The following is a 288358-nucleotide window of genomic DNA, read 5'->3' as shown; positions in this document are numbered from 1 at the left end:
ACAAAAAAAAAAAAAAATTGCATACAAATTGTAGCACGTGTTATACTCCCCAATATAATAGTGAAACAAATTCATTGTTTTATACATGTTTCCTCATTAACTGAAATTTGTTTTCTGCTCCAATTTTTATGAACTCGAGGATAAACTGTCGAATATAGAAGCTAATGAGTAAAATGCGTTATCCATTATTTTTGTTCTCATAAATATGTATTCTTATTTCTCATCAACTACATTAGAATGAACAAAACTGATACATATATATCGGAGGATGTAATATTCATTTCGGGACATAATTGATGTTCCAACGCAATCATGATTGTCCCTTACATTAACTGCTTGCCTAATTTGACCAAAAAGACATTTCTGTAGATTTTTTTTTTTTGTCTTTAACTCTCGTTGATTTTGATGATATTATACTTAATTCATCGATTTTTTCCTCGGCCGTCATTATTTTTCTCACGACCTTCGAAGCTTAGTCTTTTTTCGTTTCTTACTTCGTTATTTCTTCGGAAATGTTTTGGAAATCAACGAATTTCTTCTTTAATGAGACTTCCGAGAAAAAAGCAAGAAAAAAAAATTAGATTTTTTTTTTTCTTTTTTTCTTCATTCATCCTACTTACTCCTTGATATATTTTTTTTCTTTTTCTAGCTACTGAGTAAAGCTTGGATATTTTTCCGCTACACAGGCTAATTGAGGTCGTGAATAATTAATGCGATGTCATATTGATTGATTGAAATGCAGCCCCAGTATGCTCTTGTCCTTCTCTCTTTTTTTCTAGCACATATTTTTTCTTTTATAAATGCGTAGAACATAGTATCCAGATGGGGTTTTTTTTCTGTCTCTCTTTCAGGATCTTATTTTAAATTAAATTGAAATACTTTCCTGGTTATTTAGTACGCAAAATATTAAAAAAAAACTCCTGAAATTAAATACTTTTTTATACGGCAGCCACAACTAATAGAAACTCTGGTGTTTATGTTTATGACAGGTCTATTAACTTAAGTATAACCTAAATTATCTAAAATACGTCAGATAATTTTTAAATTTCAAAATAAATTGGAAAAAGGTTTTCATCTGTGGCACTTTTAATTTTATTTAGTGACAGTGAATTCGTGTACATTAGAGTAAATTAATAATTAAATCTAAATTGAATTAATCAGGGTAAATTTATATTCGAGTATTTATATTTGTATTAAATGTTTCTGACAATTTAATTTTTTTTAATGTTGCGGCTCTTTTCAGCATACCCATTCGTATGTTCAATATTTTCTTGAACTTTCCTGACACAGGGGTACAACAAAAAACAGCGACATGACCGCAGCAAAAAATTGCTACCGCAGGGAGTCCCCCATCGAGGGGATAGCGCACCAACCTATCGAAGAGTATAAAAAACAAGCCTGCCATTCCGAATCGGCAATAAATTGCAGGTCCCGGTCTAATTAGCCCTCGTGTGCAGAAAATGACCGTGGTGCGACAAAAATGATCCAATTTTCTTGGATATATTTTTTTATGCCATCAAGGAGGTCGAAATACTCTCGAATTGAATGCAATTGAAACTTACGAGATGATCACTTTACAAGAACTGAAACAAATTAGATATAAGTTGTATGGCATAGGATGTGCATACCAAAAACTATTTCATTATTTCAGCCTATTTATTATTTTATGCACACGAAGCTATTGTCTGTTAACCATGTGAAATTATAATCTTCATTAGACGTGCTGGAAGGACTTACTGAGGCCCTTTGGAGTCACGGAGTGTTTTTATGTTTGAATTTATGTGCATGCTTGTATTTATACATATATTTGGGTTTCGTAAGTCGATTATATAAAAACGAAAGAAAAAAAAAATTTTTGTTTTCTTTATGATTAATTTTTGAACAATTAACCTTTAAATTTTCTACATAAAATTTGACTGATGTTTAAAATTTAATGTTGATCTTAACCCTTTATTTGACAATGTTGCTCTCAGAAATAACATGATTTTCCTATATATTTTTCAAATAAAGACATTGTATATTTTGAGCAAATTTCAGCATTGATGCTTCTAAGAACACAAGCAGAGAACACAAGAGCTAAGAACACAAGAACTAAGCAACACTTAAACATTCCATTTTTACTTTCGCGCTATTCAAGAAGATTCTGTAATTACCAGCAGAATTGTTCAAATATTTACGTCTTCTATTTCTCGACAAGCCAAAAGCTAGAACAATTTTCTACCCTTGCATTTTGGAGGTAACCATGTGTGGCGGAGACATACTGCTGTGCATTCTTAAGCAATGATATAAAAGTTGGCAAACAACAAATAACATTTTATACCACTAAAATATATGTAAATCATATAGATACAGTGTGTTCCCCTGAAGTGCAACGTCCTATATTCTTTAATTGTGACAAATATTTTTTTCCCTGTAATTGCATTCGCAGTACTTTATTTACTTATTAGAACTCCCTCAAAATTATTTTCCCCTGAATATTCCAATGCTTGCCAATTAAAGGGTGAAATACACTTACTTTGATAGCCCTTCCCAGCCATCTCTAGGAATCAGAGATGGCTGCTTGAAAAAAAATCGCTGCCATGTCGTAGAATAATTACAAAGAACAAAAAAAAAAGAGTTTATAAGTACAAAAATCGATTGTCTGTGTATATAACATCGTGTAAAGTACGCAATGTTGATTAACTCAGATTCGAAGGCGATGAACAGGAAAACCTATTGAATAATAACTCTCATTACGCGCATTATCACAAGAAAAGGGTAATCATTCTGGTGAGGGTAATCTTTTCTACCAAATATTTAACCTTTTCATCCAAAATTTACCACTGCAGTAAATTTATTCCTGCATCATGCGGTAAATGGTTAAATACGAAGTATAAATTCACAAAACACGCGTAATAAACAAATTGCACTCAGATTTATTTTCTCTTCAAGTATTTTTTCGTTCCAACAGGTTCTTTTCTCCTCCACCACAGAATTATTTCTCCATTTCCATTCTGAGAATCTTTCGGCAAAGACATCTTTCTCTTTCTCGACAAAGTCATTTCTTGTGATTATAAATTGCGGTGACATGACCCGGTCAGAGCATAGCATATCGAATATCATTTTATCGAGGGAGACATGTGCTTAGGAACCTTAGACAGGAATAAAGTCATTTTTCAACCTCCAATAGGCAGCAAAGTCCTTTTTCTCCTTCGTATATTGGCATCTCCTGAAGAAACGAGGAAAATATATATAAACTAATGGACTTGGTAGTACTCGGAAACTGGAAAAAATATACAAAACAAAACATGAATAAATCTTTCTTGCCTAAATGGTGTTTAATCTCGCACGATTTTTGTTAAGTTCTATTTCTTATGAAACGAATGTTAATTACACCTGTAAACATGGCTTCAACATTTTCTTTTTAGATCTGTATTTTAGAATTTCTGGAAAAAGAAAAAAAAAAACCTTTGATATGTGCAGTTAAATTCCGTTGTATCGAGAGCTCACAATCAAAAGGGGGAAATGGTCGTTATAACGGAATTCTCGTTATAAGCGAATTTAAATTTTTTTGCTCTCTCTCAGGTTAAAACTTGTAGAAAATTTCTGCTAGCGAAATCACCACAATTTTTAACATGCTGTAACCGAATATTTTCCGTATTTTTAAATCGGCTATTTGACAATCACTCGAAAATCACTCATAATGGCTAGATTCTCGTTAATGAGCCGTACTTCTTATGCAATTGTCTAGGACTTTTACTGAACGTATTTAATCTTTGTGATATGTTATTCAACGTTAAGATTATATTCGAAGACAGAGTAATGATAACACAACGAATATCATTCGAATATTTTTTATTAATACTAATAATTTTATCATTATTTTCCCACCACGATCATTTTTTGCACACGTGGACTTATTATATCGGGACCAACGAATTGCGATAAGATAATCTGAATGAGAGAATTGGGATTAAATAAATAAGATAAGTAATTAAGATAATTTTATTTATTCGGTTAACACATAATAATTTTAAATAACGGCATCCATTTTTTCCAAGAGAAATAAATACTATATGATTGATACAAAAAATGAAAGTAAAATATAAAATATGATTTCTAAAAAAGAAAGAGATTGAGTTTCGAGAAATTTCCGTAAAATAATTACGGTAAGCGAGTTATAAAAATTTTCCTACGCCCCTCCCCCAATCAAAATAAAAATGACCATTAAAATTCATCATGCAACAATTGTATGAAAATTCTCCGAGAAATTTATAGCTCAGATTTTTGGATTGTACCGCTTTCTATGACTATATTCACATTAATTTTTCGACTTTCAGAACATAAAATTAGCAAAAAATTATAATTCTCATTCCCTCGATGAATTTTCCCATGTTACAGACTAAATTTCTTCATAGCAAGGAAGAAAAAATCATAGAAATAATAGTTTAATGTAGAGACGGGGAAATTTCACCGATTTTTTCTTAAAATGAAGAATCCATAAGGAAAATTCAAAGAGAAATTCTTTAGTAAATTCTTTTAGGAGTCATACAAAATCTTGTTTAAATTTTTCTCTCTCAACTAGTTTCATTAGAACTAAATCAAGGCTATTTGTCCCACATTCTACTTTAGTTGTAACATAAACAGTAAAATTCTTATTATTTTCTCGAGTTCTACGGGTTATATGATAATAATAAATAAGCAAAGTAAATAAAAACAAACACTGTCTCACTCTCGGAAGTATTCACGAGAAGCTGTTTCAAGATACTAATACACAAATATATTTGATGACATCTAGAGCATTCAGATTAAATTCTACGGAATTAATTATATCAGAGAAATATTCTTTTGATAGTTCATAAGGATGCTGAGATAATTCTATGTATTTAACAGATATCAACTTAGTTACAATAATTCACGAATGAATCATAATTGAATTAGATTCCCTGGTGTTTAGAAAAAGTGACCAACGTATTTGTCAAAGGGGTAAGGAACTATTCCTAATTGGCTTTAAAATACTAAATCTTGTATCTTAAAGCCGGCGGTTGTTCTCTGTCTAATTAACCAATGGTGCGAAAAAAAAAACGGTGTTTCTTATTGATTATGAGATCTTAGGGGAAAATGGGTCCATGGGGAAAACTATTTCTAACGTAAGTCGAAAATAAATTACGCCTAATCTGGATTTAGTTTTTCCTACGGTATTTTTTTTGTCGTTGCAGTCTTCTAATGAATTAATCTGTTTCTTCTCATCATTAGTGAATTTCGAAGAACCTTCACCTGCTCCTTTTTTTTCACCGTCTCGGTTGTAACTATACCAACGAGGATGAAAGGAAACTAATTTTTTTTTTTTTAATTTTGCTGCTAATCGCGGTGTCGTTCTAGAGTTTTTCATCATTCCTAATTAGACCTTATTTGTCATTTTGCTCGAACACTGAAGAAAATTAGTTTTTTTTTATATTATGCTCTCAAAGTATTCGAGATTTCCCACTATTAATTAGGGAAAAAATTGCCGAAACTAAAACATACCGTAGTTAAGCGACGAAACGTAATTAAAAAATAATAATTTTAAGCAAAAACTTTCTCAGCCGAAGCAAATAACAACTTCGATGAACGTACAAAATTAGATAATACGCTGTTCAATATAATTAGGGGATATTGAGGTTTCGGCCATAAACAGCAGATCAGGGGACGTTTGCGATCCTAAAATGTGATACAATTATGGGGGGAAAAGAATGACGTATGCAACATGGGATAATCAAATTTTATTCGAGTTTTATTTTGAAGAACAAGAAATGCACATTTTATGCATTTTTTTTTTAAAAAAGAGAAAAAATTAGATTTTTTTTTTCAGATGAAAATCATTTCTAATACGGAATATGACTTCCCTGGACGGAGAGCAATGTTTGTCAACTGTGAGGCTTGGACTAGATATTATTGAACAGTCTGTGGGGGTGATGGACTACCAGCAACCCTTCTTTCTACAATGTTTCAATGCGATTCATTTCAGAAAACACGATGGCCATTTAATTTGAAGGATTACTTCCACAAGCCGACCAAGATGTAAGGTGGTGTTATCGCCCATGAGAAGGAATCCATTTTCAACTGCTGCTGTGTTGGGGATCATAAAAGGTCTGAGATTCTCATCTCTATAGCGTTGAGTCGTCAGTGATCCATTCCTGTTGATGTACAAGTCGGTACGGTCATTTATACCTGCCTATATAGGAAATCAATCCGCCTCCTTCATGCCGGGTACTTTCATGCATCAATGCGGGATTGGCTCGTGTGCCACGTATACCACAGTGTCACGGGTATACAAGGTGATTCAAAAGTCAGGAAAAACTTTGAACTTCAATAATTCGTGAAATCGAAATACTGCTTAATGCTATGAACAGCGTGGATCCTCGCGTCGCATTTGTGTTATTGAATATGAAAATTGGAAGAAAGACTTCTTTATTTTAAAAAAGAAAAGACATTTCGCAGGGGGCTAATTGCGGCTTAATGAGTTATCAACAGAATGGAATTACCGGACATTATGGTCAAACTTATCAAGAAAGTCAACATTTACAAGACATAATATGTTTTTTTTTTAATTTCGTTTTTATCCTCATAGCATATATTTTAATTTAATTTAATTCTTATGGCAAATTGCATGTAGTGCAAACATCGCGTACGGGACAAACTGATATATCGATGAATTAAATTTATATTTCCACGTGATTTCAGCCATATTTATCAAACATACCGAGACAATTTTTTATTATGTATAATAATAGTCGGCGATAATGCATAATTACCGATTTATCACATCTACCGCAACATCTATACTACAATGTTTATAGCTAAGGAGCAAAAGCTTTTCGATCCGTGGGCAAGATATAAGGGATTACCGTCGTTCGTTGGACAGAAACTCCTATATATAAGGAGTGAAAGAAAGCCTTAACTATACGTTCAGTCTACGTTCTATAGGAGTGGGGCCATACGTTCATTCCTACATATAGAAGAGAACGTATGACCCGTATTTCACGGGCCATTCCCATAGTTTTAACCGTCCAAAATTTATTACGAAACATTCCGTTTTTTTCCCTTATTTTCGATAACGCTTACCTGATTTTTAGAATCAAGAATTGAGTTTATTTTGATGACCATAAAGTATATTATGATAATTACGGCTCTATCATAATTAATTATAGTCATATATTTGTCTCATAATTGGGAAATTACATTTTGGCAATAAACGTTTATTTCATACAATTGGTGATTTTCATCGATAGATGGTAAGTTTACTACCTTTTAACAATTTTTGCGACTGTAATTTACAACTGCACATGCATTTGGCTATTAATTATCAATAATATTCAATTTGGGTCCTGATGCCCCCCCCCTTATTATATGAATTAAATACTGCCTGCCTAGGCATTTATCGCGTTATTTGTATCGATATTTTTCTACGGGAAAATCATTTGCTGGCCGGTTGGAAACGCTTGGTGGGCCGCATTTGGGGCGTAGGATGTGCACTTCTGGTATATAGCATCACGGCTCATCCTTATCATTCGTTATCATCTTCGCTCATCTTTATCATCTTATCATTCACTGTTCTGTACTGAAATATAACACTTTATACAATATATTTAAATAGGAAAAGCTGAAACTCATTGGTTTTGTTCAGAAGAAAAGCGTATGGTTGACTTGCTCCCTCTTCCTCTATCCTTAGTAGGAATGCGAGATGCAACTTTGTTCAGAGAAGAGGAGAAATGAATGGATTTTTCGTAGTTTCTTCTGGAACCTGTCACGAAAATCCGCCTCAGTGGAACCAGAGAAAAAGTTATAATTTATGACGCCGAGTTGGAAAATTCTCTCGCTCTTCTTTTTGATTCTTTTCCTTCCTTTCTGGATTTTTCTTCCGAGTTCAAACAGACAATGAATACAGTTGAAGATTTCACTTTGGAAATTCCAAAGAGTGAAGTGAAAATATTCTAAATAATAATTTTTATTTCCTTCACGTAAACCAAAACTTTCCTTTCTCTTGAATGCATTTCGAAGCTTTCTCTTTTTTCCTCTCCTCAAAAATTTCCAGATTTGGGAACATTTGAATGTAATGAAATACGCTGAGAAAATTATCTTACTTTCTTCTTTTTACTCTTTTTATTCTTCTATTAAATTCCAACGGAAATTTCCGTTTTTACAGTTCTAACGTTAATTTAATTATGGAATTCCCGCAAAAAAAGTTTTAATGAAAGTATTCTAATAATTTTCATCAGATTTATTTGATTTTCTGTTTAATCAAATTCAAAAGAAAATTACAGATGAATATGAAACTTTGTTATGACTTGAAGTAAATATTTGCGAGCATGTAGGTGTATACTCTGAGTGAAATAAACAACACATATTACTCCGCTTACGCATACTTGCAAGGCATCACAGAAAACATATTAAATCTTATACTGGATCACATGAATCAATGTCAAGTTATCTCTGTACATTTTCATTTAACTTCAGCAACGTGTAATTGAACAGTGGGTTGTTTCACAGAAAACTCTACGTGGTTGGTACATATGCTGTTGATTTACTGCTGATTTCGAATGATTTATTTAAATAATAGCTAACTATAGTAGTAATGTTGCAACACGTTGCTAATTTATAATCAAGAATGTCTACCCAAGCATATCACCGGATCTTTGCATACGTGATAGTTACAAGTAAACTGACACTACTCAGACGTATGCAGCAGCCATTCTGATATGGAGGTATTTTGATGAAACTCCTTACAATATATAGGATACATGAGGAATTGGGGAAAGAAAGATTCAATAAAAATAGTTCAAATTTTGACCTTCAGGTGAAAGAGTGGCGTCATTTTATATCAGTTATCTTTTTCTCATGGTCCAAATAACGTATTTACTAAGTTTCAATGAAATGTCCACCGCTACGGACCCTACATAGGTTGGAGTAGAATCAGTATAATTAAGCTAATTTGCATAGTATAATTAAGCTGATTTGTATAGTATAATTAAGCTGATTTGTATAGTATAATTAAGCTGATTTGTATAGTATAATTAAGCTGATTTGTATAGTATAATTAAGCTGATTTGTATAGTATAATTAAGCTGATTTGTATAGTATAATTAAGCTGATTTGTATAGTATAATTAAGCTGATTTGTATAGTATAATTAAGCTGATTTGTATAGTATAATTAAGCTGATTTGTATAGTATAATTAAGCTATGTAGAGTGTAGCACCACCACCACTCCCATTGTGGCGGACGTATTTCATTGAAACTTGGTACAAACGTTATTTTGACCATGAGAAAAATATAATTGAGATAATTAAAGTTCATTTCTCAACTGAAGGTCACAAATTGCATTTTTTTCATTGAATCTATCTTTCCCCCGTGGTAAATATATCATATGTACCAAGTTTCATCAAAATACCTCCCTCACAATGGACTAATATATACTGTATGGAACCCCTTTATAGTCCGCCTCTGGTGACAGGGGCCAGCCTGCCCATCGAGCAGGATAGGGGGTACCCAAAGCCCCCATCTTCAGCTGTCTGCCCCGCCCACGAGAGGGAGAGAGTGGTCTTGAGTGCCCCCTCATGAGGGCACTCCCAAGAATTTCTCAGCTCTTGTCATCTGCATACACCTGCGCAATGCCAGTTTATTTATAACCACCCTGTTCTTCCAAAAAAATTGCATTTCTATCTCTGCAGCCAATAAACGACGACTCTTTTCAGCTATGTCTGAATAAGTCACGTACATGACATTCAAGTGGATGACAGTTTAAAAAACGAGAGTGTGTCATTTCTCACGAGGTTCGTTCCTCGTATATATTTTTATTGAATCGACGAATAATATAAATGTTTTAACCATACCGAATCACAGAATGATTCTTCGAAATGCTCAGGGACACTATTCCAACTGTAAGACGCATGCGTGTGTCATTGCCGGGAAGTTGTTTATTTATAAGTGCCAAACACATACACATTATACTTTTCACGCTTTGATCTATGTTTATACGAAAGTTTTTTAACAGCTGGTTGATGAGAAGATATATTTGGAAAGAGGGAACATTTTCAATGCCGTTGCGAGGAATTGAACTCACTTCCTCTAACTTGTCGAGTGAGCGCTCCAGACCACTAGACTACAAAGACAACGAATATCTCAATCTTTCCTTTGACCTCGTGTGCACTAAACGGGAACGTGCATGAACGGTCGGACCCAAAGCTTACAATTGTTGACACTGCTACCAAAGAGTAACTTAAAAAGGAAGAGAAGCATCATCCTCGGATAAGTCGCCATCTGGTGGCAGTGTCAATGCAAGTATAATTTGTGATGCATATATAAATATTACTATGTACAATACATACTGGGAACAAATGTCATTATGAGCTCATACAAATATTCAAAGTTACAAAATTATTATCGTACTATGAAAGTGTATATACAAAAACGTTTGTTTATTCTTCCGATTGTTTACGACAGGGTCGCTGAGTGTGTCGGGTTTATGATAGGGTGTGTGAGGATACTAATTCTTTACTTTCAAAAATAGCTCACACAAAAACTTAATGACTGCTTTACAGTAAATTATTATTTTTTCAGTAATTCTAAAATAATTTCTTTCGCTAAGATATTTTTTAGCATTTCTGTATATTTTTTGGATGGCGAATTTTGCTTCTCGAAATATGTAGCCTACATGAAACCATAGACTTCAAAAACTGTTTTGGCTCAGGGCCAACCCCCGCCCCCAAATTTGTTACGATGGTCTTCTTCATGTATCAAACGCACAGCATTACTATTGAATCTGGAAAGAACATTGAATCTCCAGCTCTAACTACAGTATCACAGGGTGAAGTTCAGTAGCTAGAGCTCTTCAACACTATATTTTTTTGGAATTCAATCGTTTTTCTACGCGAAGTAGTTATTTTATAAAAATTGGTTGAAGACCCTCTGCTCTAATGTTGCGGAATTTCTGTATTCCTTGACAGTCATCATGTCACTTTCCGATTAATTGTTTGTCAGTGAATTGTCATGTCGGTGATGGATGTCACATATTATATATAAAGGATTAAATTACTCAAGCGATATAGTTTTCACATGTAAACTTGTGATCCTGGTCTATTGTCGGCATCCAATGTCAACGTTATGTCGGTACGTTGCATGGCTGTGAATTGTTGGCGATGAATTTTCCCCACACACAGAGAAACCCAGAAATAAGCAAAAAGATACGTATAGAACAGTTTACGCAACGTCGCCGCCTATGTCTACTCTTCCCTTCTAGCTTGAAATCTCAAGTAAATGCTGTAGTTCATTGACAATCGGGAACGCAATGACTTTTTTCTCCGAAAAGGCTAAGGAGAATCGATAAAGTACTTTTACTTAATGGCCAAATTTATTGAAATAATGGATGAAAAAAAAATGAAACACCAGCAGCATGTCCATCTACAAATCAAGACGACGACGTTTCGAGATTTTGTTGGTTTTTTTTTTATCTCCAAGAAGAAAAATATGAAAAGAAGTTCAAGGCATATTTTCATTGGGGGAAAAGTGTATTCAATGTTATCAAGAGTAATCTCAGGCTAGCAGAAAATGAGATTAAAACATGACTAATAAATTGATGCCTAGTCGATATACAGGGTGTCTTCTAAGTGCTAAAGCGGCATTTATCTCATCAACTGTCCGTCGTAGAGCTATAGTTTGAGATTAAAAAATACTCAAGAGGCGTTCAAAAATTACCCAGTACCAGTTTTGAGAATAATAATACAGTGTGTCGCAAAATCAAGAATATACATTTTTATACGTTCCCCTAGTCCTCTAAATAACAATTTTCAAGTTCTGCCCTGTCTCTTCTGAGGCGAAAATATTTCCAAATTTTTAAGTGTACTATTTGGTGAGATATTCGAATTCAAAAAACTGAGAAAAGTTTGGAAAGGACAGTATAGATGGAAAGGTGCGTTGTCCATTATTTTTTGCCGTTCTTTCATAATTTTCTTCGTTTCTTGAATTCTTATCGAATACCTTAGAATCGCGAATATTTTAGCGAATATTGCACTTAAAAACATGGGATTTTTGTGTTTGTCTCAAGAGAGACAGGGCAACAACTTTCCAATTGGAAGTTAGAAGACCAGGGGTACCGAATGATGATTTAGTTTTTTTTTATTTAGTGACTCATTGTATTTTCACTATCAAAACGTTGCAGGGTAATTTTTGAACGCCTTTTGAACATTTTTTTTAAAATTGGAATCATACCTCTACGACAGATAACGGCCGCATTAGCACTTAGGGACAAAACCTACATAATCATTTTTTGTGCATTCATTCATATTGACACGTTAAAGATTTTAATATTTTCTCCAACTTAAAACAAATATTTCATGTATTTCATATTTTTTGTTCAAAGATAAAAATAAGAGTATAGACAGGGAAGAAGGTGACGAAACTTTCGTAGCCTACAGGTGGTAAAATCGTGAATCTTACTCAATATAGAGATCCTAATTTGGCTCTACAGTTGCTGATAAACAATCTTCTCGAGAGTTTCAATGTGTATAGTATTCTTAAAGTTTTGAGTTATGCATGTTTCGAGTTCAAGATGCGCTGCCATCCAACTTGCATATTAAAAGTGACAGACCCCATAAGAGTTTCGTAAGTGCCGTGTTGAAGGTCTGCTGTCTGTGGAGAGACTTTTTCGACTGATTTGAGATTATGAGAACTTAAATTAATCAGTACTTTAATCTATTCTACATTTAGTCTAATCCTAACTATGGCTGGGGATCGATTAAATTTTTAATTGGTTATTCGAAAAGGTTTAATCCATTAATCGAATTTTAACCGAATGTTTTGAACGCTAATCGTTCGTAACAAACGTAGTATTTCGTGGTTGCAATTAATAAAGTTAAACTAATAAAGAGTCATAACTGACGCTGTAGAAATATATTTCATTCATTTGAAGCAACTATTTTCTAGACGTGAACAAACATAGCAATAGATTGAGAAATTCTAGCTGCCCGCATGAAGCAATTTAACATGCTGAACATACTTTGCTATATCCTGGAATTTCTTATGTCGGGCCTTATTTTTTCTTTTTCAGAAAATCCGTGATTTTAGGTCAGTCCAAAGGTTCGCAAACTGTTTTCCACCCGCGGCCCCACTTTTCATATTAATTGCTTATCCACGAGCTCCGCCGGCTTCTCAGAGCTGTTTTCTTTTTAACAAAGAATTTTTCACAAAAAAAACCAAAAAAAAAAACTGGTTCGAGGGGCAACAGTGCGCTGCTGAGCACAGTTTGAGAACCCCTGAGTTAGTCACTAATTTCGAAACAAATTTCGGTCGTCATACTGTTGTTCGTTTCCTTTAGAAACTGTAGGAAATATCTAACAAGGGGTTTCTATCCCGAAAGATACTGGGGGGAGGGGAGCCTGTTCCTCACTGCCAGAACTGATGTTCACAGTGGAAGCGATATATTTTGAGCTTTTCTTTTAAAACTCCTATCAAATTCAATTTCAAACTGAAATCTTCCCGAGTTTTAGTTGAATCAACTTGTGTTTCCCAGTCCCAAAAAAAGTTGATGAAGTTATCGATTGATGAATATTTAGATACGGTCGCTTATCTAAAATGTTATGGAAAGGAACATTATTTAAAACATCTAATCCGTTTCATCAAGTAAATGAAGTCAATTAACGTACTATTAATGAAAATTTTGATTGATATTTAATCAGACTGATCGAGTCTATTAACTCAACTAAAATGTTTTACAGCGATTAACAATTGATTGATTAATTAATTGACCCGATCGATCGATTAATCAGACCTGTCCTAATTCTTACCAATGAATTTTGATTACATCAAAAGTTTTGCTTCTCTTTCGATAATTTGTGATTCAGAGAGTGGCGATGACAATAAATGCCAAAAATAAGTATAAATGTCAAATTTAGTTTCTTTCCTCGAACAATGTATATATATATATATAACCGACTGGAACAACCTCCCGTCAAACATTAGTGATTGTATAACAGTTTCTGATTTCCTTCGTAACATCAATCGTCTCTGTCAAACTTCAGCACCACATTCCCTTGTATAGGCCTCGGCCAAGCAATATTGAATAAATAAAACACTAGTCCCCACAACCACTCCTTTCTGAGAATGGTCAATTTCATGAAACACTCCCAATAGAAATAGCCTGTACCACCATGGAGGTGGCCCCAAGAAACTGTTATTCAAAACCTCATGGGGTGGTAACAATTATTTATTAACTCCATGGATTCCTACTCCTACCCCAGACCTTGTGTGTGTGTGATAATTCCAACGATTAATTTATTAAAAGCATAACTTCAGATCAACTGGTTAACATGTTAAAAATTATATTATTTAAAACGAATAACCGGGATACATAATGTAAAAAGTTAAATACGGAAAAACGCGAAGAGCGATTCGTCAACCGCATTTTTATGCAATACTATCGGTGGCGTCACATCGACATAAAATAAGGTGTCATGACGTTACAGCAACATAGAATATATTCACAGTGACACCTGCAAGCCTCACAAGAGCTAAGCCTGCAACGAGAGAGTTCCAACCATCGATTTTATGATGCTGAATATATCATCGAGTGAGTCCGACAACCAATAGTTTACTACAGTTTTGTGTAAATTAGGCCCGATTTTTAAAAAAATTCTTGAAACCTGCAATTTTGTATTCGTATTTACCGAAAACGAATTTGAAAGCGATACATTCTCACAGAGCACAACAAACTATCGGTATAAATATGTTTCGGCCGATTTTAGATATATCGCAAGGATACAAATACTTATCATTTCGAACAACTTTCAACCTCCTTCTGTCGGCATGCAAACGTTTTGGCGTTGATCTAATTTTACCTGGTGAAAAAAATTAGGTTTCAAGGAATTTTTCTCATATTACAGACTAGGTTTTCATCGCAATTATAATTCATGACTGTGCTGATCTGGGTTTGAATGACTTCAGCAAAACTCTCATTCATTTTTCACTGCAATAAATATATTATTTCGATACGACTCTGAATTTTATTTTATTTTTTCATCACTTTCATTTTCCTCTATTTCAGAATTTTGACGGTCAGAAAATATGTTTCACGCATCTAATGCCATTTCAATCTTTTCACATGAGAGTTTTGTTTCATTACTTTTTCCTCACTCATAAATCATCATCAAAAGCTGTACAGTTTATGCATTCTTTTCATAAAATAGTTTCATTTCACTGAAGTAAGAATTACTCGAAAATAATATGCTCCTGAAGTCACGAAAACAAAATCACGGTATATCAAAAAGTAGAAAAAGACTTCAAAGTACAGTACTTATTCAATTCAATAGCTCAAAGAATTCAAATCCATACAAATTGTCTGGAAGAAAGAGCATTTCTCTTTCAAACGAGAGAAATCTTTTCATTTCCGGAGGGCATTGATAAGTGAAGACCTTCTCGGTCAATGCGGCAGCAGTAGCAAATAACGAGGTAACGAAAATTAACCAACGTCTCTGTTTGAATATTGCAATTGTATGCAAAGAATGATTCACATCACATAGAATCGCATTTACAAAAAGAAAAATATGCGTTCTATATAAATAGGAGATCATGCGGTAAACTCAGTATTCAGGCTTTCTCGTAGAAATATTCCAGAAGAGGAAGAATCTGAATAGAAAACTGCGTCTATGTTTTTAGTCTTGGAAAAATGTCCCCCCCCCCATGACAATACGGTACTTTTGAGGTTGATAAATTTTGGAAGATAATTACCTCAGATCTCAATTAGTCGTAATCAGTGTTATTGAGATACACATTTGGATACTTAAATCTACCAACATAATTTCCAGCTAAGAAACCCTCATTGCCTTGTTGAATGATATGTTTCCTGCATGATATTTTATTTCAGTTAATTAGTAAATAATCAAAAAATACATTACTGTATTTTAACAATGAAGGACCGAAAAAAACACCACTTCTTATGTCAAAGAGATATCGAAAGAGTCCCGAAGGATGGGTGTATCCAGAAATTTCAATAATTTAAAAAAAAACATAAATAACTAATTTCAAATCACAATAATTCAGGAATAGATTAATAAATAAATATTCAATGTTGTGCATAAGAAGTCTTGATAAAATCTGAAGTCAGGAATTAGTTTACAAAGCGTCCGTTGCGCACGTCTGTGTTGTCGGTTCACAAAACCACCAGCTCCTCCTTTATTTTTTACTCATCGCCTCTGACTTGTTGACTTTACTGAGATGTTGTCCTCCTTATTGGTCATTGATCTTGTCACTGGTGGACAGCACATTGTTCGCGATAGCGAAAATGTAGTGTCCGCGTTCTCGACTTACGTCAGTATCTCGTTGTGGCGATTTTCTTCTAAGTATCCAATGAGGTTTACGATTTGATGGCGCTGCGCAGAGCCTTGTTTTTCCAGATGCGCTTGTTTTATTTCTGTCTTACCAAAATGAAACTTTTTTGTTTCCGGACACTCAGTGGTATAGTGTGATAGAGTTCTGACTTTTCCACAGACGCATTGATCATTTAGATGACTTATTCAATCTGAATAAGTTGGCCAACCGAACTCCATATTTCATTAGCACTATTATGGTCCATCGTAGCCATACTTTCATCCTTTGCTCGACTCTTCTATGATGCTTGAATGCATCTTTGTGTTGCAACTGGTTCCATCATGTTTGGTATAAGGACTCTTAAGTTTTCGTGAAACTTTAAATGCGACTTTTAGGTAACGACATCGTAGTTTAGGTCAAACTGTGTATGACCTTTGGCTAACTTGTCAGCTTCTTCATTGCCACCTACTGTGACATGGGATTTTACCCAAGAGACCTTTATGAAGCTACATCTACACAGTATAGATCTAGTAGAGAGCATCATTTGATGCTGACGTCTTTAACCACTAGCAGTGCCGAGACACTCTCTACTCTGTGAATATCCGCGCTAATAGACCAGACGTTTGAGCGTATTGAGTCGCTCTGAGTGGGGCTAGCCTACTACTTCATCAATTACCGACTTTGGTTATATCGCTATATTAATTATTTAATATAATAATTGTTATTGGTTGATATCCAGATCATGTTTTCTATCAATATTTATATACTCATATAATTAGTTTTATTGATAATATTGCTTATATTTATTAGCTTATTATTTATATATAATTAGCTTTTTTTTTTCATGAATAACACATGGAAGTGTTAAACACAGTATAAAAGGGTCAATAAGGTCATCTAGGAGCCAGGGTAAAAAGATATATATCACAAGATTACAGGTGATGAGTTTCCCACTGATATCCTCTGATTTAGGATTTCAGCTATAGCAAAAATTGTGACTGCTCTTGACTAAACGACTACAGCTGCCCGATTATGACGAATATGCAACGCAATATTGATGTGATACATAATTATCAATCGCTTACAGATGAAAAAAACCTTTCCGTAAGATGCGAATATAACTGGTCAAAGTTAGTTTCTCTCTGTAACAAGTTATAGCGAATAAAATAAAAAATTAAAGCGGAAATGAAGAATGCAAAGCAACTGCTCCAGTTCTTGTAGTCATCTGAATGGTTCTGAAAAGTTTCCTCGCACTTCCGCCAAATAGCAGTTGTGTACATGCGAATTAGAGAGGGGAACGAAATTATGGCAAGAGACGGATTCGGTACACTTAGAAAAATCCTATTGTTATTAATGACAGTCTTATCCCACACATTAACCAACAACATCCCCCAGATACAGATATAGAGCTCTAATGCATCGTTAATTTGTTTAAACAAAATACTACGAAAGGAACTCGCACGTTTCAGCGAGATCTGGATACGAACAAAACGTGGTGGCGAAGTGCGCTACATGCAGTAAGGTTAGGTGCAATATTAAAATGGGAATTATTAAAAATGAATTACAATTTTTTTATTTCCATCGCTGGAAATCCATCAAATATTATGAATTGATAAGATATACGTAACAAAAAATATACATTTTTTAAGAAAGTAGATGGGCCTGGGAAAAAAATGAATCGCGTCACCAGAATATGGGTTATTGATTTTTTTTTCGGAGCATATGTCATAGCAGTGACGATTAAGATGTCATTTTTGATGTTGGAAATCGAATTCGGAGGTTTTTCGATTCCGAGATCATCTGCTAACTCATTGTTAGCACTCATCGAATCGAGAAGCGACCTAGTTCGAGAAGATTCGACCGAAGTTTTCGGGAATTCGATTTTCGCCAATCTCTTTTCATGCTTCTGCCAATAACTCGCTGGAATTCGTCGAAATGGAACCGTGCGTGTAGATATATAACGTGATTTTAGCTAACATGGAAATAAATTTATATATTTCTGTGAGGTAAATTAATAACGTAAATTTGTGTCTTTTACTCATATACAAACTTTGACGCGTCCATGACAGTAAAACCACCGATTGCTTAATAATATCCCATTACAGAGAATTGGCATGTTTTTTTCGTAGAATACAAAACAACTTCAGTAATTAAAATGTAGAATGTTTTTGGGAAATGACAATCGTATGTGATAAAATTATTGCGGAATTAAATAAATGAAATTACGTTCACCTGACCATTGTTAAGTATCAAAATAACATATTCGAATTTATTTTCATTCTAATCGATCCAAATCAGAATGAAATATCCTTTATGTTTCACTCTATTCATGAAGTGAATTTCAAAACAAGCAGCATTTTGCCAGAATAAGGCTCTAAAATATGAAAATATGCCTCAAATTCTGAAAATCACATAATTTCTAGAAATTACTAAAAATCCTAAAAAATATGTGAGAATACAGGGAAATATGCAGTCATAGAAATCCTATTCTAATTACGAATACATTCAATAACAAACATAAATTTTCTCTACAAATTTTAGCTTAATACTTTAATGTAATTTTCTATCTCCCAATAGGTTTGTTGTAAGTTATTATCTTCTCAATCCAGAGCTAAAGCCTTTGAATTGCTTTTTATTCCAAAACTTTTCAATAGAGACTAGAATTCTCACATTTGACCAATACACACATAAAAAAATAATCTCATTTATTTTTTCTTCGTTTTTTATGAAAATCTATACATTGAAATGAATAACTAAAAAAATGGTACAATCACTGTTTAGTTCCATTTCCAAATGTTTATTCACATTTTATTTGCATATTTTACGGTGAATGTGATAAATCAAGTTATTACGCGTAACCGCTCATCACATTTTGATAAGTTTGATAACATTCCCTAAAATGATCACTAATACCCATAAAACCCAAGCGTCATTCGTAAATTTAATAAATAATAAACAGATTATCACTTTCAACTGGTGATTATGCATAACGTCCAAGCGTCGTTGGTAAACATGATAAATAGTACAAAATTCATTACTTTCTTTTTTTTTTTGGTTTTTATGCATATAACCACTGTGTCGTGATGGTAAATGAGATAAATCGGTCCCCCATTGCCATGATAATATTTATTATTTAGATGACCGTACTTGTGAGTTCGAGCCCAAACCAAATATAATGAACTGATTTAACTAATTTTTCTCGAAATTCCTATGATTTACTAATATTTGACAAAGTCGGACATTGATATAACGGACTCTTATTTAACATATTATTCTCCGATATTATGAGCTCCTATTTAAAAAATTCTTTTATTCAACGAATTTTTACAAAATTTCATTCAACGCATTCGCACAGGAACGGGATTCAAAAATCGTGAAATTAGTTAAATAGGAGTTCATTATACCGACTGTATATATCAAACATACTACACTCATTTGGTATTTTTTCCATATTTATTAAAGCACTAGTAAATAATTGCAAATAATAATTACAATTTCAAGTATTTATCAAGTTTAACAGGTACGCTTGGATATTATGCAGAATCGCCTGTAAAAGTACTTAATTCATCACACTTACCGGGACAATGGCTATTATGCATAATAGCCGGTTGTTATGCATAACAACGATTCATCACATTTACGTAAGATATATATTTTATGCCATATTATATTTTCCTACAAGAAAGCTATTTATTTTCATTCTTTTTAGCGAGTTAAAAAATAGTTTCTCGTTTAGAAAGGGGTTTCGCACTTTTATAAGACGCTGAGCAGTTAAATATATTGAGAGGAGTTGACACTCATTAATTTCTGTACCCTTATATATTCACGCATTTACACACACACACTCCAAAAGCAATTGAAAAAAAAATATTCCCTATAATGTTTATATATTTTAAATTTATTCGCGTATCGTTCCTTCCTATTAAACTCAGGTTTTCGGGTTTTTTGCGGCTCAGCAGGGCTCGGGATTTAACGTATTTCGGCTAATTGCTTTCGTGAATAATTAATGTTACCTCCATAGTGATTAATTAGACAGCGGTTCGAAATGTTTCCCTCATATCCCCCCCCCCCATACTCTTTCCACTGATATTTAAATCAGATCTGAAAGAAAAACGAAAAATAAAAATAAAAAGTTATCATACTTTTAAAGAAAAATTTGGAAAATAGAGGCTTGATTGTCTCTAAATACGCAATTTATAATCATTCCGGTTATATGAACTATTTTTTACTTGACATTTTCCGATTTGGGGATTTTTAATGACGATTTAATCATGTTCTAACATCAGGAGCTAAATGTATATGTGATTTATATTTGATAAATTAGGTAAATATCACTGAAGTTACTTGAAAAAAAATATACGGTTCTGATTGAGGTCTTTTACAAACTTATATTCAATTTCAATCATATGAAATATGAATAATCTATGGATTAGTTTAAACTAATAACATTACTTATTTAAAATTATTTGTTGCATATTCAATAAAAATTATTTATATAATATATTTTTTATTTCATTTATTAGACATCACATCCGGATGAACCAATTATTTGAATATCAATAATTTGTTTTAGACAATAATCGTTATACATCGTGACCAATTCTTTAAATAGCAATAATATTTATTCTGAATAAGAATATGAGTCGTTACACAATTTGTGTTGTTTTTGATATCATCTTTGTAAATATCATATACGTACCTAGACGAATACGTGCTGTTAGTCAAGTGGTTAGGGAGCTAGCCTCTCAATGTGCAGGTCTGAATTCCGCAATGGATATGTACTACCATTGCGTATAATACCATATGTATGAATTTTATAATGAGCTTACATAACCCTATATAATCTGAAAGTACCAGGTTGGATAATTCGTTTTGAAACAACTCTCTAATTGTCTTCAAATAAAACTAAAATGACGTACTAAATAATTTGCATGATAAATATTAATTATTATCATTATATTTATATACCTTTATATTTATTTATTATAATTTTCTTCTTATTCTACTTTTCAAAACGTAGGGTATAAAGGGGTAACACGTGGAAAATTTGTCATCCATCTATTATGTTTTTATAGTTCACTTATACATTTGTGTGAATATTTTTTTTTTAATTGCCAGCTAAGATTGGGTTATAGGCATAAATTTGTGGTTTTAAATAAATTAATGTTTACATTGCATAACAATTTGTAAAATTAGATACGTAATATAAATGACATGATGTCGCTCTCCACTTGTTAATGCAAGATATACAGAAAGATGGGTGTGAAAATATGGTGTTGTGAAAATATTTATTTTTTTGAGATGTTGATTTTTTTAAGGAAGGAAAAACTCATTTCTGCCTCGAGTCGAAGCCGGGTCTCTCGTTTGCCGGACAAGTGCTCTCATCACTAAGCTACAGAGGAGATAGAGATTTTCCTTCATTGGAGCGTATATATGCCGAACTGGACCGTGACACGATCAGCTACTGCTCATGGACAACAAGCTACATCTAAAAAAAAAATATCTTCACAAAATCCAGTTTTCTGTATGTCTTGCATTAACATGCCCACACCATCATGCCATATATATGTTGCCACTTGCGGATTATCGTTCATGTGCTATCAGCTGATCTTCATTGTTCATTGCACGGTCCCGTTCGTCATATATACGCTCCAATGAAGTAAAAAATCTCCTCTGTAGCTTAGTGGTGAGAGCACTCGTCCGGCAACCGACGGACCCATGTTCGATTCCCAGCAGAGGCAGGTATGAGTTTTTGCCTTCCTTAAAAAACATCAATATCTCAAAAAATAAATATATTCACAACGTCTAGTTTTCCGTATATCTTGCATTAGATACGTATTGTAATTTATAAATCTCTGTATGCTAAAAATGGATAGATTTGATTTTAAAAAAATGAATTTATTCTGATTAATTATGTAATATAGTGCTACTCGTAACTACATTACTTACTTTTGTAATTTTAGTAAAAAATACCAACTTTAAAACCATTGAAAAAGATAATGAACATTCAAAAAACATATAAGTATTCAAATTTTCTTCCCGAAATTATTTCTAGTCGGAAGTTTCTTAAACAGTCATTCGAAATAATTAGGAAAAGAAAACGAAAAGAAAATTCCAAATAAATTGAGATAAGAGTTCCATATGAAATATTTAAATGTCGGTTCATCGTACTCCGCATTTCTTTATTCAAAGTTATTACATTTTATTTCGAGATCCTTGGATCGCTTCTTCGGTTCACAATCCCACTGGATTTTCTTTTTATTTCGAAAGGAGCAGCATGTAAATCAAAAATAACAGTGGAACGTCATCCCAAGTCGGTGTAATTTCCGCTCTTTGCATACTTGGATTATAGTAAAAGGTTCAAGTTTGACTCGAAGTTATGACTTTCCATGATCTGATTCTATTTCTTAAAGATAAAAGTAAGGATTCCTCGAGTTTTGTCAAGCTAAAAGGCAAAAGTGTACGGCGTTTTTAAAAATTCAGAAGCAGAACAATTACTTATTTTCTTTTTATCTCGGTTCTGTTACAGCCTCAAAAGATATATGTCTGAAATTCTGGAACGACATGGATTTTATACTTCTATCTACGAAATAATTTATACCTTCTTCAATCGAAATGTGAATACCCAAATTATATCGATAATTTATAGATTGCAATTTATTTTTCTTCGAAATTGAGAACATTTTGCATGACTCTCGCTGTTACATATATAGGTAACGAAATCAACCCAATAGAATGTTTCCCTGGAAACATCCAGATATAATAAGTGTTTTGCTGTTTTGCTTATCCAATCTCGTGTCTTTTCTTTCTGCCTTGAGGACGAAAAAAAGGAAATCTGGAAAAAACAGGTAAACTTATGGAACTGAGTTTTTGAGTTTATTATTACTTTGTACTTGTCTGAGAACCACTGTTTTTCCAATTTTTTTAATCCTTTTACGATCATAAATGAAACATTTTGTCCAAACGCCAGTGAAATGAATTACAGTCGAATCTCGTTTTAACGAGCTCCAAGAGACCGGATAAATCACTTCGTTATAACGAAATTTCGTTATAAAGGAATTCCAGTTTTTTGCTTTGTTCCGATATAAACTTATCTCAGGAATTAGAAAAGTGTTCGTTAAAACGAGATTTTCGCTATAACGGTATTCGTTAAAACGGAATCGACTGTAGTTCAAATACCACACACAGTTCTTCGTGTTGCCTTTTCTCTCTCTTCACCATCGCGAAGCTTTATTGTAAACTTATGAACCGAAGTTGTTCCCCCTCCCCTGTTTTTTGTCTTCTTGTGAGTGATTTTTTATTTCTCACATATTGTGTATCTTCCTACTATATACATGAAAAAGCGATAGAGAACACGCAGGGTGAGGGTGAAGAGAAATATACTGTGTGCTGTTTTATGTACTTATGCATTATATTGTTCCCTTTTTTATATCTATTTATTTTTCTTCCTTTTCTTCTTTTGTTTTCTTTCTTTCACCTTCTTCTTCCTTTCCCTAACGTTGGGTTAGGTTGGGTCAAGGTTTTCAGATTTATCGCCGATTTACCCAATACGGATCATTCAAATTTGTTGTCAAAAGCTTGTACGTGAAGAGGATTGATGTAGTTCTTATTTTTCCTTTTAACAACCTGTTCAATATTTTTTCCCATTTCTATTTCTTTTTTCTCAAAGCAATCTCATAATCGCAGCCCAATATATTATGTAATGCTTGTCTGTTGTTCTATCGTATCTAACGCTAAAATACTGTAATATTTATTACATGTGTGAATCTCCGACTTGCAGAGTGACATACCCTGCATACGGACCATTAACGTATTTTTGCCCTTCTCGACCTTTTCTCATGAAAATATCCTGTTCGTTTATTTTAAATGGACCTCACTTCAAACTTTTAACCTTTGCTAGAATCAGAATTCAAAGTAATTTACGTAGTTTATAAATTCAGTCGTTATGAAAAATTTACTGTAAATAATTATCTCACATATTTTTCTTGTTAATTTTTCCTCGCTTAAAACAAATTTTCGTTCCGACAAACCAAGTTGTAGTACCTAAATTATAAAGAATAAATTCTAATCTATAAATTTCTCTGCTATAAGTAATTTCCCTTTTTTGTGAAATTGAGAAACTTCTGAATGACTCTCTCTGTTATACATAGATAACGAAATTAACCTAATGAGATGTTTTTCCTCGAAACATCCAGAAATAATAAGTAGTTTGCTATTTTGCTAATCTAATCTCGTATCTTTTCTTTCTGCTATGAGGACGATGGGAAAAGAAGAAACAGAAAACAAGTAAACATATCTAGAATCGAGTTTTTCTTTACAGTTTATTTGAGCATGTTATTACTCTGTAGTTGTCTGTTTTTTCCTGTTTTCTTTAATGCAGTTTTTGTTTTTGCTTTTAACAACCGGTTCAAAATTAATGGTGAAACAATAAGCTCGAATGAAAGAGCAAATGGTTCACAGTTAAAGAGAGGAAACCGAGAAGATTTTGAAAACGGGAAAAAAATGTAGGGGGATTCTTCCTACCACTAAGAAACTCACAGGAGCAATTAAATAACGGTAAGAACAAATGGTACTAATTAGCAACAGCTTTTCCCGAAATCTAGGAGAAAAGAAAATACACTTGATAAAAAAATATTTACAAAAAAAAAGAAGCGACGTGACATCATGTTGCATTAATATATCAGAATGAAGCCGCATACAAACGAAAAAAGTGTGATATCATTTCTTTAATTGGGATAATCTTAAGGTGATATCAAGAAACAACTTTTCTTATCTGCAGATTTATCTTTAGCTTATTTATTATTCGACTTTTGTTTTCTTCTTGCTGTGATTTTTCTTTCGCCGAGCTCTCGTTGATAAGTATAATGCCCGAATACGATGTACATAATTTACGTAATTAAGGAAAAAATGTAAGTCGTGATTATCCACAAGAATTTGGAAAAAAAAATTAATGATGTAAATAAAATAAAAAAGTTAGAAATAATAGAAATTTTCAAAATTTATTCGCAAAGTTGGATATTTTGAATACTCGTCAAGTTTTAAGTTGCACTCATCACTCATATTTTACAGTTTAACTATATTCTGTTCTATTTTCTTTTCCTCAACTAATTCGATTTCTTTTAAACATTAATAACTTGAAATTCAACCTATTTTCTGACGCAGAACGTTAATATTTTAAGTTTATTTTAATTAATATTATGGCATCTTAACGCTAAATCTAAAAGAACTCTTTTGCAAATTCGTTTAGGTACAAATGGGTTGTTCCTAGACGGAAAATCCTTGAAATCAATCGGCAGTTTTCATGAAGACAGGGTGATTGCTAAATTGCTCTTGCCGCATTTTACGGTTAAACCGTTCATTCTAGAGACATAGTTGCAGTTAGAAAAAATACCCAAATAACCTGTTGAACTCAGCTAATTGATTCATGTTGTAGACGGTTGTATAGTTATTAAATAACAAAAATACTTTTTGTACGGGAACCTTCTCCTGAAAAACCAAAAATTAGAAAGCCCTGTCTCTTCTGAGGCCGACAGAGAAAATATGAAAGCACAATTTTCACTAAGATATTTGAAATCAAAAGCAGAGAAAAGATGGGAAAGAACAAGAGAAACGAGGCAAAGATTCGTTGTCAATTAGTTTATGATATTATTTTCCAACTTTTCTACAATTTTTGAATTCACATAGTTCAGTGAATATTTCACTTAGAAATATAGAATTTCTTTTCTTGACCTCAGGAAAGAAAGGAAACAAAACTTTCTCATCTGGTTTTGAGGACACTGTGCCAGTATAAAAAGTTTTTTTGAATAACTAACTATAGATGGATAGAACCGCTCACAACCCCGGACTGATGCAAAGCACCTTACTTCCGTTACCTCAAAAAAGGCAGAGTTGTGTCGGAAAATAACTAACTAACTATACCACCCCTTGCAATATGAATGACGTATCTGAGTTGCACGCGTTATTTGGATATTTTTTTGTAATTGGAAGTATTATTCTAGGATTAATGATTTGAAAGTAGAATGAGGAAAGAAGAATTAAGTAATCACTCTGATTATTGTAACTCCAACGAACTTGAAACCGTGATTCACGTACTGATCTTTTGTCCAGTTTATAATCCATTTATGTACAAATATTTCTCCACACCTAATCATACAACCTCGTTTTATAAGAAAGGGAAGAATGTTAGCACTCCCCTTGTCAAGGACAGAATGGGCTTTGGGCCTACAACACATTTACGGTTAAGGCACAGTCGCTTACTTAGCGACCACTTAATCAATTTTTTTACGCCCGAGTGGCGCAGCGGTCATGCGCATCTTCCACTGTAAAGGTTTCCGTCGAGGTTCGTATCCAGCCAAAAGAACCTCAGAAACAAGTTATTTACCAACCTAACCTGTGGTGACCACCGATAGATGGCGCCTTCATTTCTCACCCAACTCCAGTGGTTGGAAATTTCCTTGTGGCTATATACGGACGGAGTTGGTGTGCGGTAAAGTAGTTACACTATCTCTTACATTGCCTTTATTAAAAAAAAAGTAAACAAAATCAAACTCGCTTATTTCATTTGTTGACTGGTATAATACCCTTTATATACATCTTTCTGAGGACTAAATCAATCCACTTGTTTTGTTGTTGTTTTTTTTTTTGCATTTATTTTTGCACTAACTTGTTGTGATATACATATATTTTATTATTGAAACTATATGGGAAATAGAAAGTTCATACATAATAACTAACTTCTGGTGGGTTCCGATGTATAATTATACATAAATTGTTTCTGCATTATTCTTGTCGTATGTATTTATTATTGTTTCCACCTATTGCAGACTCATTTTCGCTTAATTCAATAAAGAGTATGTCATGTTAATTAATGTTATAGAAAATAATATTTCAGTTCAGTTTGGCTGCATTCTTGGCTTGGCAGTGCCGCAGTTAATTTGCCATGATATGTGAGTGAGTGCTATCGATTCAGGACAGGGGATTGATGTTATTTACGTCGTTTTTCAAAAAGCATTTGAGGCAGTAGAGAGATTGTTACTACTGAGGAAGGTAGCTGGCATGGGTATTCCTGGTGAAATTGTAAGGATAATTCAAGTACTGCTATCAGAAAGTGTTTATCGGGATCACGTAGCGAGCGTCATGTCCGGAGAATGTCAGGTGCCAAGCGCAGTCGTCCAGGTTTTAGGCCTGGTCTTATTTACTTTGCCCACTCACGATATCACTCATGCTGGGTCACCCATTCCTCTACTGCAATACACTGATGACGTGAAGTTATTCTCTGCAATAGAAAAACTAAGGGTCTAAAACTTTCATGCCAACAACTTTCCCAGGAGTTGTCAACGTAAATTTCCTATTTCAGTATCAAAAAGTTGATCAATGTATTTTGACCGATCAGCTAAGTAACGAAACGTTGCAAGAATTAGATACATGCGTGGATTTAGGTATTGTCATGAGCCGTATCCTTTATTTTACTGAAAATTATTTTGGCATAGTTTGCAAAGCTAATAGAATTCTATTCATGTTATGTACGGTATACCGCAAATGTGATGCACATACGTCTACATATGCTTTCTGTGTCTACGTTCGCCCGACTCTGGAATGAGTATCGTCCATGAGTATGGAGCTTTTATAAAAAAAAACTTAAGGACATAAAGTTCCTCGAAAGGCCACAGAGGTTCTTGGGGGTTTGCACTCTCTGGAATGGCGTAGAATCGCTGCAGATCTGCTATTGGTTTATCTACCATCGGGAGTAAATTTCTTCGTGATCATAAACAGGCGAGCCAACCTACTTTGGCATCACTTCCAAAAAGAGTATCAACGGCCAGAAGATATTGTTTTTTCCACTGGTACAGATGCCGTGTTGCGAGAATATGGAACAGTCTATTGCTATCAGAACAATACATGCACCTCCTACGCAACATTTGCTTTCGCTTTTGAAGATTTCAATCTGGCTTCATATGCGAGGTGCTTTCCCTTCTGACTATTTTTATTGTTTTGTTATTATCATTACTATTAAATGATAAATATAATTTTTATTCGTATTTAATATTACTTTTACAGTGAAAGTGAATTTCATGCTGAGGTGAATTTCTGTGGCTGTCATAAATACAATATAAATTTAAAAAAAAATTGATTGGTTTAATATCTATGGTCTAATCTATTGAAAATTTAATATTCAGTTCAATGCACATCGAATCATCCACTCTTGTTGCCATCACAAAAAACCTTTTTTTTGCCTTCGAGTGAAGAATATAATTTTCTTGGAAGTGTATGGTGTTAATAAATTTTAATAATGGCAATTCGCATATTAAATTCAGGAGGCGTATTCCATTATTTGGAAAATGGAATTTCCATCACATTTAGTCAAACTAATTAAAATTATTAATCCGTAAATTCGTAGGCAACCCTCGCTCCTTGCTGAGTCCAGGTGACAGACTTGGAATTAATTGAAAACCAGGTAATGCTGGTGCTCTTGAAACTGCGTTAAGCGTTGATTAAATTCGATATCCTTTTGAAGTTTACTCAAAATCACGTACCTGAAATCAATCTAACGCTACACGAGGGCATCCTTATATCGCATGTTCTAGATGAGAATAAAAAACTTAATCGAATTTAAAACTATACGCGCGCGTGTGTGTGTGTGCGTGCGCACGCGTGAAATCCATGTTGCTCACTAATTTAAGATAAGAAATTCAGTTTTCATTAGAACCACTGCAATTGATATTCAAAATGAATTATATATTTTCCACTTATTATAGATACAGTAAAACTTGATCGATGTGAAAGTTTCGATATTCGAGCTCCCTTTCAGTTTTTAATTTGACATTAAAAGTTTCTTGTTTAATTCGAACTTTTTTTCGAATGTTTTAGATAATTCGAAGTTGCAGAACCAAAAAAAATCATAATTTTTGTATTAGCTAATTCACTTTGAGAAAGTTCTACAAGAAGAAAGACTTTGCTTAGAATTGTAACGGATGGTCAGGGACTGTTTTCGTAATTCAGACTTTGAGCATGGTAGATAAATTCTGCAGTTAGTCAACTGCCTAGATGTGGAGATCTTGTCTACGGTAAGTGACATTGTTTTCGATCCTCCCGCATCGGATCCGTTCTCGAAACTCAAGGAGAGACTTCTCGCTGTGTATAAACATTCAGCCGCGAAAGAGGTCAAGATATTGTTAGAAGACCTATCCCTAGGTGATCAGAAGCCTAGTACGTTGCTACGTAAAATGCGTGAGCTTTCGATAGGGCGAATTAGCGATGAGACTTTCCTCAAAAATTTGTGGCTTCAACGGGTACCAAAGAGTATACAAACGGTGTTAGCAGCTAGCAGTGAAGAACTGGACAAGCTAGCCGAGTTAGCTGATCGAGTAGCTGAGCTCACCGAACCCAATTACGGTCATGTAGCAGAAGCTTCGTCTTGCTCGGAAATAAGAGACCTTAAACTGCAAATCTCGGAGCTGACTAAAAGAGTTGAGCAGTTGGGCAAATACCCGAGGAATAGCCGGAACCGCTATCGAAACTCCAGTCGAGACCGACGTTATTCTGGTTCTAGGAATCGCTCGCGATATCGAGACTCCGATGAAAACCCTAAAGTGTGTTATTATCATAGCAGGTTCGGAGATAAAGCTTCCAGATGCAAGTCCCCCTGCGCTTACAACGCTCAAAATATTCAGGGAAACGGTCCAAGCCCCCCGCAGTAACGGCATGCGGTGGCGGCGATAGCAGTCTTCATCATAGCCGTTTGTTCATTATGGAAAGGAAAAGCGGCATGAAGTTTTTAATTGACTCTGGAGCTGATATATCAATTTTACCTTACAAAGGCAACGGCAAACCGACAACTTTTGAGCTTTTCGCTGCAAATAGTTCCCGTATATCTACCTACGGTTTGAAACTCCTGGAATTGGACTTGAACTTACGGCGGAATTACAAATGGCATTTCACCCTCGCTGACGTTGAGAGACCAATTATCGGATCGGATTTCCTTGCTCACTACGGACTCATCGTCGATATTAAAAACAAGCGACTTATAGATCCGCTCACTTCTCTCACGTGTAAAGGTTTTACTCACAATGGACCTTCGACAACGATTAAAACAATCTCAAGGAACAGTGCTATAACTGAAATTTTGAAGGAATTTCCCGAATTAACGAGACCTCGTCCGTTTTCGAAGAAAGCCTCCCATAATACCTTGCACTACATAGAAACTAAAGGTCCTCCTGTTTTCGCAAAGCCACGCAGATTGCATCCAGCTCAACTCAAGATTGCCAAGACCGAATTCCAGATGATGTTGGACCAAGGTATATGTCGTCCATCGAAATCAAACTGGGCTTCCCCGTTGCACATGGTTTCAAAAGGACCGAATGAGTGGAGACCAACTGGTGATTATCGAAGTCTGAATCGAATTACTGTGCCGGATAACTACCCAGTGCCACATATACAGGACTTTGCGCAGAATCTGCATGGATGTAAAGTTTTCTCTAAAATAGATCTGGTCAAAGCATTTCATCATATTCCTGTAAATCCCGACGACATTCCCAAGACAGCAATCATAACTCCCTTTGGATTGTTTGAATTCGTAGTCATGCCGTTCGGACTCTCAAACGCTTCATCCACGAGGTGCTACGCAATCTCGACTTCTGTTTCTCGTATCTTGATGACGTGCTCATCGCCAGCCATGACGCAGAACAACATCACAAGCACCTTAGAGAAGTGTTTGAAAGACTCGATAAGTACGGACTGACAATCAACACATCTAAATGCGTGTTCAATGTACCGGAAATTTCCTTCCTGGGCTATTTGGTCAATGAACACGGCTCGAAGCCTCTTCCAGACAGAGTTCGTGCAATCCAAGAATTTCCTCTTCCAGAAAACATCAAGCAGCTTCGAAGATTTCTAGGAACTTTGAACTTTTACAGGCGATTTCTACCATCTACAGCAGCTGTGCAAGCACCACTTCATTCCTTCTTGTCCAGCACCAAGAAGAATGACAAGACGTCAATTCCTTGGACTCTTGAGACCAGACAAGCATTCGAAAAATGCAAAACTCAGCTCGCTAATGCCACTCTTTTGCACCATCCTTCAGCATCATCACCATTAGTTTTACATGTGGACGCCAGTGATTTTGCTATAGGTGCCGCCTTGCATCAAGTATCTAACGATAATCAGCTACAACCACTTGCATTCTTCTCGAAGAAGCTTTCAAGCGCACAAAGAAGTTATTCTGCTTACGATAGAGAATTACTTGCAGCTTATTCTGCTGTCAAGCACTTCAGGTATATGCTAGAAGCAAGACAATTCTGTATTTGTAGTGACCATAAGCCGTTGGTGTATGCGTTCAGGCAGAAACCAGAAAAGTGCTCACCACGCCAGCTACGACAGTTGAACTTTATCAGCCAATTCACAACAGAAATTCTCCATATAAAAGGTGTCGACAATATTCCAGCTGATACTCTTTCTAGAATATCGGCCATTTCTGTACCCACACCTTTAGATTATGTGCAACTCGCAGCTGACCAAGAGAATGACAACGATCTCAAAACCATCTTAAATTCTAGTGAATCATCTTTACAACTGAAGAAACTCAGCCTTCCTGACGCAACAGCCGAAATTTGGTGTGATGTGTCAAACGGTAAAATAAGGCCTTTTGTACCAATTTCTCAACGACGACGAGCGTTTGAATCATTGCATTGCTTATCACATCCTGGCATCCGAGCAACATCAAAACTGCTGAGCGACAGATTTGTTTGGCCTTCAATTAGATCTGACTGTCGTGAGTGGACTAGAGCATGTATTCCATGCCAACGCTCTAAAGTTCACCGACACACTCGATCCGCGCTGGCTGAATTCAAGGTACCTACCAACCGATTTCAGCATATCAATCTTGACATAGTTGGTCCATTACCATTATGCCAAGGTTCTCGGTACCTCCTAACGATGATAGACAGATTCTCCAGGTGGATCGAAGCCTCTCCAATGCCAGACCAAACTGCCGAAACAGTCGCCAAAACATTAATTGCCACTTGGTTTTCAAGATTCGGCATACCGCACAGGATCACCACCGACCAGGGCAGGCAGTTCGAGAGCCAGCTTTTCCAAAGCTTGAGCAGATATCTAGGATTCCAACATCATAAAACGACTGCTTATCATCCACAAGCAAATGGGCTGATCGAGAGACAACACCGATCGCTGAAAACTGCCCTGAGATGCCGTATTCAATCGAATCCTGCTTGGGTTGATGCTCTTCCATTCGCACTACTCGGTCTAAGAGCAGCAGTGAAAGAAGACCTGGGATGCTCTTCCGCAGAAATCCTCTACGGAACTCCATTACAGTTTCCCGGCGAGTATTTTTCCAAAACACCAGACATTATACAATCCGATTTTGTCCATCAAATCCAAAAGCTAATGCGTTCAATGAAGCCGGTGCCTACAACAACTCACGGATACACGCCGACGTATATTCCTAGTGATCTGCAATCCGCGTCGCATGTCTTCGTACGCAACGACGCACCACATCCTGCCTTACAACCAACATATCAAGGCCCGTTTCCTGTCAAAGATCGCAGAGAAAATTTTTTCGACATTGGCATCAATGGGGCAAGCAAGAGGATCTCCATTGATCGTTTGATTCCAGCTTTCCTTGGAGATAGCTTTAGGGTACCTTCAGAAGTGCCCATTCAGCCATCCAGTACAGCGTTGCCAGCACAAGCAGTACCAGCAACTGTGACTCGCTCCGGTCGTCACGTCCACTTCCCCGACAGATATTCGACCACAAATTTCGTTGACACTAGGGGGGGAGTGTGTAGTGACCGATCATAAACGATACTCTGTGACGTCACGATGTCACGTTTTCTCGTTGTAGCGCTTTTCGCCTGGTGATGGATGGTAACCTAGCAACGGATGGCCAGAGAGTTTTTTGGAACGTTTTAATCAGTTGATTGTATTTCGTCATAGAGTATGGATGTCGCGTATAACTTGTCCGTGTGTGTGTGTGTAAATAAAATGTTCATGTCTTTAAGAATGAAATTTACATCTTCTCATTGCCGTCGCCTTTACTATGATTAAGTTGCAATTTGTAGTCATTTTACGGATCTAGAATAGATTAATTGGATAACTCAAACTTTTTCCAGCGACATTGGACTTAATTAACCAAGTTCGACTGTAGTTAGCCAATGAAAACTGAGCAGGCTTAGACTGTTTGCAAGCATTACAAAACATTCCGTGACTTATACAGTATATAGAGAAATCCCTCTCCACTTGATACCTTGAAAGACTGGTTATACTCGTGGCCCGAGTGGCGTGGTGGTAAGATGCTTGTCCACCACCGTGAAAGTTTCTGTTACACCTACAGTTCCTATGTTCAAGCCTGAGGAAGAATATAGATAAGAAATTTTACCTAACGAGCTTGAGGCGACCACCGATATACTGTACAGCGCCTTCATTTCCAGCCCATCTCATTAATGGCAGTAAGTTTCAATATAGTGATATGGTGTTTATTGAAGATTATGTTTGGGAGGTCATAATTTTAGAAACAAAATGCATCTCTGTCGACAAACGAGTGAGCGAGGTTCAAGACCTCGTGGAGGCAGAAATGAATTTTCTTCCTAAAATCATCATTTCCAAAATATGACCAGTATTTCGAGACAACCTTGTGATGCCGTGACTTAACGCTGCATTTCAGGTTAGTAGCGATACTTCAACGAAAGACAATAAGGTCGCTTATTGACTTCATTGAGGTATATTTACGGAATAAAAATAATCCACTACTTACACTACTCAACAGTACAACGACCTCGTAATCATTCCTCTAGGGAATTTCTAACGAATACGTACATGCCGGAACGTTTTGTGTGTGGTTGTGTTGTGTTGCTTAGCCGTAATGCGTTTAGATTGTCAGAATTATGCTTGTTTCGCGTCGTATAGTTAACTGAACAATTAACCTACATCAGCTCAAATCATGATGAACTCAACCGCTATTTTGATGATAACTCAAGGCTTTTTTTTTTTTTTTTTTTTTTGCGATATGTGTATATATTTGTTTTATTTCTGGGAATACAACTCGACAGAAATTCATATGTTTTGCTTCTGGCTCGTGCGTGAATCTTATACCGGTGAGTAAATAATCGTCGTTGGACGACATCCAGAAACATCGAAGAAAATATTCAGTCAAGAGAGATAGCAATTGTCATATGCGTAAACAACAATGATTCTTACACATATAAGTAGTATTTATTTTCTCGCATGACCTGCTTTTTTATATTTCCATTTTCTTTTTTTTTTCTGAACATGATAAACTTATCTATCTGTGCCAGCTGGAGATACATTCATTAAAAATGGCGCCCAGGGGGGAGACACTTATACCTTTAAATATTACTCTTCAAATATTTTCAATGCCAGTTTTCAATGCCAGGACACACAATTGAGGTTATCGCGAGGACCTAGTTTCGAACCCTACCGTCGCCACAGTGGTGGTCGGCTGAAGTTAGTTTGCTGTGGTTTCGTGATTTCAAGGCGCGAATGCGAGCCGATCTTCCCGGTAAACATACTCGCCACAGAGAGCAAAAGGCTTACAATGGTACAATTATTCAAGCATTGCACTTTACTCATAGTTAGAAAAACCGATGACATATGGCAGCACTCGTAACAAGCATTACATAGAAACAAACTTCATGTTAGGTTCACAACACGTACACGCACATTCCGGCATGCACCAGTTCGTTAGAAATTCCATAGAAGAATGTGTACGAAGTGCATGTACCGTTGAGTAGTAGTATAACCACGGGATATCGATTTAAAAGCGGTCTAAAATGTTGCAAGGTACAGCATTGGCTCTTGTATTTTGGAGCATGTCATGTGGTACCTTGAAACAGGGTAAAATTTCAAACACAAAAACATACAATTACGTAAAAATAATATAATATTATTTATTTTTAATTATTTATTTTTATTATTAGGTTTTTTAACAACTGCCTGTAGCGAAGATATATTTTTGGAAAGAGAGAAAATTCAACTGCCTCTACTGGGAATCGAACCCAGGTCCTTCCACTTTCCGGGTGAACGCACTAGACTACAGAGGTACCGAACTTCTCAATCTTTCCTTGGAGCTCGTGTACAATGAGAGGGACGGTACATGGACGGCCGGATCAGACTCGGGACAAGCTCACAACTGCTGACCCTGCCACCAGATGGCGACTTATACAATATACTTATACACCCTTTCAGTGTACACGAGCTCCAAGGAAAGATTGAGCGATTCTGTGCCTCTGTAGTCTAGAGCAGTGGTTCTCAACCTTTTTTTGTCCATGGCCCCTTTTCAACAATTTCTCATGCCTGTGGCCCCCTTGCGAACATGAATAATTTTCTACTCCCCTTTCTTTCTCTCTCTCTCCCCCCCCCCCGTGTTCCCATTACAAGATAATTATTCAAAAATTTTCTGAAGTCTAAATATTTTTGAATTTAGTTTGATTAATTTTTAATTTATGAAAATAACGAAAAAGCAAAATAAACATAATAGAATACAGTAAAAATAGAATAAATCCCTCGGGGGGGGGGGGGGTCACAAAGTGTCTGTATCATCGTAATGTTACTTTTTGTGAAGTTTATTGTTTTGTGTTTTTCTCAGTTTCATTTGTATGTTTTATGAGTTGCGTCAGTCCAATTGAAAAAAAAAAATATTTTTAATCAATGTAAACACATCAAGTTACAGTACTGGATGAAATTTTTATTATTTCCATATTAGTTTTTTCATGTAAAAGATTATGGTTTCATTGAGAAATGTCAGGCAACTCTAATTTTAACAAATACCTTTATAATGGGAAAAATATCGTTTTAACGAAAACTTTTCTAATCCCTCGGATAGGTTTACATAGGAACAATATAAAAATCTGGAATTCCATTGTAACGAAATTTCGTTATTACGAAGTGATTTCTCGGGTCTCTTGGAGTTCCGGTCTAATGGGGGTTTGACCAAAGCGTATTAATAAAGGGTCTTTAATATGCTTTGGGTTTGACTATATTTCCCCAAACACAATCTGACATTTTTGCAGTAAAGTAATTGAACTTCGGCAATTTGATCTGAAAACAGTCCTTTTTATAATGATTATGTCCTTTTTACTTTTATAAATTTAGGAAGGAAACAAAAGGAAGAAAGGGTGGGGAGAAAAAGAAAAATGGCCAAGACGGGCTCGGTTGTGCGTAAATGCCTTGAAATTCCACTTGTGCACAAGGGGATTCGTGCCTCACTCTCAGTTTTATGACAAAATTTCACATTTATGAGACATATGACTACGGGCACAAGATTAATCTCTATATAAATAGCTCTTTCAATATTAAAATATTTCATTTATACGAAGCGTAATTTCAATTATTTGACATTTTCATTTTGATTCGAACTCCAAATCTTTGGCATTTAGACATCATTTCCAACTATCAAATCCAAGCAGTTTTTGCAGATTGTGGAAACGTGTCGCTGAATTGGTTTTGCATGCGTGTTATCAACACTAAAAACCATAAATTTTAGGTTGACAGATACAAAGAGACGCATTGAGCGGGTTATGGACATTTCAAAGTGAAGACTTACGTGAGAATTTATTGCATTTTTTTTAGAAATCAGCAGATACAGTGAGTCTCTATGGGCATGGGCCCCACGAAAGATTCCCTGATGCAGGAGGTAGGGGCTATGGAGGGAGCAATAGGTAGGAGGCGCAAAATATAAGTCCCACACGGGTACAGATTTTGTCTCGAGCCGCCCAGATAGCTTACATTCTTGTTTCTGGTATTACGATCAGATGCCTTGTCTATTTTCTCAACGTTTCCGTTGTCGAGGTACAGTATAACTCAAAAGCGTGATGTCGTGAATTTTTACTGTGTTAAATTTTGTTGTCTTAAGTAAAGTCTACGCTGCCGCCCCTTACAACCTGCTGCCCTGGTGCGCCGCACCCCTCGCACCCTCACTTAAACTGCCCGTCCCAATACATTATCACAGCAATGTAGTTTTAAAAAATTAAATTTCGCGGGTATTTTTCCTCATGTATGATTTGGTCTCTTGGAGTTCGTTATAACTGAATTCGACTTTATTTCTTTTCAGCAGAGACAATGGATTGGCACCCCCCCCCCCCAAAAAAAAAATTCATAAGAAATACCCCAGAGCAATCATTCTCTATTCGATTTTTAAATATATATTCCCCATCAGCCACTCGGTGCTGGCTGAAGATAGCTTTGTGCTAAGCTAGATGACTATCCGTCTGTAATTGCATGAAAACGATGGGTTATTTTACAATTTAGCTTTCATTTTTCACCCATCTACTTCTTGGATTACATTTACTACCAGCACTCAAAAGAATGTCAATGAATTATCAACAAATCTTCGTCTGTTTTCTTTGTGGCAACCCTCTTTGAATGAAAAGTGTGAACACACAATTTTCTGTCTTTACAGTTACTCCATTTTGCTTAAACCTCTTCTATAGTTTGTGTCAGGGCCTCCTACTGTCACCCCCAAGTCGTAAAACCACCGAGATTACATGAACCACTTTTTTTATTTCGTTCCTCATGTTAATGTTACTTGGATGGGGAAAAGTTACGAAAAAGATATTCTATGCATTTTGTTTGAAATTAAATTTTTTTGAGTGACTAAAAAAAATTTAATGTCGCAAATTTCTTCGTGGCCCCCGTATCAGTAGCCATGGCTCCCCTTTTGCAAGATTTTCATCCGTGGCCCCCTGGAATATCCTAGGGCCCCCCTGGGGCCATATGGCCCCCGGTTGAGAACCACTGGTCTAGAGGTCTAGGTCGTTCACCCGGAAAGTGAAAGGACGTGGGTTCGATTCCCCGCAGAGGCAGTTGAATTTTTTCCCTCTTTCCAAAATATATCTTCTCAACAACCAGTTATTAAAAAAACCTTCGTATGGTACCGGAGAGTGACGTCATCCTTGTAAAGATCATGTAAATATATTACAAAAATAAAAAATATCAAACTAATGACACAAATATGGTTATTACTACACAAAAGTAACAATATTGGAGGTAGTAACGTATCTTATAAGGACACCGGTTGCCCTGGTCGATAAGATGCTCGCCTGAAATACCAAAGGATGTTTAGGGGTGTCGCGAGTTCGATGCCCGGTTCTTCCTTGTGAGAAACTTCTCTGACGAAACGGTGACATGACCACAGAAAAAGATTGCTACCGCAGGGCGTCCCACATCGAAGGGTTAGTGCACCAACCTCACGATGAGGTATCGGTCTAAATTTGGCAAAGAACAGCGTTAAATGCAAAAAAACCGTTTTACTCGCATTTTCAACGCTGTTTTTCTCAAAATTTCCACCGTTTTACGAATTCCAACATCTCAGTGAATATTACACTTAAAAACATTTTTTTTTCTTTTGCATCAAGAAAGACAGGGTAACAACTTTCTGATTGGAAATTAGAGCCCATGGTATCGTATAAAAATTTAGATTTTTTTCATTTCGTTGCACGCTGAACGCCTTTTGAGCATTTTTTTAAATTACAATCATACCTCTACGACGACGGTTGATGAGATAAAGGAAGTGTCACTTTCAGAAGACGCCCTACATATACATTGCGTATATCATTCCATGAACGAATTGAAATGGATGAAAAATAATGCTATTATTTTGTAGCATACAAAACTGGTAAAAAAGACCATACAATGATTTTGTGTGCTTAGATTAAATTAAGTTTCACGTTCACGTCGAATAATTTTGTGTCTCCATTATAATAAATCTGAATATCTAAGAGAATTATGATATAAGTTCGAAATAACTCGAGAGGCTTCCCGCTCACTCCCTGTTTCATTTGAGCGATAGTTTAGCATGTAAAATTCAAAATGGAGAAGGAGGATTCCATTTTGAGATTCCCGAGCGAATTTTCGCCGCCCTCGAACCATTAGTTGAAGCTAATGGAAGCGCCCGTCTTATGCCTTTTCGGGTAGCGAATATCCTTCCTGTTGTCCCGTTTCCTGTTTCTAGTGGTTTCCCGTTTTACTCGGATGAGAGTTTAATTCACGTAGTATACAAATTAACTTTGCTACGCGCGTTTCGGCCCTTCCTTCTTATCGTTATTTCGGAGAAAGAGTAGTGTATGTTCGGAATATGCACCACCATACACCTGAAACTCTACGAAATGCATTCACGAAATTTTTCGGTTTTAAAGCATAAATATATGAGCATGAAACCTTACATTTCCCCTATTAAAAGTTATCTGAATAAAGCTTATTTCGGAGCGCGTGGCATCTTCATTATATGACATGAAAAATAGTTTGAAGCATTTCCAAATATATATAAATAAGTTGTTAAAGTTTTATTATTTTCTCTCCTTAAGTTTCAGGGGCACTTTACATAATGCAAGATCAGGAAAAAAAATTCAGTAAAAGTCCGTTATAACGACAGTTAATGAAGACGTGGGAAACTGCCGTTATAAAGAACTTTCCAGTTATTGCTCTATCAGGTTAATAATAGAAAAATAGATGATTTATCTGCATTAAAACGTCTATTAAGACATTCTATTCTAATATTAACGAATGATCAGAACTTTAGTCATGAAATTTATTTTTGGGGGTCTCACGGCAGTTAATTCTCCAAGACATTTTTCCGAAGCAAAATTCTCAATTATTATATCACTGCTCACTTACACGCGGCTGTATGAACTCATCAACACTTTCCCGCAAATCCGAAATTTTTTAGCATGATTTTTACAGTCATTCAGAAACGACTTTAAACTAGAAGTTTTGGTACCGTGGTCTCTGAGTAACGGAAACCACTATTTGAATTTACATCGAGGCTAGGTTCGGTTTTCGAAGTCTAAAGCCCCTTAGTCACAAAGAGAGAGACAAAAGTCGAATAAAATTATCAGATATTCTATGCGTGTAATAGGGGGGGGGGACCAAAAACTAAGAAGGGGGTGGCAGTGTTAAAAAAATTGACTGTTCCGATTCTGTGTCTTTTCGTTGTTAGAATTAGAAGTGTCTTCCAAAGTAATAGAATTTTGAGTAAAGAATTTTTTGGACGTTATAGCGAACGCTTCCTAAATCTCAACTAGATATATAACAGAATATTTTTTTTCTGTATCTTTAGTATTAGTCATTTGACAATCACTTGCAAATCACTCGTTATGTCGGACTTCTGTTGAAGACAGTAAAGGTCCGTTGTAACCAGTTCTCAATCAGAGGGAAAATCGCCTATATAATGGACTTCTCGTTGTAAACGAATTTTAGTTTTAGCGCTGTAAAACCGTATAAATGGAAAAAAAAACAAAAAAACACTAGATAAATTTATCTTTCTTTTCCCTTCTATTCCAACTGCTTTTGCTGAAATATGCATCTTGAGTAAACTGTTTAGTCACACGCAATGTTGATTGTATAGCAAAAAGTTAGAAAGGTGAAGAGGTTTAAAAAATGTCGCACTTTTTCTTCAGTTTCATTTTTCATGTATTAAATATTCCCAAAGGAAAGGAAAGGAAAGGAAAACGTGATTGTCGAGAATTTCCGTTGTCGTTATAGCGAATGTATTCTGATTCCCCTTTATAAGTAACTCGCGATAAGCGTATATCTTTTGTATCTTTAACATTAGCTATTTGACAAACACGTGCGAATTACTCGTAATAGTGAAATTCTCGTTATAAACCGTACCCGTTATAACGGACTTTTACAGTATCTGACTCCAGTACTATTGGCTGGCTATTTTTAAATATCGCTGTAACAGGTGGTGCAAAATATCTATTATTTTTTTGACTCAACGTTTCTCAACCGGTGCTCCGCGGCCGCTCGAGAACAGTAAAGTGAATCTTTAAATTTGATAAATACACTCAAACTCGACTATAACGACATCGAAGATTCCACGAAATTTTTCCGTTATAACCGAGGTGCCGTCATAACCAAATTTGAGGTTTTCAAAACGTTTTAAGTGTGAAAAATACAACTGGATGCAATCAAGCATCAAATAGAGTGCTTCAAGTTGTTTTATATAAGGTGACCGTATTTGATGAGGAAAAATACGGAAAATTGAGATCATAAATACGGGACGTTGGTCAGTTCTCGTTGAAACGTTTCCAATTGCCAGACAAATCGCCAATTCAATATAAATAACCATTGACGAGAAATGAATCGCGACAACAAGTTCTGCAGTGATTTAAATGCATTTCACCAGGGAAAAGTGTAACACGTCCAGAGCAGCGAGTAAAACGGTTTTTCCGCATTTAACGATGTTCTTTATTAAATTTCCTCCGTTTTCTGAACTCGAACATCTCTATGAATATTGCACACATAGAAACATGGAATTTTTTTCTGGTGACACCAGAAGAGGCAGGGTAACAACTTTGTGATTGAGTTCTTGAGCACACGGGGACCGTATAAAAATTCAGTTTTTTTTAATTTTGTGGCTCTGCATTTCCATTCTCAAAACCGCTACAGGGTAAATATTTGAAAGCATGTTGAGCATTTTTAAAACCTGGAATCATGCCTCTTCGTCGGACGGTTGGTGAGATTAAGGCCATGCTAGCACTTAGAGGACACCGTGTATATATATATATATATATATATATATATATATATATATATATATATATATATATATATATATATATATATATATATATATATATAAATAGTTCTATATACGGGGCCCCCACCATAGAAATTATATACTAAGATGAATTATATAATCCATGAGTCAAAAAAGGTTGACAACCCTGGTCTAATTGAATATCTAAAAACAACCTGAGACTATAAATTCCACTCATTTTCCGATATTCAGCAGAAATGTTATATTTTGTTTTCAGAAACAAACGAGAACCTGAGTCTGAAGAATAAGAAGAAATCCAAGAAGAGCAATGTCGAACTACATTACCATGAAAATGGCTTCCGGCTCTTTTTTCTGATTTATCGCGTTAAAATCCCATCAAAGAAAAAAAAAACAGAAGGCCGAGACAAACTAATGAAAAGAGAATAACAAATGAAAAACAAAAAGTGGAACATCTTTTCGTCAGGGGAGAAAAAAAAACGGCTATTCCTGGAAAACAACGGGAAACATCAAATAAATATGCACGAGAGAGAGAAGTAAAAAAGTCAAAAAGCATATTTTGTTCCGGGCGATTTGAGGATGAACGAGAGCACATTCCATTTTCTAAATAACTTTCTTCACTTCGAAATGAAGAACAGGAGAAGAAAAAAAGAATGACAGGGAATAGTTTTCTTGAATGTTGCGATATATTTCGCTAGACAACATCCTACCTCCGATACCGCCTTCACGTCATTTATGGGAAGACACTAATACTTTCTCTCAATTCAAATTTTGTATCGACTAGCAAATAATGATTTGTTGTCCTTTTCTTGAGTCTACATAAATTCACATTTTGCGCAAAATACAAATTCTGACAGTCTCTAAGAATATTTCATCACCTTTTTTCTGCAATTTTTTCTTTCGATCCTTATATTTATTTTTCGTTATACATAACATCTGTATCTAACATAGTTCAGTGGTCTTCAACTTATGACGCGTAGACCACATGTGCCCCTCGAAGGTTTTTCTGTGGTCACGAAAAACATTTTTTGAAAATGGCTGGTTAAATTTATTTTTGAAAGACGAATGAATAAAAAGCAGTTGACAGATCCAATATATTTCCAAATATTCATTTGCTAACCGTGGCAAAAAGTGTTTGATCGTATACAAACACTGCCAATGGCACGTAACACCAGAAAGACGGACGGGGTCTGTGTGACCCTGCACGCTCTCTCTGCTCCCCTATCTAAAGTAAGAATGAATCAAAAACTTTAATATTTCTCGACTTTTCTTGAATTATCATGTTCTTGTATACACCAAAGCATTTTCTATTATATTTATTAGCAACGGAGATAAGAATGGAGATATACATAGAATGACGAGGGATCCTCCTATATATTTTAGAACACATTCATCGTATAATACTACCAACTTTATCAAAATTGATTTTGCCAAGTCAAAATTCTTCCGATAATCTCCTTGTGCATCTAATACTGTATAATCCCCATTCATGAGGATTGTTTTTAACTTATAACTATGTGCAGTTGTCGGTAGCAGGTGTCTCAGCGTTTGTTGTCAAGTATTTTTGTCATTTTGTCCAATAAATGATTTTCTCTACAAAGCAGAAATACCCTCGTGCTTATCATTGCACAAGAACTAGCAGTTCCGGTGCGACAACTAGAACCATCAGAGAATTATCTCTACTTAAAATTTTGAATCACACAAACGGTGGCTTCCCATAGAGCAACGTGCATAGCAGAACTGTTTTGCATTTATTGCTGATCAATTTTAATATCCAAATTCAATGAATTAGGTCTTAAAATAAAATAAAAATATGTATTGTGTATGTGTCTACATTAAATATTTCTATATTGTGTTCTAAGAATAGGAAATGGATTTTATTCTTATTATAAGTTCGTGTGAACACAACAAAGCAAACTAGGAAATTTTATGTAGGAATTTGATGGAAATGGAGCAAGTATTAATAAATAAAACTTGTGGAAAAATATCTTCCACTGTAAAATATTCTTTTGTACACCCAGAAATTTGCAATTAAAATTACATGAAATTTAGAGAGTATATATATATATATATATGAAATTTCCTCAGAAATATAACAAACGACTTCTGTCAATGAAAATTCATTAAACTGAGATATAGTCCTGGAAATTAGAATTCATTCAGCCTATGTTTATCGGAAACTTCGCCAAAGAAGATTAAGAAAGCCGGATTATAGAGCACTACTTCTTATTTTATAATAACGTTTTTCACTTCCTTCGAAACTAAGGTTATAAAGAGAATCCTTGATAAAATGGATAGGTAAACATTGCACGATTTCTTCATGTATTATTCAACACAAAAACGAACTATATATTTTTTTTTCTTTCGAGAAAGGTAAAAGAAAAAAGCATCTCCTATCTAATCACATAAAATTCTTTTTATGAAGTTCTGTGCATTATGTACAGAGAGATTAACTTCTGTATTTATTAAGTGATTTCGTTTGCTCCATTTATAAATAGAAAATCAGATTTTCGTTAAGAGGAAAGAAAAAGTTATTTCGTTCAAAGATATAGCAGGAAAACATTATTTTTTTTTTACATGTAAAAGTATTTACGATTTTTTATTTTCTCTCGAATAGTTAAGATGAATGAACAGGAAGCAATACTGAGGAAACAGGAAAAAAAATCAACGGGATCTCATTCTTTTTAGAAGAAATAAACAATTCTATTTTCCTCTTCCCTTTTTTATACATCCAATTTTTTTACACTATATTTTATTTTGTTTTTCAAGAAAAGAGGCTATTTTTTCTCTTTACCTTAAAAAAAAAATTGATTCTATTAGAAAGAAGAAAAGGAACAGCATTTCAAATAATAAGTCCATCTTTTAAAAGAAAATCCGGTAATTTTTTGTCCCACGGAAAAGAAATTCAACTCTTTCTTGTTACTTACCTGGAATTTTTGTTCTCTTCGTCGAAATATTATTTGTATTCTTTCAATGATGTAATAGAAATCGCTCGACGAAAGTTCGTAGATTGTGTAATTGAATTGTATCTGGAGAAATTTAAACCAATATAGAACATTTCTGTCACAAATATTGATATAACTTTTGTTTCATCTTCTAGATCAACATCGTAAGAGTTGATTACCTCGAATGGTTTGTACTTTAATTTTGTTCGTCTACTATTTCGTTGTATTTTTATAAATTTCTTATACTGAAGGCTATTTTCTGGATTTAGTTCTTCTATCTCTACCGACTTTTTGTAATGTGGCTTTTATACTGATAATTTTTATAAACGATAATAGAGCTGATAAATTTATATTTAAATAAATCAAATACCTAATTCTTGTATGTATTTTCATATTCCAACTGAAAATTAAAATATTTAAGAATTGAATTTCCAACATTTCAAAATAAACTTTGAAATGAATTTCATACATCATGAGAAATTGAGTAAATTTACCAATTTTCTTTGGATTAATATTCGGAAAATTCAAATTCTATCATTTATAACGCTATTTTGTTCGTGGTTTGATATATATTCTTATAGAAACATTTGTCCCGATTATCATTTGGTGTACGTTCTCAAAATAAATATACATTTTCAGACCAACCTTTATGAAATTTCTTATACATATCAAACAAGCATGAGCTTTTTAATTTGGAAATGCCGAAATATCAACTATTGTTTACCTTGTTTATGACGAAATGTGAGAAACGGCGTTTGCCTCTCGTCAGAATAGGACAGAAAGTGTTTTTGAGGACATGCTCTCCCCCAAAAGCAAGGGTCATATGCCATTTTTGGGACTCATTTTGAAGATATTTCAGAGATGGTAGGTAAAATAGGTATCTAAATTGACGGGAACTCTAATTTTCGACTCTTATCAATAAAAGCTTAGTTACTCACCCAAAATCCACTGCTGCCGGCGAACATTATTATACTTATCATAAAATATATTGAAATATGCTAGTAATCAATTCTCACAAACTTCAGAAAAACAATTCATCAGAAATTTCTGTGGGCATCGTCGGTTATTTTTGTTTCCGTTAATGCATGTTTGAAAAAAATGAGGTCAGAAAGGCGGCCAGAGTGAGAAAAATAATATCAGTATGAAAAAATGCACAAGAGATAAATACCTAACAATAGAATTACAGCGGTAGGTGATGACATCTTAAAGATCAATCATGAATTTTGATACATGAAATACATGCGGAAAGAATAGCAAGTATCAGTATCGAACAAATTATAACAGTAAGTATCAAATTTGCTTGAACCGAGAGAGATAGATATAGAACAACAAAACTAACCATGGACTTCTGTCAGGTTTTCTGTCATTCCAAGATGGCAAAGCAAAGAAACAAATATTTTCTCGATATTATGCCGAGGTTAACTCGGTAAAAAAAAGTCAGATGGCCTAGGTTCGAGTCCCGGTAGAGACCATATGACTTTTCTTTCAGAGTTAATCACGGCATAATGTACAGAATATGTATTTCTTCGAAAACTAAAAATGTTCACAAGAAAATCATGATTGATAACATCAATTAAAGGTGATAGGAGATAAGTTCTACAAGTTCGAAACTGAGATATTCTCGCTGGGGAAGAAGGGATTCACAGCTGTTGTGTGTTGAACATGGTGAATGAAGAATAACTTCTGGATATTTTCAAAAATTTAATACATTAAATATTGATCGATGGTTCTTGTAAGATTTGAGAAGCAATAGTCATTCATAGACGATCGTTTCGAAGTTTTTCACCGAATTTGAGTCCCACTTATTCGCATGAAACACTGGAAAAAAACATTTTCTATCTCCTTTCGTGTTGATTTTCCATTAATTTTTTTATTTTAACTAAATTTAATTTCATTTTCCATTCTTAATATTATTTTTTTAAATTCTCTATTCAATGTAGAATTTTGAACTTCCCTGTACAAAAATTATTTAAAATGATCGGAGAATCAAATTTCCGCGCGAATGGATCTGATTTTGCAAATACGAGTTTTGACTTGCAATAAAAGTTTGCTTACGCTGGTACAATCTTCGAACAAAGTAAACTAACGTTACCTAATTCATTAGTTTTCGCTCGAAGGGAGATATATTCGTATTTTTATCACGTAAACTATCCGCGATATCAATCTTTAATGCTATCAATAAACCAGATGCATTAAAGGGTGAAATTTCCTGTTGAATTCATCGAGTCTGATGATATGGAGTTGAATGTTTGCTTTCGAAATCAATTTCCTTTCCGTAATGAAATGTTTGAGTTTACTTAGTTATATATACGTACTATCTATACCATATGCGCACACACATGCATCTGCATTCACATATGCGGGAGAATGTACAAACATTCATCAAGTCGAATGGTCTTTCCAATGCATTGAACTATTTCTGTTTCTACTTTTCTTCTTTTGTATTTCAAAAAAAGTAATGCGTATGTATGTACTCATATGTATTCGTATACATTCCTCATATATATTCTCTCTTGTTGTTAAGATTTCACTTCTCCGTCGACGAGAGAGAGAGAGAGAGAGATCCATTATGTTACTCACGGAATCCGTTCACGTTTCAAGAAACTGTTTCGCGCGAACAAGTTTTTGAGAAGTTAATTAAGATTTCATGATGGAGTTGTAAAGCGAGTTTCTGAGATTACAAGTGTGAGCAGAAGAAATTCCAATCCTATTACTCATTGCTCAGCTTGAAGTAACGAGGCGACGTGCGATGAATGAATTCTGCAATTGAAACCCGAGAAGAAATCAATGAATTAACAAGAAATTAGAGCACAATAAACGATTCCCAGGTGCTCTTTTAATGAACTCTTTGATTTTTTTTATGTTTAGAAAAGACGCGATTGACTTTCGAGTTTTCACAAAACCAAATGAATTTCAGTTCCGTAAGGTCAGAAACCACAGTATTTTTCTGGATCTTTTCGAATGAAATCGAATCTTATGGAAACTCAATTTAACTAGCATTACGGTTTTGATTCTTTAATTTTACATCATAAAAAATACACAGCACATTTAATGCTGAATTACGCACAATTTTGTTTTATTATTATCATTATACACAAATACGGTAGAACCTCTCGATGATGGACATCCAAGCGACCAAAAATTTTGTCCGCTAACGGGGGAGTGTTTGCTAATGGGGAGGTGCGGTAGACAGTGGAACTGCGTTTATTAGTACTTTCACATTTATACGACGCGTTTCTTCTGTCGCAATTGGTTCATATGCAAATGTATATGTTATGGGAAAGTGATACACCGGTGGTTATGCATAATTAACAATCGTCCCGATAAAAAAAGAGTTTGATTAAATTTTATTACATTTGTCAGTTTTACCGACGCTTATACATACTTCCCAAATAAAGTTGGAAAATTTGATAAATATGGAAAAAAGTATTTATATAAATATTAAAATGTATTAATATTTTATACCTTTTTTCTCTTCAATAAACCAAGTAATTACTTTATTCCCGTACATGATACGTGCACTGCACATATTTAGCAATAATAATTAAATTAATATAAGGGTAGAGAAGATAAAAACATTTATAACAACACACATTATCAGTCTTATTATGTTGGCTTTCTCCACAGGTATCACCAAACAAAACGAAAATATATTACCATTAGAATTTACCCTCTTGGACCATATAGACATGTTTACTTAATTAAGTAATTAATGGACGATTTATATCTTATTTATTAACACGAGCGTAGGATTAAACAATCTTAGTTTAACTCAAGAAGATTTAAATTATCTGTTTGATATTGTAATGTAATCTTCTTTTATCTTGCATACGTTGCTAAATGCCAAATTTTTTTGTTTATCAATTCCATTCCTGTTGCCACTTATTTCTTGGTGTTATATATATATGTGTGTTTTTTTTCTTTCTTTTTTACTCTCGTTATTATTTATGCCGACAGATATGTATCGGATATTGTTTTGTGGGCTCACAAGCTTGCTTAGCCCCTAAATATTTTGTAACTGTGTTTAAAAAGCTTAAATACAGGAAATTTTACATTATCATGTAAAAAAATATGATGAATTTTCAGTGACTTACCAAAAATTTTAATAAATTAGAGTTTGCCTGATTTTATTGATCGCTATCAAGAGAGTTCGCTAACGAAGTGATTTCTTCGTTCTATCGGAGTGCGTTATAATGGGATTCGACTGTATTTCCGTACTTATATAAATATAAATAAGGCAATTACAAAAACTAGAAAGAGTATATATGGATGATAAAATATTATACATGCCCAACGACAAAAAAAAGAATAGCTTTGGGAGTATCTGTATCAAAAAAAGCTCTCTAGGTTCCGAGATATTTAAGGGTTCCGTGGCGTTACATCATGCGGAATCCCAGAAAAAAGCTACCGCGAAAAACCAGTTGGGAAAACTATGGCTTTAGCCCAACAGGACCATGCGTAGCTCTTCTCTGCACCCCTTCAACCAAGTTTATGGCCTCCGAAAATGCCGTCCAGGTCAAACCTATTCACCAGAAGCAATAGAATCTTCGTTCGCAGAAGTAATTACAGCTATATGTAAATTAGCGAGAACTGAATCTCATCCAAGTTCCAAAAAATTCCTGTTGGTTAAATGGAGAAAACTGCTTATTATTGTTGATAAAAAAACAGGTGCCGTATCTAAAAATTAAAATTTAGACCGATGCCGACAATCGAACTGATGCGGAAGCTCGACAATTAGATTGACTGACGATTCCTAGATTCGTTATGAGATGTACTATATGCCATCATCTTATAATCTTGCTTATAATTTTGATTTCCCATTGGCGTTCGTTGTTTAGATTTTAATTATCTGTTATACGATTTCAGATTGTGACGACCATTTTTATATATATTTTATGTTTTGTTGCCTTCGTCTGTGTGTGAGGCGACAATTTTTGGTTGTTTATAACAAAACTTTTCGAATACACCCATCCTTCGAGAACACTCCGATATCTCTTTCAGATGGGAGATGGTGGGGTCCGTCCGGTCTTCAAATGTCAAGACGATTAAAAAGCTTAGAAACATAATTACTACTAAAAGGAATAAGACTTATAGGGAAAAAAGACAATATAAGGATTTGAAAAATTAATATAGTTTTAGAGGGTGTTTGAACACATGTAATAACTTTTTTTTAGACTCTTAGACCGTTTCTGAAAAACCTGTATTACTATCTGTCTTTTTCACTCAACATTTAATTGACAAAAAGCATTGAAATATCCAGAAAAGAAATGTATCGAGGGATTATATTAAGCAAATGAGGTATCCTGAATGCTATTACGTGACAAAAAAAATATTTCCAATATTTAAAAAAAATGAGATTTTTCACTTCAGGGAACACACTGTGTTTATATGATTTACATAGATTTTGCTCACAGAAATTACTCTTTTCTAGCATTGCTGAAGAATGCGCAGCAATATGTCTCCTCCGCACACGGTATTGCCCTCCAACATGTAAAGGTCGGTCAAAAACCGTTCTGGCATGACTTGTCAAGGTATATACCTTTGAACCCATTATCAGTTCAGCTCACGTTTAGCATGTTTGTTAGCATGCACAAATCGCATGCCTAGGAGTTGCTTAAAAGTATCGATGCCCAAAATGAGCTCAAAATATAAAATGCCTTTAATTGAAAAATATAAGAAGCTCGTGTTGTGCTTTTGAGAGCAACACTGTCAAATAAAAGGGTAAACAATTAAATTGCTCCAATATCTGGTTTTTTTTTTTTTTTTGGCTAATTCAGAGGCGCAGCAATAGGTAAGCAAGTCAATTCAGCTCATCTGCCGTTTCAGTCACCCTCCGATACCTTATGGTGTTCTGAAAAAAATAGTAAAGCACATTTATGAGTTTTGCATATTCACGACTTTCCCCCTTGAGTCTTTATTATAACCAAAGTCACAAGGAAAATATATTTATTCCTTTTCAATTATGATTTTCATTATTTATTGCTCTATAGTTTCAATGTGTTATGCGTGTTTAAATGCTTTAGAAAAATATACATTCCTTTGAAGGGAAGATATGAAGTCCTACTTATGCAGCAATGAAGGCGTAAACATTTTGAACATTTTGATCACTAGCAAATACCACGTACTACACCTGCATTTCATTTGACTGACTATGATTACCAGATTTATTTGGTAAATACTGAAATAAAATTGAAATTAATGTCAATCCGGAAATTTAGTTTTCTTACAAAAGAATGTATATTTTTCTAAAATTTTTGAACACGCTTAACACATTGAAATTATAGAGCAAAAATGATGAAAATTATAATTGGAAGAGAATAAATATATTTACTTCGTGGCTTCGGTTATATTAAAGTTTCAAGGGGAAAATCGTGAATATGCAAAACTAATAAATGCTTTATTTTTCTTCATGATGACCATAAAATATCGGACGTACATTTGATGTTTACGAATCTTTTTGTTGGTAAAAAATTCATTTTTCTCAACTATTTTCTTGATCGAAGATGAAAATAGAAACAAATATAATGATCAGGCAAGCTAATCATTATTTCGTGGTCAAGAGCTTTTTATAAATTAATATAAATCTGCATATCTGTACAATGAATGTATATTTTCTGTAGAGATTCATACCAGCTCGAAATAAAGATCTTCTCTTTCACATTCTTCTTCTTTTCAAGTAAGAAAAGTAATTTGAACCAAGAAAAAAAAATTTCTCTCGTTTTCTCCGAAGATAATGAGCAAAACTGGAATTAATTCAGTTCCTTTTTCGCTCCGCGCGAATATTTATTTGAAGTTTGTTCTTTCTGTCAGAAAAGTTCTCGTTGAAAAGACTTTTGGTTTTTTTTTTGTTTTTCCTCCCGTTTTCATTAGTTCGTACTTTTCTCCATATCTCTTTATCTTCTTTTTTTTCCCGGAAAGATGAGAATTTAACGCGATAAATCAAAAGACAGAAGAACCGTGAAACCGTTTCCATGAGATTGTAACTCAACATCCTTCGTTTATGATGTTTTTCTGGATTTTATTTTTTTTTCGCAGTAAAAATATATCTAGCCACATGAAGATCTAGCCCCAACTACTAAATATTTTCGAATCAGGCAAAAGAGGAATGAAAGAAAGAAAAGTTAAGCAATGTTAAATTATTTAAAATAAATGTTGGAAAAACTTGTTACTGAAATAGCTAGATTATTTATGAGAGAGAATTAGCATATGGGAATCATATATAATCAATGTTCGGAACAGATCAAGCCGAAAAAAATATTTTTAAATAACATAAGATAGAGAGAAATCCATTTCGAGCAAATCCAAGTGAAAGATTAATCACTTGTCATGTTCCAATCTGAAATACATTTTTTTTTCTCTCTAGATGTTATTCTAAATTTTTGAAAGACAGTATGCAGGGTGTAAAGACACATCCTTATTCACCCTTAATATTTTGAAGACAGAAACTTACTTTCAATTAGGCTTCGGTCCCAGTTGCTTCCTATACATTGGAATGTTAAAATATTTCATTTATTCGAAACCAAACTTCAAAGATTCGACGTCTCCACTCGAACTCTAAATCTTTGGAAAAACGTGATTTATATCCATGTGAAATGGACACGATTGTTGTAGATAGTTAAAACAAGTATTTTCTGGATATTATGCCGAGGTGAACTCGGAATGAAAAGTAGTCTGGTCTCCGTCGACACTCAAATCCAGGCCCTCTTGCGAGCCGCGCAAGCTTGCTCGTTTATATATTATTCGGCATAATACCCAGAAAATATCTATTTCCTTGATATATTGGGGCAAAGAAAAATCGTCTATCTCTCAGTTTAAGCTGATGTTTTCTTTCATTTTTAAAGGAATACTATATGGATGATCGAAATATAAGCAAAGATAATGTTCTGCCAATTTTATTTCCCAAGCGATTTGAAATTTAGTAATTTTTTTTTCTTACAGATCTACCACTAAACGCATTAAATTTTACAATATTTTGTGTTTTTTCAGTTGTGCGACTCTCATATTCATATGACATTTTGACTCAGGATCTTGATAGACTTATGGAGATGAGCGGGGTTCCATTGTACTAGTGTTCATACTAGTACCGAGATACAAAACTTAGTTTTTTATACCTCTGTCCTCCAGCTTCGAATGATAAAGTTGTTGCCCCGTGTCTTTCCTAGAACAAAAAATCCTTGTTTCCAAGTGCAGTATTAGTTGAAATAATTGAATTTAAAAATCGCTAAAGATGAAAAGAACGGCATATATTTGAGTAAAACCTTTAGAAAATCCCAAACATTCTTTGGCAGTTGTAGTTCATTAAAATATTTTTAACATCTGATATGTTCCCCCTTAACTTTCATTGGGTAATATATCAGCGAGTATTACCCTTAAAAACATAGCATGCTGTTTTTTTACAAAATATACAGGCCAAAAACGTTTTAATTGAAAATTAGAGGACAAAGAAATCGTATAAAAACGTAAATTATATATATGAGTACTTATATCATCACTAGTAGAATAAATGAAAAGTGAAACACTATTTGGATATTTCTTCTAATTGAATTGCATGTCTCTATCACCAACGGTTCCAAGGATAATCTGTATACAAGTATGTGACTCTATTCACGCATTTTATATGTGTCAGTGTTTTCGCCATGCAACTGTGTGACACACCCTGTGAGTATTCAAGATTATCACATTCCTATTTGGGAGATATCACCGAAACATATATTTATACACATATACATTTTTTACGATAACTTCTTTCAATCATAAATTTAAATTCACATGATCGGATATGATCTCGTTGTTTGACGACCGATTTGGGATTTTCAATAAGCACTGATACCAGAAATCCCGCCGTATGAAATTAATTATCAAAGGAATAAAGCGGCCATAGAAAGTCGGTGCGTGATCAATGGCCATGATCGCAACGGGCTAATATAATAACGCACACACAGGAAATTCATGGCTTAACATCAGCCTGCTAATTGCGTTTTCTTTTGCTGCTTGTGTGTCGACCATCGTCCGTTAATCACAAGCGCTTTTACGAGTACCCAACACAAATATAATGGGATTCACTGCTAAATAATTTATATTTCCCCAATGTACAATTCAACCGAAATCTACCAAAATGGAGGGAGAGGGAGAATGAATGAGAACGAGGACGATGAAACATTTTATTCTATTTAGATATTTATAGCATGTCAGATTCACGGCAGTGGAGTAGTCTCCATTATAGACAGCTTCATTGTTTCAAAACTGAAAATTGCGGCTACGTAATCTTTAATTATCATTATCGCGATGGTTTTGGGTTTCTGAATTCTCTTGACACTTCAGGTTTTTAACAAAACTATTAGTTATTTTGAGAGATTTTATAGAGGAATATCTCTTTGATATCACCAATCGTTAAACAATAGACAGGAAATTATCTAATAAAAACTTGATTTTAGCAGCTTTTTTTAATAAAGCATTAAGTGGCCTGGTTCCATATTCATAGAAAGTAAATATTAATAATATCCGCTTTTATATATAACGTCAACGAAGAAAAATTTTTTTTCAAACTTGGAAAAAATGACATATTTTCTACATACAGGTCATACAGGGCGAGTCTAAATTCATGGGACATATTTTAAGAGATTATATAAGACAGTTAACAAGCATTTTGGATTATAGAATGTGCGGTCGAATTGCAATAGCAAATACGGTTGAAGGTGTTTTTAGAGAGTGTTCAACAGCAGTTCACCAAAAAAACAATTTTTTTTTCGACGGATTTGCAGCGATATGAGCTATCAACCATTCCAGGGTGCATAGGCTCCTTCGGATTGGATTGGAGTTTGTTTTTATTGGTGCAAGGACCAAGGAGGTTGCGCTGCCCCAAATAATGATTAAGCGGTATAATGACTTGTGGTAGGTTTTGAGTTACCCAGGTTGCACCATGAGAAGGCATCAAAGTTACAATACCCTGAAATTTCGAATTGTTGATTTCACTTACTGCAGCAAATCCGCCAAAAAATATGATATATTTAGATCAGGTGAAGTGCTATTGTGCACTCTCTAAAAACACCATCTGCCGCCTTTGTTGTCGCGATTCAACCACGCATTCTATACCCAAAAATGCTTGTTTTGGAGTCTTGTATCACCTCTTGAAGTTTCTCCCCATGACTTTAGAACAACCTTGTATATTACTTTGGCTTTCGATGTGTTTTTCCTACGAAATTCGTAAAAGTTTATGGGATGTTTGTCTTGTTTTTTTCCCCGCAGATAACTGTGTCAATTTAAAAAAAAACAAAAAAAAAAACATTGCATGCTTCGCGATCGGTTTCAAATTTTAGGCGTACAAGCATTAGCAGAGTTGTGTGTGCTAGAGAAGCAGTAAATTCCTATTGTCATAGTTTGCTGCGTATTCTCTGCAGATGCAAATTTTACTACCTTGAAGGAAAATGTTCATCATGATGAACATTTCTTTCTTTAAAATTTTCTAATAAAATTATTTCTTTATGAAAAATAAATTAACTAACTGAATATAGTGATAAATTAATAAATTAATTAAAAAATAAATAAATTGGTTTGAAATTGAAAATTCCGAAATACCCTGGGGTGTGAAAGGGGTAAATGCCATTTTAACTGAATTCACTTATAAAGAAAGGCTTTGATAATTAGAAAGACTTCATATTGATAATTAGCCTTATTTTCATTTTTACGATGTCATTCTGTTTTATCAGGTATATTTTTTTAAATGTCTTTATATCGGAAATTTATCATTCAAATTCAAAAGGATATGGACGACTAGAAAATTTTCTTTCATCTATTCAACAAAAAATTAATCAATAGAAGAGTTTTTCTCTCAAAAAATGCATTTTAGGACTTCAAACTGACTTTGATTCCAATTTTGTTGGACAATTTTTTCTGACGAATCGACACTTTTTTATCCGATCGTTGTTGTTAGAGTGTCGAGCTAATGATTAATTGACTTGTGTATGGAACGAGTTCTTGTCCTGGGAAATGCCTTTAGGAGTTTTCTTCTGTATTTTTATTTTCTTATCTAATATTTTTCTTTTTTATGCGTGCGTGTGTTTTCGCACTGGTTCCGCAATAGCAGTGATATGCCACCAGATTTGCCCACGAGGGACAACGTCTCTCGTTCGCGAAGTCAGCTACCGACTAATGATGTTCATTTGTCGGTTGTCAGAGCAATCAGAAATTACGTGATCTCGGGAACTTTATTTCCTCTTTTTCCACAGGATTCCTTCTCTCACCTTTCCTTTTTCCTTGCACATTATCGTACCCCGATGTTGTTGTGATAGTTACTCCTGCCTGCTACCTACATGTATTTAGTGATATCCGGTTTGTTTTGGTCAATTAGATTAGCGACCGAGCGCGTTAAAGCTAATGAGCGGGTATCGAACAGAAACTGTCATAAGCTTTTCTGTGGAATATAATGTGCTGAGTTGCGGCATTTGTATGAGGATACGCGAGGATTCGTCTTCCTGATGAAACTATTTGTTTGGTTAAAAAAAAAGTTGAGATTTAATGATTAACTATTGTGATAAACGATTACTAAACCGTAATTCTGTCACGAATCACTGAATTTTTTTCCTTCTTAAACAGAATTATGTAGTCTATGATAAAGCCCAAATTATTCCTTTGTGAATTACTCTTTGCTTATGTAATGCCGGTATTGATGTGCGGCAGTAGCTCGAGAACACCACGGTATTCACCGAAGCACCCAATACTTATTGATGCCTGGGACTCATTGCGTTTCTACGTGATCTTGATCATCTCTCCGATGACATACAAGTTTCAAATACAAATACAAATTAAAAAACACCACACAACAATCAAAATGTTCAACGAGGTGGCTGAGAGGATACCCATAACAAATATGGATGTCATTTATTTCGAAAATACAGAAACCCAATTAAAAATGCAATTGCAAACAATATATATATATATGTACACACATGAACAAACAATATATATATATTTCATCCAATAATTCGTATTACGCTGGATGCGAGTTGTCTTTTCTATGGTTGGTGCTGGATTTTAACAAAGTAAGTACAAACATGCATGAAAAAGCTAAATGAATTGAATAACGTACGACAAGACGAGCTTTTTCAAAAGTGTGCATTTGAATGGTACAAAATGGGTACTGGAGGAAAGCAAACACCATGATACAACACGTTCCCTTAATATTATTGTTCATTTCAGCATATTTTGCAATCAATCACTATTATTTAAATTTATCTATAATATCTCTATAGCAATGAAAAAGATCGCTATCGTAGCTCTGGGTGGAATTGAATCTTGCCACAAACTGAGAAACCTAGAACGTTTCTATTTTAGGAATTTAAGAGCCTCAACAAGATGAAAAAAGCCATGAAATTTCAACACCTCCAGATAGATAAACGGTTCGGGTGTAATAACACGTCAAAATAGTTTTGCATTCAGAATGACCGCTTCCGTCGTTCCAGTGTTAATGTAGTGCTGTTTTTTCAATTGCGAACGTAATAACTTTCACCGAGAATGTTTCCTGGGGTATTTTTCGACACATTTGGCTTATAATTATGACTTGGAATATATGAATTAATTATCTGATCTAAAATACGTATTTTAGTGAACAACTATCAAAGTGATTACACGTGAAAGACGAATACAACTATTATTGCAAGACATATAATTGAGATTGTTAAGGATTCATCAACCCCATAAATTCCACTTACGAATTGATATTAGCAGATACGCGTGTTGAAACAGAGTATCGGGTGCTTACATATCGAAATGCGGCAGTTTCGCACAACGCAAATCGTAATAAAATATATGTGAATTCATTTATAACATTACTTCATAAACATTACGTACGCACTATTTATATGGAAGTTCATGTATTATGTAGAGTTTTTACTTAATATAGCGCCGTCTGTGAGTGAAATTTTGAACTATTCTTAAATTTATATCTAAAAAGGGGGAAAACTACGTCGTGATGAGTATTCTTTGTGTAAATTGCACTTGTACCTTATCAAGTGGTTGATTTTTGTATTAATTTTTAAAACCTGTCGTAGACTTTCCGCCCTTCTTGTATATTTCTCATTTCTTCCTAATCCATGCTCAAATCAAATTTTGCAGTCAGTTGTATTTAAAAAACCAACTTTATTTAATCAAATTTAATTCCTTCATAAACATCATCTGACTCTGAAAATGATGGCCTCAGTAAAGTTTTTTTTTTATATTAAGAACCATTTCTGTCTCACGGTTTTCATAGCAGAAAACTTCGAAATGTACATGATTCTTAAATAGAAATTCATGTTGCGACGGAAATGTTACACTCGGTTCAGCAAAAGGCGAGTTAGAACAGTCGTCAGATGAACTGTCATCCTCTGGTTCTCATGTCAAATCAACAGCCTATTCATAACATTAAGATGATAATTACCATCTCTGAACCCTAGGAAATGTCATCGTTGCCGAACATTCTAATTCTCGTCGCTGTAAATCAGGTACAACATGGATAGTTGATTCACAAGTTATCACCGCGAGGTCAATCAACGTTGAATACTACGGAATAATCTCTCCTGCAGAATCTCTTCAGCTTTCGTGTAGTAAAGGAGAGATATTACATGTCTTTCTGATCACTGCTATATAATGATAAATCATCGGCAATGCCTGAAGAATGGCACGTGAGGCTGTAGCTGTCGAACAGACACCGATCCGGTGATAGTTAAACGTTCTTAGGCCAGCCAAATAAGAAAATCGGATAATCGTCTGGCATAGAGAAGAACAATTACTATATCGATCATTCACAGGTGATCAAATCTTGAAAGAGAGAAGAAAATAGATCATCAGAAAGACCACTGATTAGAGACGGAGAAAGCTCATTTTGAATTGATGAATCCCACGGATAATTACGGCCTGTTACTAAATGAATAATTATGATTGGCTAGCGAAGTAACGGAAGAAATATTTTTCGCGGATCAATTCTACTGCACGTAATTTTCCCAATTTAAGATTAAAATGCAAGGATAAATTGTAGTGCATAGCAGTGTTTTTCAACCTGTGGCTCTTTATCCATAAGTAGCGTGTAAGGGATCCGATAGATCAGTTTCATTTAGTAACATTGCGGGAATAACGCATTTTGTGCTGTATGAAGTGTTAATTTATCGCTTCAAGTTTTTGTGACATGCGAATTATATATAAAAGAATATATATATATATAGGAAGAGAAAAATTTAGAGACCTCATCCAGCAGTGGTTTGAAAATGTTTGTTGTTGTTGTTGACGATGATATAATTATATATAGATGTTATGGCAGGTTGGCGACAAACATAACCTACTGACTCTGCCTGGGGTCGGCGGAGCATTGACCATCACTACAGGGGTCCGCGCTCAATTGATCTTCGTTACGAGGGCCTTGAAATCAGAAAGATTGGGAAATAATATTGTATAATATGAGCTTGAAACCGTCGACTTCGTGAAGTAATCAGACAGTAATTGGCCCACAACGACACACTCAACAAGATACAAAAAAATGATTGTTTTATAGAACAATTTGCTATCCAGATCCTTTTTTTTTTAAAGCATTGGTCCTCAAACTATGATCCGAGGGCCAAGCTTCCTGCTGTTGCCCACCGACAATTTCTAGAAAATAGCTACTTTACATAGAAAAACGATTAAACTAAAGAAAACAAGAACAAAAAAACAAGTTAATGATCTCAAGTCATTGAAATCAGTACTGTAATGTTTAGGGAAAATTGAGATACTTTCCAGATTCTCAGTAGTGATGCTGCGCATTAGGCACATTAAAATTCTCGAGGCCCTTTGATTTCATACAGGCTAGATACTTCGAGAGGACTAATTCTGTACCCAAAAGGCATACATAGGATCAAGAATTTGCAGAAATGCTAAAGATGTCTTTCAGGAAAGAAATATTTTTAAAAGCATTGAAAAAATAAGAATTTCATATTGATAAAAAAAAGTATAATTAATGAACAAATAGTTACAGAATTGCTGAAAGAGATATAATTGGAAAACTGCTGATAGAAAAAATTTCAGATTTGTTCAGAGTAATCAAAAGTTAAGAATTTTCAGAAGAAATAATTTCAAAATTAATGAAAAAAATTAAGAATTTTCATAATCAATGAAAATTTAAAATATTTTCAGAATTATCGGCCGAATTTCAGATTTAATAATAGAAAAAATTAATTCGAAGAAATCGGAATCGATGAAAGGAATTTATTTGGAAATAAATGCAAAATATTTACAAATTTAATGAAAGAAATTATTTCGTAGTAAAAATAAAAGTGATAAATAATTTGGAAGAAACAGTTTAAAAACGGAGAATACCACGGTATGAATTGGTGGCTTCATGGAAACTTTAATTTGGCCCGTATCCGTACGGATTGTTGAAGACCCCTGCTTTAAAAAATCAGAATTTTAGTAATTTTTTCAAGCCTATGGCAACAATGTGACTATCCGATCCAGACCCTTCGATCATCGCCATTTGCACAGCTCCTTGAAAACTTAGGGATTTGATGGCCTGTTCAGTTGGAAGGTCACGAAATTCCAAAACATCCTTTTTTTCAATAATTGAATTTAAAAAACAGAAAATTTGGAGAAAGCAGCATAACTGCCGATAAAAGGGGAGTTCAACCCCCATTTATCCTGAATACTGCCAACATTTCTCCGTTTCTTGAAATGAAGTATCTCAGCGAATATTGCACTTAGAACGGTAAACACTTTTTTTGCACCTCAGAGCACACACGGTAACTACTTTCTTATTGTGTTTCTGAGGACAGCATGAGGACATCACACAAAACGATATATTATCATTCTTAATTTAATACCCATGCAACCTCTTTCAACATAAAAGCCGTATCTGAGGTGCACGCGTTATTTGGATACTGTTTTGTGATTGGATGTCTGCCTCTAGGATCAGTGGTTCGCCAGTGATTTGTGGTGCGGGCTGTTAGCTGCTCCCAGCATGTGTACATATTTCCTACAGACCTACTTGAAATACATAAAGAAAAGATACTCAAGCAAATGCATGGACAATAGTTTTTGTTAAAACACTCATTCACACACGATATGTGGATAATACTGTATCACGTAGGTAGGTATATTACAGTATTGGTTACACTGCTCAACGATTTTTTTTTTTAGGTTCATATTTTAATGATTTTAGGGTGTATACGGGGTTGATTCAGAATCTGACATTTGTTTTGTAAAATTGGAGCTAGTTTTTGAGATAAAGAGAAAATTAAATTCCGTTAGAAATACGATAAGCAGCGTACAAATCATATATATACAAATATACAAATACAAATACAACGCCACAACAGGAGGTGGCTGAGAAAAAGATGCCTATAAAAATAAGGATGTGGTATATCAAAAATATAGCAACCCAATTGAAAATGCAATTAATAAAAATTGTAAAAAATATATACACATGATAAAATATTATACAATGTCCATAAAGAATACTTGTCTATGGTTGTCTTATTCTAAGAATGGATAGCTTCTCGATTTACCCCAACATGTTTATCGTATTTCTTTTTAAACGTGTCAATTATGTTACAATTTACTATCTTCGGGGGTAAGCTGTTCCATTTATTAACAACCCTATTAGAGAAAAATTCCCTGCGACACCATAGTCTCGCATTGTCCCTCACCAATCGATACTGGTGTCCCCTTGTAAAAGCAGTCGATTGGCGGTGCACTAAAAGTTTATGGTCCATCCTATCCATCCCATTGAAAATTTTGAACACTTCGATCATATCTCCTCGACACCTGCGTTCATCCAATGCAAACATATTCAAAAAATGAAGTCTCTCTTCATAACTCAAGCCCCGTGTGCCAATAAGGACACGCGTAGCTCTTCTCTGCACACCTTCAACCAAGTCTATGTCTCTCTGTAGGTATGGTCTCCAAAACCTTACAGCATACTCCAGTCCAGGACGAACTAAGCCTCGAAAAAGCGGAAGAATGACTTTAGGAGAACGCGAAGAGACCTTTTTGAAAATGAGACCGAGCATTCTATTCGCTCCGTCATATTGTTGAGATTTTGCATTATCTGAAAAACTAGAGCCAATTCAACAAAACTAATTCCAGATTCAGAATCAGCGCCCCAAAATGACTCTAAAATCACTGAAACATCTATACCAATGGTTTACTGTATTTATTAATAAAATTCACTAAATATAAATTGAAGGAAAACCTAATTGAATCTATTATCAAAAATGTGATTTTGCACCTTTTTATGAAAACACGTGAAAATTAATTAATATTTATTCTGATCCCGAAGACAAAATGTATTTATTGGTTATTCCATTAAAGTACTCACTGTTTAAATGTGATTCGCATGCTGCCCATGTATTGCCATTCAAATTTGATTTTAGTTTCAAACAATTTATGTTTCAAACAATTTATGTTTGAAACTTGAACCAATGCCAGATTCGAAATCACCGTTTCGAAATCCTCCTAAATTCAATGAGAACAAAATCGGTGTTGAACAGTGTTATTTTTGAATCCAATAATTAATAATTGCAATAAAGTATTTCCTTCATTGAACTTAAATCGTTTTGTGCCTAATTCATTCCTTAAAAATGATCAAACATTTATTTCTCAGTCCTCATTATTCAAATGTTTTTCTTGTAAAATTTCCATTAATTTGCAAAATTTCTGGTTGCGTTGATCCGTTTCTAATTGGAAGTAACCTTATTTCAGTAGTAAATACAGTAGTTTGTTTTCTGATTATTGTTAACTGAACGAGCTGAATGATCGAGTTTTTCTTCTCTAAAATACAGAATTGTATATAAGAAGAATGAAATATCAATTGGGTTTTAATTAAGGCACCAGATTTTCAATCTCCTACGAGTCTCTGCGGGGTTTGTAAAAAAACAAAATATTTATGATTATTATTTTCCGTTAATTAATAATAACACATTGTTACAAAATCACGACCGTGAATTTCCTGCAAAGTATAATTGCAATTACCAACGTCAAATATATATCAATAACGATAAATTGGAAATGATAATCTAGTGATTATTTTTTTCTGTGTTTTCAATATATTTATGCATAATACTTATATCGCTGATTATAACTAATTAAATAGTTCACTTTTTTCGTATTTAATTATGTTTTACAATGTTTGTTGGCTACATTGAAGTAAATATGGTGGTTCAATTGATACGTACTTTTATTTGATATGGCGAAGCGTGTGGGTGGATGGCTCGTTGCTGTTGAGACAAACTGAATAATTACTCCCTATAAATATTTACATTATTTAATGTGGTAAAACCTCGTTATACGTTACTCGTTATAGCGATCGATTTCTCTACAACGATACATTTTTCGAATCTTGTTTCAAATTCCTATAGGCTAATTAATGTTAACACTAGAATGACGGGTGGTCATTTTGACCCAAAAGGTACTTTGACAGGGGATTGCAGCCAAACGGTTAATCTCATGCTATTGAGGTTTACTTTCATGCCTTTTTTCAAATCGTAAATAAATTTGAGCAACTGGAATACAAATATTCTAATTTTTTTTTTAATTTAGAGATAAAATGAAGCTCCACCTAAAACGACGGTAGCGGTCATTTTAACCACTATAGAGATATTGCGCTAATACATATAATTATAAAACTTCTTGCAATTAAAATTTTTCTTATGCAGACATAACTAGTGGAAGAACAGACGCTCTATCATGGTGTATTCTTTTGCCTAGTAGCCATTGTATACCATTCAAAGGTACACTTTTTTGAGAATCTCGTCGTCGAACGTTATTAAAATCATTTAGCGTTTTTAGGGATCTTGATGCTGATTAGCTTGTTACTGTATTTCATTCGCTATTACAATGTCTCACGGAGACAAATATCTTCAGTTCTCACAATTTCACCATGGGTCCCTAGGAGGGTGGGACTGAGAGGGCTCGGGGTGACCCTCGGCATTTGAACATTTTCTGTTCAAAACAACTGTTTCTTCGGAATACAAATTGGCAATAGGAGAGCACCGGGACCACACAAAGATTTCAGCCTGAAGTGGGGAGGTTGCCGCAGAATGTGGGAGGTCAAATTACTACATATTGCGCTTTCGAGTAAGCGCGCAAATAATGCATATATCTCCACTCCCAAGATAACGTGCGACCTCTTTAAATTCATCAGTTCAACTGATGAGAACACATCAAAAATGATTGAAAGTTATTGCCATGCTAGCAGATATGTTTCTCATTCATTCAGAATGTGTTTAAAAAATTTAGAAAAAAAAATCTCGGAAATTCTTGTTTGCTGTTAATTTTAAAACCACATGAAATCTCGCATTTTAAGAAATAACATTAGCACAATTCAAAATATCTTTGCGTTGATACGGAATTCCTTAGTGATGAAGAAATATTTATCATTATTATCAAATCACAGGGAACCTCAGCCGAATTACAGCAGTGATGAACTCATCTTATTGAATTTTGTTGGTATTTAAAGGCTCAATATCACTTTCACCATGTAACTGTTGGTAAGCAGAGGCAAATCTGGATCTTCAATACAATTCAGACACAAAATAAAATCATGGGGAAATTCGCAGCTATTCACGATTTTTCCTTCTACACATGTAAACTCTTCGCACTTTTCTCGACTGTATCGAACCTTACCAGTAGACTACTTAGAGAAAATTAAACAACAAATCACTAGAGCTGAAAAAATTACAATCAAAAAGCACTATAGCAATACGAAAACATAAGATTAGTTTTTTCCATACAAGATATTTGTCTCAAACTTAAAAAAATATATATGAATTAAAAAAGTAAATTGCAAAATATGAATAAAAACCTTCAATTGAAGAAAAAAGTTTGGGTAAAGAAAAATAACTTATATCGATTTTTTTCCATTGTGGACAAAATTACCGGTACCGTCATTCTAGGTACTTCGAAATTCCCGTAGTTACAGTGTTAAGCTCTTCTGGATACAACGATTTACTTTGTAACAATAAAGCCCTCTATGTTTTGAAACTGCTACAGCGCGTATTATTTATATTTCGTTCGAAATCACCTCTAATATATTTTTTGAATTCCTCATCGGTGTTTTTTCTTTCGAGGGTGTTTTACATGAAAATTTTGCATAATACAGTATATCATCTGCAAGTGTGAATGAAGTTGCGGTATGAAGCTACTTTTAGTGTAAGATAGAAGAGTGCTGTGCGGTAAACCATTTTACAGTGCGAAAAAACCAATTCAATTTTATAAATCAATCATATATTAATCAATCATAACTTTTTTGTTCCGAATAAATGATTTATTATGTAAGAAATGGTGGTACCAACAACGTCAATTCAGAGGAGATGCCAACAGCAGCATAAATTTGATGGCGACTGATGATGATGCTTCCTCTCTATACAACGATAATGTCTCTACAACGATATTTCTTCTTGGTCCACACAGCATCGTTATATCGGGGTTTCGCTGTACATAGAAATAGTAAGTATAATGCGATCTAGTTAGGCATTCACGGATAATCATTTAAATTGCACGGCGGTTGAGGTATAGAACCAGACTGACCAGTGTTAAGAGATGGTACTTACAAAATCAGCGCCACATTTGTTGAATTACAACGTTCTTATACATCTTCGAACGATTCATACAGCAAACGAAGCTTCCAAGAGTTATGTGCGAAGAATATTTGAAATTTAAGGATCCTTTCAACTATCACTGTTTTGAAAGCCTGTGTTTCTAACTTCTGCGTATGCACAGTGTCTACACCGCTTTTTTTCGCAAATAGACGCCAGTTCGAACCATATTATCAGTTTGCATATTTATGTTGTTGGCCGGAAATATCTAAAAGAATCAAACTGCGTGCTTCCTAATAAGTTGATATGTGGCACCAAAAGATTTTCGTTGCCAGAGCTATATTATATTTGCAGTATATGTTCCAAGAGAGTAAGGTCCGAATTAAATGAAGACAAAGTTCGTAAACGCTGAGCAGTTTAAGGATAACTGGAAGAATTTTCATGAGGAACTGCGTGTGGTTCAGTAGTAGTATCCAACGACATGATAAGCGTACACTGAAGAGAGGACTTATAAAAATCTTTCCCGAACATACAGACCGACCCCAAAGACATGGTCCCTAGAAGTCTTTGATTTGATGAATAATTACGAATACAGACACAAAAGGTACAACAGGCGATTTGCCCAACCAGGGCAAGATAAGAAACATGGATGTCGAATATAACCAAAATATAACAACCTAATATAAAAGCATCTATCCGAACAAGAGCACACCTAGCTCTTCTCTGTACACCTCCCCTATTAAGTCTATGTCCCTCTGAAGGTATTTTTTTAGAATTTCCTCTCTCTATGCGTATATTTGTGTTCATCCCAACCTCGACATGACGATTTTCTTCGATATAACGGATAAAAATGTATATTTAATCGTGGTTCGACTGTATGTCTCACACTTCTCCCTTTCTCAGAATTATTTTTCATCGCGTCCCTCTTCTCAAACTATCTGGTGTATCACCCCATACTACATCTGTAGCTGCTACCGAACCCCAGAGTCCGCTACATGTGACAATCCCCACCAACGGAAGACATACATTCTTCAATAATCACCCTCGTGTTAGGTATGCAACACATACACATCACATTCCTTCATGCACCATTCATTAGAGGGATGTTTATGGGAAGTATGTGAGGTTCAGTTGTAGTTGTGTCTTGTTCTTACAACAAATAACAAAAATGTACTGCCAACTACTCTGCACGCTTTGCTTTAGAAATATTTCTCGTGTGTAACCCCCTGAAATACTGATAACGGTGTTCACTCACGGCTTTGAAACTATAGAGCGATAACAATTATCATGCATGCAATAAACAATGTATTGATCTCAAATGCTAATGGATAATCTCTCGGTTTGTGAAAACGAAAAAGAAAGAAAAAAAAGTGGGAATATGGTCATAAACATGGGACAAAACAAATCCATTTGAGGAGCTTATTTTCATAAGGGAATGTCCCCCCCCCCCCTTTTTTTCAATATTCTCTTCTCAACGGTTTCAGGGTCTTTGGGATGAGTTCTGTCAGATTACGCATGAGGGTTTATTCAAACGAAAATATTTTTGGTAAAAATTAAAATGTAAATTTAGTGGTTTCTACCAGAAGGGATCATATCCATCTGGTTCATTTAGTTCGGTATTTTTCATTCAAAAGAGAGCATAGTAATGCACTTTTCTTATTTGTATTGAGAGTACATTAGAGTACATACGCCCCAGTACATTTTTTCAGAAGCACTTTCGAAGTCGCATTTTACACGTCGCAGCCACCTCGTTGGGCATTTTGCCTGATGTGGCGTTGTATTTGTATTTGTACAGTAGAACACATTGTCTCGTCGACGTAATTAAAAAAAGGTCGTCCTTAATTGGAGGGTCCAATAGCAGGATTATCCATTGTGGGAGGTTCCACTGTAGAATGATCATGTTTCTTATGTCACTCACGATATAGTAGGGGGTAGTATAGTAGTATCGTCCTTTCTAGGTGAAGCCTTCTCGAATCAAAAGGTTGCGTAGAAATTTTTAATTTTTCAGACTTGTCCAGCTCCAATTTTAATCAAAAAGGTAACATCCCTACAAATTTTCTTTCAAAACGGAACATTGCCAAAATTTAAATTTAAATAACTTAACGTATGTTGATCAATAAACATAATATTCAAATATTCTGATACCAAACAAACGCTTACGTCACCTGTTGAGCTATTTTATTTCCGTAAAACAGTCCATACTGGAGAGAAAAGAAACGTTTTCAATACTTCTACTATAAATTTAGTAATTGTGGAAATATTCCCTCTCAAAAATAAGCTCCTCTCATTCAATATATCTATGGAAATCATGACAGAAAAAAAATATAAAATATAAAATACATGAGTTTGAAATACGAAGTATAGATCATCATTTCAAAAAGTCGTGCTTAAATATATTACTGATATATTATACGTCGAAAACTTGTTTTTTATGACTTTAAGAAATAAGATATATTCCCCTCTTATACGTATAAAAAGAAAATTTCATGGGAAAAATCTCATTCGAATCCCATAAACATGAAAAAATATCTTTTTTTTTTTTTAAATACTTTCTTCTAACTGGTCTGTAAAAAATAAAGGTTTCTGGTAGCCATATATTTTTTTCGTCTGTTCACGTCTGTTCCGATAGATTTATTTGTTGACTTATTGTTGTGTCCACGATAAGGAATAAACAAACTAAGTACAGGGGAAAAAAACCATTTTTTTAGAAATATCTCTTTCACTCATTAACCGTATTGTGCTCAAAGTAGAAGCAAAAAAAAGCTGCATTGCTTTCAGGATGCTTTTGTGTTAAATGCAATCGACTTTTTTTTCATATATATATGTGTGGCATCTATACTAAACGAGAAAAATAAGAAAATAATAATAATAAGACATCTCTTGTGAAAGAAAAGAGGATTATCGCCTGTCTTCTTTCTATTTTTCGGCTTTCATAGTTTCTTTTCTTCGCTGTAGGCCTTTGGGATTAGTTCCATCTTTTCCGAAGATAACGTCTTCTTTCTTCATTAATTGCGTGAAATGTAGGAGAGTGTCACTCCTTCCTTCTTTCCATGATGGATATTGGAATAATAATAAAGCACCACGCCGCATTAATATTTGTATGGGCTTAGGCTGGTTATTTTTTACTCCTCAAATAGCTTCATTGAATTTTCTATATTAATGGAGAAAAGGTATTCTTCTGTTTCAGCTTCAAAATAGAGTCAATATTTCTTCAAGATATGTTATTTTAATTATTTAATGATTATGATTTGGCAATCTGATCTTGGATCTCTCGAAATTATACGAAGGAAAATTATTCGTCCTTATGGTGAAGGGGAAAAATTGCATACATAATGCATGTTTATGTCACGACAAAGGGTTTTTTTTTTAGAATTTTTCATTGAAATCTGGTGAAATTTTTGCAGATAGTAAAACCTGCTCTACTCACTAAATATTTACAAAGATATCAGTTCATGGTATATATATATTGCTTCACGTACTACTGCTACTAAACAGTACATGCAACTCGTCCATATTCCAATTTTTTTTATTTGTTTTTCCAAAATTAGTAGCACAATATCAAAAACAGTCAGGTTTCAATGTTTATCGTCAAGAGGCCGATGTCTGTACAGAACGACCAATTGAAAATAAAGATATATATCTATTTCTATTCTATAATATAAAATCACAAACAAACTCGAAAAGGGCATGTTGCTAAGCAACCGAGTGACGGAAGTCTGTTACGGAAGTGGGTTCGATTCATATATCGATATTCACATTCATATATCGATATGATATCATATATCGATATTGGGTCGATATTCACATATCGGGACCCATTTGACCCATCGGGACCATGTTATGTGCATGTACCAAGAGGCTCCTACATCCTACAGCAGAGCCCTTAGGCTGGAATTTAGATTTCGAGCCCCCAAACCAGCTTTTCAGGGGCCCCTCTGTGATTAATTTATAGTGTGACAAATCAAAAAGTGATAAGAATCGTTGTGGCCCCTGTCAGCCCTTCCTTTGTGGAGGGGGGGGGAGGTCCATGCCGAGAGGTATATATATGTATAATATACACACACAACAGCAGTGCTCCCAACACAGGGTCGGGGTACCCGGGGAAGATTTCACGTATAAGTAAAAAGTTTTCATTTCCAGGGGCCCTTGATGGATCTCATTGTTTTCTTGCTGCTTTAACGTTGAAAAATTTCGATAGCGGAAGCAAAAGATATATCCAGTCTGGGGCCCCACCAAAAGTAAGCGAATTGGTGTCCCGGGTAATTGGTTGGGGGGTCCTGGATTTTATTCGTTGGTAAAACGAATACAAATGAAAATTTTTCATGGCACTCGCTCCGGGGGATGACCGACAAGCTTCCAAGTCGGGGGCCCCATGTTTACAGGTTTCATTTTGGGTGCTCTGGATTTTATTTGTTGGTAAAACGAATACAAATGAAAATTTTTCATGGCACTCGCACCGGGGGATGACCGACAAGCTTCCAAGTCGGGGGGCCCCATGTTTACAGGTTTGATTTTGGGGGCCCTGGATGAATCTCATTCTTTTCTGTTGTAGAATTTGCAACAGCCGAAGCCCGAGATAAAGCCAGTCTGGGGCCCCACCAAAAGTATGCGAATTGGTGTCCCGGGTAATTGGTTGGGGGCCCTGGATTTTATTCGTTGGTAAAACGAATACAAATGAAAATTTTTCATGGCACTCGCACCGGGGGATGACCGACAAGCTTCCAAGTCGGGAGGCCCCATGTTTACAGGTTTGATTTTGGGGGCCCTGGATGAATCTCATTCTTTTCTGTTGTAGAATTTGCAACAGTGGAAGCCCGAGATAAAGCCAGTCTGGGGCCCCACCAAAAGTATGCGAATTGGTGTCCCGGGTAATTTTTTGGGGGCCCTGGATTTTATTCGTTCGTAAAACGAATACAAATGAAAATTTTTCATGGCACTCGCACCGGGGGATGACCGACAAGCTTCCAAGTCGGGGCCCCCATGTTTACAGGTTTCATTTTGGGGCCCTGGATTTTATTCGTTGGTAAAACGAATACAAATGAAAATTTTTCATGGCACTCGCACCGGGGGATGACCGACAAGCTTCCAAGTCGGGGGGCCCCATGTTTACAGGTTTGATTTTGGGGGCCCTGGATGAATCTCATTCTTTTCTGTTGTAGAATTTGCCACAGCCGAAACCCGAGATATAGCCAGTCTGGGGCCCCACTAAAAATCTGCGTATTGTGTCCCCGCTACTGGATGTGGGGCCCTGGATTTTATTCGTTGTAAAATTGATAAAAATGAAAAATTCTCACAGGGGGGTGTCCGACAAGCTTGCAGGTCAGGGCTTCATGGAAATGTTGGCAGGTTGTAATTCGGTGCCCCTGAATGTATCTCATTGATTTTTGTGGTTTAACATTGTAAAATTTGCAACACATCGGTAGCCCAAGATATATCCAGTGTGGGGCCCCACTGAAATTCAGCGAATTGAATCTGGGGACCCCCATGGGGAAGTTTTCTGGGGATACTTGATGAATCTCATTTGTTTTTTGTTGCTTTATTATTATTTTCATTAAAATTCGCTTCTTCAGTAGGCTGGTGCTTTCACACGTCCCTTTCCCCTTTTCCATAGCACGCTGATGAAGTGGGACGAAATAAACAAGATATGTCCGGGAGAGAAGTGGGGGGGGGGGGGGGTTGGCCGCCAAAGGCGGCAGGGGGGCACAGCCCCCCTAGTATATATATAAATACAAAAGTTACAGTAAAATTAAAATAAACAATAATAGTAATTTTGCATAATTTTTTCTTCAAATCATATTGAAATACATTTTACATGACAATGGTATTTGATGCAAAAACATTGATACGAGGTAGTCGCAGAAATATTGGTAATAAGGTAATTCGCTTCTATATTTGAAAATATCGTCTATTATTAAAAGTTCAAAACGTGATTTTTCAAATGATGTGCGAGCTTAGACAAATTCTGTATTACCAAAAATAATGCATTAAATAGTTAACGAACAAGATTGTGTAAAAATGTTCGCTCTTTATTCCTCTTTGGAATTTCAAACATATGGGTACATGTCGGTGTATGTGTTTGAGAACTACACGCACTCTGAAAAATGCTTGTTTTGCAATGATTATTAACTGCAAGACATTAGACAACTCGATGGGTTAAAAATTTGCTTGTAGTCTCATGCGTAATTATTTTGAATGTTGTTGGCCGGAATGGTCTCTTTGGACAGACTGCAAATTGGAGTTCGGTTCGTATTCGCGCCATGAAGTCGGAAAACCAACTTCAGCCGTTTACCCCTATGCCGCCAGTGGGATTCGAACCTAGGTTCTCCCAATGCGAGCCAATACCGATGCCCAGACGAACGTATAGAAGATGGCACTTCTACTACACAAGGTCCGTATTCGTGTCCCAAAGCCTGTAACTATAACGGTTAATCAAGAACATGATGTGTTTAGTTGTTATTAGTTAATTAGTTTAGTTTTATTTTAGTTATTCTTGTCATTAAGAAGCACATTACAAAATTTAAGTCCGCCCATTAATTTATTTTTGACATTACAAAGGTCGCAGCTAGCACATTTTGTTGCACGATAAACAGAATTGTATTACATATACATCGAATCGTGTGTGCATGTGAAATCTACGTGATAGTAATGCGTAAAAAATTAACATTTATCACATGAAAGGTGATATTTCGTCTTCAACCATTCCTAGAGTATGAAACAGGAAAATGGAAAGACTTTTCATATTCGGCAGCTTTCTACATGCGACATTCAGATATATAACAAGAGATCATTCAGTAAAAGCAAGAGCGACTGTCCGTATTTTTTGCTACACTAAAATTTTCATATCAATGTATGATTCATATTTTTCAACAAATGTAAGATTAAAAGTTGAAAAGGAAAACAGTGTATGAGGTAATGATTGAGTGTTAAAACAAGAGGTAAGTGCCACATTCCATCAGCATATTTTTATCATGAAATAATATTTGAAAACAAAATGTCAAAGACAATGCCACGGGTCATACATTATTCACAAAAAATACTTCGACTAATATATTATGCACGTAGCATGAGTTCAAAACTAAGGCTGTGAAACAGAAAATTCTCTTTGTATTTTGAATGTAGATAGAGTAGAATGTGTGATTTTTCTTCGTACAAACAATATTAGAAGACAAAGGGAGGCAATAAATGCACTGAAAGGCAGGATAAAAATATATGAAGAGAATATTTTTACGCTGATATTTCCGAAAAATAAAAAATCAACAGCATCGGCTTAACAATGGCAATAGTCTCTGTATTTCTTTTACGTCTTCTAATAATACGAGTTTCCCCTGTTGAATAAAACATCAATTGTTCCCTCGACTTCAAATCAGCCTTCCCTTTTTCTATTATTATGCACTAGAATTTGCCTTTTCCTTTTTAAGTGTATACTATTATTATTTGAGCTTCACCGGAATTTTTTATTTTATTTTAATCGGACGCAAATTTCTTCGCGAGAGGAAATTGTTGTTTTTTTTACTTCTACTCCACCGTCCATATCATATCATCATATTTTTTTCCCTAAAATTACTGTGCATTAATGCCAAAATAAAAAAAAGAAACAATTTTTTTTTTCAGTTTTTTAGAAGAAAAAAAATACTCTTTTTTCCGCATTAAAAGCTTTTTGATGCTTATCGTAGGACTAATTACGATGAATGTAGAATTTTACTCTTTTTAATTTATATATCTTGATAAAGACACCGATGGGCTGGTTTTGGCCACTATTTGATCTCATCATCAAAGACTCGTTATAGATGAACCCATTACGTATAGTAAGTAGCAACTTACGTTAGAAATTTTATAAATGCCGTATTCAATCTCTTAGGCTTTTAAATTTTATTACGTCCATAATTTTTGTCTGGTGTAAATTAATTTTTTCGTTGTTACAGTTTATTTATGAACAATTATTGAAAACGGAAAGCAGATTAATTTTATGGGATATAATATAATTAATATTTTCTTATTCAAAATGAGAACCATATACGGTATACAGAATGAGCATGGAAATTTCATTGACCTGAAATAATTTCAAACAGAGAGAGCTAAATATTCAAGTTTCATAACGTGACAACGATACAGTGAATTGACTATGATATAAACAAATAACAGTGAGGAAAATATTATTTTTTAGAAGATATAAGACAAATTTTTCTTACGGCCCTAATAAAGCAAATATCAGTTAATAAAGTCCACGCGTCTCTTTCTATTTCTCCGATAAAAATGCACCAAGTACTCGAAAAAAAAATTTATAATATGTATATGTTAATACAAAAGATAGAATTGCGGACAATCCGTGACGGGATCGGCCGCTTTGGTCAAATTATTATGATTTTGGCCAGCCATTTCGCGAAGTGGCCGAGTATCTCTGAGTGAAACTCGATGTGCTGATGTAAGACAGCCTGTTAGGAGCCAAACAAACTTTTTTAATCGCCAACATGTGATACATGTCTTTATAAAGCAGCTCATTGGATTAGCTCCATGTGACGAGAAGGAAAAAGAGAAATTTGAGAGAAAAAAAGTGTAAAAATAATTACATAAACACATACTTTTTTCTGCCAAATTTTGGAGAAAAAAAAAATGGTTACCGCATCGTGACTGTGGTTTCATGGGTTGCCATAACTAACCCGGTCATACTTATCGCGAAAAAATACGCCAACTTGACGATGGTCCCGAATCACATCTTTTTTTAATTGACTTTGGTCACTTGTGAACTGGCCAACCGATATCCGAATTTTCGGACATTGGTCGGGTCAATTTTTAATGCAATTGGCCAATTCGCGAAGTCGCCGTCATTGTCGCAAATTTGGGATTTGGCAGTAACATATATATCTCTACACTATAATATAAAATCACAAACTCGAAAAGGGCTTGTTGCTAAGCAACCGAGTGACGGAAGTGGGTAAAGTTTTCGAGTGACGGAAATCTGTTACGTTTTTGTGTTACGTAAGTCGGTTACGATTTTGGGTCAAGTATTCATTTAACTCTAGCACATATTGGGACCCATTTGACCCATCGGGACCATGTTATGTGCATGTACCGAGAGGCTCCCATATCCTACAGCAGGGCCCTTAGGCTGGAATTTAGATGGCGAGCCCCCAAACCAGCTTTTCATGGTCCCTCTGTGGTTAATTTATAGTGTGAAAAATCAAAAAGTGACAAGAATCGTTCTGGTCCTGTCCGCTCCGCCATTGTGGGGGATGGAGGGGGGGGTCATGCCGAGAGGTATGTATATGTATAATATACATATAACAACAGTGCTCCCAATACGCAGGGTGGGGGTACCCGGGTGGGATTGTACGTATACCTTCATGGGAAAGTTAAAAGTTTTCATTTCCAGGGGCCCTTCATGGATCTCATTGTTTTCTTGCTGCTTTAACGTTGAAAAATTTGCAGCACAAGGTATTGTGGAAGCACAATACATTGCAGTATGCATTAAGCAATACATTGGAAGCACAAGGTATATCCAGTCTGGGGGCTCCAAAAAATTTGCCAATTCGGTCACGGGTAGTTGCGTGGGGGGGGTCCTGAATTTTATTCGTTGGTAAAACAAATAGAAATGATAATTTTTCATGGCATTTGCACCGGGGGGGGGGGTGACCGACAAGCTTCCAAGACGGGGCCCCCATGTTTACAGGTTTCATTTTGGGGGCCCTGGAAGATTCTCATTCTTTTCTGTTGTAGAATTGCAACAGCGGAAGCCCGAGATAAAGCCAGTCTGGGGCTCCACTAAAAGTATGCGAATTGGTGTCCCGGGTAATTGGTTGGGGGCCCTGGATTTTATTCGTTGGTAAAGCGAATACAAGTGAAAATGTTTCACGGCACTCGCTGCGGCGGATGACCGACATGCTTCCAAGTCGGGGGCCACATGGTTACAGGTTTCATTTTGGGGGCCCTGGATGAATCTTGATTCTTTTTTTTTTGTTTAACATTGTACAATTTGGAACAGTGGAAGACCGAGATAAATCCAGTCTGGATTCCCCACTAAAAATCTGAGTATTGGGTCTCCATTACTGGTCGGGGGACCTGGATTTCTTTCGTTGTAAAATTGATGAAAATTTAAAATTTTCGTTGCCCCTCACCGGGAAGACGTCCGACAAACCTCCAGGTCACGACCCCATGGAAATGTTGACAGGCTTCATTTTGGGTATCCCTTGATGAATCTCATTGATTTCTGTTGTTTAACATTGTAAAATTTGCGACACATCGGTAGCCTGAGATAAATCCTGTCAGGGACCCCACTAAAATTCAACGAATTGAAGTCTGGGGACCCCATGGGCAAGTTTTCTGGGGTACTTGATGAATCACATTTGTTTTTTGTTGCTTTATTATTGCAAAATTCGCTTCTTCAGTAAGCTGGTGCTTTCACACGTCCCTTTGCATAGCACGCTGATGAAATTGGACAAAATAAACAAGATATGTTGTGAAGAGAAGTTTGGGGGAGGCGGAGTTGGCCGCCAAAGGCGGCAGGGGGGCATATATATATATATATATATATATATATATATATATATATATTTGGCCCAGCTTAATCGGGTAACGGACAATCGCTGCTTAACTGACGTAATCCCTTGGAACCAAAATTTCTCTCATAGGAATGAAATTGATCAATTCTCGCTCAATGTGATAATTTCTAATACTTTTTTCCCCCGACTTAATTGAATATCGTAATTACAACTGTAAATACACATCAACCACTATGTACATAATATTTTTATTGAATGGATCATATTCAGAAATTAAGTAAAACATATACAAATAAATACAAATACAACGCCACAACAGGCAAATTGCCCAACGAGGAGGCTGACTTAAGAACATCATGGATCCCCGAGCCATTTTTGGAGGCCCTACCTACTACACCACACATGCACTCCTCCCCCCCACGAAACCCCCCAACGAATCGGTACATGCTGGAATGTGCGTGTACGTGTAGTGAAACCTGACGTGAAGTTTTTTTTGTTTCTCTGTAATGCTTGTTATGTGTAGTGCTGCCATCTGCCACCATTTTTTCTAACTATGAGTGAAGTGTTATGATTGAATGATTTATCGTTGTAGGACTGTTGCTCTCTGTGGCGAAACTTTTTAACGGGGAGATCGGCTCGCATTTGCGCCTTGAAGTTGGGAACCACAGAAAACCAACTTCAGCCGACCACCACTATGGGGTCCGAACCCGGATCCTCGCATCGCGAGTCCGTCACTATAACTAATATGACGAGTAAAAGTTTATGAAAAATCCAGAAATGGTGCTCTGTAATGTAAAACTCATCTTCAGTACACTTAATTATTTCATTTTATGTTTTTTTGTTTGTTTAGACCATGGAGCTAATTTCCGAAATAGAAGAAGAAAATCTTAAAAATCTGAACAAACGCTATGACTTCATTCATACATGCCTTAAAATTGGAATAAAATTACGCGAAAAGAAAGAATTTCTGTTTGTGGAAAATATTGAAAGTTTTTCGGTTTACACGCAAAATCTGCTATTCTAAACTTCATATAAGAGCCATGGGAGTAGAAACGTTTTTCGATATAAAGCATTTATTTGCACTCACATTGTACAATAATTTTATAAAAAATTTATCTAGAAAATAAAATTTTACTCAATCGTTTTTAAAACTAATTCATTCGAAACACCACGCATTTATTTGTTATTCGAATCTAGGAACCAATTTGAAAGATAATTCTAATTTTCTAGTCATACAACTCATTTGACTCGAATGAATGCTTCAGTGATCAACAATAATCAGCAAATAATAGCTTCATTTTGCACTCGTAATGTGGATTTTCTTAGCTCTTGCCAATCCACATACACGTTCTTAATGAAGTTCATTTATCGTTTGTCGTGGAAATCAGAAAATCCCACTAGATATGTTATTTTTTTCATATGTATTTCCTTTATCCGTGTATTACATGCTCAGTGCAAGTTAAGTTCATATTTTTCACATTAGTTCGGGTATTTTTTTCGCCCTCAGGACACGTGAAATTTTCTTTTGCTTTCTAGCGACGAACACAATGCAACGATGATGATAATAATGAAATGTCAAAGGCCAGAAAACATTTCTGGAAAAGAAAAAAAAAAACTCTTATATATACGTAAGAATTATAAAAGCTTTTTTGTAAATTTGCAAATAGCAATAAATATTTAATTCTATTCAAAGTGAATCGATGAATGGATATCTATGTCGAAAAAAAACAAAAAAAATATCCCCAGTTTGTTCTGAGACTTCATTAAGTGAAACTTTTCGTTAAAATTTGATTTTCTAATATCCCGAGACTCGTTCTTATCGATTTCGACAACATATTCTGAAATTCCCAATTGAATAAAATGCATTAAATACTTTTTCTTTCTAGCACTTGGGATTCTCTTCTTTTACACTCAAAAGGTTTTGTAACGCATCCATATTCCGAAGAAATGTATTAAGCAGAAAAATAAATCGAAAAATAATAAAAAAAATTGAGAAAATTACAAATAAACCTTCGTGAAATTAATTCTTATCGAGGATATTTAGACATCACCATCTCAATGATTCATATTTCGTTGTTGAGATTCAATTTTCCAAATGAATTTTCTCTTACGAAACCAATAAGAAAACGATATTTCGAAAGTATGTGTTATCATAACGATTTGTTTTCATTATAATTTCATTGAATTATACCGAATGTCTGTTTAGTGTCTTTTCCACAGCAACTATGCATAGTACAGTTGAACCTCGTTTATGCGTCCCTCAGTTGTACGACTCTCGCATGTATACGACGTTTGTCTTCGGTCGCAATTGGGCCCCTATACATTTTATAATGTTAAAATAATTCATTTATTCGACACATAACCTGAAATATTCGACGTTGCCACTTCGACCTAAACAATAAATATTCATTTGCATCCATCAAATACGCTCAGTTGTTTGTTGGAAGTGAAAATGCATTGCTGAAACACTTCTTGGATATTGTCACCGCAAAAGCCATAAATTTTGGTATGACTGCTGACGTATACGGAAATAGTCATTGGGTGGGCTGATGATCACATTCAGAGTGAACGTGAATACTTAAAGTCATTGTTTGTGTCTGAAAATACGTAGACACTGCGAGCCCCAAAGAAGCTTTAATTGTTTAAAAGGCGGCCATAGATTCTTTCAAAATTTTCTCACTCTTTTTTTTCAGCGTTATCGCCAGAGGGCGGGAAAGTCCACTATAAGCATCGGAAAGGTATAGATCTGCAAATAAGAAACACACATACGGTGCACACATAGTATCAGTTCTTTACATTATTTACGGGGGAATTTTCTCTCGTCGTAGAAACTAATAATGATATACATATATATTGCTCATTTTTGCCGTACCACTGTCATTTTCTGCACACAAGGGCGAATTATGCTGGTACCTACAATTTATTGCCGATTCCGAACGGCAGGCTTGTTTTTTATACTCATCGAGGGGTTGGTGCGCTAACCCCTCGATGGCGACATGACGGCAGGATAAAATTGCTACCACAGGGAGTCCCCCCCCCTCGAGAGTCCCCCCCCCCCTCGAGGGGTTAGCGCACCAACTCCTCGATGAGGGACTCCCTACGGTAGCAATTTTATCCTGCGGTCATTTTGCCGGTTTTTTTTTAGTTTTTTTTGTGCCCCTGAGTCAGGAAATTTTTCTGACAAGGACGAAGCGGGTATCGAACTCGCGGCACCATTAAACATCCTTTGGTAATTTAGGGGAGCATCTTATTGACTTGGTCTACCGTGCCCCATACGTATATATACAATGAAACCTCGATATAACGATACTCTGTGGACCAAGAAAAATATTGTTTAGACAAGTTATCTTTACATGCAGGGGTAGCATTTTCATCCGGCGCCACTAAATTCATGTTGTTGTTGTTGTTGGCACTTATACTGAATTGGTTATTGGTACCCCTACGAAATATATTTGTAAGTATATATTTTCTCAGCAAAAACTCCAAGCGATTAGTTGATGAGTAAAATTCAGTTAGTTGCTTTACCTATAAAATATTTTTTGCTCAAAAATCTTGTATACTACACAGAAAAAAGCTTCCTGTTAACTGCATTAACACTTTTGCACATTAGATAGCACAAAATAGCGATAGTATTGAGCACTCTCGAAAGTACAAACGCTGACGAGGAGTTTGAAATGCATTGATGGTGATTTTTGAGAGAAAGAATGTCGTTATACAGTGGTTTCGATGGATCGTTGTAGAGGGATTAATCATAACAAAGTAAATGCATGTATTAAGAGTTCAATATATACAATAGGCAATTCCAACAAGATTCTAAGAAATATGTTTTTAGAGGGATCTATCGTTATATCGAGTATTGTTGTAGTGTGATTTCACGATATATACTTCAATCTTTAAGGAAATATTGTATATAAATAGTTGAAATGTAAGTAATGTTTAATGTAATAATGTAAAGTTTTGCCAATGTTATTTCTCTAAGGAATTCGAAGTACGGTTTTAAAAAAGTCTGCGTTGTGGGATTTCCGAATTCGTCCGACGTTTTGACCGACCTTTTCAACGTCGCATAAACGCGGTTCCACTGTAAAAGCCTGCGCGTTATTCTTGAGGAGGATGAGAAAAATAATACCGTTCATTTATCTGAAATCATTTTGCGTAACTTCCAAGAAACGAACGATGTGGAGGTTGCTTTCTTTGATCGGGGAACTCGATTCACATGTCAGTGGTTAATGAAGACTTCTTTCCCGTCGTAATTTTCCCGCGATGTAACGCTGCAGCCGTTTTGCCACGAACGTCTCCTTCTACAAGAAAGTATCGACCCATAGATAGATAGAGATATTCTGAGAACGAACTGCGAGCAGGGATTGCCTCGTTTTCAAGATTTTCTGGTCGAATGGTCAACGAACAGGACGCGGTTGATAAATTAATCGACCCTTGCCGAGCCCAAAACACGAGGGAGTTATCCAACATAAGGATGAACGAGAGAGAAAGAGAGAGTGAAGCAGAGCACTCATCGTACGCAGTCGCATCAAATGCGGCTCGCCGACCACCATCAAGGGAATTAGGGAGCAGATAAGGAAATGACGAACGTTGGATGGATGCTCTTACGTACGTACGGGGTGTGTACATAAACATGCTCTCCCAAGTGAAAGGATGAAGGAGCGAGAAGTTAGTATCTCTTTCTTGGCATTTCCCGTGGTCCAGGAGCTCCCAGATAAAGTTGTTCTCCTATTGAGGAAATGCAGACATGTAACAAATGAATCTGGCAACTCACCGAAGTAATGCAACACTGTAGACACGCGTAAGAAATAGGGATTTGGTGCAATAAGTGGACAACCGAAACCAACCAAGACGTCCCACTAAATAGTTATTTCAACCACACTGATTGGATCGAGCTTCTGTTGTCGATGTTGTACGTAGTTTGCAGTTATTTGTGCACACATTTTAAGAAAAAATTTTTATCACTTTAACGTATTAAATTCATTCCGATTATTAATGTTTCTATTTACAAAACTAATGATACGGCATAACTTAACGTGTGTTTGTCAAGCTCTCTCTCGAAGGACTCTCTACTTTCTGCCAGTTTGGTCTTGGCGGCCTTCATGTTATCGGAGACCACCACAGGCCTTTATTCAATCAAGATAATAATAGACAGAAAATGCAAATACTCTGATACCTCGACTTACGAATTTTTCGGTTAACGAAAATTTTTTCTGCCTCAGCTAACATATACGGATTCGGCAAATGAACATTTTCGTGGATATGGATTCACGTGCACACTGTCACAGCCTAACAAGTAACGTTGTGGGCTGAATTTTTGCGCCAATCATCCACACTAACTGGTGTCCACATTGGAATCTTTTTCCGGATGTACCTGCACTTCTCGTTATAAAATGAAAGTTTTTATATTTAAAAATAAATCAAACGAATCAAAACATTACAAAAAATTAGAAATAATTACCCGTTAATTAAAAAATATAGTTATTCTCTTTTGTTTGTTTTGCCATTTTTCTCTCTGTTTATTTTTCGCACTGAAAACACTAAAAATAGGAATCTTATCTGTGGCAAAAAGCATCACTCTCCATGTAAATTTAAAAATCAACAATATATCAAAAAAGGAATAAAGAATCTAAACTGTTTCCTTTTTATTTTTTCCTTAAAAAATATAATCATTTATTTGCGAAATATAATTGAAATTAAGAAAATATATTAATTTCATGAAAAAAAAAAATTTCCGGTAATAATTTTTTTATTCTTCAATCTAAATATTTAATGGATATTTCGGCTTATTGTAAAGAACATTTACGGTGTGGGCAAACAGGTTTCATATATTCTTTCGCAACGGTACGTTTCAGAAGCAAGGAAAAAAAACAGCAAATAAAAAATAATAGTCCAAACACAGTGCGTTTCGAATTTCATTATTCCTAACCACAAAGTGGACAAAAATAATAATAATGTCCTTAAATTTCAATAGACAAAAACGGAAAATTTGTATTTATATCGGTTTTTTTCAGTAAAAAAAAATGATAAAAATATCTTGCTATATCATCAGCACTAAGTTGTAATTTTTTCTTTGTAATACAAAAAAAAAACAAAAAAGCACGTGCAAAATATGTCAATTTTTTTATTTATTATATTTGTTTTATTATTTTGGATTTCTTTTACGTTTGAAGCTTATGAAAACCTAGCTTTTATTCATGACAAAAACATACGTATATATAAGAAAAAAATGACGACACTATTTCATGAAAACATCAATTAAGGTGTTTATCCCACGAAAAAAAAAGTATGCGTATTTTAATTATTCAATTCTGCTCTGTTTTTTTTGTTGTATAAAATGCTAGTAACAAATATCGTTATACACAAAGGAAAGAAAACGTAAAGGAAACAAACTATATACTTAAAAAAGGTTCTTTTTTGTACATAATTTCATAACAAAATCGGACGTCGTTGTTTTTCTTTACTTCTATTATTCAGTTTGGAAAAACTACTGCGCATCGTCGACTGCCTTGAATAAATGAATGGTAACATGGTCCAATTCCCTCCGGAATTCTATAGATCTCCTTTTTATTACTCTAATCTTCTTCATCACTTGTTATTTTTTTTCCTTTTTCGTGCTTCAAGCAGAATTTTCCGGGGATTTTTTTCCAGAATATTTTTCTTTGCTTTTGGACTTTTTTTTAGACAAGACAAACCCGCATAATAAAAGTCTGAGAGTAGAAACGGGAGCTTCATCCAATGTTATCATTCGGAGAGATTTCAATGTTCACTTTATTCTGTGCGGTATAAGTAAATGAATAATCCTTCACTAAAAACGAACCGTTTTTATTTGCTTCTCATTCGTTTTACATTTTTTAAAAATATAATTTGGATTAGGATAGGTTATCGGTTCTGTGAAATCGTTCATGGGACACTGTTTTGATCTTTTTCCTGCAAATATTGACATTTTAGAATGTCTTTTTGCTTTATGATCAGTGGAAAAAATCTCGTTTGATATTTTTAGTCCTTGAAAATTTTAGAACAAAACAATTATTAAATTATTTTTAATTACAGTAGAATCATTTTAAAACGAACTATACAAGAGACCGAAAAAATCAGTTCGTTATCATGAAATTTTGTTATAAAGGAACTTCAGGCAGTTTGCGCTGTTCCTGTGTAAACTTATTTCAGTGATTAGGAAAATGTTCGTTAAACGAAATTTTTTCGCTATACCGGTATTCGTTATTACGGGATTTGACTGTATTTCCGAATATCTTACATTCATTGTAGGTTATTAAGCAGACTCGCATGCAATTTGAACAAAGTTTATCTATAGTTTCAGTCAAACCTGGGTACAGTGGATACTGCTTATAACGGGTTATTTTTTCTCGAGAAACGTCGTGAAAGATGTTGTAAGCGAGAAAACGCTTCAAACGGAAACCATGATTAGTTTTAGTTACAGTTGATACCAAATATATACACTGATCAAAACAATTAGGGGAGCACGTGGTTTTAACAAAATTACGCAAAGATGTATACCGATAAGTAACATAAAATGAATCATCCATAATTTAAAGCCTAGCAGGAAACGGAAGAAGAAAACTTCATATGCAAATCAAAGTTCATGACGCCAAAAACCAGAAAAAGGAGATAAGGGCAGAAATCGGGATGTTGCAGAAACGTCTGTTTTACTGCCGTAACTGTGAAATTCGATTGCGCAGTATTGTTCTTTCGATGCAAGGTGACTTGAGGATGTCTCAACAACGTGATTTACCGGAATCCATGGCATGGCGTGTTATAGGCAGACTGGAATCCGGGCAAACACAACGTAGTGTCGCGGACGCTGTTGGAGTCGCCAGAAGTGTTGTTGCAAAGCTGTGGAATCGATTCCAAGAAACAGGAAATGTTAGACGTCGACCAAGGCAAGGTCGACCACGCGCCACTACAGCAACTGATGACCGGTATATACGGTTAACAGCCCGTCGAAACAGAACAGAGAATGCTACGCAGCTGCAAAGACGGTTGCTCTTGGCAACAGGACGAAGGGTGTCCAGCCAAACAGTACGTAATCGGCTTCATGAGGGAGGGCTCTATGCACGTAGGCCAATGGTCTGCATTCCGTTGACCCCACGCCATCGTGCGGCCCGAAGAAGATGGGCTACTGAACATCGAGATTGGGAGCAACATGATTGGAGCCAAGTGCTGTTTACAGACGAGTCCTGATTCAGTCTGGAGTGTGACACCCGACGTGTTCTGGTATGGAGGGACAGGGGCACTCGAAATAACCCCGCATTCGTTCGTGAAAGGTCACAATACAGACGAGCTGGTTGGATAGTATGGGGTGAAATCAGCATAACCGGACGTACGGACCTGCATATCATTCCGACGGCCCGAAGGTATGCAGACGAGATACTGCGACCTCATGTCATCCCTTACGCTCTAGCCATTGGAGATTCCTTTGTTTTCCAGGATGATAATGAACGACCGCATAGAGCTCGTCTGGTGGAGAACATGCTTGAAGCTGAAACAATACAGCGTATGGAATGGCCAGCGTGCTCTCCTGACCTGAATCCAATGCTCGGACGACGCATTGCTGCGCGACCAAGGTCGCCTGTTACTGTCCGAGTTTGCAGATTGCACTTCTTGAGGAGTGGAACAGTATTCCCCAAAGTCTGATCGATAACCTCATCGCATCCATGGCAAACAGGTGTGCAGCAGTCTTAGCTGTTCGAGGAGACCACACGCCCTATTAAAACTCATGCATCATGTCTAAACAGTACTTTTTTTTATCGTTTACATGTAACCAAATTGTTGCCCTAAATCATCTTTTCATGTTTTTTCCATATTTTCAAAGAATTAAAGCTTAATTCCAAATGTTTTTACGTCTTTTTTCTGTATTGCGCATTGATACGCGTGTACTATCCATTGTATGCCAATACGTGGCTGTCTGGCACGGTTTTCTTCACTTTTTTGCTTGCTACCCTAATTGTTTTGAGCAGTGTATATATATGTGTGTGTGTGTGTGAAATAAATCGTGCTAAAAACGCGGGAAAGCGCCCAAAGTTGGAACTTTATAAGCGGGATGCTTTGCATAATATCACTGCCAAAGCCCGAAGCGAGGCTTCGCGAACTGGCCGAGAATTTTCGTGACACTTCGCTTTTCAGAGATAATTCGGGCTTTGGCCGGCCAATTCACAAAGTGGTCATAGATTCCTGGCCAAAGCTCGATTTGTTGATGTGAGACAGGTCCTGTAGACTACAAATCTATATATTTTTCTGTCGCCAACGTATTATACATGGCTATATATATAATAGCTGTGTTGGATTAGCTTCATGTGACGAGAGGAAAAAAAAAGAAATTTGGGTGAAAAAATAATAATTAAAAATAACAATATATATATTCATATCGATTTTTACATCAAATTTTGGAAAATATCGCATCGTGACTGCGGTTCGATTGGTTGCCATGACTAACGTTGGCATAATTATCACGAAAAAAATACACCAACTTTTCCATTAATGCTCAAAGTCCTGGGGTCCCACCTCGGGCATACGCTGACAACTTGGCAATGACACCGAACCATGTATTTTATTATCAAAAGACGCTGGCCAGGGTTCTTCGGCCACTTCGCGAACTGTTTGGCGAAAGCCACAAATTTGGATATTGACGGGATGAGTTTAAAACTAAATTATATAGCCAGTTTGCAAACTGAACAATTTCGGGTTCTTTTTAAATAACGTGATCCCCGCCCGTATTCCCAAGGGATCAGCGTGATCCTTCAGAGAAATCTGTTAAAAGTTAGTGCACGCACATCCATGCCCCAACCGGGATTCGAACACGGCCTGCACAGTGGTAAGCTAGCTTCCAAACCATTCGATTGCCAAGCGGCAGTAAGAAATATATACAAAGTCCACAAGAAAGTCCCTTTATCCTGGAATAACTCGCAAAACATTGATCCTAAAAGCATACTTTCAATTAGAAAAAAGTATCCAAGTAACGTATATAACTCAGATACATCATGCATATTGCAAGGGGTTGCATCGTAATTGAAATAGGAAAAAAACTTTAATTTGGTGACCCTGTCCTAAAGAACCCGAATGGAAATTTATTGCTTTGTCTCTCCCGAGCCCAACATAAAAAAATCTATATAAGTAAGTGCGATATCCGCTGAGATATCTGAATTTGAAAATCACAAAAAATAAAGTGAATATCCTCGTAAACTAACGGAAAAACTTTCTACCCCTCTTATGCTCTGCTTTTTCTTGCTTTCAGTGGTTTTGAACTCTAATATCTCAGCGAATATCGCCCTTAAAACATGGATTTTTTTGTTGCGCGCATCAGAGACAAGGCAACAATTTCCTAATTGGGCTTTTTAGGACCAAATGAGAAGTTATCTTTATTTAATTTAAAAACAGTACAAATGCATGCAATATGAATGACGCGTCATTTATTACACTTTGCAATTGGAAGTATGCTTGTGGGATCAATGATTCTCGAGTATTTCCAGAAGGATAAAATGACTTTCTCATGCACCCGTATAGCAAGTATGCTTAGACGGTTAAAGCAACAGCTTCGATTTATGCGATGGATGCACATTTTCTCTTTGCAATGTATTTACACGAAAATCGTAATTTCAATGATGAAGGGACATGGCAGAATCTATATCTCATGGTTGATGTAATTTGCAACTACCTGCCTTATGTATATATGACAGATATCGTCATCACTATCGTCTCAATCTTCTACCTCCGATGGGATTCCGAGTAGAACATAATGTTCGTCTGGAATTTCGAATTATCGAGCTCAATCCACGACTGCAAATAGGAATTATAGACGCATAATGCAAGACGTACACGGGAAACCCACACTCTCCATCATCGAATCACGGCTGTCACTGGAATAAGTTTTAGAAAAGCGATGGGGATATGTGAGTTTTATCCGAGGATTTTTTTAATGATGAAATATAACGATAGATTTAGAGAAAAATATCATTTATATACATTTCGTATTTCATAATTAGAATGTATTACACTTTGTGCAGTTCAAGCCACTTAATGTGATCACATCGGGACTCGGGGATTCTGATCGCAATAACCGAATGATATTTATATCTAAAGAAATTAGGTCAAATGGGACGAGTGGTAAATGAGTTTTGGTGAAGCGGAACAAACCTGTTTTTCTCTCTTAATAATTGGTTGAAAATGTTCAATCGTTCCGTGGTTTTTTTTTTTTTTTAATTCTAAAACGAATTTTTTTCTTTTACATTTTGCTAAAATCTAGCATTTTGCTTATTGAGCCAATGTGAGGCGTCAGAATGAAACTATCGAATGTATATCATGAATTGTTTTTTTAATGAAGAATACGATCCTTTGAGAAAGTCTCTGCGAAAAAGGAAATTTGAATCTCGTGAAGTCAAAAAAAACCGATCAAGAACTGAAGGAAACTAGCTTCGTTCTTGTCATACATTTACATTCATTATAGATAGATAGAACAGCTCACAATCCCGGACTGATGCAAAGAAACTTACTTCCGTTACCTCAAAAGCGGCAGGGTTGTGTCGGAAAAATTAGCAAAAATTAATAGTAGCTGCCCCCTGCCCCGTACTCGCAAGTATCAATCACTCGCGTCGTTCTCCCTATGAAGACAGCTATCAAGTCGATGTAACATACAAGCCATTTGGCTAAAATTGATAGCCGAACCCAATGACCAGGGAGAAATATTGCACGTGTGCCCAATGGCACATAAGGGCTGGAGAACGCAGCTTGGGATTTCAAAAGAAGTGAGGAGAAGACTTGTGTCTATAGGAACTACTATAGTAAGTAGTCATTGCGAATAATGCGGACCGATTACAAGTACGGAAATACAGACGAATCCCGTTATAACGAACCACAAGAGACCGGAGAAATCACTTCGTTATAACGAAATTTTCACTTCATTATACGTTACAAATCAATTCTAGGTTTTTGTATTGTTTCAATGTGAAATTATCTGGGGGATTAGAAAAGCGTTCGTTAAAAATAGATTGTTTTCGTTATATTGGTATTCATTAAAACGGGATTCGACTGTATTGGTCATCAAAGGGGTCGGAAGAGCGAGCGGAGAGCACCCTCTAGCATTCTACATATTCTTTCAAGCTCATAACGATAACCTCAATGGGAATAATAAGTTTGATTGCACCTGTAGCTTCAGAATAATAATAAACAAATTTCGACGAAAACAGAAAATGATAACATTATCCTAAGTCCTGATAACTATAAACAGAATTTTCCACATTTTCTGATATTGATCCGTTCCGCTATTTAGAAAAGTGACAACAATACCCGAATGATAACATTATCTGTGATTTCAATATGTAGTGTCGCCTGTTTTAAATAGAACTGATACCAATACTTAAGGGAGATCCCAGATGAATATTCAGCAAAGCTATTTTACTCGCAGATTTCTCAGGCAGAACTTAAAATTGAGCTGATATTCTAATGAACAGTCACTCTCGTCGCACCGCAAAACTATAATTTCGAGAGCGTGCGAGCCTCCAATTCCTTTGAGAGCCGTTTGGTGAGTCGTTGAGTCCGTAAAACTGTCAATAACCTGTCAGAACTCACTGCCGTGGAGCAAGCATATTCCGAGGCGCTGGGGATTCTTCAATTCGCATGGCATAATTAAAGTTTTATTATTTCGTGTAGTGGCTTCTGTGGGCTGTCTCGAAACTTTCGGGGGGTGAAATTTTACAAGTCTTAGTTTCAAAAGGTGAACTTCCGTTCATTGTCATTTCCAGAGATACGTTTCTCTGAGATTTTTCCCCTCATACATTCAAATGGCAGGTATCAGGAGTTTTCCAATACATTCGGTTACCTATGGTGACTCAGGTACTGATGTAAGAGATTTCATATACTACAGGTTAATCTCGAAGTGCAGCAAACAACTTATCTATTGTTCGGAAATTCCGATTATAGAGAAAGGGGGAAAAAGAAAGATTTATTAAAATACCAGCACCATTTACGACTATTGTTTTACTAAAACAAGTCAAAGTACTAGAGATAAAGAAATTCGAAAAGTGTTGCTAAATTCTAAATTCTGGGAATTTTTCTCTAATAAGGTTGTTTATAAATGGAATATAGCTTATACCCCCGGAGGTAGTATAATGACACTACCGTGTAATCGACACGATTAATTGTCAATTACCGTGTAAATACACGTGTAACTGACACGTGTTAAACCTGTTGAGGTAAATCGAGAAGCTCTATATCCATACTTAGAGTAAGACGACCATAAGTATTTTTTATTGGCAGTGTATAATATTTTATCGTGCATAAATATTGTTTGTGATTTCATTTTTAATTGGGTTGCTGTTGTTTTGAAATATGCAACATCCGTATTTGTTATGGGCATCTTTTTCTCAGCCACATCGGTGGGCGTTTTGCCTGTTGTGGCCTTGTTTTTTTGTATTTGAATATAAAAATTTTATTTAGTAATACAAAAATTTTATTTAGTAATACAAAAATTTTATTTAGTAATACAAAAATTTTATTTAGTAATACAAAAATTTTATTTAGTAATACAAAAATTTTATTTAGTAATACAAAAATTTTATTTAGTAATACAAAAATTATATTTACCAATACAAAAATTCTATTATTTAAGCAGTAAAAAAATTATATTTAGCAATAGTGCGACACTAACCTTACATAACAATACTGGTGTCCCCTTGTAAAAGCAGAAGATTGACGGCGAATTAATAGATCATGGTCCACCGTATTCATACAGTTGAAAATTTTGAATACTTCGATCGTATATCCCCGACACCCGCGTTCATCCAATGTAAACATATTCAGAAATGGAATTATATTGGTAAATACTAAATTTTATTTAGTATTTTTGCTAAAAACATAATCTATTGCTAAATGCTAAATTAAATTGCTAAATGCTGAATTACATTGCTAAATGCTAAATTCTATTGCAAATTTCGAATTATATTGCAAATTTCGAATTCTATTGCAAATTCCGAATTCTATTGCAAGTTCCGAATTCTATTGCAAGTTCCGAATTCTATTGCAAATTGAAAATTCTATTGCAAATTGAAAATTCTATTGCAAATTGAAAATTATATTGAAAATTCCAAATTATATTGCAAATTGAAAATTATATTGAAAATTCCAAATTATATTGAAAATTCCAAATTATATTGAAAATTCCAAATTGTATTGCAAATTGAAAATTCTATTGAAAATTGAAAATTCTATTGAAAATTCCAAATTGTATTGCAAATTGAAAATTCTATTGAAAATTCCAAATTATATTGCAAATTGAAAATTATATTGAAAATTCCAAATTATATTGAAAATTCCAAATTATATTGAAAATTCCAAATTGTATTGCAAATTGAAAATTCTATTGAAAATTGAAAATTCTATTGAAAATTCCAAATTGTATTGCAAATTGAAAATTCTATTGAAAATTCCAAATTGTATTGCAAATTGAAAATTCTATTGAAAATTCCAATTGCTATTGCAAATTGCAAATTACAAATTCTATAATTACTAAGTGCTAAAAATTCTATAATTACTAAGTGCTAAAAATTCTATAATTACTAAGTGCTAAAAATTCTATAATTACTAAGTGCTAAAAATTCTATAATTACTAAGTGCTAAAAATTCTATAATTACTAAGTGCTAAAAATTCTATAATTACTAAGTGCTAAAAATTCTATAATTACTAAGTGCTAAAAATTCTATAATTACTAAGTGCTAAAAATTCTATAATTACTAAGTGCTAAAAATTCTATAATTACTAAGTGCTAAAAATTATAGTACTAAATGATTCTCATTCCCGATAACTTCGACGTAAAGGAAGAAAACTTCAAGTTCAGGGAAAATTTTAACACTAAAATACAGAAACAGTTTTGGAGCCGAGTGAAAACGTCAAGTAAAACAGATATACGAGTTATCCACTTATAGCGAATCGACTGCATTTTCTAAAATCTTGGACGTGATTGCGCATCGTATCAGATAGAAAAAAACACGAAAGTCACTAAAAAGGCTTACAAATCATTATTTCATCCTTATGACAAAAGAAAAAAAATCTGAAACAAGCAATCTTTTTAAATTAAAAAAATATATATATTTCATATTTAAATCACTTTGAAAGGATGAGGAACTCAGAATACGAGCATCTGAGAGAGCTGGTCGATTACAACCCACGTCAAAGACTAAAATTTCTCAGGCCTCAAAACGTGCTGCACGTGCCATGGTCGGTGCGTTAGGGTCTGAAATACTGAGCTGTATAATCTTTGTCTATCTATCATAATATTTTTGTACTTTTAATTTGCTATCGAAATTATCGATCAACTCTATTGTATAGAGTAACATTGAGGTTAAATGTACATGACTGATTTTGCACTGCACTAATTTTTATAATTTCGGCTAACACACTTGTTTTTCTATGACTTCTTTTGTATGTTAGATTTATTTTTTATTATTATTTGCTCATTAGTGCATTATGTAGCGTTTTGGTGAATTGTACATAAGTGATTTCATTTTTTTGTCCATTATAATATACATTTATCGCATAATATGTATATGTATGTGTGTATATGTGTATATATATATATATATATATATATATATATATATATATATATATATATATATATATATATATATTTTTTTTTTTTTTACTACATTGATTTTACCGATCAACTCTATTGCATAGAGTAACATTTTGATGAAGTTTGGCTGATCTTTGTGCATTTTACTATTCTGATGGTAGCATTTATCGGACTGTATGTTTTTTTTTTCTCTATTAACTTACAAGCATATCACATCTACATAAACACGCACAAACTTGTCTATAACCCCCTTCATAGCTAGCAAGAGCAGTCTGTAAGTCGCCAGGCAGCCCCTTTGGGCCGGGCAGCGACGAGAAAAATTAAATTCTGTCTGTGTCTGTCTTTTCAAACTTTTCAAAAGATTTAAATCTATTTTAACACTCTTATGGTTCACCCCCAAAACGTACGGAATTTTTTTTTTAGAAAATACTGGTGTAAATGGGTGCCGTTAGCGTATTTTAAGTATATACACGCACAGAAATTCAGTTAAATAGAGTGGATATACTTTTGATTAGGGAAAATGGTTAAGCAAGAGTAAAATATGCAATTTACATTTATTTAAATGGTATGTATAAGCGCATAATATCTTGCTCAGCAAAGTTGAAGGGTTTCTACCCTCAATTTTATCTCAGTACCCTATCAAATTTGTGTGCATTTATAAATCTCTGAACACGCAAAATATTTCAACAGCTCCGAAAAATGACACAGACGAAGAATATACTCTTTCTAGAGAGTATATTTTTTCATTTGCATGATCGCATTTTCTAATGAAATTTTACGGAAATACAAAAAAAGTTGAAAAAAGACATAGGTAGGCTACAATGGGTTTTTTCACCGTGTATATTTGGCATGTATATTTAAATATACAAGGAACCATAGAGAGTTGATGTCAGTGGAATTAATGGAAAATGCTGTTTACTGTTATTTGCATGTGTTTATATTATATAACATTTAGGGGTAAAGATTAATTTGTTAATAAATATGAATTAGATTATTATTTTCTCATGTCATATTTATTTGTATTCTATTTAAGGCTTAATTATGGAACTACATTCGGGTAAAAAGTGATAATGCTTTTATTTTTTCGATTATTACAATTTTTCGAAACACGGCGGAGAGAAACCTGAAACCTGGATTTCTATAAAACTTGTTTTTTGTCTTTGCATTGACAAGCTTATCGTATTCAAAAATATATATAACTGAAAAAAGCATTAAAAAAGTCATTTTTATTGGGTAATGTAGAATGATTGGGTAATTAAGGAATAGAGTGTTCAAAGTGAAGAAACATAATTCGAATTGATCAAAAACAAGACATAATGAGTCTATAGCAATGAAAAACAAAAATTTAATCGTATGCTCTTTGTAATTGATGATGTGGTTGGCGCTGTATTTTATTTTACAAGATTCGCAAATGCAATATTCTTAATCTGCAACTACACCGTCAAGATGGTCGCACAGAGAACAGGACACACGTTATTTCTAGACACCTTTTTCTTCTTTTATCTTACTAAACTTCCCATTTTGGAAGTGTTTTTCTAGCCTAACTCAGATAATACTTATATTATTCCATATTATCCGACACATCATTTCTGAAAAAACGGCATTCCATCTAACCAGGGATGATGACAAGCAAAACTAGTAGTTCGCACTGCACAATAAAATGCAACATTCATGATGTACATTGTGCTTGGCTTCAAATTAACGGGCGCATTTTTAATAATTAACGAAACCTTTGTAAACTTGCCTAAGTGAATTTCAGGAAGTCGAAAATCAAATTATTTTCCTATAGCAGCCATGGTGATTGTGTAAATACAGATTTATGAATTTTAATAGAAACCCACATGATTTTGAGAAAAAAGATAATTAATCAGAATATTACCATGTAAGCATGTTTATAAAATAAATAGAAGTTTTAAATAAAATAATGTAAAAAAAAAAAACAGAGCATTATCACATTTCCATATCATTCTTTATACTCTTAAAAAGTAATAGATTTTTGAACATTTCTGCCAACATAAAAGGATATTTGACAGCAAAAACTTGAATTCTCAAGCTCTCAAAACAATTCTTTGTGAAATACGTAAAATGTAATAGAAATTCCTTACTTTGAATTCTCAGACTTTTAATTTTATTCCATTTTTTTTTAAATAAAAAAAATTCTTTTTGGAAGAAATAAAAGTATCAAAAAACCCTTAAAATTAATTAACTGCTGTTTTTTTACCCCCTTTACCCTACATTCAATTAAATTTCTTAGAAAGATCCGCTCCTAACATTTCGCTTGAATTTGCTCTTGAAATCTTAAAGAAAAAGCCATACACACTTCATTTTTTTTCGTGTATGATTTTTTTTTAATTTAATCCAATCCCCCTCCCCACGCCACGTAAATAATCCTCTAAAAATTAATATAAAAAATTCAAAAATGCTTCCGGATCGGGAATAATTAACGATTTTTTAAAAGAAAGTGCTTAAAAAAAATATCGAGAGAGAGCTTGGATATACAGCAAAATTCTGATCCATCAGTAAATAATCTTTCATGGGGGAAAAGCACTTCGGGAATGAATTGAATGAAACAAAAGAATATAAATTATATAATTTTTTTTTTTGCTTCCAATTGGATCACTCTTGAAGCATTTCTTTTAAGTAATTATCGAATGTAAGGGGGGCTTTCATTCTATCGCGCGCATTTGCTAATGCTGCTTCTACGCTTTCTCCACCAAAGAAAAATAGAAATGATTCTATTAATTAGAAAGCCATGAAATAGAAGTTTATTTTATCCTTATTTCTTCCATCCCATTCGCTTCCACTTTATATCATTTCTTTAATTAACGAGTGTATTCCAATCTGATTGGAAATACATTTAATATGTTAGAGAGATGGAAATCACAGATTTCCTAATGAGGCATTTGTAAATCTTAATAGGAAATATACATTTACACTCAGATTTGAAAAAAAAAATGAAAAATGATATTTAATTTGTGTAATTAATTATTCTTTCAGAGTATTATGTTACTTGTTTTAATTTCGAGACACATTTAAATGGTTATAAATATGTCACATAATTAGATTTTGCATCGGAATATATTTGCAATAAATTAAGACGACTCGATCGGATATTTTTTGCTGGAATAAGTTTATTACAGGATACTTTTCTTTTTGAATTTTACTTGTTTTTTTTTCTATTAAATTATTATGATTATTATAATATGTATACATACAGTGAAACCTGGATATAATTATAATCTGCGGAACAAGAAAAATATCGGTGGAGAGGAATTATCCTTATATCTAGAGGCAACATCATCACTACGCGTGAAAAAATTTACTCTGTTTTTGACATCTTTTCCAAATTGGCGTTATTAGTACCACCAGAAAATGAGCTTTCAAGTATTTGGTAGCCGAGAAAAAAATCCCAATCGATCGATTTGTAAATAAAATTCAGTCAATTTTAATGTTCCTGATAGACGGTTTCTGCATTGCACTTTGGAGATACACACAGAAAGCAGCGTCACACCAACAGCATCATTAATGTTTTCGTTGATCATGTGGTGCAAAATACCATGTTATTAGGCATTTCATTTCATAATAAACACCACCCAGGCTCTATCGAACATTGCCAATTTGAAATAAAATTGACACGACTTTGAGCGAAATATAAGACAATATCGTTGTAGCGGTTTTCAAGACCTCTCGAAAAATACCGTTAAACAGAGAATTATCGTAGTAAGAATATCGTTGTATCGAAAAGTGTTCAACAGTAGACCATAGGCAATTCCAAACAAAATTTGAAAAATATCGTTGTAGAGGAATTTACCGTTTCATCCAGTACGTTGTAGCGATGTTTCACTGCACAAATATTCATATTCATTCGAAACATTATTTTTCTATGTTCAGATTCTATTCACAACCAAAGAAACAAAAATATAAGAGGAATAATTTTGGGGGAAAATACTTGTTTCTCCACATGTGATGTTATTCTTACGAACATCAACATAATCGTTGTTTCTCATGAATTTTCATATTTTTCATTTATAAATATGTGTTCTAAATTTTCTTCTAAATTCATACAAAATCACATTTTCAAGAATATGGTGGTCACATTGGGGCAAAGACTAATACAGAATGTAATAAAAAAATGGTATTGTCTGTAACTATACAGGGTGGACGAGAAGTCCTGGACACATTTTAAAAATTAATAACAAAACCCAGTAGACAAAAACGGTGCAGTTTTCATTACAATGTCTATCATGCATTGAGTGCTTTATTCTTTTTTTCTGATAAATTAAAAATAAACTTCAAATTTCACACCAAAGATGCCACTGTAAAACGAAAAATGTGACATGCCACATGTAATTCAACACAAACAGCACATAATTAATGGTAATGTGGCTAACAATGCCGCATTTCAACATTTCAATATGAGTACCTCGTTTAGCTCGGGCTATATCTAAACGGGTGAAAGGATACTCATGTTGAAAATTGTCTTATTGAAAATATGGTGATTATATGTAAAGCAATTTTTTCATAAACATCAATTATACATTGCTTGTGTTGCATTTTGCGCGTAAGGTTTTTCGTTTTGAAGCGCCACCTGTATGTAAAATTTGACAGGATTATTTTCCATTTGAAAAAACACAACAACAACACTCCATAATAAGTATTTTTGTCTAAACCGCACTTTTTCTTGGCAATTGGTTGATTAATTATTCATTTTTCAAATGTGTTCAAAACTTCTCGTTTACCCTGTATATTTCTCGATATTTTGAGCTGTTTTCTGTGAATTTTGCAGTTGTGTACATAGTTTTTTTGCATAGTGTTTTTTTAGGGGAAAATTCATAAAACTACGAGCTATTATTCAGTCATGCTTAAGCAAAATATTTGGTTTAGCCCATAACACGTGGCAGTACTATAACAACAAAAATAAGAGAAAAATCGGGTTTTTTTCCATGAAAAACAGCATCATTAGTTATTCTCAATTCAGATGAATGATGTCGTTTAATGGAATAAAAAAAAATGCAAGTAAAAGAAAATCGGTTTCATTCACTATCACTAATTATGCACAATTTTGAATCCACAAAATCAATTGATTTAATAAGTATCAAATTATTGACCGTTTTTCCCATGATTAGCCACTGCCAACGCATACATGAATGAATAAATGAACACCAGAGAGAAGTCTGCCGCCGGACTTACACTGTTACTGAGATCTCTTCTAGCGCGACTTTGTGGCAGAGTTTGGAACACTCTTGTGTTTATTGAAGAAAAAGAATTGCAAACGTAAATAATTATTACAATATATATCTTGGCCAACTTCGGTACTGTCACGAATCACAGATAACACTGAAAAAAATTGAGCAACAGATTTTGAAAAATTTTCCGCGTCCTGAATTAAAAACAGCCAATTTCTATGTATCGTATTTTCCTGCGTATAATCCGCGGATTATCTCTTAAAAAAAGTGGTTAAACATTAAAAAATGCGGGTTATCTATCGCTACGGACAATCTGCAGAAAATGATGTTATCAGCCTGATGAGTATTTTGGTGATCCTGAATCTGAAAGCTTTTGATTGAACTGTACATTTTGCTTCGTGTTTAAATAATGCTATTGTTTCGCTATAAATTTCATCAATTGGCATAACGATGGATTAGTTAATGAAACATAAGTTAAGTTGTTATTATTGCGGATTATGCACCACCGCGGATTATACGCCGGAGAATACCGTGATTATTTGCGCTGAACGCGAATCTGACCATAAAAAAAGTTGGATTAGCTACGGTATTCTATGTAATTGCACATTTAATACATATATAGTAGTGCTACACATATACATTAAACCCCGATAGACAAATAATCTTTATAATTCGAGTCATCGGTACGTTGATGTTTTTTTCATGATAATTACCGATATTTATAATTATGATTAGCTATGGCAACCCTAACGCGATCAAAGAAATCGGAATATCGATATGATAGAGATTCAATTGGGGGGGGGGCAGCCCCCTATATATAAGGATATATAAGGATCAGTCCAAGCCCGAAATTCGGACATTGGTCGGTTCAACTGGTCCGGTCAGTTTGCGAACTGGCCACACTCGAGCTTTGGCAGTAACACAACAAAAATGCATACAAACAGAAGTATATTACAGCACTATAGTTCATTCATTCTTATATCATGATAATATCTGCGATAAAAAGGCCGATAGAACATTTCTATGGTGATATTCTTGTTCAGAAGGTCAAACCATTCGGAATGATATTCTTTTTGGATAATGCACACAAGTTCGGTCAATGACCATCATGGTGAGCACGTCACTTTTTACTGACGTAATTATGTGCATTTGCATATTCCTGTAATTCCCGCTGTACCCACCCTGTTTCAGGAGCAAGTGGATAGTTTATTATTTATTTAATTTAGGAGGCATTACCAAGTAAAAATAAGGTGAAGTTATTTATTTTGAGATCGAGGCTATATTCTTGTTTTTATTTATTGAACAGAGAATATTCTTCCCCAATGAGAAAATATTTGAGTTATTTATTGTCTCTCCGCGGTCTTCTAAGGTCATTCTTCCGCTTTTCCTTGGCTTAGTAGGTTCTGGACTGGACTATGCAGCAAGGTTTTGGAGACCGTACACAGAGAGGCATAAACTTGGTTGATGTGGGTGCAGAGAAGAGCAACGCGTGCTCTTTTTGGCGCTTGACCTATGAGGAAAGACTTGGTTTCTTGAATATGATTACATTGGAGGTATGCAGTATTATAGTACACTGTCAACCAACAGTTCGACACGGGGACACCGGTATTGTTTAGTAAGAGACAATTCTAGGATGTGGTGTCGCAGGTAGTTTTTCCCGAATGAGGTTGTTAGTATATGGAATTGCTTACCTGCGGGAGTCGTGAGTTCTAACACAATTGACACGTTTAAACAGAAGTACGATGAACATAGTGTGATAAATCGAGGAGGTATTCACACTTAGATTAAGGCAACCACAATTTTTTTATGGGCAGTATATTATATAGTATTAACTACTCGTTTTTGTTTCTTATATATGATTCATATATGCTTCGTATTGGGCTGCTGCATTTTGATCAGATTTGACATCCATATTTCTATGAGCATCTTTTCTCAGCCGTTTTTCGTTGGGCAGTTTGCCTGTTGTGGTCATAACTAGATACTTGTGTATGTATTGCAACTTTTTGACAATATTCTACAGAAGATTATTCTCGATAATTTTACATCTCTGAGTCATGATGGCGCATCTCTGACATGATGTCATAGAAGAGTTAACGTGACCAGATGCCTAATCGATTTTAATTGATAAAACTACCGATTATTTATGAAATAATCTTCATTATGCGAGAGATTCATTGTTACATACGGATACTTTTGACTGATTGATTTTCTAAAGTAAATTGAAGATGTGATGATCTTTTCTCCGTATACATGAAAGAAAAAACCTAGTCGTCTCTCTAAATAAGCCACAAAAATTTAATAAAAGTTGGGTAAAATTTCATTTCCGTTCATTGCGGTTTATTTTTGAGCTCGCCATTGCTTTAGGAGTCGAGTTAAAAAATGTGTATTGTGTACTCGAATTTATGATATACAGTAACTTCAAAAAAATTAGATTTAACAGCGAAATAAAGAAAAAAAATTGCTTATATGGAGAAAAGTTCGTAAGGTTCAGCTCGTTCAACGTCAGCAAAGTATTTACGGTATTTTCGGCGGAGATACTCGCTGGTATTATCGGGAAACGCTTCAGAAAGGATATGGAGGTCGCAGGTGCAGAAGCTATCACCCAACCAGCCGACCATCGACAATAATCTCTCTCGTGTTCACCAAGGATGAGAGAGAGCAGCAGGATGCGATCTCCAATTCTATATTATTCTTTCGCCTTTCGTTGAATTTCCTCTGACATCTAAGGTAAGAGAAGAATTGAATTATTGGAAAAGTGCATTATAGAAAACACAAGAGACTCCCCAAAAAACTGATCTCCGGCAGCTAAAGATACGCTCCTTTTTTTTTATCAAATAAAAGCTTCGGTTTTATTCTCGGGTCATACCGTACCCCCCCCTTTTTTATGTACACGAGAGCTGCTTACAACGTGGGATTTGAATGCTATGGATGTTTCCCATATCTATTGGGGACTATCCGCAAATACAAATCATCGATCAGATTAATCATATTGGGATATAATGTTATTCGCATGCATATTTATTCCCTACCGGAGTTAAATTCAATTTTTCTGAACATCAATCGAACGTGGAAACTATGCAGGATATACATTGCGCATTGAAAGAAAGACTGGTGATAAAATACCATTTGAACGTATGACGTATGATAGTAATGGATAGTTTCCAAGTGCAGCCACATACTTTCTCTTAGATACCCCAGGATGACCTTGTAGAACTAACTGCTTGAGAATCATGTAGTTTATATTACTTTGGATGAACTCAGAGTCATCATCTGTTGATGTCGTTGGATAAAATCGACAAAAATATTCAACGTGCCACCAGTTTATACTGAAGTAAAATTCTATGTCCCAGATGCACCGATATCCAAGGTGTTACATCATCGGCACACGCCCATGTTTATACCTTGAGACGTATCCCAGTAATGGTGGTTCATGTTGATTTTAATTGTACATGTTTCTTCCGGATTCACCGACAAAGGAAGCATTTCATTATTATGTTCGTTTGAACTCGTTCTACTCTTCTGCAGAGACAAACATTATTTGTAGCAAAATTCATTACATGGCGGACGTGGTTCTCCTCCATTTCGAATTGCTTCGTAAGCGATTCACACACACACACACAGTAAGCGAAAGAAACATAATTAAATAAACCTCTGCATTTCTTCGTATCTGATTATTTCGCGTTCCTTTGCTGAAACAACGTGTGCGTGTGAATTAGAACTTGCCTAATTCGCATTAACTAATTCATCGCCGCTTTCTCTCAGAAAGTGTTTGAATACGAAAAATACAAGAGCAGAATCGACTTTTAATGCGAAAGAAAAAGCATGTGAAAAATTATTCGATGGTGAAAATTATTTTACAACTATTGTTTATTTACACATCATTCAAGACTCATATCTAATGGAATATGTATTTTTGGACGTAAAGAAAAGCTTAAATATGCGCATTTTTGATGAAACCGGGAAAAATTTCCAGCGTTTCATCAAACAAAGATACTTTCTGGATTTAGTGTCGAAAAATGTAGTGTTGTGCGTGCGTGTGTTTTTTTGCCGGGAATCGAATCCTATTCTTATTTCAATACACGCAAGCGCAGTGACCAATAAATCGCAAATACATTATCATTCCCTTCTTTATCCTAAGGAACACAGTAGCGTGATGTACTGCATGAACGCCAGAACTTTGCCACTGGACTTATCCCGTTGCCAAGATCTAAAAAATTAAACGCAACCAAATAAAAATGATCGTGCATGTCGATTTCTATGGAATGAATTGTAATTTGTGATAACAATGTTTCAAAATTTAGGTTCTTTCTTTGAAAGAGAGGGATTTATATCTGCACATTATCACTCACATTGAAGCGGTCTTTGCTCTCATCAGTAGAAAAGACAGAAACACCATCATGCAAAAGTAGTTGGTAGCGGATGGTAAAAGAATTCGTGAAGCTGCGTTTGCTAGCTTTGGAAATGCTTTCAATTGAACACACAAAAATTGTTCTAAATCACCGTTTAGAATTTCCATTTGAATACGTGCGAGAATTTCAAAATGAAATCATCTTTTACTAAATTACTTCATTCATAGAATTACGATCATAAGATCGAAAAGAAATGGATCTAGTATCGCTCTAAGAGGGAAATAAACTTCACAAATGTATGGGGCTGTTCAAGTATTACGTAAGCAAATTTTTAGCCATTTTTTACCACCTCCCCCTTGTCAGCAAAAGTCAGCAAAACGCTGACCCCCTTCCCCCCTCTTTTCAGCAAAATTTCGTCATCAGCTCTGCCCCTCTGAATCCAACTCATATTTTCATAAAGGGTCGTTGATGACGTAAGCATTATCCAAACCCCCCCGTCATCAAAAGTCAGCAAATCGAAAAACCCCTCCCCCCCCCCATCGATGATGACGCAATACTTGAACGGCCCCTATCTGAAAAATCCATACAAATGTGTGCCTAGGTTTCTTAAGATATCCGACTATGTTGAAAACTTCATTTTGGAATAAAAAATTACGATCAACAATTTATATATCTAAATATATCTGCGGTGTTCGGTCAGAACATGATATCTCCAAAAAATATATTTTCGTATCTAAAAGTATGTCTTGCTTATTATAAATAATTAGAAGTGAGATAAATGCACAAATACGTTGGGACGGCTAAACAACTGCTGATGTGTGATATTTTCATTTGTATTTGTGTGCACGCTTTATTTTTGATTTTTAAATGACAAACTACTTTTATCTCAAAAATGTGCTTTTGGAGTTGTCACCAAACACCAGAGATATGTATTTCATAATAAAAGCCCTGTTTGTTCTGATTGCAAAACAGGCCTGGTTGTATTTATATGGCACTTAGAATACACTTAGCATACACTTAGAATGGCATATTCGTGTATGTAAGCTTTGAATGTGTTTCACGAAGAATGATATTTTTCGACATTTTGCTTTAGCTTGAAACACGATTTATAAAACTCTATTCATTCTATCATTACAAAATTTTAATATAGCGAAAATCTCGTTTTAACGAAAACTTCTGTAATACCCTAGATACGTTTACATAGAAATGAATTAATATAATCTGGAATTCCTTTATAACGGAATTTCGTTATCACGAAGTGATTTCTCTGGTCTCTTGGAGTTCGTTATAACGAGATTCGACTGTATTTGTCTAATTACGGTGTTTTATAGACGATATCGAGGAATGTAATTTCAAAAAATCCAGACGTATATTAACAGATTTCAATGTAACTTATGAGCATATCACACAAACCTTTGACTTTTGGTTCATAACTTGAACGATTATTGGTTAAATGTACTGTGGACATAACAAAATATTTCATTCATAGAATTGTTTAATCGTGTTTCGAATATTACATGAAATTTTCTTTAAATTCGACATAAAAACTAATTTTCCATATAAAATGACATATATAGTTTAAAATGTATTATTGTTTTCCGTTTTTTGGGACACTTTATATATCAAAAAATGTTATTCAAGTTCACTCCAGTACCATTTTAAAGCAATTGACAAGAAAGGCAGTCGAATACTTTAACTTGGGAACATTCAAATTTACCTCAACATTTTGGTAAAAAGTGTGGTATGAAAATCTGTATATAATTTCATCATATTTTTTTAATTAAACAGCCTTGTTAGAATTCTTATTTCTCATCCCTAAAAACACTCTCCCGCACCCTTGGTTGAGAACCGCAGACGTAGTATAAATTGATATTCAATAACATGACTGAGCGTGCTGGCCGATTTTCTCCCCGTGAGAAGACATTAAAATTTTATAGATTTTTTTTTTTGGTTGATCAAGCCATGAATAAAACCGCTACATAAATATCTATCCGGAAAAGATTTATGCTTTGCTCCTGAAATTGACCGGATATCATGAACACGACGAACATGATTTCAGTGCCATCCTGTTTCTGTTCTTATCTATTTCTTTGCCGATTTCTTCTTTCATCACTCCTTTTTCTTCCCTCCGTAAGAAAGATCCATTAGATCTCCATTAAACTGGTTGGTCCGAGGTAAAATATGAAGAAATGGAAGAAAAGAAATTTTCTCTTTTTTTTTTTTTCATAAGAAATATCTTTTCATAAGAAATTTGCAAGTTCTGAAATTTTTTTTTTTTTTTTTATTCTATTCAAACGTAGAAAAAAAAATTATTTCTTTTCAAGACGAGATTTAGCGTAAAGCTTTACTTTTCGGGAAGACAATATTTTATAACTTTGTACATGGAAATGCATGGAAGTTTGGGCGGAAAGAAAAATAAATAGAATTTACAGGGATTTGGTGGACGTTCACTTATTTAGCTCATATTTTCTTTTGAAGAATAATATTGATGTTCTATTTCCATTACAGGATTCCTTCAGAATCCTTTCTTTCTACGAAGTTTTGAGTCACCCGAAGAGAAATATTTTACTGTCAAATTGATGCAGTGTTTGCGAAAATATTATGCCGTATTGAAACGTGATATTTCTCCGCATTGTTTTTTGCCAAACTCTCGTCTTGTATATTATAAGTTTGAAATTCATATGGTAATTTTTTGATAGAGTTAGTGTTTCAAAAATGAGATTCTGATACAATTACGGTTTGAAGAAGCGGTCAAGAAGTTGCTTATTTTATGTTAAATTTATGTTATTCTAATGTTCTCGAAAACGGGTTTTTGTTAGGCTCAGAGTGAAAAAAGTTGAAATTTTTGTCGATAGGTAGTTTTAAAAATGAGTCCGAATCTTTCTTCGATATCTTCTGTGTCTGAAACCTTCGTAAAAATTTAGCAGATGATTCGCGACTGACGTAAAACAACTTTAATAATAGTGTTTTTTTCCAACAATGTCAACATCACCATGATTACCTAATGTAAATGCCAGTAACATGAAAATTTGAAAGTGAGCTATTAATCGTATACCGTGGATTTTATATGACACTGATTTGCATATTTATAGAAATTTGCTTTCTTGCAGCGCCCTGTATTGACAGATGTGGTTCTACATTTTAGATAAATTCTTATCCGATCAAAAAACAATCCCTCTTTGTGGGAATAATTTTTTTGAAAACCGTATTCTCTCTCTCTCAGATACCAATTCTTTCAGTTTTACGAATTTTTAAACTACACGCGAATTTATGGGACAACGAAGAGAATGTTTTATGGCCACCCCATGTAGTTGTTACGGTAAATGTGATATAAATCGGTTATCATACATAAAAAACGATTATTACGCATACTCATTAATCGTATTGTTACTAAGTTTGATAAATTTATCACTTCAGCAGTAAATATGAATGATACTCAAGCGCCGTTGATATATTTGATAAACATAAAAGCAATTATCACGTTTATCGGTGATTATGCACAACGAATAACCTAGTGTCGTTAGTAAATTTTACAATTACTTCAAATTCATCGTCTTTATCTGTGCTTATGCATAATAAATGTAATAGGTGAATTTGATGAATATGCAAAAACAAAATTCCCAATGAGTCTAGTATGTGTTATAAATATAGTCGGACCCCGATATAATGAGAAAAAATTTACAATCGTACCCCGATATAATCATATGATACATGTACGAATTACCATGAATAGTATATAATACAGTACGATTTATCATGTTTATCAACGACGCAACGCTTGTGTGTATTGTGCTTATTTGCCACTGAAAGTTACAATTTTTATGGTACTTAATATAATTACGATGCTTGGGTTGCTATGCATAATCGCCGGTAAATGTGATTAATATAGGAAAATTTACCAAATTTATGAATGACACTTAGGTATGCATATTCGTCGGTAAATGTGATTAAGAAAATTTATAAACTTTATCAAAATGTGCTCGACGATTATGCATAATAACGGATTTATAACATTTATCGTAATATAGTGATAAATCACTGCACCGTTATTCATAGATAAATGCTACTAAACCACCTACTGATCTATGAACTAGTAATTACGAATGAAAATTCACTATTAACTTAATTTTTTTTTTCTCATTGAGTACTTCATAAGTTTAATTCTGTTTATTGTAGAAAGTCGTATAAACGAGTGCCTCAAATACACGCAAGAGCGATCATTGAGACTTGAGGGATTCATTTTTGCGTACATAAAACCATCTCGTTTCGACTCTTAATTTCGACTTCACTACTTTCTTGTGTCTTATTTTATTTTATTATATGGTTTTTTCTCCCCACCGTGTTTTTCCTTCCCATTTGCTTCGGGTTAGTAGCAGAGGAAGCAAATAAGAAAACGGGAGGGGGAACCGAAGACGCAATTAAAGCCAAGGTTATCACGCGGAACGAAATTTGTTGACTCCTTACCTTTTTGGGGTTTCTCCTCAATTGCCTGAGCCGTGCTGGAATTAATAGCAATTCCTTTACTCTCATCGAGTCTTGGGAATTTCCTCACTGTCACTAAAGGAACTTCCTTATACTTCCTGTAACTTCCTTCACATTCATCCTTAATTCTTCTCTTTTTACTCTACTATCTTCGATTTTTCTTGCCTCTTTTTCTCACTGACTGTAAGTTGTTCCCAACCGTCCATTCACTAGCTCTAGAATGTTCTACTTTGTGATAATCTTCCATCTCTTGCCAGTAAGAGACGCTTTTTTTTTCTTTCAGTCGAGAGAAATGTTAAGACTAACATCATCGTAAATTTCCCCCATGTTTTTGCTTGATAAAAGCAATTTTTCATCGTCGAAAATGTTTGATGGCAATAAGTCTTCTACTCGACGAAAGACATATTATCGTGACTCTTGAATTGAAAAAAATGGGACATTATTTTGGATTACAATATTGAGCATTCCGAATATACACTGGTCAACATGACTTGAAGAACAAAAAAAAAATTCAAGGAAACAGTTATTTTCCGGATATTATGCTGAGGTGAGCTTGGAAAGAAAAGTCATCACGTCTCCGCCGGGACTCGAACCCAGGCCCTCTTGCATACCGGGCAAGCATGCTACCATCTACACCACTGGAGACACATGAATCCGCCTTCCAAATTTCACGCACTGTGTCGTGAGGCGCTGAAGTAGAGGCATTAGTAGCCTCTCTTAACTTCAGGAAATGGCCCCCGGGTGGGACGGTTTAGAGAGATATAGATGGCTTTTTTCTCAGCCAGAGATATCAAGGAAACAGTTATTTTCCGGATATTATGCTGAGGTGAGCTTGGAAAGAAAAGTCATCACGTCTCCGCCGGGACTCGAACCCAGGCCCTCTTGCATACCGGGCAAGCATGCTACCATCTACACCACTGGAGACACCGGTATGCAAGAGGGCCTGGGTTCGAGTCCCGGCGGAGACGTGATGACTTTTCTTTCCAAGCTCACCTCAGCATAATATCCGGAAAATAACTGTTTCCTTGATATCTCTGGCTGAGAAAAAAGCCATCTATATCTCTCTAAAAAAAAAATTGTTGAAAAGTTTAATAATAATTAGTTCATTTACTAGAAAAGGCTGAAATAGCCATTAAAACAATGTTTATGATGAGCCATGAAACTGCTGTGCACGCCACTAAATGTAATCACACTGGAATTCGTGTTTCTGATAATATTAACCGATTATAACTATATGCGAAAACATTCTGCTCGTAAGCACGATGTATGTCAGTTGATAGAACGGAACAACTCTATTTTTCCATGCCACATTCCAAATTTTTTTTTCAACATGATTTTTTCATTTGTTACGAAAAAACAGGAATTTTCCTCCTTCGAGCTATTTTTTATTTAATTCACAGATTGTGAGTAATTTTGTGCCTAATACGTGGAGTCCGGACGTTCAGGCACTAGAAATGGTTAAAACAGGTAGGCAAAAAGCAACTAAAAATGTGTAAAGTAGGCATAAAAAGAACGTATTAAAAATTAATGGATAAAAGGGAAAGAGTGACTGAAAGCTACGGCATTAATGGTCCGTAAACTGACTAAAAATCGACCGCTAATTAACAACATACTTTTTATTGAAAAAGGAGAATTAAATATTCCTATAACATGAATCAATTCAGAAATTACTGTTAGAAATCAACAACAGAGGACGCTAGTAAAAACATTCCTTCCATTGCACCCGCATCAACACATTCATTACAGTCTTAAGGGAATACGAGACATTCACACATGAAAATGGCGAAATATTTTTTCTTACAGAAAAATGTTTTCAACAAACCTCATTAAAATATGTTGGTTAGATATTTTTTACTGCGATTTTTATAATTGAAAAAATCATGGTTGTCTCTTCGGGAAATGATACCTCCATTTCTAGTTTTTCGTTTTGTTTTTCGTCAGAAACTGATATTCGAAACGTCCCTTGCGAACCGAATTTCATTCAAATTACTCAAGGTTTTACACACTTGTTTCTCATGACCAGTGAGAGATAACTAAGCATCCATTCAAACTTCATCAATATTCACTGTTAAAAATATTAATTAATTGTTAGAAAAGCCAAAAAGAAAAAAATACTTGTCGTTAGGTACGATTATTTTAGTCTTTATTCTTTTCCTCACACATCCTAAAATGCATGCTTGTAAATGTTTGTGAGTATCCCTGAAAGCGCGATAAAAAATATGAATGTATTTCACCAAAATAAGGAAAGCAGGAGAGAAATATCAATAGCATTCAAGTTTTGCAGTTGTTTTTCAATAAATTATTCATTAAACATAAAAATTTTGCAAATAACTTGGTTAGATTCATCGAATACATTTATTGACATGCATTAAAGACACATTAGCTGAAAATATTAAAGATAAATAATCTTCATTTTTAACGTCCCCTATCTCCTTTACCAAAATTGCATTCAATCTTTACATACGGCTACTTGAATATAACGTTTGAGAAATCCCTCTTCCTTTCATCATTTACAGTACTGAAAATCAGACAGGATTATCGACCTGTCGGCGGGAACACGAAAATTCAAACCCTCCCATTTTCGTACCAATGCCGGGATTGCATTATAAATGTTTGATTACATATCGTTTACAAAACTTGAAAAAAAAACAACCAATAAGTATATTGGTTACATTGGTTCAAATATAATCAATATGCCTATTCGTTGCATTTTTAAAGTTTTTTTTTTTTATAAAAGCACTTTTTTAAAACGTTTAAGCACTTGAAATATTTTTTTCCTTTTCGTAGTTTCAGGAACTTGACGTCACCACTCAAGAACAATGAAAGTATTGCATGAATTGCGAATAACTATTATTAATAGTTGTGCTTATATACTTTCATACTTTCAGATCGATAAGATACTTACCTAAAGTACCAAAGGATGTTTGAAGGTGTCATGAGTTCGATACCCGATTTGTCTTGGCATAATTTTCCCTCATATGGAATGTTTAACAGAAATGTTGAAAGCGTGGCCGCAGAAAAAAATTAAAATCTCAAGAAGTTCCCCATCGAGGGCATAACGCATCGACTTCTTGGCGAAATATGTGAAGAAGGCAGAAATTGCCGAACGCTGCCGCTCAGAATCGGCAATAAACTGCAAGTCCCGCTCTTATTAACCTCGTGTGCAGAACATGAAAGTAGTGATAAAAAAAAAATCATTTTAATATTTTTTATGCCAAATAGCACAACAAATTTTCACTAGCGAAAGTATTAAAAGAAAGGATGAAGAGATAATGGAATTTTAAATCATATTGTTGTATTTCTTGCCCAATAACTAATCATAATCACGACAATCAGGCTAGCCATTTTATCGACAACATTATATTCAAATTATGAATATCAAAATAATAATGAATACCGATAAATCAATTTCCTCACACCTTGTGGATATTTCATAGAATGTGCATCGTGGTATTTTTCTTTTACCTCTCAAAACATTTTCTTTTTTTCAAAAATGCGAATCCTGAATAAAGTTCACTCATATGTATGCATATTTACTCAGACGTTATTGAAATTCCGATCGATTTTTTAGGTTAATTAAGTTCTCGAAAGTCCACCTTGGAAGATGATGCGGCAGCTAATTAATATCGACTCCCTAAAAAAAATTTAAAACGGAGGAAAAAGATATTTTAATTCATTAAAAAATATGTGTTGTGTATACTTTTTGTGGGACATGCCCGTGGAACACACACACATACCCTGTATTTTCCCCCTTTTCCAACTAGTTTATGAAGTCTCCACTTCTGGCTTATCCTGGCAACGAAATTCCTTTCATTTAATATTGGTTCATGCTAGAAAAAATTAATTAAGATTTTTTTCGTCCTGATTATTTGAATGACTTTCCAAACAAGGCTAATATATAAATTATTAAAGTGAACAAAAAAATATCCTTCCATTAAATAAAAAACATGTTTCTTGGAATATTTTCTAATCTCATTTTCTTACAGCAGTGAGATTCAGCAACATACATTCACTTCGTTTCTGAAGAATAAAGAATGGAAGGAAATTTAAAAAAAATAATGTTTCCGTAAAATAGTTTTCCATTTCGGATATGTTTATTATACTGGGTGTCTGAAAAAAGTTTTGAATTGTCGGAAAATTCATAAACCATTGAAGGAATTGGTGTATATTCTGTCGAAGGAGTTTGGGAAAGTCATTCTCATGAAAGAGGATATTTTTGCTGCAGAGAAAAATATCAAGTTCTAATTTTTGTTCATAGAAGGCACTAATACCCCACCTAACACCAACTCTGACCATATACAGTCAAACCTCGTTAATGAGTCACGCTTTTGGAAGCAAAAATATGACTTAGTAAGCGTAGTGACTCGTTAAACGGAGTACGCCATATCTCTGCCAATTCCTGTCTGAGGACAATTGGGACTTCCAAAACGTGACCCGTTGAGCGGAGTGATGTGTTAACCGGGTGACGCACTAACGAGGTTTGACTGTATCACTATACTTCTATTTACCGACATCAAAAAGTTGAGTTGGAAATGAAGGTGGCATCTCTCGGTGGTCACCTCAAGTTTGTTAAGGAAAATATCTCGTTATGTAGGCTATATTCTACCCTCCATTTCGAACCTCGAACCTGACGGCAACATTCGCGGTGGTAGAAGAGCATCTTACCACCACGCCACTCCGGTACTCCTAAAAGGCACAAAAGCAAATCAGTGGTGATTGAACCGGAACCTTCCTTCGATCTCTTCTGTGTCCAAAACGTTCGTAAAGCTTTAGCCAGAAATTCATGGCTGAGGCAAAACACCTTCGTAAGTAGTGTTTTATCCACCAATGTCAACATCACAATGAAAATATTGTTTAAGCATTAGTAACAGAAAAATCCATAAATGAACTGTTAATCACAGACGCGGCGTAATAAAGGACTGTTGATTGCATATTTCCAGTGATTTTCTCCCATGCAGCGCACTCTATTGACAAAGTATTGGATAAATATTCTTCCCCATATCCTATCGATACGGTTTGACTTGTCTTTGTGATCGAAATAACTCATATTCGTGGGTTGAATATCACAAAATCTTCACGTGTGATCGTATATTTTCACCTATGGTTTATATATTTCCAGTGACTGAAGCGGTCTCTATCGTCAAAAATTTCACTTAATTTTTTTATGTATCCAAACAGCCTCCCTCCCCACTTTTGTGAAAATATTGTTTTTCGCAAAAGTAATTGAAATATACCAATTCGTTCAATTTTTTATGAATTTTTAAACTAATTACGGATTTATGGGACACCCTGTAAATAAACTTTATATGATATATTGTCAAGGTAAAAAAATAATTCCTATCGCCGATGATGATGTGACGTGAGATACGCGTCACGTTTTGTTAATGCTGCAAAACGTCGCTCTCCATAAAGTCGCGTCTCCCTCTCTATCCCGTACGAATACTGCGAGGAAAAGTCTAAGAAAAACGTCGTTTCGTTGATGGGACTTGTTGGGATGGGTTCGAAATTTCTTGATGATCCCCATTCCTCACAACATTTTTTATTTATTTTTTCCCCCTATCCTTTCTGAAGAGTTCTTGTGCAAAGAGGAGAAGCTTTTCCCGTAAGACGGGAATTGAAAAATTGTTGATCCTTTTTCGTAGACACTGCTACGAAAAGGGTAAGTGGAAAAAGTTTGCTCCCGGTTTTGTATACTTTATATTTATAAGATACAAATAGTATTTGGAAACGACTTGTATATTATATATAATTTAACAAATCGATTATTTTTGTAATTAGATCTGCCAGATAAGCTAAATTCTTTCGTATTTTAGCAGGTAATTCAAAAAATATATATAGTTTTGCAATAATTCTGAATGAAAAACAGTAATTATATAATTCTGCTGCCTTAAAACGCAATTAACTATATACCATTTTAAGTGTAGATATTAAAATAGTTTAAATATCAAAATTGTTTTAATTAAAATTATAAATTTTGAATTTTATTACTTTATCTATTTATCTATTAACCTCACTCTTAACGTAAGTACTCAAATATATACCATACACTTGTTTAATTCATTAACATAATAATAAACATCTCACAATTGTTTCTCTTTTAATTGAAAAATAAATTTTAGAGAAGAATAACGCGTGACTTTTCAGTTCTATGACGTTGAACACATAAATAGCGTGTCACGTGAAGAGTATTACTTACTACTCAACCGTACTTACAAAGCACCGCGTTTACATATCGCGTAATGACTGCATAAAATCTCCAGAACAATATAACTCGGGGTTGGATTAAAAATGTCCAGAGAACCATGAAAGCTAGCTTGGTTCTCTGGACATTTTTAATCTGCTGTGAAGAGATATATACAAGTACAAAATCAGTAGCTACCACAGACAAATCTTACAGTTTGGTATACACTATGATCATCCTACACAAATACAAAACCAAAAGCCTAACCAGGTGGATTATCCTACGAAGTGGTGGAGTGAAAAAAGATTGAGAAAGAGGGAAAAATATCCTTATATAACAGAGATCTGGATGACCAGTGTTCGCCAATCCGCCCTTATATGAGTGATTCAAGCATCAAAATTCAAATTAAAATCAATCTATCGCCGTATGTAAAAAAGATTTACAGAACATTATAAAACTGTTATAACTATAGATGGAAGTAAAATAATTAAACAATATAATGCAAAATTATACATGTGCAGTCGAACCACGTAGAAAAGGGCATATACAAAATCTTACCAGCTCCATGGACGATAAGGAGGGTTGGCAAAAACAATTGGAAAAATAAAAATTCGGAAAAAAATAACATAAAATTGATACTATTATAATGAGGAAAGAAAAGAGTCTTACCTAACAAAAAAATTAATTGCATATAGCATCAAACTATTACAATTAGAATAGCAAAAGGAATACCAACATGAATCACGAGAGAAAAATGTTCAGCAAAATATAGTAAATTATTTATGGGTGTTGTGATAAATAGATTGTACGATGGGAAATTCAGTTTTACTCCTCCGAATTTCATTGTGGAGTGAAAATACTTCTTCAAACTTTAGGTAATTTTTTAAATAGAGTAATTCCTCCGTTTTACATTAAAAAAATGTCTCTTTTTTTACAAAACTACTCCATAAATCTTTTAAGACGGGCGAAGTTGTACATACTCTTCAAAATTAGAATGACACTGTGGATGAAAATTACTTTCATGAAGCCACCTGAATAAAGCTGTCTGTAGAATTCTACAGCGGATGGCTTGGTTTCTCGTCGTCGAATTACGTAAAAAGTCTCTAGGTGGGTCGCATTGTATATAATGATGTATCATTAATTGAAGACATAGTAATTATGGATTTGAACACGTATTCAGTTTGATGTTTCTATTGATAGCTTGATTAAAGTAACTGGAATTTACTTTAAAAGAATCATGAAATATTATTTTTAAATCATAAATTTCATTCACTTAATAGAGTGGTAATTCTTTTTTAATTTTTAAATGTAAAAGAATTTGCGGATATGTTTTTAGGTTTCTTTTTTCTCCAAATTACTTTCTGTTGATACGATGTTTGATACGAAAAGACTGAAAGCAGAAAGCACAGAAAGCTCTTTTATTCCTTTTATGAAAATTTGAAATTATTTTCTTTTCAATTTTGATGAGAGAGAATAAATTTTCCATGCTAATAATGCGTTGACATCTAGTTCATTCAAATGCATTTCTTTTCGCATGCCTTATCAACATATATACAATTTTTTTATTAACCATAACTCTCCGTGGTTCACACTCATAATTAAGAGTAAAACTAATATTTATACGTAGCTATATTCATACAAATAGTAAGAAAATGTATTTAGCAAACTGAAAATAGTGTGACACGATTCATTTCCACTAACTAACCCATATATTAAAAAAAATCACGAAAGATCTCGAGACATTACGAGATTTTGCGTTATCTCTGGTTCTTTTATCATTATTATTTTATTTTATGTTATTTATTTTTATTTTTTTATTTTATAAACCCCTATTGTGTTGACGGTTTTCTGGTCTCGTGGAAAAGACTGAACATCCCCTCTAAACCGTATGGTTATTAAAGTGGGCATAGAATCGATGTGATAGAGGAAGTCTTAATTATATTTTCAATACATATTGTTGAAAATTTTTGAACTTAGGACTGATTTAGAAAATAAGCAGTTAATTTCCTTTGAAATTTTAATTTTTTTTTCGTGGCACACTTACGACTCTGATACGGCACAGCGGTTGAAAAACCATGTTCTATATAAAGATACTATTGAATCAATAATTGGACGTGATAATTGTCGATTTCAACATGTATTCAAGTTTTAGTTATAGTATTGTTATCTTGATCAAACAAAATTGCGAATGGAAAAGAAAATGGTGGAATATTACATTTCTATGAAAACTTTTGTTCATCCATTAACAGGAAAACTTTTTTTTTTAATTCTAAATATAAGATTCATGCCGATATGTTGTCAGGGTTTTCTTTTTCCTTTTATGTTTCCTTTTTTTCCAAAACTTACCCATTGGTACGAAGTTTTTCCTTTAATTTCATTTATCTCATCAAGATTAATATTGAATTTTTACGGATAATAACTCTACGTGGTTCAAACTCATAATTAAAAATAAAACTAATATTTATGGGTAGCTATATTTATATAGAAAATGTTTAAAAAAATGTTTAACATTAACTGAAAATAGCGTGTGATGATTTCATTTCCACTAACCAACCCACATATTAAAAAAAAAAATAATCTTAGGAGCGATAGCGTCACGAAAAATCTCGAGACATCACGAGATCTTGCGTTATCTGGTTCTTTTATTATTATTATTATACTTTTTGGTTATTTTTTTGCTTTTATAAACCCCCGTTGGGCGTCGACGGTTTTCGGGTGCCGTGGAAAAGACTGAACACCCCCCCCCCTCCTAACCCTTGGTGAAGCGCATGCGCGTGATCTTTTTCGCGCTGTGTTGTGTGTGTGCACACCGTGAGCTGCTCTCCGCATCCGGATCTTCAGCCTCTGACGATCCGGCGAAGTTCTCGAGACAACAAGAGATTGTGTCTCTCTTGGTGCTGCCCTCGGTTATCCATCCGCCTCTTCTTCGTGGAATATTTATCCTTTTCAGTGATGCATCATTTGTCTTCGACCGTCTTTCTTAGTTATATATTTTTCCCCCTTATCCGATCTTCTTCGCTCGACATTTTAAATATTTGACTTGAGGATGATTTGACTTCATTTACTTTATTTATCTTTTTTATATATTCTTATGGTGCGCGACGAGATTTTTCGTGTATCCGGCGTGTCACCGAATCCGCGTCTTCAGTGAAGAAAGACGAGATTATATTTTAAATACGGTGATTTATTTTTTATTCAGAGGATTAAGGTGGTTTAAAAGTCATTTATAGCTTTGTTCACGGTGAAGATTGCGTTTCGATATTGTTATTTATGCTTTTTTTCCTTACGGTGCGCACCTTATAGAATGTCTTGGTGACATCTGTTGCATCCAGACCGAACTTCTCGATGAAGTTTTGTGACTAAAAAAAACAAAGTTTTCTTTCCATAATTTCAGTTCAAGGTAAAAAAAAGAAAAGATTTCCTACAACAGTGTAAATGTGATTTTCTTTCTGTTCAAAATAATTCTTAAAATTTTAATTCAACACGTTGCTATCCTGAAATTTACAAGAAGACTGCAAAGGCATCTTCGTGGCTCATGGTAAACCTTGAAATTTTATGAGATTTATTTTTATTTCTCAATTCGAACAACAAATCAAAAATATACTCATATAACAATTATAATCGGAAGATTGTTGATATTTTTATACGGCTGGAATCATTTTGATGTTCAATTACGGACTTGAGTGTTATGTATAATACTATTATATTTAAATTAATGTTAACTAATTGACTGCTCAGTGTTGTACGTAAATGTTGCATATTCGGAAGTGCTTGGTTATTTGAGGAATTAATGAAACGTGGCTTATTCACTAACTAATGGTCACGCCTTATATCATGTTCTGTACGTAATGGCACCGTGAAGCGACTACATTGAAATTACTTGATTTTATGGCAATTATTTTTGTAAAGCTCCGAGTCGGGATTTTCTATGATAAACTATGATTTAAATTAATTTCCGGAGTTTGAACTGCAAAATGTTCCCATTGCATGATGAAGGACGTAAATCGGACATGTTGCTGATGAGTGTTAATTTTTCACGAAAAACTGATGAATACCTTGACCCAAAAGCGTTTCATCATAACCGTGAGGCTTTTCACTATGTGTTACGTCTTGTGATGCGAAAAAAATGCGAAATGTGCGAATGATAAGTACTTCTCTTTATCACATTTCCTTCGTGATCTTGGATGGCTAGAAGTTGATCCGTTTTAAGGAGATAAAATGGATCTTTCACGAGGGTCGGCCATGCTACGAATGCGTGGTCGATTACGTTCCTTCAAGGCGTACGTGGTGCTTTCGGTTGTTGCCCTGTATCTTTTGTGCGCTTGTTGCTACTGTCGTCGGCTGAGCTCACGCGTGGTGACCACAAAGTACGGATCGCTACGAGGATTTATCAGTTCTCTGTCGAATAGGCAACTCCAGCCCGTGGAAGTTTTCCTCGGTGTTCCCTACGCAAGTGCTCCTGTGGGATCGCTGAGATTCATGCCGCCAGTGACTCCACCCCATTGGAGAGGCATAAGGATGGCCGATCATTTCGGTCCCGTTTGTCCTCAAAGGCTTCCCGATATCACCAACGAGACCGAAGCCCTAAAAAAAATGCCCCAAGGACGCTTAAATTACTTGAAGAGGCTTCTGCCTTACCTGGCCAACCAGAGTGAAGACTGCTTGTATTTGAACGTCTATGCACCTGCCGTTGGTAAGTACAAACTCATTATTTCTTCTGCTTTTTCTGTTTTATTTTACACCGCTTTCATTTCAGTTCACTGTTCTTAATTTTTTTTTTAATTTCATTAAATCAAGTGATGATATGTATATATGCATTGTTGATATTGTTTCTTTATATTTATAAGTGTATGTTTCAAAAATTCCATGCCTACACTAGAATTATTTGTAAACTTATTTCACATAGACTTCTTTCTCCGAAAATAGTCCATATGAAATCGTAGAGAAGATAAGTATCATCTGAAGCCTATTAAGAAATCACGTAACTTCTAAAATGTTTAATGGTTTCAGTGATTGATTTTCTTTTTTGTCATTTTGAAATGAGTAAGTTTTCAAAATCAGACCACGGGTGTCCTAATTTCAGCTCACGATAAGCGTTACAGAAGTCGAGCACTAAGAAATATGGGCATAGAGTGCAGTCTAATAACACTCGTGATCGAGTGATTTATTACTGATATTTTTCTTAATTTTACATGTTTATCAGTGATTTTTCTAACAAGTGTTTCGAAAATGTTCATATTACAGTAGTTTACGAAATAAGTTCATTATGAACCAACGTTTCTGAACATTTGTGAATATTTTTTTTAAATTTTTATATGTGCATAATATGTGTTTTTAATATATATATTTTTTTTATTTTATTTTATCTGCCTTGGTAAATGTGATAAAATCTTCAAACAGCGTTGTTTTGTTCATTGTTCCGGTGGTTTATAATAATTTAATTTCACATTGACAAATTGTACAATATCATTTATACCAAATCAAATATTTGAACTACAGTGTTTCAAATATATTTTTACATTATCAAACAGAAATGATTCGTAAATCAAACAGAAATGATTCGTAAATCAAACAGAAATGATTCGTAAATCAAACAGAAATGATTCGTAAATCAAACAGAAATGATTCGTAAATCAAATATAATTTATTCTTAAATCAAATATAATTTATTCTTAAATCAAATATAATTTATTCTTAAATCAAATATAATTTATTCTTAAATCAAATATAAATGCTTCTTGAGCCATGTTAGTTACATAAATAAAAAAGGATGCTTCATAAATTAAATGAAGGAAAATATTTGGTATGGGGGAAACTGTTGTCCGCTCCCCCCCCCCTCCTTGACCATTATAAACCCTGAAACATTTGAAATAGTTTTGACAGTATTGCTTTCTAGCTGATGTTTTTGGAATGAAAATAAATCTGAAATTAACGTAACCTGACAACTATACGTGATTTAAGCTCTTTGTTTATGTCATTTTCATAGATTTCGCGAGTAAGCACACAAAATAAAAAATTGTGTTCTTGTTTTCGATGTGTTTCTTCTCAACGTTTCAAGTGAACTATATTTGGTAATTGCAATCTATGTAATCTCCTGATAAACGGTACGAAGTGCTCAATCACACCAAGCATCATGAAAAAAAGTTATCAATATTTTTCACAAAGTAGTAGTAGAGCATCGTGTATCTTAAAACAAAAAAGATCGCGTACCTCGGAAAAGTATAAAATACCATTTTTTCCTAGTTTACCTCGGAAATACCCAACTTACACAAATTTTTAATACATTTTTTGCTTCGAAATAAAATGTATTTTTTTTTAAAATTTCGGTTGTATCGTTGTTTCTTCTAAAAACAAGAGCTATATATCAATACATATATCCATTTCCATTCTCTTCTATTCATTTTCGGTTATTTCCTGGTCAAATTTGTTGAAGAAAAACATTTTACAGTGTGGGATGCGTCTAACAAAAACTTTACTTAATGAATGTCCTTAGGAAGAGAGACGAGAAAATGTTTTGTAGTTTATCACAGTGTAGATATATATAGTAAATGTTGTCATCACGGTTATTGCATGTCTGATGCAATCACCACCAAGCATCCAAGGAACTAGTAGAACCAAAGACTAGGAATTCCTTTCTTCAAGTATTAAAAAAATAAAGAATAAGTATACCATTCATCTATATAAATACGTTCCTACCTCCGTCATTGTTACTTTTGTTTATATATATTAATATTATTGATATTTGGGTCATTATTTTGATATTCTATATATTAGGATATGATTTATATTAAAAATACTTGATATATTATTTTCCCGTGTGCCTTTTTTATCCTTGTAATTTTACCCTGTTCCAAGGTACAACATTGCATGCTTCAAGGTACAAGACCCCTTGTTACATCTAGGAACATTTTTGCCTTTTCAAAAATTCATACTTGATGATTACAGTAAGAAAAAAAGGCAATTTAAATTCCACAAAATGTTTCCCACAGTATACACAGACACACACACAAAAACACACATTCAGTGAAATTTTACGGTAATGACTATTTTTAATGAGAAAACAAAGTTTTGTAAAATATTGTACTAAGGTGTAACAACTTCCCTGAGGTTTTTTTTTCCTAATTAAGGCCGCCTGCATATACTTCATCAAAGTGTAGAGATTGCAGCTAGCAACAGATTGGAAATCCAAATCTTCTAAGATACTTGTTCTTTTAGCAATATTCGATGTAAACGTTTATTATTATTATGTTTGCATTCTATATCCCATAGAGGAATGCATCGAATCAGCATGCTTAAATCATCCATTATTAGAAGATTACAATATTTTTTCATTTGATTCAATAGGCACTTATGTGCCTTTTAAAAGTCGGTATAGACTTATTTTTATGTACTCAAGAAATTGAGTGTGATTTAGTGAACACAATATCATATTTATTTTGAATATTATATTTAATATTACCTATCGTATTTTCTCTATTTCAAATCGCTGGTTTAATCTTTGAAAACTCTGAGCTCCATCTTATTGCTCCCTTAGCAAATATGATGAAAAGAATCTTTCTGTATTGATATAGTATTTTTGAGTAGCTGATATTCGGCATCGAGATCCGTAAATCCGATAAAAGCGTTCCTATACATGGAGTACCGAATCGCTATCTAAGGTTTTGACATCTGAGGTTTTTTTTTTCTGTTATGTACTCGTATACTTCGAAATAAGTCAAACTACTCTAGAATCTCGCTTCTCTTACTCGTATTTCGAAGACATATCGCAATTTATAACAGGGGGACACGATTTAAAGCTTCGCGTTATTGGCTGACACTCTAACGTTTGAGATAAGCGTTAGTTCGGGTGTTATTTCCATGGGTCTCTCTTAAATGTAGAAAATACATAACTATCCGTATGCATAGTTTAGCGGCCAAACAGCGCTCGATATCGTACGAATGCGCACGTTCGTGTTTCATCACTTCAAGTAGGTAAGTGTTTAGTTGAACTTTATTAAACATAGAAAGAATTAAATGCAGTAGTCAGCCGCAGTGAAATCATTGAGGTCTCAAATGAGCTGGGATTTTCTGTAAATACAGATGGCTCGTCGCTCTACATGATTGATTGGTTACACAAAATAATCGTGTAAAGTGTGTTAAAATTAACATGGCTAAAATGAGAACAGGGGAAATTTCTTCAGGAGAGTGAAAGAATGAACTTAACTCCAGATATTCGTGAACGGATTAATTTGTGAAATTTATAGATATATAGTACATTTGGGAACATATGAGATGGCAGTTTTATTTTTTCAATTATTCAGATTTGAAACATGGTAGAAACATTAAATATTTGTTTCCATAAAGTTCGATTTCATGTCTTTGCATTGACAATGCGGCGTATTAAAAATAAATAATATGATTAAGAAAAATCATTACCATTTTCTCTAATAGGGTTATGAACGAATGGAATAGCCTACCTCCGGTGTCGTGAATTGACAATTTTAAAAATAAATACGATACACATGTTGGAGTGTATTCAGAAGCTATCCAAACTCAGAATAAGACAACATAAATATTTTTATGGACATTGTGTAATATTTTATCATGCATATACATAGTTTTCAGTTTTTATAATTGCACCTTTAATTGGGTTGCTGTATTTTAAAATATATGACATCCATATTTGTTATGTGCATCTTTTTCTCAGCCACCTTGTCAGTGACTCAAAATAAATTGTTCCAGACTCTGCCACGAAGCTGGGCTGGAAGAGATCTCGGCAACGGGATAAGTCCAGTGGCAAAGTTCTGGCGTTCATTCATTCATTCAGCCGTCTCGTCAAGCATTTTGCCTGTTATAGTCTTGTATTTGTATTTGTACAAAAAAAAGTATTTATATAAATAATTTTCGTCGAGTAATATCGAATAATTGTCGGGCATTATGGATAGGGTGTTCAAAATAAAGAAAACAAATTCAAATTGATCAAAAACAAGATTTGGTGAGTCAGTGACAATTAAAAAAAAGAATTTCATTCTAACGTCTTCTAGTATTCCATATTACCCGAATGCACTGAATTAATTTAATAAGTTTGTTTTAACTTCTGGCTGTTCTTAATCGATGGACTGGTTATGATGAGTGTTGATCTTTCTCTCCTGAAGAGCTTACAACTTTTTAATGAAATAGTCGACACTCACCTTAGATTCTTCGTCCGTGTGAAAATTGTTGCAGCAAGTCTGAAAATGACAAATATGTCTCTCAAATATAACAATAATACCCTCATTCCGATTATTTTCTTCTATTAAAATAATATAAAATATCGTAATATTATATTAGTTTAAAAAGTAATAAAATAATATATAAAATTATGATGGAATTTTTAATGCTTCAAGAAAATATATTCATTGGAGAGCTCTGTTGAGTGGGATTCGAGTGTTTTTTTTTTCATGCACATTTGCCCCATCTACATCCTCGACTCCCACATATTTTATCATTTTTACGTAGTCGTATCTTTTCTTTGGGGGCGCATTTTCAAAATTGAAAATAAAACTCCATACCATAACTGATTAACACCGGTTTCGATTTCGAACATTAACTATGAAAAATTATGTTACATCGAAAACGCTTAAAGCGAGTTATATCTGTGTAACAGGATAACACTTCATATTGAACAATTCTCTCAGATAAAATGTAATTCCAGCCAATTTCTTTTGAGAGAAGTGCTATTGGAATTATGCTTCGTGCAGTTTGGAGGGCGGCGGGTGGACACGGAATGAATTCAAGGTACTCAGTAGGTGATGAAGAGTTCCACGAATAGAGAGATAGCTGAATATACAGGGCGATTCATGAAGAAGTATATATTTACTAGATTTTATGAAACAGCAACAGTTTAATACCACAACTATGGTCCGCTAGAAAGGTGTATTCACAACGTTCATGCCCCACTAATGTGGTGAAAGTGGAGTATGTTATTACTGTTATCTGTAGCTATTTCTTGCAGGACAAAATTCGCCACTTAATTCTTCAATTGGGTCGAAAGTGATGCTGCATAATGGTTGTGGATTCTGTTTTGCTCCATTAAAAGTGCAAAACGTCTTCTCCGCTGCAGCTGCAATCTTTTTTCCAGACTAATAATAAGACACGCGCTATCGTCCACGCTACTTACTTCAGTAGCGGGATCGAAACTTCATGAATACATCAACTTCGCATGTCGCAGTTATGGTCCCCCATCTTTAGCTGTTACTGTTTCATAGCATATGGAAAATATATCTTAGAGATTCTCAAACTATGAGCTGCGGTGCCTTGATTTACCTCCAACGTTTATCGAGGGTGCCGTGGAGCGGTGGTCCTGATAAAGGTTCCTCGAAGAGATTCTTTGTTAAATTGCTATGGGGAGCCGCGGTAAGCGTTGATCACGGAAAAGGGCACCGCGTGTGTAAAAATTTCGAGAACCCCTGGTATAACTCTTCATGAATAACCCCGTATGTATATCAGATATAATCCACCTCGTCATTTTCCTTTCAAAAAATAATAATAGATGGATACTTCGACATTAAAATGTCTACAGTAGATTGTTTTCGATCCTCGCGTTGAAACGATCAACATTCAATCCCGAAGTCAAGGAATTATCCACGACAACGTGAAAAACGTCGTATTACCCGATCGTGGGAGAGATTTCATCTATCTTGATTCAAAAACGTCATTCATCATCACCGGTTTTAAAAAAAATCATTTTTTTCATTTTTTTTACGGTGTTTTGAAATATGTCCGTGGGATGCGGTGAAATGATGTGGGGACTAGACACTAAAAGCGTGGTGGCTTTTCCACAAGGAACATTTGCTTCTCGTAAATTGCACAGTTACATGGGGAATGAAGATGGACGGACGTAAGGGAAATCTCGCGCATAATCACGCACTCACTTCTTCAACGTCAAAAACTCTTGTTGCCATTTTTCGTCATTAGGCCTAATTACCCGCCTCTGCCTCGACAAATCTCTCTTTCGCTTTCCTGCATAACAAGCAAGGTTGGGTTTTAGAAAAGAGCCAAAAATTCCCGATAAGCATTATTAGGAAACGGATATTCTTCCTCGATCACGAACAGTTTTAGGCGATCGATAAAGTGTTCCGCTTTCCTCTTCGTTATGTGTGTTTATATAATGCTTGTGAAATTCTGGGGCGACACAAAACCCGATGATTTTACTGAAAAGGCAATGGAGTTGAGAGACGCCGTGGCGTGGGAGAGATGGAATCGGCGCCACCGCCTTTTTTTTCTGTTTTCGCGAAAAGCTTTGCGTTAGATCGTGCTTTCCACTAAAAATTAGGCTGAACTAAAGATTTTATAGTTGCATAGGAAAATGAGTTTTACGACAGGTGAACAAGATTCATTTTGTAGGGGCTACTTACCCGATTCATCATGGCTACGTCCTTGCTTCCTTCGCGTATTAATGAGATCATTTATTCGTACAAGTGTTTTGGTAGCCGGGCAGCGAATTTTAATGATGTTTAGAGCTTGTTACGCACTGATATATGCATTCCCTACTCTCTTCCCGCCATACTACCGTAATGTCACGTTATATTTGGTGACAGGAATTTTTAGCGGTATCAAGATCGTAGCGCAAGAAAAGCATTATTAATTGAAAAGAAACTTTTTCTTTTCCTGTCCGCTGTTTGACAGCGTTTAATCCTTGAGATCAGGGACATATTGAAATAAACGGAGCGTAATTATATTGATGGGTTTAGAAACAAGAATATATTTTTGCGCAAAATATTCAAAGCTGAAAATTTTTAACAAAATATGTTTCAAAATAGCTTCATGAAATACGAATATGAAGGAAGCGAATAATGGAAAAATCACTTGTGTATTTAAATTTGAAACTGTCTTTCACACATGCTTCAGAATTTCACTCAAAATTAACTCACATCCCATTTTATTCGAATATTTGAAGCTCAAATGGATACACTACATTAATTTTTTTTGTTTAATTTTCATAACGCGTGAAAATGCTTTGGTAGTTTTCCGAAAATATACATCGATACTACTATTTTGATAACTTTAAAGTGCTTGAAACAATTCAAGCCATTAAGCTACGAAATATAGATTCTATTTACTATTTTCTCAGGTAGTGCTTGATTAGTATTATATGGATTAGGCAAACGAGCTGTCATAAAACATTTCTTCTATTTTTAATTTTCTTCTATGTGTAATTATACAGTATATATGTAGTGAAGTGCTTAATGAATAGTTTGGTGAAAAAAAAAATTAATTTCAGACAACGGCTTTTCCGTTGATCAAGAACGAGAAAAATCATTTCACAAAATAAAAATCAACGTGGTAGCTATCAAATGTTTGCATCAAGATATTTTTGAGGCATCCTGAGTGATATCGGTATCAGAATATTTTGAACTAATATATTTTACTTATAATGGGGACGAATAAACACTGTAGCTTCCTGCGTATAATGAGAAGGTGCCAATTTCGCTACTTTCAGAGAATATATTATCGTATATAACGCAGCACCTTATAATCTCCATGTAAAAGTTAAATTCATCAGTTAACCGTTTAAACGCCGAACTGTAACAGCCGCGATAAACGCAATAGTTTGCCAGGTATGTGCAAAAAAAAAAGTTAATCAGCTAATTTTTACTACTCACATCTATACAGATGCTGTATATTACACAAATTAATTTCGAAAATATCTATTTCTATTCCAACTCTGATCAGCAAAATAAATCTTCAGATAAGACGGAACGATACATATCCCGCATCATAAAAATTTCAATATTTTTGTCAACGTATAATCGCAGGAAAATACGGTAAGAAAAAATGGGAAAGCTTTTAATATTGAACATTTCGAACCGTTCCCATAGTGGATGTTGGTGTATGAATTCAATTTCGCTCATCCATCCGAATTCTTGAATGTCAATAAAATTCATGTATGATATGGTTAATATTTATCTTCATAAAAGGGTTAATGTCATGTTTGAATATCCTCATGTACGTTATGAAATCATTATAGACTGATACATATTCAGCAATTTAGTAACCCGCTGTTACGGTCGAGTGGTCAAAGTGAAGGACTCGAATCACGACGGTTTCGTACCCCACCGCCGTCACAGTGGTGGTCGGCTGAAGTTGGAATTTGGTGGTTCCCAACATCAGTTCACAATTCCAAGCTTATATCCCGTTAAAGAGACTCGCCAGAGATAGCAACAGGCCTACAACGACACAAATAATCAATCATTATACTTCGTTCACAATTTTAAGTATAGATTGACAACACAAAAAATTCACAAACAGCACTACACATGCACTGACACTGTTAGGTACACTCATACTTGCATTTCTTACATTGCGTACGGCGATAGGCCGGAGTTTTGCTTGGTTTGAAAGAAAGAAAGTATTCGAGAAAAAAATTCATTCTTATGTAATTTTTCGACTGAATAGTGGAGGAATGACGAAAAAAACATTAGTATGTTCGTCGCTTAGTAAATTTTTGCATTTACCATAAATATCAGTCTTCGCCGATAATAATGTACAGAATATTCAAGAGATTTTAAAATCAAAAACAAGTTCCAAACATTCTGAAAAATAGGCTTGTGAGATAAGTGTGTGCACACATTAGCGCCCTCATAGGTTGCACATATACACAGGTTGAGAATCACATCCCTCCCCCTCGTCACTTTCAGAGCATTCTTATGGAATGGGAACAAAAAACACTGAGAAAATCTTTACACAAAATTTATACTTTGTAAAATTCTATGAAATCGTAAATAGGTGAGGATGGGGACAAGCATATTTGTACGCATAGTGAACTCCCGTGAACGTTATTCGTTTTTTTTTCTTTTTTTGACACAAAATAAAGTGTTCCAGACTCTGCCACGAAGCTGGGCTGGAAGAGATCTCGGCAACGGGATAAGTCCAGCATCAAAGTTCTGGGGTTCATTCTTTCGTTATAGTCGGAAAAACCATCATTTATCTCTCATGAATTAATACTATGAATATCATGAATTAATACTATGAATATCATGAATTAACGCCATGAATATCATGAATGAATCTCATGAATGAAATAAAAAATAAAAAACGTGCAGAGCAAAAGCAAGTTAAATGAGCAATTGTTCGTTTATCAAGAATCACTTTTGTTTTGTTACACGCACTACGACACGGCCGCGGTGAAATCCAGTAAAATTGCTGATTCTTACGAGCTATTGATTCTTTCGCTTGCTGTTCGTTGAGAGCGGGAATATTTTCCGCTACATTGTCATTTGTTTGAACAAAGCTTTCACAGACAGGTTCAATATTTCATATCATCATTCTTTTATTCATTGATTGATGGATGGAAAATCATGGACAAATTATTTTTTATAATGCCTACTACGTTTATATTTTAGAAAAAAAAACATATTCCACTCAACATATTATTAGTCTGTGGATATTTTGCATGCTTTAAAGTTGCTGTTCGTATGACCTATGACCTTTCTATCGTTGTTGTTTGGTTTGCATTGAATGTTTTTTATCTTCCTTCACTATCATGTTTAACGAAACTTAGTTTAAACTATAGTTATAGTTAGATTTTATTTCTATTTATTTTCTATTCAATTATTATGTATTATGGAATATTAAATATTATTATTATATTAAATATTATTATTATATTAAATATTATTATTATATTAAATATTATTATTATATTAAATATTATTATTATATTAAATATTATTATATTTATTATATTAATATTATTGAATATTATTTATTATTAATATTATTTATTTATATTATTTATTTATATTATTTATTTTCTATTCTATTTATTTCTATTTTTAGATATAGTATTTTATTGATAAAGTTACACATTATATGAATTTTATTTTTTAGTAAAGTATAATTTGTTATTCTCCGGTAAACAAGACGTTGGTTTGAATCGAGCAAATCAACTATTTATGCATATGATTGCAGAAATTTAAAATTTGATATTCTAACCGGAAAACCGACTGAACTGGACTACCTTCATTGTTGGTAAACACGACGCTGAGATGTTAGACCACCTCCGAAAAAAATTACTGAAAGAAAATATTTTTTTCTGTGGGAGGCCACGTCTTTTTACACGCAGCATCTTCGTATAAGTTGTAAGTAACTTTCATTCAAGAACTGCCAAAACACCGAATAGTTTTAGACACAAATACCTTATTTATGTTTTTAGCCTTATTTTTTATGTGTGCTCTGAGAGTTTTTCAATGCAGCGGACGAGAGAAGTCCTGGCGGCATTTCAAAAATTAGTAACAAATCAACCAATTGACATTAAAAGGTGCGGTTTGCACTAGAACACTTATCGTTGCTTACTGTGTATTTTTGTTTTTTGCTGATAAATTAAAAAAAAAGTTCAAATTTTACTCACAAGTGGTTCTGAACGAATAAATCGTCATGACATATAAAAGGCATCACAAACAGTGCATAATCAATATTCATGGCAATTCATTATGGCATTCAAACCATCACATTTCAATATCTTATCATATTTAATCGTTTGTAACTATTAGGGTGGAAGGATACTCATGTTGAAAAATCAGTCTTTAAAATCAGCTATCGTTACACCTATTTATAAATCTGGAGATCCCAATGATTTTAACAACTTCAGACCAATCTCAGTTCTACCCTCTATCTCAAAAATATTTGAAACAATTATCAAAAATAGAATTTTTTCTTTCTTATCACATTTCAGTTTCTTTTCTAACAACCAGTTTGGATTCCTTCCTAATAAAAACACAGAAACTGCTCTACTAACATTTACTAAATTTATCGCTGAAAATATTGATAAATCTAAAAAAACCATTGCAATATTTCTTGATATAAGAAAAGCATTTGATAGCGTGAATCATCATATATTACTCAATAAGTTGTCATATATCGGAATCAGAGGTAATACTCTGAATCTAATTGCTTCTTTTTTAACTAATAGAACACAATCAGTCAAAATTCACAATAGCCTTAGCACCCCATTGGAAATAGTGAAAGGCGTCCCTCAGGGATCTGTATTGGGACCATTATTATTTTTAATATTCATAAATGATTTATGTAATTTAAACATAAATGGCAATATCATAACTTTCGCCGATGACACAGTATTACTTTACTCATCTGATGATTTTCAATCTCTTACTAACCTAATCAATACTGATTTAATTAAAATCCGAAAGTGGTTTGTTGCTAACGACCTTCAGATAAATACATCAAAAACTAAGTTTATAAATTTCTCTTCCCAATCTAACACTCACTTTCACCCTAATTTAATTTTCCATAATTGCAATTGTACTATTAATTCTGATTGTAATTGTTCATGTCTCGAACAAGTTACTACAATTAAATACCTTGGAGTATATATTGATCACAATCTTAAATGGAAGAGTCATATCAATTACTTGCAAAAAAGACTACGACTAGCAATTTATAAATTTTACTATCTCAAATCCTACTTGAATCAGTCGTTTTTATTAACCCTTTATTATTCCTTGTTTCATTCACTCCTACTATATGGTCTAACTGTCTGGGGTTCTGACTACCTTTCAACCCTTTACCCTATAATCAGCCTCCATAAGAGAATAATTAGAATCATCACAAATAACTTTACTACACCATCAATACAACTTCATCAACATCTTGGAATACTTACATTACGTCAATTATATTTCTATAAATCTATTCTCCTCCTATTCAAAGGTCAATTCTCCTTGCCTTTAAATACATCTCGATCTTCAAATCGATTAAATAATATGTATTCACTTCCGCTGCCTCATAAAACACTGTTGAAGAAACATTTTACTTACCTTATCCCAAAATTCTACAATACATTACCACCAGAAATCAATCACAATACTAATTTATCATCCTTTAAAAAGTGTGTCAAGCAATACATATTCTCACTAGATGGTATAGAAAATTTGTTTTAATGTTTTTTTTCACTTGCTCATATAATCCTTAAATAACGTAACAGTTTAATTTAACTACATGCTGCATCTAGTCGTTTTTGCTTTCATTCCAACATCTAAAAAAAATTATATTTTTAGTTGCAGCATGTAGAACTGTTTTTTAAATTGCACTCCTCTGTTGCCATTAATTTTTATTTTAATTTGAATAATTTTGATTTTTTTTTTTTAGTTGACTATTCTGTTTTCCATACTAATCTTTACTAGCATTTACCAGAATGGGTCATTTTTTGATTGACTCCTTGGTAATTTTTTTCTTTTTGTACTGTTATATGATAACAATAAATTTGATTTATATATATTAAAAAAAAAATGGTAGTTATATGTGACGAAAATTATCATAAACATTAATTATGTAATTACGCACTGTTCATGTTTCATTTTATTCATGTTCAGTTTTTCGTTTCACCCCACACTGTGAGGTGGGTGAAGTCTTCCATTCATAGAATTTTTTTCAATCTTGTTTCGAATATTACTGAATTTTGCTTAAAATTTGACATAAAAATGACTTTTTCATAGAGAAGGAGATAAGTAGCCCAAATTTCATTACTGTTTTTATCATTTTGGGACACTTTCTATCAAAAAAATGCGATTAAAGTTCACTCCAGTAACATTTTAAAGTAAAAGGAAGTGTAGAATTTCTAATGAATCGTTACATGCAGGAAAGAGTTGCGTGCGCGCGCGCGCATGTGTGTGTGGACCTATCATAAGTATGCTGTCAAAGTCGCGCTTGTCTCTCGTTCTTGCTGGTGCTGCCATCCCTTTTTCATGTTTTGAAGTAAAGATGGTAAATGGTTGAATTTTTCACGATGGCCCACGTGACCGCACATTGATGAATAATGCATGACGTATACGTCTGTTGTCTCATAGCGGTATGCTATAGTTGTATTAAATACTGGGACCCCACTTGAGTATTTTGTTACTATTGATAATACGAATTCCTATACTCACACATGGCAATATCATCTTTTCTATTCATTCACATCAATGCCATAGAGAGGCTATGGTAATTACATTTTCATGTCTATAGAATCTCCCTCTTTCTAAAAGAGACGAGGGGATATAAAGAATCGTAATAAGGGTTATGCCAGGAATACACTTTCTTTCAAAACACCTACCTATCCATAGAGAAGTAGGTTTAGGAGAACCGAAGGATCGGACGAATCTCACTTAATTTCTTCTTGGCTATTCCATTGAACGAGACGGAAGGGAATAAGATACTATGTATATATACATATACACATACAATACACAGAGTCGTGTCTTACCCAATTACAGTTCCGTTCTGATGTCTTTCTTATGGCATTAAAGCGAACGTGATTCCTCTCTTGTGTCACACACCGTGTCTCTGAAAGCTAGATTTTGTTTTAGCTTTTTTTCTTTTCCTTATCATTCTTTTGTCTCTCATCCCTATCTAAGGTAGCAGTAACGATTTAAAAGAGGCAAAAGTTGTCATTAGGGGATCTAGGATAAGACCATTTTCTCGGAAGAAAGAAAAGTACTTTCAAGACTTAAAGAGTATGTGCTCGGGTTCTGAATTCGGATCAGATAAAAAAAAAGTAAAGAATTATATGTATTATACGAACAAAAAGGAGAAAAAGATGTTCTGAAGCCGATCTCCTTGTCTTTTTGGGATAGCAAATAGGCAGCGGTAAAGCTTTTGATGGCGTAGGCGCATAAATTATCTGTGATTTAAAAAAAATAATAATAAAAGTTTCTATGTGTTTATGAAATAGCTATGGTTGAACTATCATGATTTCGTTACCTTTCATGCGGCTAGAAACTTTGGTATAAAGTCACCCATTCAAATATTATTCTTTCTTTATTCTCATATACATTGATACCTCGGTTTTTATATATAATATAGGAGTTTTTCAGCAAACTAAGATTTCCTTCGACGTTTTTCTACCTTAGCTAACAAATACGTATTCGGCTAAAGAACATCTTAGATGATGCGGATGATGTCGAAGCCCTAAATCGGCCAATGACCAAGTTTCGGACATTGGGAATAACTCCAAAAATCACGTTTTTGGAAAAAATAAAAAAAAAGTGTGTGGTACATTAACTTCTTAAACCCTTACGATTTTTCACGGTCCTATATTTGCCGCTAGGGACTAGTTTTTGTTATGTGTTTTCCTATCACTTACGTGTAGAGCAAATCTTGAGAATACTATGTAGAGTGCAAGAATTAATTATGCAATTTTTGATATTTATTCCCTTCTTAAAACTAGCAATACAGTTATAAAATGTCATAATTATCACAAACAAAATACGCCAAATTGGGCGATAACCCCGAATCATGAGGAACGATATATAGTAGCCGGCAAAAACCCGAAGTTCGGACGTTGGTTGAATCAATTGGAACACCGACCGGCCATATCCGATTTCGGGCTTTGGACGTAACAACTACACTCTCTAACATGGACCATCCGCGTCGTGAGCTAAATTTTCGCGTCAATTAAACTGAATATAATCGGATAATAAAAACGCAGATATTGGTGATATGCAAATAAAATGCATAGCATATCATCAGAATGATAAACTATGTTGCCTAGAACATCGATGAATGAAATTGAATTATATTCCCGTTTTCCCGTTCCGAAATTTATGCATATATTATGACATAGCGACATATCGAAGAAATCAATTTTTCAAAAGAAATTATTTTTTTTACAAATGCACGCATTTTAATATTTCTAAATATATTTCGCAAACGTATATTAATATAATGCAAACGTTACAAAATTTGATAAAGATTTTTCAATCCAATACGAACTTGTTAGATATTCCCTATTTTGAGATTTTCTGAATATCCGTTGAAACAAGCTATACGTAGATGATAATGTAACGAATATGCCTGTTTGCGGTGTACCTAATTTAATAAGATAACTTATAATGCAGTTCATGTTCATAGTCATCGGATAAATCAGACGCTTATTAAGAAATTTCGAAAATTCTCATAGAGAACTCTTATAAATATTTGCTAAATATGTGAAACCGATATGACTTCGAAAATTATATTTCGTTATACGTTTCGGCCCTAGCAGTCAGAAGAGAAACAATATTAATGATAGGAATATACATTTAACTAACTTTGTTGCGGCAAAACGCTATGTTATATTAGTAAGGTATACAAGATACTTCGTTCAGAATAGAATTATTTGTTAATTGTAGTGTAGATGAGAAAATGTCAATATCACAGGCAAAGAAAAATCGCGATTTTCAAAATTAGAAAAAATAACATAATCGTTAAGAGGAAACTATTAGTATATCATAGGTCTGAAAATAACCAATAAATCATGTTTTGAAATGTGCCGATAATGATCTAGACCAATTCAGATCATCTTCTCACAATGGGGTTTTTCTCCCCTCCTGGCTGTCTATCAATTTAGTAAACCTCAATCCTCTATCGAAAAACTAAGGTGAGTCGAAATATATTTTCTCGAAAATCCCAACTGTGAGTGTCTAATATTGTGTGCATTATATCTTCAGTGGATGTTACAAATGGGGAGAAAAATCTTTTAAGGCCACATTATAGGGAAATTGTTGAATGATTAGCGGCTTGATGAAATCGCCAATCTTATCTCAATTCCAACGAAAACCGCAAAACTTCGACCTTATATCATCCACAACACGTACTCTCCCAATGAAAATACAATAAAAATTTAAAGTCTATGTAACTATGTATATAATATCTATGTATATATATTTATCTATGTATATCTGAAGCGCCGCGTACGAAAAAGTGCCCTATTAGTTCTCCTCTCCTATTAGTTCTCCTCTCCTGGATTTTCCTTTCCTAAACATGGGCATATCTTCATACAGCCAGTTTTCCGTGTATATCATTATAATATTTCGCTAATCGAACCAATCATCAGTGAAAATTCTCCAATCAGTAATCTAGTCTCATCTCAAATGATATTTACCCTTTAAAAATGAGGAATCATACACTTTTCATGTTTCGTTCATTTTATTATTCTGAAATGAGATTCAAGCTGTACCGTACTAACGCCTTTTCACTAAAGCTCTGGGAGGCATCCACGAATTCCTCAGCAATTATACAGCCATATTTATCGGGTTTATAAAAATTAAAAATATAATTTATGGAGACCGAAGGTACTCCGTTGAGGGACTTCACTTTGCATGTCTTCGTCCAATCAGAAAATTATCCGCCCACCACGTCCACCATGACCCTCCGTGATTTACCCCGTGACCATGATTCTATCCTTTTTTAAGCAAACGCAACTAAGGTATGGGAGACTACGCCAAAGGCATTCAACCATCACAGAAAAAATATCTCTGGAAGAGACTGAACATGGAATAAATCTGCATAAAAATCTATTCGCAAACCACGTCGACATCACCATAATCAATGCGAACGGAGATCCAATCAAAGCCGATTTGGAAGTCGCGACAGAAATTGTTCCGCATAAAATGTGAATGTATTGTGTAAACGTATATAAAATGTCTAAAAAAAAGAAACTTGGCAAAACAGGTCGAAGAGATGTTCGTATTTCTCTAACATAAATCTCTTCAAAAGTAAAAGAAAATGGACTAAAATAATAAATAAATAAATAAAAGAAAATACCGCTTTGAGAATTTGTTTCAAATGTTGGTTCATGTTTCACACTAAATCCAATTTTACGGATGAACCCAAAGAAAACTCTCAAAGGAATAAACAGACAACATGAGGTTAATTTATGATCCTGAAGCTCTTCCTCGGGACTGACGCGCCTTTTTATTTTCACCATTTTACCTTTTTTTGATTTTATTTTTGACGTCACTTTATTCTCGCAGGTCATTACTTTTTTTTTTACGGCAGAAAAAAAGAGAACTATTCCAGGTTCAAAGAATGAAGAATTCTTTATTCGATTCCAGGCTTTATATTTGGAGACAAATTCGACTTTTAGTGATTTATTTGCAAAAACAACGAAATCGAATTACGTCAAAACAAATGACAAATCACTGCTTTATGTTATTGTATAGGAAAATTGCAGATAATTTTAAAGTATCTAATATATGCCCGTACATGACATTAATTCTAGCCCCGCTCCCCTTGAATGTTTCGAAAGTAATAAATAACGGGTGGTTCTCGGCGATCAACCACAACATTAATTCTAATACCGTTTGGGCAATTTTTTCTTCATTTGATCTTTCGAGATCGTGATAATGGCAAAATCATTCACCATGCCAAATTTGTAACAAAAGCCTTCTTAGGCCTGGATAGAAGTTTCGTCAATATTATTTTAAAAAACAGAAAAAATACAGCCAATACGCCTATCCGGTACGTTCACACATGAACATGCAACCGATAAGCTTATTAGTTGCATTTGTCAAGTTTTATATAAAAACAAATTGTAAAACTTTAATCGCTTCAGCATTTTCAATAAAGCTTTAAGCATTGTGAATTTTAATAAAACTTTTCTTGTGTTATACCAGCCTTACAACATTGGCTCTCAAATCGCTTCTTGTAGATTCCACGGGGTTCCATCGAACCTTGTTGATGTCGTCGTAGCGAACCGTGGATGTGAACCCACTAAGTTCTATGAAGTAACCTGAAGTTTCCAATTTATACAATTACTATTTTTCATCAAGATGATCAGTGCGTCAGGAATGAACAAATGTCCGAACATTTATATCCCCGGTAAGGCTTGTAAATTATAATAGGTCAATCAATGTGTTTTACATGCCTGAAAAATATTATCGCTGAAATTACTTACTTTGAAAAAAAAATTTCAAAAAAATTGTTGTATTTAAAAAAAAAATATCCAAAGCGATATTTGTTTCTTAATAGTTGAAATGTTTAAAAGAATTACGAAAATTCAAAAGGAATGCGGTCCCTTAAACCGCTAATTATAGTTTTTCGCACAGTTGGAGTCGGAAAAGACGTCACCAAGCTTAAAGAATCGTGGCCGATTTACGGTATGGGAGAGAACAAGGGCAACTGCAGACCTAGAATACGGTGGATTGATCATGTCACTTAGGAACTTAGAAAAATACCAATGAAACCCTGGAATCACGAAAATTCAGTGATTCACATTTTCATAAAATTCATGTGAGGGCTATTTGCATCCGAGACCAACAGTTTCATGCCAGGTTTAAATGACTAGTTTTTCCATATTCTTTTTAGAACTCGAACTGAGACCTACTATTCAAATGTTTTCGATAATGAGGAATAAAGTAAGTAATACAATTTACAGTCTAATAAGTAAAAATTATAATAAGATTATATTGAAATTATGTATATGTGAATACTAAAAAACTGTCGTCAGCATAAAATTTCACTAACTTTTTTCTGTAATGGTAATCAAATTGATCATTTCTGATTTGTTCAAAAGTAAAAAACTTCCCAATTCCGATTTACCCTTATATTCTGTTTCGGATTTTTGTTTGGATACCTAATCTAATTTAAAAGGGGGAAAAAAATAAGGAGAAATTTGTTAAATTCCAGCTTAGAGCTGAAGTAAACTTAAACGGATTATCATAATATTGTCAGTGTTAGAACTTATTTTCATGTCGTATAGAACACTTGTGTTGTAATACAATAATATGAAATTTCTGTTTCATCCTCAAGCTATTCAATTTTGGCCAAATTGAAATATCGATCGCTATGTTGTCCTTCATAAGTCGTCCACTGCACTTTCCGTTGAGTGCTGTTATATTAATCTATATGAGCACGATTGTACTTCCGTACCTTCCAAGACCCAAGTACCATTAAAAAGGCTGGAAAATTTCAACGGGCATATAGTGTTTTTTACATCATTTCAATCTATGTGGATGATAATATGGAATTGCATTAATTAATAACTGAATGATTAATTATGATTCAATTTATAATTGAAATTTAAGTGCATCTGTAAGTTGCCCGAATCATCTCCGTTGACCACTTCTTGTCCACGGATCATATATGGGAGACGCTGGATATCGAGTTATTCGTTTCCTTAGATTAACTGTAACAGATTAACAGACATTTCTTACGAGATATTTCAGAAAAAAAGAATTGATGAGTTAGGCGAACATTCGATGCAAAGCGAATTGAAAAAAATTCTTAAGTTTGAAATTAGAGTCAAAGCAGTGAGAAAGAAAAGTTCATAAGAGCAATGAAGCAAGAAGTACTAGGAAAATAACGAGATTCTGATTGTGATAGAAAAGAGGGGAAAAGGTAGAAACTACTTTGCATAAACTTTATTAAAAATTCTTTGATATCCCGGAACGAGCACCGAAGTTTTCCAACATGAATTAAAAAAGAAAAAAAGAAGCCTTGTATCATAATTCTAATACATTCTAAATACACATAATTTTCTTTTTCTGTACATACAAGGTTTCAAACAGACCAGAGTTACGATGAGTGCAGTCAAAAATAAAAAATAAAAAAACCGAACCTACGTTGATTGAATATTTAAAATTGGTGGATAGTAAAAATCTAGAAGAGAACTCGGAGAAATACAATAAAATGAAATACAGCAACGCCTATTTTGTACTAACTTTGCTACAGTTTGTCGATCTGAGGAGCCTGGGAAAGAGAGCGAATTCACCGTCGTTTATGTCTGAATAAGAATAAAACTGGTTTTATCGCTTCGAACGAAGCCTAACCGTTAAAAAGAAGCAAGATAGGGAAAAGCGATCAGCTATAGAGATAATGATGACGTCACGCTTTTGCTCAAAGATGGCGGATGACTCAGCTCGGGGATTCAAGGGGCTTTATGTCGATCTCTGGCTAAGATATATACATCAGTGTTTCTCGAACGCCGGGCCCCGACATGATTAATACCGGGCTGCGAATGATCAGCCGTTTCATTTTCCTCATTCATTTTCCGTTAGTCTCGTGTTTGACTGGGCCTTCCACTCACAAAAATGAATGAAACCGGCCACGGGCTTGCCAAGGTTGCGAATCACTGATATACATTCTCCACCCAAAATAAACTGCAAGCATATAACCACAACTAAGGCACCCATAAAAGACAGCGGACTCATCGTACACCTCTCCATCTCTGATGGAGGGGGGGGACGGTTTGCAGCTCCAAGTGTTGAACCATAGTTGTTAAAACGGTATATATAACAGAATAACATATCAAATAATAATACCAAAAAATTATGTCATACTATATCCCAGAGACAAAACATCTTCTATGCAATTATAATGCAATATGCAATTATAATGCAATATGCAATTATAATGCAATATGCAATTATAATGCAATATGTAATTATAATGCAATATGTAATTATAATGGGGGCATTGCATAATATTTTATCATGTATAGGCCTATATATTGCTTTAGTTTTTGCAATTGCATTTTTAATTGGGTTCCTGAATTTAGAAATATATGACATCCATATTTGTTATGGGCAGCATTTTTTCAGCCACCTCGTTGGGCATTTTGCATGTTGTGGCCTTGGATTTGTATAACTTTCACTTGTAAAGGAAAAAATATTAAAAAAAAAATAAAACAGAACCACAGTAAATACAATCGAATATACTGTGCACCAAAACATATTAACCCACTGTATAAAAAGAGCTTTTTCTACATTTTCCCCAAAGTATTAAACTTATTTTATGCTTTAACCGAAATGATCATGAAACTAATCATTGAACCATAGGATGACCATCTGGGTTGCCGGAGAAAATATCACCTGAGTACGAGATCCAGCATCCATCCTCAATGGTTTAAATGAGCACCATGACCCCCCCCCCCCATCCCACATACACACACACAAGGGTAGGGCTGGTAGGGCTCTTACACGGGGGCCCGGGACACAAATATCATTACATTTGTTATTTTTACACTATAAATTCACTATTAGGAGGGCCCACAAAAGATATCAGTCTAGAGGACCTGGCTCAAGAATTGGGAGGGGGCATTATGAGCACCGAGATGCTCGCGAGGAAAGAAAAAATTGTATTGCTACATCAGATCTGTCCTCTAACTTTGTTTTCTTCGAGATGGGGGCATATTGTCTTTAATTTCACCAGCACAAGACCTGTTGCTTCTCTGCTCACAGGATCTTTGAAATAACCTTTAATCTTTTATCTTTGAAATAATCTTTCAAAATAACAAACTAGCGTGCTACTTTATACAATAAGGGCAATTTCCATTGGCAACAAAAACACTGCGTGCACAAAAGCATTCTCGGTAGAGTTCGCCAATATGCATATAGATGCGTGTTTTACGAATCAAAAATTTAATTTTACTACTACAAATTTTGCTGAGGAATGAAAATGCTCCTTCCAAAATTTTAGGTATTTTTATGAAATGCAATTATTTTTCTCTGTTTTTCACAAAAAATACCCCATTCTATTTATAAAATTACATTAAAATTTTGGACAGGAGGGGACCTTTACTCTTCAAAATTATTTTTTCGGATAACACCGATTCTCTGTCATTCTCAGACCCCAAACGTTCATATTGTTATTTTCATTCACCATAAAAAATGGTTCCTTTTTTAATTACTCAGTCCATATCCAACAAACGGGTAAAAATAAAATTTTGTCAGCCAGAATATGGCTACTAAAAAATAAGTATGCAGTACAGCATGTATTATATTGAGAAAAATCATTAAATTGGAACCACGTCTGCCACCTATCAAATAAAAAACATAACTTTTCTGATTCTTGGACTCGAATTTGTGACTGGTTTTTCGATTATGCACCCATGAGAAAACTCAGTAAAGTATGATATTAGTAAATATTTTATAAGCAATAATATAAGTTGAATCATTAAGTTTACTTTGAAATTTCAACAGTTTTTTTGTGCATGGTAAATTAACGTTAGTAAAACACACAAAAGGTGGTCACCCTGTGCTTCTTTTGATTTTTGTAAAGGGTATAAATCAGGAACAGTTAAACAGAACAGAATTTAATCTATTTCGTCGTTTCCCAGCCCAATGAGGCTGAGACTTACAAATAGCCTTTCCGAGGCGTTGTGAAGGAAAAATACAAGTTTGTACATGTATGTGCAGCATGAGTGTGTGTTTGTGTAGAGTAAACAAAAGTCCAGTCCAACGTCATGTCCAAAGTACAAATGTAGTATGCGCTGTAAAAGATCAAAATAAGGGGAAAAACTAAAATATTCAATATTTAAAAAAAAATCGTCGGTAGACAAAAACCATTTAACACATACAATACATATAAGACATATAGATAACACATATGGACACAAGAATGGGTCCAATATACCAGTGGCAAAGTAGATAAAGTGGGATATAATAGAATGGCATACAGAACAATAAAAATAGAAATGCACAGTATATATATTTTTTTTTCTAATTCAATTCAATTTTTTTTAATTCCTTTTTTTCCTCGAAAATATTTATAACAAAATAATAACAGAATACTTAATTTTCTTTATCAGTAGAGTCCAGTCAGAGTGCAATACACTTTTTGGCCTATGGTATATTGTTCTCTGTAATGAGTCGTAATCTACTATCTCATTGAGATGGCCATATTCAGAGTTCTGTAGTTTGTCATAGTGGGTTGTAGACAGCTTGATGAAGTCCAGTATAAGTCCCAGGTCTTTCCTGATGTCAGCTCCCCGTATAAATTTGGGTGCCCTCACAAGACATCTTAGGATCTTGTTTTGCTGAGATTGGGTTTCCGTGGCATGCGGAACCCTTAAAAAAGCTGTCATGGAACGTCAGCTGGAAACCTATGGTATAGATAGGCACGTGTATGTGTAGTGCGGTATGTAATTTACTGTATAATCTTGGCAATAAGTAATTTCATTATATAACGTATGACTTTCACAAGGTGATTAATTTAGCTATTTACTGTAATGCTAAATATGTAAACAAAAGTGCAATAAAACATGTATAATCTTTACATAAGGTTTTGCCGCGTGTAATTATAACCCCCTCCAAACCTGCTTGAAGATATTACTGAAGTCCCTTGGAGTCACAGAGTGTTTGTAATCTGTATGTTTGTATTTATACATACATTTGTGTTTTGGGATTTGTTCATATTAAAAAAAGGAGCATGATAGGGAGCAATGATTGGTTATATTGATAATACTGCCATCTCACTTTTCCTAAAAAATTGTGGGTAAGTCATCCTGGTTTTTCAAGGAATTTTAACCGCATCATTGATTGAAACAAGATAAATACTCAAGACCGACCACATTACGAAACTGGCAATATACCGTATGACAAGTTATTACCTATTTTCTGATATTTATCGCGATATCTCAGTCGCGCGAGCTCTTCACTGTGTTCCCGAGATACTTATGAAGCACATATTTCCCACTTACAACTCAATTGTGCCTGTTTATTGAAAAGAAATAATAATAATAGCACCACAGTAATTTAGTGCCCTGTCAGGATACAGCAAATGCCATACATCAAGCCATTTTGGAGAATGGAACAAGAAATGAGAGCTTTCGTTTCACTCCCTCGAGGAGAGCAGGTGATAAAGAAAAAGATCAATCAAGGAACTTTCTTTAACCACGCAAACTTCACAATAAATAACACGTCTTTGAGAGAATTTATGTCACTCCTCATGAACAAACTTCAATGGTCTAGTAACAACATCGCATAACATGGATGGAGGATACCTATCACGAAAATTGAGGGAGACTCGAGACACGCGTTATACCAACATCTATCTGTCGTACAGGAAAGTTATGGTATTGGTCGTAAGTCGTGTGGAAACAAAAAAAGAAATCGTTGTTGGTATATATAGTACGTTATTGTTCTCTTTTATGCACTTCATTCCCGTTTCTCTTTTATATTAGGTACCTTGAACTTGAAACATTGAGGAAAGAAATGCTACATTTTTTTCGAGTTCAATATTTCCTCTAAATTTATCTTGAATTGAAAAATATTTCAAAAAAATATCTTTTATTTTTGTAGAACTCTTTGAAGAGGTGTTGATTTATTTCGCGTTAGGGGTTACGAATGGCGGAACGTGTCCACATTTATTATTTTCGACTGACAATTTCAATTGGATATTGTATTATCACAACTATTTCGGTTATGTGTCTTCTTCAAGTGGAGTTTTTGGAAAATATTTCCGAGAAAATGCAATCGATAAAGGAAAAATGGATGGTCGTAATTTTTTCAATAATTCTAGAAGCATTTTACATCAATTATGAATGTTTATTAACTGCGAAATAACTTCCCCACCAATTTCGAAATAATTGTGTTCAGTAATCATGAAATCATTTTGTTCAATGATCATGAAATCATTTTTTTCAAATGATCATGAAATCATTTTTTTCAATAATCATGTCCGGCGCACCTCCAATACGTTGGAAGTTCCCAAGGAATATTAACTTGGAGGTGTGTCCGGTTTTTATGTTAAACAATCATGAAATCATTTATTTCATTCATTCTAAACGCATTTCTTTCATTAATTCAAAAAGTATTTCTTTCATTCAATCTGAAATATTTTGTTGTGTGTCTTTTATTTTGAAATTACTTCTTTGGCAAATTCTGGAGTTCATTTTATTTTCATCGAGGCGTTTTTTTTCCGTTAACGTTTCTATAAATTCTATAACTGTGTAGGTCGATGCCATTTCAGAAAGTTTCAAGGGCTACATATGGTTCGTGGATCATGCATTGAAGTCCCCTGGTGTAAAAAGTCTCGAACGCTTTACTTTCAAAAAAATTAATCCATTTAAGATCTATTTTATAGGTATTTATGAAATATCTTTGTTCAGTATTGAATACAAACACGTAATTGGTGTGACGTATTTGGTTAACCTCTCCTGTATAGTTCCCTTAAAGTGGGCCATATCACCCCTCCTGCAAGAGCGAATAAAGCAAAGAAAGTGATAGAACTACGGTTCTACTAGGTTTCTATAGATTTTATTAAGGTTTTTTTTTCCAAGAAGGTGGGTAGGTAAGAAAAATAATTTTCACAAAAATTTCTTCATTAGAATCTATGATCATAGATCTATATCATATCTTTATTTATAACCATGTGCGCATCAATATATCTTCACAAGTCATCGTATATTTAGTCTATGCACAATGAGCATGAGCAAGAAATAATTATTTGCCGTATTTTCCGGAATTAATGACAAGGTATCCTAGGATCCACTTACTAATACACCACAGAGAAAACGAGGGGAAAGCGGAAGAAATATGGGCTTCCCGCATTCGTATTCAATCAATCACATCGAGTGTATTCAAGCATAATTGATGACGGACGCCTTCGATTGCAAGTGACGTGAAAAGAAGTCAAAAAGACTGCCGGAAAAAAAAGCGTAGCATTCATAAAAAAATCACTAGTCAGCGCACATTGGAGAAATATTCGACCTCCACGGAGAACACTTTACTGTATCCGCATGGAATGTTCAAGGCATTCAAAGGCCCTCTCTCTTCGACAATTCAAGATTGAAACACTTCGGAGAGAATGTTCTCGGTTCCATTTGCGCGATATTTTTTATTCATTTGTTCTTTTCTTATATTCGAGTCTTCGATATTTTTCCCAAAAACTGCGAAGGGTTGTGAAACCGTGAGAGAAATTGTAGATATTGCAACTACATATATATATATACACACACATCTAGTTGGTGGTATTTCTTTCCGTCTTTTTGTGATCTCTTAGCCACGGCCGCTTGGGTGCAGTAACTATTCCTCAGCCGCTATCTTGTTTCCGCCACAACTTCCGTTTTCTCACCACTTTTTCTACCTCTTCTACCGCATTTTCTTTTTGTTTTCTGGGTTCTTCTTCTTCTGATAGTTCTTCTTTTCTGGTAAGTCGTGATGCAACATGAAGCGGCAGAAAACAGATTGTGATATGAGGTTGAATTTTTTTTTGTCTTCAGTGCTCCATCAAGAATGAGAGAGAGTTGGGCAATATATATATATTTTGTTTACCTCCTTCATGTCCATAATCAAATGATGGAACTTCCGGAACTATAAAAAACAAACAAACAACAAATAACCGGCAATAGAAGCAAACCATGTGAAGGTGTTGTTTTGAAAAGTCTTATCATCGCAGTGGGTTTTTCTTTTGCGAGAGAATGTGATGACTATTGTCTTCTCTGATTCAGCTTCGCAGCGCGTAAAAATCCAACCCGATAGATAGGGTTGAAAAACCGGAAGGGAAGAATTCCCTTGTGTTTCCCATATCTCTTTTCTGATATTGCTTCTTGTTCCTCATTTTTATGAGTACCTGCGAAACCTCCCTCGACAGCTGTTCGGTATATAATATTCTCGCTTCGTATAGATTGACCTGAGTCAGTATCGAGTTGCTTTGCTCGTTTTGCCCAACACGCTATTCTTTTTCTTTTTTTTTGTAGGGATAGGAATCGAATTTCGATCGAATTCATTTAATTGAATATTTTTGGTAACTTTTGCAACGTTAATTGATGCTATAAAAATATATATTTTATTCATTCCACGCAACTCTCCGCTAGATGTAAGTAGATTGAGGAATTGAAGCTGCTCCCGGTTGAATAAATTTGACGTGCTGAGTTATTATGTGTTATTAGTTTTATATTCAGTGAAACAAGATATTCGTGTCAAAAGTTCAAGGTGCTCGACACCGTCGGTATCGATAGCATCCTTAAGACATCAGGAAATAATCTATCTTGAGGACAAATTCTCCGGACGCGCATTAAGACTCTTAACTTTCATTTTTTTTCTCGTTTTAAGCACACGTTAGAGACATGCGGTACGACGTGACGAAGCTTGCATGCGGGTGTTTGGTTTTTTAATCACTCGATATGGTGAGGTTCACACCGTCCGTTTATTTCATACGACATGACCGTCGGTTTTGATTGCATAAAATGGCAATGCCACCCCAAGCATTAATTAAGGATATGAAGATTCCATAGACCACATGTGCAGCATCATACGTAGAAAAGAACACGAGGCCATGAACTGGGAAAAACAATGTGTCACTTGCCGCAACGTTGAGAGACTCATGACAGAAACTTGGCCGAATTGTACATTGATTTTGGTGTAAGTAAGCTATCACCTATTTCGCAATAATATACGTCAAACCCACACGTTCACTCTGAAGTTCACCCAGTACGTAACTTCGGCCAGGTGAGACAAACTTCTACTACTACTAAACTGAACATTCACCTCGTACACATATTTCTGCGGAATTTCTAATGAATCGGTACATGTTGGAACGTATTGTTTGAATGTATGCATATTCATGGGCTTAGCATATGTATGTTGTTCGTTTTTGCTTTTTCGTGTACTTCGTAGTGCCGCCATCTGTATTCCAATTTGAGACAAACTACAAGAACTGCTAGTCAATACTCAATATAGGGGGGGGGGGCCTAATCAAAATAGAGGACTCTTTCATCCTCCTGCATGGGCTCTCTAGTTCGACCACGTAAATGTTCCTCAACTGATTTGCTCTTGGGAATGTGTGACCTTCGCAGCCATGGTTCACACGAAGGCGATCTGAGCGACATCCTGTACCATGCTATTTCTCCCGTGCGCAGAAAGTGGAAACTCACGTGCTGAGCAAAGAAGATATCGAGGTAGAATTGTTGTTTCAAAAACTTTTGTGTGGATGGTATTAGTTGTTCACAATCCAATCTAAACAGACCTCCATTGACGCCAAACCGCTCATTTCATTATTGTTGATTGATATTCTTCTGTAAATAGCAATGAATGGTGAATGAATAAATGGCAGCGGCGAACGATCTATTGTGGGACATAGCAATAATGGTAAACATATCTCCTAACGCGGAAACTCCACCGAAAAAAAAAGTTCATATGCATGTATACTCAGCTTCTTATTCTGTCTCACAGAATAGATATCTCTTTGAAACGGAAGATAAACACTATATCTTATTTCCAAGAAATAATGATATTCTTAGAGAAGCGTATCCGGGGTTATATGCGTCGTATTAGGCAAGAAATAAAGCCTAGCTTCCAAGTAACCTATCCTCTGATTAAATTGTAACTCTGGTGGAATTCGAGTAAATGCACGTAATCGGATTAAACTGCGTCTGGTCGCAACACCTGTTTATTTAGGATGATCGCCCGATCACCGTAACGAAATTTGAAGACTATACCGAGAGGAAATGTAAACATCTTCTGTATGCATTAAAGAGAAAGGTACTTCCCACCTCTCTTCTCGTGCACTATTCTCTGCCTCGGCCGGTATTCATGAGAGGTAGGTGAGAGAGAGAGAGCTCCTGTACAAGCTTCGCAGTGTTTTCCAAGGGCTTTTCCTTACTTCCTTTTAAATCGAATGAGGTTTTAAGAAAACTTCTATTTTCTTACTCTACTTCGTTTATGCCGTTGGCTTTTTTTTCTGCCTTCCTTTTCGGTAAACGAACCTATCTGCAAGATACTGGAGTTGACGTAACTCATAAAACGCCGAAGGAGGGCCTCCGGAAATTGGATTATACAGGCTGCTTCCAAGTTCCCGCCGTCATCCATCTAATAAGACTCTAAGAAGACACTCTCTTTTCCATTCTTTTTACTTCTTTCTTCTTCTATTATTCTGTTATTATTATTATTCCACATAATTTACAGCATTAAACTTGGTAATTCTTATGAACAATCGTTCGCTTCGTACGGATATTGTTGTTGTTCAGTTTCGCAGTTAATCCAACTTCTAAGAGAACTATATATACATCTAACCATATTTTTATTTCATGTTTCGGAAGAAATGAAAGAAGTCACCAAAACACCAATGACAATTAAAATATTCATTAGGTTATGAATAAGGATTAGGATTCCTTGTCGGTGGAAATTATCGTTGAGCTTCTTTTATTTTACTTTTGCATTTACAGTGATCACCGACAGCATTTACTGCAACCATGCGATAACATATTCGTACGTGTTCGTAATTCCTAAACGTGTCTGAATCTTGTGTGTATGGTTGAATAAATTATCTGACAAAATTCTAGGGAAGCACTCAGTTATTTAAATGATACACAAATGGATGCGTTGTTTTCTTGAGTGAAATTTAGAAAAGAAATGTTTGGGGGATTGCGTGCGAAATTAAATATCAAATGCAAAATATTGAATAAATGAGAAAGAAACACGAAATTATTTTGTGTAAATGTGCACACGTGGAAGAGAAATCGCTTGTTTTAAATTTATTGTAAAAACATCGTAAACAAATGTTCATCGCACATCGAAGCGTGCTCTCTTCAGTAGACACCTTATTTTCCCATATAAAAAACGAATATTTCTGTAAAGAAAATATCATTTCTGCTCAGATAAAAGATGTCAACTCCAACGAAAATAACTCAAAGTAAAAAAAAAACAAAAAACCATGCAGCTTCTTCGAGGTTAACGTGGCTCCTTCTTCAGTGGAAAAATGTCTGTTATAGCACAATCCGCTCGATACAGTGAAAGCATATCAGCAGTGTTTCTCATCTTTTTTTTTTTCAGACCGTGGCCATATTTTCTTCTTATGGACTCGTTCCGTTTTACTCGCCTATTTCTCATCCTGGACCGAGACACTTACTACTTAATGAATTAAATTTAGTCGAAACTAAACTATGGACGAGGTCATCCCTCCTAATACACGAAATATAACATTAAAATTGGTTTCGGTAAAATCTGGGAAGATCAACGACGAATTCGATTAACATACACAAGAAGTCGTCAAATCTGAGACAAACCTATTATGAAATTTCACTGAATTTTTTCTTTGGTAGCCATGATACAATTATTAGTATCATGGTCTAGTCAACATATTTTGATCTATTTTCACGATCCTAATATTTAGCATTTGATCATTTTTTGCATATGACATATTAATACAAATACAAAACAACAGGCAAAATGCCCAACGAGGTGCCTGAGAAAAAGATGCCCATAACAAATATCTATATATATTCGGGTACCTACAATTATAAGTTTCATGTAAATTTTTGAACATTTGTCGCACCCTGGGGCCGATATACTCATGATAAAATAATAGATACGTAGATAATAGATCCTTATCTCATTCAAATATTTGATGTGACGGCCAACGCATAAAAATTAGTAAAAAACAAATAATTGAATATTTATTCTCCCAGTTCTTGTAAATAAAATTTTGGAAGTAAAAAAGACACCTTAATTACGGAAACCGAAAATAAAATCATTCTTTTGAACGACTTTTTTAAAAAAAAAAAACTCCATATTTTAAACTGCATATAATTGAAATAAACTGAAACAAATCACTTGAAATTTTTTCTTATGTTGGAAAAGACTTTGCTATTTGTTTATGTATTATTTGCATTTATTACATGCAAGTAGCGTAAGAAAAATAAGCGAAACATTAAAATCATGTTAAGATCGGGTAATTATTTGATCCGGAAAGGAAAATCTTCTGAAATAGTACAAAACACCGCATAACACAATGATAATGTCGCGTCATTAGCATAACGCGACATATGTCGACGACATTCGTCGTTACTCCTCTCAAAGCTCGTTAGTCGAAAAATTTCTGTAGCAATCGCTTCAAATCGTGAAAGGAAACGAATAAAAAAACATAATGTTTTTTGGCTTTGATCCAAACAAACATCCTCGTATGTATACACTTTTTTTCATCTTCGTTTTTTTTTTTTTTCACTTTTCGTTTATATTTAATGGAAACTTTAAACTTTTTCGTTTCCTCCCATTTTCATGATTTTTCTTTTCTTTCATCTCATCATAAACATATCGGAGAGGTGAACGCCTCCTATCACTATTCGTTGAATGTTCCAAGAAGTAGGCCATGTTTTCATATTCCGTAACGATCATGATTATGGAATGGTGGGGAAAATCCTCGTGATAGTGTTGTTTTGTCGTGTGATAGTCGGAAATCTCGTTGAAAGCCGGAGAGCTTTCATGATAGTCACGAGAATGAGCACAATTTCGCAAGATATGCATATAATGTTCGGGATCATGCGGATGAATCAGTTATTATGTGCATAATCACCGATCGTCTCGGTAAGCTTGATGAATTTCAAACATTTATCACTTTCATCGGTGATTATGTATACTTCTCAAACATAGCTGGTAAAAAGGAAACATATTTTCTGCATGTTATGCTGAGGTTAACACGGAAGGAAGTCATCTTGTCTCCGCCGGGACTCGCTTCCAGGTCCTCTTGCTGGTATGGAGTCCAGGTGGAAACAAGATAAATTTTCTTTCCTATATCCCCTCAGCATAATATCCAGAAAATAATTGTTTTCTTGATATCTTTAACTGAGAAAATGATCCTATCCGTCTATTTCTCTCTAAAGTTGAAAAGTTTGGTTAATATGGAAGAAATTATAACCTCTCTTCTCTAAATAAGTTTATTTGTGTTACACGTAAAAACGGATATCATGCGTATCGTACCCTAAAATTTGAGTTAAATTAAAATAATTGATATGAAGGTAACATTTCTTATTTGTCTTGTAATATTGGAAATGTATCAACATGTGCAAACAAAACATTTTTTTTTTAAATCTCATTGAGAATAAGAACTTGGTGGGCATTTTTAAGCTCAATAAGTCCTTATTCTTCATTAGACGCCAGCCGTGAAAGCTTACGCCAACGCATTTCTTATCGAATTCATCATCCTAGATTGAAGTTCAAATAGTATTTTCGCCTATAAATTTGAGTGTTTCACATTCAAGATAATATTTATCGTATTTACCAATCGTATACATATTAAGGGATGGTATTTTTCGGCCTGAAACATACTGAGGAATTGGATTTTCTGGATGTTATGCCAAAAATAATATTTGGAAAGAAAAGTGATTTGTCTTCTCCGAAATTGAACACGGGTCCCCTTGCATACCGTGAAATAAAAAATATCAAAAGTGACATTTTTCATTCTGTGGTCGGTATAAGTGGTGCTATCTGCTGTTATAATATAAGCATTGAGATTTGAATGCTTTGGCAACTAAAAGTTTTAATAATGTTAAACTTTCGTCGGCAATAGTGCAATACGGAAGTCATATCCAGAAAATAAACTTACATTGAGTGCCTTCTGAGCCCTCCATATAATCGTTCATTTGTCTAAAAAGATTTATTTACATATATAAAATTGATTTTGTATATACTTGTACGTATTTTGTCTATTTGTCTATACACGAATTTTTAATTTAAATCGATTGACGCAGGGCATACCAAACAGGACCCGACTTGAACGATATGCTACTTCAAAAGTTCTTCGGAGCTGGCGAATTCGTCTGACAACAATGGTTCGTGGGGCTCAACAATGATTTTCGGAATGTTTATTTTGGTTAGCCTGGTTTCCTTACAACGCATCTCAGACATATTTATTCCTTGGTTTTTCACTTCTTCAACGCTCCATGTATATTGAGATAACCAGGCAGCGCCGAGTATTATAGCTGGTTCTTGTACGTATCTAACTATGCTGGAGTGATGTACTGACCTGTAGTAAATAAAGTATACTTTAGTTTTATCCCACAACGATCCTGTACAATCTATCCTTTGGGCACTTTCGAAATTTCCTAATTTACTTCGAAGGTAAAAAATTCACCTCCTTTCATAGCATCGCATCAGAGAATGATTTTCCATATAATGAATTTTGAAGGGAGCAAAATAAATGTGAGCCATTTCTTTTCACACTGTATATGCGTATAGATATCCCGGTGTCGTATCTCATGGATTTAATTCTTCATGACCAACGAATACGGGGAGCCGAAAATTGGAATATGGTGTTGATTTTCAGAAGTTCATGTCACAGTGAATGTTCATCTTTCCAGTTTTTCTCCAAATAATTCAACAAACCTGCTATAAATTGTATTTTTATTGTTATTCGCACACACACGTACACACAAAATCTCCTAAAATTTTCAGCATTAGGTTTCTATTGACTTCCACTTCTAAGACATCCTTGCAAATAGGTTATATACTCCGATCCTCGACATCTAGACTGAAATTCCTGGATCTGAAACGTTGCGAATTTAGATTTACGTAATCACTTGCATACAATATCCGTGAATGTTTGAGCAGAACAGAATTTTATTTTAATTTAAAAATAATAATAACAAAAATGTCAAATTTTGATTATTGAACAACCTGTGAAACTATCCCATACTACGATGTTTCTCAACCTTGGGTTCGAATCCCGGCATGGACGGTACACTAACAACTAACCCTGGACAGATCGTGCTGATCCCTTTGGAATGCGTGAGAATCAGGTCATTATCATAAAATGCAAAATACCGGACATCAATTGTCACCAAAAAAAAACGTTGTCGTAAAAGTCATCAAAATTGCTAAATGTCAGTTAATAAAATTTTTGAAAAATCACTAATGAGTGGAATGAAGTACTACTTTATTGGAAATCGCAGTAAATCTAAATGTAGTTCACCTAAAGAAATTCTGAACGTGACATATATGACATGGTAATTAAATTATGTTAATTATCGCTGTAATTTATGAGTTAGGAAAACCATCTTCATTCACGATTTCAATAAAGATTATAAATTCAAATGGACTCACCTAAAACATGAGACAATTACTTAGCCAGAACGGCCAAAAATACCTGAAAATAATAGAACGGACGCAATATGGTCACACCTCTCATGCTGTAAATTAGTAGTCTCAAGTGATATAATAGCCCCTTGATGTTATATTGCCCTCACAAGCGGATAAACATCGTCCCAATGGTAAACAATCACTTTTATTCATTATAATTAAGTTAGCGTTAAGTAATTAATTGACAACAACTACATATCCGTAAAGGACATCTTAACATGTTTTTAGTGGGGCTATTCACACCTCGCTTTGCCGCCCACCAAGGAAAGGTGGGGGGAAGATTCCCCCTTTGTTTCCAGGGTTGCCAAAGCAACTTCCTGTCGAGATTGCCGTGTCGGTACGTCTTGTGGGGGGATTCACCACAAGCCCGTCAATCTGTTTTCGACGACATTTTACTGGTTCTTGGGTATTCGTTTCAGACCCGAGAATTCTTTTTTTTGGGACTTTCGAAATGGCTGTACATTTGATACTCGAAACATTTAGGCGTGAATGTCAGCAAATCTTTATTTTTTGCAAAAAACTTCTAATATTTTTTTTACAAAATGTCATTTTGTTAAATTTTTTTCCATCCAAGATGATGAAGGGTTCACTCACCTCCACATGCAATTTCTTCCAGAATTGCGTTGCTAAATTTTATGCAATGAATCACAATTTCCCCGGAGGTGCTTTCTCCTGGAAGCTATTTTAAAAGAAACCTCTGGAAATACAAATTCAAGTGCTGCCTTCTGGTGAGAGCCCCCCATTGTTCATATTCACTATATTTCTAAATCACAATCTTTTAAGTCAATTCTTAATATTCTGAGGTCATAACAAACAAATTCTACAGTGAGAAAAAGCAACCCAAATATTTGCGGCAAAATACATTAAAAGCTTCAGAAACGCCGATATACTAAAAACATTGACTGCTATAAAAGCTAGACCGGACAACTCAGTAGATTTTTAATGGCCCGAGTGGCGTGGTAGTAAGATTCTCGTCTGCCACCGTGAAGGTTGCCGTCAGGTCACAAGTTCGAACCAGGGAAACAATAACGATAACAATAAATGTTACTTTACAAGCTTGACGAGACCACCGACAGATGGCGCTCTTACTTCCAACCCAACTCGTTGATGACAGTAAAATGCAGCACAACGATACGGCCGGAGTTGGTGTGTGTGGTGGGAAGTAGTAGACTTTCAATATCTCCACGTTTATTGAAATATTCTACCTAAATTTTCGGAACGGCATTTATAAAAACCGACAGGAATTTATTGAAAATGTTTATTGTGTGTCATACAGCATACGTTATTTTTAGTTCGCAATTTTTTTATAAAAAGGAAAACTAAACCTGACATACTTTATATATTGAGAGAAGAATTCTCCATTGCCCTTCTTTTTGGTTCACTTCAACTTTTTTTTCTTCGGCATATGGAAAGTAACGCCCGTGGGAAAAACTTTGCGGGTCTGAGAATCTTCTATTCGATTCGGAAGAACAAGTAAAAAAAAAACCGGGAGAAGTTTATGCAAAACGTTTCCACAGACTAATGTCTCTCGGCGCTTTACCATCGGTTCGCGCTCGCTCTCTGTAAGAAATGCTCTCTCTCTCTCTCTCTCTCTCATCTTAAAGTATAAGCAGTTTCACGATTTAAGATCTGGTCGCAAAACGATGTTATCAGCCCACAGCATTCCCTCTTCACCGTTTTTTTTCTTCTTGCGTGAGCGTTATTCCACAAGAAAATGTGTATATACATATATATATTGAGAATATTTTTTGCAGTTTCAAGATAAGCAGATTTAACAACCTAAGGCATTTGATTTGACGGAGAAGACACACACCCACACGCCACGCAGGAAAGAAGTCGATGGTTTGGTGTCTTTTTATTTCTTCATTTTTTTTTCTCACCCCTTTGCTTTCAGCACCCAGACGGTTGAGCGGATATACGCACTTCACCATTGCCTATTGGTTGGTGTTCTTCCATTTCCAAAGGAATGATGAAGGGATCCGAAGCAAGAGGTGAATTTCCACACACACAGAGAGAGAGAGAGAGAGAGAGAGAGACGAGGCAACAGGAATGTGCGAGAGAACGCTTTTCTCGGGAAGCCAATTTTTCATCTCAAGCTTCACGATGAGAACGATAAGTGAACTCGAAAGAGAGAGATGAGAGGGTAAAGTAGGATATAGGAGACGTGTGAAAATCTAGATAGAACTTTTTCCTCAACGAGCGAGAGAAGAGAGAAGACTTTTAAAAGAGTTGAATTCCAAATGCGATCGGAAAATTTTTCCTAGAATGGCTTGTGCTACCGCAATCTCACATTAACAAAAGCTTCTCTCTCAAACTAGCCGGTGCGAGTCATATCGCCGGTGTACGAAGTTAGGGCTTCGAATTCACAAATATTTCGAGAAAAATGCCGGAAAACGTGGTAATATTTAGTTTGTCCAGTGATAAAGCTCTCGTTACAGCAAATTTGCACGTTTCACGGCGATAAACTAATAATGGGAAATATCTAGCGAAAATTGAAATTAAAAATTGGAATTCTGAAACGTTGAATCTGGCCTTCTTTCTATTGGAATTTACTTCATTAATTTTAGAGTATGCATTGCCATTTATATACAGAGTAGTTGAAAATGAATGGTACAAAAAGAAAGCAGTCCTGTGATTGGTACAAATAAATTATTTCACATCTATCAACACACCGTGAAAGGTGAGCTTATCCAAGTATATTTGGCAACACTGAAAAGCTATCGTGCTGTACGAAAGACTATTTTTTTTTGGATGTCGTACACAGTTGAACCCAGAAACAAAGTCAACTAGTCTCCACCAAGAATTGAACCCAGTCTTCTTGAAATCCGGATAAGCGCGCTATCCCTATACACCAGGAGACATGACCATCTCTTCTTTATTTACGATCTGTTGAGTAACGTGCTGAAGTACAGGTATGGTAGCTCCCGTAACTTCCGAAAATGGTTCCTGAGTGGAGGAAGTAGTAAGACCGAGATTTTTGATTGTGGGTGTATATGAATAGCGCATTTGCCTGGATTTTAAGACGAGTGTGTTCGATTCGCGGAGGAAACTAGTATACTTTCCTTTCCGACCTTACCTCAGAATATCCAGAAGTATTTTATTCATACATTTTTGGCTGAGAAAAAAATCAAAAATCATCTCGATCTCGCACAATATTTTTCAGAAACGTTTGTGCTCCCACCTGTGGCAGCACCGCCCCTGATATAGTGCCTCTTGAAATATCTGATTGATCAGGCAATCGCTTCACCTATCCTCTAATTTTACTTTTAGCTGTTGTAAATCCTGTGGGTGTGGAATTTTCCCACAGAATTCGAAAAAGACATGAGAATGCGTTGACGTTTTTTGCATATTTTAGCAAAGAGTTATCTTTTTATTTCATTTTTAACAACTGCGAATATCGTGAACGATTAGTAGAAGGTAGCTTTTTAGTGCCACCGAATTAAACTTGGAGAGTTAATCTTTCACATTATGGTGATATGCATGAAATCAATTACAGTTACAGCAGTCACGGGCCACGTTCCCTTTTTGGTATCATTCATTTTGAATTACCCTCTATTTCGACAGTCCTATATCACTTCGTCAATCAAAGTGCAAAAATGTGGTCGTGATAGACTTTACAATCTGCAAAGAAAAGCTGAAACATTAAAGTGTCACGACCGCTGTAGTGGTCGATTGGTCATAGTAACGGACTCGCATCGTGAGAACCCGGGTTCGAACCCTATCGTGTTGGTCGGCTAAGGGTTTCTGTGGTTGCCCAGTTCAAGGCGCAAATGTTAGCCACGCTTCCCTATAAAAGTCTCCCCAGAGTGAGCAACAGTCCTACAACGGTGCAATTGATCAATCAATACAATTCACTCGTGGTTATAAACATTGGCAGCACTAAACATAACACAGAAATAAACTTCACGTTAGGTCCACAACACGTGCGCACACATTCCGGCATTTACCAGTTCATTACAAATTTCGTAGAGGAATGTGTACGAGGTGCATGTACGGTTAAATAGCAGTAGTGTAGCAATTTATATAATCTTTATAAGATTATACAGTAATTACATGCATTTTTCTGCCGCAATGCAATCAGCGTATGATTTTTATCCCCATTTACAATGATCACCGTGATACCCGATTATGCCACTGCGATTCCAGATTTCCCACTGCTAAAGTGCCAGATCTGCTCATTGTAGTTGCGTCTTTTTGTGACATGAATAGAGGAATGAAGATCTTTCATCTAAAACCAGGACGAACACTATGGCCGCTGGACGTTAAGTCCCCTCAGCAGCGTAAACTGCCGTACAAGAATCTGAAATGACTATATAACCATGAGTGCAATGCCGACATACTAAGTAACAGAATACGCTCACCGAACCTCAAGGACGCTCCTGGTGCGATCGACGGATGCTATATGTGAAATTTCTAAATTAATCATTGCTACTGGGCCCGATTGCTTTAAATCTATCTCTATGTTACTTGTTATTTAATAAACTTTCCGTACACATCCACCCTTCGGGAACACTTAGATATCTCTCTAAGACATGTGAAGTGGGGTGTGTTCGGTCCATCAAAGTCAAAGCAGTAGTGCAGCATTTTAGTGTCACCAAATGAAACTTGGATGATGATTATATCACGATATCCCTATCAGAAACGGGCGTTAATATTTTTCTTTTTTGAATCTTCGAGTGTTTTTGCAGTTTTGATAGTCAAATGCATCAATGCCATAAATTCGTAAATGTCGAGAGTGAAAGTGATATCTCTTTATTTTTTTCCATTTTCTTTCTTAAATTTTCAATTTTTTATTCATTTTTTGTGAATAAATTTCATTTTTTTTTCAGTCAAGATGATGTGCGGGGTACATTCATCTCCACATACAATTTTTTTCCAGAATTTTATCGACATTTGTGATACCAGAGTCTGAAAGGATTGATATGCATGAAATGAAATACAACAGTCATATGCACGCTTCCTTTTTGTTTCATTCATCTTGAATTAACCTGTATTACCCTAATCCGATATCACTCACCTAATCTGAGTGTTTATTTCTACTCATGTAATTGCACTTGATCGCGTTAGCGGCAAACGTGCCGGAAGGGATGGCATATCATGTTTCTCACAACACGTAAGACGTCCCGACATTTTCGTTTCAGAGATTGACGAGCGGATCATATTATATTAGATATATATATAAGCACCACATCTCTCGAAAAGACCACCAATCGTGTGCGTTAATACCCTTCGACAGATGAGCGGCAGCGGCAGAAATTCGAGGCCGACGCTCGCGCTTATTAATGTAGGCGGCTTATTGCAGATCCCGAAACTCTCATGACAGTCGATCGCTTCGGGGGTCGGTCGGTCGGTCGGTGGGTCGCCGACCGTAAATGAACGCCGAGATAAACACCTTCCTTCGTCTCTCCTCGATTTTCCAGTGCAATGACTAAACATACTGGGGCGTATTCTTCTCGCATAATTCCAGGCGAACCCGCCATTCCTTTTATGTCGTGCAGACAAGACTGTTAAGCACGATGATGAACGGCGTTAACTCTCGTTTTGTGTGCGGTGCCGCTTTTAAAGTGTGCGGCAAACGGATCCTACACAAAGGGTTCCACTGATCGCCTTGAATACTGAATTAGATACTTAAATGGAGGAGGATTTCACCGGAATGACTACACTATGTTTATGTAGAGATAAATGCTCGGTTAAGCAACTTAAGGCAGTCGCGGTTTGTGCACTTTAGTTAGATAAATATTCTATTATATTCGATTTCAATTCAATGCTCAAAATTTATATCTGTCGAAATTAACGCGGGGATTTTACGATATTCACATGATGGGAACGTTGTAACATCATCTCAGAGGGAATCACTAAACAATATTTTTTATCGTACGCTAATCGATACGTTGCGGTAAATGTGTGATAAATCGGTTATCGTGCGCAATCGCTAATCGTCTGTATATTTTGATAAATTTATCACTTTTACCAGAGTGATTATGCGTAATATTCTAGACTCGTTGGCAAACTCGATAAGTGCTAAAAAATCACTTTTTTTATCGGTGATTATACATATTACTCAAACGTTTACCAGATTAATCTGATATAAATACGTGAAATTTATCGCTTGTACTAGTGATTATGCGTAATACCCTAGTGTAATTGATGAATTTGATAAATTGTAAAAAAGATTCGAAATGAGTCTAGTATGTTTTTATAAATATAGTGGGATCCCGATAAAAGGAACTCCCATTTAATGAGTTTCATGGTTTAACGATTAAAAAAACTGATATCATGATTAAAAATTCATTAAATCAAAAAATATGTGTAATGCGGGTTCGTTATATCGGAGTAGCTTCGTGCAATTTGTTAAATGTGAGGGTTCGGTTCCTCATTGTGTGTGTGTGTGTGTGTGTGTGTGTGTGTGGTTTTTTTTTTTTTTTACTAGAGTTCATCATATCGGGGTGTGATCGTAAAATTTGTAAAATGTGGGTGAGTTATATCGAAGTCCAATTTCAGTATTCGTTAAATACGAGTCAATTACAGGAGTTATTTCAGGATATGCGGAAATATTAATTAAATCAGAGTTCATTATATCGGGTTCAAACCCTGGCTCAGAAGTACTGACATCTGAATAATAAATCTCATCGCGGCATAACATATTTACCAATACCAATTGCAATACGAAATGACGATTATGCATAATTACCGGCAAATGTGATGAATTCAGTACCATTTATGATGTTATACTAACAATATTTGTGTGTTACCCATAATCACTGGTAAAAACGTATATTTTTAGTATGTATCAAATTTAAACAACGGACTCTTGGATAATGAGTATAATCCCAATAAAAGTGATAAATTTAGTGAAATTTGTTAAAGTCACAAAAATGGTTGCCGATTATGGATAATATAACCAGATTTATCACATTCACCATAACATGTTTAAGGCAGAAACAGAAATTTCAAAAACAAAATTGGTATTATCTGCATGCAAACTACTTAAATTGGGAAAGATCTTGGTTCGTCGGGAAATATTTCGTAAATATCAAAATTACATAGTCTCCAGACAAGTTCTTTATGAGTGTAATTTTCTTTCGCAATACAAATGAGATATAAATTTGAATGAGGGCTTAGTATGAACAAGAAGGGAATGTTATAGAATGACGTATTTTTAAAAGTCACGTTAATATTTTATTTTATTTTTTCTCTCAAACGATCGCAAATAAAGTAGAATTTCGAAAGGACGGACGTAAATTGCGTTACACACAAAGTCAAATTAAGGACGAAAAATACGAAATCGCGGTGCACACAAATTCCGGATCTACAATAATGCATCTCTTGCTTTCTATTTCAGCAATACATTTTTTCTTATTTTTTATACTTTAACATACGGGAATCAAGTGGATTCGTCTAAGCTTCTTAGCTTTTTTTTTTTGCAAATACAGAAAGAAAAATATTTTTCTTAAATATTTTTTCTATCTGTTCTCGGAATCGGATGGTGAAATCGTTGCAACATTCGAGCAGAGAAATCATTACGTATTCATGGAATTTTTTAGCTATCGAAAATAACGAGCTTAAAAGAAAAATACAGACGGTTCCACATAGGAAATAAAAAAATTCAATGGTGGAGCAGACATTTCTTCTCTTTACGGTTTTGTGTTTCTTACTATAAATGTTTGAAAAGATATGCTCAGATGTCGTTTTATATGCCGTTCGTTTAATTCTTTGTTGTTTCTACGTAGATACCCTCGAATTCAGTGTTTGAAGTATCATTTACTGGGTCTTGCGTTATGCATACATTTTATGCAATAATATGAGAGTATCACTTTCATATGCTTGAACTGTGTTTTGAACGCTATTTGTTGTTCGAGTAACATCCCTGTTTGTGAGAGATACACATGTTTGATTTCTGGTTTAGGTAAAATTTTTTTTAGTTTTAACCGAAATATGTTTTGTACATGCACTTTCTTTGACCTAACTAAAGCTTTCGATACTATCTCTCATAACAACTTAAGAATAAAGCTCTCCTATCTTTGAATTTGGGGACATCGGCTCTAAGTATTCGCTAGTTATCTTGCAGGCCGAAAACAGCAAGTACAAATAAGTAACATTAAGTCACTCTTAGTGCGTTGTGAAATTGGGGTCCCCCAAGGTACTATCTGCGTACCCTATCCTTCGACATATATATGTAAATTATCTAAAAGTCTCTTTGGTTGACATTGAATATAATCGGGAGCATTGATATTATTGATTTTGTACGCGAATATAACAAAAGTTAGCTTTTCTCCGTAATCGCTACGCCAACAAAATGTACGACTGATTTTGTTGTAATTCATCAACAATGAACCACCTAAAAATCAAAAATATTTCACTTAACCAAAAGGAAAAAATGTAAGGTTATAGAGAGAAACGATGTCACTCTCCGCTGTTCATACGAAGTACGAAAATCCAGGTTTTCGTACTTCGTAAATGTAAGGTTGCAACAAAGCTTCGGGGTGATCAGCAGAGAGTAAAGAAACCAGAATGAACTTGTTTGAATCCATTCTGCTGGCGTTCGGACGCAATATTACGTCCTTTAATCGTAAAATGGTTTAAATGGGAAAACCATATAAATATCACGAGTATGGAACTGCAATAGGAAACGGGTGCCATTGCTATGAGTTACTGTCATTCGGATGAAAATTAAAATTTTCCTTCAAAACGCTGTTATACTTCCTAAACTCACTCACTGTCATTTGATTCGGGATCGCACATCATCTGAAAACCTAAATAACCTAGCCATCACCCAGGGACGCTTCCTGAGAACAATTGTTCATCATCTCCCCGTTACACACCTTTCCACACTACCACAAGTTCCTTCATACTTCACGATTATTTTCTTTCATTTTTTATGTTCAAGGCAATAAAATTACACGTGTTTTTAGATATTATACAACTGACTTCCATTAACCAGGGATATAATGCCTGTACACTTAATGAACTTTACTCCGCTGCAGCTCGCACTAATACTATTTCCAACAATATTAATACCACGGGCCCCACGCTGCTGGAGAATGCTACCTGCTGTTTTAAGAGAAATCAGTAGTAGCCTACGCATGTTTAAAACCCATCTAAAACTCTATTTAACGCAACAGCCATAAGAAAGTACATTTCCTTCTTTATTTTCATTATAATAGCATCAATTCATATTGTTGTATTTTTCGACTTCTTAATTTTCCTTATTGTTTTTGCAAACCCTCCATATCGGCCACGGAGCTCATCAGGGCATTTATATGCCCTTTTCTCAGTGGTTCGACTGTACATGTACAATTTATATTATATTTTTCAATGATCTCATATCTATCAATAATCTCTCATATCAGTTTCAAAATTTCTTGTGGCTTTAAAAACTTTATTCTGCCACTAATTTTGTTTTTATGTTTCCGGGTGAGATGAATGTTCTTAAATTTTTTCATAATTTTTTGGGGGACGACACCTTGTGACCCTTTCTTTATGAGATCGATCTTTGATCACCATCATCAGTTGTATCTTACTATTCTTCTCGGTTTCTACATTCAATAAATATCTTCTGGTCATTGTTTATTATTATTTTTTTTCAAACAACGGGTTTTTTACAGCATCCGAATGATTTCATTCCCTCTTTGAAAAACACTTTATATAAAAATGATACACCAATATGTGCATTGTGCAATGATATACATAGTTTGTAAGTATAAAATGTTTTGACGGTCTGTCTATCAATTCATATAAAGGCAAACACCAGTTGAACACATGCTGTCTTGAACGGGTTGGCCATGACGATATTTCAATGTTTTTATCTCCTTCGTATACATATAACATATTGTTCAGAAAGCTGTGCAGAAAAGAGTCAACACTATGAGGCCCATTCTCAACGATCTACGTTATATAAAATATAAGATTTCGGACAACGCGTCTGTCTTTCTCTCCATCCGATGAAGAATATGTGTGATATCTGGACTGTAAAATGCCAGGGTTTGCGAAACCTTATCATTTAGTTAGATGGATCCACATTCTCGAAACTATAACATCGATTCATTAGGAAAGTAAATTCTAAATCACCATAAACAAATCATAATCAGAACTTTTCGCATTACTTTATATATGATCAGGCAAGGGGAAGGGAAAAAGTGCATCAAGTAATTAGCTCCTCAGAAAACAAATAACAAAGACCAGAAGTTATATAGTGAAATCGGGTAAAAAGGAAAAGAATAATTAAGGGGTGGAATATAAAAGAGTTTTTGTTTGTATGGGGTCGAGTACGGGCGAGAAGAAAACGCTCGAGGCGTTCATTCGAGCGCAAAAATGAGCTAGAAAATAATGCTCATAAAGTTCTTGCTTTCGCATCTGCTATTAAAAGGCGGCGCGACGCAGGGCCTCTGACCTCCATAATTCATCAGTTCCCCCTTTTGTTAGCGTTTGGTGGTTGGGAACAAAAGCGCCAAGATTTATTCCCGAGGAGTTTCTGGGGCCGAACGAGGAAAATTTTCGAATTATATGCTATAAGTTGTGTGGTAAAAGCCCTCGCGGAAAATACCGAATGATTAATGCGTTGACTGCTCTATTCGCACGAATTAGTTTGATCTTGCATTTGTGTCTTTTGTGCGAGCGAAATGCGATTGATTGTTCCGGCCTCGAGGAGGAGGTTCAATGAATTTCATGGGATTTGTATTTGGCAAACCGAAATGAATTTGTTTTGGATGATGACTTCCAACCAGCAAATAAAATTTTCAATTCCTCTTCCAGCGTCATACACGCTCTTACCTTTAATACGCAATGTGATAATTTCATAATTTTGAATTTTCTTCATTACTTAAATATATTGTAGGTTTTGGTTGACGTTATTTTGATTTAAAAAAAAGCGTCACAACTGTTGCAATAGACAGTGGAGACTATAGTGACGCTATATCTAAGGTTTTGAAAAATCGTTTCATTGGGTTGGCCATCAAACACTCTTGAGGAAATTACGTTCTAGAATTTTGTTTGTCAAATGAACCTACGAATTTGTTTTGTCCTATTTGAGTGATAGAACATAGTTAGGTTGCCATTGGGAAAGCTGTCTTAATGGTATACAAGCACGTCTTGTGTTCCTCAAGAATCGAACCTTGCTCCGCTGTTACTTTTAATTTATTGTAAATGACTTGCAATTGTATCTTCATAATAGACGTTGCCTCATGTTTTCATATGACCTTCAATCAATTCATATCCTAGAACGACTGTTTGGTTCTCTAAATTATCTATTCAATCTCAGCAAATTTTTCGTGAAAGTTACTTCAATCTTAATCTATCTAAAAAAGTGTTGCGTTGTATCATTCTCAGAAAATTGATTCCACTATCCTTCTATTACACTGTAGGTAAAACATCTATAGAAACACAAAATATAGCAACTGATGTATGTGTAATGTTTGAGCGTGACTGAAGTTCAGCGCTCACCCAGAAAGTGTCCTTTCGAAGTCGAACAAGTCATTTAGTTTTCTCGGTAGGTCGAATGTGCACCATTCAGCAACGCAACGGCTACATATTCAGCATATGTCCTTTCCTCAATTCGTTATGGATCGGTAATATGGGTCATTTCCTTTTAGCGATGGGTATTGAACGCGTGCAGAATTTTTTTAAGAATATTGTTCAGGAGAGTTTTTTGTTGCCCGTTCCAGAAAAGGACCTACTTCGGAGCTTCTCTATTTTTTCCAGATGACATCGCTTGATGGCAGGCAAAAATATTGAGAATTATTATTTTTTCACAAAATTATCACGTTAATGAATCTCATCTGACCAGCCTCATTAGCATCTTGGTACAATCTCGCTAGCAACGGGCTCAGAGTTCCGCAATGTTTTGCATTTGACTCGTGCCCGCACGATCATTCTGGAAGATTTGTTCATTTTGCGAGCATGTTAGAAATTATAATACGAGCGATTTCCCATACGTATTTTATAGCGACTAAGAATGTGTGGTTGATATGTTACAGTAAATATGATAAATCCTGTTAAAATTAGGCATAATCATCTTAGGCATAATTCATCTTAGTAGCTGACCATCTTAGTAATATTGATGAATTTTCTTAAATTTATGTATGTCACTTGTACCAGTGAGTATGCATAATACCCAAACACCGTTTGCAAATTCGATAAATGCTAAAAAATCATAATACCCGTTGAAATAAGTGCCGTTGGTAAACATGATGAATCGCATTAAATTCATCACTTTGCCGTTTATTATGCACCATTCATATTAATCACCATTCATTTTCACGTTGATAATACCATTTTATATTAGTAAAAATGAAATGGATACCCTTATACCAATTTAACATAATTAATCCCATTGCCTTGATAAGATTTATCATTTAAATGATGGTTTTTATGAACAGAGTCTAAACAGGATATAAGTTGGAACTTCGATTCAACGAATTTATTCGGGCATCCACGAAATAACTTCTATCATTAACTCCTATTTGATGAATTATGAAATCGGACCTCAATATAACAAACCAGTTAAAAACAAACTAACTAATTGATAATTTCGGTAAAACAAATTTTACGATGGTACCCGATACAACGATTTTTCATTAAAAAAATCTTCGATTTAACGAATTTTTAAGTTTTTTTTGCGTATGCAATCAGACCTCAAGATAACAAACTCCTATTTAATGAATTATACAATCGAACCCCGATATAATTAATCCCTATTTTACGAATTCTATGATTATCGGGCCTCCATATAACGAACTGCAATTTTATGATTGTACATTTATATTGTTCCAGGTAACGTCTCCCACAAGCACTCGAGATTACAAAGCACGAAGCAATTTCACGGAGAACACAGATTTATTTTACAGAACAGCAATTACACGTATTTACAGACAGCGGTTTTGACAGAACACGCTAAAAAAACTGGAACCTACAAATAAGATCTCGTCTTCCGAATAAAATTCAACAAACTGCTCATAGTTCTCTGAATGTGGCGTCACTATATAGGGGAAAGAAACCTTCCAGAAAAATATCCACGACTCTCGCGTCATCTTTACACTTCTCATGGCGACGTGGTATCGCCAAATCACCGCTGTCGCCAGACCTGCCAAGTTTATCACCAATTTGGCGAGATTCACAGAGCATTCATGATTATTTACAGACAAATAATGATATAATACATAATAAATAATGACCATTTACATAATTTTCGTAGCAATATAATGAACTGCCATTTTACAAATTTTACTATTGTACCATGATATAATGAAATCTCATTTTTAAAACTTTCACGATCGTATCCGATATGAAGTATCATTTTATCAAATTATCATTCCGTAATTTGATATTTTCAGCATTTATCCAATTTTCCAACGACACTAGGGTATCATGCATAATCGCGGGCAAAAGGGATAAATTTATCAAACTTACCGAGGCGAATGATAATTTAAAATAACAGCTCGAATATACGTGTATTTCTTTCCATATAAGTTATGCTTTATATAAATCATTCTTAAAGATTATTTATTACATTTCCTTACTTATAAGTGAATTTCGAAACCACACATCAGTCAGAAAAGAGTGCAAATAAAAAGATAATCAGACTAAGAATTTTTTTCTGGCGTGGAACGAAATCTGATCATTCAACGTCAAAAATTCTAAAATTCCATGTCACGATACAAATAATAAAAGAAAGATAAAAATCTATAAATACAGTAGAAAAAATAAAGGATTCAAATTTGACAAACGTTGAAAAGAAATTTATCCTCGATTCTTATCCTTAAAGAAATTTCTATTTTACATTTTTCAACATCATAAGTAAGAAGTCCTTCTACTAATGTTAGGAAATTTCTCCTCATTTTTATACATATATACACATATATTTTAACAAAAATAAAAAAAAATGGAAAATAAAAACTTGAAAGAACATCGTTATAATTTTTTTTTTCTAATTTCCTTTTTTCATCTCCTTCATCTTTCATAAATGTCTTTCTTTGGCACAAAACCCTGTTAACCGAAAAAAAAGGCATTTGTTATGTGAAGCCTGAATTGAATAATGAAAAAAGTACATATATTTTTCTCTTCCATCCATAGAAAGAAAAGAGGAAAAAGAAACATTAATTTCAATTTTTCGGAGAACAGAATGCGTTTTGTAGGGTATTCAGAAATAAAGCAGATGTAATTTAGGGAAACGGATTTGACACCGTAAAACGAAAAGCAGAGAGAGATTTAAGGAATAAAATAACATTCGGGAGCCTGAAAAAAGGGTTTTTTTCTCCAGAATTAAAGGAACAAAAGAGGGAGAGAGAGAAATGACGCCTTGGAACATCACTATGCACTTAAAAGCAGGTACATAAATGCTCGAATAATGACTAAATGCTTTCAAAATTCGAATCTTGTGAAAAAAGAAAAGAAGAAATATTTTCTTTTTATGTTTATATCCAAGAAAACGATCAATAACAAGCTATGGTGATGAGTATTTACTGGCTTTCAAGCTTTCATTTTTCTTTTTAGTGTCAATTTAGTAAATAAAATATGAATGTTGCATTCGAATAGAAGCATAAAGCCCTTCCGCGAATGCTTTTAATGGAATCTAAGGAATATTTTCGAACATTCAGGGATTTTTTTTTTCCTTTACGTTCGCAAGACAATTTATGCAAAGAAGATTTTGGCTCAGTTTTCAATGTTATCAGTATAGTATTTTAGTGGTATTGTGTGTCTTAATGAGATTTGGGAGAAATTAAATTAATGATTTTCTTTAATCGCTTGAGTACTTATCACTTCAAAGATATCAGAAGAACGTTTTACATTCAATTGTAATTATTTCTTGATTTCATGGAATTAAAATGTTCAGTAATACGAGATAATGCAGATTAGTTTTTCAAGATATTATGTGAAATTTCTGAAGATGTTCTTGGTGAAGGCGAATTTAACTCGTGAGATAGATAAACGAGCGACCACTTGCGATTATTAATTTAAAATATAATCTAACAATTTTTATGTTTTTTTTCTTGAATAAATCAATTTAATCGGCGAAAGATATCAACCTAAACTATTTGTACCGAAATGAACTAAATTTAATTTTTATGAACATTATTAATCTATTCATTTGCCTCGTTGGGCAGTGTTTTACTACGGCTTTTTCATGTGTGCATTTAGTGTGTGTATTTTGTACAATTATGAATATAAAGGCCACAAACAGACAAAATACCAAGACAGATGATTCTGAAGAGATGCTCATTAAAAATATGGATATCACATAAGTCTAGAATTTAACGAACTGAAAAATCTAGAATTCTCCAAGTCTAATTACTAACATTGAATGCAGAAAGACGTACAGATGGAAATCAAAATATATTATTTAAATTTTAACTAAATTCCAGTGCAAAAGAAAACTGAACCCGTTAATCGAAGGATAAGCGAGATTAGAAACCCACAACATTGTAAAGACCCTCAGAAGATTTCGATACAGGACGCGTGAAAATAGAAGATGGTATTTCAAATTTAATTAAAAGCATCACTGATTAAAATATCATCGAATCAGTTATACAGTCTCGATGTTGCTTATTACAGTCACGAATAATGTTATCACTTTTGCAAACAACGGAACAGACCAATATTATAACATGGGAAAAAATTCGTTAAAAGTTTATTTTTGCTGATTTTGAAGCTAAGGTTTAGCAAATTTCCCGGTGTTGCTATCGCTATCACGCTGCAAGACTATGTATGAAGCTAGAAGATGATCTCTTTTACCTCCTTGTTGACAAACACATTTCCGTACGTAATGTCGTAATTTAGTTGTTGTATTCGCAGCGCTCCATGTACGTGCAGAGCTACTTTTGTTTTCTTACAGTGAAGGGAAATGATCAGTTTCTTTCAGTTGCTTGACCAGATTAAAATTATTTTCCCAAAAAACTCTCTCAAATGAATGTATGGAACGTACCGTGCATTATAAAAAGCATGATGATTCGTAATACACATTTGATAGGTTTACATTCTAACACCTCGCAATGGTTGAATTGAAAAATTCAGCATTTCAGCTTAAAAGCAAAGAAAGAAGTTCCGTTTTAGAATAAGATAAGAAAAAAAAAATGGAACGATTTTGCAATTAGTTATGTGGGAGGGGAAAAAGTTCTCCCGTTTGACCAATATCCGTTTAGCACGCATCATTTTTGACCAATCGGGATGTATGGTCACTCTACTAACAAACGGAATTTTTTCAGATATAATTACTATTCGGTTACTTTTATCAAAAATTTGTGTCCCGATGTGATTGCATTAAGCGGCGTGGACTGTGTAACAAGTTTTGAAGCCAAAACCAATTAATACGCATTTACGGTCGAACGTGCTGGCTTATACAGGGTATCCTGTCAGTGCTGCGGTCTTTATCGGATCCACCGTCCGTCGCTAGTTTAAACAATGATGGAAAGGCAGGGGAATGTTTTAAAATTTATTTCTATTTTGTTACGCGCTGTATTTTCACTCTCAAAACTGGTACAGGATGATCTTTGAACGCCTTTTGAGCGTTTTTTAAACTGTAATCATACCTCTAAAACAGACATGATGAAAAATATGATGACAGACATGATGAAGGCCGCAATAGCACTTACAGGATACCCTGTATAGCTATAGTTTCATCACATGCCTTCAAAATCAGAAATAAAAAGGTCCTCCGATACCATTTCTAATTTGTTGGTTAATAGCTTTAAAAATAGCATATTTTTTTAAACTGGCATTGTCTGAGATTCCATACCTTGTTTTATTATTATTATTATTATTCTCCCCCTTCAAAATATAAAGTCGTCTTCTTTTTCATCACATTGACCGTAAATGACGATCTATAATACTTTGAGGCACTTATTTTTATGGGCATAAAATTTATGGAGCTCAAGGAAAAGCTATGGCTTTGCAAATATTTGAAGGGAAAACATTGAAGATGGACGGGACGGACGGTGAAATAGTGGTCAGCTTTAAAAAGAGGAAGTTATATTTCACCCTTTAGCGACAAAAGGGCGAGAAAGAATCCACTCGACTTTCACTGACCACCGAAGTTTCCCTGTTTGATAATAAGAATCAAGTATCTCGACATAAAAAAAATCGTAAACGCAAACATTCCACAGATTTTTATAAACTATATTAAATAAGATGGGGAAATTATCAGTGTATTTTCAAACTAGTGTTGGCAAAATAACACATATTGCTGCAATGAGGAAAGTGTTTGTTATTTCCTCATATACATACAGGGCGGTTATAAATAAACTGACACTACTCCGGCCTACGTAGCGCCCGTTGTGGTGGATGTATTTCATTGAAACTTGGTATACACGTTATTTCGACCATGGGTAAAAATATAACTGCGATGGAAAACGCCACTTTTTCAACTGGTGTTCAAAAATTTAACTATTTTTTTATTGAATCTTCTCCCACCCCCTCCCTATATTCCATATATTCTACATACGCACCGAGTTTCATCATAATACCTCCATCACAATGGGTGCTACATACGTCTGAGTAGTGTCAGTTTATTTAGGGTATCGATGGAATTACTAGCAAATTCGCAGATGATGTGAAGCTAATGGGGGTAATCGGAAATGAAAGCGATAGGGAGTTGCTCCAGACCAACTTAAACAAGATTGCAGCATGGGCAAATGAATGGAGCATGACGTTTAGCGTAGATAAGTGCATGGTCGCTCATTTTGGTTCGAACAACCCACGGTTCTCTTACGAGTTGAATGGTGTCACTATCCCGGATGCAACTAGAGTCACCGATTTGGGAATTCTCATTGACGAGCGACTTAAGTTTTCTGAACATTGTTCAGCGGTTGTCAAAAAAGCGAATAGAATGCTTGGTCTCATTTTCAAAAAGGTCTCTTCGCGTTCTCCTAAAGTCATTCTTCCGCTTTTTCGAGGCTTAGTTCGTCCTGGACTGGAGTATGCTGTAAGGTTTTGGAGACCATACCTACAGAGGGACATAGACTTGGTTGAAGGGGTGCAGAGAAGAGCTACGCGTGTCCTTATTGGCACACAGGGCTTGAGTTATGAAGAAAGACTTCATTTTTTGAATATGTTTACATTGGATGAACGCAGGTGTCGAGGAGATATGATCGAAGTGTTCAAAATTTTCAATGGGATGGATAGGATGGACCATGAACTTTTAGTACACCGCCAATCGACTGCTTTTACAAGGGGACACCAGTATCGATTGGTGAGGGACAATGCAAGGTTATGGTGTCGCAGGGAATTTTTCTCCAATAGGGTTGTTAATAAATGGAATAGCTTACCCCCGGAGGTAGTAAATTGTAACACAATTGACACGTTTAAAAAGAAATACGATAAACATGTTGGGGTAAATCGAGAAGCTATCCATTCTTAGAATAAGACAACCATAAGTATTCTTTATGGGCATTGTATAATATTTTATCATGTGTATATATTGTTTGTAATTTGTGTTAATTGCATTTTTAATTGGGTTGCTGTATTTTTGAAACATATGACATCCATATTTTTATGGGCATCTTTTTATCAGCCACCTCGTTGGGCATTTTGCCTGTTGTGGCGTTGTATTTGTATTTGTATTTGTATTTGAAAGTATCCAAAATTAGTGGCTTATACTTTGAGATCCAAACATGCTTAAATACGGATTATTAGTTTGGGGTTCGCATTTTTTATATAAATTTTATTTAACATTCTTATTTCCCGCTCTAATTAGCCCTCGCCGACAGAAAATGACCGAAGTGCGACAAAAATGATCAAATGAACATCCCTATTCTCTTATGGACATTCCCCCCCCCCCTTCTTCAGCTATATGTTGTGTCCTTTGTAATTGTATTTGCATTTGAAAGTTCTGAGCCATCAATTGGGAGTTACTCCAAGTTCTTTATATAAATATTCTACCGTGGTTACTCATGTGTACTCTGCAGACTCTTTCTTTGAGACGTTTTTCGAAGCAGTCATGCGCTAACTGCCAGTCAGCGTGTGGGACTTTGCAACTTCGAGAATCGATTGCGAACCGGTCCTCCAATTAAAAAGATCTCTCCGCAGAGTGTAAGCAGTATCATATGTACTAACGTAACATGAAACTTCAATCATTCCCAATTTCACTTGAAAATGCGGAAGTTAAATGGCAGCACCAGCAAAAACACGAAACAAGCGCCACTCTGGCAACATATATACGTTTGGGCCACTCATATATACATACACAATGCGTTTCTGCATATAATAGATTCGTTAGACATTCCGAATAGGAATGCGTATGAATATATTGTAAAGTAGTAGTAGTAGTTAGCATGTAGGCAACACCAGTATAACACGAAACAGCACAACACTGACATCTTAAATTCGTTAGGGCCACGCGTATACATACATCAAACGTTCCTTCAGGTGCCAATTCGTAGGAAATTTCCCACAGGAATGTTTGCGAGGTGCAAACTGTTTAGGTCAGCATTTGGGGGTCAACGCATGATTGGCTAGCTGAATTTAAATCAGGTGCAGGTGTTAAATTCCGTGTATGAACTCAGTGGAATGCGAGCCTCCCGGGTAGTGTTTGGAACAGAGTATCCCCGCAGCAGTTCATTTAATTATGCCTTGTGTGCTACTAATCGTGTCAATAGAATAAGATGTCCGAATATACTTCAAACATCTGCAGAGTCACTGCAGGTGTTCAATTTCAACTACATTAACCTGCAAATGAGCTTGGGGGGAGTTTCCCCTTTTTTATGCAATAAAATATTATAACTAATCATATATGGGTCTCTCTCACTATGCATAAATACCTTCATCACGGGCACACATTATATTACAGTACCGGGTACACATTATGTTACTGTATATATATCATCATTTAGAATTTGATAGTATTACAAACACAGACACGGTTTTGTATCAGAATCTCGAACGCTTTGTGTAAGGACGAAGGCGCCCTTCCCAAGTTGAATGTGAGCGCCCTCTGGTGATCTGTACGGAGCTGTCAGCCTCTGAGTTGATAACGAACGATCGCTGGAAGTAGATGATGCACAAGAGACGTAACCAGACGTGGTTACCAGACCAGGACCAGAATGGAATTTTTAGCCGATTCCCATCCTTTTAGGGACGACTGTCGGCATGGAAGTTGGAAGTTGAAAAGATTTATGGCAGGACCTATACGTTTGCGGACATCAGCCGCCCTCAAAATGGGCTCCTTTGGGGACCTGTGTAAAGAAGAAAAGAGACGAGATCGCATTTGTATGTGTAAAGTGAAGTGCATGTATGTCGGTCAAAATCACTGTCGGCATACGAATTGGCCAGGAAGGCCTATGAGGGACGTGGTTGACCCCTCAACTTCAGCAAATGGCCCCCAGGTGGCAGCAGTAGTGATATTGAGATGATTCGGCCAGAAAAAATAAGAATCATCTCAATCGAAATTCAGCTTGTCAAAATATTTTGTGTGAAATATTTTTTCTTACTTTCTTACTATTATTAGTAAGAAACTTACTTACTTAAGTTATTTATTATTACTTACGCTATTCTTCGCCAATCTCTCGAAATTGTAACAATCGAAGTATCAGAATGTCGAAAAGCCCGACATATGGGGGAGGTCAAAAAGTCCTCCCACAATTGCCAGGATTTAAGCTGGTACGATTATGCCCGGTACCTGATTTTTGATTATGTGTCTAAAAATAGCCAATTATTTAATGTATCTAAAACATTTCATATCGAATGAGAATAATTTGATGAATATTGGTTATTCAACCCTTATAATAATGATGGGAAGGAAAAAAAAATTCACCTTTTTCAGTCATCACTCATTTCATAAATGTTATTAAAACTAAAACAAGCTGATCGATGAAAATCGTTAATAGCATCTCACAATGAAAAAAAAGAGAGAAAAAATTTGGTGTCGGATAAAGAAAATGTTTGGAGAAACATCATCTCAAGCGATAATATCTCGACGAAATAGTGTTATTGCTGCACCTAAAATGATGTTATACATGTACTTTAATTTATTTTTCGACTCAAGCTATAACATGTGAAATATGTATGATATATTGAATTTCTTTCACACTCGATTTTTTTTTTTTAAACAAGATATTCTTATGTGATGTCGAAGCAGAAGTCCTACGATTTTTTTCATATATTCTATTGTTTTTGTTTCACCGAATTCCTGTTTTTCGATAACTTGTTCAACTATCCAGGTTTTTTTTTTTTTTTGCATTTCACTCTGCCTCCACCCTTGTGTAAAAACCTCTGAACACATACGGACCTCCATTGCTGTAGGCGTTGCACCGACAACATGGAAAAAGCTTAGGAAAAGTGGGAAGAACTGTGTAGCGGAAAAGATGTTCGTCCCATTGATTTTCTGATAGAAAAACGTGGCGTGGTACATATCGGTTTTTGTCCTTGAGTATTCAACGTCAATATTTGAGCAACAGAAGATGGGAACAAAGTGTGGACGGGAAAAAAATGTATAAATAAAATATTTTTTTTTTCCTGGAAAAAGAAGAAGAGATAAAAAGTAAAAGGCAAAGTGTTGGCCGTGTTCCCTCTCTTTCTCGCGAATATTTTGCCAATACTCATTACTTCACTCAGTCTTGACATATGCAAGGTTTTTTGGTTTTTACTTGTTTTATTTCTCTTGAAACCTGCCAAGTGTTTCCAACTTTTGAAAGATAGAATAGGTGTTGAGATAAAATATATAAAGGAAAATACATTCGTCAGCTTGTCTTATTTTTTTCTTCCCCGTCTCGTTATTTATTTATTCCATTCGCTTTGAAATGAATTACTTCCCGGAAAAAGTTGATTTTTATGGAAAAAGTAATTAACACAATTTACAGAAAATTCTTTATCTGAATAAAAAATGTGATTCGGTATGAAATACCTACATTTTTATTACAAAAATTCGTTGAAACTCGCCCGATGTTGAAACATATCTTTCTTTCAATTGTCAGATAAATTATATTTAGTTTTAAATTTGACAGTTTTATGATTAAAATTTTTGTTTATTTAAAAAATGAAAAAAAAAAAGTTTATTCACTTTTTCATGGATGAAAATATCATTTTTCTTTTGGGCTACATATTTCCCAATGAACTTGCATAGATTGGAACTTGAAAAATACATGGATGGAAAATTGTGATATGCAAATGGAAACATGAAAAATATATGAAGGTGTCTGAAAAAATATATATTCATTGAAAATGCTTCATGTTGAAAGTATGAGAAAAAATACATTCGAGACGCATGAAATCTCTGGCACTATTACAACAAAACTTGTCCAAGTGATGTAGAGGTTCAGTATTTTGGATATTGGGGATTTCCGAGGATTATGTCTGGATTTATTCAAATCCATCTAATTTAAGGAAGCGCCCAAGGTCCAAGATACTGGGGTGTCCTAATTGGCAGTTTATACTGTATTAAAATTGAAAAATTAATTAATAAAAAAAACAGCGATTATACACAATAAACCAGTTTTATGAGGTATTTTGTTTAGTTATTATTAAAAGAATAATAAAACAATACTATACATTATTATAAAAAATAGTATTATAAAAATAAACAGGTTCTACAACATATCGGCACGCTTTGGGTGCCGTTGTGGTAATGTAAATGCACGAACGTGTACCTAATCAAAATTACAAAGACACAATGGACTACCGTCAGGTAGCTGAGATGTTGCTTGTTCTGATTGGCTCCTGTCTTGATGTCCTGAGTGGTTCGTCTGGACAGGGAAGAGATTGGCTGGCTTACAGCTTGTTTAGATATTACACGAAAATGAACTTTTACGGAAGCAGTCAAATCGATGTAGTGGATTTGAAGCCGTTGCCACCAACATATTTTGAAGAAAACGCATGAAAATCTTTTTTTTTTCCTCTTTCTAATTCAATCTTGATGCATTTTTTGTCAAGCATAACATACATTATATCTTCGAAAGTTTGACTTTACAAAAAATATATGTTTTTGTAAATTTTCCATACAAGGTATCCTGTAAGCCCTATAATGCAGTCTTTATCTGACGAAAAGTCCATCGTAGAAGTGTGGTTCCAATAAAATGAAATGCTCAAAATGTGTCGAGGAATTACTCTATTCCAGTTTCGAGAGTAGAAATACAGTGTGTAATAAAATAAAAGAGATCTAAATTTTTAATGTTAACACCCATAGTGTAATTTTAAAAAAGAAAGTTGTTGCCCTGTCTGTATCGAGTCAAAAAATATTCCAAGTTCAGTATTCAATATTCAAGAAAGTTATACAAGAATATCCAAAATTAACGGGCAATCCTCATTTTCCTCATTTATGGTGTCCTTTCCCAATTTTTCTCCAATTTTTACTTAGAAACTTGGATTTTTTTTTGTTGTTGGCCTCCGAGCACCAACTTTCTTATCGTAAGTTAGAAGACAAGAGGGCCGTATAAAAATTAATATTTTCATTTTCTCACACTGCATTTTCACTCTTGCAACTGGTGCCGAGTGATTCCTAAACACATTCTGAACAATTTTTGAACGGGGACCATGCCTCTACAACGAACAGTTGACCAAATAAAATCCGCATTCGGACTCACAGGACGCCCTGCAGATCAGTTAAACCATTTTCATGTAAAGTCACTTATTTATTTACCTGCTCAGAGTTACAAGCGCACCAACCACAGTTGTACGAACTCGGAATTTCAAGCGCTTATTAATGCATCTTGGTTTTGGATTGCCAGCTGTTATACTGAAAAATAAATGTTTCACAGTTGATCCTTTGGATATACTGCTATCGCAATTTAAGTTCTTCAAGTGCCCAAATTACAGATCTTTTCTAACTAATTACTTCATCGGAAAGGGCATTACCGATTTAAATCAAATACCGAGAGATTAAATATAACACACTAATACTTTAAACAAATAAACTATTTTCTTAATTGCTGTTTAAGACACCGTCTTCACTATGTTGATTCATTTGAAAATTGAAACCAATGCATCAGATCTTTTATCTGTGCAATAGTCTTTATCTTCTTCGTCCCAAAGGTACACATATGTCTACCTCATATATTTTTAACGGTTTTGAATAGTTTTTGATTGTTTTTCTCACTTAAAATTTGAGGTATGCGTAAGTGTACGCTATAACTCAAATGGTTCTAGTAAACATATCGTCCCAAATTAATTAATTAATTAATTATTCTTTTTAAAGGGCAGTTTGATGTAAAATAAACACAAACCAATCCAGAAAAAATATTAATAGCCAGTTTTAGCTAAGGTTTGAAGAGGTCATATATATGATTTATTTTTCTTAATATTGTCTTCCTCCTCTTAACCAGATCATACCCCGCCACTCAGTTTCAATAAAGAGGTATTATATCAAGTGGTAGAACAATACCTTGGCCAAGCTGTGCGTATATGTGTCGTGAATCTAATGTGAAGTTTGTTTCTGTGTAGTTATTATTATAGTGCTGTCTTCTATCATATATATTTTTAACCTCGAGTGAGTTGTAATGACTGAATAATTGTACTGTTGAAGACTTGTTGCTCTCCTTGGCGAAATTTTTTAACTGGATGATCGGTTCGCAAACTTAGTAACGTCCCGATAATTTTGTGTTTGAACATTTAAATATGATTTTAAACTGCCATCTTTAAGTCTGCGTCGGTCAAATTAATTCAATTATGCATCTATTTCTATCTCAAAACGTCTCTGTCATAAAACGTTTCAAACATTAATTGTAATGCATGGATTCGCTGTCAACGGCGAATTCCTCCCATCGATTCAATCTGTGACTTTTTGTTATTCCAGAAAAAAAAATTGACCGAGAGAACTGGCCACTCCCTTATTCGTATCCAGAGAAACCGATTACAGAAATTAATAAAACCATCAAATCCAAGACATAACGCGTAATACGGACAAGGTCATTTTCATATACACACGTGTTTTTATAATTTTCCTTCTTCGCGGTGCGAATACGTGCCAGACTCGAATTTGAAAAAAAAAAAAAAAGTTTTCTCTGTAGAAAACGGGTGGTATCAAGTTCAACATGGTACTTACGTAACATAAAAATTCAAGCATTTTCCACCTTAAAATATGGAAAACATATGGCAGCACCATTAAGGACACGAAACCAGCTCCACACTGGCACCACAGATACGTTAGGGCCACTCGTATACAAATACAAATACAACGCCACAACAGGCAAATTGCCCAACGAGGTGGCTGACTTAAGAACATCATGGATCCCCGAGCCATTTTTTGGAGGCCCTACCTACTACACCACACATGCACTCCTCCCCCCCCCCACGAAACCCCCCAACGAATCGGTACATGCGGGAATGTGCGTGTACGTGTAGTGAAACCTGACGTGAAGTTTTTTTTGTTTCTCTGTAATGCTTGTTATGTGTAGTGCTGCCATCTGCCACCATTTTTTCTAACTATGAGTGAAGTGTTATGATTGAATGATTTATCGTTGTAGGACTGTTGCTCTCTGAGGCGAAACTTTTTAACGGGGAGATCGGCTCGAATTTGCGCCTTGAAGTTGGGAACCACAGAAAACCAACTTCAGCCGACCACCACTGTGGGGTCCGAACCCGGATCCTCGCATCGCGAGTCCGTCACTATAACTAATATGACCAGTAAAAGTTTATGAAAAATCCAGAAATGGTGCTCTGTAATGTAAAACTCATCTTCAGTACACTTAATTATTTCATTTTATGTTTTTTTGTTTGTTTAGACCATGGAGCTAATTTCCGAAATAGAAGAAGAAAATCTTAAAAATCTGAACAAACGCTATGAAGTTGGTCGGCTGAAGTTGGTTTTCTGTGGTTCCCAACTTCAAGGCGCAAATGCGAGCCGATCTCCCCGTTAAAAAGTCTCGCCACAGAGAGCAACAGTCCTACAACGATAAATCATTCAATCATAACACTTCACTCAGAGTTAGAAAAAATGGTGGCAGATGGCAGCACTACACATAACAAGCATTACAGAGAAACAAAAAAAACTTCACGTCAGGTTTCACTACACGTACACGCACATTCCCGCATGTACCAATTCGTTGGGGGTTCCGCGGGGAGAGGGGGGTGGTGGTGGTGTAGCAGTAGTAGGTAGGGCCTCCAAAAAATGGCTCGGGGATCCATGATGTTCTTAAGTCAGCCACCTCGTTGGGCAATCTGCCTGTTGTGGCGTTGTATTTGTATTTGTATACGAGTGGCCCTAACGTATCTGTGGTGCCAGTGTGGAGCTGGTTTCGTGTCCTTGATACATACACGCATAAGTTATGATCCGTCCCGACATGCACCGATTCGTTACAAATTCCGCAGAGCAATATGTACGACGTTAAAATGCGGCTAAATATAGCAGTAGTAGTAGTAGCATACACGTTTCACTTGGTTTTTTATCACACATACTCACCAAACGGTTTTTTTTTCTCTTTGACAACAGTAGTGAAACCCTGGGCTGTCTCATCTCTTTAAAGTTGTTCTTGCTGCCGCCTTGGCTCATTGGGCGTAGTCTCGGATCCAGTGCATGACGACACTGTTCTAATACTATTAACTGAAGTGCAACCTTGAAATGCCCAGATAGTCAATGACAATTAACCGGTTCTGTCAAAGCGATGACATCATTGACATCAGCTGGTTCCCTGTTCGTAGCGTCATGAGACAGCTCTTACTATATGGCCCTGGGAGAAACCTACGTCGAGATTTCTGGGTATTTGTCTTGAACACTGGTTTTATTTGATTTTACTTTAACAGAACGGTATTTTCTTGCTCCATTGGAAGTTACTAAGTTATCCCTGATTATAAAATATTATTCTTAATTAATTATTTTTGTTAATGATAAAAGCCAAAGGTAGTAAATCTAAAACTTGATTCATAGTTCCAGTGATGAATACGGAATTTCCGCCAATGAAATGCAAATGAACTCTGGAAGACGAGAAAAGATGGAATATTTAAGAGATTAATTTATTAATACGTGGAATATTTAAATGAGCGTGAAAAGTCCAATGAATTACCGGGTTTACACGCATCTATTTATTGATTTTCATCGGAATTTTTATTCCATTAAATTTCCGACGTGGAGAACTGAGGATGTCTTTTCTAAACGAGAGTATTTAATGGAAATTTTTGCAACTGACGCGTAAGAGAAAGAGAAGCCAAAGTAATCGTTCGGCGGTGAAAGCAAAATCAATGAACGACCCTCAAAAACCGCGAGTTTTTCTTTCAATCCACCCTCTCGAAGGTATTTAATGAAAGGATAATGAACATCATCCGAGAGCAAGTTCTTCAGTTCGAGTGAGTGAGTGAGTGGCCTCAGCTGCATCCAAAGTTCCATAACCCATCCCCATCCAGATTAAATTAAATAAATATATGACATAAACGGAAAATGTTTCTCAAGCATCTTTTGAAGCGTGCGCCCATTCTTCAAGTGTCCGAAAAGACGACTGAGGTTCGGGCAAGCCATGTAACAGCTGGAGAACAGGATCCCATAAGGAGGGTCACGTACTCAGAGCAATAAGTGTGTGAGAGGACATGCCACTGGTAGTGGGTGTCCTCGAGGGTTTTCTGCCTTCTTCACCCACCTTTAAGCCGGGTGGTCTTAGATAACTGGAAATTTTAATTAACTCCCCTGTACACTCCATAGGAACCTTCGTTAAATCGACTGGATGGTGAGTAAGAGCCGAGGATTTTGTACCCCCCGTCCAACACACACTCTCCTCTATTTTACCGACGCTTTTATTCTGAAAGCCCGTCTTTCTTAATTAAAGCTTGTGTTCAATGCCTCCCGAAATCAATACCATACTTTCAAAGTAAGTAAATGGTGATGTGGGTGAAGAGATTAAAGGAATTCTTCTTATTTCATGCCTTGAGATAAGAAAAGAAGCTCCCGGCCGGTGGAAATAAGTAAATATCAGTATTTAATGCTACAAATCCTCGATACCTACGTCTTTCTTGGCAAATCCCCCGCGATTTCGAGCCGGGTCCTTTGAGAACCATCTGGCGTGTTTAATTAAATACTTCATTAAACGGAAATGGAAAAAAGGAGACGATTATTTCTCCTCGAGACATTTTTTTTTTGGTCTCTCCTTCGTCTCTTTGATATGAAAATTTGCATTTAATGGGAATAATTCCATCAGGATTCACTGCACGAAATTTTGGGTCTTGAATGGTTACTGATCCATGTCTCGTGATCATGAGCCATTTAAAATCCTGGATACGTTTCACATTGGATTTTGTGTCGCACCATCAGCAACGAAGTTTTCAACCGACAAACTACAGGGTGGGCAAAAAGTCCGTAGAAACTTTAAAAATTCATAATAAACCGGAAAAAAAGGTTTGCAGGATGAGTGTCACTATGTCACGGGAATTTTTTTTTAAGACAGGAAAACAATAACTCAAATAACAGCCGATAGGTAGCACTGGTATGAGCGGCTTCGGTTGAAATATGCAAATGAGACGGTTATAAGAACTTGTGCTCGTAATCCACAATCAGTTCACCGTTGTAAACCGTGCATGGCAATAAGGATGCTGAGAGAGAAGGATTGGTGAATGCAATATGTTATCGCCTGTGGTGGTGGTGGTCAGGTGAAACACATACTGATGTAGTAAACGATTTGGAGGCGTTCTGTTTGCGTATCTTTTCTTTGACTTGTGTTCGTCAGTGCCACCTATCGAGGGTTTTTTGAGGTATTTTTCCTGGCTTAAAACAATTCCCGTGACCTAGCAATGCTCACCCTGCAAAGCGTTTTTATTTCGGTTATTTTCCCGGTTTTTATGAAAGTTTAATTTCTGCGGACTGTTTGTCCACCCTGTATTTACACGAAGACCTACTATTTGATGGCAACAATTTTGTTTTCTGTTTATTACTAGAAATCCCCTACAATCTTACTTGCATTTTATTGGACCATGAACTTCTGCCAACTTACAGAATCTTCAGGATGATTTAGGGTGTACAAACCTTTTAGGGCAGAGGTTCATTCTCTAGTCAAGATGCGACTCCCAAAAATAGCCCAACAAAGAACCGCTTCAAAGAGAAAAACGGGCATGCATTGATTACCCCAACTTGTCGCAACAACCCTTACAAAAAGTTGATGATCCACGGCGAACATTTTCAGAACCACAGTAAACAATTTTCATGTACAATGAATGGTCAGTAATGCAAGCAGTGAACTGATAGACGGCACAGTCGTCGATCCCATAAAGCGCGCTTTTTTTAAACTCATCATTTCTATCGTGGATTGAAGAGGCGATGGCTGGTTTCATTAACCGGGAAAAGGTGGAAGTGCACTCCTTGTATGGTTTTGCGGACTCTGGAAGATAAAAGACTGCACCGGGAGTTTTTTCCGGTAAAACGCACGTCAGATCGAAAAAAAGGTTTGAGAAATTTCACCGTTGTCTGTATGGAATAGAATTTTTGTAGCGTCCTCACACACACTCGGCCATGCTTTGTAAGCTGCATTATGCCTGCTGACAAAGCCTGTTTCACAATGTGTCACTAATTTATTCACCCAATGTAATTCTATCTGATATGCGTCTGGTCGATGCAACCTTCGAGCTTCCAGAGTATTCCTGGTAAGATGCTCGTCTATCAACGTGTAGATTGTCGTCAGGTCCCAGGTTAGAGCCGGGGAGCATATAAACATTTTCTTTAATGAGCTTCAGGCGACCAACGATAGATGGCACCTTCATTTCTAACCTGACTCGTTAACTGCAGTAAATTGCAATATAGCGATGTGGCGGTCAGCGTTGGTGTTTAGTGAAATAGGCATCACCATTGTAATCCACTATATGCGGTAAAGCAGAGCCTCATGGATTCAATAACAGAGCCGTCTGTAGTGGTTCACCGCTCTGGAATTTATTCAACTGGACTCGCATATCTCACAAATGGATAATTCTCGAATGCCCGATTAAGCTGGGTAGAATAAAGCTTGAGTATCATTTTCTATTAATTCAATGTACTTGGATAACTTGTCTTGTTGTTTTTAAGGAACTGTATGGGTACTCAGAAAAATGACCAACTGAAAAAGCAAATACCAAGGAAAATACAAAACTGCGAATGCATTTCGAGACGCTATGGTTGTCATCTTACAAATACAAATACAAATACAACGCCACAACAGGCAAATTGCCCTTCAGAGGATGAAAAACATCACTCTGACCAACGATCCCACTTGGATTGGTTACCAAATTCTAACTCTCGGTTGCTCAGCGGAAAGAAAAAATATGACTGTTAAACTTGGTGTCAAGTCCAACTTCGTGTTGAAACGGTGGTGTTGATCTGAACACTATCGATCGCATTTCATTACGAGCAGGAATAGTAAGAAAATTCAAATAGACCAAACAGATAACCCGCAAGCATCCAATCAGGACGATATAGAAGACTTACACGGGCGCTCAGCTTTACTCTAGTCACGACGTTTGACTTGGAGAGACGTATATTTCTTCCCTTCGCTGAGCAACCGAGACGCAAGATTTGGTAATCAGTTCAAGAGGAAACCTCGGTCAGAGTGATATTTTTTATGCTCTGAAGACGACACCCATAACGTGTCGAAATGCATTTGGAGTTTTGTATTTTCCTCGTATTTGTCTTTTTCCTTGGTGATTTTTCTGAATATTATTAGGCACCGTTTACCTACTCTTCCACTACATGGTTAACGAGGTTCAAAGAAATTCAAAATGAACCTAATCTTGCATCTCCTAATTGATTAAGAAGGCCAAACACTCCGAACATCGTCATGCGTTTTTTTTTCCTTTTCCATAATATTCAATGAACTAATCAGTGTCAAAGAACGAAAATATTCAATATTAGTACGCAAAAATGTTCTAAGAAAAATATTTGGAGTGTGAAAGTGAGGGGGGGGGGCAGGAAGGAGGGGGGTGGCCGTTTCTCCTCGTCATTCAATTAAGAAGCGAAGAAAAGCTTTTGACAAGACATTGGCGTCGAGCCAGACATTCCTATCCGGTTTTGGCAAGAACCGTGAAAAGCTGATGCTGCTGCTGCTGCCCTTAATTCAGAGTTCTTCTTAGAAGTTTGTTTTTTGTTTTCTCGCTCATGCTTCGGTTATGTCATGAGCATGATCGTTTTCTGAGCTTATGACACCGTCTGTTTACGAGATGCTAACGATCTCCATCCACTTCTCCGAGGGACGTGACAATAGCTAATTGCAAATCAAATTCACGCATGAGCCCTCTCTTTCACGTGTCAGCCCATTAAAAATACCCTTTTTTGTTTTACATAATAATATTTTAAATTTTTCTACGAATTTTTGAAATTCTTAATGGCGCGAAAGTGTGCCCATAGATTTTAAATTAGAACCATTATACATGCAACCAAATTACGCTGAATTACGGGTTCCATGAATAAAATTGGAAGAAATGATATTTCATTATGGAGCAAAAAAATAATAACATACCTTTCTAAGGAGGATACCAAATATTGAAGACAAGAGTCTGCCTCTCTTATTTTTTAAACAAAAAAAATCAATTTTCAAGACAAATATATTAATGGAAATTTTAAATTAATTTTTTTTTCTGATGCGTGTATTAGGAGAAAATGCACATAGAAGTGTGTCAAGTCCTAAAAAAAACCCTTATCTTATGAACCGTTGGTTAAATAAACTTAATCTTTGTTGTAAAAGTACTGAAATACCAAACGTGCATATTTTGGATATGCCATTTATTTTACTAGAGGTTGTATATGTACTGAGTACAAAATTTCATTTTTACACTGTTGTCTTTTCCACCGACTCCCAATGGAAAGATATTGCTACCGTATCTTTACTGATCCCGACAAAAATATCACGTGCTTATAAGAGCAATATTTGCCGAGACATCGAACTCTTGTAAATCGCAGTAATTACGGAAATACAAATACAAATACCAAGCCACAACTGGCAAAATGCCCAACGAGGTGGCTAAGAAAAAGATGCCCAAAACAAATATGGATGTCAGATATTTCAAAGATACAGCAATCCAATTAAAATACAATTACAAACAATATATACACATGATAAAATATATACAATACCCATAAAGAATATTCATAGTTGTCTTGTCCTAAGTATGAATAGAGCTTCTCGATTTACCCCAACATGTTTATCGTATTTCTTTTTAAATGTGTGTCAATTGTGTTACAATTTACTACCCCCGGGAGTAAGCTATTACATTTATTAACAACCCTATGAGTGAAAAATTCCTTGCGGCACCATAACCTAGAATTGTCTGTATCAATCGATACTGGTTTCCCCTTGTCAAAACAGTCGATTGACGGATAATTAATAACTCATGGTCCGTCCTATGCATCCCATTGAAAATTTTCAACACTTCAATCATATCTCCGAGGCACCTGCGTTCATCATATTCGTAAACATATTCTATTTTCAGATAAACCAAATTTGGTACAACCCGCTCGTAGATTGGAAATACTGTGCAATCCTTTACTCTACATAGTATATAGCCACTGCATCTGTGCAGAGTGTTTTATTTTATTTCATATTTTATATATCATTATTATTTTTGGTCTGCAGTTCCAATAGTTCGTAAACATTTCAGTTTATAGTTCAGGGCGGTTATGAATAAACTGACACTTCTCAGCTTAACTGTATAATAGTGGAATCACTATCAATATACGTTCTTATTCAAAAGCATATTCACAGGAAATATACAATTCACAATTTTATCGAAATGTTCAACCATTTCTCAATACAGAAATGAAAGGTGTACAAAAAACATAATCCATCTCATTATTTTATTTAAATCAATTTCACCGTTCAATATAAATCCTAGTTTAAAATGTATAGTCTGGGTATAAATAATGCAGGTTGCGTATACATATGTATTCGGCGATGCGAATCTTCCGTAAGAAAATATCCGCCAAAGAAACAAGTGAAATCCGTTTCAAAGCGGATATATACTACGTTGAAATGTAATGGAAGGGTGTCTTGTATATTTTTGACAAGATATAGATAGTGTAGAATAGGATCGAACGGAAGAAGGAAAATAAATTCACCTGAAGAATTTCTTTTTATTCATCACCAATTTCGTTGGATTTGGATGGCATCAGAATCGTATCTTGTCACTTCAGCGAGTGAATCTGCACTTATCCCTTCTTCGGTCTTTTGTCCGTGACCCCTTGGCTAAAATAAAATAAAGTAGTATACAAATAAAATGTTTGGAATTTCGGAAAGCAGATCTAAAAGCAAGGACTTTCTTGCGTATATTTTTATTTATTTTAGTTTCCGAGAAGTCTTGAAAAATGAGTGGATTGGCTGAAGACAGACATCCACTTTTTCTATTTATTATTCCATCGAATGATCAATCTTTTTTTTTTTTTTTTGTGTTCGTCAGTTTCTTTTTTGACTTCGGATTTATTTTCTGACGCCCTCCTTAACCAACATTTTCCTTATATTTCTCGTATTTCTATCATTCAAACGCATCGCCTCAAGTCAAGAATCTTAGGTAAACTGAAAAGAAAAATCTTTATTTCTTTTTAGACAAATAAATTCCAAGATATGTTTCTATGTGTTGACTATTTTCTGTTCCATTCAAATTTAGAAACTTCAACGCAGACGTTTCCATTGGGAGACAACAACAAAATTCATTTGCACCCTGAAAATAAAACAACCAGTTTCTGATCCATTGAGTTTTACAAGAATATTAACGTGATTTATTTACTATCAATGTATTAATTATAATTACACAGGGTGATTCCTTAAATTCCCCTTGACGCATTTTATCCGTGTAGCATTGATCCTAGAGGCACATTTCTAATCAGAAAAAGCATCCAAAATAATATGTAGAACGAAAATACGTCATTCATGTTGCAAAGGGGTTGTATAGTTATTAAAATATAAGAACTAACTTTTCATACGGACACCCTGTCTTCAAAAAGCCAATTAGAAATTTGTTGTCCTGTCTCTTCCGAGACAAACGAAGAAAATTTTGTAAGTGCAATCTTGGGTTAGATATTTGAATTCAAAAAAGTGGAAAAAAGCTGGGAAAGAACAGCATAAAGTAACAGAAAACACTTTTACCTTCATCTATGCTATTATTCGTCATCTTTTCTCCGATGCTCATTAACAGTGGCTAAACCATTTTAAAAAAAAGGAAATTGACCAGAAGTAATAATATCAATTTTTTTTACTGTGAAATTTGAAAATGTGGTATTAATAAATCAAAAAATGCCCCGAAATTACAAGAGGTCTCCCAGAAGCACAAAATATGCGTATTTTACAGCTGAAAAATTAGAAGAATTCTTAAATGCGGTAAGTTCAGGAGAAATGTCTCATAGAGATGCATCGGCCCACTATAAAATAAGTAGATCTGCTGTAATAATGAAGTTTGGAAAATTATTTATCAAACAAACTCGGACATCCAATCGTTTCTACCAGTTAAGAAGAGTTTTCCTTTGCCAGTCATTTAGATACAATTAAAACATTATTATCCTTATTAGGACCAGTTACAAAGATATAAAGGAGTGCCAAAATATTCCATTCAACATCACAGAGGTTATGATGAATTTTCGACGCATTTTCAAATGTATTGTTCAATTTTGCATAAGCATTCTTACCACTAAAATGTGTCTAAGTATTTTATCTCCAGATCCTAGGTCCTAATTTAGAACATTACCTATTTAAATTGTTTATTTCATGAATGTAGCTTGGGTACAAATACCTAAACCCAGGGGTTGCTTGAACCCAAATTTCAATTGTTTATTATACATCTAAATAAATTTCATAACATACAGCTAAAATTGAAATTTTCGTTTGGAAAAACAGTCTTATAAAAATATTCCAAAACTAGTAAAAATTAAGTAACCAGCATAATTAATGTTTTTAATGTTATCCTTTGGTAAGAAATGTGCAAAATTGTTCATTTTTGTGTCTAAGTAGCCTCAGTTTACGATAATTGAAACACACAATATGTATAAATATCCTTCACCAGTTGCGTCCTCATTTATCAAACGAAAGATCATAATCCCCCTGAAATAGGTTCCATTCTAAAATATCCCGATGAAATTTTCCAATAATAAATGTATAAAGGAATAAATGACAATGCAAGACAAAAACTTACTACAATAGTTTGTCAAGACTCACAAGCAATAGTTTCATTTTTCTCATCCTACGGAGAAAATGGAGAGATTCCAAGAAAAAGAAAGAAAGAAATGGAATGAAATAAAGATAATACCTATAGTAGAGAAGGAAAAAAAATATGAAATAGCACATGGACAGGAGCAAGAGGTAGCAATGCAAGTAGGTTGTTGGCTCGGATATTTGGGATACTTTCAGGAAAAGAAGGTGTTAGAACAGGAGGGGAAAGTCAAGGCAAGGAATAAGTGTGAGGAATAGTAGGAAATAGATGCCAAAGGTTCTAACCCCTCGTGGACGTCTCGAGTAGTGATCTACGCATCCTGGAGAAGCAGCAAAATGACGATACTTCCAGGATAGGCAAGAAGGTAAGGGGGAAAAAAAGCTTAACATCAGGATTTTCTGTACCTCTCGGACAGATAGATATATATCCTGGTCAATATTCCAGCACATTCTTCAGCCGCGATACGAGGAGATGAAAATGTTGAAGAGATAAAATAAAAAATTTTTATAAGACGTGTCTATAATAGTATCTGAAAAATGTGTTTCTCTGTTTCTTTCTTCTCTATAGATATTTCCTTTTATTCTTTATGATGGGTAGAACCCGGAAGTTTAGGCAATAAAAATTGCCAAAATAGCAGGCAAAAAGACATTGAAAAAATAATTAAAAGAACTAATTTATTGAGAGTCCGAAACCAGCTAAAAATTGGTTGCATCTACCTTCGTCTATGGTTTTTATTGTATTCTAATTTGGCCAGTAATGAAGTTATTATACTTTAAATTGATATCATGCCAAAAACAAAGTGTTTGTGGTCCTTTAAATTTAGATTAGATCGACATTTCAGGACCACTGTTATTAGACGTGGAGTTCGTAGAGAATTATCACGGTAGAGAATTATTAAACTTCTCGTTTATTTGTTACATTATTTGTAATATTCATCCCAATTTTCACGTTCGCTAGTTTATGCCATTATTTTCCTCAATGTCAGAAATTTTTGAATTGGAATATCTAGGCGAATATTTCATTTGGCAACATGGTATTTTGTTCTGCTCAAGAGTGATTGACCAACAACATTCTGATTTCCAAATTGGATGTTGAATACGAGGGGACGTAGGAGAAATAAAATTTCGTATGTCGGGACATATGCGGTCCTTAGTAAAATAAATCACGCATCTGAAATGATCGATGCTATTCGAATGTTTCTTCCATGTTTCTATAATGCATGGTTTACGAGTTATTTCAGTTGAAACGAACTAACATTTCACCCTGTATGATCTGGAAAAAAAGATGCATCTTTTTCATTTATTACTTATATTACATATGATGATCATTGTTTTGCGAAACAAACACGCTAGCTCAGCCCCAAAATACTTTACATCTGTACTTGATGAAATTAAAAAGTAAGTCATTTCTTCTTTCTACCTGAAATTATATATATATATATATATACATATATATATAAAGAAAAAAATGTATAAAATCTGTAACCGAGTTTCCATAAAAAATCGCTACTTCGTTTCATCAGCATAATCTTAGAAAATATCAGAAAATACAGCAATATCTTAGAAAAATTTGTCGAGGAATTTTGATTTTCATAGTAAAACAAACCAACAAAATAGTGAGCTTTTCAGTAAAAAAATTTCGGAATAAAAAGAAAACATTCATAATAGAAAATTTTTTTATATTCGTTTTACGTTTGGGATTTGCATTAAGAATATCAATGTATAATCTAGATGAATTTTTAATACATATATGATTCTTTCTTTATATTTGGTTAGAAAAAGGAAACATTTCTCTTTGATAAAAATGGATCTCAACAATAATAAAATAATAATATAACATTTATCATTTTATTGAGATTTAATTAATTTTTTTCATGATTTAAAACGAATCGGGATTAGTTTCAATATATTTCGTCTTTCTACCATGAACATATTTAAGGAGTTTCTAAAATAAATGTTTTTTTATAACCAAAACAACTATTCATAAGATTTGGAGGCGAGAAAAATAAAATGAGAAATTCATAACAGCTTGCACAATCATTTTTTGTGCAAGCTATTGTATAGACTGAAATAGAGTACTGTTTCTCAACAAGTAGTTCGCAGATCCTGGGGGGTCCGTGAGTACTCCGTAAAGTTCAGCGGGATCATTTCCGTGCAGTACCATTGCATGATTGCATGAACAACACATTTTGTGGTGCGAAATTTCAATTTTTTTCAATTTTTCATGAGATGCAAATTAGAAAAAAAAAATACATTTTTGATTTTTATGAGGAGGTCATAAAAATTGACCCTACGTCAAAATTGACCCTAGGACGCTACATGGGATCCGCGATGCATTGACCTTCACTACAGGGTGTCCGCCAAATCAGAGGTTGGGAAACATTGATATAGAGTAAGAAAGGAATCGATATCAAAACCACATTAAAGAGATTAAATATCCGGAATAATCTCTTTTCTCCATACTTTCCCTACAGAGATTACACAGTAAATTAGCTCGATATTAAGACTGTGCTGCAAAATGAAGCGGACGTATCACCAGAATATCATAAAACCGAACAAGCGCATTCATTGCCCCGTAAAGCTCCACCCGCGCGATAAGAGCCTCTTCTCTTATATCTTCCAAAAGTTTCAGTCGAGAATTCTTTTGTAAGACTGACGTAGATCGTATAATAAGTGACGTTAACTTTGTTTCCATCCCAGAAATCGTCGGATCAAGATTTAAAGAGGAACGTTCATGAGTGAAGGTTAGAGGATTGAAGGGGGGGGGGGGGTTCAGAACGATATAATAATCTCCCCCGTGAGAGATGGACGTCTCCCCCGACGCGCATCTTAATTAAGATAAACTCGAGATTAACGCTTTTCGCAGCTCATCACAGAGTACTCGGGCATCTATTAACAGCTCAAGCTTCCTTCCCATGTCAGAGAGTTAACGCGAGTATAATAAGAACCGGGGGGCAGAGATGTACATGCACCTTCCTTTCTTTCACCCGCCAACATGATCTTCGTTGCAGTATTTTAATGGGGTATCTATGCCCCACACTTCTGATGGTGTCAGCTTCCTACTTATTCCACGGGGTCACCTCGATTATAAGATGTATTTACGGGTCTCCAGAATGGGGGGAAAAAAGAGGTGAAAGGGAGAGAGATTTCCCCTCAGCTTTCTCCACTTTCAAGAATAATTCTTCTAAGTTGGTTGAAGGTTCCGAGCGGAAAAGCCATGCATAATACATGAGACAGCGCGTTTAAATCGGATATCTCATTTAAAGCGGTTTATGCGGATGAGATGGGGGGGGGGGGGGGAAAAGAGGGACGACAATTCCCCATCCACAAATCTCAACATTCGCAAAATCTCCCACTTGGAGAATAATAATGGCCATATGGAGGAAAGGAAACGGAATTAAGTAATGGACTCTCCAATAAAAGAAAAGTGGTTTATTGCGCTTTAAAAGCCTTCTAACGTGAACGTGCAGACACAAGCATCCAATAAAAATTTGATCCCATCCGTGAATAAATTAATTAAATTATTTATTTGAAAACCGTGAATGTGCATCTTCTTCGATCTTTTAAAAGAAGTTTGAAGAAAGAAAAGAAAGAAAAAGAGAGAGAAATTCGCATGTGTGTAATTGTTAAGGAGTGGCAACACCAATGGGATTAATTAGTTTCAAAATACACATTCAGTGACGTATGCGAGGACTAATTGTGATCCAATGTTGTAATAATAATAAGAATTAAACACCAATGTCCAGCAAATTATTTAATTTTTTCTTGAGTTAACAACCATGATTTTAAATTTACAAAATATATATATACAAGGAGAGTTTACGGTTACGAATTGTGGCAATGAATTGAACACAGAAGGAAAAAATTAGAACGAGTTTTATTTGGTTTTGGTACGTTTTGAGTCAAAATCGTACCCCAGACTTACACTCGGGTACAAAATTAAGAGAATTGGCACATTTCTCGAGAAACAAATGCCGAATTTCTGAAAAACTATTGGGCAGATTTTGAAATTTGGTACGAATACACAGTTATAACACGGAAAGAGATGTACCACCCAAAAGTCATACTACGCACGCATAATTGTCAGTAAAGCTCATCACTGCAGGAATGCCCAAACTCCACGTGGCGAGATAGAAGCGAACATGAGTCTAATATGGGGCACGGTCCCTTCTCACAGTCAGAAAGGTCGTACAGCGTTCCGGCATACTGGACACGAGGCAGTTGAGGAGTCAATCTGAGGCAATCGTTCCCACTCCTGCAACAACGCAGTTTTCAGCTCCGGGATAGTTCTTGGAGGGGGATAGCGGGATGCAATTGCCCTCCCAGAAGCGTCCCAGACATGTTCTTTAGGGTTTAGGTCAGAAGATCCGGCTGGCCAATCCATACGCCGAATATTCTAACTTCCAGGATAATTGTTGACCAGATGAGCCGGATGTGGATGAGCGTTGTCTTCCATGAACAGGAACGTGAACGAAGAGCTAACTGCGCCTCTCTGAAAAGTCAAAAATAGGGACTCTAAGACGTCCTCTCTATACCGTGCTGCCATCCTCAAACAGACACAATGTGCAAATTCTCTTGATTGTGCACACGAGTATATATAACGACGTATTTTATAAAACATTTATAAACATACAATTGCTGTATAGGTCATAAGGCTTTTAACTGTCTAAACATAAATATCCAAACATAAATTATCCAAGATATACTATGGTCAAAGATCATTTTAAAATTCAGAACATTCTACAAAATACACTGCTGGCCACCCAAATTGCAACACCAAGAAAGACAAGAGATATCGCAACAATATTTATTTTGTAGATAACATTTTGACCAAGCATCAAATGATTAAATTTATAGACTTCTGTGAAGTGTGGTTCCTGCCAAAATCAGTAGCCAGAGTAGCCGCCATTGTTGGAGATCACCGCTGCCACACGCCTCGGTATTGATTCAAAGAGACTTTGGATATGTTCTTGGGGTACAGCAGACCAAGCAGCTTCCACGCGTTGCCAAAGTTGATCTGGTGTGGCAGCTGGGGATGTAATCAGGGTCAATCGTTGAGCAACCATGGACCACATGTTTTCTACCGGCGAAAGATCCGGAGAGCGAGCTGGCCAGGGAAGCAATTCAATCTGGCGATTGACGAAGAACCTTTGGACAATGCGTGCCACGTGTGGTCGTGCATTATCCTGTTGAAATATGGCTGTGGGCAAGCCCTGAAGGTAAGGAAGGACAACTGGCTCCAACACCTCGGAGATGTAGCGCTGGCTTTTTAAAGTACCGGCAATGCGTACTAGAGGAGTGCGAGAGTGATATCCAATACCGCCCCATACCATAATACCCGGTGCAGGACCAGTGTGGCGGTGCATAACGCAGCTGTTCAGCATCCTCTCTCCACGGTGTCTCCAGACTCGAATCCGACCATCGTGGTGTTGCAGACAGAAGCGTGACTCGTCAGTAAAGACAATTTCATTCCATTGTGCCGTCCACATCCTTCTTTCATCGCACCATTGGCGGCGGAGACGTCTGTGGTTCTGCGTCAAGGGTAGACGAAGCAATGGACGTCTTGCGGACAGACCACTCTGCTGTAAACGGCGTCGAATGGTACGCGCAGACACTGGATGATGCGGTACAGACTGAATGTGCTGTGCTATGGTTCGTGATGTGGCTGAGCGATCCGTCACTGCCATACGCACAATACGACTGTCATCACGTGAAGTGGTGCACTGAGGTGGATGCGATCGAACACGTCGGTCCGTCGTACCCTCCTGCATCCAACGATCACATATCCGCATTACAGTTGTTTGGTTTCGTCCAACACGACTACCGATTTCCCTGAAAAATAATCCACAATCTCGGTAGGCCACTATCCTTCCTCTGTCGAACTCGGATACTTGATCAAAAGATGATCGCTGTTTTCTACGAGGCATAATTGATCGTTTTTTTTGAAAAAACCACAAGAAAAACACAATTGCCGTACTTCAAATCGTCGAAATCTCCAAGCCTTAAATAGCGCTTTGAAGTGGCGCCACAGGCGCGCGTGATGTGCGTCTGCGTTGAAATTCTAATCATTTGCATATCTCACCTCCGCTAATGCATGTTGCAAATTTCATATTATTTGCATGCTTCCTTCAGGGTGTTGCATTTACGGTGGCCAGCAGTGTATTTCAAATTGATAACTCGATAACTACCATTTTCTCAAAAATATATTCAAACTACTTTTGAAAGATTAATAAAATTTTTGAGAAATTCATTGAAGTTCGTTTTAAATTGAATCATAAATGACATTATATTGGATACGTGAAAAAAATAATTACTGTGTTATAATTTCATACTTCGAAAATAACAAATACACAAAGTACACATCATATCAATGAAAAGAAATTTAATTAGAAACTTAAATTTGACGAATGAATTCCAAATACGCACACTGATAAAGGATAATTGAATTTCTAAACAAAAAAATTTAAATCGACGAATAATGTATGATAGTCTCTTCAGTGGAATATTGTTCGGGTGTTATCCGCTAATGTTCATAATCGCAAGCTAATGTGCATCGACGTGTCTAAACAGAACGAAGCGGGGACGTGATGAGACTTGACGTGAACATCCGCGATCCTTCAATAATTGAAGTCAATGATCGCGGCCGATAAATAGAGCGCCAGATCGTAATTAAGATAAAGCACACACGCACAATAAAGCAATTTGCTCCAGACAATTAGCAAAATTTAATTTCCTCACTTGTCACAAGAAATAACTCGAATATCATTGCGAAAAAATAAAGGAAAATCACTGATTTTTGCTCCCGTTTCCTCTTTTTTTTTCTGTCGATGACTCATCTTTTCGGTTGATTGTATCGAAGGTATGTTCAAAGCGCCAATTAACAGATTTTCGAGATACTTCTAATTGTTTTTCTTCTCTTTCTAATTGTTCTTTTTCGGTGAAAGGCAAAGAAAATTCAATCTTTTCCCTATTAATTGTTCCATTATATCTGTGTGTTCATCATTAGGTTGAGGAATTTTTATCTATTCAAAGAATGTATTGCTTAAATTCAGTGAAAATTACCTCATGTCAATGGAACAATTTCACTTATTAGTATTAAACGATAATTTAAGGTTTCCTTTTTTTTTTTGGGGGGGGGGGGGGTAAAAAATCAAGTTTCCCCGATTTTGAGAGACCATGGAATTGAAATTACTTTGGCATATTAAAATATCTGAAGACATGTTATTTTTTTTCGACAGTTTTTGTACAGGATTAGTACGCTAGAAAAAGGGTTTGCCAAAAGTTATGAAATTTATTTTTCTTGTTTTTTTACAAATATTTACGCCCAGTTTACATGTGCAATATTGCGGGAGCATTGGAAGTTCCAGCACACGCTTGACGACTTTTTTCCCTCGTAGGGAAAGGAATGGACAACAGGAATTGTCACTTCTTTGTTGGGGGAAACTTGTGGTGTAAAACCTCCTTTTCTATAATCCTTCGAGCGAATTGAACCATGCGACCCACGTGACCTCTGACGACATCTGAAAAGTGGGGTTTAAGTACCGGTCCATGTAAACGGGTTGCGGTGGAAATCCTTGAAGCGGGTTTTAAACTCGTTTTTTCCCATTTCTCATGTAAACGGGGCTTTGATGAGTCATAGATGTTTCGCTCCTTCCCAGTATTATTCTGCGATCAAAACAAAAAATATAAATTATTTGGCATCAATCGTGAAATATTGTCAACCAAATACTTTGGTATTTCAAACAGAGAAAACAATTATAATTTGGAAAGATCCAGGTTATTGTCTTGCAAAGTGTTCCCCAACAGTCCTGTGAATGGATGGAATAGTTTTTCTTCTGTTGTTATATATAAATTCTCTACATTGGACACATTCAAAAATAGATGTAATGTCCATAATAGAAAGAAAATATGTTCGGATAATCAGCATGAGTTCAGGAAGGTGAAGTCATGTGTAACTAACCTCCTTTGCTTCTATGATCACGTGACGAAGGCTTGGAGTAAGGGCAAAAATGTAGATGTTGTTTACCTTGATTTCCAGAAGGCATTCGATTGTGTCCAACATGGGAAACTCTTGAAGCGTTTACACGAGATTGGAATTGGGGGCAACTTGCTAAATTGGACAGAATCGTGGTTAAGAGATAGGTCGCAACGAGTAATGGTGAACGGGGAATTCTCTGGTTGGACAGACGTCAAAAGTGGAGTTCCTCAAGGAAGTGTCCTTGGCCCCATACTTTTTTCACTTTTTACCGATAAACTCGATCAGGGTATCGATGGGATTACTAGCAAATTCGCAGATGATGTGAAGCTAATGGGGGTAATCGGGAATGAAAGCGACAGGGAGTTGCTCCAGACCAACTTAAACAGGGTTGCAGCATGGGCAAATGAATGGAGCATGACTTTTAGCGTTGATAAGTGCATGGTCCCTCATTTTTGTTCGAACAACCCACGGTTCTCTTACGAGTTGAATGGTGTCACTATCCCGGATGCAACTAGGGTCACCGATTTGGGAATTCTCATTGACGAGCGGCTTAGGTTTTCTGAACATTGTTCAGCGGTGGTCAAAAAATCGAATAGAATGCTCGGTTTGATTTTCAAAAAGGTCTCTTCGCGTTCTTCTAAAGTCATTCTTCCGCTTTTTCGAGGCTTAGTTCGTCCTGGACTGGAGTATGCTGTAAGATTTTGGAGACCATACCTACAGAGGGGCATAGACTTGGTTGAAGGGGTGCAGACAAGAGCTACGCGTGTCCTTATTGGCACAAGGGGCTTGAGTTATGAAAAGAGATTTCATTTTCTGAATATGTTTACATTGGATGAACGCAGGTGTCGAGGAGATATGATCGAAGTGTTCAAAATTTTCAATGGGATGGATAGGATGGACCATGAACTTTTAGTACACCGCCAATCGACTGCTTTCACAAGGGGACACCAGTATCGATTGGTGAGGGACAATGCAACGTTATGGTGTCACAGGGAATTTTTCTCTAATAGGGTTGTTAATAAATGGAATAGCTTACCCCCGGAGGTAGTAAATTGTAACACAATTCACACGTTCAAAAAGAAATACGATAAACATGATGGGGTAAATCGAGAAGCTATCCATACTTAGAATAAGACAACCATTAGTATTCTTTATGGACATTGTATGATATTTTATCACGCGTATATACTGTTTACAAGTTTTGTTAATTGCATTTTTAATTGAGTTGCTATATTTTTGAAATATATGACATCCATATTTTTGTGGCATCTTTTTCTTAGCCACCTCGTGAGCATTTTGCCTGTTGTGGCGTTGTATTTGTATTTGTATAAAAAAATCGATGATAACAATCATACTTTCATGAGTAGTGCGTTTCCCTTTCCGATAAGTTTTTTTGTTGGTGTATTTAAAAATTTTCTATTTTTTAGTATTTTTGAAGAGAATTTATTTGGCCACGTTGGAGTGGATCTTTATCATGAAAACTGAAACACTTCCATCACTCCATCTACACAAAGATATATGATAACAAATCGTTGCTTGCACCACCGATGTAATATTCACCTGTTATTATTAACGTCTCAATGACATTGGGCTCGCACTCTATGCACTGCGTGGAGAATCTACTTGCATCATTTTGCTGTACTTCAGAACACGAAATCACGGGGGAATTTCAATCTGTAGCAGCTAAGTTCTACGTTATAATCGCTGTGGTAAATTATTTCGTGGGATTTTGTGAGCCGTTCAACTTGTATCCCGTTCTCTGAGTACTTTCTCTCAAAAACTGTTTATCCGAATACATCCAGCCAAGTTTTTAGGATAGCTTAATGAGACCATGGGAGAGAGACTTATGGAAAAAAATCAAATTTTCGACCACCAGGTGAAAAAGGAGATACTTTATTGCATTTTAAACTTTCACATGGTCCATATAGCGAATATACCAAGTTTCAATGGAATACGTCTATCAGAATGGGCGCTCGATAGGTCTGGGTAGTTTCAGTACACTTACACACTGCTCAGACTGATGTATATTCGTGAGTATATGCTGACACTACTCCAACCTATGTAATGCTCGTTCTGGAGAGCGTATTTCATTAAAACTTGATTATATATACGCTATATGATCCATGGGAAAAAGGAAAATTAAATAACTTTCACCCCGATGGTCGAAAATTTAAATTTTTTATTTATTTTTGTTTTATTTTATAAATCTTTCTCTCTCATGATCCTATTAAGATATCCTGAACATTTGTGTGTATTCCTATGAACAGTTTTTGGGAAAAGCTACTTTGAGTACGGGAACTTTAGTTATGACCACCCTGTAATTTCTATAGTTGTGATTCTAGGTACCAGAAAGCAATTGCGTCATTCTCACACTGTATACATAACCAATGTAGTTACTCTATAGCAATGTTACAATTAAGCACTACATTGATTCAATAACCGTTGTATTCGGCACCAACCTCATCTCATTTGCAAGTTTCACTTCTATAGCGAGAGATTCTCGATCTATTGGATAGCCTAGTTATGAGCAAACTACAGCCCGCTTAGATGTTCTATATGCAGATTTTAAATTAATAACAGAGAAAAAATTTCGATTTCAGTGTTTAAAAAAAATTCACTCAAGGAGATGATCTCCTTTTTCGCGTAGTATAGTTGTCAGGATTTAAATAGAAATTGATTTTAAAAATGTTCAATAAATATTTCAATTGTGAATCAATGTCCCCTCCCATTTTTTTTTTCTTTTCTCGCTCGCTTTTAAAAAAAATTGCCTATCACTGGGATAATCTTATTTTCCATTGTAATTGAAGAAGAGTCAGTCAATATATATATACTCTCTCTCTATCTATTACTTAGACAAGAAAGGATTAATTAATTTCGACTTGATAACGACAAATAAATCTTGTGGGGCCACAGCGACTGAAAAACATGCTTACCTTTCATAGTTGTTAATTCAGCCGTAATATAAACACGTTTCAAAACTTGATGCTTATCGAGAACGAAATCGATTGCTATGAGTTATAAATATATTTCATAGACAGTGTAGTTTAATTTAGCTGTATTTGTTTTAGTTCTTAAAGATTACGTTAGGTAAATTGAATTCTCATTCCTCATAACATTACATTATTATCGTTGTTGTTGTAGCCGTAACGTTTAAATTTAATATGGGAAAAAGGATCGATACGTTAATACATCTTTTCTTTTCTCACATACGTTGTTTATCGGTCTACTTTTAATAATGTATAGTTTTCACCTGTTCCTATATTTCCAACATTTCTATTTCTAAAATCACGAGGGCTTGCGAAAACCATTTTTCTTATAATAAACAGAAACCAATCTTCATCTTTATTTTTCGGATGAAGATTAACAAATAATAACAAAAGGATATGATGAAAGAATGTGATCTCATTCTCTATCGGCTCCATATCCATTTGAAAATGTCTTTTTTTTTCTTGATATCAAAGTAATTGCCCAATCGGTGGAAGTCATTACAACTGTTGTGCGTAACCCGATATTCGTGCGATTCTTAAGACCAGAAACATTAGAGGGCTTTCGTCAAGCAACATCTGCTGTTACCACAAAGCAAAATCCGTATTTTACCTTTTTTGTTCCTTTTGACGGAACAGAAAACGAGGAAAAATGACTCAGAAATCCTCATGGGGGGAAGGAAAGGGAACAGAATTTGGGGGAAAGAGAATAAGTTCCAGAAGATAAAGAATTGAACACGAAAGAGATTCGGTTCTGGAACTTTTTTTGCCTTGTACCTCGTAAATATTGGATCTAATACGAAGACACGTGTAATGCCAATCATGTAGAATCTCCTTCGATGACAAAGAAAAACAAAACTGACTTCAGTCGAGGAAAGTACCATAAATAAATGGCATGTAAAGAACTTCTTGCTCATCCGCTGGATAGAAAATACTGTAGTTTTTATGTAGGGCATTTCAATTAGAAGTACATATGGTATGTAATTTGGAAAGAATGCCGAAAATTAAAAATCTTAAGAAGTAGCGTATAATTTTGATGGTTTGAAGTTAATCCAGGTGAAAATATCTTAGTATGGCGAACACCAATGAATCGGTACTTAACCCTTAAATGCGTAGCTTTACATAAATGCAAAGTGCAATTTAGACGTTCATTACTACAACCAGTTTGAAGATAAAAATTCACAGTCGACTTTGCACATAAGTTGAGGTCATTTTCTTTCCATTTTATATCCTGAATTTGCTGGTAGAAGTCGCAATTAACGAAAAAAACTCTGTTTCGGAACATGCGTGGCTGTGATTTCGCTAATTTGTTAAAATTATTTGTTTTCATTTTTTTTCAACCTTGAAGTTCACAACTCTTGACACTCGCGTACTTCTTTGATCCCAATATGCGTTAGGAGAAGGGGGAGAAAAGCTGACGACATTTTGCTGACAAGGGGTGGAGGCAAAAATGGCTAAAATTCTGCTGACATAATATTTGAACGGCCCCTAAGTGATTCAAATAAATATGTAAATACGTATAGTAGATATATCATTGAATAAGGTACGTACTATTATATCCTAATGCATTTAACACTCTATGGTTCACCCTCTGATAAAAAAGAAAATTATTGATTTTTTTTACAAATATATGGATGTAAATTTGTGATGTTTTAGCACGTTTCTAATTGAAGCAATACATCAACGCAGCAATTCAGTCAATTAGAGTGAATTTGATTACTTTCAATGGCCAATCAAAGATAAAATATACTGTTCTCCTTGATTCTAACGTTATCTATAAATAACTAAAATCTTAGCAAATTCGAATCGTTTTATCTTGAATTTTATATACGATTCCCTAAAATTGGTGGGATTATAGAAATCTCTGAACACGTAAAATTTCAGCAGCTCTCAGAAAATGACACCGACAAGGAAACGACTCTTTCTAGGTACAAAATAATTATACTTATATTAGTCGTATTTTGTAATAAAACGACATTAAAAGATATACTTCCTCAATAAACTACAGAAAAAATTAAGAAAATAAATGGGCATAATGGATCTTTTGACCATGTATTTGCCATTTATAGTTTTAAGGGTCTTTAGCTTAATGCGGCATTATGAACCGTTCATCGTAAAGGTGTAATCCCAAAAACTACCCTGTACCAGTTTTGAGAATGGAAATACAATGTGTCCCAAAATAAAAAAATCGAAATCTTTATACGATTCCCATGTTCGCAAACTTCCAATTTGTTGCTCTGAGTCCAACAGAAGAAATCTCATGTTTTTGAATCCAATGTTCTCTCAAAAAAAAAAAAAAAAAAAAAAGTTGGGAGAGAACAGCAAAAACTAACGGACAACGCCCCTTTCCGTCATTTATGATGTTCTTTTCCAACTTTTCGGCTATTTTCTGAATTCAAATATCTCTGTGAATATTGCCAGTTTAAACATAACTTTTTTTTTTGGGTGGGGTGCTCAGACTTTCTAATTGGAAATTAGAGGCCAGGGGGACAGTATAAAAATTCAGATTCCTTGTTTTGTGGCACTGTATTCCCATTCTCAAAACTGGCAAAAAGCGATTTCTGAACCATTTTAAGCATATTTTTAAATTGTAACCATGTCTCTAGGCGATCGGTTGATGAGATAAAGGCTGCATAAGACACCCTATGTATCAAAATATACACCGTACCACAGAGGGTTAATTTTTTTTCAGAGAAAAATAATACAGTCTCGAATGCGTCAGCTAAGGCGTAAGTCAGAAAATAACTTTATGGTATACTGTGGGGACTCCGGGACCCTTGATAATGAGGGACAAGCCGAGATTTATTTAGGATTGATTTGGGCTTCTCGAAACTTTAGGTTTACTCATTCGTAATCTTTGATCGAAGTTTTGAACTATGTTCAGAATTATTGCTATAGAGACTCACTGTTGGAGAACAATGAGTCCGTTGTCCTCTCTAAGTGCTTCAGTGTAGAGATTCGGTCGACTCACGAATATACGGCAACCAATAGTGTTAATGCAGAGAGCGCAAATCATGTTTTAACAGGCATATTTAATCGAGTAACAGCATAAAAACGTAGACTTATTTTTAGCTAATTCAGCTCCTTGCAGTTGAAAAGCATCTGAACACTGGACATGCACAAGAACACATCAATACGGGATTGATGTTTGAAATCGTCATCCATCTTTTCATGCTCAACAAAAAAATTTTCAGAAACCAATGGCTATTGCAGTTTAGTGTCCATTTGACTACTCGGGCAGCAACACGTTCTTCAAATAACTTTAACATCGTTACAGTGATGTGAATTTTCTAAAAAAAAAAAATTACGCTCTTCGTAAACGATGATACGTATTACTGGGGAGAAAAAAACAATTTTTCCGATCTCAAAAGATCAGGGGATCAAATGTTACTGCAGCTTAGTTGCTTTCTTCACATCACAGAGAATGCAGACCCCCCTACAATTTCAAGTCCTGAACAGAAGGATGTGTATAGGGATAGAAGGTTGTAATGGAAGATCTATCTATAATACATCTCTGAGGCTGACTAATATATCCTACGCCAAAGACAAGCCGGGTGGAAAACGACATTAGCCGCTCTAGTGAATGCATCGTGGAAAAGAAAGAAGTAGAAAACGGAAGGGCCAATTCGTTTTAGAGCAAACGATGACAAATTATACGAAAATTCGATTCTTCGATAAAAATCGTTTGAGCGAAATCGATTTCAAACCTTGAAATCACTGCAAGAACATAATGGCACTCGTGATTGTAGTACAAGATCCTGGTTTCGGAAAGGAAAAAGCGGGATGGGAAATTTCGCTTTCTAAGCGCTTTCTTAAAAACATGCTTCTCTCTGATCTAGATTTTTTTTCTTACAATCAAAGAACGGGAAAAAAAGTAGAATAAAAAGCACTGTAAAAAAAGAAGTATAAATCTAATCCTATTTTATTCTCCCCTACAGTTGAAAGAACTGATTTCAAACAGTTTCCTTTCTGTTATGGCTGTTACTACATTGACTATAAGAGAAATGGTTTAGTTACAATTCGCTTAGGGTGTAAACAAATTTGAAACTCTTATCTCCGAATTCTTATAATTCATTTGAAAATTATTTTTCTTATATTAAGATTGATTAACAAAATCATTTTAAGTTTCAGAACTATGATATGAAGAAAAAACTAAATCTTCGCTCATAAGAACTTTAGATATATATCATTTGCATAAATTTCATATTCCCTGTAGAATATTTTAAAATATTGGCCATAAACGTCTTTCATCAGAGGAACGTTATTTTACGACCAATTATTCAGATTTAACTTCGTCAGTTTGTTTTGTTTTTTGCAGCCATCAATACAGCAGACACCTTTAAGTATTTTAGGGGGTTTTTTTTTAGATTGAAAATCCTGGAAAACACATGGAGTCGAAGTAAATCGCAACATTAGGAAATTTTATTTTATCAAGAATAAATGGTCCCAGTATATTTTTAAAATGCTTTGTTTTACGTTAGTAGAATCGAGATTGAATTATGGCATTACGTGTTGGGGCCGGGGGGGGGGGGGGTGGACATACTTCAGCAACCTTTGTGCACTTTTCGTCGCACAGAAGTCCTGTTTTGTTGAGTTACTCAACAGATCCAATTCAAAGTACAAAAGTGAACAAATTTCGCACTGACTTCAATCTCTTTTGCTTAATCGGATTGCGTCTAACCTGGTTTATCCTTAATTTCTATTAACGGTACTTTGAAGTAAATCGTTAGATATGTTATGAAGTAAGTGATTTTTTGAAGAAAAAAAAAAGAGGTAAACTGTATCATAGACGCGGCTGCAAGTTTTGAGCTGAATAAGTTTTTTGCGCCTTGAATCGCGGGGTGGCCGAATTATCATCGGCCTTGTCTTTGAAATAGTTAACAAATTATTCCAATGTCTAGTTTCGTTGTGAATTGCTCGAGATATAGTTGGAAAACAATTTGTTACGCATCAGGGCTCATCTGGTGCCGAGACGGAAAGAAATACAAATACAAAGCCACAACAGGCAAAATGAGTTGGCTGAGAAAAAGATGTCCATGAAAAGTAAACATTAGAAGTAATATTGAAACCGGAGTGATATCATTGCATGCCTCTTCGTAATGTGCATCTGATGATATCTCTCATTGCTTTTAAATTGCGTTGGGTACTTCCTGAGATGTCAAGCTGGCTCCCCACTATGACTTGGTCCTGACGCTGGAACAGATAATTAAGGTAAAAAATAATAAAAAGTCTTTATTGGACATAAACCGCAAAGCGCAAAATGTTATCGGCAACTGCAGCCGGCGTCAAGAAAATACATACATTTTTCGGAAATTTAAAGGAAGACGCTTGTTGGGAGAGGAAACCTCCCGTTCCGGCACTATTCTATGGTCTTTGTATTGAAAGCCATAACTTATTGCTTTCCTGAGGCCTGAGGACGATGCGTGGGCCCAATCATAGTGGGCGTTAAGTGGGCTTTATGAGCGTTTACAGAATTTTGTCACGCAACAATTTTCGAATGCTCCCAGTATCGTCAGGTGTCAAAAGACGTATGCAGGTTACAAAAAACAGTGTTTTTCTTATTTTTTCTCTTTAATTCGAAATAAAATGGCTACCAAATTAAATAATCCCCCATAATAATTATTTATCTTTCTCACTTCTTTATCACCATCGTTTTCTTCACATTTATCATCATGTTCTTCGTATTTTTGCATAATGTTATAGTAAAGAGTTCAAACAGGGAATCAATACAACCACATATCACCTACCTGATCTCAAAACGATCTTCATTTGGATACGAAAGGTGGTTCGGAAAAGTGGAAAGGAAAATATAAAAAAAATTATAATTTTTTACTAAATATATAATAACAACTTAAATATCAACTGAAAACTTTCGAGTGATCGAAAATTCTTGAGAAATAGTTTTCTAAAAATTACCTGGAAAAATATCAAAGAAAGAATATGTAATGCGGGAGAAACAAATAGAAAATATTTCAGATTTATTTCTTATCATGAATGTTTTTTCTCTTACGAAAACGAAAAATAAAAATAGAAGACAATAACTCGTAAAAGAAACTCATAATGAAGAAAAATAAAAGCATAGTGTATTTCTTTAACAGAGCGAAATACAACATTTTAATAAGACGTTTGCTTATTCAGTTCACGCCCGGAACGATGCTGTAATTTCCTTTTATCCTGCGCGTTTCTTTCCTATTTTTGAAAAGAAAATGTTGATATCGATCCGGTGCTCGTAATCGATTGTCTTTCACGCTTTGTCGATTCATGGAGCACCGAATCTATCGGTCGTTTGTATGTGTGTTTGTGAAAGCCCCATCTCTTCTTTTTCGCTTTTTCCAACTTTCAATTATTTCTTACCTTATATACGTATACATATAAATTTGTATATTTATATATATTTTTTATTTATTTGCTTTCTTTCTCGTAAGGTAATTTCTTTTCGGATTTTCTCGCCGTTGGTTCTCATGCTGAATAATTACCCCCCTCCCGTGTTATAATTCGACCTCCGAAACAACTGAGAGAAAGAGTTCGCAGTCGTTGTAATTTAACAAGAAAACAGATAAATCTCGACTTTGGAAATTTTCCTTCTCGGAAGTAATTAGTTTCGAGTCACAGACACCAGTGATTTCAATGAGAAATTTCTTATTTCTTTCTTACTTTTACTTCCTCTAAAATTTCCAAATGAGTTTCCATCTTCGGAACGTTTATTTATTTTTTTCCAATATGTTTGTATTTTCGATTCACTTTTAAGAGTAATTTCCTCTGTATTTATAATGTTTGTCGATTATTATAAATAGAATAGGATAAGGGGAAAAAATATTTAAAATGAACATCATTCCTCGGCGATAAAATCGATACCGAAATTTTAATCAAAGTTCCCATCGCGTATTCTTTATGTTTAATTAATGGACTGTCCGACACAGCTGTGAAGTAACATGCTTAATAAGTCGTTAAATTTATATCCTTTTTTTTAAATCTCTAGTGGGTTTGGTGAAAGTAGCGAGATAATATTTTTTATTGCGAATTGATAAGCATTTTTGTGTAGGAAATTCGGTGTTTAGAATAACCACAATTTTCGTTCAGTTCTTTTTTTTTTCCTTGCCCTGAAACATCGATGATTACTTTTCGAATGGAATCGGTGACAAGATATTGCCTGTAAAATTTCATCAAGTCTTCAAAAATTCCAGACTACATGTAAATTATACTGTATTAGCAATGACTTTTATTTTATGCTCGACGCTGGTTATAACGAGCCTGCGTTATTGAAACCATTTATTATAACGACCGGTACAAGAAGTACCATTTTTTTTTTCCTTTTCACCCAATTCGTCCAATATAATTATTTTATTGTATTCATTTATTCATGTTAGTATACAAACCTGCGAAAGGTCAGTCATTGCTTTCAGTTAATTCTAATCATATTGAAAAAAAAAAAAATCTTCATCTGAAAAGACGAATAGTTTTTTGAACATTTTATCGGTTTTTTTTACGCTTTTGATAAAATATTTTTAATTTTCTCGGAAAAAGTCTTGTTATAGAGACCGGAGGATTTCAACTATTACATTGGTGGGGGGAAGGAAAGTCGAATTGGTTACTTTGTTACTTCCGATTTCCAAGATCCACTTGATTAGAAGTACCTGAATACATAATATGCACATATATATACGTATATGCGTATAAGTACATGTTTACACGCAGTTTGCGTTACTACAAAAAATTACAACAATTCTGACACAAAAAAAACTTCCTTGGAGAGGAAACTGTAAAACGGGGTTCCAAACGTTCTGTATTTCAACGAACCCCCTTTTTCTTTTCATGCTGACGTCACTTATTTGACGACGATCATTACCATTTGATGAAAAATTATACACAAATATATACAAATATATACAAATATATACACAATTTATTCTACACAAAATTATATTCAGTTCATTGCAAAGTAAATACGATGAGCGGTTTTCTTATTCAAGCTCCCAGATCCCCCTCTCCAAGGATCTCTCTGCAAGTTAACTGAGTGCACAATTCAAACAATCATTGAAATTGAAACTAAAAAGTAGGGATAGCAATAAGAACAATAACTTAATCACATACATACACACCAACATGTGCAAAAGGGGAAAATGCATAAAAAGATGGCACTAATAAATAGATTAAACAAAGGTCCCTGAACCAACTATTGTGAATTGTGCGTTTTTGCCATAGTTCATACAAAGACGTAAATGAGAATCGTAGCCCCTTAAGCAAATTCTTTATACGAGAAAAAGGAAAAAACCGCATGAGGCGAAATATCGGGGGAATAAGTTGTCTATGAAAGTATCAGAATGTGATGTTTTGACAGGAAATCTGGCACCAGGCGGGACCTGTGAATCCATATAAATGTCTACGTTATTATTGGTGAGACGCAAGGGACCAAATCTTTGAAAGGCCAAGTCGTGGGTGCTCCATTACGATAATAGGGCATCTCACAGGTCCCTCCTGTCAAAATATCAAATTCCGATACTTTCACAACCAAACGTATTCCCCTGATCTTGCCCCCACGTGACTATTTCCTATTTCCGCCGATAAATAATTTGCTTAAGGGGCAAAGATTCTCAGATTCCGAAGAAGCGCAATGAGCAGCGACGAAGAAGCCTGGAGGATGTGACGGGAAAAAAGCTCGCAATCCGCATTTATGTATGGCAAATGGCAAAAATGCACAATTGTGCAAAGGGTAGTTACTTCGAAGGAAACACCGAAAATACACAAGTTCTATCTTTATTCATTATTCCGTAATAAAATATTGTCTCGGAACTTTTTAAAAGTAGTAGTTGTATATGAATGTTTTGAATGTTGTACATGAATCCAATATTTAAATATCATATTGTACTGTGTACCAAAATGAGCATTCCCATTCATTTCCCTATTCGTGGGTCTAAGTTTTCATTATAGAAATATGTTTACGGTATCATTATACACACACAATGTGAGCAAGTTATAAATAATGATCCAGAAATGGGTTCTATGCACGAACCACGTATGAGTTCGGGATGATTTGAATATCCGCCTGTAGAAATGAAATCCGTGGTATTCCGTTTGGATTTTTACTTTGAATGCAAAAATGGTAGCGATTCGTATCTGCAACCCCTTCCATTTCTGTTGCAGCTCATTTTCTGTAATGGCTCGCATTCATCCTCAAGAGAGATCATGCTGAGCAAACATTACCCGAGGATAGGAATTCCTTTTTCCAGTTTTACTTTATTTTATAAAGCTTTCCCCCCCCCCCATTCGGCAAAAACTGGAATTTAACCTGGGATTGAAAGAAAATCTCGTTGTACATATTCCTTTTTTCCATGCTTGAATGTCATGAAAACTTGGTACGAGGGATGGAGGAGGGGGCGGGGGGATAAAAAACTGAAAATGTTTGCATGAGCAAAATGTACGTCGAAATTTGGATTTCAGTTTCTTAAATTTCGCTTTTTTTTCGTGTAAGAGGTTTTAAAAATCGAATAAAATTTTACAGAAAAGTATGGATATAGCATAAGGCGTAAGAAAAAAGAAATATATGTATACAGGGTGATTCAAAACTCAGTGTACGAACTTTTAGGGGACGTAGAAAACACTAAATCAAAACAGAATCACGCAGGAATGTCTGACCGGAAACCCCGACCTGATCAGCTGGAGAATAAACGAAGATGCAGAAATGGCAGCCAGTAATTGGTGGAAAACTCTTTATTTAGCGATACGTTACATGGGGACAGTACATGTACAAGATATACGGAAGACTGGATGTTGTGAAGATATTTATTATTTGAGATGGTAATTTTTTAAGGAAGGAAAAAACTCATCTCTGCCTCTACCGGGAGTCGAACCCGGGTCCCTCGATTGCCGGACGAGTGCTCTGACCACTAAGCTACAGAGGAGATAGAGATTTTCCTTCGCTAGAGCGTATATATGCCGAACGGAACCGTGCAATGGACGGTGAAACCGATCAGCTAATAGCTCATGGACGACGAGCCACCAGAGGGCTATATATATGACATGAATGTCGCTCTCCACTTGTTAATACAAGATATACAGAAGACTGGATGTTGTGAAGATATTTATTATTTGAGATGTTAATTTTTTTTTTTTTTTTTTTTTTTTTTTTTTTTAAGGAAGGAAAAAAAACCTCATCTCTGCCTCTACCGGGAGTCGAACCCGGGTCCCTCGATCCCGGGTTCGACTCCCGGTAGAGGCAGAGATGAGTTTTTTCCTTCCTTAAAAAATTAACATCTCAAATAATAAATATCTTCACAACATCCAGTCTTCCGTATATCTTGTATTAACAAGTGGAGAGCGACATTCATGTCATAAGTACATGTACAGTTTCCCAACAAGTGCTCAAAGTTCTTCAAACAATTATACAAATACAAATACAACGCCACAACAGGCAAATTGCCCAACGAGGTGGCTGACTTAAGAACATCATGGATCCCCGAGCCATTTTTTGGAGGCCCTACATACTACTGCTACACCACACATGCACCCCCCCCCCCCGCAGAACCCCCAACGAATCGGTACATGCGGGAATGTGCGTGTACGTGTAGTGAAACCTGACGTGAAGTTTTTTTGTTTCTCTGTAATGCTTGTTATGTGTAGTGCTGCCATCTGCCACCAGTTTTTCTAACTATGAGTGAAGTGTTATGATTGAATGATTTATCGTTGTAGGACTGTTGCTCTCTTTGGCGAGACTTTTTAACGGGGTGATCGGCTCGCATTTGCGCCTTGAAGTTGGGAACCACAGAAAACCAACTTCAGCCGACCACTTATGGACAAAAAAGAAAAAAATAATGTGTATATATATATATAGCCATTTGTTACAGCCGAAGTCCGAAACAGATATGACGACCTCTAAGGTGGCGAAGGAGCAGGGCATTTCGCGAATCGGTCAATTTTGTTAAATACTGACCCGGCCAACATCTGAATTTCGGACAAGGATAAATCCAAAGTCCGATGAAAAAACAAAAACATGATTCGTGATCGTCCTCAAGTTGGCGTATCTTTTCCCGACAATTACGTCCACGTAAGTTTGGGCAAAAATTCAAACTTCAGTCACGATGCGGTAATCATTTTTTTCGGAAAAACTATGTTTATATAACTATTTTTATAGTTTTTCTCGTGTCACGTGAAGCTAATTCAACACAGCTGCTATACATACGCATGTATCACACGTTGGCAATTGAAAAAATATGTTTGGCTCCTACCGGGCCGTCTTATATCAGCATATCGAGCTTTGGCAGTAACATATATATGTAACCATCAAATCTCGAAATGTTGCCCTTTTGCGACGGGTCCCGAAACTTCGCGAATTGGCCAAGAGTTTTGCTCAAACTTTAAATTGCAGAAAGGATTAGGAATTTGGCTGGCCATTTCGCGAAGTTACCAGAGATCCCTGGCCGAAGCTCGATGTACTGTTGTAAGACAGCCCGTTAGGAGCCGAACCCATTTTTTTTAATCACCAACGTGTGATGCAGTCCTTCTTATAGCAGCTGTATTGAATTACCTCCATATGATGAGAGAGAAAAAAGTGTAATTTGAGAGAAGAAATTATAAAAGCAATTATAAATAAACATATAATTTTTCTTCTAAATTTTGGAGAAAGAAATAATTACAGCATCATGACTGTGGTTTGATGGTTTCCATAACTAACGTGGACATAATTACCATGAAAAAATACGCCAGCATGACGATGATCCCGATGTCTTTTGCTATCGGACTTTGGCCAGGAATCACCGTCCATTTCGTGAACTTGCTGGCCAATATCTGAATTTCGGACTTTGACCAGGTCAATTAATATCCAACGGCTAATCCGCGAAGTAGCGGCTCCGTCACGAATTAGCCAGAACTCGGGCTTTTGTAGTACCGCGCGTACGGGTGTGTTATGCATAATACCCAAGTGTCGTTGGTAAATTTGATAAATGCTAAAACAATTATAACTTTTATAAACCGGTGATTATAAATGACACCCAAACGTCGTTGGGAAATTCAATAAATACTTCCAATTTATCGCTTTTACCGGTGATCAGTGAATTCGATAAATATGAAAATAATTCCCTGATGAGTCTAGTATGTTCGATAATCGGGGACGTAGCTCAGATGGTAGAGCGCTCGCATGCGAGAGGTACCCGGATCGTTACACGCCGGCTCCAATACCGTGAACTTATCCCATGTGGAACAGAGCCTGGGTCATATCTGGCACAACAACAGTATGTTCGATAAATACCGTCGAATCCCGATACAAAGAACTCATATACCATGAATTTCATAATGCATTTTTTTTTCATCTCCTGCCGTTGTGCGAACCTTTGTGGCGATCGCAACCCCCGATACGATCATTTTTATCGATTTAGCGGATAAAAATATCGATTTCATTTCATTCGTTTTATCGGGGGTTCAACTGTATTTAAAAAAACACAATAAAAACAGACATCTTTTTTAACATTTAGATAGCGAAAATTATAAGTGATGAGTAGTCTTGTTATGGTCACCCCTTATGCATCGAACGCCATTATATCGGGGACTTATTGCAGAATCCGAATAATTTGATCAATAATTTGATAAAATAATTAGTCGGAGTCGAATAATTTGATCAATTGGATTTCGTATTATTGGAGTTCGTACGATCATGAAATTTGTTAAATAGCAGTTCATTTTACCAGGATGAGATCGTAAGTTTTGGTTCGTAAGGAGTTCGTTAAATCCAGGTCCGATTTTAGAATTCGCCTAAGTTGTCATTTCCCATTAATTTTAGGAGTTATTTCGAGGATGTGTGAAAAACTTCATTAACCACTTTACGATTAAGGACGTAATATTGCGTCCAAACGCCAGTGAAATAAATTCAAAAAGGTATATCTGTTTTCTTTCCTCTCTCCTCATCAGCGCGAAGCTTTGTTGCACCCCTATGAAAAAAAGTAGTTCGTAGTTCGTCTTACCTCCGCGATGTATTCCTCTACTATACACATCTAAGAGCGAAAGAGAAGAGGTGGGTGAGGGTAAAAACAGAAATCTACTTCATACCTACTAAGTGAGAGAGAGATGTAAGTATAATAAAAAGTATATCTTTCTCTCACTCTTTCTTATACCTATGCCTTATACTGTTTCACTCTTTCATTTGTTTTTTTCTTACTTTTCTACTCTTTTATTTCCTTCCTTTTCCTAAGCAGAGTTTCAGCCCCCCCCCCCCCGTCAGCAAAAAATTTTGTCAGCAGCTTAGAATACCGTACTTCATATCTTCAAAAAGGGGTGGTTGATGATGAGCAACCTTGAAACCTCCTCCCCCTTGTCATCAAAAGTCAACAAATCTGAAACCCCCCCCCCCTCCCTCGATGCTGACGCAATACTTGAATGGCCCCCTAAGATGTGGTTAGCTTGGGACAAGGTTTCCATATTTATCAGTGATTCGTCAAACAGAGATTATCCGAATTTCTTGCCAATCGCTTGTAAGCGAAGCAACTAAATCAGAGTTCAATACATCCTGTTCAGATTCTGGCTCTCAAATGCGGTCATCTAAATAGTGAATGTTATCCCGGCAACGGGACCGATTTATCATATTTACCGATACGAAAGGGCGATTATGCTTAACAGCCGGCAAATGTGGTGAATTTAGCGTGTGATTCATCATGTTTACCAGCGACACTTGAGTATTATGCATAATCGCCGGTAAAAGTGAGAAATTTAGGGAAATTTATCAAATTATCCAGAAGTGGACGGCGATCATGCATAATAACCGAGATATTTCGTAATTTCTGTAACATATGTAGTATATTTGTATTCACCTTATTTTCCTTTTTAGTGTAGTAAACTTTTCCCGTTTTTCACGAATTAATAACTAAATTCACTTTTCTTTTATTTCCATGTGTTGGTGTCAAAATTAATATCATCGATATTAATTTATTAAGTGAAGAAAAATAGACATAAATTCTAATATTGAAATTTCGGTGAGGATGGAAAAATTGAAAGGAATATTGTTTTCCGAGTGCATATTCATTCATTTCGCGATTCAACAGGAATAATATCGATTTTCTCTCGTGGAAACATTTCCTTTCATTGGACAAATAAATGAAGAGACAAAATTTCACCGGAATTAGTTCATTTCAAAGCTTTGGAAATTCTCATCTCATTATAATGAAAATAATGAGTTTTCAATTTAGTAATAATTTACTACGTATGAAATTATGTTACTCAGGGTTTCATGGATGATGGGGGTTTTTTTATTTGCTTCTAATAGACACAATTATTTTTCCAAAAAATCCACAGGTTCAATATATGATCAATTTGTTTATATGTGTGTGTGGCTCTAAGGCAGTTATGTTGTCGGAGTTATGACTGTTTTGTGATATATCGGTGCTGTCATCTTTCGTATTTTGAAGTGAAATTAGAAATGTTTGTATTTTCTGGATATATGTAAGTATCGCGTTGAAGGTCTGACCGCTCTCACAGGAAAGACAATTTCAAAAGGGGAAAAGGGGAGACTGACTGTCGGAGAAATACAAATTCAACGCCACAACAGGCAAATTGCCCAACGAGGTGGCTGACTTAAGAACATCATGGATCCCCGAGCCCTACCTACTACTGCTACACACCCCCCCCCCCCGCGGAACCCCGAACGAATCGGTACATGCGGAAATCTGCGTGTACGTGTAGTGTAACCTGACGTGAAGTTTTTTGTTCCTCTGTAATGCTTGTTATGTGTAGTGCTGCCATCTGCCACCAGTTTTTCTAACTATGAGTGAAGTGTTATGATTGAATGATTTATCGTTGTAGGACTGTTGCTCTCTGTGGCTTTTTAACGGGGAGATCGGCTCGCATTTGCGCCTTGAAGTTGGGAACCACAGAAAACCAACTTCAGCCGACCACCAGTGTGGGGTTCGAACCCGGATCCTCGCATCGCGAGTCCGTCACTATAACCACTCGACCACCACAGCGGCTGACATATATGGGAAATACTTTAAGCCCCATTGTGTGTGTACGCGCGTGCGTGCGTATTTAAAAAACTGTCCATTTATCAGAATGTGCCCACCGAAAGGCAATGCCCGTCATGCGAGGTTCCACCGTTTTAAGCGTGAGACAATGCTGTATATGTAATACTCTCGTCGTGAGCAATACTTTTACTTGAACGCCTTCGATGTTCTTTCATCGCTCTTTCTTTCAATGAAAGAAAAGTTTTCTCCCCAAAATTTGCCAAAAGTGGAAACAGTATGTTGGATTAACAGTATTTTTCATCATTGAACTATAACTACTGCTGTCACCTATCAAATAAAAAATACAACTGTTGTGATTCTCCGATTGAACTTGAGATGACTGGTTGTTGATCAATGCGCCCCACAGAAGAAGTCAATATACCGTGATATTGATAAATATTTTTTGAAAAATAATATCAGTTGAATTGTCACATTTACTTAGAAATTTTAGCAGTTGCTGTTTGTATGTGGTAAATTAACATCAATAAGATACGCAAAAGTGAAACTCGGATTGATTCTGGTTATGTATTTATGGTTGTAATCTCAATAATTTCTACACTTTGCGGAAGTTTTAATCATAATGTTTATGCTAATGTAAATTTACCGAATACAAACACCAACTGTTAGAGTTTGTAAGTAAATTTAGAAAATTTAATTGATATATTATTGCTTAAATAATATTTATCGATATCATATTATATTGATTTTTTCTATGCTGCGTATTAATAAAGATAGAAGAAGATAAATTCAAAGATAGAAGAATCAAAACAGTTGTCTTCTTTACTTGATAGATGACAGCACGAGTTCTAGTTCACTGATGTTTCTTACATATAATTTATAAAACAATTATATTATAATATAAATTCAGGATTATTACTCAATTCCCCCTTAAAGAATTTTACTGGCAAACCGTTCATTCTAGAGGCATACATCCAGTTGGAAAAGTACCTAAATAATATTAACAAACTCAGTTACGTCATTCAAGTTGCAATGAGGTTGTATAGTTATCAAAATAAAAGAAAAACAACTATTTATACCAGCACCCTATCCTCAAAAACTCAATTAGAAACTTGTTGCCCTGTGTCTTTGAAGGTTAGAAGAAAAATAAAAACCCATGTTTCTAAGTACAATATTACAGAGATATTTGAATTGAAAATCGGAAAAAATAATTTTGGAGTGGAAAACAGCAATATACTAACGAACAACGCCTGGTTTATATTGTTTTTTGTAAATCTGCTGATTTTTTAAAGACACCACGCAGTGTCTCGTTTACACTCCAAAAAAAAAAGAACGGTTTTGCGAGTATTGGTAACAAGAAACTTTTCTTCTTTGAAAGCTCTCCGGGTTCCGATATTTTTAAGGATTCCGTGGCGTTTCATCATGCGAAAATCTAAAGAAGCTGTCAAGGAACCTCAGACTTCCATGGAACAGCAGTTGGAAACCTGTGCTCTAATGGATGCTATAACGGTTTGCATTGATGCTGTTGTTTTCATGTTCTATGATGTGGCATCTACGCACGAAGGTCTAAATTATTATTTTTCCATTCTTGGAAACGAATTCTTCATAATGAAAAAAAAAAAAACATTTCATTCCACACCACACACTCATATGCTGATTGGTTGAATTTACATAAAATTTTTCAGCTGTGTCTTGTATTTTTTTTTCACTCTTAACACGATGTATCATTCTGTTTCCACACATAATTGTAGAAAAACAATAAGTAAGTTTGAAGAGTAGATCAACTTTGCCCAAGAATAAGTTACCATCGAATATGTCGAACACACAGTGGGTGTCGTCTTCAGAGGAAAAAAATATTTAACCAATAATCACGCTGATCAAGGATCCCACTTGGGTTGGATACCAAATCTTAACACTGGGTTGCATAAGGGGAAAAAATTACGTCTGTTCACTTCAAACGTCGTGGTCAGAATACAGCTGAAAGCCTTCGCGTAAGAAAATTCAACGCCATGATTGGACGCTTGCGAAATGGAGCTACCCGATTGGTCGATTCGAATTTTCTTAGAATTCCCGCTTGTAATCTAAGCCAAAGCATTGCGATCGGTGGTGTTGATTTATTACCGTTCACTAATATATTTTTAAAGGTCCGAATATATGTGCCTTCGTAGAAATCTAAATCACCTGTGGACTTCGTGAAAAACTCATGAATGTGCCTCTTGCCAACATTGAGCTGCGATGGTCGATTTTTCACATTCCTATGCTAAACACAGCGAGCGTGTTCATTCAATCTTGCTTTTATAGGTCTTATTGTCTGTCCTACATAAAGAAGAGGGAAATCACTTCATGCAATGTAATAAATGTGTCAATGTTTATTCTGTGGTATAACATTTTTACGGGGGCTTGAAACCGCAGGCACATCAATGGTTATGTTAAACTTTTCGAGAATCAGTTCGAACTTTAGTGCGATCATTAGCCTGATTATTGGTTAAATATTCTTTTCCTTTGAAGACGACACCCACTGTGTGTCAAAATGCATTAGGAGTTGTTTTATTTTTCGTATATTTGCGTTATTCGTTATGGTGACTTCTTAATAAAGTAAGAGTTACTTAAAATTGAATAAGTTGAATATAGATACCGCGTTTCAGTAGATGCAATCATTATCACCGTGTTTAGTGATTATCTCCTAGATACAGATCTAGAAGTATTTAGGAGGTATTGGCTTAATCCGAAATCTCTCCAAAAAATAATATTAATAGCATTTCGAAAGGAAATATAGAATTATTTCTCGTTATTTTGCAATGAGCGTAGAAAGCTTAGAAAAAAACACATTCTTGTTGCAAAAATTAATAAATGTATTTGAATTTAAATTTTTAAAAGCTCTTCTCTTGCCGAGTATATTACTAGAGGTACATCATGGGTGCACAAACTTCAGCCAGCGGACCAATCTGGTCTTATAGAGATCCCGGAAAAATATCCCAAATTATATCCCTAGTTTAAAATGATACGTGAACAACCTATGGTTAGATGTGATGTGAATGGAACCGATTATTATTACGCAGGGAATGACATCAACACCAGTCAAAACGAGAGTAAGGATTTCATCAGTGTTTTTCATTCATATTCGTCCCTGGATTTAGTAATTCAGGTCTTACGCAGTCCACTAGAGTAATCCTGGGGATAACTGGGTCTGGCAACTAGAAAGTTTTTGCACCCTCGATTTTCGTAATAAGCAAATTTCATGGGGCAACTTCATTGCATTTAGTATGGTCGGATAATTGGATTTTGCGTTTTTGGTATAAGTGTTCACAAGAAAAGAGGTTCAACTGTGTTATGATAAAACTAATTACATGGGACAACAAATTTTCTCAAATATTGTGCGTCCGAAACAAAAACATTCATTTCTTATGTAATTCGGTGTGCTGAACACGAATTTGAAAGTGCACTTTGCAATTTTAGGGAAATCTCAAACAATTTTATTGAAAATTATTAAATTATATATTAAATTATAAAATTATTGAAAATAGAACACCTATATCTCAAATTATCTACGTTTCAGATTACATCAAAAAAGATATCAGTAAATGGTCTAAATTTACTCTCAAAATTATTAATTTTTAACCTTGATTATGATAGAACTTGCTCCAGCATACAAAGCAGAATATACAGTAAATTGCGATATTACAAATGTGGAATGATGATGATGACGATGCACGACTACAATAATATCGGATGCTCGCACATCGCACAGTAGATACATCACTGCGCAGTGCGCTTGCAGAATTCCATACATCACCTATACGCAGCAGGTGGCGAATGGAATAGGTTGTTTGTAGTGCATATTAGGAATTTCGATACGTATTATGGTCGTAACTGTCCATTGAATATTGAAAGACTCGCCATGTCTGCCGCATGGTTCCTCTGATTTTCCCCCTCGAACAAGTGCTCAGCTTCGTATGTGTGTCTTTACACTATACGAAGGATTTCACGGATGAGAGAGATATGGAAAGAGCATATCTCTCTGAATCATTTACAATTTGCTTTTGCAATCTGGGAGAGTGAGAATGCGATGGTGTCGAGACGACTCGAGACCCAATGAAAGCCGTAAATCAATTTTCTCCACCGACAATTGTCCTCATTTCTGTACAACTTCATTGTCCGTTACGAATACCGTACATAAAATGTCATTGCCCAATTTCTCTCCAGTGGTATGTTTGGTTGTCATCCAACAGGCCTTCGTGAAATATCGGTGTTAGTCAGTTCGCCGATATTCAAGCAATTGCATCTGGCAATTTATGGCAGACTGCCACGTTCAATATAGCGTCAACTTTGCAATCTATTCTTCTCTTCCTCATCTTGTACTCGTATCTCTTGATCATTTATCGAGTTTTGCGATTTTTGTATAAAGTCTGTAGCAATGTCTTCTCTGAATTTTAAGGTGCCATCACACTGACTATATTGTCATAGTGAAGATGTTTCTGATGTTGTATACATGGATATTTGTGAGAAAAATTTGTATACTGAGACAATACAATAAAGAAATTTTTGCACATTGAACTGCGAATTTTTTGATTAGACGGATGTAACAAGTGGTGCCAATCGAGGAAATGTGATAGGACGCATATTTTTTGCTTATTGGTAACCTCGATCAAGGTATGGGGTTAATAGCAAATTCGCTGACGACGTGAAACTAAAGAGTGTAGTTGGAAATACTGATAAATAATGATAGGGGGAGCTGATCCAGTCCCCACTTAAATAGAATTTTAGCATGAGCATATGAATAGACCATGGTTATCTGCATTGCACGGGCCAAGTAACCCACGATTCACCTTCTCGCTGGAATAGTACATTTATTTCGGATGGAATCAGGACTACTGAATTGGCATTTCTCATTGACGAGCGTGTTAGGTTTAGAATTGTCATAGATGTTTCTTAAAAAAGCCCCTTTTAGATTTATAATCAGCTTTCTGCTTTCCCGTGGCTTACTTGAACTGGAGTAGGCCGTATGGTTTTCTAAACCATATCTTCAGAGGAATATAGACTTGTTCGAGAGGTTGCAAAGAAAGAGCTATGAGCACTCTCGTTGGGTCCAAGGGAGGATATAGATAAGATATTTTCCCAAACGAACTACAGGCGACCACCGATAGACAGCACCTTCACTTCCAACCCATCTCACTAATGGCAGTAAATTGCAATATAGCGATATGGCCAGAGTTGGTGTTTGGTGAAGTAGTAAGTTAATATAATCCTTATAAGGTAAAAGATGAACCATTTTGGAAACAACTGTATAGTTAGTGATAAATTTTGCACTTACAGGGAAAATAGTTTTCACAACTCTTAGGAAACAAACGCAATTAATTATTTGCAAGTCTATTTTTTTTTTAAATTATGATATTCAAGACATTTTTAGAAGCTGTCAAAACTGCTAGTCTTGTCAATAAGAAGGCGCGAAATTTTCTGAACGATAAAGGACAAGATCATTCTCGGAAGCTTTCTAATGAAATTCACTAAAACCATCCACTATTAATAAGCGTGCTACTAACACGTCCTACTAATTAAAAGGACGGGAGTTGCTTAATTAGATCTGCGCACTTTGACGAAGACCTCGTGAAAATCTTCATAATCCTAGGCTTGATGTAAAAGCGTAATTTTGTTTTCTCCGCGTTTTGATGTCGAGCTTCTCTTTACTCGGCAACACGGTTTAAGTCTTCTCTTATGAAGTTTAAAGTTAATACTTAAAATAATCTCTTGATGCCAATGATGAGAGTTTTATTATCGTACACATAATTTCAGCGCGAATTTAGTAACATGATTATATACATCCCCTCACTCTATAAAACCGCCCTTACTGAATCATAGAGTTCTGATTAATTTCAGTCTTCAATCGCCCAAAGAGAAATTATTTTGATATAGATTCAATAATTATTAAAACGAAGCGAGTTATACTACTTCACGAAACAAAAACTGGCCATATCGCTATATTGCACTTTACTGCGATGTGGTGGAAATGAAGGCGCTATCTATCGGTGGTCGCCTCAGGTTCGTTACGAAAAATATCTTATCTATATCCTCCTTCGGGGTTTGAACCTGGAGCCGTGACGGAAATCTTCACGGTATGAGACGAGTATTTTACCACCACGCCACTCGGTACACGACACTGCGAGTACACTCGTCTGTTTCAAAAATTCGGAGCAAACCCAGAGATCTACAAGCGCAGTTATTCTACAAGGTAGGAAACTAACTTTCAGAATATGCATTGCTGGAACTCGCATAGTGTTATTCTTTTACGAAGCTATTCAAGCAGAGCTGTGGTAAAACTTTCCCTTAAAGTGTTTAATACTATCCAATAAAGTTGGAAATTTTTGGAGCAACTTTCATGGTGTTTCAATTTTATGAAACGAATGTGAGAAAATATCTAGACACTTTCTATGACATGAAATTTTGTGTTCTAGTTTCTCGTTTAGAACAGGAAAAAAAAGCACTGAATATCGTGTACATATTTGAAGTGTTTGACTTCGATCATGGAAGCAATCAGAGTTGAGTCGATAAATTGCTGATACATATCGCGAGTGAGCCTCGACTTGGTTTCATAGTTCACCATAATGTCTCAATACGATTGGGTCTTCTTCACACGGGGATGTTCAAACTAGGTAGCTTGGAGACCAAGAGATTGGAAAACTAAATATTTCGAGTTTGCCGTTCTCCCTTAAACGGCACTACTAAAAATGGTTCAAAACCCAAGAGACCAAGAAAAAATTACTGAGAAAAATGAAAAGGTTTTTCGTTCCTTACCTTCACACTTACCTTCACCAAAAAGACATTTTTAATAACAATTCAACCATTTATTAGTAGATAGTGGATATATAAAAAAGAAACAAGAAGCCGTGCTAAAACGGTGAATAAATCAATCAAAAAACAGCGGCTATGATTTATGAGAAGTATGAAAGGGAGGATACGCTGTTTGTGTGTACGAGACAGAGCGATCTGTAAACATAAAGAAATAATTCATTATCGCAATACTAGAGCAGCAAAGATACTAAAATGCAAAGTCACTAGTCGCCTGGTCACATAGTTATTTTAGAAGCCAATATTCCAAAATCCTCGTCTGAGTAGTGCCAAATAATCATACGTTTCAGGTCACTTGGATACTGGGTCTTCTGGTATCCAAGCAATATCAGTATCCCAGTGTGAGGAGGGTCAGACATGGCGGAACCACAAAAACATCGGTAGTTTCTTGAGTATGGACTATTTTTCGATTTAAATTTCGTTTTAACCATTGGAACATTAGGCAGGATACTTTATACGGGAGAGGATGAAAAACCCCTTTCTTAAAAAACTTCAGCGAGGACGAGCATCGTCATTCAACAGATTCTCACCCTGCAAAAGCATGTTTGGTCGCATTTTTTCTAAACGGTTCCATATCACTTGGGCGATATATGCATTATCCTTAAAATATCAGAACGCTTACGATTGTGTTGAATTATTGTGATGAACACAAGGAAATGCTCCCTTTCTTGTAGATTGTTTCTTTAGATTCTCTGCCACGATATCCGATGTACCTCTTCGACGGAGCGTTAATAGAATTAATCAATATATTCTTATATATTTTTATTTGCTTTAATCATTTTTATCAAGGAATCGAAAGATTTAAAGCATGTGTCGATTGTGCAATATTATAACAACATGAACTTGGAATTTGTCTCGAAAACCCTGAACGCTATCAGAAGAGATAAACAGGGAGGAAGTAATCATTCATTACCGAGCAATGTTTTATCTCAGCATAAACGATTCATCAATTTTCCAAGCTCTAAAACGATAATTCCATTTCTGGAACGCATTAATCTTATCCAGAACCGTTCCGCTCTCCCTTTGGTTAAACTGTAAAGCACTATCTCTAGAAGGATGAATCAAGAAATCTTTCTCACAATAAGTGGAAATAAACTCAACCGTTATACATTAGACTCGCATGTCTCTTAGGATGATGCAATGTAGTTTCCATCCCTCAAAATCATATATTTACGTTTATGAAATGTTTGATTTCGATTGTTAACTACAAACGGCGTCTCAAACACATGGACTATTAATTCCAATACAGATAATAAATGAGGAGATTGAATCGATTTCAGATCGGCTGTTGGAAAAAGACTTGGAATCTGCCCTTGAGAAATTATTTTCCATCCCTCAGGGCACGTTTTCACCTCGTCCAATGTGATTTGTTTGGTGTACAGGGAGGGATAAACAATAGTTATTAGTAGTTATCTGGCAAATCCGTTTCTTTAATTACGCTGTAATCGGAAATTACAAACTTACTGTCGGAATGAAATAAGTTCAGAAGTGCGTTATCATTCGTATCTTTATTTTCTGGACTAGATGAAAGATATATGGCATCGTCATCAGCAATAACATTTTAGGGTACCCCAGTATAAAATCGCATTATTCATAATTTCACATATTCAGTGACTTACCTCAAATTAAGAAAACTATTCATTGTATCTACATCTGTTAGGGGGGTTCCATAAGAAGTTAGAGTGAGATCATAATCAAGAACTGTAGCTGCAGCAAAAAATGATTCATACTTTTTCAAAGTATTTTCCTTCAAAATGATATTCACTATGGTCCGGCTATCAATACATTTTTCAAAGCAGGTAGAGACGCATTTTCTTGGCAGGATGTTTGATGACACTTGGACTTGCGCTGTTTGGACGCCGGACAATATAGCTGTGAACTTCCGGATCATTATATATACATAATTGCGTCTTATTTATTTTGTTATTATTCTAAATGCAGGAATAACTTGAATGAAACATTTTTCACATGACCAATCCAAATCTGAATGCTTTTTCGGCCGAAGATTGAAAGTCGGTTTTCATCGTCCTCACCGGAATCAGTAGCCAAGCATTTTTCGAGGATTTCTGGTAGATGCTCGTAGTTTTTTGATAATATCTGGTATTACGATGTAAACACGATCGGTTGGCTGAACTGGTGCTCGTAACTTTGAAGTGCACACCACGGAGTTGCACTTCCCGAACACGGGCCCTCAAGGGCTCCACGAAGCACAGGTTAAGAACCCTTGCATCAGAGACAGCTCCATTCTAACGCGTCATAATGGCTGTATAAAAAAAAAAGGTAAGATACTCTTTTTTTATGTTGGAAATAAAAACAGGATTTTCGTCGCGTTTTACCAATACCTGTGAGCGTGGTAGCCCAGATCGATAATATACTCGCCTCAAGTGCCAAAGGATGTTTAGAGGTGTCGCGAGTTCGATAGCCGGTTCATCATTGTCAGAAAACTTTCCTGACAGTGGGGTACAACAGAAACAGCGACATGACCACAGAAAACGATTGCTATCGCAGGGAGTCCCACATCCAGGGGTTAGCGCACCAACCACTCGGTAAGTATAAAACAAGACTCGTGCGAAATCAGTAATAAATTGTACGTCCCGGTCTAATTAGCGCTCATGTGCAGAAAATAACCGTAGTGAGACAAAAATTATCAATGACCGATACCTATATACTATAAGCCCCGTTTGATCGAACTGGATGTATGCTCACTATACTTCGAAACAAAACTTTTTTCAGAGATCGTTATCAGTCTGTTATTGCTATGAATACTCCGAGTCCTGATGTGATCATATTGAGCTGTGTCGACTGTATTTATTTTGAGAATCATAATTGACATTTCAGTTGACAGCAGCGGATCTGGCTTAAAGCAGTTTCTCGTATTATTAATTTCATAGTATAAAAATATGATAGTGAGTTTAGGAAAGTTCCCTCCTAATATAATTTATTTTCACTGGCTCATAAATTGTCTCTCCATGCCATTTATGCCTGTTCGATAAAATGAGAAAAAGTTCAGAGATCACTGTGATAAACTGTACAAGGCCCAAGCTCTCTCTCTCTCTCTCTCTTTTAGTGCCAATAGATATCTATATTCCTTGTCTTACAGTTCGATACTATATTTCCTTCTGATATTTTTCCAGATTCCCCTATCAGAAAGTTTGCGTTAAGTCCCTGTTTTTTTTAATCCGGATTTTTTCCAGTTTCTCCGTCGCATGATTTGTCCACAATGTCATGGTCCCGCGTCTTATTCCATACTGTAAATCGGCTATAATTCTATAAGCGCGGTGATTTATAACTTGACATTTTTCCCGATGAAAACAGTAAGGAAATTTACAATTAGCGGTTTGACTAATCGTAGGTTTTTAATTGCCAACCAAATTTTCAGTTTGAAGGTTCGTGTTTTTTGCTTTCGAAATTTCGATTTAAAAAATTATATATATATGTCTGTTTCCATATTTTTTAAGAAAATTAAATAATTTTTTTTTAATTTCTTTCTTTAAGTAATGGGTCATTCAAGTATTTCGTCAGCGTCGATAGGTAGGGAGGGGGATTTGAATGATGCTTACGAGATCAACCAGCCTTTATAAAAGTATGAAATATTCTGAAAGGCATCTCTTACTCGGTGTGCCAAAAACGAGAAAAAACTTTCGCTAGTGTGTATGTGTGTTCGTAGGCAACTGAACTAATTTTCACTCTATTCATAAGTCCTCTAAAGAACCACTTTTGTGAGCTTGAATGAACGTTCCGCGGATCCTTTAAATACAAAATTAAGTGGCGGGCCACATCAAATAACCCCGAAGCCCACATATGATTTCCAGGCCATGGGTTAGCATATATGGCTTAGGAGGTGAGCCGCAATGAATTTCTTGAAAATAAATTTTGTGTTCTTAACTTTCAAATAGCAATGGAATTAACAGAAAAATTGATTATTATATTATATAAAAAAAAGTTTTTTCTTCCGAAAATTTATTCTTTTTGAAATATTTTTTGCATCAAAAAAATAAATTTTCGATCATCTGGGGGAAAGAATCCTGCTTCGCCCCCCCCCCCCAGCGTATGTCTCTGATCCTAATATGCATTAGGAGGTTGGTGGCAGAGCTGACAAAATTTCTCTGACAAGGGTGGAGAGGGTGGTCAAAAGTGGTTGAAAATCAGCTGACGTAATGCTTGAACCGCCTCTAAGTGTATCCAGTGATAATATTTTTCGGCACATCTAAAATATCGATTCGGGCATCTATTATTTTTAGAGGATTCTCCAGCCTTAAGTTGTGGTATGATTTTAATATTGCATTTACACACATATTATGTTTCACTTTGAATAGTTTTTGGCAACACATATCGACAGAACGTCATGAACTGGTAATATTTTCAGTTGTGCAGGGTTTATTTAGGCAGCTTCCAGAAAAAAATTTCTCTACTTAAGTTTAATAGTGGATTGAATGATGGGGCCATTGCGTATCATCTACAGGAAGTTGCATTAAAGAAGCCACCACACAGCATTTTCTCATCAGTAATGAAAGATACTAGAATAATACAGTAAAACCCCCTCTTAACGGACACCCCTCAGACGCGATCACCCTTCCAAATAATAATCCCCCCTCCTTATCTAATGAACGTGTGCATTTCAAACTCCTGATTAACGGTAACCACACTTTTACGGGCGGGCTAATGTTTTTGTCCCTCCGGTGTCCGCAAAAGAGAGGTTTTATGTACTATAACATTCTTTGAAGGTTGGCAAATTGCCAACTTTTAAAATTAAGTATTCCGCGGATTACTGAAAACCATGATTTATAAATTTTATGATCTTCGCAGCTTCATGATTGATAATCCTAAATAATAATTCTTAGATTTTTGGTAAAGTTCCTCATTCTTGGAACTCAATAATTCACGCACATATTAGAGTAGACAAATTTCATGTTTCAAAAAAAAAAAATTGATACCTAATGCTTTTTATGTAATCATAAGTATTTTTCATGTCAGTCTGTTCATTAAAAGAAACCCAAAAAAAGTTGTTTTCATGAAAAACTGATTTTAAATTACGGCTTTAGCAATTATCTTTCAATACAATACAGATAACATTCCGATTCATTCCTGAATTTCACACATTCTCTTAGGAAAATAAAAGTTTGATCTCTATGTTTTTGTTTACTGCTCGCTGACGTAAGAGTCCTTTTTCTCGAATACCTTCGTTCATAAAGAGGGAGAAAAATTCCATGTATAAAAATAAGTAGAAAAAGTACCGTTTGAAAACTCTACGAGAGGTGTTGCCAGAAAAAAAGTACATACATATAGCGCAGGAACGGCGAGGAAGTTATTACCCCATTAACTGAAAACGGCCGTTTCGTGGACAATGGGTTCGATCTTCTATATTTTAAAAAGGAGAAACTTTTATATTTTTTTATATTTTTACTATATATATATATTGCTATTTTTTATGTTGTTTCATTTTTCTTTCTTCTCGCATCTCTGTGAGTGAGGATCATAAAAACGAGAATGCTCTCTCGCGAAATGCATTTTCTCTCTCTCTCTCTTGCTACGTATGTGCCGAAAAATAGAAATAGTTGCAGTGACAAAATCATGGATGGGTCTTCTTTATCTTTCTTCTCAAATTCCCAAATGGGAAGAAGAAGAGAAATAACAGGAATCGCTATCCAACTATTGGTCAGTGTAGTTTTGGAAATGTAAGGTTTTATTTATTTTTTTTTTCGGGTTCAATATAACGTGATCAGCTCTAAAATTGCCGAATACCATTTATATATATTGAGTGGTGTTCGGAATTTCTTACATTTGCTGCTGCAATGTTTAATTCTAAAACAAAAGATATTATTGCATATTGCATATCTTCGGTTGGGGACGTTTTGTATTACATTCGGTGAATGAAGGTTTATGCAGTTATCGATCTCGTCTGAACAAAAAATGCATCATGTTTATGTTTTCCATACAGAACATTTTTTTCCTTCTACTTAACTACACGTTTACCATGTAAGGGGAGCTTCAAACAAAAATTTACTTTCATTATATTAAATAAAATACATTAAAATTTGCAAACGGCCCCCAGTCTAAAAAATGCAATTAGTAAATTTTTCTCCTTTTTCTATGAAACCTGAAAGAAATTTATCCCGTAAAATTTGTATTGAAATTCGACGAGATATTACAGCAGTTTATCTCATCTAACCGTATTTGGAGGAGTAACCAGTACATGTAAAAGGGAAACACACACAAAATATTATTAGTACAGTATTACTGAAGGAATAAACAGAATTTTTTTAAAGAGCAGGACAAATTGTGAATAAGTATTTTAATGGTTATTTCTTTACTGCCGACAATTTTACATTTAGCGATTCATTTACTATGGGCATCTTTTTCTAAGCCACCTCGTTGGGCATTTTGCCTGTTGTGGCGTTGTATTTATATTTGTATTTGTAGTTATAAGATAGATATTTACGAAGAAGGATTTTCAACTTACTGAAAAGAAACACACACACATTGCTCATGAATTATGCTAAATTAAATGTAAGAAAATTCGAATCAATGGGGTTCAGCATTTTTACAAACATAAATTTCTTGATGTTGCCAATTTGCCTCCTCAAAGGCTAAATCGACTTGTAAACTTTTTCCTTGCAGAGTGCCAAGTATTACGAGTTTTGATTATCAATATCTCGACGAATTTTGATCCAGATTTTACGGGGTAAATTTCATTGAGTTTCATAGAAGAAGGCGTTAAGTTTATAAAAAGACAAAGGCCACAACAGGCAAATTTCCCAACGAGGTGGGTGAAAAAATCATGCCTATGAAAAATACGGAAGTCAAATCAAACCAAAATACAGCAACCTAATATAAAAGCATATATCACCAAAAAAAAAGAATAATAATAATACACTGCCCATAAAATGATTAGGGTGGTCTTATCTTATCTACTAATTATTGCCTAATATTAGTTATTAGTTGTTATTATTGACTAATATTAGTTATTAGTTATTATTATTGACTAATATTAGTTATTAGTTATTATTATTGACTAATACTAGTTATTATAACAACTGATTAACATTTTATAGATTGTGGGGGTGCGGTATGCGAATTTTAACGTTTATATTCACCCAATAATGATTTTTGGAGGTTTCAGCTAATACAGATAAATTCCGTTCTCTTTGCTGATCATTTTTCATATTTTTGTTGAACTTTAAAGAGAACCAGAGAATTTATATTTCTTTCAGTAAATTATGGTGAAACACCCAGTGTAATAATTGATGTAAAATATAAGATAGTATACACTTAAGGCAAATCACAGATGCACATCAATTATTGTTCTCATACCACGAACACGTAATCCAAACTAATTTTAATTTGGATGTAATAAACATACCTCACTCATATATTCAATGTTACAACCGCTACTTTTTCTTTGTTCACAGTGTGAATTGGACCCAATAAAAATCAAGTTAACCCTTCATTATTCTCACAATAACTCTTTTCCAACGTCACTTTTGTTTTGGAATTTTATTTTCTTCGCCGAGAATTAAAACTCTTCCGGTATTTTTCACCAAAAAAAAGAGAAAGTGTACAGAGTGGAAAAGATATTCTTCAAGGAAACCTGACGTAAGGCGTAGGGGTTGTGAGCAGGATGCGGAAGCCTTAACATTCGCTTTCCTTCCATTAATCGTTGCCTCTTTCAAAATTTTCCAAGGCTTCTTGCGCCATCGTTTAAAAAGGAGAAAATTATAAGCAAATCTCGTTAAAAGTGGTCGTCGTAGATGGTAACGCCGCTTTAATTGCAACCTAAAGATTTTTTTTTTATTTATTTTTGATCTTCCTTCCTGTTTTCTTTAATTTTTATCTCCTCGCATTAAGGAGAGATTCTGCTCTGTTCTTATTCTGTAGATCTTTTCGATCATTTCTGAGGAAGCGTGATGGTGATTTTCCAGTGTTTAATTGAGCGTAAGGTTATGATTATATTTCCTCTTTATCTCGCATGCCATCGTCCCAGAAACAGCCCTCATTTGTTTATAAAACTCATTCGCGAAGAATATGTACATGTTTACCGAATTGCAGGAAAAAAAGAGGTATTAGTTCCGGTAGATAAATTTATTATTCTGGTATTACGTATAATCTTTCTGTATTGATACGGTTTAGATGTTTTCATTGCGAGTGACATATATCTTTGCACTGACCACGCCGTATTATATTAATAATAATCAATTAAATAACTAGAGCCCGGAAGTTTAGGCGCTAAAAGTGGTCGAAATAAGCAGGCAAAAAGGCACTAAAAATGCCTAAAATAGGCACTAAGAAAAGAATTTGTAATTTTTAAAGAAAGAAAAAATAACTAAAAACAAAGGTATTAAGGGTGCAAAAACTAACTGAAAAATTGCTTGCACTTAATCCGTCTATTGTTTTAATTATTGTTTATAATGACTGCACTATTACCAAAGTTAAATTGATTTCACGCCAAAACTGAAATGTTAGTAGATCCTAAGGATTACTCCAATTCCGGGGCCACCATTACCAGATACGGACCCGGTAGAGAAAATGATTAGACGTGAGGTTCTCCTTCGAGTTGGGAATAATTTTATTTTTTGTATTATTTGGATAATCATTATCATTTTTATAGTTGAGACGGCTATCTTGTTCTATTTTATAACAAAAAAACGTTTTTTAATATTACCACGTATGCGGAGCTCCCTCAAGCGCGAGGTCCCTGTGTGGTAGCATCTGTCAAAAGCCGCTGAATGCCGCTGAGGGATTAGTGTTATTGCAATAGTGTTAATGTCATTAACGTTTCAAGGAGTTGTATAATTATTAAAATAAAAACAATAACTTTTTTTACAGTCCTTGTATGCTCGGAAACCCAATTAGAAAGTTATTTTCCTATCTCTCCTGATGACAATAAAAAAATTCTGTGTTTCTGAGTACAATATTCACTGAAAAATTTGAATTCGAAAAACAAAGTAAAGTTAGGAAAAAACAGCATCAAATGCGGAGAGAGAGAGAGAGAAACACAGTTTTATCCGCATTCAACTTTGTATTTTCCCCAAATTTCCCCCGTTTTTCGCATTCGGGAATACCTCAGCTAATATTACACATAGAAATATGGAGGTTTTTTTTTTCAGGAGAGGCAACACCTTTCTAATCGGATTTTGGAGCACACGGGGACAGTATAAAAACTTAACTTTTTTTACTTTAATAACCATGCAACCCCATGAAACATGCATGACATAATGAGTAGGCTACTACACGTTATTTGGGAACTTTTTCCAAGCGGAATTATAGCTCTAGAATCAACAGTTCGTAAAATGACCGTAAATGTCATAACTCCCTATTTGCTACACACCCTGTATACGTTACTAAATTATTTCATATTTCATGGTTTTTCAATTTCTGTATCAACTTTTTTCAACCATATATATATATATGTATATTTCTTTTCTTTCTCTCCAATATTTATTTTCAATGAATCATGATTAGTGTTTTCCGGGGCGCACAAGTTAGCTTCCTCATTTGTATTTATTTCATTAATAAATGAATTGTCCTAATTGGATAATCAATGTCGCACGGAAATCACAAAGCTATAGCAAATTCAATAATGAAACTGAATGAAAGAATATAAATTATCATCGTGATTTTCTTTCAGATATAAACAAGCCAGTTCTGAAACAGCATGGAAGATTTTTTATTCACTTCAAACTAATATAATTTGCATTTTGTCTTTCGACCCCATATTATGTGTTAATGATCCAGGGTTTAAGAAGCTGACTTGGAGAAATAAAACTCAAAGGATTAATAAAAGTAATTTGAAGCAGCCAAAATGTATCCAGGTCCACATAAATCGATTGAAAAGTAAAAGTTAAGATGATGAATTTATGATGCCGAATCTACGCGTACTGAATATGGCCGATGCATATTTCTGTGTATGATAAATGTGTATTTCTCTAGCTTTGGTTCGAGAAGCTGATTTTCTATTCAAAATCCAAGATGCGTACCAAAATATTAAGATTTTGATGTTTCGTTCTCATGGGAAACCTTTCAGGAAAGCATACGCGATTTCACATTTCCGCGTTGAACAAATTAAATTCCAAATCTACTTCTTCCCGTTTTGCCAATACTTCATGAATTTTAAAATCTGAATTTAATCTTCATCTAGTCAAAGTGAGAAATGGAATAGTGTCTGTGGTACTGAATTCTTACTTCTGCATCATCTAATTCGTTTTTTCTATCCCCTATGTTTGAATTTTTTTTTTTTTTGAAAAGAAAAAATTAAATTTTGACGTATTTTTCGAAATCAAAAAATCACTTCTCTTGTAAATTTTCCAATCATTCAGTGATTGTAATTTTTTTCAGAGAAAAAATAAAGATGAATACTCTCATGAATGATGATTACACGAACCTGAAATACGCCTTTAATAATCACACTAAAAACGGTGCATTATATGCACTATAAATATTTTCTTCTTAAATTTGAAGCTCATTTTAATGCCATTTTAATTCAATACCATTTTCTCGTGAATTACTTTAAGAACAATTAATATTTGGCTAAAAAAAAATGCAGTGTTTTGTCGTTCTACTCTCAAATCGTAGTTATCGAATTTACCAGCACATATGGAACCAGGAAAATATTCAATTTTCATTGCTTCAAAAACCTAGGTGCGCGATCGAATGTCTTTACAAAACATTTACCATCAAAAGGCAAGGAAAAATTCATGAAAAAAATTGGGATTAAGTTAATTAATGAATAAATCAAGAACTGATGATAATTCTGACAAAAACTATTTTATCACTGACATATTCGGCATTTCTTAAAATGCAATATTGATGAAAATAATTAGTCAGAATCGGGGAGTAGTAGGCCTATAACTGAAAATAAATAATAAAATATAAATATCGATGATATATAAATTGATGAATATAAAATCTAATAAGAGAAATAGTTCCAGAATTAATAAACATCCGGAATTTATAAAAGCCATAGTTTCAGAATTTGTTAATGCTTTCAATACTTTTACTCCCCTGTTTGATGTTGGTGATTACTCCCTCATTACTGTGATTACTTGTCAGCTCACCGCATTTTGTAACAACATTCGGAGTGCCCTCCAGAATTTATTTAATAAACATTTCTCATAAAATAATACACCAACTTACATCCACATTTAAGCCGTCTCACTCTAAAAATGATATGCTGTTATCTAAATAGAATAAATGAATTAAGGATTTCAGTTGATTAATAAGTTTGTTTTTTTTTTCATTATTTTGATCTCTGAAATAGTCACTCGTCCTATATGTGAAATCGTCCTATGTGCGAGTTAATACGGTACATGACTGGCATGACTGCATTCCCTGATACTTATTTCTCTCATTATTAAATGGGAAATTTTCAAGTTCCAATACCACGCAGGTGTTCATGGTTTCTTGAAGTCTTATGCGCAATGTTCAAACAAAGCATTACATAGGTCTAATCAAAGACAATAAATAGTTCGTTACACCTGGGTGCCGTCAGTGGTGCCGAAACGTATCAGGTGATTTATTGCCTTTGTTTACTTGTCTTTAAACTTTTTTAATACCTTTTAATACCGTGTTTCCCCGAAAATAAGACGCTGTATTATATTATTTTCTACTCCAAAAGATACGTTAGATAATTTTCGGGTTATGATCTGTTTTTCTGATAAAATAAAGTCTGCATTAATGCGAATGCAAATGTCTGCAAATATCTGCGAATATTGGCTTGGATTTCTTGCGACTTCATTCACGATTCATTTTTTTGTCTATGGGGGCCGGCTTCTATCTCAATGACAATAAAACTGTCACTGATTTGGCCTAGTGCACTAAGACGGCCCTACTTTCAATAGCTTATTTGATATGCCTACAGTATCACGAATCTCGAGTGTTTTTCTCGAGTGAATCTTTACTCTGGGAGCGTTTACATCTCGTGTATAAGGCAGTACCCATTTGAGTGATTCCTTCCTACCAACCAACCAACCTACCTACCTACCTAATTTAACTTTTCTCGTCACTACCTAGCCGTGGGGGGAGGGCTGCCTGACGACTTGGAAACGTCCACGTCGGGCGTAGGAAGAGTTAGACAATATTTTGCTAATTCATGTGTCCGTTTAGGAAAACTCCAATCGGTAGTAAGGCACTAGTAGGAAGTTTTTCTACCACGAATTAAATTTCAAAGTCCATAAAACCGAGATGAACTTCGACTTAAAAATTGGCTTTGTAGAAGTTATCTCATTGCCAATGAGAATGAACAGCTCCTCGAAGTGACGTAACAACAAGAGAAATCCCCATTGAATGAAATAGACCTCTTCATTGGTGCATTGATCAAATTTTTAAAGTGAAGATAACAATCAGAAAAATTCTCAGTTCATAGTAACTGCCTGGAGAGATAACGGCAAGAAATACCAGCCCGTGCGGACTGTAACCTGTAACGCAAAAAAAATTGTGAAGGAATGAACAATGAAGGAATGAAAAGTAAACTTCATTCCTTCATTGTCAGGGACACGGCTCTCTGGCGCGAGGCCACAAACTCCGAAATGCTTCCCGTCAATCTATGAGTGACCTGTTCGGAATCCTGGAAGTTCTTCAAGATCCTCATAAAGTTTTCTTGTTGAGATTGTTTGGTAGATAATCTCTATACAAGAAATCTTCACCCATTTGAGTAATTCCAGTTACGTAGAATCCGACTATACGACTTAATATGGAGAAAGGGCGGGCCTACACTCCCAAGATATCATCAGAGACAACATTTTAATACAAAAACCGCTCCTATTAATATTTTGAGACATCTTGGTACAGGCCAGTACTTTATACATAAACGTTATGCACTTTATACATAAATGCATATATACTGTAAATGTTTGTTATCTACTGTGTACTGTACGTTTTAAAAATCTGTTACAAAAACAAAAAAGGAATTCCCAGAGTACAAATATTGTTACGAAAATAATGTTAATGGCGCTTATATATGATTTATTACGTCATTTTTCTCCTGTAAATAGTCATTATCTAATGTAAAAATGAAAATTTATGCATTTTATGCAAATACAGTCGAATCCCGTTATAAAAAACTCCAAGAGACCGGAGAAATCATTTCGTTATAAAGAAATTCCAGGTTTTTGGATTTTTTTCTATGTAAACTTACCTGGTGGATTAGAAAAGCGTTCGTTAAAATGAGATTTTCGCTAGAACAGTATTCGTTAAAACGGGATTCGACTGTATTTCCATATTGGCAACAAACTTAGTTTACCGACAGTTAAGTATAAGTTCAATGAACACATGGTCACCAAGTAATGAAATTTAAATATTATTATTTTAGTTAAAATCTAATGCATTCATCAGATGTTGCAACGGACGTAAAAAAAATGCGCCCGTCGGGCTGACGATTTTATAACTAGGGCTTATATTGGGAGCATTCTGAAAAATCACACCAGGGCTTATTTTTTGATTAGGTTTTATTTACGAGTAAAGGCTGCTACCCTTCTCAAGTTACAAGGCGTGGAGAAGTTGAGATGTCAATGTCTTGGTGCAATTTTAATTTAGCATTATGTATTTTCTAATAAATTACTGAAAATTAAAACTAAAATTGCAAAATGCGCCATGTACATATATAGCACGCATGTGTCCTCATATCTGTCTTGTAAATATAAATAATATTTATCTGTTGAGTTCTCGTATCTCAATATCGGTCAATTAATTATGAGCATTATTATCCATTATCTCACAGAACGAAAATAGTCCTTTACTATGTGCATATATATATATATATATATATACACACACACACACACTAAAACGATTTTCTTCAACTTTTTTCACTCGTATCGCAATCAAACACCAAAGAGCTTGATGAAAACTTCGATAAAAACTCCAGATTCATCTTTGCGTTTTCTTTCCCTTTGTTCACATTCTCTGGAAAGACCGTCAAAGTTTCCTCGGAATCATGTAGAAAAACTTTCAGATTTCTTTTGCCTTGGTTTCCCAATAAATACAATTTTTTATGAGTATGGATATTCTTGGAAAATGTGTTGAAACTCGGTTATGGCATTAATGGGCATTTTGCCTGTTGTGGCGTTGTATTTGTATTTGTATTTGTATATCACGACACCATAGATTATGTGAAAACTTGTCTATACAACTGGGAGTTTACATCATATGACGGAGATGAGGGGATTGGTATCATAACAGTGGGACATTTTCAATTCTCTTCTAAAACGTTGACGTCAGTGAAATGGAGAAGTCCGCTAGGAATTATCAATTTTTCACGAAAAAAAAACAAAAAAAAACAATTGAACATGGCACATACTGTGTGATGGATATTGGGATATATATATCCATCCCATCCATCGGCGAAAAGGTGCCCTTTACTGGTCCTTTTTACTAAAGAAGTCAGAGCGTTAACCTTGTAATATATATACACATATACAGGGTGCTCTGTTAATGGACCGACAAACTCAGAGGGTTGTTAGTAGACATCAAGAGGAACAAAAATTGCAATCGAACATGGTGTCGCACACCACGTCGTGAGGGTGAAAATCGCGAAAAACGCATGCAGGTTTCGACGTCACGCCGGAAAGGCAAAAAGTACAATAATAACTACAAAATGATTATTTGATTAATAATTATCACAAGAGCTCTTGTGATAATGCGTTAATGTGAGAGTATGCGTTACATGTCATGCGACGAAGAGAAAAATTGTAAAATTGTTAAAAAATATATATTGTTAATCTGTATAATCTGAATATTGCTAAGAGATGGCGCAACGATAGTACTACTATTTTTAGTTTGTGAAACCATTTTTCAGAACTGTTTGTACGTATTTTTAATAATTATTTTTATACAGATATATATCGTAAATAACTCAAAGCAATAGATTTCATAAATATGGTATTTTTTTTAATTTACAATTCGGGTGCATTGCTGGAAAAACTGGAGCTCCGGAGATTAGGATATTGCACGTACGACCACCAGTAGGTAGAGCAGAAATCTGCTCACTGAGGAAAATAGTTTTGACGAATTCATGATGGAGCATGTACTGATTTTCGGCAATAAAAAAAATGCTTTTCTTATATCGGAAATTCAAAAAAAAAAATCCTACCAAGATGGGGTTAACCAACTTGAACTTGTCAGTTCCTGGTGCTAACTATATGTAAATAAATATAATATAAATAAATAAATTTATCAATTAATTTATTCAAAGTTCATACTGTTTTCGGAGTATATACATATTTTTTTTCATCGTTCGATGTTATTAGCCTAACAGCAAAATATTCCCAGAATGCTACCAGCGCCAGTTCTACGAATATCTTGAGAAAAAATGCCACATAAAATGGAAGCAAACGCAGCCAAAAGTACGTCGTTAAGTCCGAAGGCGTTGCACTGTGATCGACGTAATAAGAAAAGTTAATTCGGACTGTTATCTCAGGGAACCAGCCAGGAGAATAAATTATTGGAGATATAACCGTGTTTGACTGTGTGTCTTGAAGACCGTATAGGGGATTTTTCCGCAATAACAATACAAATACTTGAAAATACATGTTAAAAATTTAAAGAGACATGCATTCTTGCAAATTTTATAAGAGAACGCGTAGCGTTCCACAGATACGGTAAGCTTCAACGAAAATTTCTGCACCGTGAGCTCACCATGGTTAATTTGATCGGACGTTGAGAAATGATAAGATATGCTTATCCAGTAGAATTTGCCATGATTCATGATTCGAATCTACAAGATAAAATGAAAGGGAAAAAAATGCACGGAAGTTTTCCGAGGCATTCGATGGATTTGATGAAGATTATAAGAGTGGGGTAACCGTATATAAGTGTGTTTAATGCCGAGCCGTGATAAATCACACTATATGTCGGATTCTTGCATCACGCAGAGCATTATGGTTTGTTACTTCTACTGCGGGGTGAAAGGTAGTTGTATGAAGACCCAGGGAGAGAAGGGAATCCTTGAAACTATGAATCTTCCGTATCTCGCACCTTGCTATTACGGAGTTCCAAAACATCGTCGGTTAATGCGACACAAGAAAGGAACGATTACCCCGAGTCACGCACAGTGTGGCACCGCACAGTATAAAACCTACTCACAAACACTATTTCTCGTTCGGTCGGTGTGTAGAGTGAGTACTGAACCAACCAACGCGAACGACCAAAAGCAGCAGCAGCAAGGACTTTAAAGTATATTATCTGAAGCACGCACACGAGACACAGTCATTCGGAAAATAACGTTTTCGAAAATCCACGAGGAAAGGAAAATAAACTTTTAACGCGGAAATGCACGGATATTCCCGCAACACGTTAGGGTTCGCATGCGATCGGAGAAACATACATTTCAGAGATTGATGAGAGCTCTTCCATATACTGTGCAAAAAAAAAATCGATTTTACTTTAATCGACTTTACGTTCTTTTCCCGCATTCATCCTTGATAACGATACGAATACACAACTATGATTTCCAATGTATCATAGTTGATAATGTTTGATGAATGCACAAGTAATCAGAACAAATTTCTTAAGAATAAGGGTAACAAAATAGGGTAATTAACATACATCAATGTATTTTGCATCTCCTAACTCATATTTTAATTGCTTTTGATCAGACATTTTCTGTGAAATCAAATTTTTATTTTATCTTAATCCCCATTGATGTAGGCAGCAACTGTAAATGGAAGACCCAAAAGGGCTGAAGTGGCAAATATTCAGTCAACAAATAATTTGCGTGAAATTTTGCTGCATTTAAATCATTGATTCAAAAGAATTCGGAGATCTAAAATAATTGGCAAATCCTTTTGAGTATACATTCTACCATAACACTATTCAGGGTGGTTTAAAACTCAACGTACAAACTTTTAGGGGAGATAGGAAACACAAAACAAAACAGAATCCCCAAACGGAAACCCCAACCTGATAAACGAAGGATGGAGGATAAACGAAGATGCAGAAATGACAAGCCAATAATGGGTGGAAAACTCTTTATTAGCGATACTTTTTACACGAGGATATATTACGTGTCCACGTTAAGTTTCACAACAAGTGTTCAAAGTTCTTACCATCCACAGTTATGCTCGCTTCACAACGACGACGCATTCATTGTCTAACCCTTTCAAAAATACCCGGCATTTCGCGGACGTTTGCTGGTGCGACTGAGGTTCTTGACCCACCGACGTGGATGGTAGTGTAGTTAGGAAAAAGAGTTTTTGAAAAACGTTATTGAATTGCCATTTCTGCATCTTCGTTTATCGTCCAGCTGATCAGGTTGGTGTTTCAGGTCATACATTCGTGTGCGATTCTGTTTTGTTTTTGTGTTTTCTATCTCCCCTAGATGTTTGTACATTTAATTTTGAATCACCCTGCACATAATTTAAGATACACCCTATAAAACTTCAAAAATGATATATGTTTTTCTATGCACGAGTAATCAAAATGTTCGGAACTTTTCTTTGACCGTTAAAATACCCGTTAATATTTTTCCTTTTATATCATTGTTTATTCGTCTCTCCCTTCAGACATATCTCCCTGTACATCCCAGGAGTGCAATACGTCGTCAGAATGCTGCACTAATTCAAGAAAGTATACTTACAATGTATGAAAATTACCAAGTGTGTCATTTCCTCAGAACTTCAAAAAATTAAGCAAAAAGGAACAAACGGTGATAAACAATTGTGGTTTGAACGAATGTGATCAGAAGCAGACTTTTTTAATTGAAAAAAATTAGGAAGATCACCGATAGAGATAGCGTTATCGTATAATATATGAAGATAGTTTTTGCAAATCAGAAAACCAACAAAATACAATGCACAGAGGGAAAATAACAGCACAACTCTGCATTCCATGGATTAATTCCAGTAAAAAATCTACATGACCCCTACCACATGATATTCAGAAACAATTAGACGAATTACACCTACGACTAGAAGCGGCTAAAAGCAAATTTCTCACATATGCGATGCATCTTTTCACTGCCCTTCCTATGTACAGAGTGAACAATAAATCCATAAATAGTTTAAAAATTCATAAAAATTGAAGGAATCTGCACTTGCGATAAAAGTTATTCTCACGAAAGGAGATTTTTGTACTAGTACAGAAAAAAAAAGTTGTTTGAATTTCTGTCGATAGGAAGCGACACACAAAAGCAAATCACAGACTTCTTTCACAGAAACTTTCTTAATTTCCTCTGTGTCCGAAACGTTCGTGAAGCCTCAGTCGGCGATTCGTGACTGAGGTACAACACCTTCACTATTAGTACTTCGTGCAGCAATGTGAATATGGCAATGGTAGTGATGACACATTGGTAATATGACTAGTGATGACACTTTATTTACGCTCCAGTAACAGGAAAATTCAGAAATAAGCTGATCATCGTACACCCATTATTTTAAAGGACTCTGATTTCCATATTTATATCAATTTGCTTTGGTGCAGTATCCTCCATCAGCATAAGTGTGTAAGTTTGTTTTTTTCCGCGCCAAAAACTATCCCCCCCAATGTGAGAAACCTTTTCATGATAACCATATTCAAAAACCGATTTCTTCACTTTTTACGAATTTTTTAATTTAAAATTCCATGGGACACCCTGTGATTGGTCAGCATCAGTTAAATTACCCGGAAAACTCGCAGATATAATGTTACCACCCCTGTGCCTCTGACAGCTCAGTTTTTGTTATATTTTATTGGCACACCTTCTATACACGTGCACTCACATACCCAACAATCACATACAAAGAATTTCTTATGTTCTTCATTCAGTTCGTACGAGCAACATCAAACAGGGAACCTTATAGGAGTCTATATACTCGGTACGCCCTGAGAAAATGTATCTATCTCAGTAAGTCAGTATGACAGTTGAGTGTAGCACGTCTGAATGAGGATTCCGCACACGACCGGTTGAAAATGAAATCTGTGACTTTCACATCAGTGTCATCTATTGATGAATTTAAAAAAAAAATAATTTTTTTTCCTTATAAAAAATTCGATCGCTCTCTAGTTTGTGTTCAAAATGCAATTTTTTTCATTAGTTTTTGCGCTTTTTTATTTCTAACTTTTTAAAATAAATTTTCACTCATTCGTTTCAGAACGACCCCCCGTATTCGCGGGGGTTACGTTCCGTAGGTGACCGCGAATAAGGGAAATCCGCGAATAACAGAAACCATAGTTTTTTCTTGTATATCTCGTTAATTGAACAGCATGAGGAGAGCAGGGTAACGTAGAGGTATAAGAGAATGTAAAAGAGGGTGCAGCGATTATTCACGATTTTTTCTGAAAAAACATTGTGATTTCTGTTTGCCGTTTCTTTTTCATATCATCAAGTATGTTAGAGTATATTGACAAGGCTTCCTATACCAATTTTTGTACATGTGAAGAGCGTACCCCAGAGGGATCTATGTCATGAAAACAATCTATCGCTGATTTGAACTTGCGAAGCCCTTCCGCTATGTTACTCACGGTGTGAACTTGTGTTCCACATCTTGATCTTTCATCTGGTACCGCTTCAGTTTCAGGAGCAGTCAACTGCATTAATTCCTTCTCGGTCAGTACCTTTGAATTGCTATTAATTAGCTGTTCGTCTTCTTTTACATCCATATCATTGAACCCTTCCCCTCCCCCCCCCCCCCAACCTGTTTCGCTAATGTGACAATGTCTTTCATAGGCTCTTTAGTTGGCTCTGTAGAAATGGTTGTACTTTAGCCCACATTGTGGCCAAATGTCAATCCAACCCGAGGTGACTTTCTCTCTTGGGAGTTGCCACGGCTCTAGTGATGACAGTAATGTCTTTAGCGAGCCATATCCAAAAATGAACCATCTTAAACATGCACAACTAAAATTTTGTAAACAAAACACATGAATGACGATTTCTGTGTTGAAAAAAAAATCCAATAAAAAAACCGCGAATAAGGAAACGTGAATACGGGGGGGGGGGCGACGGGCGACTGTATTTTATTTGCAAAATGAAGCTTCATAATAGAATTATTGGGGGGGGGGGGGTAAGTGCCATATTACAAGATTCCTCGAGAGACTGGTTATATTTTTCGGAGGTGATGATCACAAGAAACAAAACACATCTCTGCCCCCACGGACTCGAACCCCGGTCTCTCGTTTGCCGAAGAGTGCTCTACCACCTAAGCTATGGAAATAAACAGAACATTTCTTCCCTTGGAGCGTATATATATGAGTTGACAGGCTCCGTACAGTGGCAGCAATCAAATAAAAGCTCGTGAATGACATAGGCCACCGGATGGGGACATGTATGTAAAAATGTATAGCATAGCCACCGTCACAAGCGATAAAATAAATGAATATATGAAATTTACGAGATACACTTTGACATTATGCTTAAACACGGGCAAACGTGATATTTTTTCAGTATTTATAGAATTAACGTACGACATTTGGATGCTATTCATGATCTCTTGAAAAACTCATAAATTTATCAACCTTACCGAGATAATTTTCTATGATGCATAATAACCAATTATTATACATATGACCAATTTATCACGTTACCATAACATATCTATCACATTTTTCCTTGCCATAACTGTTTCTTGTATTCAGCAGACAAATATTTGCTGAATACACTGATTCAAAATACTTAAAATATAAGTTCTTGGAATTTCAACGGTAAACTAATGTTTATACCGGGCAGATTGAATTTTTTTTAAGAGGAAAAATTAGCGTAAGCTCAAGATTAGAGCAAGAATCAAAAATTAGTTTTTAAAAGGGTAAGCGCCACGGCGGATTAGCTGAAAAATATGGTCAATGCATACACTTAAATACAAATGCAACGCAAAAACAGACAAAATGCCCAACGAGGTGGCTGAGAAAACAATGTCCATAACAAACGATAATTATGCCCTTAATGAGAATTATGAAGAATCATTTTTTAATAATTTCGGTGAATTTTATTAAGGAAAACGTAAACTCTTTTCTCGCGTAACTTAAAATATAATATATATATGGATTCTTTATTTTCAGATTTCATTCTAATAATACACGCAGAGCTCATATGAACATGCTGATAAGACATATACCCGTATTACATTTGACGTTCTCATTTTTTTTTTTTGATGGATTAAAATTTACATGAAATATCCGATTCATTTTTCAGGCAATACATTCAGTTTCTTTTCTTTTTTTTTATCTCATTTTTGTTTTCCCTTAGAAGACGTACAGAATGATCTTTCCCATTCAGTATCTGAAATTTCCGAATTTCAATACAATAATTCGAAACCGCAAAATGCAGTGCAGAATTCGAGCTCGAACGAAGAACAAAATTTACGTATTCAGGCGCCGTCCATGCCATATCTGGAGAACAAAATCACCATGATAACATTCATTCGAGTAATCGTATTTTCTTTTGTGGAGGGGAACATTCCACCTAAGTATGTAAGATAACTGTATTTTCTCTTTAAAGCGCTACCATTTACAGCGAATAGAATGGGATATTTCTCGTACAAAATTCACCGTTCTATTTATTCCTTTATTCTTGTTTCCTCGAGTTTTCGCGTGTACGTTCAAGTACAGATGAAAAATAAACAAAACAAACAACAGTATTTCCCAGTAATCCACATTCTCCCTTATTCTTTGTATGATATATATATGTGTGTGTATTCTCGCCCTACACACGAGTGCAGCATTCTATATTACATTACGCATAACTTAAAGAAAGAATAAACAGCGTTTTTTATGGCCTGCATCTCACTTTTATAAGTACATATTTTTCCTTACAGGTATATATTTTATTTTGTCCAGAAAAAAACAAAGCGTGTAAACAATGTACTATATATATATATAATACATGTATATACACTACGATGTAAGTGATGCTTTGTTTTCTGCATTTTCCCATCGCATTTTGTACTTAAATAAATTTTTAAAAAGCCCTTCTTTTTTAAGAAACGCGGTTTGAATATTTTATAAGAATTTCACTAGAATATGCAGAGGTATATTTTCAAAGAAAACTTTCTATACCATAATATATATATTTTTTCTTTTGTTTTAAGGGAGGCCTTGTAAAGTATATATATATATGTAAAAAAAGTAGAATGTGCTTCGAAGTATATTATATGAGTATATATGTGTATCAGATATCGATGCAATGCTCTGTTCGGGGGGAAAATAACGGTATTCGATCTTTTCGCAATAAATCACGGACGTTCAGCTGAACATACTTATGGTGAATTTATAGGATGAAATGGCCGAGCAATGATGCCTTTCTACCTCCTATCTCCTTTTTTTTCCTTTCATTTCTTATCTTTCTTATTCGACTTTGCACGATGGTATGGTTCGTTGGTTTCTATTCTTCATCGGATTCAATGATTTTACTTCGATCTACTTTTTAGTATTATTATTATTATTTTCCGCTACCTCGGCCGAATTTATCATTGATATATTCTCGTTCGTCAAGCTCTAACGTTACCTGAAAATGAAATAAAATGATAAAAATTCGATTTTTTTTCCAGAGATATTTCGTTGAAGTCACATTACCATACTCAAAGCTATGCAATAAAATTCCAATTCATTTTTTTTTCCATTTATCATTATTTTTTTTCTAGCGATGCAGAATTCTTGATTGGGAATGTTCAGTTATTGGTTTCCGTCGTACGTGTATCTTGATCGTTCCGGCAAGTTTGTTAATTTCTTGCATGTGGTTGGTTCTTTTATTGTTTCAAGTACGTGTGAGTTCCCAGACCTACTAAAGGGAAACAGACACATATAAGCTATTTCTTTTTTATAAGCAGATAATATGTCAAATACGTAGTATTCGAACGCAGGATGTGAAATGATAAATTCTGTTCGTTTAAGAACATTGCCATTTTTTTATACAATCTGGATGGGAAATTTTAAAGCAATATAACAAGGAGTGATAAAGCGCATTTAAACGGTCATTTTTTTGTCATTAAGTATGAGATCAAATCAGAAAAGGGAATATTATAGTTATTTTGTGATATAATGCACACTGAGGAGCGTATACTAACAGTGGTTCACCCAAAACAAGTACCATATTTATCCTTACCGGATTCACAACTACTACTTGAACGCACTTACACTTCGTATTCTTTACTGTGGAATTTCTTATGAATTGGTATGTCCAAAAACTGAAAAATGTGAAAATATATATTTTTTGGCAAATTTGTTTGCGCCAACTCCCTTGAAAGACAAGACACTGCATCAATTTTCGATACGTCACTTTATCATCCAGCAGTTGATCAACTGGTATTTAAAACGTGTAACTCATAACTCACTAGTGAATTTCGGGGCACGTGTTGCGGCGAACTTGCGTCGAATTACCACGCTGAGTTAATGCTCTGCTACTCTACGTCAGATCAATTAGATCGTGTAATTGAGCAGCTTTGCTAAGGCATCGAATAACTTCCGATTACGATATTTGAACATAGGTGTATCCGAAGACATTCGGTCGAATGTCCAGTAATTCATGCGGTGTTTCGTGTTACGCGTTAGAATCGCACCGTGCGCATCAACAAACAGTGCGTATCAGATATAGCTGTCTTAACAAATGGATTTCTAGATAGTAAAATAGTATTGGATTTGAATAGATTGGTATTGAATAGCAAATTATATTGGAAAAAAATAATTATGTATTTAAACATATAAACGAACGTATTTTGTCCCAAGGTACAGGATGGTTCACCATTTGTGAAAAATATTAATAACCTTTTCCATGATGCTTGTATGATTGATCATTTGATACCATATATAAGGATAATGCGTATATTTTAATTACTAAATAGAGTTTACTAAACTTCAAACGTTGAGAAAAAAACAATGCAAAATATTTTTTTTTACTTTATGTGCCTACTTCCATAATTTCTTTCAATTCCACAGACAAAGAGCTCAAACGGCTTTCAGTCGTAAATTTATGTATTTCTAACATCCGGAGCTCTCAAAACTATTTCAAGTGTTTCAAGATTTACTTTGGTCAGGAAACAAAAGTTTCCCCAAATGCGATTTCTCTTAATAGAGATCATTTTTACAATGGCATGAATTACAATGGCAAAATACTACGGAAATGAGTTTCTTTTACTGAAAATAACCAGAAATGGATCGATACCAAGAAAGTCGCTAAGACAGGAATGCATTTCTATCACTTATGCACACACATATCTGTGTACATATACATATATGTATGCGCTTTGGCATCTTACTCTCATTAGGAAGAGTCATTCATCACGTAAAAGTTTCAGATAATATATATGGTGCATGTATATACTCGTCGGAACGCAGGACTTAATGATGCTGGAGAGGAATAGCGACGTTATCAGGAAAGGTTAATGTGTTACTTTCAGTTGTCACACCGGAAAAGTCTGTCCACTTCCCACCCGGCGTACGTGTTGTCGGGAAATTGTCCAACTGAGTTGTGTCGTATCTCCTCTCTCTCAGTTGAGGTCTTTGCTCCATGCATACATGCATGCATGCATGCAGGCTCGACGGGACATCGGCTTCCACCGATTACCGACCGAACCTCTCTCCTGCGAACCTTTCCCAGAGTCGATATTATTGGCCGTTCCTAATTACCCGATCGAGGACGTATGTTCAATCATTTCCCTCTCCCTTGTCTCTCTCTCTCTCTCTCTCTAATTTCACTAGCCCTCCCTTACTCCGGAATCCACTGACGAAACGTATTAAGTCACTTTTCAAGTGAGTAGGGGTGTGTGTGTGTGAGAGAGTGAATCGGTGATGATTAATATGCGAAGTACATGGAATGGAATCCCAAATGTGTGGGTATGACCTCCCATTGCGTTCTCTGGAGTCGACTCTAGAAATATTCTCTCCCACTGTGAGTGGCTCATCATCTCAAGATGCAATTTTGAATGCTGCGCTCACGAGTATTTGGAATCTTCAGATGCACGTGCAGCAACGCTCCACTATGCAAACAAAAATTAATTAAAGCACTTACACGATATTGATACCAATAACGTAACGCAACGTAACTTTGGTAGAATACTTGGTTATTGCGTGCACTTACTTGGAGAGGTATTGGCAGGGATCTGCAACTTCACTCGAATCACAAGTGCGTCTATGCGCATCATCAGGAGAAGAGCACTCATTTGATCACTCTGGCTTCTCTCCTAACCATTGGAAAAAACCGCATACGAATTCTCACAGTCCCACTGTCCATTTATAATTTTTAAAATAAACATCATGCACGTGAAATGAAATAATTTGATGCATAAAGAACTTAAACCGTTATCCTCTCTAAAACATGACGAATTGATGTGGTTATTTTTGCACCCGGTTTAGCTGACACCTTAAATTCACGGCCTTTAACCATGCTAATTGAGTTTATGCCTGTCAGAACCACGCGGTTTTGAGGATTCAAGTTAATATTTTTAATTAGGGTACTGATCAGTACTTCGAGATTGCCACTCTGTGGTCGTGTGGGTATCGTTCTGAACTCTCATCGTGACGATCGAACCCCATTGGTGCCACAATTGGGGTTGGGTGTAGCTGATTTCCTGCTAAAAATAATTTCAGAATATAATATATCTTAATATACCTTGAAATTATTTTTTCGATAATGATACAATTATTCTTTTAGTTATTGTGGAATAATTTCTATCAGAAATCAAGAAATTATTTCTCTCATTGACTTATTTTTTTACTGATTCTGAAATTATTTGTTCCAAAAATTCTACAATTATTTTTTTCCAGTAATTCTGAAGATGTTCATCTGTTGTGGAATTATTTCTATAATTAATACTAAAATGATTTCTTCCACTTATTCCTACAAATACAAATACCAAGGCCACAACGGGCAAAATGCGCAACGAGGTGGCTGAAAAAGGATGCCCATAAAAAATGTGCATGACGAACAAATATCTAAACTATATCAAAAATGCGGAGACCTAATGAGAGCAATAAAAAACCAATAATTATAATAAAATTTAAATATACTGCCCACGAAAATTATGGTTGCCTCATTTAAGTGTGGATAGCTTATCGATTTTTCCCAACATGTTTATCGTATTTCTTTTTTAAACGTATCAATCGTATAGGAATTCACGACCCCCGGAGTAAGCTGTTCCATTTATTAACAACCCTATTACAGATAAACACACTCAAAACAGTTGACTGATGATGTATCAATAACTCATGGTCCATCCTATCCATTCTGTTGGAAATTTTAAATACTTCAATCGTATCCCTCCCCCACTCCAATCGACACCTGCGCTCTTCCAATGTAAAAAGTTTCAAAAAAGTAAGTCTCTCTTCATAGTTTAAGCCAGGTGTGCCATCAAGTGTGCGCGTGGCTCTTCTCTGCACCCCATCGACCAAGTCAATGTCAGTCTGTAAGTACGGCCTCCAAAATCTGACGGTATTCTCCAGTCCAGGATGAACTAAGCCCCGGAAAAGTAAAAGACCACTTCAGGGGAACGCGAAGAGGTTTTTTGGGAATGAAACCAAGTATTTCTCTTCGATTTTTTCACCAAAACATTTTTGCTGAACAATGTTCAGAAAACCTAAGCCGCTCATCAATTAGGATGCCCACATCGATGATCGTAGTTCAGTTGCTTCCGGAATAAGAACATCATTCAACTCATAAGTAAAACGTGCTCTGTTAGGACCAAAATGAGTGACCACGCACAACTGTCAACGATGAAAGACACGCTTCATTCATTTGCCCACGCTACAATCCTATTTAGGTTCGTCTGGAGCAACTCCCTCTACCGCTTTAATAATTCCGAAATATTATGTCTGTTTCACTTATTCATCAACTACTTAGTTCGTTTAATCCAGAATCATTTCTTCATCGATTTTTATTTATTTCATTAATTATAAAGTTAATCGTTTTTCAATGTTTTACCCTTTTTCTGAAAATGATCGGCGGGGCCTCGACAAAAAATTCCGCTTGCCAAACGTGACCCACGGACCATGCGTTACAAGCCCCTTCCCCTATACTACACACTGTTACCTCTACAATTAGGGGAAAAAACTCGAGAGAATTTATAACTCAAGGTAACTTTGATGTTTTAAAATAAATGCTTACATCCTACTTCTAGGGCTGGGCGAATCGCAAAAGAAATCTATGCGGCAGAAAAAGGTTTTAGACAAAAAAACTAATCTCAGCCTGTAATTTAGTGGTTGCACAAAACAAGTTTAGGTGTCAAATCAAAATTTTAGTTTCCATGGCGACCTTGTGCCTGGGAATTGCTCAGCCCTGCTTATTTTATCGTTTCCAAACTCTTCCATAAATTTTTGAATCCATGCATAAAACTTCTATCTACCTCGGGTCTATTTCCTTCATTCTCCCTCCTGATTTTTACCACGATCCCAGAAGTAATCCGAAATAAATTTCTGGAATGTCAGAAGCTTCTAATGAGAAATGGTGACTGAAACGAATGCGCCACCATAATCAACTTCGGAAGCTGCGCGAACAACTTTCTGACGGACGTGGGAGCTTCATCACCATCATCACCACCATCAAAGCCACCCACGAAGCATCAGGCTGACTCTCCGTAAGAATGATGTTTGGGGTGGCTGGCTATTGTACGCAAAGCAACCTCTTCCCTGGGTCTTCTCGCTCGAGATGCTTAATTCCGTAATGAGTGCAGAACGATTTATAACCATCTCACTTCTCATCACCACCCGTCCCCGTAGTTGTCGCCCGAGCCCGCGTTCAAAACCGTAACCGTCTCTTATGTCCCTCATCCAAGTTAATAAGGTCTTGGGTCGCTTTTGGAGAGCGCTGGCGTCCGTCGCGTCGATTAAATACTGCAAAGCCTCAGCTGCAGCAGCAGTTCGATGAAAGTGAAGAGAAGTCAACCCCCCCCCCCTTTCCAGATCCTAGACTTTAATTACGTTCTCGCTAACACGTACACACGGTCCTTTTCTCCCACCTCTCATGTACAGAAAGTCACGTGTTGTTTCGTCTACTCAGGGTATGTACATATGCGCCGAGAGAAGTACTTTTGTTATTCTTGACAGTGCGGCGGCTGTAAATTTGAGTGTCGTAAATGCAGAAGTGGGCGCGAGCGCGTTCTCAGGCATGCATAATTAAAACGAATGTCTTGTCCTCGAGTTGCGAAGTTTCCTCGCTCAAGACTCCGGAAAACGATAAAGGTCGAGTGCTTCCGTTTAATTACTGCTGACCTCCTAACGGAAAACATCGTACACAGCGTTTGGATGAATGTTGCACTGGTTTTCCTGACTTATCCAGATTTCTTTGCTGAGGAATATGCCCTATGAATTTTCTAGGAGTTACATTTTGCTTCGAGAAAATTTACTGCAAAGTGTGTTGAAAAGCAACAACGTCCGTAGAGTATGTTATCATGGGTATTGAAGTTACAAAGTTACCAAAGTGTTCCCATCACATTCAAAGTTTATTTTGTTTTGTTCAATAATGGAAAATTCGGGGAAAATAAATACAAAATTTTCAGGAAACATCAAACATGCTCTTATGCAGCGTTTCTTAACTGCGGACTGCCTACAAGTGGTTCTCAGGGAGCCTTGAAACAATAGTTCTAATTTAATGAAACTAATATTTCCAATTGTGTGCAATTTGCATTAGTGGTATCATTATCTGTCAAAAAAAAACAGTCCTTCACTCTCGAAAGGTAAACCACATCACACCGAGAAAAATACAGGAAGTTGCGATCCTAATTGCAGGATATCGGTGATTATCATTAAAAATGCAATATTCGACAAAATCTCCAATTATTGCTAAGTCATTTTAAGGGCTGGAAAATATATAGCTACTGCAAATGTCACAGTAAACATTGATCAGTACTAGGATGACAACACTGGCATTAGAAAAGACAACGGGAATCGTGGAATCAAAAACGACAAAATACAGATACTGCAAATTTTCGTCAGAAATCGGCTAAATTACCAAAGGTTGATACGAATGCTAAAGAAACATGTATTATTAAGTAGGAATTGAAAAGCTACTGCGAATTACAGTAAATTTAATTGTCGTTCATAGGAAAAGAAAATGTTAAAAACATGGCAAATATGTTATATAGCCATTTTGTATCACTACAATTTATAACTTTTGAAAATTATCTGTATTCATTTCATAAAAGATTCACTTATTCGAATAACTTTATATTTTTCACATAAAAATACAAGAGTATACCGTAATTGCACTTCCTTTTATTGCATTTTTAATTTTGTTACTGTAATTTTGAAATGTATGACATCCATATTTGTTATGGGCATCTTCTTCTCAGCCACCTCGTTGGACATTTTGTCTGTTGTGGCGTTGTATTTGCATTTGTATTAAAAAATGCTGTTCGTATAGTGGCTTTATTAGTACTACTATAAGTTACGTCGAATTGTTTCGCAAATTTTAATCTGTTGCGTGCGTTCAGTGAATTTGAGAAATTCTTTGTGCCGTTTTTGTAATACTACTTCTTTGCATTATGACTAATATTGCTGAAAAACGCATTTCACTGGAAATTTCTTATTTCATTTTGTTGCTCAGCTCCGATGTCTCCTTATTGACTAAATAAACCAAAATCTTCGATTTAGATCTGATTCTGAACCATCTGATTCATGAAAAATGTTTGATACGGATCAACTTTTTTTATTTTTTTTTAAACTCTCGGGAAAACTGATATCACTACTGTTTAATCGCATATACAATTCGCAAACTGCAGTTTCTTACGAATTGGTACGTGACGAAATGTATGTTCCAAATATATTTTTGGCCTCTAACGTATTTATGATACCGGATTTCTGTTTTTTTATGTTTCTGCCGGTGGTGTCATCTGTCCTCCGTATGTTTAAACAAAGATGGTAAATGCTTGAATTTTACAAAAACAATTAGATTTTCATATTTTTGTTTAAACTTAAAAAAAATTATAAATATAAATCAATCCTGTAGCCACGTTTCACATACGCTCTCTTGGAGATTTTTTTTAACATCTTTTGAAACCCTTAAAAATTATAGAAATAATTTTCCTTTTCTTGTTACCCGCAGGGCAAAAGCTGATTCAAATATATACATATATATCTTCCATCTTCAGCGTAATAAAACCTCTACCCTGACAGAATCACACCGATTTAAGAGGATTAATATCTTTATGGCTACTTCGTGGTAAATTATGAAACGAATCTTGATTCAAAAAATATGTGTCTTCATTATATAATTGGTGCAATAAAATCTCCAAGATGTTTTTTTTTTGCGTTTTGCTTAATGACTGGAACATAGTTTTCTGCTTTACAGAAACTTCCCTCGTACAACATCGAAATTGTACAACAACTTGACGAAATACGTACATAAAGTAATCTCGTTACACAAACCGTCGGCCTCGCTTGATCGGATAACGCCAAATCGGTTTCCCCGCTTAAAGGATAAAATCCTCCGGCACCAAAACGTCTCCCATAGATACATTGTTAAAGTTCACCGCTTAATATGATAATTCTAACGACGTTTCCGCGCGTAATCTAAAATTCCCTCCACACGTCGACTGTTCGTGCAGATTAACCACTACACACATAATATTTTTACTGAATGAAACACTTGGAACCAGTGCAAATATGTTACTAAATTAAGATTAAAAAACATGCATACATTTGAGAGTAGGTACTGGCCTCCAAGTATTCAAGTTGTCTTAGTACATTCAACTGTTTTATTTATGTTATCTGTTCAGCCAACAGAGGGCGTTAACTTTAATAAAAAAAGTAATTTTAGGTATTGCGATCAAGTAATTAAACACTTCACGTACAAGAGTTGGACAACTAATTTGGTATATCTCTACCTGAGGAATCGGCGATAAATCTGGTACCCTCGTTCTGAACTAAAAGCACTTTAGGAAAAGGAATGAAGGAAGGAAATTTTTAATAAGGAAGATAGCAGAGTTTTTCTGTCTTTTTTCACCCTCACCCAACATGTTCGCTTTCGCTCTCACATGTATATAGTAGAATAATACACTGTATATATGGGAAAAAATTATTTACAGAAATATATAGAAATAAAGGAGGGAAAGGAAAAGCAATTTCAGTTATAGAGTTACTATAAAGCTTCGCAATGGTGAAGGGAGAGAGGAAAGAAAATACAGAGATTTTTTTTTTTTTAATTTATTCCACTGGCATTTGGACGCAATATTACGTCCGTGATCGTAAAGGGGTTAAATACAATTCCATTCCATGTTTGATGTATGATTTATACGAAAAGCTTCATTAACATTGATGCTGGCAATTGAATTGTTCCCCGCATCATCGGATATTGTTGATCCCGATCAAGCGGGACCGACTGCACTTCGACTTTCCCAGCTAAATCAAGCGTCAAAGGAGATCAGTGGAAGGTCAAAGTTGCTTTTTTTTGCACCTTCGCACATTTGTAATCAACGACAAAAGGCCGGCTCGACTCGTTAACGCTCGCTACCGTAATTAAGAAGAATAGTCAGTGGTTTTTTGTTCACCCTGTTCTGATCTATGCTTCAACTTTGTCTACGACAACATTCTTAAGGAAAGTTCCAGATCGTTATCCGCTTTTCTTGCGTCTTGAAACTTCGATAGTTAGACATAGTGCTTAGAGAACTGGAGCATCGACACTATTTGTCTTTCGAGACAGTTTTATTTTTCTCTCCCAAATACGCGTCATTATTGTTGTTGTTGTTGTTATTATTTTAAAAAGGAGTACAGAGGTACACACCAGTGAAGCTCCTTCATCGGAGGGATGCGTTAACGCGCATGTGAATGAGCAGGCCTGAGAGACTGAAAGGCAGCCGAGCTAACACCCTGACGCCCTCGCGATTGGCTTGCTTCCAGCGTCAAACCATCCTTGATTTTCATGGGAAGTTTTTAATACTTAGGAGAAGGGAGGGGGGCAGCGACCGTATATCGACTATTTCATTCATGTTTTATTTATTTTCTTTATTCAATATTTATCTGTTTATTTGCTTGTGGGAACTCCTTGAGTGAGTGTTTGTTCGCGGAGCCTAACCTCATTTTACAAAACACAAAACATCGTTTTTTGGATGAAATTCAAATCAATAAAAAATATTTGATACATAAATAAATGAGAGAAATCAAGTGTGTACGTCGGTTTTAAACGCTAAATGCGAGTAACTTTTTTTTGTAGAGCTTGAAGAAATATCGGAAATTACCATTGAGAGATTTTATTCATGAAGAAATTTCTTAAAAAGATGAACTCCTTCATCAATCGTTGAATTTTGATTATGCTATTGGAAACATTATCTTTTTTCCAAAATATCTTCTGACTTCAAAATTGTTATCAGGGTTGAGTTATTTTCAAACCAGAGTCGTAACTATGAGGGTGCTTGTGTTCTAGGACTCCATATTTTATGGAGTTACATCTTACATATTAGCGTAATTATTCTCGGATTTCATGCTGTAGTCCCGCTCCAAAGAAACGAGGGCCTCGGGCCATGGCAAGATAGGCAGAGAGATGTGTAAAATCTATAATTATATTATAGATAAGTATATATATATATATATATGTTAAATTGAACCTCGATATAATGACTCCCTTTTTTACAAACTCTCATTTTAAAAATAAAGGTGATATTTTTTTTATTATCATTCATCAAATTTAACAACGCCACTTGGGTATTATGCATAATTGCCAGTACAAGTGCTAAATTTATCAAACTTACCGAGACAATTGGGGATTATTTTTAATAGCTAGTTATTATATTAAATATCCGATTTATCACACTTACCATAACATGTTATGGACATCATTTTCTTAGCCACCTCGTTGGGCATTTCGCCTGTTTTGGCCTTCTATTTGTATTTATTTGTATATAATGCATAAAATTCAAAATACATATTGGCTCAATCATCATCTACATTCGGGTTTTGTGAACAAAATCGGCCTCCACCATCCCACCGACAACAGTCTCCTTGAATAGGAAATTTCCTCGAGGGGATCTCCGTTATAGAAATACCCTCGAGGAATCGCTTTACCTACAGACGACGTTATGCTCATTGTGTAGATTTACCTAATAAAAACAAACAAACCCAACGTTACTAAACATATCTCCTTTTTTTTTTATAAAGAAACTCTTTCTCTATATATTATTAATATTTCCTCGAATATCTTTCTTCCTATTTTGAAACCAGAAACAGCGCTTATTATTATTCCATGCTTACAAATCCTCTCGTTTTCCTTAACATCCACCATCCTTTTGCTCCTTAACTGTGTTTTCAACCGAAAATAGACGTGAACACACATCCGTCTATCGAATTCTAAAGATCCTCTTCTAAGAAAGAAGCTTCTTCTTCTTCTTCTTCTTCCAACGTCATTATGCAAAAGACTTTCCCCTTCTTTGGAGATATTTTTTGGATCCTAGTCTTTGGATCGAAGTTTCTGGAACGAAAAACCACCTGCGTCCACAAAACAACAAAAAATAAAGAAATGGTTCTAGGTGAAAGGCATGAAAATAAAAAGAAAAAAAAAACCCCACGAAATTACAACAATAAGAAAAGAAAAATTAATGTTAGGGGAAGGGTTCGAAGAATCTTCGAGAAATACCATCTCCTCCTTTCTATTTTCTTCTTCTTTTTCTTTCTCATTCTTCGTCTAATGATTGGATATAAGTTGCCTTTGGAATTGCAGTTACAGAAATACCTTATCAGAGGAAAAAAATAATGAAATAAAAAATGTTGGAAAGAATTTTTCTTTGCTTATTTGGTTCTCATTCTTTTGTTGTCTTATTACTGAAGAATTCAATTCAAAGAATTTCGTCTCTTTTCAACTCTAATGATTTTTTTCTACCTTTTTATTTCCTTAATATACGTATATATTACTGATACTCTCCTATTTTTATTGGTTTTTTTTATTGAAATGTGATGAGTTTATTTCCCTGTATATCATTGACTCATAAAAATAATGGCACTTGTATTTTTTTTTCTACGTTTAACGATTTACCTGGTGAAGTGAAAAACAGGAGGAAATATATTTATTCTCAGAGGAAAAGTTGGAAAACATCTAAAGTTTTTGAGAAAGTGATGAAAAGAGTCTGCACATATAAAACCATATACATGTACTTTTTTTTCTTTTCGGAATGCTATGATACTATAAGTGGAATACATATTTTTGGTTTTGTAATTCATATTTTTCGTATAAAAAAAGGTGAAGGGATGAAAAAAAGAAAACAACCAATTGTCAATTTTTCACTTTTAATTTTGGAAATGGATGGCGGCACCTCCTTCGCATTCTGTGCAATTATCGTGCACCTTTGTTGAATTCATGTCGGTTTGATTTCGGTTCACCACGAGTGGTTCAATTGCCAGCAGTCAGCCGTGGATAAGGTGGAAAAAAAACCCATCATAGTGATCAAAATAGGCTTATTGGGTCATTGGCTCATTTGAAAGGCTTAAAAAGAGCGTTGTTGGACATTTAGAATGTTCGTGAAATTTTTTTCAGCATTCAGCAGCGAATTTTTCAAAAAATATTATATTATTAATGCTATACACATATTATTTAAGGTATCTGAATGAATGAATGTTCCCACCGGATTTATTCTTTTGCCGAGATACATATTCTTTTTACAATAAAATATTTGAAATATGAACTCGGCTGAAAGGTTCAGCCGAGAACCTTTTACGGACGGGTATAAAATGCAGAATTAATTTTTGGACCGGGCGAATCTGAATAAACTGGAAAAAAAGCATTGCGAAAATAATTTAAAAAAATTAAGAATGTTTGCAGCATATATATAAACTTCGATATATTGTCAATATAATAATTCCTCAAAGTAATTCCTATATATTATGAACGGATATATTGGATAATATATATAAACTTCGATATATTGTCAATATAATAATTCCTCAAAGTAATTCCTATATATTATGAACGGATATATTGGATATAATGAATTATGAAATTTTTACACATGACAGCAACATAAATCGATTAAACAACATTCACAATAAAATAAGTTCCTAAGTACCATGTACTTCTAACCAATAAAATAGAAAATGTCACACGTTAACACTAACAAAAAAAAGTGTCACAAGGTGTCATTCTGAAAAAAAAAATTCATGAAAAAATTTAACGATATTCATCTCATCCTGAAACAGATTAAAACAAAAAAAAATTAGCTGCGGAATACAATTATTGAAGCCTCAAAAATAGATCCCAGTAATATGAGTATTAATCAAAGTCTAAAAATATCCCAAAATATCTTGCGTGTGCCTGTTTTTAATTGATAATCTTTTAATATTGCGAACCCATAGAAAAGAAGAATATTATCATTTCATTATTATTTCCACTAAGTAAGTGTAATGGATACAATGCCACTCCGAAGTAGAAATGAAGAAGTATCCACAACAGATTGTCTCAAGGGATTCATTAACGTTTCTAGAGAGACCATAACAGTATATTTTCGTTTGTAACCGCTTCCAATTTGGCGAAGCACGCGAGATTTATGAATTGATTTAGAACGCCAAATATTGTCGAAACTTCTCCCAATCTGAGCTAGAGTAAAACGCAAATTGACTAGCGCTAGTGTTAAAAGTTTTCGTTACCATTTATTAACGATCTGGATACAGAGATTTTGTGTAATATATTACCGATAGTTTCACGACATGATAGATGCAGGTGTAACTTAAATTTGATCATGATTTGTTTCATTTCATTTTCACTATGAATTTACGCGGCAGGATATCAAAATTTTGAATATTCCTTTGAAAATACGAGATTATTATGCGTCTAAAACCCATACAGATTTCTTACAGGTGACTAATTCATCTTAGCCAAAGGGATCTACTAAAGCGGAAAAACCACAGGATTAACTAGAATACAACGTTTGATGTCTATTCTATTTGCATTTCAGTTGGTCGAGAGCCCGTCAGGTTACCAGTCATGGTTTACATCCATGGAGAGTCTTACGATTGGAATTCTGGGAACCCGTATGATGGCAGCGTCCTAGCAAGCTTCGGCGAGGTCGTCGTTGTCACTATCAACTACAGATTAGGAGTCCTTGGTATGTTGCAAGAGATTTCTCCATTATATGGGCGTATCTGTATATATGAAATTGTGTGTATGTGTGCGTGCGTGTGTGTGTTTAGACCAATCGCCACCACATTTTGCATATATACCAAACAGAACCCCCCACTTGAACGATGGACTACTTTAAAAGTTCTTCAGAGGTGGGCAAATGGCCAAAATGGGTGAAATATTTTAGTTAAACAATAATTCTTGAGCTTCAGAAATCATTTTCGAAATGTTTACTCTTGTTTCCGTGGTTCCCTAACAGTGAGTTTCATTGGTAAATATGATAATTCGTACTATATTATGTACTATACATGGTAATTCATACTTGTATTGTGCCATTGCATTGGAGTGCGATCGTAAACTTTAGGGGACCGATGATGTTCATCACACATACTAGACACATTTGGATTTTTTTTTCATATTTATCACATTCACTTATACATAATCACAGATAAAGGTGATAAATTTCAAGTATTTATCAAATTTACCAACTAGGCTTTATTCCTGTGCAAAATGGTCGTTGAAAGTGGCAATGTTTTCAAATTAAATCAAATCAAATTCATTCATTTTCAACGTACAGAGATTTAACATCAGTTTTGTAAAACATGTTTATCATCCAGAAGCTGTGATGCGTGAACTGATGATTGAAAATTTACATGATAATTAATGAATAAAATATATAAAACATGCGACATGAACATAAAAATTAAAAAAAGTGACAAATATACAACATAAATGAGACAAAATTATCAATGTCAAACAAAAAAAAGTAAAGATAAAAAATCAACAACGAAATAACATGCACACGCAACACAAAAGAGACAAAGTAAGTATCAAATTTACCAGTATAAAATTTTCAGTATCGAATTTACCAACGACGTTTGAGTAGTGGACATAATCACTGGTAAAAGTGATAAATTTATCAAACTTACCAAGACATTTGTTAAGTATGCATAAAAACCGGTTATTATGTATGATCGCCAGTCATATCAATTATGATACTTACCGTAACAGCAATACCATAAGCAGCCTACAAATAACATTGAAACTGTGAGATATAAATAGATAGTGAATCATCGGCAGCGATATTTCAGTGATTTTGGGATGATGTTTGCGTATCCCCGTTTATCAGATTGGCTCTAGTTTATGAGATAAAGTGAATCTTAAATTCCAATGGCAATATGTGAGCACCATACATATCACATTGTTGGAGTATACATTACCTCAAAAAAAAATTATCATACAAAGCCAATTCGACAAAACCAACACCAGTTTTGGAATCAGCAGCACGCACCTCTCCCAATCTACCCTAAAACAGTTAAAATTTCCTTAAGAACATTAACATTATTATTTTCTGTTGAGCAGTGTTATGGTAAAGGTTCCAAAACACTTTTTTTCTGTTGTTATTGAACGCTTTAGCTCCCAAAAATCGAACGGGTCAATGAGTGAGAAGCAACTGCTGTTGGGTTTAATTTTATTACTCTCCATCATATTTACTTAGAAACCCTATTAGTGTGGTGATCTTTGAGCGAGTTGCAAATGCTCATCATCCTCCTCCTCCTCCTCCTCACGCTAAAGTCTTTGTTTTGCATATGGAGCACATAATAGTTAGTCGGTTAATACTATAAGGTTTCCATTCTCTCATCCTTAATCACCCCGATCGTTATTGCAAACATTATAATATCTCATTGCTTGAAAACATTAAGCAAATTAGGACACAACAACCCGAAAGTCTACATTAAGTAGATTCGATGGAAGGAAATGGTAGTTGGAGGGTGTGCTTTGCTGCTGCTGCTTTTCACGGCGTAGCTGATGGGATACGCAATTGATCACGAGTAGTCGTAGTAGTATTAGTGTTGTTTGTATGATTGTGTTTCTCCTTGCCATATCCACGAACCTAATAGCAAAGGTTTCCATTGAAGAGAGGGGTCTTCTCTCTCTTTCTGTCTCTCTCTTTGATACATTCAGGAACAATACGCACATTTGATTAGTGCATCCCCTGATTAAGGCTTTCTATATGCCAAGCGTTAGTGTGCAAAACAAGCTCCCGGGGATAGATAGCATCGACGTGCGCGAAATTATTGGACATATAGCGAGCGCCTAAGGTCGAATTTCACGAATCGTGTCCGAAATGAAGGAAACTGTTCAGCACAGCGTGTATGAAATCATTGTACAGGAAAGAAAAAAATATATACATGCGCATGTTCCAGCTACATGAAATCCACGAGAATGCGACGACACTGTACTTGTAAAACCAGTTTTCTAGAAAGTTTTTCGTACAGTAATGGATTCATATTCGTCCATTCACATAACGTCCTGAAAAATGTATTTCCTAAATATCAGGTACGTTTGCAAATGAAATTGGTGTGTGCGTGTGTGTTGCACAGGGAATATTGTACGTGGAAAGAACCTAATTACAAAACCTAATGTCATGATTGATTAGGTTTGATCACATTTGAACAAAAACCGATCACATCTGAACCAAATTTAAATCAAAGTTGACGTGAAACGTTGATAATATTTTGTTCAAAATAGATCGCATTTCGATTTCGGTTGATTGGAGAAGTTGTTCACACTCAAAAAATCAAAATGGAATAATTGTAGTATTTGGAGTAAATTTTATTGATAACTCCTTCATATTCGGAGTGAATTCCATTACATAATTTGATCATAAAATAAATGAGTCAAAGCAACAGCGTTATTTCAAAATATGACACGACCTTTATTACTAACAAACTGCAGTTAAATAACTTACAGAAACAAAACAGTAAAAGTCTCATAATGAAATAACCAAGATATATATATATTTCTCAGTTCACAAAATCATTCATTGCGTTGCATAGCATTTACTTGTGAAAAAACAAAAACAAAAGAGATGGAATGTATAAATTGTTTCAGAAAATTAAACTTATTTTTCTCTAGCTTCTGCTTGAACCTTGTTTTTTTTTATAAGTAAAGAGTATTGAATAATTTTTGAATCTGTAGTAAAAATTTTAGATGCCGGGTTTAGAAGAGGCCTGCTTGCTACGTAGTGAAATAATATACAAATGCGATTTGCATCATAATATATATCTTTTCTTTGTTTTAGAAACGTAATCAGAAGCCTATGAACGATTTTCTTAAAATAGGACCTTTACGAATCAATGAAGGGATCAACAGATGCCTAACACAGTGGATTCAGTAACAGGGGGGGGGGGGGGCTGTATCCAATGGTGTTACAGAATGAAAATTGAGCACAATGAGAAATCCAGCCCAATTTAATTACTTATTCTAATAGATATTGATTATAGACAAACCATATCTTCTTCTGAAGATGATGTCACACACTCTCCGCTATTCATACCAATCAAACAGCTCGCTGATGCGAAGATGGATTCAAGAAAGAAAATACAACTGCCTCCATGGGGAATCATATCACCATAATCTCACATGCCGGACAAAGGCGTTAGATCATTAAGCTACGTGCTGCAGAAACGACGTACTTCTATCCGTACAGCCAAAATTCTATAAACAGGATCGTACACGGGCAGTCAGACCTAACTCAGCTAATTGTTCATATTGCGTACTCATCTCAGAGTACTAGCGTCATGTGAGAGGATGGTGATTCGATTCCCCACGGAGGAATTAGAATTACCTTTTCTGAATTCATCTTCACTTCAGCCAACAAACCTTCGTACAATTGCTTCTCTGCAGACAGTACCCACGTATTTCGCACAAATGTGGCTGTATATTTGAGAGTCACGGTGATTTATGACTTCAAACTCTTCCCTCAGAATCTCTTATGACCTATATTGCTTAATTCTGCCATACCATGTAACAGTCTCTACCTTTTAGTCAGCTCTGATGAATCCAATTAAACGGAATTGTTATAGAAATGGATTTGAATAGTTATATATTTAGACACAGACAGTTCCGTAGAATAATTCAACGGTTTGATTAAAAGGTAGCACAACTAACGCTGTCCAAGACAACTAATTTGATTTTAAGATATTGTTTTCCGCACTAATAATAGTATGAAAGGGGTTAGCTAACTTGTGTGTGAATCGTGGACAAGAGACTTAATATAGAGGTTCGAGTACATTTTTACATTCACCGATAGGTGAGAGAAGACTGACATTTCTCTTTGATTATTATTATTCTTTCTTTCGCAGGTTTTTTGCCTGCTTTCGATGGGACGGCGCGTGGCAACTACGGCTTGATGGATCAAGTGGCCGCTCTCCATTGGATCCAGGAGAACATAGCTGAGTTCGGAGGTGACCCGGCAAACGTCACTCTCTTCGGACAAGGATATGGCGCCGCTTGCGTTAATTTACTCATGATATCCCCGATGGCTAAAGGTGAGCGCAAAATCAATTAGTATGTCATTTCTGGCAATTTGGGTTGAAATAAAAAATATGCTGACATCATTACTCTTTTCACATTTTCATTTATAAGACATTTTGATTAAAATATTTATATCATTCTATATTAGGATTATAACAATTCAGTACTATAGATGGATATAACTATAATAGAAGAATAATTAATTATTTGGTGGTGGTGCACGTCTTACCTGATGGTCGATGAATCCAAAACAGGGGAAAGAGGAAGGAGTGGCAATCAACAAAATCGCTAGGGTTAAAAAAATTAAAAAGTATATAGAATATTCTGATAGAACAAATGCTTGTACATGAGAAATAAATAAGTGCATAATAGTTTCAATATTTATGCGAGAATTAATGTTGGCAAAATTTAACTTAAATTTATCATGGCGATTAGCAATACAATTTTTAGACTCTGCGTAATTAAATTTAAAAAAAGACAATCGTTCATCTTCAGCAGTGGGACATGTGGTCGCGGCCGATACGTACTTATTCACATATCGTGTAGATGAGCGATACAACAGCGATGGGCATCATTCTCTGTGCTTTTGCGGTGATGCAGTTGATATTTTCTCAATCCTTAATGATTATTTATGTGGGGATGAACTGCGTGGTGCTTGTTAATTCAAAAGCCTAACCCATGCATTAGAAGTAAACAAATAAAAAACTTTGAATAAAAACAAATGCGTTTTGAGACCCAAGAACGGGCCTTTAATTCTCTGGATTACATCTTGAAGTGTACTTTTTCCTCGATGCCAAGCCAAGCTCGACACTTATCACCTCAGCGATTTTAGACAGATTTTTCTCGCCAAGCTGCTTGCGTGACTAACTTTTTATGCATTGAAGGTCATTTGTACCAATTCACGCAATCGCTATTGGCGCAGTCGATGTCGGTTTTCGCTATTGGTGCCGTTTTGTCTTCTTGGCTATTCTCTTCGCGACGCGCTGAATTTTCTAAATTGTCGAATTCTAAAATAGTTCAAGTCTTTGTGTGTGGAAGAACCACAAACACTTGGAGGAAGGTATATTTGTTCATCCTTGCGATTGTGTAAAGATCGATCCCACTTTGAAGAGCAAAAATTTTAAATACACTGCTGGCCACCGTAAATGCAACACCCTGAAGGAAGCATGCAAATAATATGAAATTTACAACATGCATTAGCGGAGGTGAGATATGCAAATGATTAGAATTTCAGCGCAGACGCACATCACGCGCGCCTGTGGCGCTACTTCAAAGCGCTATTTAAGGCTTGGAGATTTCGACGATTTGAAGTACGGCAATTGTGTTTTTCTTGTGGTTTTTTCAAAAAAACGATCAATTATGCCTCGTAGAAAACAGCGATCATCTTTCGATCAAGTATCCGAGTTCGACAGAGGAAGGATAGTGGCCTACCGAGATTGTGGATTATCTTTCAGGGAAATCGGTAGTCGTGTTGGACGAAACCAAACAACTGTAATGCGGATATGTGATCGTTGGATGCAGGAGGGTACGACGGACCGACGTGTTCGATCGCATCCACCTCAGTGCACCACTTCACGTGATGACAGGCGTATTGTGCGTATGGCAGTGACGGATCGCTCAGCCACATCACGAACCATAGCACAGCACATTCAGTCTGTACCGCATCATACAGTGTCTGCGCGTACCATTCGACGCCGTTTACAGCAGAGTGGTCTGTCCGCAAGACGTCCATTGCTTCGTCTACCCTTGACGCAGAACCACAGACGTCTCCACCGCCAATGGTGCGATGAAAGAAGGATGTGGACGGCACAATGGAATGAAATTGTCTTTACTGACGAGTCACGCTTCTGTCTGCAACACCACGATGGTCGGATTCGAGTCTGGAGACACCGTGGAGAGAGGATGCTGAACAGCTGCGTTATGCACCGCCACACTGGTCCTGCACCGGGTATTATGGTATGGGGCGGTATTGGATATCACTCTCGCACTCCTCTAGTACGCATTGCTGGTACTTTAAAAAGCCAGCGCTACATCTCCGAGGTGTTGGAGCCAGTTGTCCTTCCTTACCTTCAGGGCTTGCCCACAGCCATATTTCAACAGGATAATGCGCGACCACACGTGGCACGCATTGTCCAAAGGTTCTTCGTCAATCGCCAGATTGAATTGCTTCCCTGGCCAGCTCGCTCTCCGGATCTTTCGCCGATAGAAAACATGTGGTCCATGGTTGCTCAACGATTGACCCAGATTACATCCCCAGCTGCCACACCAGATCAACTTTGGCAACGCGTGGAAGCTACTTGGTCTGCTGTACCCCAAGAACACATCCAAAGTCTCTTTGAATCAATGCCGAGGCGTGTGGCAGCGGTGATCTCCAACAATGGCGGCTACTCTGGCTACTGATTTTGGCAGGAACCACACTTCACAGAAGTCTATAAATTTAATTATTTGATGCTTGGTCAACATGTTATCTACAAAATAAATATTGTTGCGATATCTCTTGTCTTTCTTGGTGTTGCAATTTGGGTGGACAGCAGTGTAATTCCATACCGTATGGCATGATTGTACGATTATTGGAAAATGCGCATTGTACGGAATTACGTAGAGAGCCCCAAACTGTTATAAGGGGCATCATATCTATTGCCTGCAACAGAAGCTGTCAGATCTTATGAAATGATACCATGAGTAAATACGTTAACGAGGTCACGTAATGAGTCCAGTCGGACTGCACTTGGAGAGCGCGAGCATCAGTTCAATTCATTGTCAAGAGGAAACTACCGACTGAGCCGTGTATATCGTGCTTCGCGTACATACTACTACTACTATATACACGTGTGTGTGTGTGTGTATGCATATATGCAGTATATAATCACTTTGCTGCTTCTCGTTCAAAGGGCCGGTTCGTTGCATCCTGTTTGGTGTTTGCCTTGAGCAAAGGGCACGTGTTAACTGCCCGTGCCTATAACGCTGCATCGATTGTGATACTCTAGAATGGATTTCTCTGGGAAATATATATATATGTTGACAGCTGATGGTGGTGATAGACTTGTTCGTTGATTAATTAATCATGTCGATGCAAATAATTAGATTATATGGGATTATATGAGGAATTTAAATGAATGAAAATGACAACATTTTAATAGGGTTTTTTTCGTACTTGCAGGTCTCTTCCAACGAGCTATAATGCAAAGCGGGTCGGCGTTCAGTCCTTGGGCACTAGCCAGGGACGCTGCGACTCATACTCGGTACCTAGCTTCTGTTCTTGACTGTCCGACTCGGGACAACACCGCCCTGGTAGAGTGCATCCGCCAGCGATCCATAAACGACATTATGCGTGTTCAGCTGAGCGTACCAGATCACTTGACGGCGTTCGGACCGACCATAGACGGTATAGTGATTCCCAAGGAGCCTGCTATATTGATGAAGAACTACAAAGACCTTTTCGGGCAATACGATCTGCTTTTTGGACTCACGAAAGTAGAGGCTTATTTCTATTTCACTGCCCACGAGGAGCGGTTCGGTATTGACGCGAGCAGGAGAGACAGGATATTTAGGACACTTGTGCGTAACGTGTTCACGTTCCACCTGCAAGAGATCTATTTGACAATACTTAACGAGTACACAGACTGGCTGCATCCCGAACAGCATCCCCTGAACATATTCGAGACGACGGTAGAGGCATTGAGTGATGTGTTGACTGTGGCTCCGATGCTCAGAGCTGGAAACTATCACACCGCGAGTCACAACGCGAGGACGTTCTTCTACGTGTTCGAGCATCAGACGGAAGAAGGTGACTTCTCACCGAGGTTGGGGTGCATTTCCGGCGAGGACATGAGTTACGTGTTCGGTGCTCCTCTGGTCTCTGGACTTTCGCACTTCACGACGAACTATACGCGGGCCGAGTATTCCTTGTCTCAGGAAGTCATGACCTATTGGACCAATTTTGCCAAAGTAGGGTGCGTATGAAAAAAAGTTTATTTTCCTGATTTTATTCGGATATCTTCTTGTATTGTCTGATCTTAAAATTGATTAATCATTTAGTCTGAAGCCAATGGATCGGCCAATAGGTTTTACTGTTTTTCTATCGATAACAGAAAAAAAAAGGTGACAGAAATGTTATTGGTCACTGATTAATACTACTACCACTGAACTGTACATACACCTTGTAAACATTTCTCTGAAGAATTTCTAACTTATTGGTGCACACCGGAATGTTGTGAAAGGTTTGAATCTTCCACTTAAGGGGGAAGGGGTAGGGGACTCGTGATCACACATGACAGCTAAAAGAAAAAGGCACTTGAAAACACAATTAGAACATTCGAGAAGAAAGAAAGTAGTTTTAAATAGTTATACTATGTATCACATGATCATTGAATTAACAATTTCGGGTTCATTGCAATAATTTCGGTATGGGAAGATTATTAATTAAGAGAGCTTTTTGAATTTTAAGAATTAACATACCAGACCTGGATGTGATGTTGGAGGATATTAGCTCATTCATATACGGGGGGGGGGGGAGGATTTCAATGGCGGTGAAGAAAATGGCCATGATCGTGTGGAGCGTTGAATCAGTTGATACGGAACCCAGTTCCGTAGCGTTGAAGATCACAGGTGTGTCATATCCATCACCCGGTGGTGCAAAGAGTGATGGCCACAGGAATAGCCTATGAGGGAGGGTCCAGGTCTTTAGTAGAGGAAGGCATGTATAATTATCAGCTATTTCCTTCGAGCTAGAAGTTGATGGCGTGTGTCCTGACAATTCCTCGAATCTTCCTCCATCTTATCGTCCAGTGGTCTTGACATCCCCATGATATTACTACTTCTTACCATGTAGTCTAGTGTTCCGTTGCTTCAAGACATTATTTCAGGTATCGGGGTACCAAGACCGATGATTATTTTGTTTTCCTTCAAATTCTTATTTTATTGAACGAGAAAAAGAGATTAAGCAAACCTCTATCTGTGACAGCGCGAACCAGAAGATGGAAAAATTGTTGCTCGTTCGACAGCTTCTCTAAAACAGGTTTTCTTTTTCTCTCTCCCTGAGGGAGCTTGGCGTTCTGTTGGTGACGGTCACCCAAGGGCCTTAAGGCGAAAATGCTCCACAATAAGAATGTGTTGTATGTGTTTATGCAGGCCGCGTAATTCGGTTATATGTGTTTTGCAATAGATAATATATTTCGTCTCTCTTATGTGTCAGAGAAATGAATGTGCAAATTTTCATTTTTTGGGTTTATCAATAGGTTGGATTACTTAATTCGCTGTCTAGGTTTTGCCGGAAAACGCGAATGTCTATGCATATTACAAAGCATTTTAGGGAAATGACACTGATAGAGTAACATGAGTGTTGAAAACATTCAAGAAATAATTATTGAGGGATCGGCAAATATAAATACGTAGGAGAAATGATTTGCTGACCAAGAAAAATTAACAAATAATTAGCCGACGAATTCGTATAGCCCGCTATAGAATTTGAGCCACAAAATTATTGAAAAATAATTTAAGACTGATAAAAAAAATAATTAGAAGAAATAATTTTCTTCAGAATCTCGGAAGAAAAAATAAATACAGAGTGGTTATAAATTAACCGACACTACTCAGGCGTATAAAGCGCCTATTCTGATGGAGGTATTTTGATGAAACTTGGTATATAGGATATATGGACCATAGGAAAAGAAAGATTCAATAAAAAATAGTTCAGTTTTTGGCCACCAGATGAAAAGTGGCGTTTTTACCACAGTTATATTTTTCTCATGGTCTAAACAGCGTATATACCAAGTGCCGATAGAATAAAGGTTAATCATAACGGGCGCTACATACGTCGGAGTAGTGTCAGTATACAATTAAATTGACACTACTCTGACCTATGTAGCGTAGCGGACGTAAATAGGAACTATTTCATTGAAACTTGATGTATACGTTGTATTGATCATGGAAAAAACATAACTGCCGTAAAAGCGTCACTTTTTTTCCCTGGTGGACAAAATTTGAACTATATTTTTTATTGGATCTTTCATCATCAATCATGGTCCATATGTCCAATACAGGGTGTTCTGTTAATGGGCCGACAAACTCAGAGGGTTGTTAGTAGACAAAAATAGGAAAAAAATTGCAATGGAACATGGTGTCGCAAACCACGTTGAGAGGGTCAAAATCGCTAAAAACGCATGCAGGTTTAGACGTCACGCTGGAACGAAAAAGTACAATAATAACTACAAAAAGATTTATTTTATTAATTATCACCAGAGTTGTTGGAAGTGGCGGCCGCTGACGTCATTTCACAGTCTACAACGACGTAACAACGATTACCGGACGTGCTCGAAGATACCAGGTATGCTTTTTATGTCTGCCGCAGCGACGACAACCAGCGCTATGCGATCCTCTGGTGTGTCCACAGGCAGAGTTTCGCGAAGCTGCTTGCGTCAGATATGTTTATTGAACCCCAGAACGCATTCAGCGATCATCTGACATCCACCTTTCGTCTCATCTAAACTCAGAGCCTGCATGCGTTTTTCGCGATTTTCACGCTATCAACGGGGTTTGCGACACCATGTTCCATTGCAATTTTTGTTCCTCTTGATGCCTACTAACAACCCTCTGAGTTTGTCGTTCTATTAACAGAACACCCTGTATATCAAGTTTCATCAAAATAACTCCGTCGGAATGGACGATACGTATGTCTGAGTAGTGTCAATTAATTCACAATGCGCCCGAGTGGCGCCGTGATAAGATGCTGGTCTTCCAGTGTGAAGGTTGCCATCAAGGTCCAATGCGTTCGATCCGGGCATAGAACGTTAGAAGCAAGTCCTGTACCTACCGATCCCGGGGCGACCACCGATTTATGGAAAATTCATTTCTCGCCCAATTCCTCTGATTGGAAATTGCCGTATGGCGATATATAATTTATTACCACCCTGTAGGAGAAGTAGTCGAAGTGGGTAAATTGAATTCGTCGAAATGTTTCGCCAACCCTTAAAAATTTGATCATGTGCTTTTGTACCACTCCGGATAATTACAAAGCTAAATAGAAAGAAAACACTGAAAAACGTTAAACATACTTTATCTGCTGAAGAATGTCAAAAAATATGTCACCATCAATCGCGCAATCTTTATAAGATTGAATAGTATGTAATTCTTATTGTTTGAATTCCTATTCTAAATAATATGTAACGCTCATTGTTTGCTCGATAATCGACTGACTGTCCATTCCATATATTTCCATAAATGTAATTGAAAACTCACATTGTAACATAAATTGTTTATGATAAACTACTATAATTATGCAATTCGGATGAACTCGTTATAATGCTGAAATTGAAATTTAGATTAATAGTGTAATATTGGATACAGAATACACATCTCTCGGGTATCATTTAATTTTTCTTTATAATATATATAGTCTTCAGTGCTTGTGATCCAAGGGGTAATCCTTATATAGACTCCTTATATGGCGTCGTAATTTTATTCGGATCACGCGTGATCCCCTCTATGAGAGGAAACAACGCTACCTTATATTCTCTCAATTAAAACCTCCGCGGGAAAGTCTCGCATCCCGTGCATTTGATACGACGTTAATAGTTGCGTATCTCGCTAGCTCAGCGCATTACAGCAAACAGAAAAGCCGACCGCGTATTTTGCTGTACGGAGCGATTTTTCGCCCGCTCGCACCAACTCCGAGCGATAAGATTTAACACAAAAGAGTAATTTTAGAGCTATCAGAGTTGAAAGAGAAGCGTAACAACTCACGGGAAAGGCAAAATGACCCATAATTAAGATGACTTCCAGCAACCCTTTAGCTACACTTAATTAACGCGAGGTAAATTAAAACTATACATATCCCCCTGCCTGCGGAACAAACGGCTGAGTAAAAAGAGGATGCACGCGCGGATATAATGAGATCGTGGCGAATATAATGCGTGGCACGAGCTTCGAATTATTCAAGCCGGAATATAATTTGCAACCTTAGGTGATCTCTTCTCTCACGAAACCCTCTCATGATTTTACGGCTATAAATTTTTTCGGGTTGTTGTGGAACTTTTAATTTCCGTGTATGTTTTACTCGCTGAGTTCCGAGCGGAATATATTCAAAATGTTTATGTAACACTGAGGGAACACGAATTAAGATAATCTTTTCATTTCGGGTTGAGCATGCGAATTCTGTGTGTATCTCAATCTCTCTCTTTCTCTCTAGTAGCTATTAAAAGACTCTCATATATGTATTAAAGCTGAAATATTATGCTAATATACATTTTCAAATGGTGGGCAGAAATTCAGCCCAAGAAGAATAACGCGTTTTCTGAAATATTAAATAGAAAAACAGCCGAAGTTTGTAAAATCGGTGTACGAACACCGGATAACGTAACATTCGCCAAAATTAACGCGGTCAATGATATTTTCACTATCATCTATATATATGTGTTAATGTTAATGTGACAAATCCGGTTTTTATTCATAAGCATTTTGGTAAAATTGATAAATTTCCCTAAATTAATCACTTTCACCATCGATTATGCATTACACCCAGTCGTCGTTGGTAAATTTGATAAATTTCCCTCAATTAAACACTTTTGCCGGTGATTATGTATAATACATGTACCAAGCGTGACATCGTTGGTAAACAGGATAGTCGCATTTATGATATAAATGGTAATACATGCATGTAATGTATTATATCGTGATATCCGGATATGATCGTAAAATTTGTTATCATTATATCGGGGGTGCGACTATATTTCTCACACATACTACATTTACTTGGATTTTTTTCATATTTATCGCATTTACCAATTACGCACTGGGTAATTAATCACCGATAAAGCCGATAAATTTCAAGTATTTATCAAATTTGTGGTCATATGTGATGGACGTTGATGGGAATACGCTCCAGAGTATTTGACAAACACTAGTTCATTGTATTTATAAAAATTGCGATGAAATTGACGTTGAAGAAAAAAAAAGTAATTTGAAAATGAAATTTTGAAAATAAATTTGAAAATCGCATTCTATAGAGAAGAAACTTCTGAAATATTGTGTAGAGAATAAACACTTTTGTTAACGTGTACTAGTACTGTGTGTAAAACATTTTCTAACGTAGCTCATGTAGAAGAAATTTTCAATAGACCTTAGACCTACCAAAAAAATACATATCCATCAAAGTTACGTTTGATATCTAGTCGGAAACTGAAGCTTCCACAAGTGACTCGAAAAAAAAATTCAATTTTTTTTTCAATTTTTTAGAATTCGAAGAAACCTTGGGTCTTGTATCCTTAACGCTTCTCAATAGGGCTCGACAACATTGATAAAATATATGCATACATACGCATATCGAGCTGAACTTGAATGACAACAAATATTAGCATAAAAGATCTTCCCTCAAAATACTGCCAACAGAACATCCAGGAAAAATAAATTGAAAAACTTATTCCAGCGCTAAGTTAGAATCAAAATCTTTGCAGAGCATTGCATCATATAGATACATACAGAGAACAAATACAATTCTTTTTTCTTCCAGACTCAATTTGTATCCTAAAAAAAATGTAGGTGAACCAATGGCATAACACGAATATATACTTCACGGATAAATGCAATACAGTAAGCGGATAGAAAAAGCTTAGAGGGGTTCTTGGTATTGAAATTCTATATTTCTTACTGTATTTCTCTATAAGAGAACGGAAATTCTAGATCAATACTAGTTCACGCAAACACTAGCTCATCGTATTTATAAAAATTTCGATGAAATTGGCATTGATGGAAACAATCACGTGATATAAATATTGAAAATTGTTTGAAAATCACGGTGTATCGTGAGAGTTCATTGAAGTGATTTTCTCATTGATACATCTACAATGTGAAACAAATTTCTCATTATTCGTTTTTAATTTTTACTCAATTTACTTATAAAAATATTGAGTGTCTACTTCCTTTGCATCCAGTTTGTATACTTTTGTTAACTTGTACTAGTACTGTGTGAGAAAACCTTTTCTAAAACAGCTCATGTTGGAGAAACTTTCAATACACTTAAGACGTGCAGTGGAATATATATCCATCAAAGTCACGTTTCGTATTCAGTCGGAAACTGAAGCTTCCGTAGGCGACTCGAATATAGAAATTCAAAAATGTTCAATTTCTTAGAATTCGAAGAACCTCCGAGTCTTATATCCTTAACGCTTCTCCACAGAGCTCAGTATTGATAAAATATATGCATACACACTCATATCGAGCTGAACTTCCATGACATCAAATATTAGCATAAAAGATCTTCCCTCAAAATACCGCCAAACAGATCAACCGGACAAAATAATAGATTGAAAATCTCATTCCACCACTGGTTAGAATCAAAATCTTTGCAGAGCATTACATCATACAGATACACAGAGAGAACAAACACAATTCTCTTATTTTCCCACACTCAATTCCTATCCTGAAAAAAAAATGTAAGTAAACCAATACTATAGCACGAATATATACTTCACGGATAACTGCAATACAGTAAGCGGAAAGAAAAAGCTTAGAGATTCTTATAGTATTGAAATTCTATGTTTGTTACTGTATTTCTCTATAAAACAGCGGACATAGAAAAATAAAACACGAGGAAAGAGGAGTAATCCTATATATTTCACTCCCATCAAGTGGAAAAAAAAAACAAGCAAATCTGCAACAAGATACTATCATGAAACAAATAGAACACAAAAAGAAACAAACCAGTGAAACTCTCTAAAATCTCATTTTAGTTGTTACTCGTGAAACAAGAAAAATAGCGTAAATATTATTAGTTCTTTTTTTCTTTCTTTCCAATTCCTCTATTTCTGGTACGTTTTATTTTTCTTGAGCTGCGATCATGAAGAGCATCGTATCATAAAAGTGTTGAAAATCAACGGAACATTTTTCAGATGATTTTTTACAATTTCTATTTATTATTATTAATCTTTTCTTTTTTTTTGTTTGTATCATAATATAATCCATGTGGGTAGGAGTACATTTTATTTTAGATACGATTTCTATCGTCTCGAAGTTTAACAACTTGTTTATCTTACGAAGAAAAGATCTCCGTGTATAGAAAAATTCTATAATTTCATCGAGTTCCAATTTTCTCATCGAGAGTTGAGTGAAAAAAATTTTGAAAGGTGAGAGAACGGAGAATATAATAATCTAATTTATCTTCTCTTTCATGAAACTGTATTCCTGAAGGCATTGGAAAGTCGATGCCATGAAAGAAAAGCAAAAAATAAAAATGATATTTTTCGCTGCTTCCTTGAATGGAATTCCTCGAGGTTTTAATAGACTTATCTACATGCGTGCAATATATACTAATAATACCAATCGAAATGAGTGTATGGTTTTCTTCAAATCTAAATGATAATTTACTTTGAAGTTTTAAATTCCTCTCTGATTTCATGTCTTGAGAATCTGCAGATAAGAGACCTTTAAGTACTTATTTATCGGTGATTGAAATGGGGTAATTTATAAGCATGCGATAAATGATCTGATTTTCCTTCTTCTAATTTGATAGAGATCCTAACGTTATATTCCTTGACGAAGACGAAGAAGAAGAATTGGAAGAAACCGCTCATTACAGCACAATATCTTGGCCATTTTACGACAGGGTGCATCAAAGATATTTATCCTTTGGTAAGTGAGGTTAATCTGTGCTGGCGTATGTTATATGATGAAAAAACTTATGTAGGCTTGTCATAGATCCGCGTTACTTTAAACATTTTGAAAATAGCAAATCGCATTGATTTACAAAATGATTATCTTAAACCACAATATACTTTTGAAAGCACTCATACAGGGTTTGAGAATGCAGCATCCGTTTTATTGTTTTCGCTTTTTCATGTTATTTTGTTCACTTATGTGCAATGGAGATTGTTATACCTTTTAATATTACTTTTCAAACTTTTTTAGTCAGTTTTTTCCGTAAAATTTCACTAAATTCATTAGTAGTATCTTTGTATACTGTGTGAGACATATTGTGGTATTTCAATTACCTTTCTATTCTACCATGACCATGCGATATGGATATGAGGACAGACTAAAATGTTCTAAGCAACAACATTGGGTCTTGTACCTTGAAACAGGGTAAAATTACAAAGGCAAGACAAAATACCTGGAAAAAGAGTGAGTGAGAGAGACTCCTTTTCCTCAGTCCAATAGGTCAAGGAAACAGATATGTCGAGGTGAACTCAGAAAAGTAACGTCATCTTGTCTCCGACTGGAAGACCAGATGACGTCTCTTTTCGAAAACTATTTCAAGTGTTTCAAAGTTTACTATTCTCAAGATATAATAATTTCATATTTTTGTGTTCGTTATTATTCATTATAAATTTGCAATGTGTCAACCAATATATGAGTCGCTTGATCCCTTGGCTGATTTTTTTTTTCTCATCATCATTTTTTTGTAAGTGATGAAATGAATTAGTTATGTAGAGTTAGTATTGTAGGCCTGTTGCTCTCTGTGGCGAGACTTTTTAACGGGGAGATGGGCTCGCATTTGCGCCTCGAAGTTGGGAACCACAGAAAACCAACTTCAGCCGACCACCACTGTGGCGACGGTGGGGCTCGAACCCGGGTCCCCGCGATGCGAGTCCGTCACTAAGACCACTCGACCACCACAGCGGCAGTTTCTACTAATTAAAAAAATCTATCATATCAGAGCAGAAGCAGCATCGAAGAAAGAATTTTACAAGCTTTACAAGTGCTAGCAAATTTACATTGTCGCCCAAGAGGTTTATCTCTTATGAAGGATGCGCGGTGGCGTGATAGAGGATACTGCATCGCCTGCAGTATCGCACCAGTGTGCAACCTGACTTATAATGATTGTTCATCTGTATTTTCTGTTCTAATTCAACGAATTCTACATAAGTCCCCATTTTTGGGATCTACGTAATACCAACAAGTTTTTAGAAGGGAAGATCTTTTTCTCGTTTTTAAAAAAAATGAATTTTGTGGTTTGAGATTATCGCCAAGTGATAGATTCAACATACAAGGTAAGGAATCCAAGGTGACGTCTCTTCAAAAAGTTTTGAAAAAATTACCCAATATGATTGTACTCATTTAAATATTCATAGAAATAAAATAAAAAATCCGACGAAATTATTAAAAAAAAGTAAAAATAAACGTCTTTAATGCCAATAGAAACTAAGAATAAGGAGATTAAGTGAAAAAGAAAGTGTTTTTATAAATATCGCCAAGAACCGCGAGAGGCGATGAGTTTCGTACTGCTATTATTCGTTTTTGCCGCTTTAATAATTGCATTCAGCTGAATTTTTTTTTCTTTCTTTAATACGTTTCTGAGTGAGATGAATATACTTGAATTATTTCGTAATTTTTTTAGGACAACGTCTTGGGACCTTTTCCTTGTCAAATGAATTCTGAAACAAGACATTTCCTTTAGATATATGTTGAATAGCTATCATTGTTCTTTACAGGAATAAAATCAAAAGTTCGGGACCACTATCACTCCCACCGTCTGTCGTTTTGGCTCCACCTGATACCATCGCTGAACAGGCCCGGAGAAGGGAACCTCACCTACGATCACCATAAGCTCGACGACCACGACAACATGAGGACATACGATGGCATGGTACGCCGCATGCCGTCGGACCACAGTCACGTATCGCCAGATGACGCTTACTATTACCATCCCCCTCCTCTTCCACTGCCGACCGTCCCCCAAAGCACAACTTCGCCTCCGCCCACCACTTCCTCACCCGTTCTCACGACATCTTTCGAATCATCCGGCGGTGGTCCATCCGATTCCAAACCTGGGATGACCGGCCGCGAGGGAAACTCGACTTCGGCCGACGAACCTAATCTGCTAGAGACCGCATCCGTTCCGACAACGGCGTCGAGTTCCTTAAGCTCCCTCTTTGACATGGGCATTTATTCGACCGCTCTGAGCGTAACAATTGCTGTTGGATGTTCTTTACTGATCCTCAATATGCTTATATTCGCCGGTGTTTACTATCAGCGAGACAGAAACAGGATGGAAATGGCTATGCACAAGGCTGCTCTACAGGTAAGAAACTACCTCTCCTTCTGTTTAATGCATTAATTAGTGGTGGTACATCGAATTATTTCAGAAAAGTTCGCGGTCCTTGGGTTCAGAAAATTTGAGAAACTGTCTGTTCCATACGGTATCCACTCGCGATCTACAAAAACTTTTTTTTTTAAGTGAAATTTATCCAGTACTTGCATGAATAAATGGATTTTTTAATTAACTGCTGTAATACAGGATGATTCAGAACTCATATTGATGATTCAGAGTGATAAAACGCACTTGAAAAACCGTCGTACGGCACACAGTTTAAACGCAAGCGGTTAACGGCGCTGTCATCGGGCGCATAAAGCGCTCGTTTTGTTACCTGTCATTTCTATCGTGGATTGCAGAAGGAATGTTAAGTCGGACGTGCATTTCGTGTATATAGCAGCGAATAGGAATGCTTTTCATTTACCATAATTGTATACATACAGTCAACGAATAGGAATTTTAATTTCTTTTATTCTGATACAATAATTTTGATCACACAATACGTCATGCAAAAGTGAAAAAAAATCTAAGGGTCACGTAAAAAATGGCGATTAAAATAAAGTAACCGTCGGACTTTTTACAGTTTTCTTTCAGAGATTATGACTAAAATGGAAAATTATACTTTGAAACTCATTCAAAAAATTCGCGATACTTTTCAGTGAATTTTTTGTCTATTATATTATTGCAATGCAAATAGAAGAAAAATTATAAGGGCACTCCCTATCATTCACCCCTTTACTCGTGTCATTTACCTTATTTGCATATCATTATGGTTAGACATAATTTCTAGAAACTTCTTGAATAAATTACGTGGTTGTTTTCCGTGAAGCTTGATTCGTGAAGATGGAATGAGACAAAAGGCTATCACTTTCTCTCGTCAAAACGAGATCTTCATTTTAAAAAAGTGTAGATTATTTCGAGGAATTGTATAGAATACTAATTTTCTTAATTATATTCCGAGTCACTGCTTAATAATTTTCTGATGAATAGCGTATTTTAATCCGTATGTTTAGACGTATTCTTTAACAGATTGGCAGAGGAGAATAATAATAATTCAAGGCGTGAACAAAAAAATTTTTCATAGAAAACTGGGAATGTTTTAGAGCTGTCTTTGGCCTACACAGGGTGATTCAAAACTCAACGTTCAAACTTATAGGGAAGGTGGAAAACACAAAAACAGAACGGACACACAAAAAATTATTGCGCATAACTGTGGATGGTAAGAACTTTGAGCACTTTTTGTGAAACTTAACGTGTACACATACTGTCCTCGTGTAAAGTATTGCTAAATAAAGACTTTTTCCATCCATTATTGGCTTGTAATTTCTGCATCTTCGTTTTCCCTCCAGCTGATCAGGTTGCGGTTTAAGATCATACATTCCTATGTGATTCTGTTTTGTGCTTTTTGCGTTTTCTACCTGTCTTAAAAGTTCGTACGTTTAGTTTTGAATCACCCTGTAGTTGAATGGAATCCACAATGGAAGACTAGGATGTCCGCATAGCGTGTGTTCGATAAAAGTCTTACCCGACTACCCTTTACGAGCTCACACTGTAATCAGATTGGAATTCACTAAAAAGTATTTAATTTTAGGGGAATAAACGCAGAAAAATGTTGTCTTTTCAGATAACTAACATAAAGACTATATAAAATTCCAAACGTTTATCTCCTTAATAAGTGAATCCTAATGGCATCACTGTGTGTGTTCGTGTAGGGTTGTCAGGGAAGCCTTTTTTTTTAATATATTGTGCACGGACATCCTATTCCTCAATTGTGGGCATTTCTACACGTCAAAGTGAGTGCTAAAACGTTCGCAATTTTCTCTGAATAAATGTTTTTGTTAACGTCGCGAATTATAATTATTTTCCTCGGCCGATCTATTAAATAGAAAGGTCTGACCGCCCTTCTATACCCAGAACAAAACACGCTATTCTTCAGAAAAATGATAAGCAGTGTTTTAGACACTGCATCAATATTCAGCACAGTTCCTCGAAAAATTAAAAAAGAAGTCTACACTTCCTATAAAACAAACATCTCCCCTTTTTCCGTAGGAGAAAACTTTTTTCCTCGCCCCATCTTTACGAATCGAGCTTCGTGGGAAACAACCACTTCGAATTAGTTGAGAAGTTCCCAAAGATTACACCTATATAGTCATAAGGATATAAATAAAGTAAGTGACACACGAGTAAAGGGGAATGATAGATGAGAAACGGGATGCCTTGTATATATGTATACAATAGAAAATGTATATATTTTTCCAGTTGAATTGTAATGATATATGAGGAAAAAATTACTAAAATATTTTTGAAAATATTTTGAATAAGTTTTCAAGGTATTATTTCCCATCGCAGTCATCTTCTCTGGGAAAAAAATTCTGAAGGTTAGTTTTTTTATCGTTATTTTGCAACTGGCCCTATTATTTCTTCCACCAGTGTACATCAAATTGATATCACTGTTCGTCTTTCAGCAACAACAACAACAACAACAACAAAGAATGGATAACCAGATGGAAGGCAGCGGCACAATCATCAGTGGCGGCAACGCGGTACAGATGAATGCCACGACGAAACATCCGATGAGAGCCCCTCCTCCATCTCCGGCAGGACAGTTTCTGCAGGTTCAAGACTTTACGTATCCGACTATGACGGGCACCCACTACCTGAATTCTCTGCCTCCGAAAGGCGTCGGTAGCATCATGACGACGTCCTGCACCGGGAACAAGATCGACCCACAAGCTACTCCTGAAGCTCAGCCTCTGCTTCCACCGAACGCGCAGGGCGAAGGCCGGATGATGAGCCATATGTGGACAACGCCCAATCAGGAGATCTCTGTGTGAGTACGTGACACACACGCACATATAAAAAAGCCTAATAATTCGGATTTTAATTACATATCCTAGCTTGAGAGATCGGTTAATTCGAGACATCTAACTCGGAAGATAACTTCTATCGATTAAGTAGAACACCCCCCCCCCCAAGTCTTTTACTTAATATTAACTAATAATAACTAAGATATTGGTTCCGAGTAAATTCCATCATACTTAATATAATTTAGTTAGTCCAGGTGGAGAGCGGTGCTCTAGTCCTCCAGAGTAGACTCTATATCGAATTTTTGAGAGGCACCACGTAGAAGGCATCCCGCCTAGTTTGTCCTCCAGAAGTGTTGGATTCCTTAAATCACATAACATAAATTTACACATCCCGACCTAGCTCATCAGCTAGGCTTCTTCAAAATGTAGAAAAATTTTCCCCCAGTACATTACATCCATACATTGGGAAGGGCTCTATATTTCTCATGCAGATGGGAACCCAGATGTGTGTAGTTGTTCAGTATCTCTCCCCCCCCCCCCCCCCACCATATGAGCTCAACGATACAATCTGTAAGCGAATGCCACCTGCTCTTTAAATGTCGATGCATAGCATAGAGACACCTACTATGTAGCAATACTATCATGTGGTATCATTCGATGTTGAAGTGTGAGACCTGACGCATTCAGAAAATACGCTCCTGTGACGTATCGTCTAACCTTAACTTTTCATATTAACGATGCTGTCTGTTCATCGCGAAAAAAGCATCTCATTCGTTTATTTTATAAGTCTTTCTTTCTTTCATACCTAGCACAACTCCAGTTTATCACTATGAAAAATTTACTTCCAAATGAATTGTGCCAGAACTGTGCATGTGTATCTAACAGTGTGTGTGTTGTAACGCACTGCTTTGTTAGTTTCTGGTGAATGCTAGAGGAATTGTGGTTCAGTTATTCGAGCGTGATAGCAACCAGGCTTGATCACTTCTGCCGGCACCTAATAATCTGAGTACGTATGTAGTGTTGCGTGTGGGTTTCAGTGCTGTCATATATTTTTCCAAACTATCAGCGGAGTGTAATGATTGAGTACTTGTACCATTATAGGCCTGTTGCTCTCTGTGGCGAGTCTTTTTAATAAGGAGATCGGCTTGTATTCGCAACTCGGAATTTGAAATCACAGAAAACCAATTTCAGCCGATCACTATTGTGCCACCTGTGGTATCCGAACCCAGGTTCTCGCGATGTAAATCTGTCACCATGGCCGCACGACCGAACCGTGTTCAATGCTGCAGTCCAAATCGCGGTCCATAATGAGACGGACGTTTAGAGCAATTCGTTGATGACCTCACAGTGCAGTGATTCGGATCCGAAAGGCATATACGTAAACCCTACATTGATATGACTACGGAAGAAATTTAGCCTTCCACGTCTGGTCAAAATGAGTGGCGAAGGAAATAATTACATCAGAACACTTGACGCATGGGCTGTTGAATCCTTTGGTAACGTGCGTAATGTAACTAATTCGCCCACACGAATGGACAGCACTGTGTCAACGATTGAAGGCACCTGCCTTATGCCGTATTCAAATGAAAGATAGAACCACTAGACGAAGCAAAAAGAACGATAGGCAAAAATGTGGAAAATTTTGCATTCTAACTTCGTCTTAAATTTCACCAATGGTGAAGTACTAGATGAGATAGGTGGTCCTTAGGCATATTCACACTCTCTACATAAACGAAAAAGAAGAAAATTTGACACTTAGTCGCAATGTGACGAAGGTAGTACGTTACCATTGACGGAGTTCTTGGCAACGTTTAGGACAAAAGCAGAATATCGCCCCCCCCCCCCGGCCTCTTTTTGCATAACGATATACACTACGCTAAAAAAATTGATTTGTTCCTGAGATTAACCATTTGATGAATCGAAAAAAAATTTAACGGTGATATTTAAAATGAAATAAAGTAAAAATAACGATAGAAAGAGGCACAAAGGGAGGGGGAGGGGGGGGGGAGTTCATTCGGACTTCAGTTTCGAACTTCACCAAAAACTCCTCTGGAAGTGACGGAACGCTTTTCTTTTTTTTTTCTCTCGCTCTCTTCGTCTCACTCATTGTGACCAATCACGGGAAGCTAAATTTCTTTCGTACTCGTATCACTGTAAAGTTTGTTAACATGTGGTCCGCAAGCAGGCTCAAAAATTCTATACTAAATGAAAGCTTTTTGTATTCAACTTATAGTAAAGATAGTATAGATGTAAGTTCGAGTAAAAAATTGGGCTCCCCCCCCCCTCGTACTGTAGATTAGTTGTTCATCGAATTATTTCAGAAATTTCCGTGGTCCTTGGGTACAGTGAAGTTGAGAAACTATTTTGTATATGAAGAATATATGATATTTGTGTTATAGTATCATTTATGTAGCCCCTTTTTGCCAGTCAGCTCAAGAAACCCAGAGGAGAGACGACCGTATAGAATGGAGGCATCAGTTTTCCAACAACAGCAGCAACAACAACAGCAGCAGCAGCAGTGAGTTGGTCCATCGTTCGTGAATCGTCCATGGGCATGGATGCGACTGTCCACCAAGACTCCATCCAGCGTCTAGGATAAGAACGGGTCAACCGCTGCCTACCAACACCGTGCGATCTCGCCCGCTCCAAGCGTGGAAAATGAAAAATGTTGTCTTCTCATTCCGTGGTTCGAAAAATGAATTCAAATAAGAAAAACAAACAAACAAGAAAGCACTGGATGCATCCGCACTTAATTCATCCGTCCTGTTAACAAAAAAAAAATGAAGAAATTATGGTCTTTTATTTTTCATCTTTTTTCTTTCATTTCTTTTCCACTCACCCTTAAGCAACTGGAACGTCGGGTCAGAACTGTACAGAGCGTTTCATAAATGGAAATGCTTCAAACTTGACCTGCTTTGTCCTTCGTCCGCCATTAAGAATGCATTATCTCACTGAGTGGCAACTGTGGGAAAAGCTTTTAATCCTTTATTTAATTACTAAAGCAACAGAAGTCATATAAAGTGCTTGCACTGGATAAAAACGTATAAACCGCTAAAAACATACAAACAAGACATAAAATTTAGAAGGGGAAACACATTTTGTAAACGGAGCATTTTGTCAGCAACGGTTGAAGCGAATCTTGAGTATGATGAGCGCCCAAAGTCTGGTGGTAGTCTATTTCATATTCTGGCTGATCTGCATCTGAAGCCGTGGAGGAAGCAGACTTTTCTGGCCATCGGGGTCTGTATTTGATATGGGTGTCTCCGCAGATTAGCCTGGTGATCAGTGATGACGAAAAATGGGACACCCTATGGTAAATATACCATGTTATGTACCATTTTGTAACACATTTTCAAGTCGGAAACAATTCTGCGCCATTCTAGGGAGTGTAAACCAAAAACGCCAAGCCTCTCAGAGTAGGACAGGTCTGGCAATCGTTTTGTACAATATCTTTGGGGCTTTTCTAAGAGCATTATGCCTTTGATCTTGGATGGGCTCCAGACCTGTGAGCAAAACTCAAGGATAGGCTGGACATACACACAGAAATCATATACCAGGGGGAACGAATCACATTTACGGTAGGCCGTAACATAACAAGTATGCAGTTCTATTAGCCCTGCAAACCATTTCCCGATAATGATCGGCAAAATCCAGAGAACCGTTCATTAATATGCCCAAATCTGAGCAGATATTGAATTGCTGTAAAGGTTCATTGCGCGTATCCAAAAGTGGCCACGGTCAGCTTGTCTACCCAGATGCAGTGATCCACACTTTGAAGTAGAGATAGGTAGATTGTTTCGAGAGCTCCACTGAAGAACTGAAGAATCTAATGGCATGCATTTTGTAAGCCCATTGTGTTTTCATCTTTAAGCGGCATTGACTGGATATCTCGTCTCCTTGAAAGCCTGTTATTTTATCATTGACAAGCCCAGATAGTGTATAAAGTTGATTTCTCAATAGGACAATCCCGTCATATTTCTTAATTTACATCTGCTGAAAATATTCAATTAAAAAATATATATATGACAATTTAAAGGGGAGGCTCAGTGATTTCTGCTGTGCCGCTTAAAAGGTTCATAAGTTGTTAGATTCATCAACGTATTGATAATAAAAACTTTTGTAATTATTTATTCGATTGAATATTTCAGTTTTTGAATAAATGTCTCGATTATAATGTTGCCCTAATTTTTTTTTTTTTTTAATTCTAATTTAGCCCTTACTCAACTTTCAATACAAATTTCGTATGTTTGAGTGTGGGGATAATTAACGAAATTTTTCCTTTGTGGTGTGTTGTATTATTTGTTTTATTTTTTCGTAAAAAATGTCCAAAAGGGAAGTTTTAACTATAAAGGATAGAATAGATATTATAAAATTTAGCGGATTTACGGATTTAGCGAGTGAGAGACCGGATTTAACGAGCATTTTTGCTGGACATGAGCTCCTCGTTATAAATGGTTCTGAGTGTATTCGAATTTATTTTTACGTTGCTATACCTGTTTTTGACTGACGTTGCGTTTGCGCAACGCTTTGTTCAAAAATGTTTTTTTCAAGTAATTTTTATACAATTTTTGGTAAGTAACAATCATTTTTGGAAATTAAAAGGTCTAATGCATTTCCTAGTATTTTTTTCTAATTCGTTCCCAAAGAAAAATTATTTTAATTTCAATTTTTCAGGAATTTTATCCAAGTTTTCAATAGGAACTTCTTTTCGTTCTGAACATGAATAGAAATATTTAAAAAAATAGACGCATATATTTTTTCCTGATTTGTTTTTGTCACATGGTATAGAGGAGGCTAAACGTAATCGTAACTAATGGTTATCCTAATTGAATTAAATGTCGTTTTTTATTGAAAAAGTTTAATTATTGCATAAAGTAAAATAATTTATGTTAATTTAAACGTTTCCTAATAAAAGTTACAATAACAAAAAAAGAAAACATACTGAATAAGCGTTCAATATTTTGAAACTTATTTAATATACTATTCACATTACTACTAATTTAGAGTAGAGATTATATGGAAATTAGAGCCCGGATTATATGGAAATGCCTAAATGTATATGCGATTGCAGATTTTAGCACTTTTTCAAGTACAAGCGCATATAAATGCATAAAATCACCGCAATTTTAAAATAAGTGCATATTTATAGTATTTTCGCAACTAGTAACCGCATTTTACTAATGTGTCCGAGCTTTGTTTTGTCACTTTTTTCTTCAAATTTTTTTAATCAAATTTCCTTAATTTTTTTCAAGAAAATACTTCAACCTCGAGTATTGTTCATTTTAGTGCATATTTTTTTAGGCATTTCTGAATGGATATTTTTGCATTCTTTTTTTTTTTAAATATACTTCATTTTTTGTGAATGTTTTGTTCTAGTGTTACTGCAAATTTTTACTTTCTCTTAGGCCACACTTCAATTCTTTTAATATGCATAACTTTTTTTTTGTGCATATTTTACTCTTTTAGGTAATATTCTCGCACTGTTTTTTTTTTCACATATGCTATCTCTTTAAAGGAAACAGAAACATTTTTAAATGCGTATTTTTTTCATTTTACGTATATTTCGCAATATTCCCAAATAGTCCTTTAGGGCGTATTGTAGAATTTTAAAGACATTTTTTTTCTACATAGTTCAGCATTTTCGAATGCGTATTTTCATGTTATTTTTATTATATATTTTTTATTATATTTATTTATTTATTTATATTATATATATTTATTTACTTATTCATATTATATATATTTATTTACTTATTCATATTATATATATTTATTTACTTATTCATATTATATATATTTATTTACTTATTCATATTATATATATATACAGAAGAACCTCTTTTTTACGGACACCCACGGGACAAAATAATTCGTCCGTAAAAAGAGGTGATCGGTAATGAGAGTTTTGAAATGTATACTTTTATTACACAAGGGGGAAATTTTTATTTGGCCGTAAAAGAGAGGTGCCCGCATGTCCGTTAAGAGGGGGGATTTTACTGTATAGCCTATATGTTTTTTAGCGTATATTTCTAATTTTTGGTGCCATGCTTTGGCAATATTAGATTTGTTTTTATTTTTGATTTAATTGTATATTGGCATGTTCTAAGTGCAAATTTATTTTTATTTATTTTTTTAGTGCATATTTCAATTTTTTGTGATTATTTTGTCATTTCTTAACGCATAGAATCCGGGCTCTAGTATAATATAATCAACATAAAAATTGTGGGCAATTCGGTTATGATTGGTCAAGAATGGGTTCAAGTTATTTTTCTATGGAAACACACGTAACACACGGCAGCAACAAATATATACACTAAAAACGTCACATATTTATTATTTAAGAAGTTACATATTTATATAACTACTTCAATGATGACCGATAATCAATATATTTAAAAGAAATCGAATGCCCGCACATGCGCCCGAGAGTACTTAGCAAATGAAAAAGAAAACATATCATTATGACTTAAAATACACTTCTGTTCATGATGATGATACCTCGTAATATTTTATTTCGAACCCGAGGGCCTTAAACATGAGACAGGGAATCAACGAAAAATCAATACAAACGCTTAAAATTTTTCGGATTTTCAGGAAACCATCAATCAGTATTGCTTGATGTGATAAACTTGAAACAATGGCGAATGGGAATGTCGTTACATCGCATACAAGCTGTACACGGCAATCAATTATTTGACACGGGTATTAATGTATCGGAGCCATGTTGGATGGGAGAATACAGCGAATTTACCTCGTCAATATTGAAATGAATGCGACGAGTTCCCATCGTGATAAATCGATGTTCGATGGATGTATATCCCGATGCATGTGATTGGTCGCAGCGATGAATGGAGATAGTGATGAGTTTGGGCAGGCCGAATTCGTGCCTAAACGAATGTATCGGAATCACGATGAAATTGCGCGTTTCGATTTGGCTTAATAATGAGTTCACGGTTACAGTAGATTAGTCCCAATTATTACAATCTTCTACCTGAAGTTGTTATTTTATCAACTTGCTCATATTAATGTGTTATCGTCAAAGCTAAAACAAATGAAATTTAATAAATAGCAAGCGAAATCAAGTTATACAATTTTTAATTAATGAGTTGGTCGTCAACTGAAATTGAAGTAATTTGAAAAACAAATACCAATTTACAAATTGGAAATATTTTCCTGCCCTAAGGGCCACTCAGTGAGAAATGAAGTTTCTTCTAATTACTTCTTTTTTCATAATAATTTGATTACGTGTGTGTGTGTATGTATGTCTGTGCGAGTTTTAATGAATTGAATGCTCAGAAATTATTTCCAAGAAAATTTCTTTGTTGGTGAACAATCGTAATAATAATGATGTTGATAATAATAATAACCGTCGGAGAAGCACGAGAACAACAAGAACGAGACTATAGTACTCTTTGATATATACACCCTCTGATGAATTACTAAAGCAAAAGAAGAAGCAGACATTTCTTTTTCTTACTTCTTGAACCAGAGTGAAAATGATTTATTGAATACACACATTATATGTAAGCATTAAAAATGCCTTTGATAAAAACCTGAGTGAAAAAAAAATGTTTCGAAATAATAAATTCAATTGATTGTTAGTTTTTGTCTTCTTTTCTGGAGATATTGTTTTATTATTATTTTAGATTCCCACGTGAAAAATAAGCAAGTATTTATATAATTCTATTATTTCTTTCAAATTTAAAGAATAATATCCGCGAAAACCATAAAATGTATCAGTTTTTATATTAAGCGATGAATTAGAGCAATGTTATAGGAATCATAACTACTGCATAACATCTTAGAGACGAAATTCTATTTTTGTATGATGGAAATATCTAATAAATTTGCTAAAATATAAAAGTACTTTTATCCAAATACTGATATTTCAAGATTAAACCGTTTATTTATTTTTGTTCCACAATAATTGCAATTTAATGTCAGGAAAAATGAATGAATTACTAATTCTACTCATCGTGAAGATGACTAAAAATTCGTTAAAATGTATTTATACAAAAACAAAAATAAGGAATCAAATGATATTTGTTGAACCGGCGAAATTCGTGAATGATCAAGGAAATATTATTGATTTTTTATTGTTATACATGCTTATCAGCGAAACGGTTTTAAAGCTCTTTTCGCTGGAATCGTGCCACGTGTCATGAGAGTAGCACCAGCCTGCGCTATTATGATCAGCAACTTACGAATATAGCGAGAAGTTTTTCCGCAAATACAATGCTTCCATTGCTCAAATTTCTATATAACTTCACTTTGCTGAACTCGACCGTGATTCCAAGAGGAACCGTAAATTTACCCCAATGCGGCATTATTATAGTGCCTGTTTTAAAATTACAAAAAACATTGCTTTCATAAAAAATAAAAATCGATATTGTCTTTTAAAATGGCGTTTTTAACGCAGTCGGATACCTTAAATCATCCCTGCACCCAGACTCAATTTTCATAGCTGAAGCCATCTTTTTTTCTATTTCATCCTCTAAATATGGTTTTGATTATTTTGGAAGAGGGGAAAAAATTTCATACCAAAATTGTTAGCACAAGTTTATTAATTTAAGCGAGACAAATCAAATGAACACAGACGTGGTACAACTTGATAACAGCAAAAACATTTTCCTTTTTGGGTAATAAAAACCACTTGAAAATTTGAAAAGTGCACGCGCAAGGAAAAAAAATGGTTCGCTTTCTTGATTTCTCTTAGAGCTAATAGAATTAATATCGCCTTCAAAAACGCCAAATTATACGTTTGGTGAATTTGGCAGGATTATGAAGTGAAGTAATCAAATTTTGAAGTCTTATAATTCCAAACAAAAATTGGTGAAATCAAAAAACATTTCCGTGTTGGTTTTTCACAAACAATTACATTCGTGATTATTGGGTGGTCGATAGTATCCACCCTGTGTGTATTGAAGATTCAACTCGATAGTGAGATGTTACAGCGTATGAGCATCGTTTACGGAATTTCTTTCTTAAAAAACAAGAATGCCTTGAAGCGCATTTTTGAAAACTTTATGTGTGACAAGGCAGAAACTCGGAGGAAGTTCGCTGACCAACAAAGATCTACATTTCAACGGACATTTCGCGTCGGCCTTCAAAATGTTGCCGAAGAAAGAAGAGATAATAAAAGTTGCCAGCCATTGAAGAGTGGGAATGTGGTGCTATCGGTTGTTTTCTTTTTAAAACCTCGGTTTATCGGAGCGGAATGAAAGACTCGAAAGTTGCCCTTCAAGAACTGAAACGGCTTTAGTGAGATTTTCCAAAAGGACTCGGAATGAATCCCTCTCTTAAATCTTAGACAGGAGTTTCTTTTCAAAAAGCTTCACACACCATAAATGGTTTTCAAAAGACGAAACAGGCCTTTTGCCCGAAAATAGAGAGAACTTTTACCGCTCACGCACATACTCCCTCTCTTTATAGACGTATATACTCGTACATAACTCATCCTCTTGCTGATTTGAGCGATACGGTTTCCTCACGAAATCACAACCTCCCTATATATTTTTTTGTTATTTTTCCTCGTGTTTGTATACACGTACATATCCTCCAAACCTAATCCCAAACTCTTTTTATCTTGTTGAGAAAAAAAAAAAGAGATTTTCGTGCGCTGCTTTCGTTAGATTTACCGCGAAATTTCTCGCAATGGGAATAAAATTGAAAAAAGAGACAAACTGGCTTATCTAAGAGGAATTTATTCTCTTCCAAACTAGCTCTTTAAAAAGTGTTTGATAAAAATATAATGAAACTACACGAGCCGCACACATATTAGATAAGCCCACGTCTTTCTTTTCTTTCAGTTTTCTATCGAAATATGCATTTAGACGAAAATTAGAACTATCAAACGGTTCTCATTTATTAATGCTTTGAAATGTTTTTTTTTTTTGATAGCAGGATTCATTCCTGGCGTGTTGGCATAATGGACCGTAACGATAATATATTCAGCGTTAATATCTAAAACGCTTGTTTAATCATCCCCGATGTGTCATATTGCTCGTAATACTTCACAAGTTGGGGTAACACCTATAATGTAAAGAAATAAAATCCTCACACGCTACATTAACACTAGATTGCCCAAGGAACTCACTTTGACTGCTTTTTAATTTCAATTAGAAAAACAGTTATGCATATGACTCTTATTATTGAATTGAGTAAATTTCTTATATGACCAGTTCGGCTCTGTATTGAAATAACAGTTTTCATTTTTTTTCGATTACCGTCACATGATAACATGATAAATTGTCGATACTTGATAAGTTGCAGTTGCTCAATAAGCTAAACTAGTACTTGTTATTCGAATCTTTATGCAGTGATACTTGTTCTGATAAGTTGTTTATTTTATTTCTTTTGCGCCCTAAATTCATGAAAGAAATGTCGAATAGAAGTGAGGTATTGGAAAAGCTAACGTACATAAGTGAAGAGTGCTCCGATATAGAATCAGATGCAACAAATTCTGAACTATCATCTGAAGATGAAGCGGATTATATTCAAAGTGAAACATCTGACACTGAAGATAGCGATGAAGAGTCGAACACCAATGATGAAAATGAAAGTGTCATCAATATGCCCAGGAAAAGGTGTAGGGTGCTAAGTAGTTCAGACTCTGATGAAGAAACTGAAAACACCTTTCAGGAGACCGAAACAGCTGCCGATGGTACTGTGTGGTCAAAATTTGACGAAGGTGGTATTCCTGGAAGGTTACCATCTACTTGTATTTTCAAGGGTGTGAAAGGGCCAACAGGCTACGCAAAAAGGAATATTATGGCAGATAATCTTATCAGTGCATTCTCGTTGATAATACGTAGATAACTATATTATCAAACATATAAAAAAGTGCACAGAAGAAGAAGGCCGCCGAATTTTGAGGAACGATTGGACGACAACATTACCGGAAATACGTGCATTTATTGGGATTTTATATGCTCGTGGAGCCTACGAGGCAAAAAATTTAAAACTGAGTTATTTATGGTCAGCAAAGTGGGGTCCCGAATTTTTTAGAAAGACTATGGCCAGAGAAAAGTTCAAGCAAATCCTACGATTTATTCGTTTTGACAAAAGAACCGAAAGAAGTAGGCGCCTACAAACAAATAAGTTTGCCTTGGTTTCGGAAATATGGGGCAAGTTCATTGAAAATAGTCAAGCTTGCTATCAACCAGGGCAAAATATAACAGTTGACGAGCAATTATTTCCGTCAAAAGCCAGGTGCAGATTTACACAGTATATGCCTAATAAACCCAACAAATTTGGCAACAAATTCTGGCTTGCATCAGATGTTAGTAGCAAATATGTTTTGAATGGTTTTCCTTATTTGGGGAAAGATGAACAACGACCATCGTCAATGCTTCTCAGTGAACACATTGTTCTGAAACTTGTCGAGTCATATACAGGCTGTGGAAGAAATATCACGACCGATAACTTTTTCACTAGCATGCCACTCACGATAAAATTATTGGCCAAACAAACAACTCTAGTTGGAACTATTAGAGGAAACAAAAGAGAACTACCCAAAGCAGCCAAACAAACGAAGGATAACATGCCTCGTTTTTCCACTCTTCTATATAAATCAGAGAATTGTGTTCTTACAATATATAAAAGCAAACCAAATAAAAGAGTAGCTGTTCTAAGTTCTAAGCATAAATTTGGGAAAATTTATAAAAGTAAAAAAAAAAATTTTACCGGAATCTATTCAATTTAATAACAGCACAAAATTTGGAGTTGATATGGCGGATCAAATGGCCAGAGAATATACAGTAAAAGCTAGTTCTCGTAGATGGCCCCTTCAAATATTTTTTCAATATTTTAGATTTGGCTGCTATAAATGCTTGGATCCTTTACAAAGAAACGACAGGAATACAAATACAACGAAAAGAGTTCTTGTTTCAATTAGCAGAACAGCTTTCCACCCCACCTAATACAGAGCTGCAAGAAAGAAAAAATCATCAGAACATGAAGACCCACAAAGATCAACTGCAACATCATCAAATGCAGCAACCCATTCTAACAAACGCAAAATTTGTCGAGTACGACTTTGCCACAATAACAAAACAAATAATATATGTGAAAAATGTCAAAAGTATGTTTGCGGAAGATGTACACATAAAAAGATTTTCACTTTCATTTGCATAAAATGTACAAATAATAATGCATAAATTATCTTTTTTCCAAGTGAAGTAATTTTTTTTTATTGTTAATATTTACTAATAACTTGTTATATAACTGTAAATAACATAAAAAATATTAAAAATTAATTTTAAACAAATTTCTTTACACATTTGTTATTCTTTCACAATGCAGTCATTTTGACTGCTTTTGGGCAATATAGGTATATATACTAAGTTTGTCTTTCTGATGTTAAAGAAGTAGGTATATTATGCAGATTATGAAGCTACAAAAACTTCTTGTTCAGAGAGATTCTGGGGGAATTTATATTTACGTAAATACCCTGTTTTCCTGCGTAGAAACTCCGGATTATGCATCAGAAAAACAGGCATATGACGCTTCACTTGCGAACCGTTGATCCTAGAAACATATTTAAGAAAAGTATCCATATAACGCGTTGTGGTGAGATATGTCATTCATTTTGCAAAGGATTGTGCTGTTATTAAAATAAAAAATTAGCTTTTTATGCGGACACCCTGTGCTCAAAAACCCAATTGTGTTGCCCTGTCTTTCCTGATACCAATTAAAAAAATTCGACGTTTGTTAATGCAATATTCAATGAGATATTCGAACTCGAAAAACGGAGGAAAGCTGGGGAAAAATACCATTGAACGTGTGTAAAACGGTTTTCCCGCATTTATTACGCTTTTTTTATCTTACATGCTCCTAAGTGAATTATTCGCTTAGATATTTATTCTGAAAATCGCAGGAAATGAAAGAAAGAACAACAAATGAAGCGTAGAAAAGGCGGTTGTCCGTTAGTGGGTTTTTTTTTGTTTTTTTTTGTGTGGTTCAAAAATAGCGAATATCGCACTTGGAAATATAGGCTTATTTTGTTGGCCTCAAGACAGACATGGCAACGATTTTCCAACTGAAGACAGAGGGACCGGAAAAAAATTAAATTTTGTATCTCAGTATATATACGTCCTTTAGTAAAATTAAAATAAATCTCCATAACACACATCAAAGATGAGAACATTATTTAAATAAAAAAAATTAGTTTTTAAAGTAGGTTTCAATAGCCAACGGCATACGAGTTAGTCGAAGTGTGAAACAGACTAAGTTTTCACCCTGTGTGATATAAAATATAACTATCAGATCAAGAGGGCGGAGACATGAAAGCGCCCAAATAAATGTAATTTGCCCCTCCTAACCAGTACATGTCCCGCCGCTCTGTCTCAATGAAGAGATATAAGAAGGTTGTCAAAGACCTGTGTGGGACAAAAATATAATATCTGAATAAATTATAATATCAATATAATCAGAAATCACATATCCTAAACATGGTGTTTCAATAGACTACTACAGCTTACTTTTTTGTCATTCTTAGAATATAATGTAATTCATATACATATAATTTCATTGAAGATAATAGAAACCTAAATATGGGTGGTTCACTGGAAAAAAAATACTAAAATACTGTTTTGAAGTGAAATTTTTAGAAG

At 35.4% G+C, this 288358-nt stretch overlaps 3 protein-coding genes and 1 non-coding gene across 4 annotated transcripts; all 4 read left to right on the top strand.

Moving 5' to 3' along the window:
• The first annotated feature begins 26475 nt into the window (after positions 1–26475).
• On the top strand, positions 26476–26600 carry LOC149067455 (U6atac minor spliceosomal RNA). The gene has a single exon (XR_016195363.1). It is a non-coding gene; the product is annotated as a U6atac minor spliceosomal RNA (small nuclear RNA).
• A 2939-nt stretch (positions 26601–29539) lies between these two features.
• LOC149067454 (uncharacterized) lies at positions 29540–30013 on the top strand. Its single transcript, XM_089252610.1, has one exon. The coding sequence runs from the start codon at positions 29540–29542 to the stop codon at positions 30011–30013; it is 474 nt and encodes a 157-aa protein (XP_089108736.1).
• Positions 30014–114417: 84404 nt separating this feature from the next.
• On the top strand, positions 114418–280390 carry LOC149067453 (neuroligin-4, X-linked-like). The gene is made up of 8 exons (XM_089252658.1): positions 114418–116288; positions 253432–253581; positions 257744–257929; positions 261076–261868; positions 269419–269537; positions 271337–271926; positions 274404–274768; positions 277177–280390. Exons 1-8 carry the CDS (start codon positions 115814–115816, stop codon positions 277265–277267), a joined length of 2769 nt encoding a protein of 922 aa, XP_089108784.1. The 5' UTR covers positions 114418–115813; the 3' UTR covers positions 277268–280390.
• A 4735-nt stretch (positions 280391–285125) lies between these two features.
• On the top strand, positions 285126–285563 carry LOC149067452 (uncharacterized). The gene has a single exon (XM_089252609.1). It carries the CDS (start codon positions 285126–285128, stop codon positions 285561–285563), a length of 438 nt encoding a protein of 145 aa, XP_089108735.1.
• The last annotated feature ends 2795 nt before the right edge of the window (positions 285564–288358 follow it).

Source organism: Pholcus phalangioides, unplaced genomic scaffold (genome assembly GCF_987345545.1).
Source record: "Pholcus phalangioides strain wild (caught in Gottingen) unplaced genomic scaffold, Ppha-v1.0 ptg000030l_1, whole genome shotgun sequence".
NCBI classification, from domain to species: Eukaryota; Metazoa; Arthropoda; class Arachnida; order Araneae; family Pholcidae; genus Pholcus; species Pholcus phalangioides.
Note: the sequence above shows the minus strand (reverse complement) of the source record. Positions and strands in the feature narration are given on the sequence as shown.

What these genes read in the sequence shown, in the direction of transcription:
- LOC149067452 (XM_089252609.1), top strand. Translation starts at nt 285,126, where the DNA reads ATGTCGAATAGAAGTGAGGTATTGGAAAAGCTAACGTACATAAGTGAA.
- LOC149067454 (XM_089252610.1), top strand. Translation starts at nt 29,540, where the DNA reads ATGCGTGAGCTTTCGATAGGGCGAATTAGCGATGAGACTTTCCTCAAA.
- LOC149067453 (XM_089252658.1), top strand. Translation starts at nt 115,814, where the DNA reads ATGGATCTTTCACGAGGGTCGGCCATGCTACGAATGCGTGGTCGATTA. An exon ending in CGTCTATGCACCTGCCGTTG is followed by an intron (nt 116,289 to 253,431) that starts GTAAGTACAAAC and finishes TTTGCATTTCAG; the next exon opens with TTGGTCGAGAGCCCGTCAGG. An exon ending in TCAAAGATATTTATCCTTTG is followed by an intron (nt 269,538 to 271,336) that starts GTAAGTGAGGTT and finishes TGTTCTTTACAG; the next exon opens with GAATAAAATCAAAAGTTCGG.